Here is a 288358-nt window from a genome sequence, read left to right as displayed (position 1 = left end):
TTTTTCCCAGTGTGTTAATGGCCAATGATGGCTCTGATCCAGAAAAGCTTTTAAGCATTCACCTAACCTTAAGTAGGTGATCAGACCCCTGAGACTTGCTGTTCTTTGCTGCTTTGTGCTCTAAACAAACAAACACTCCACTGTTTGCTGCCCCAAGCCTTCTCGTTCCTGCCATGATCCTCCTTGCTGGAAGGATCAATCCCAGTGGCACTGGGATCATATCCCAGTGCTCTTGTGTCCTGCTGTGTCACCTTTCATCCCATCCAGGGGAGATCTGAGCCTCTCACAAGGACCAGGGCAGGTGGATGTGAAGCAGCCTGAAAATGGCTTTGCTTGACCAGGCAGACCCCAGCAAACACCACCACCACATCAGCTGTGCTCACCTGCCCTGTAACCTTGACCCCAAAGCTCCCACTGGCTCCCTGTCTGTCCCAGGCACAGCTCCTCACATTCCTGCTGCTCTCTCACATACTGAGCAAGTCCTCCTCCTCATCTTGCCAGCCTGTCCTTCCCACAGAGCCTGATTCCAGCCATTGCCACTCCTGCTTGAGCTGTCCCAAAGTCTCTGTGATCCCAGCCAGACCATGGCACACACACCTCCAATTCCTGTACTTTATTCCCAAAGCTGATCGTGGCAGCTCACTGGCAGCAGCCATAGATGGTCCACAGATACAATAAATACATGTAAATAAATGGATTTGTACATATAAAAATATCTCTGGGGTGGTTTCTGAGGTGATGCAAAGTTCCTGCTATCTGAATATGGCACTTGATAGGGTCCAGAGCCCAAACTAGAAATTTAAACTAAACTAGATCACTGAGGAAAATAAATCCATGATACAATCCCTCAGTGAAGGCACTGCCACAGTTGTTTACATTTGCACTGCTCCTTTTATTCCAGATAAAAATTAACCAAAGTTAACTCAAGTGTCCCCAGCAAGGCCTGGTGTCATCTTCTTTTCATATGAATATTCTCCAGTTTCCATCTTTTACATATACCATTATTGTCAACTCTGCACATTTTTCAGGCCAGAAGTTATCTTCTCAGGGTGCTGGACTTGATGATCCTTATGGATCTCTTCCAACTTGACATTCTGATACACCCTTTTTCCTTTTGTGTTAACTGTATAGAGACTGTCTGTGTATAGCACTATTTGTTCAGTGCTTTACAATTAAAAAAAATATTGTTATGGGACTGATAATTTTTCTTTTTTTATTTCTTTTTTTCCCTCTTCAAGTGGAAAATGGAGCTGTAATACCCATGATCTTTTCACTGTGCAGCAGAGGCAAGACTTGCCTGCACCATGTGATGGTCATGACCTGCTGCCCACCCCAGCGGAAAGGGACAAGGATCAACAATTAGGTGGTCACTTGATTCTTCCCACTGATTTTCCTCATTTTGTTCTCTGTTTCCTCAAAGTTCAGAGGTCACACCTATTTGAGGGAAGATTTTCTCTTATTTGTAATTGCCTCTCTGTGCTTCTCTGTGATTAAAGTGCCAAGTGGACAAAGGTGAGCACGAGCCCATTTTGTTTGGCTACAGAGGGAGCCAAATGAGCTGCTCCATGTGAGAGAAATTATGGAAGGAGAAGACAAAAGTGGATGACCAAAGTCAGGGAAGTTCAGATGCAGAATGCTCTTCTCTTTGGTGTATCTTTGCATCATCAGACAGTTTTGCCTTTAAACTTCTCAGATGGTGAGTGCAGGAATTCAGCTGGTTAGAGGCCAGGTTTGTAAGGTTACTGTGAGCCCAGGCTCAGCTCCCTGTCTGACAATCATGTTCTAAAATAAACCCATCTTCCATGCTTTTAAATTGGGGCCCATGATAAATACACTTTTAAAAATGATCCTTGAATCTGATCAAATCCTACAGTTGGGTGTTTACAGCAGCACTGAAGACAGTCTCATGAATGTAATAAAACTAAGTGCCCATTTCAACAACCAGATGTGGGAGATAAACATGCATGTAAGGCCTCACACTTAAAAGCCTTCCACATGGCAAGTGAGAGCAGCCCATTGTTCACTATGGGTTTGGGGTTTTTTTTCCCTCTGGATTCCCAGCAGAAAGGGAAGTTAGCTTTATGGGCTATTTTTCTTGTACATTTGCTTGATTTCCTAATGGCAGGGTGCCTCAATCACTCCCCAAATATTAGAAATCTACAACTTTGATTCCTTCTGCTCCTGGGTCTATAGGAAATAGGAAGGGTGTTCTAAGATCCTCTTTATTAGTGTTCTGCCTCAGTCTGGAGGTTGTGTTTACACAGTACCAGCCTGGGGCATTTGAAGTCTAAAAGTCTGAGTTGCTGCAAATACAACTTCTGTGTTCCTTAGGGTCAAGGCTGATTTTGTTTATTTTTTTAAATTCTGAAAATACCTACAGCACTGTACAATTTGAACAGTTTGAGCAGTGGAACAGGCAAGAACAGCTAGAGAGCATTTATTTGAAAGTTGACATTTCACAAACTGGATCTACACTTTACTTTTGGCCTTTTTTGCCAGACTGAAATAAACAGCTCAGCTAAAACAAACGTGGTGGTTTTGTCTGACTTGGGTTTTTCATGATTGAAGTGTATATTGTATTTCAGCAGATTGCATAAGGATGTTACTGAGGCAAACTTTATGCATTAAAAAAATATATTTTATTAAATCCCAATCAGTATAGTTGGAAAAAACCCAACCAGGAACATATTCAGACATATAAGACTTTTGCAGATCTGAGGACCTCTAAGAGCCCATATACCCTCAGCAGATCAGGATGGGTAATTATCAGCTGTAAATCATCCTGCAAGGTTGCATGACCTCTCTACAGGTGAGGACATACCCTGATTTTGGAAAAAATCCTGTTCTCTTCTGCTGAGGCAGCCACGTGGAGGCAGCAGTGGAAATTGCATCCCTCAGATGAACACACCAGGCCATGAAAGCAGGTGCTCTGGGCATTATGCCTTCAGCTACATGGTGCCTTCTGGTCCTGGCAGCTCCTCTGAAGCAAAGGCAGTGGCAACAGAATTAGTCAGTGTGCAAGATGATGATGATGTCAGTGGAACTAATCTATTTTAGTCTATTTAATTATTGTGTTTAGCAGTCATACAGCAAAGTCTTCCAGTATCAAAAACAAAGATAAAGGCAGACTGACAATTAATTAAAGTCTACCTGCTTTGGAGCATCCCTGTGTCTATTTTTAGGTTCAGCAATTAAAGAAAGTTGATACATAGACCATATAAAATATCCACAAGCAGAAGCAAGAAATCAAAGCCCAGAGTAAATCTGGGTTCACAAAAGCCTTTGTTCCAAGTAGTGAACAGACACACCATAAAAACCCAAAATTAACTATTTCTTGAGGATCTCTGCAATCCCTAATAATGAAGAAAAAGAACTAAACATAAACTTTTAATTTAGCTCTCCCTCTTAGCTGTTGCAGCCCTGTTATTTACATTTTTGTAAGACTGGGTTATTAAATATTCAAGCAGAGTTAAAATGACTAGAAGTGATTTATAGTGTCAGTCCAGAAGATTGTTGGTTGTTTTTTGTTTATCCACCTGTTTTCTGACTCCTTGAATAATTTCTCTTTCTTTAATTAAAAGAAAAAAAAAAAAAAAAAAAAAGGCCAGCCTGCTGCTACTGAAACAAATAGGTACTGTAGGGCACTTGAGTCCCAGGCTTTGTTTTGCTGCCTGCATTAGGTGGGTTTAGGGGCCAGATGCACTGAACTTTGCAACAGACAGTGCTGGGACCATCTGTGCAGAGTTGGGGGGTGTCAAAGAAAGGCTGTTTGTGTAAGTCGTGGGAAACATAGTGGCCTGCCTGCCAGTGTGCTCCATGAATTGAACTAATTGAAGATTATACTCTAGAGCTTGCCGTAGCTCAGTGAGAGGATAATCCTTCATCAGCTGCAGTCGCAGCCAGTAATTGGTGCTTATTACAGGGAGGAGTTCCCCCGCAGTGCTGCAGAAACTGAGAGGCTTTAGTGTTTAATTACTGTCTTTCAATAGAGATGGGAGGAAGGGGAAAAAAAAAAAAGCCTGAGTAAGAAAGTCCGGGAATAAGGGGAGGGGCAGCGAGTGTAATGCAATTTCTGATAGTCTAGGCTAGACATTTAACAAGTGAGAGCCCCTTTTGTGTGAGGACACAGCATTCTGGCATGGATAATGAACCTCTGTTGTTTGTAATTAACCCCCGCGTCACCACAAAGTCTTTGTCTGGAATATTGTCTTAAAGGGATTGTTTTCCACACCTCCAGCACAGCTGAAAAGACTTTAAAGGTCTCACTTGCCACATTCGTGACAGCCTCACTTTTGAAAAGGTGTTTTGGTGGGGTGGCTTTGGTTTGGTGGGTCTTATTTATTTATTTATGTGTAGTTTATTGCAGCCCTGACTGTAGGTGACACTCCCATTTGTCTCTGGCTCCATATTCATACTTCAAGATGATAAAGAAGAACTTAGGACCATACACATATACAGCTATGAAAAGGCTGTTGAATGATTCTGACAATGTTGATTTAGCTAAAAAGACATGGTGCTAGGGGTTTTATTTTTGGGTTTTGGATTTTCATTATATAAAATTCTACCTTAGGTTAAACCTGATGTAATATGATAGACCTGGAGTTCTCACATGTGCAATTTCTTCCTTTTCAGGCACAGTTTTCTCTTACTCCAATTCCTTCAATATTGGCGTAAAATAGATGAGTCTTACTGGGGAGCTAAGATGAGCCACTCTGGGCCATAATCATCTGAATTATGGTTTGTGTAAGAGTTTCTAAATGTTAATGGTGTTGAAAAATAAGGATGCAATTTAAGCAAGGTAACCTAAACCCATTTCCCCAGTTTAAAGGGTGGGGGCCTCATGGGCAGCTCACAGGCTTGTGTGTGGTGATGCCAGTGTTCCAAATGCTGTGAGGAGCCTGCACTGGCACAGAGATGGAGCACAGCCTCAGCATCATTGTGGCCCAGAAACGTAAATCCTCACCAGAGAAAGTCTGGGGCAGAAAGCAAAGGGGCCCATCCCCTGGACACTGCAGTGTACTACTCCGTGTTATCATTTATTTGTTTCCATTTATTTATTTGTTTATGGCATCCTTGGAACAGGGCAGCACTGCTCACTCATTTCAGCACCAGCATGGGATTTTAAAGTTAATTCCATTTGACTTTTTGCTTGTGAAAATTGCACAAATAGAAGTTTGTTTCTTTCACCTAAGTCTTCTAGGAAAAAATACAGCAGAGGCTCCTCTGTAAGGGTCTTAGACATTGTTTGATGTTACAGAAGACAAAAAGCATGCCTGCCACTGGAAAAGTCTTGCAAAACTCATTTTATATGTTTGTCTGTCCCCTCTCTGCTTCTATGTAGAATGTAAAGAAGAAGGTATGTCACAAGAGGGTAAATTAGGAATTAAATGCAACTATTAAGTAAAAGCAATATCCCTGGTAAAATATGTACATCTTTCCAGAGTTTACATCTGACACCATGTATTTGAATCTGTTTAAGTTTTAAGCTTGCATGCTTTTTATAATTGTATTTTTTTTTTCTACACACGGCCAAGTACTTAACTGTGCACTAAATCCTATGGACTTCATTAGAATGTAAGTATGCATTGGAATTCATTAGATCTCTGCACTATCCATTATTTTTCTTGTGGCATCAGATAACTGGCAAATAGCTGGGAAAAGTCACCATGCCATGAAAAAAATCCCCACCTTTATTTTATAAATAGCCATAGGGAGGTATAAAAGCTTTCAAAATAAGGAAATGGATCAAAAATTCACAGTACAAATTTTTTGTATCAAAAGCAACCTTTCTGAAAAGAAAGAAGCTCTTTATTTGTCTCTTGTTGCTGAATACAGGCAACAATAATGACCTAAATGAGACCTGCTGAGTGCAAACAGAAAACAAATGCATAGTGGGTTTCTAGCATCAGCCACTCTCAGATGCTTAATTGCAAATTGTTAAATACACAGAGTTACCAATTCATTTTAACAAAATAGCATTCACAGACTCTCACCAGTTTCAGCCTTGGCACCTGTTGAGTAGCTCCTACCATCAAACAAATAATTTGGCTTTGACACTGAGTAAATATCAGGGCTCAAGCATTTCTTGTTAACTGCAAATATCCAAACCCATCAGTGTTTGGTACACAGTGTGATATTGGATATATCTGGGAGATGCTATTCCTTCAGTAGAGCAAGGTAGAAGGAAAGGAAAAGATTCCAGTGCACTAGGATCTGTTTCTCTTAAATTTTTCCCCCAAAGCTCCAGGAAAAATACTGGAACAGCTCCAGCTTTTCACTGTCCAGAAGTCTCTGTAGTGGCAAGAATCATGTAAAGGTTGGAGGAAATGTGACTTCAAATTGATGCCACAAGGAGCCAAAAAAACCAAGCCAAGCCAAACCAGAAGAGTTTCCTGAGCAACCTGAATCAGTTCAGCCTGGGAAAAGTGAGTAGACAGATAAACCATAACAGGGCAAAACTGGCTAGAAAGGATGAGCAAGAAGGAATCTGAGCTCTGCTCAAGCCAAACAGGCTGGAGTGAGGCTGAGCAGGAACCTGCCTGGGTGTGCTGGGCAGCTGATGGCTCAGACAATCTCTCACCAGAGACAACCTTCTAGACAGATTATCCTCCATCTTTTTATCTTTTTTACCTTTTCCCTCAAACCAGCCAAGAGAATCTGCAAATGTATCTAGATATGTCTGTGTGTGTATGTGAGATTTATGTTTATAATACATGTAACTTCAGTAGCCTGAGTTTTGGAAACAGTTTAATCTAATTACAGTGATAATAAAGGCTGGAAAAATTAGTCTGTTCTCATACCTAAAAAGCATAAATGGTCCCTCAAAAGTATCCACATAGAGATAAAATAAAATAAGTACTTTTACAAGCTATTTAGAGAGTGTAAGCCTTTGGGGAAACAACATTTTTTCAAAGGTATTTATCCTGTTTAAGAGAGATTTGCTTTGCAATTTTTAAATACCTAAGTGTTTTTGTACAAAATCCAGGAAACTTTTAATGGGTAGGTATTGTATAACTTGAAATGCCTTCTTAGACTTCAAAGTTTTAGGAATTATAAGTTGCTGGATGAAAAGAATATTCCAGTTATGCATTTTAAGTATAATAAAGAGTAGTAATAATTCTTGCCTTGCCTCCAGCAGGCCTCAGACCATTGTTGGAGCAGTTTGTTAAATCCATGGCAATTGCACTCATAAGCTGAGTTACACACAGGTAAAAGCAAACATTAAATGAAGGGCATAATTAGAGTTTGTTCCAGTAAAACTGACTGGAACAGGGCAGGGCTAGCCAGATTAGCTCATGTAAGCTTCACATTTGTCCCAGCCCTTCACTGAAGTGATAGAAGAAGGGAATGCTGCTTCTTTAAACAATTTTAATTATTTTAAATTATGATTTCTAGTTTAGGTGGTTGTAGAGCAAGAAGGTGAACCAAACTTTGACTTTTTTCTGAACATAGAAATCATAATCAAAAAAGCATGTAAGATGTTTATTTTTGCAAATATAACTATTTTAAAAGTCATCCTATTTTGAAGACTGACTGGCACTTTGGAGTGCTTACAGCTGGTAATGCCAGAGAGCTCTGAGGCCATGTGGAACCACTTCAGCAGGTCAGAAACATGCATGCTATGATAATATGTCATCCAGGAAGTTCAGTGTTTGGTAATTGGCTTCCTTGGCTTTCTCCCTCATTGTGAACCCTCGATGTAGCCCCAGAAGCAGATTCCTTTCCCTGGACACACTCTCATTTCCTTGTCCATGTGCTCACAATTCTCTAGCTGAGAATTGCATTAAATAGGGTTAATGTTACATGGTTTTCTTCATCTTTTTTTTCTTTAAGGCCTTAAAACTGTCTACTGCATTTTCTTCCAGTGGCACCAAACCTGATGGGTGTTTTCATTAATTTCTGATTTCTCCCCTGAATTATGTCATACCATACCTGGCTATGAACTGCTGCTGCTTAAGGGGCTTCCATAGCACACAAAAAGAAAGAGGAAATCCCTCAAACCTAATTTAGAGGTTCATAAGAAGCATAACTGCTCTTTGGTAATGCCCTTTGACTCACTTCAAAACTGCAAAAATGCAGTTTAACCTTTTACTGGCAAGAGAGCCACAGTTCTGAGAGATTGTCTGACAAATGTAGGGCCTTGTAGGTAAAACCCTTCTATACCAAGGAGCCATGAATAATGTCCATAATTTACTATTTATTAATGACCATCTCTTCCTGATCATAAACTCATTTTCTACAAGAAGTCAGAAAACATAAAACAGCACTGCCTTTCATGAAATGCTGTGTATGAGGGGAATCTGTCACTACCAGTAAAGCAGCAGTGCATAGGATCAGTCTACCCAAATTTATTAGCTGGTTTTAAAAGCTTCCTTCACCCTGAAATAACTACTAAAATTGCAAGGAAGTCACTGCTTTCTAATAAATATGTTTATTTTCTCATACATACATCCACACACACACACACTCACACACATATATAAATATATAGACACACAATTGAGACATACTATTTTAAATTAGTCTGGCTAACTTAATTCTATAAATTTTCTTGGAACATTGCCCTAATCTTCACATTCCCTCTGGTTTACTGACCCCACAGTCAGAGATTTCTGTTTATACTGACTGCCCTATTAAAAAAATATCCTACTGAGGTTTTGGCCTAATGGTATTTAACCAAGAAGGGTCAGTAAATTACTTTCACTAGTATAAAATATCAGGTGAAAAAAAAGAGAAAAAAGCTTTGGATAACATTTGAGGTACTGAACTCTTAGTATAAATTCATCCACAGGGAAGAGAGATATTAATTCCAAGCAGGCTGAAGTCCCTGGCCATGGAGGTTTGGTTGAGCATGGATTCAGACTTTGGTTGCAGACTTCAGCCCAGCAATACAAAGGAAAGTTATACTGAACTTCAGAGGCTCCCAGTTTTGATCTCATTGATTGTTTTGACTGGATAAAAGAATCAAGCATTTGGGATTAGAGCACTTAACTCTTTTAAGATTGGTTGAGAATTTACGGCTTATTAAGCAATTAATGTTTCTTTAAGCTCTTAGTTCCTTAGCCTGGCTGGGCTACTCTAAATTCCTAAGGAGACTTAGGTATCTACAGTGCCTTAGCATAGTTAGGATTTCTTCCCTCTCTAAAAAGACTTAACCATGCTAAGGTTCCTTAAGCATTTAACAAAGTTTATTGCTCTGTAGCTGTTGCAAATTTCCTTCTCAATTTCTAAACAAGCAAAGTCAGTGGAAAGAATTGTGCAATATGAATTTGAGAGATCAAGCTCTTACCTGAGACACTCAAGAAATGAAGTTAGCCTCCAAGTTAGCTCAGGCATGATGACTGATTGAGCATTTCCTTTGTGGAATAGAAACCTTCATCAAGTGGTTCTGGCTATGCCACCAGAGAGAATTCTTCTGCATTGATAAATCACTAGTGCGTTGAATTACTGAAGTGCCTGACCATAGAGCCCCTAATTTTTTAACTTAGGATTTTTTTTATTGTGTTCCTATATGTATCCTGAATTACTAAAGAATTCACTAGCTTATGAACATATTAATCCTATAGAGTTAAGCAGAAACTAACTTTTACACAGGTCAGTAAAGCCCTTGTATGTAAGAGATCTAAGTCAGGACATAGTCCTCAATGGCATTGAGTCCTTCCTCCTCTACTTCAGTGTATTTTGTTAAGTCAATAAAAATGTTTATTTCAAATTGTTCACATGCAAAAAAAAGACTATGGAATGCTTAAATTGTGTAGATCTTTCATGCACTTATGTGAGGAGAAAAAAGAATAAAATTAGATTGTACATTTTGAGCTAGCTGAGCAGGAAAAAAAACCACTTAAACATCTTGTTACCTAGTTTATGCTTAACTCTTCTTTTAAGCATCAAGATTGACATGGCTGAGAATTGTGCTTGTTCAGATGAAAAATTCTAATTCTACTCCAAATGGTTATAACAGAAGTGCAGTAACTTCTGATTCACTGGCAGTTCTTCCAGATGAAAAGATAGGTGTATCTATCCACAATGCAAAGTAAAATTGGGATGGCTTTCAAAGATGCTCTGGTATGAAATGCTTTTATTGCTGCCACAAACTATACAAAACTCCACTCTTTCCTTTGTATGCAGGGTAGCTTTTGAAGGAAGTGAGGACAAGTTATTTTTTGAGGCAGCATTTAATGGAACATGTAGCAAAATGGTTTTTCTTCTTTCTTCAGTTTATTATTCTGGTGTGGGTTTTGTGGTTGGGTTTTTTGGGGTTTTGTTTTGTGATATATGCTGTTACTTTGAGAAGACAGTTTTTTGAAGGTGCTTTCATTCACTCACAGTCTACAAGTTTCATATAAACACAACTAAGAGAATGGATGACAGTCATAGGTAACAACAGGCATCCCTCCTTTACAACAGTCACCCTTTCATGGTCCTCCTTAAACTGGTCAGTCTGCCAAACAACTTGCTTGTCTTTCATAGGAATTACCTGAGGCTAAAAACATTCACAAATGTCAGAGGCTGAATTTAGGTTCCTGAGCTTGAAGAGCTCATCACTTTATTACTGTACTTTATATGCCTAAGCTACAATTCCCAGTTACTGCAGCTCCAGCTGTGACAGCTCAGCATTCCCTCAGATGATGATCTTGAATGTCCAGTCAGAAAAGAAGCACATATGCTAAGGTGTCTAGCTGTGAAAAAGATCTTTTTTTTTTTTTCCCACCATACAGAACCTCTACAGCAGAAGCAGATATAGTCCTTTATCCTCTAATTTCCATCACTTCTCCACAGTAAGTAAATTCTGTGGCTTTGCCCTGAACTCAAGGCCTACAAACTACCCCTCTCCACTCACAGTTTTCTTTTACCACAACACTCCAGACATCTTCAGTTTCTGAACATTGGCAGTGATGGCAGCCAGGTATCTATGGCACAGACAACAAAGGCTTTCCATCTGCACCAGAGGCTTTTGAAGGAGAGCAGTCATGCTCTGGACTCTGTTGGACTGATTCTGGTCGTATGTTGTACCTGTGAAGACATCAGAGGCTGCTAAGCACAAAAGGGACAAAAAGCTGGTCCTGGTTAATGGCAAATGTGAGAGAAAACCTCCAAAGGGGTTCCTCTAAAAATCAGATTAAAGAAGCCCCTACCCCAACCAGTTCGGGAAAAGATCTCCCTGGAGAAAAGTGGAAAAAACCTGTTTATTTAACAGGCAAAGAATTCACCAGCACAAAAAATGAACTATATGAAACAACAAAGCCTCTTGCTGCTCCAAAGAGATGACAAGCTCAGAAAGTCCCTTGGTGGGCTGTAGCTCAGCTCACCCAGTCTCTGATCAGTCCCTCCAGGGCTGGAAATGCCCCAGTCCAGCCCCGGCCCGGTGCCCACAGGTGGAGCTGCCGGTGCTCTGCTGGGGGTTCTGTCCAGAGCAGGGTTAGACAGGTCCAAGAAAAAGAAAAACCACAGTCCAGGGAACTTCTCTGCCTCAGCTAGCTAAAAACTAACTGAAAGCAAAGGAGAGCTCTCTCCCACCATCTGTCTGTGCTGCAGACAGCACAGTCCGGGGGCTGAATGTGGAGGAGTGAGTGCAGTTCCTGAAAACAAACTCCACTCTTCTTCTCCCCCACTTTGCTCTCAGAACCAGTCCTAAAGGTGCAAAACTTATTTCTGGGCTAAACGAGACAAATGGGGATACAATTCAGTATCATAAAGTCACCCCAGGACAAAGCCATAATGGCTGTGCCAGGACTTGGTGGAATATGGGAGCAAAGACAGCTAAAACACCAAAACAGGAAGCAACTGCAACTTACACAATTCAAAAAACAAGTTCAGGTAAGCTGGAATTTCGTCCATTCTTCATGACTCACCCTGACACAAAGCTTGTTGTCCATCCTAAATCTGGTAAGTCTGCCCATTTTTTCTCTCATGGCTTATGAAGATGAATATCCCTGTACATTTGAAAGGCTGATGGCAGGACAGCCTTGCCTCTTTAAGTCATTTGGGTGTCTAAGCTGGAGATGCCACTTGTGTGCTACATGGGGTTTGTTGAGCATAGCAGTCTTCCCTTGTCCCTACAGATTTAAACACTACCAGTCTCATCCAGGATTCTCTTCCCATTGACTCCCTTTCTCTGTAGGCATTGCAGCTGCTGCTGCAGGGCCAGGTCTTGATCTTCTGACTCCTGAATTAACCAACTTCCTCCAGTGTGTTGGTGCCAGCAGGTCACTAGAGTACTGGAGAGATAGGTACCACGTCTTCTGTTTACAAACTCACCCCAGGAATGCTCAATCCAGAAATGGAAATCTCAGTGTGGATGTAATTGCCAATGGTGATTGGCTGCTGGAACTGCACTCCACATTTGGGGGAAGAATCTAACCCCACATCAAATTGCAAAGGGCCATTACCTTCCCCTGCAGCTCGTCTGGTGTGGAGTTCGGCTGTTTGTCTCTGTCCCCACACACGCTTAGGATGGTTCTGGCAGGCTGTGTCTCAAAAGATGGGTCTGGACTCCAGGGTTTTTCGGTCTTCAGAATTGTTTATTATATCTTATCTGTAAAGTCCCTTCTCTGCCCGACTGGGATCTGACCAGCACGGCAGCCAAAGGCACTCTGCCCACCTCCAAGGCGGGCACATCTTTTATAACAAAAACTACGTATGTCATATTTACCTTTTACCCCCAATACCTATCACCCTCGTCACCGGATACACTCTCACCCCAGACCAATCCCCAAGTGCCAACACCACAGCAGAAGATGGATGACAAGAAGAAGGAGGAAGAGTCTTGTGACCTGCCTTGTTTCCTCCATCTTGTCTCCTTAACCCCCCTGTACAGAAACCCCAAAATCTGTAATTTACCCTATAACTACGTTTTTCCCTTCACCATTCACACCCGGGTAATTCCCACAGGTTCCATCTTCTCATACATCGGTGGCACATCCCTAGATGGATCAAAATCAAGCCACCAAGTGCTTTTGGCAACATTCCAAGACCCCCGAGCCCCCCAAGGGTTCTCTCGGTAGCTCTGGACATCAGGAGTGATGTTCTGGGTTCCCACAGAACCTCTGGTCCTTAGGTCACCTGGAAATGCTATTTAATGACTCTGTTAGCAATTCTATCCCACCTCTTTCTTCAGCTTCTTCTGCTCCTTCTTGCACTGAACTGGCATAAGGGGTTTCACCTCATGCTTTGTGGGTTTTGGTGTAACAGAGCAAGACAAGAGAGTGTCTGGGGGCCAAGGGCTTGCAGGAGCACATTCCAGGATTGTCTGTGGAGCTTTTGGACCTGGCCATCTACTGTACACATCAGAATTGCATGGGACTGATCTCAGCCCATCAGGCAGTTCTTTCCCATCCCATGTTGCAGTGAATTCACATAAGGCAGCAATTTTTCAAAGGCATTTAAGTAGTCCATACTCAGTTGATTTTCACAGGGAAAGTGAAACAAAGTGTAATTCTAAACAAAATTATCCCTTCCTGCCAATTTCAGGGCTCTGCAGTGAGCCCAAGTGGGCTCTGCAGTGAAAATAGCTCTTGTTTTTCCCTTCTCTTCCTCCCCCCCCACCCCCCACCCGGTAAAACAGAATGTTTTTCCCCAACACTCATTCTTGGAAATCATTCTATTTATTTTAGATTAAATTTTCCAACACATCTCAGATTGAGACACAGACATGGCATGGAAAATTTCAGCCCAAGCATTCAGTGTTTGGCAAAATTACAAGCAACTGGGACCTAAAATAGGATGAGTTTGGCAATTTAGGATGCACTAACAGCCTTCCTTCTAATAAACATTCTTGTTCAAAGGTTATTAGGTTATTAAAAGACTCAAGAACAAGTCTGAAATTCAGAATAGACCAAAAATAATACTGGTGTCCTGTCTGAACTTTCTAGTCTTTATGGTATAGTACTTTGAAAAATCATTGGAAAGCAAAGTTGTGTGACTAAAGCCAGTATAAATCTTAACGATAATTTTCTGGTAGGCTTAAGAGTTGAAATATTGTCTTTAGCTTCAGTGGTGATATTAACAAAATGCAGTGTAGCGCTAGAAAAGCTACAGAAAAGGAAATTGAGAATGATCTCCAGAGATAAAGAAATGTGCAGGATGGAGTAAAGTAATTTGCATAAAAATTGTCAGATTGGTATTTAATTGAATTATACTGGATCTTACATTTTTTAGATAATATCAGTTTGAGTTACTGTTGTAGGTTATTATAGACTGGTGTATTATTAAAAAATAAATATTCTTGAAACAAGTTTTGACAATGTGCTTACCTAGTAAAGTCTCCTGTTTAAAGCACTCGTGTTTTCTAATGTAGTGAAATATGATAGCACTAAATAAAACCTATTAAATTGGTGGTTTCCATCATTCTCAGTATAGATCTCTCCCACAGGTGCCTGGATTATGTTTGCAGCAGATTCAGCCTTGTGCAGCAGGCCAAGGATGGTACAATTGGGTGAGTATTGTTGATTGATGCTGTATCATTATAGTACAGTCAGCCCTTTCTTTCCATGCCCTTGTTCTTGTTGTTCAGCCACTAAAATAATACTTCCAGGTTAAAAATGCCATGTTTTTAAAGCTTATTGCATGTGAGTAACACTGCTGTGGCACGTTAAAATGCCACAATGCCAAGAAGAGTGCTAAATAATTGAATAAATATTGCTGTGTTTAGAATATTCCTGTTTGTGGAGAGAACTCAAAACCTGAAAGCACATTATTTGCCATAATATGATTCAAAATGTGCTCTAGCAAATAAAAAATACTGCTGAAACTCCTGAAACTCCTCTGATGACTGGTTTAAGCCATAGTATAGAAGCAAAACTGCCATTTTAATACCTATATGTGTATGGGTTTTTAAAATTTAAGCAATGTCCATTTTTTTTTTTTTGATCTAGCTGAAATTTTTGATGTTCAATTCTCTAAGTAGTGATTTCATCATTTTCCTGTTCATTGGTGATTTCCTCAAGAACTGAAACTTGTACTTGAGTTGGACCTGTGAGATAGAATATAAATGACTGAGACATTTCAATATGTGTGTGTGATGAACAACTACTGGCCAGTGGTCACTACGTTACTGTCCTCTTGCATTAAAAACAAACCTGCAGACTGTATGTCTGATTTTAGTCATACTCATGCTTGGTTTTAATCTGGCTCCCCTTGATTCCACAGTAGCACAGATGAAAATCATGCAGATCTTTCTAACTGATGCAGCAGTTAGAAAATCTGATGCTTTTGGCACATTTTTAATCTCAGCACTCCCAAATAGTGGGTCACAATATTCTGGTCCCTCCCACAACAAGTGGAACATTGAAGTGTATCCCATAATCCTTGCTTTAGTGCTGACTGTTGTGAGTCAAGCCAGATATGTTAAAAATTGATGACTGCAGAAGCCCCAGAACATTGATGCTTCTGATTTTTGTGGAAATCTAGTTTATGGTAAGTACTTTTTAATGTTACTATTTACTGGTTTGCAATGATAGGTGTTTTTTTTTTAAAAAAATTCAGTTCTGATGTTGTCTCCAAGAATCTTGATATATTGTGGGCTCTACTGGGATATTTTACTGTGTGGTTCATCCACACCACCAACTTGGACCAATGATTAAAAAATGGGGTTAATTATAAACCTCTGAAGATCTCAGATGGAGATTTGCTGTTATTTGCATTACTAGATGTCGAGGTGATGCAAGCCTGTGAGGATGAATGAAAGCAGTGCTGGAGAAGTGTGGGTAGTCAGGCTGGAGGTGTGATCCCTGGTCACACAGACCTTCACAGCCTGCTGGAGCCCCTTGGTATTCCATGGGTTTTCTTCAGAGGGATGGAAACCTACCTGCTTGGCTCAGCTTGCCAATGGCCCTAAGAGAACAGCGAAGTGTACACATAGCTGGAGGAACTCTGAGGAAAGTTAAGTAATTGTATAAACAGGCTGCATTCTGTTCTGCTTGATCATTGTGGGGATTAGGAACTGATCCTTTCCAAAAATCGTAGGTGAGGATTCTGTTACTCCTCCAGAAACTGACAGCAACTCAGGAAAAAAGAGGCAGAAATCCAAAGAATTGTCTGAGCCATTTTGCAGTGTTGGGTGACATCAGGTCAAGTTCAGTACAAATGCAGAATTTGCCCTGATTGATGCTTCAGAAATTTGCAGCAGTCTGCTTGCTTAGTTTCCTTGGAAATGGTGGCAGATATGTAGGGAATCAGGGACTCTCTGGAGTAGAGCTAGAATACCCAAGACTGAAAATGACCTCTTAACATGGTGTTTAAGGCTCAGAGAGGGAGCTCTGTATTCTAGTTGGTGGTAAGAGAGCAGCTGCTTTTATTTTAAATGAATATATGACAAAATAACTTCTCTTTAGGATGGAGCTAAAAAAGGTAAAACCTATTTCTCTCTTGGCTTACTCCACAGCATTTTCTTTTTAATTTTAAGGAGAACATCACTGCCCAGACTCAAAACCAGTTTGTGACCTTCCTGCTGCCAGCTGTCAGGTGTCTAAATCCTGGGTATATGCACCTCTCTACCAAGTGTTTCTAACAGCAGCCAGGTGAACAAGTTCCTGTTCTCTTGTCCCATTCCAAGTAGTCCTGAATTGTATAAAAACTTTGTTGCTCACCTACAGTCAGAGACTCTTGTGTAGCAAGGTGTCAGAAGAAGTCCAAATGAGTGGCAAATAGTCCAGAAGTGCAATACATGAATCCCTGGTTGCCAGCTCCTAACTGCAACGGGAGGTGCTGATGTCTGCTTTCACACATTTGCTTTTAATCAACAAAAAGTATGTGTCTGTAAAGAAAAGCTAATCCTGTATGACATGGACCATCATTGCTATTATCTATTTTAGCTTTCTATCTGTTGTTTGGATCTGATTTTTTTGTTGTTTGAATTTGAAGGAAAAAAATTTGGAAAATTATTATAAGCTTCATTCACCTATGTAATTGTCCTTGCCTAAATTAGTACTTTTCAATAGCAAGCTTTCTTTAAGAATGGCAATGCAGTTTGGCATGACACAATGCAAAATTCTTATGTTTCTCCTTGTAAAATTCCACTATGGTCATCATTTCCAGCTGATCCTCCAAAAAGTTTGCTCTTGGCTCCTATTTTATAAGTACAATGAAGGCTGTGCCAATAGCTTGTGCTTATCTAGCTTGGTTACAACAGTTACAGCCTGGTTTTCCAGCCCTAGGAAACAACTGAAACAATATTGATTTGCTTCAAGCCTGCCAGTTTAACTGGCACCATGATCAAGATTCCAGTAGCTTTCTAAATTTGGGGTTTTTTTCCCCAGTGTATCTGCCATGTATGAAACTTCATTAAAAATAAGGAAAAACTATGCTGGTTTAAGTTTGTTTTTTTAAAAAAACATGATTTCAGGCTGGAAGATTTGCTTCTGTTGGTGTCATGAACTTTTTCAATTAATTTTTTAAACAATGCTGTCACATAAGTTCTTGGTGGGAACCTAACACTCCAGCATGGGTTGGGAAGCTACACTTTTCTCAAAAAATTCTTTGCTAACTTGAGGTGGTATTTTCTTACTACAGGCTGAAAACACATTCTGTTCATCAATCTAACTTTGAGATATAAAATGCAAACCGCTAATGTGCATGATTCAACTAAAGCTACACTGAACTTATTCTTACATTTGAAAAAAATCACAAATAAATCCTTTATGCAGGACATAAACACAGAAATGGTAAAGCCTAAAGAAACCCTAAAAAGTAATGATGAAATGAGAAACAGAACTGAAATTTCATTTTAACCACATAGTTTTCTATTTGTTGTAATGCTTGGATAAACATCTAGAACTGGAATTAAAAAAGTAGCAAGAATGTGTGCTCACAGCTTAATATTTTACTATGAAATTCCAACCACACACTTTGTGTATAAGTAAGTAATTACTCAGCTAAGCCAAGTTTGAACGCTCCAGCCAATTCTTGCTAAAATAGATTGCACCTCACTATTGGAAGGGTGTTAGCAGAATTTTGTTGTTTACCATATTAATTTCTTCAAACAAATGCCTAATATCTCATTTTTGCAGTTGCAAAAGGACTTCTAGAGGCTTATATACATGCTACTTTCAACAGGCAAAAAGAGGTGGAGACAAACTTTGAATATATGAAAAAAGACACTTTGAAGAGTGGTGATGAACATGACTTTAAAATAGCAGGCCTTTCTACAACACATGGCAGAGCATGATTGGTATCTATGTTAAAAAGAGGCAATGTGGAAATCACACTTATTTGACAGTAATGCTTTCAAGCTTCTTCTTTGGCAAGATAAGAGAGCCCTAAAATGTAACAATTGAGTTTCTTGGGTTTCATATTGATGTGCAAGTGGTGACTAATTCTTATTTTTTTTATTTATACACTTAATGTGCATGAGCATCTAATCAGCTGAAAGTAAACACAAGTATCTTTAGCACAAAGCATTTATGATGTCTATGAAATTTCTATTCAGTTTAAGCTTTAAAAATGTTTGTTTTTTCAGTATTTCCCAGTCAGAAGTGAAAGCTTTTCTTATACAGTTCCCCCCATATGCAGATACTGAAATCCACTTCAACACTTTTGCCTTGTGAACTGGGAATGAAATTTCCCCAGTACAATGAAGGGTTTTATTCCTAGTTTTTGATCACTCCAATACAGATACTGAGAAGTTGAATTAATCACTTAATAAATTAAATAGGAAATAACATAATTTAACTGAAAACAGAAAGTGAAGCTTGATTACTGAAGACAGGAACTACATTTCACCCAGAAATGCTTTGGAATACAGCAGAGAGTTATAAGGATATCATACTAGCAAGCTGCAACTGGGCCCCCATTTATGAACTGTAACCTCCAAAGTCTTTTAAAGTTTGTTTTTCCTTTATTTTAACTAACTGGTTTCAGGTAAATTCTTTTAGAAATTTAGAGTGTGTGAAAGATCACTGAAAAAAGCCAATTTGCTGTTTTAATACTTTTTTCTCTTAGATTACCAAACCGATATTTTGAAAAATACCTTTTTAAAAAGAAATTACTTTTAAGAATTTCTGTATGGGTTTTATTCCAAATCCAAAGATCCTGACTCAAGCTTTTACAGTTTTAGGGGAAACTATTGATAGATGTGTTGGATTGAAGATGCAAGGTGCATAATTTCACCTCTTTCAGACTGGATGCAAAAGGTGATTGAATTCACAACAAAATATAATTGCTTGACATCTTTATGGAGCTTTGAGTAATTTCATTAATCCTTTAATGAAATTAATGATACACACTGAGAACTGAGGTATGAAGTAGTTTCTTGATTTTTCTCTTTAAGCCTGTTGGTTTTTTGTTTTGTTTTGTTTTTTTTTTTCCAAATTGGAGCAGGGCTGCCTGACCAAACCAATCCACTCCACCTGGGTAAGGAGTGAGTGTCGGGATGTCGCCCCTTATCCTGAAGCGGCTGTTCCCAGGAGGGGACACGCTGAGCCCTGTGCGAGCACCAGGATCCTGGAAATCCCTGGAGTCCGGGAACGGCACCACAGGACACAGAGCCCGAAGTCAGGGCCACGCACTGTAAACTGCTCTGGGAATAAAGGCACTGCATAAATCACTGTCTTTTTAGATGAGTGTCATTTCTTTAATAGGAAATACATAAAAGAGGTTTCCGTAGCCTCTTCAGCGTGTAAGACACAAAGCAAAACAAAAAACGCAAACAAAAACAAAACACCCAAACAAAACAAAATGCCCAAACTATCCTTCGAAGAAAAGAAAAGGAAAAGAGAAAAAAGAAACACCACCTTCAAGAACGAGTGCTGTGTAGCGGTGATTCCGCTCGTCCGCCGCCGCTCCCCGAGGCCGCGGTGAGGGAGCCACGCTGCCCGGGGCTCGGCGGGCGCAGAGGCCGCTCGGGACGGCTCTGCCCCGCGCTGTTCCCCTCCCTCGGGCGGGATCCCGGCTCAGCCCGGCCGCCGCAGGTGCCCGGCGCCGCTCGCTGCCGCCCTGCCGGGGCCGGGCTCAGCCCTGCCCGGGCACAAGCGCCCTCCCTCCGCAGGTGCGCGGGGCCGGGCAGGGGCGGCCGGCGGGGCCGGTTCGCCGCGGGCCGGGAGGCGCGGAGCCCACGGCGCTCCCCAGGACGGCCTGCGCTGCCGAGGTGGGAAGGCGGTGAGGGGGTCCCGGGGGTCGGTGCCGGGCATGAGGGAAGCGCTGTGCTCTGGGGGGACAGCGGGCGGACCGGCGGGTCCCGGGAGCGTGAGAGGGGGACGGCGGCCGCCGAGGCGTGGAAGGGCCGCCCTGTCCGGCTGGAGCCGCCTGAGGCGGGGGATGTCGGCGGAGCGGGGCTGGAGGGATGTCGGAGAGCCCTCTCCGAAGCCAAAACACAAAATGCCCCCTCAGCCAGGACCCGGCAAAGCCAAGCGGCAGGTGGGTTTTGCCCGGCCCGTGGCTCGGGCAGCGGGCGGGATGTGCCAAGGGGCCGGGCAGGGCTCTGTCCCTGTGCCCGCTCTGCCGGGAAGGCCAGCGGGTGCCTGGGAAGGTGGCTGGGGAAGGCTTCAGTGGTGCTAGCTGTCTGTGGGTGATTGAGCCAGGTGGTGGGATAGAGGTGTGTCATCCTTTACTGTGGAATTAGGGAGTGATACGGGTGATAGGCAGCATTCATTCTTTCCTTCTGGATGTACCAGTTGCCTGCTGTGTGAATAAGTTAGGGTTATGTCAGGTGATCAGAAGTCGGACCTTCAGTCTGAGCTTTAACTGGGCAGGGGTGGGGAAGAGAAGGAACAAGGAGATGAATTAATTGTCATTGATACTTCACTTTTTTCATCATCTCTCCCTCTTCAGGCAGCCCTTTGAATTAATAAAACTGAATACATTTGTAACTCTCTCAAGTAGCTGCCAGCAGTGTAGGAGTGATTACATTTTGAGTCATTCCTTCTTTTTTTTTTTTTTTCTTTAATTTCTTTACTGGGATTTCACCTTGCATTTTGAAGACTGATTTTGATCTGCTCCTCCTTCTCATAGAATAGGTTCAGCAATAAGAAATACTCATTGGAGCTCAGTAGTGATATCCCTCCCTAGCTCCTGCTGACACTTGTTGCTGAACTGGCTTTTATGGTTTCTATCCCTCTCTGTTTGACCAGTCTTTATTTACTCATGTGTAATGGAGAAATGGATGTGAAGTTAGGACAACTTAGTCGTTCGTAAGACTTCATAAACTTCTAGATATTTGATTCCTTTGTAGAGTGCTGGTGAACCAGCACTCATATTTACAGTAGTAGTAGTGATATATATGCTGTGTACATACAGCTTTAAAATAGTTTTGCTGTACTGCTAAATATTTACAGGCCTTAAATGTGACTCAGAAGTAAGCTGAGGCTGCTTTGCACATTTTCTCATCACAAATCTCAAACATTGCTAGCTCAGTTAATTTTACTTTGTACATTGTCTCTGACTTGGTCACATATAAGCATGTTACTGTCTATAAAGCCTTTAATTGGAGTTGACTGGCCCTGCTACAGCTGCCTCAGCAAAGCCTACATCAGCTCTCCTTTAACAAAACACTGGCACAGGACAGTCTGAATGCTGACCCTCTACTTATGGGGAGGTAGTTAAATGAAACCTTGTCTCCATGGAGGATTTTATGACAAAATGACTCTTAAAAAAGTCAAGTACATGTCAGTGAAGGTAGGCACTGGTGCTTGGGACTGAGACCTGCAGTAGCTGGGAGGCTGTAGCCATGCAGTGCTTCTCTCTCCTGTGACAGCTTGGAGAACAGGGCTGCCTGTTTTGAAATCTGTATTTAAAAATATATTGTATATATTTTCCAAAAGCAATAGGTAACATTGTAAAATCAAATGACCTGAAAATGACTAATGGTTTTTGAAAATAAACTTGCCTGGTCATTATTCTTTTCACTAGACTTTCAGAATTTTTGTCATCATGGCTGATACTTACTTTTAAATGCTCTGGTTTCCAGTGTGTAAGTAATGTAAAGTTCACAGAAGACGTGGAAATCATCAGCCTAATGCTGAGTTTCCTTGTTCATAGAAAAAACCAAAATCCAAGTACACAGGATATGCTGTATGCTGTTGCCTGCTACATGGTTAAGAGAGCTCCTGAAAAAAGTAATTTTTGTTTTGTTTTGTTTCTTTTTCTTTTTTTTTAAAGAATGCAGGATAAGGATGGGATTGGGAGAAAATTTCCTGCAGAAGAGCTGTGGTATAAAATATAGGCCAATCAGAGAGTATAGTTAACTTCACATTCTGCATCAGAAATACATATTTAAATTTTTTTACAAAGTAAATTTGAGTCTTAAGAAAGATAAGAAACTTCATGCTAAATGTTCTGGTGGGCAGAGAGGAGGAAGAATCTACCTCTGTATAAAGTGAAACCTAGATAAATTCATAGCATGAAAAAAGGAGCTACAGTGTAACTCCCCCAGAAAGAGCTTACTGCTGCATGTACTTTTACTCTGTTAAGGTGGGGATATTATCATTTACCAATGGGAAGGATTCCCCATTTCATACCCAGACATCTGAAAATGTACCACACTGCATGGGAAACTTGGCACAGCCAGCCAGAACCTTTTTTCCATTTCAATAAACTAAGCCAGATTTTAGCATGGATGGGGAGCACATTTTCAGATGCTTAATGATTTTTCTAATCCTGTGACCTGTGTGCCTTACGGAAATCTTCCAGGACTGCCCCATGAACCTGCTGTGTGGCTCTTTATACCACCTTTGGGATTTGGATGTTTACTTGGAATCAGCAATGGCTGGAGGAGAAGAGACAGGATGGTTTCACTAGATCAGGGTAGAACAAAGTAAAGCAGTTTGAAACCTAAGTCTTCTGCAACTAGCGTTTGAATATCTGTGTGATTTCTGGCCCTAACTTACTTTATGCCTCTGTTATGTGTATGTAGGAAAGTTTTTTATAAACTTTCAAAATAGCATGGCCCTAGTGTCAGGCCTGTTGAATTGTCTGAATTAACACAGATCTTTGCTGCTGAAGTAGCGGATAGGGCAGATGAGTGTTTCTCAGACTTCTTGCAAATGTGAGCACTTACTCTTCTCTTTTTATGCACTGCCTAAGTAAAACGTTACTCCTGTAGTACTTTAATTGCTGGCAGTAGCTCAATTCCTTGGGATGCTGGATGGAAAAGGGCAGAGAAATCAGCTGCAGTGATCAGCTGTAGTGTGAGCACTCAGTACATTGGCCAGGAGCAGCACAGTGCTCCCAGCAGTGAAGGGAGTGGTAGGTAGCTTCCTAGCCAGAGTAAATCCATGCAGCAGGTAATTACAGCTGGTGCTGACTCCCCTGGAGGAAATGAGCTGCTTCCAGCTGTAAATCAGGGCTGTTTGGTTTTATTGTTTTTCTTGTTACTTTTTAATAGCTTAATATTTTAATTAAGTTTTCCCCTACCTGTTTATGACTCCCACCCTTTGAATCTTCCTGTTAGTTCATTGAGAAGTGCACCTCAGGTAAGAGAAACACTGGTTGGTTTGTGTCCTTATTTTTTTAGAAAATGTCACTTGTCAGATAGCAGCGTTATCAGAACCTCCATTGTGGCTTGTTACTGTAATTTTACCAAATAATAGTTTGTCTTTCATGAAAGAACTGATTCCCAAGTCCATTTCTTTGGCTCAAATTTGATGAAGTGTATTACTACTAGTATAAGTTATTTCTGCTAGGGTAGGGAGAAGATGTGTGCAGCTGAGAAAGATTGGAGGATTCTTTTTGTAAACAATTCTTAATTCTAGTCTGCTACTACTTCTAGTAAAATAAACCTTAAATTTTTGTCCAAGGTACTTTAAAGTGACAAGGGAAGAGGGAAGCTTCTAACTTATAAATTAAATTTCAAAATGCAAGGAGCTCACATACTTATTTCTCCTTTTATTCTGTAATGTAATTTGCAGGTATTTTAACATAATACATTGAAACTTAGGAGAAAAAAAGCTGTCACTACTGAATACATTGGCATGTTACTAAAAGGAAGTTACCTAGGGCTGTGTGTTTGTGAGCCCAATACAGCAGCAGCCTGCCTCATGTACCTGCTGGCAGCCTGTGACATGAGCACAGGCTTGGGGCAGGCTCAGACAATGGAATGTGTGTCAAAGATCCAGCTGCTGCTTTGCTGGTCTGTTTGTTAGTCACATGTTTCCCTTTGTTTAGTTCTAAAGAAAGTGTCTGTCTCTGCAGTAAGAATGAAACAGAGTTTCTACTAATAAATGAGGGAAAATCAGGCAAGTGTTGATTCTTCTGCTCAATACTTGTGGGTACTTTTGTTCAGAATGTAGCTGGATGCCAGTTTGTGTATTGGGAAAAATGTAAAAGGTTTCTTTTGAAATCCACAGAGTTTCCACTAAACATTTTCCATAGTGGAGGAAAGGAAGGTTCTCCCAGTGGAGCTTACCTTTGTGACCCAGGGTATGGCCACACATGCTCTTGGCCATGGCTCTTTGGGGTACCATGCTTACCAACTGACCTCACTGTCAATTTTGTTCTAGTTTGGTTTTGGGTTTAACTTTGCTGAAGGCCCCCACCCTTGTACTCTGCAAACACAACTTCTGTGTGACTGCTCCAGCCTGGCTGAATCAAAATGGTCTTGGTGAGCTTAAATGTTTTCAGTAAGACATTTTAAAAGGCAGACATAGTTTGCTGAGTCCTGCCATTATGAAGACTCACAGTGTCCTTATTTTGCAATACTTTGATAGTGAATGGTATTTTAATGTACATTTAAGCCTGAATCCTGTCATGTGTTAATTTATCACTGGTTTTCTTGTGCAACAGCAAAATGATCCTGAAAGTGGAATTTAAACATGGATAGGGATGCATTGACACTTTTCAGGAGCTAGTTCAGCAAACAAGCCTTGGCTGCACATGTTGGCAATCTGGAGCCTATATGTGGCCATGGCGTCACATCATTATTAGCTCAGCCCCTCTATGTGCAGATACAAACAACAAATACTGCTTGGTTTCCACACTGTACACTAGAAAAAGATGTTCCTATGTTTCAGGATTAAGAGATGAAAAATTCTTCTAAACTTTTTGGAATTGTCACTCTGATGAGTTTAAAGTAGTTGTTTTCATTGTATATCATGGCTTCCATCCTTCTCAGTGGAAGTTGACTCCAGTTTCAGTGGTTTGGCCCTTCCCATTTTCTATAGTACCCTGAAATTAAAAAAAATCCTTTCAGTAGGAATGTCATACCTGACAATGAAAGATTGCTATACAACATATACTGATAAATTTCTGCTGTAATCCAGCTCTCAGTTGTCTTATTTACATAACATTTTTCACTTTGGAGAAGTGAGACAGCTCATGGAGGTTGTAAAAGCATCAGATTTGAATGCTGTGCCAAGAGTGAAGGCTGCCCTCTGCTTGCAAAGCTTGGACAAAAATGGAGTTATCTGTACCCTTCTGGTGATAGTGGGGAGAAGCATATGAAGAGAGATAAAGTAGGTACAGCTACTCCATTCCCAGGTGCCTTTTTTGCTTTGAAACCACAGAAGTGTTGAAGTGTTGAAATAGATACGGAAGCTGAGGGTGTGTTGGCTTCTGAGGAATACACTGTGAATACTGGAATACAGCTTCTCTGGTTTTGCTCTGATTCTGTAACCTTTCAGAAGTGTTAAAACAGCTTTAAGATGCTGAAGTAGCAGATAGCACTGTTACTAATTTTGTTGGCATTTAAGGAAAGTTAGAACTGCATTTTCTTTGACTGGTCTCTGCCCACAGGTTGGTAGAATAATTAATGAAATAGAAAAAGTTCCTGGAGGTGACAAGAATGTCTTTCAGGAGCATGTGCTGGGCACCAAATGCTGCATGAAAACATACACTGTAGCTGTATGGAATAATGTCTACATGTAAACTTGTTTGTCCACTTCCCTGTGATAGTGAAGTGTGAAGGACAAAGGCAGGAAAATGTGAGACACTTTGAGTGGCCTCTAATAAACATGGCTCAGGCTTTCATCAGAAACTGCACACACTGCAATTCCAACTGTGCACTATAGTGTTTCTCAACATATTCTATGGTATATTTTTTTAATGGCTGGAAAAGTAAGGGAGAGTTAGGAGATTTTTTTTTTTCTCTCTGTAGTAAAAAACATGCTGAAATGCTATACTTTTAATTCTAGACACATGATTCTTGTAAGCTGGATTTAATGGCTTTGCCTTCTGAGCTGTGTGTTGGTCATTCCCCTGCATCCAACTCTTTCCCTATGAAATATTTGTATGTCAGTCCTAATTTTTTGCTTCTCCAGGATTGATGTTTGCAATGTATTGTACTTCTCCTAAAATAAATGAGAGGAAAATAATATGGTTATTTGTCCAACTGGAATGATCATCAGTTGTAAAACTCAATGTTTTGCTTTCTTATTTGACTTTTGTATTGTTCAAATTTAAATTCCTCTTGTTGTTCCCCTAAGATTAATTCTGTACATAAAATGTTGGAGGTTGATAAGACTGAAAAAGTTGGGTTTTTACCTAAGGGAAGACATTTGGTCTTTGTAGGTTTTGCTAGAACATTTGATGCTTTTATGAGGTATGAAATGTAGTTGCTACCTTCTCTATTTTCTCTATGGTTGCTATGTTTTCTAATTCTCCAGTTTCTGCACAGTTTTAGTTGTATACATGTTTTATGATGCAGAAGTGATGCCTTAAGGAATCCTCTGCTGTGCTGGATGGCATTCACCTTCATTAGTAGGTATGGACTCAAAAAGATGCTTAATTCTTTTTCCTCCTCTAGAAGTGAGTTGCTCATGCATCCCCGTTAGTATTCAACTGCAAATTTGGAAACCCACAGTTGGTTTTATGGGACAGAAAAGGCATTTGGAAAAGTTTCCTGACTATGGAGCCAGTGCAGTTATCCATTTTTAATTATACATAATGCATATTACCCTGAATAGGTAGTACTCACTGGCACTCTAGGTTCTGATTTCTGTAGCTCAGCCAAGCAGATTGTACAAGTTCTTTTGAAATTCATCAATGCTGTCTCATAGAACAAGGTTGCAGGCTTAAAAGAAATCCAATCAAGGCATTGTGACCATATATAATAGCACAAAACTACTGACTCAATATGAAAAGTATCTTAAAAAGAGTGCACTGCTGCAGCTAACTAGCAGAATTTATGCTCTAATCCAAACATCAGGCACATTGCACAGGTTCAGTTGCTGTTTTGCACTTGTTACTGTGACCAGACTGATTTGTAAGTTTGGAGAACTGAGAGAGAAAAAGAAAAATCTGTATACTCTCTGTGTATAAAGAGAAATTATGTGTAACAGATAGAAAGTGCTTATTATTAATATAGTTCTTAACTTAATCTTAGGAATCCATCGATCAGTGCCTTGAAAGTATTCTCCAAGGGAGAATACGAATCTAAATATTTGTAATCATCCAGACTCTCTTGCATTTAAGGACAGCTTATTTCATTAAAAATCTAGAAAAATAGGTAACCATTGCTTTAAAAGCTTTGTTGTTGAATTTAACATGGCCTGCTTCATCCTTAGCATTGAATCTTACTGTATTTATGTAAAAGGTTTAAAAGAAAATCAACTTTTTGGATGCTGATCTCCTAGGCACTGATTTTTAAAATCAAGTCTAAAGCAATTTGCTTGGTTCTAAGTTATTTTACTAATTTTTCTACAAAAGGGCTTCAGTTATGAGACAGGTCTTTTTCAGGGATTTATCACTTTTTCCATAAACACGTAGCCTTGATTATACATTGGTACTGTGGTTTCTGTCTGGGAGTGCTTTTTCCCTGATGAAATAGTGAAAAGTAGGCTTTTAAAAATTACACAAAGAAGCTTTTCAGGCAAGAAGGCCTTAATTTAAGATTTTCTTGACTTTAAAAGTGGAGCAATTAAGCTGTATTAACATTTACTCTTTATTTTTAATATAATCTATTCAAACAGGAAGGTCAGGGACTAGTGCTACAGGTCCACAAGTCCTAAGGATCCCTAGCTCTGATCAAGGTCAGAATAGACTGTGATCTCATGTGATCAGTATTTTCCTTGGAGTTCTACTTAAAGGAAAACAAAATCTGCAAAAAAGAATGGTTCACTCTTCTAAACTCTAAAACGTACCAGTATTGTGGAATCTAAAGGGATTCCCTGCATGGAAATGCCCAAAAAAAAGAGGTCTCACCAGAAAAAGGTTCCCACCAAAGAGAATTACATCTTTAAAAGGAAGAACTGAAAACTTCAGGTTTTCATTATAAAAATAAGCTTACTTGCTCCAGGGTCCCAGTTTCCTAGCTGGATTGCATCTCAGGAAAGCATCCAAAAGTGGATACTTTTCACAAAAAGAAAAAAAAGGCTTTTTTGAAAACCTGGTTCATTGCTGAGGAACAGCTTTCATGGAAAAATTTTGACTACGTCTGTCTCAAGCATAGTAGAATACAAATTTATTCTTGTTTATTCCTGAGGCATCCAGAGTTAGGCATTATGATGTTTCTGAAATCAGCAATATACTTGACTTGAGAGCAGGCAGTATAATAGATTTCTTGTACAGAGTCCAGTTGCTGTATGTTACTCTTGGATCTGTTGGATAACACAAAATGTGCTTAATCATAAAGCCTGCCAGTTCTCTTCCCTCTGCTCTTCCCCTCTCGGCAGATTACCAGATTTATGTTTGATTTCTTGGATCTTTTTGTTACCTTTTTTTGCCAAAGAATTTGCTCTGACTGAACTTGCTGGAAAGGAGAAAAGCTGAAGAATGAGTTTCTTGCTCCTCTTTGTCATTAACAGTGCTGGTATTCTCTGCTGACAGCAGTAACCAGTCTGCATTGTTGCTTTACTCCTTCAGAACAGCAGCTATTCCAGAGAGGGGTGCAGTGTTCATAGAATCCTGAGGGAGCAACCAGGATCATCCAGTCCAATTCCTGGCCCTGCACAGACACCCCTCAATCCCACCTTTGGCCTGAGAGCGTTGTCCAAATGCTCCTGGAGCTGTGGCAGCCTTGGGGTCATGACCATTCCCTGGGGAGCCTGGGCAGTGCCTGAGCACTTTCTGGGGGAAGAACCTTTCCCTGATAACCTAAACCTCGCAAGTATTCCAGAGACCAACACCAGGTATGGATGACACAGAACATCAGGCTGTAGCATGTTCCAGCTGCAGCAGTATCTTAGTCCTGTCTCCTTTTCATGCTAATTCCAAGTCAAGCATGGTGGTAACACATTCTCTTAGGACAGAACTAGGATACACCCTTTCACATGACGGGTGAATTATCTCCAGGAATACTGGTGCAGTTGTTGCGTAAGTGTCAGAGTCACTGCTAGTGGGGTGCTTACCATTCAGTTTTGAAGCCTGTTCTAGACTTCCAAACATAATTGAAATTTTACATATAATAAAATTAAAAAAAAAAAATTGTGCTGTATGCCTGAGACTGGAAAAAGCAAATGAGATTGCAGACACAGCAGCTTCTCTGCAGGTGTGAAAAAGAAGTGCCAGTGTACCTCAAATGCTGTTCCCCTTTCCCAATTACACCTGGTTGCCTCTAAGAGTTTCTACTGATCTCTGGAGGGGTTTCTCCTGTTTTTTCAGCCCGTGGCATTGTAACATCACTCCTGTGTGTGGGTACAGCTCCAGCCAGGCCATTGAAATGCTGCAGGAGGTTCCCTAGTCCCCCATTTTTGCTTCCTCGAATAGAAACCTTTCCTTGTAAACTTAGCAACAACAACAGCAGCAAAGCCCAGACAAAAGAGAGCTTTTGGGTCACTCAGTAGTCCCAGGAGGGGCACTGCCAGCTGCGGGTCACTCCTTTGTGCTGTCTCCAAGTGGGAGGCATGGGCTCTGCTCTGCCAGCTTCAGGTTGGGAAGCCATAGGGTGGTCTGTGCCCCAATAAGAGCTTGTTTGTCTGTCTTTCCTGTTATGAATAGCAATGGGTAAGCATGTTTTGCGTGATTTCAAATCCACTTAAAGTTCATGGGTTTGAAATCAAAACCAGAACTCAAATCTTAGGAGGTTTGTGCTCTGTTAGGAGCTGGCCTTTTGCCAGGATGTGTCTGTTCATTTAACTTTTAACCCTGGAATCAAATACATACCAGTTTGCTATACCAGGTCACTTGAATTGCTTTATATCCTCTTCCTTATATTTTTTGACATCTGTTCCATTGCATGCATTTATGGGTATCAGAAAGTTGCTTGCAGAGGTGTTTGCTCTCTCATTGGCATACAAATTTTGTTTTCCATTTTCATCTTGTTTCCCAGTTTCTGGGCTCACAGCATGTGCCTTCTGCCTGTTCCTCTGTATATCTAAGACAATAAAAAGAGGCAAAAATCCGTCCTCTTTCAGGGCTGTATTTTAGATCCTATATGCTTTGAATATGGACTGAAATGAAGCCCCTACTATCTGTGCCCTGTAGTGTAGGTTTGGTTTACCTACCATTGTGTGTTTCTGAGAGGTGACACGGTCACAGCAGCTCTGCAGGGCACTGAGGAACAGGATCTTGCCTACTGCAAATATGGAATTTTTTTTTTTAAATTTTATTTTTCTACATTAAATCTACCTTGCCTCTAGTGCTGTTCTCTTCTATGCTGGTGTGCTTTTATGTGGGTGCATGAAACCCCAAGCAACCTTGATGTGGAAGTTCAAATAGACGGAAAATCATCTGCAGTGTTATATTATTTTGTAGGTGAACCCAGTAGTAGTCTGTTGATTCCGTGTAAGTTCACTTGCTGATTCTTCTCGGGTTTTTTCCCCCCTTGAAATAGTTGCACCTATTAAAAAATTCAAGTGTGGTTGTTTCTGTGCATCTATAAAGAAGAGATATATGTGTTTTTTGTTACCAGCATATTGTAGTTATGCGTTAGCAGACATTTTTAAGAGGTAATATGTTGATTTAATAAATTATATCCATGCTTTCCTTTGGTGAGCTGGAAAGTGTTTATTTTTCAGTGTTTTATACTGCGAGGTGATTATGGGGACCTGCTGTGATCATAGCTGTTCACTTAAATATAATCTCTTTGATCATGATTATCTGTAAATCAGATGCAATTTTTTTGAGTTTGTTTGGTTTTTTACAGACATGATCAAAAGCCTATAAATAACTTGGTCTGTCACTTCTGACATAATGTGAAATAGGGATTATTTGAACTGCAGTGTGAATTTTATGGTGTGTATATGTTCTCTGAGTCTAAGTGCAAGAGATAGGATTTTTAACATCAATGCTTGTGATTATGAACTTTGAATATGTTTTCTGTGTATATTTTTCATTTTAGGTATGTTGGAATGAATAAACTTGTAACTCACTGGAATATTTCAGAAAGCACTGCCCAGAATATCATGGGAGTACTCTTTTTAATTTAAATATATTTTCAATTTATTGTAAATATAGTTTAGTGATTTTATTTTAGATTAAAAGAAGTGTAAAGATTTTAGCTTTTTACAGTATCCTCACACTGGATCTTCATTGAAACCATTCTCTGTTTTTAAAACCTGTCATAATACACTATTTTATTTTAACCTGAGAAAGTAATTGAAGTAATTTGATGTTTTCTGAAAAAAAACCAAAAAAAAACCCCAAAACCCAAATCAAAGAGAGTTATTAACTTCATAAGGTTGATTATTTCAGCATTAAATATTTCATTTGAATGTTTTTTAAAGTAGATTTAAGCAAAACACTGTCAATTCTGTATACAGTTGCATGACAGTTATTTTTGCTGCCATGAGCAGTGTAACCAAAGTACGTGAGGAGCTGAAATTCTAAACAACAGTATTGGTTCATATTCAGATGTTCATTAAAATTTCCACTGGCATTTTCAGTGGCTATATTGCAGATTAAAAGTGACTAGAAATAATCTTACTAGCTCATTTTGCTTTTTCTCAAATCTCAATCATTTAAGACAGTAATGGTGGTGAGAGGTGCAGCTTATGAAATTACATTAACACCATTTTGGAGTTGATAGTTTTCTGCTCTAGCTATGAATGTTTCTGAGGTTCCTTTTTTTCTGTTTTCTGTCCCACTGGTGATCTACTGCACGAGGTCTGTAATCACAAATTCCACCTTAAATTTTAGAGCAAGTTTAAATTGAGTTTTAAGACTTAGAGACATCCATGCCACCAGAGGATGATTTCTCCCCATGCCTGTCCCCCACCTCCCCTAGTGTTTTAGAATTTCACCATGTTTCCTCTAAGGGCTTTGGATCAAATTTTGGATATAGTTACTGGGTTTAAATAGCAGACTTCCAATAAGAACTATTGTTCGCTGGCCTGCCAGCTGTTCTGTACCACAGTCTGGGCAATGGATCCTAGTCAGTAGATGTTATAAATCATGTTATTTGTCCTTTGCCAACTTTGCCCCTTCTCAAAAGGAAGCTGCCAGTCTGAATCTTGAAAGACCCACTGTGAAGAGCAGAAAACTTATGGTAGCTTGAAAAAGGGCTTCTTTTTCTCTTGTAAAGGCTAGTGAGGGGATGAGCAAAATAATCTTTTAAGATACAGAGTGCAGAGCAACTGCTGAAGCTGGAGGCTTTCATCAGCTGCTGTTTATTGTGAAGATGGCTCTTGGTTTATGTGTACATATAAGAATGATGGATATGGAACTGGGATAAGTTCATCTCTTTTTAAATTATGATTAAACAAGCAATTTCAATCACAAATTATGTGTCACCCTGTCTCTAATCTACCCATTCACTTTACAAAGTAAAGGAGGCAGCTGATTAAATTTAGCCAGCGTGTTTTTTTGCCTGCTGTCTAGACAATTGGCTAGGTTCCCGTTCCTCTGGTCTTAGCTCTCTTTCTTGCTTGTAGGCCCACTAGGCCACTTAACCATTCTGCTGTCGTTTGAACAGTGTGTTCCTGAGGCTGATAAAGAGCATGTGGGGATGGGCTTTTTTTCTTCTTGGGTTGTTAACAGAGAACATGGTACCAGTAAATAAACACACACAGGATCTCTGTTAATGCTAAGTGAGCCCTCTTAGAGTGAAAATTATTCTGCTCTAAAATCAGGTCCCTTTTTACTTGTGCTCCTGGAATTTAGATGAGCCCTTTCATCTGACGTCACTGCAAAAGCAGTGGACAGATTCCAGTGTGCTCTCTTTCCCACTTGGGTTTGTATGTACATAAGAAATCAGTGAAACAAAGAAAAAGAACCTGAAAATAAAACCTACAACAAACACTGTCCCACACCTCTCCTGCAATCAACAACAAACCCAAACTATCAACAGCCTTGACTTTAAGCACCAATCTCCAGGTTCTTTGGTTATAATCATCATTTGCATTTAGAGAACCAAAAGTTTTTGATATCATTGGGGCATATTGCAACACTATTGTTCCCCTCTAAAATGCCTCAGTGCATCTGCTGTGCTGGGTTTGTAGTGTCCTGAGGAGTCTCAATAACTTTGTTGTACAAATGGTTGTTATTTCTGGTGTGTGATTTCAGGCTAGAACTGCAGACTGACCTCTCAATTAGCCATGGGGTAAAGTGGAGCTCAGTTTTGAGTTAAATTTGGGATTTAGGTTGACAAGTAAAAAAAAAAAAATTCACACAGAAAGTGCTTGAAAATTTAATCTGCTCTTATGCGCTCTCTTTTGTACAAGGGGTCAGCCTTGTGGTTGAAGACAAATGGATGCAAAACAGTTGGGACTTGCTTCAAATCAGTGCATGTTGGTCAGTGCAGCATTGAGCCTGAGGGGTGTCCAGGTGTCACAGCACCCAGCCACGCTGGAAGGCAGGGAGAGGTGCTGGAGCAGTTGGGAAATGTGCTGCTTAGTGCATTTTCCTAATGCACCCCTACAGGTCCCTTCAGCCAGCCAGCAAACTGGACTTCCTGTGTAGGACGGATACAAAATGGACTGGAAATTGAATTTGTAAGAGACATAAAGATTCAGATGAAGTTGCACTTTCTGTCCAGGCCATCCATAATCAAAAACCTAATTTTTCCTCTAGAAACATAGGCATCCAAGTGGGTGTATTTTTAGCAGCTATAATTTTATCTGTTGTGGATTTTTTTTTCTTCTTTATTTTTTTTTTTCTTTTAGAAGGTCACATTAGTCCGCATCGTGGTGTGGTCTTCATCTAGTAATGTCATGTGGTTTTTGACGTGACACTAAGCAAGATACATCTCTCATGCAAATACTTGCTTATTGAAGCATTCAAATAGGCAAGCTGTCATTCATCATTTTCAAATTGCAGGTATTTGGTAAAGAATCTGTAGCAGCCAATGGTTTCATCCTTTCTGGTTTAATTTTCCTGATTGTCTGCATGGGGTGTGAAGTTTTTGGGGTGTTTTGTTTTGTTTCGCCTTTTTCTGTTTCCAGGATCAACAGAAGTTTGTGCAAATGCCATCTGTTTTGTATTTAAATTTACTGTACCTGCTGCATTTTCTTCTCTGAATGGGGCAGCCTGAAATACCACAACCATGTAACTTAACTCAGAAGCTGGGGTTTTTTTCCCTTTTACCCTCTATTACTGATTGTACTGTGCTCCTACTAATCCTGCTTTATTTTCCCTAGCTCAGCTTGCTGTGCAATTTTGCCTCACCTGTTTCAAAGTGATCTCATACCACAGTTCCTTAGACAACCATCTGTTTAAATTCTTGGTGATTTGATGGTCTTTTCTGTCCTTTTCCTTACAGTCACACACATTTCTAGTGTTTGGCTTCAAAAATGCTTTGCAAAATACTTTGCACCCTGCCAGAAAGTTTACCCTTTTGTCTTCAACTAACAGTTTAATTTTTTTTAATGTACGTGTCATAGTTATTTTTTCTTTCCTCACTTTTAAAGGAAAAAGTTAATATTTTTCATGTGCACTTTGCCCTTCTTATTTAAAGGAACTGGCCTCTACTCTGCCATTTTTTGGTTTCCAAGTTAGACACAAGCTTCCACAGAGGTAGTTCTTTGACTCTTGTTAATAAATAGAAGGCATTGTGTGGCTTCTGGATATTTTCTGCAAATTATATAGGTTCAATTTTATACGATGGAAAGGAAACACTGAATAGTTAGCTTCTAATTCCAAACAACATTAATGCAGTAAGGAAGACAATATCCTCTTTAAAATCTATTTTTGTCTTTCCCTCCAATTTTGCTATACAGTTTCCAGACCTTCCCCCAGACTCATCCTGCCTAGCTTCCTGTTGAAAACGTGAGGAAACATTTGCACGTATCCTCACAAAGAAGCTTTACTTGTTTGTTGGTCATTGCATATCATTTTCAGAGCATTATTTGCAGCTTAGACCCTCCAGAAAAGAAAAAACAAATCATTTTTGCTACAGCAAGTGAGATTTTTTTAATTAATTGGGGCTGTTTTGGCTTAGAGGCTAACACAGGCATACTTCTAATGAGAATAATGTCTAAAAATGTGTATCATGAACTAGGAGGAAAAAAAAAAGAGGCTACTCTTGAACCAAATTTCATATTGTGTTGTGTGAGAGATTCCACATGTTGTTACTTCATACAAATGTTTTCTCCCAAGAAGGAGAACAAAGTGGGATATTCAAAAGAACATAACAATAAAACATATGGATTAAAAAAAAAATCCTGTCATCTTAAATGAGCAATATCATTCTTTAGCTTGCCTCCAGTGGGTCTGAGATGTTTGTAGGCCGTTAAAATATGAGTTCATTCTAGGACAAAGAAGGTTTTTTTGTTTTTTTACGTTTTCCTCTGTAAATCATTGGTGGGGGGGAGAGAAAAAAGGGTGGAATTATGCTCTGGACGCTGCTGCCTTTGCATTTTTGGCATTATGCCTTCTTACTGTTTTATTGTCTATTTTGGCTGAACTTGAAGTTCCAACCATGCTCCCTGCCAAAAAGAAAAAAATAAAAAGTCAGGTCCTTTAAGGATACTGGAAAATGAAGCCAGTTTTTGAATCCGCCACGTCCTGCAAGCAAATAAAAATGAATCTCTATGGAGCTCAGACGTTACTTCCTGTTCTCCTTTGGATTCCAAGCAGGAATGGAGCAATTTTTCTCTGAATCCAAAAAAAAAAAGGAGGGGAGAGAGGGAGAATAGATGGCTTTAAAGCAGCACAGGAGAAATCTTTGAGAGGCTTCTATGTGGCTAACTTTTAAAATATATGTAAAATGTTTTACACCTTAATATATGTCTGTACTTAGAAAAATGTACAGCAGCTTTCCCCTGCCACTCCAGTGCTCCTATTTTGTAAGACAGTGAGCATAATAAAACTACACTTTTTTTTTTTTGTTGGATGTTTCCTTTTCTGCTGGTTTTTTAACTTGTAAACAAAGCTTGCAAATGTTTCAGTCTTGATAGCATGTACTGATTCTTTAAGGCATGTGACAGTGATCAGGAAGATCCTACTTGTGGTTTCCTAAGGTGAACAAAATTAGAGGAGAAGCAAGGGGAGCAGTGAAGGAGAGACAGAAATGCTTTTTCAGATAAGATAATTGGGATTTTATTATGGTAATCTGTGTGTTCTGATAACTCCATCAGTAAAGATCTCAGTTTTTAGGCGCTGCTACTTTCCCAGTTTTTGAATTACTGGAGAACGTATTCTGACATAGAAGATAAACTGCTAGCACAAAGTAGACTTCTGGATTTTTGCCACTGTAAAATTAGGAGTAACTGTAACCCAAGCAGACTAGCCAAGCTTGAAATTCACTGTGGACAAATGTTCTTTGTGCATAATTCTAGAGGAAACTATTTTTGGTAGTGAATGAATATATGTAATCATTAACACATGACGGGGCTGCTGTAAAGGCATTAGGCTGAAGCATGAACGCTTCCAGCACCCAAGAGGTGCTGCTGTATTTTATTTAATAAACTGTCTGGAATGTTCTATTACTCTGACATTTTTGTTTTCTCATTTCTGAAGTTTACATTTATAAAGCAACTTTAAACTTATTTGTAGGAGAAAAGACTTGATTTCTTTTCTTCCAAAGAGGCAAAACAATGTAGCGCAAAAAAAGTCAGTTATGCTTTTGAAAGGAACAGGAAAGAACACAAAGAAGATTCTCCCAAGATCTCTGAACATACTCTTTGAAGCAGTTTGTAGCGTGTATATTTATTTGTGTTTGTCTGGGAGAGGTAAATTATCTGAGAGGCACTGGATTACTGGATACAAGTAGAAGTTATTTCTGTTTTTGCAGAAAGTTAAGTCTTAGCGATCCCATTATGGCTTCTTGCCAATGTTGAAAGGGTTCATTTGATTTCTTATGTTGGCATGCAGTGGAACACAGGAGAGCTGTCAGCATCACAGACCTGATTGCAGGAGTTTTCTGAAAGTAGCTTTTAGCATTGCCATGTCCTGCTGGGTTTGTGACCTGAGTTTCAAGGAAGGTTGAGAAGTGATAGGAGAGCCTGGAGTCACTGAGTCGATGCCCCAAAGACTTCCAGATGGTGTGGGAAGGGATCTGCTGTGCCCTGTGCAGCCGAGGGCTGGCCTCACGTGCTGGGCAGTGCAGGAGTGTGCAGGGAGTGGACCTGCTCTCCTTTGTCTGTGGGGTGGGCATTTGGGTAACAGCTTCCTTCTGTCCTGTTACAGCTTCTCCAGTGGTAGGTGGTGCCCTGGGGAAGCTGCTGCTTCCCAGAGTAGTGGGAAGGGTCGGGAGATTGTCACTGTCTACCCCAGACTCTCCTTCCTGGGTGGGTCTCAGTCAGGTTGGCAGTGTCTGGGGGAGGTCCTGTGGTCCATGGAAGTCAGTGTGAATTTTGTCTTATTAAAATGGATGATCTGCAGATCTTGATTGATGGCCTAGGCCTGTGTTCCCTTCTCTTTGACAGGGAGTAAGAAATTGTTAACTTTCCAATAGATATGGACTTATTTTTTTACTTCCCTCCCCCCTTTTTTTTTACTTTAAGGCTGAACTCTGAAGGGTTATACAAACAGTAACTAGTGGGAATAAGATTTACTTCTAGGTGGAGTATTAAATAGAAGCCTTACATCTGGAAACATTTACTGGATCAGACCCTATCTGGGACTGCAAGTCAACCAAGGAACGCAATGGGAAACAAAGAAAATGGCACTAGTAATTCAGAATTATTTTTTTAATTAGTAGTTCTGAATTTCATTCGTGCAGGTTAGTATTTATGATTTTGCCTAAAACGCATACTTTTCCACATTAGGGTTGGTCTAGCAGTTTTCACCTATAATGTTCATTTTAGCCATTCCAGTGTCTAAAACTTGTCTTTTATATTTAGAAACTTCTTGGCCAATGAGTCCTGTCTGCTTTCATAAATGCGTAAAACCAGAGTTTTACCATGTTTCACCTTCCATGCACCACAGAAGCTTTGTGGTAGTTCTCTCTCAGACTTTCAGTCTAAAGATTGCTGTGCTGTTGAGTTAAACTTCAGACTTAGATTTTGCAGAGAAAAGCTTTCTAAGTATTCCAAAGTTTTGCTTCAACTGGATTTTTTAAGGAGATGAGAATTACTCAGTTGTCCTGTGTCTGTCTTTGTGACCCAGCTAATAACCTCTGAACTCTTGCCAGGCCTGACAGGGGTGCCCTGTTAGATACTGTAGTTTCTTACAAGGCCTTCTCTATAGGCTCATCCCAGCCCTTTGCAGCCCTGAGGCATCAGAACTGCACACAAACTAATGGGAGGTAGTGGGAAGCACAGGGATTGTTGGCAGGATTTGTGGAGTATAGTATGGGGGAAGGAGAAGCTTGTTCCATCCCTGATAAAATTAAATTGTAGGAGAATTGTCCACACTCAGCAAGTTTTTAAAAGAAGTTTGCAAAGAGGAAGTGTCTGAATAAAGGAAAGAACTGCCTTATCTTCATCAGAGGCAGTACAGCCCTGCCCTAGGAGGGTTTACATTGTCCTGGTCTTGCCTCTGCTGGGGTGATTAAGTCCTGTTTTGCAGAGACATAGGTTGTACATTGCAGTGCTGTTGTGATGAGGCTGGAGAGAATTAAAAAAAAAAAAATTAAAAAAAATTAGTCATCCAAAGATGAAGGAGAAAATTTTACAGGATCTAGGGACTGCCCTAAATCATTGCAGCAGGTCCTGTGGAAAAGGTCTTTTAGAAGTACCTGTTGGAAGAGCTGTTTTGTTCCTGCTGAGGATGGATGTTTGATGGCAAGCTGAGAGAAAGCAAAGCATGTTTCTCAGTTTGGCCTTCAAAACAGCTAATGATTTATGGCTCCAGCTATGTCTTACACCTTCCAACAGAGAGATCATATTTCTTGTTGGTGTCACCACTACAAACTCCCTGCTTTCCATGGAAGAGGTATATTACTAAAACCACCCAGTAGAGCAGCTGCTCATTTGTACTGCCAGCTCAGACCTGCATCTGAAAAGATTAATTCTGTACTTGAAATAATCAGAATTTTACATGAAGTAAATGTGTGATGCAATCCAAGAAACAATTGTTGCATAAGATCACGGGGCTTTGCTCAGATCTAAATGAGTGAGTGGAATTCCAGACCTCACTGTTGCAGCCATCTCAATACCCAGCTATTCCTGCTTACATCTCTTGGCTGTAAAGGGAATGCAGCATGGTGAAACCATGTGGGGACATGGAGAATTCAGGCAGGGAATTTAGCAAGCATATTTTTTTACTCTATTTTAGCTGAGAGTAGACATATTGTGTTTCATATTCTTTTAATGCTGGATGCTTTGTACAATCAATGTTTTTTTCTATAATGTCCTGCATTTCAGATTTAATTTAAAGTTTGGCTGACACAGTTCTTCTGGTGCATACCTACTGGAACAGTAATGCAGGGATTCACTGGAATTTTTATTGTGGTTAGACAGCAGGTTTGCCATGTTAGCTCTTCCACTAAGGAACAAATTGAGGGAAGGAAATTTTGTTAATTTACTTAGAAGGAATTTCATTTTAGGTTCCTACTCTGGCAGCACTGTGTATGTGTTGGCTGCCATTGACACAATGAACCTTTGGGTCCATTGTAAAGTCTTGACTATTCTTTGTTTTGCATAATTTTTTACATAATTAATAAGGTAATTAATACAATCTGTTAATAATGATGTTCCTTATATTCATTTCTAATATCTCTTATTGCCTAGGTGGGGAAAAAGTAAAACAAAGAATCAATTTATTCAGGAGAGCTGCAGCTCTGAGTTAGAGGATTTTTGTTGAAACAGTAAGTGGATATGTTCATGTGTGAAGGTTTTTAATGGCTGGGATTTTGTGTTATTAGAGTTTAAGATCTTCACTGAAAAACTGGATGGTGCCTTTGGGAAGGGTCTTATGGGTGATGTTCAGTATTCTGTTTCTCTTGTGCCCAAATGGGAATGTGATACTTTTATAAATCAGGTTAACTACATAAAGAGGTTTGGAATTAACAATGATGTCATAATGTCTAAAAAGTGCTAAACTAGAACAAATTACACATAAATACTTATCACAAATCCTACTTGATCCTTTTTGTATTACTTGTTATAAACAGGCACGTATCACCATATACACAGATTAAAGTTAATATATTATTATGTGTGTTCCCCTACAGAGAAAGCTCAGTCAGTGGGGGATTCAATGTGGCCTTTGCCACAGGTATTTCTAACTACAACTAGGTGACCATGACATGAAGAATCAGCTGGCATTTGCCTAAGTAAAAACTGAGAATTTGCTTTGATGTCTGTGACCATTTATATTAGTTTTCTGAATATGTCTATAAAATCACTGTACTGATGATGAAAAGACTGATGAACTGAAGGAGCAATTTCTCTCGTATTTGGGTTGGCCTACGTTTTGTACAAAAGGTTTTGTCTGAAGAGTTTGAGATCACTAAAAAATCTTTTCTTTTGTGTTAAATGGCTTTACTTCTTAATTGAAATTTGACATAAAATTTAAAAAATAGAGAATATGGTGTATTGGAGGTGACTAATCATCACAGTATAACAGCATAATCAAGACCAATTAATTTAATGAAGCATAATGAAGACCAATTGAGTTAACAAAACTGAAGCCCCGAAAACCCAAGATGAAACAAGGGAAAAGAGCTGTCAGTTTTCCTCTTTAGCAGCATCAAGGCTTATCTGTCATCCTGAATGAAAATTTGGCACAGGACCTCTGCTCACCAGATATAATTCCCTGGGTACCTTTTCTGCATCCTTTGCTGTTTCATTTTCCTCTGTGTGTGTGTGTGTTGAGATGCCTCTGTCTCTTTTCTTTACATGATTGTTCGACAGGTGCCCATGTTTCCTCTTTTGCCTTTCCATTTAATTTCTTGTTCCGTGTGCTCTGATTTTCCTTCTTGGAAGAGTCACAGACACTATAGCCAGCATGTTGTTTTCTTTCACTATCAGACTGTAATTCTTCTCTGTACTTCTCAATCTACTGCATAAATGAGACATTTTTCCCACTGTAATGGTACAGAATCATAATACCTCTTGGCTAGGGATTTACTCAGTTTGCCTCCTTTCCATTTGCATTTCTTGAAGGCAGATTTCTTCTTCTAGAAGTACAAAGAGTGACTCATTTCTGAGAGACTCTTAGCAGGTATTTCTTAGCAGTCTTTAAGGCTCATTTCAGAGAGATTCTTTCAATAGAATCCTCATTTAAGAGACTTGTACGTAAAGGCAGGCTCTGTGCTTGTAGGCAAAGGCAGATTTTGTTTGAAAATTACAGAAATAACAGGCAAAATGAATGCTTGTAATCACTTACTGTTGCACTATGTAAATTTATAAAGTCAGCTGTAAAGCACAGGGCTTTGTATCCACCCATATCTGAATATGTGTGGAAACCAAAGGACTTAAAGAAGCAACATTTGCTCTTCTGTCCCCCTTTTTTTTTTAAGAAGTGGACTTGCCAAGACTCAGTGAAAGAGTTGGTAAATTGTGTATCACATCCTGAATTTACCATGATTGAAGCAATAAGGGTAGTTAAAGGAGGTAGATGGGTACTAAAATTAGAAAAACTCCAATGGCTTTCAGATCCCATGTAGCTTCTGGCTCACTGAGAACATGAGTCTCTGTGAAAAACTCCTGGAGAGGAGAGGGTGTCCGAATGGCTGTCTCTCTTCAGGCAGTAAAATGTCCCATTATGCTCTTTTGAATTGGAGCAGTATCACAAAACACAAGCTCAATTTCTATGGGGAAAGGAATCCTTATTAAGATAAATTAAAATCTTTTTCTAATCTGATGTCACATTGCACTGACAGGTGTCCTCTCTGCAATGGATATGTGGGCACTCCAAGCAAAGCTCTCTATGTGCTTGTACACTGTGTATCTCATTGGCCATGGTTTTTTTTAACTGAACAACCATGTGGTTTTTTAAAGCATATTTGAGCTAACTGCCATCAAATTACATGTATAACAGTGATTATTTTCTCTGCCTTAAATGCATCTGAAAATTAAGATTCTCTATGATGTTATTAAATTAAGATTTTCTATTCTGTTATTAAATTATGTTAAATTTGCTTCAGACTGTGCAGGTTTCTCCCCTTTGGATAACTCGTTTGTGTTGTTTTCATTCTGCAGAGAGAGAAGGTTTCATGTTTGTGGTTGATGTCATCCCATCTGAGGGCTGTCTATGACAGGAGCCTTCTGTATAGCCTGCAGGAGGACTTTTGTGTGCCCCAGTGTCTGGGGCTGTAGGAGCCACAGAGAGTCGTGTTTGCCCTGGATGGGGTGGGTGTCAGAGCTCTGGGGGGCTGGAGCACAAGTTGAATGATGACACTGAATTCTTCCTCTTGGAGCTGCATTGGTACCCCTGATGAATAGAACAGTGCTGCACTTCCTTTTGTTAGCTGGCATGAGTTGTGTCTTCTGGTCACTCCCAGTGTCTGAGCAGGGCTTGGGGGAGCCATAACTGGGTCTTTGAGAAGGTAGATAATGGGGAGTTCAGCAGTCCAGGTTCTGCCAGAGGTTTGAGGTTAAACCGTAATCAAGTCATTTCACTTTGTTGAACCTTTCCATTGTCTTTGGCTAAAGATGAAATCAAAGATATACTGGATATTGAGGAAGTAATGTACACAGATGAAGAACAGAAATATATGTACATAGATGAAGAAAATGTACAGTTTATTCATTTTGTGATGATTTCGAAGCCTCAATTAAAAAAAACATTGTAAGAGTGAAGCTAGCTTAATGTTATCATCAGAACTAGTGATTCTTATTTCTACTTTAATGCATTCACTGTTTTTAGTAGAGATATTTGCAAAGAGCATATTTGTTCTCTTCCAGTTTGGTGTTTTGGGTCAGATTCAGGTCCAGAGTGGGCAGGTTCAGCACCACTAAATTGGTGTCTGTATGGGGCCTCCCCCCTTTAAATAGCTGTCAATCTTTCAATTTGGAATGGAGTCACTATTTCCCCCTTTATGTGTACGGAAGAATGGCACTGAAACAGCACTTAATGAGTCATACCATGTAAATAGTATTTGAAAATCCTATTGATGCTGCATTTTAGCACTGTATAGGAAAGCCAGGATTATTGTTTTGATCCCAAAGTTATTAACATGTCCAAACATGCTTCAGGGAGTTAACAAGTCTTCCTAGCCACACACAGACCAAGCAGAGCAAATGTTCATCTTTACAGCTAATTGGAGGTTAGCTGAGCTCTTTTCTACTTTGGGCTTTCCTGCCTAATGACACCAGCAAGATCTGCCATTCCTTGTGTTTCTTCTCCAGTGTTACTGTCCTCTGCTTGGGGATTCTGTTCTGCCCACGTCTCTCTGGCTTCCTTCAATACCATCTTTCCATTATGTCAGTAAACTTTGAGTTCCTCTCCCTCCCCAAAGAGGATTGACAAAAAACATGTGCATATGTTGCAGGTGGGTTTTGATACAAGAGAAATCCAGAGTGATAGTGGGAATCTCTGCAAATTGTCATGAGGAATTGCTGCTGTAACTAGGTTTGGAATTTGGGTTTGTTTAGACCACCCCCTTTTACCAGGGTGGGTATTTCTTAGCAGTCTTTAGGACTCATAAAAACATGAGATGAAAAGTAAAGAAAACAAGCAAACGCTGATATCTGATTCTTTATCCTGGTAGCTAATATGAAATGAAAGCAAATGTGTGAGATAAGTTATTTTATGATGAAAAAAGTTTTTTTTTTTCTGTAGATACTATGTTGATTAATGACATAATTCTGAACTTTTCAGATAAGATGCAAACGCTTGCCATAAAATTTGAGTACAGAGACTTGTAGCAAAGAACATTGAAGAAACTTTTATTTCCTTAACTGCAGCATCACAATGTTGGAGTCTGGGAAAGGAAGGGGAATAGATGCTTAGAACAACTTTAAGACTTATGGAAAAAGAAGAATAAAAATAATTTAGTAGTTTGGTTCTCTGCACACTGAAAAACAATCCCATTCCATATGCTGATTTTTGTAGAACATATTTTCTTGTCACTTCCATCTAGGCCTGTTACATTTTTGGGATCTCCGCTTCTGTCTGCAGAAGGTCCTGGAATTGACTATTTCCAGCTGTTGCTTCTCATTGAGGTATTTGTTGCCTTGTTGCAGCTGGTCACTGTGTGGGTTTGTGTTGAGTTTGATTTTTTCCCCCCATCCTTTCTCCATATATTTATGCAGTTTTCCAGCATGTCTGGCACACAGATTTTGGATCTGTACTTTCTTTTGTCCTTCAACAAACAATATTTTTCCATGTGTGAAAGAACACTTCTGGTATTTCAGATGCATGTATATAATTTGGTGCAGCCTTCTTGCATATACAACAAAGATTCCTAATTTCAAAGTTTGTCCTCAAAGTCTGGCATGGCAGGATTTCTGGTTTCTCAAAGGTTATCAGGCTTGTTGTCATGATCATGCAGAGACACTGTCAGAATCTTACCTGGCAATATCCCTGAAGGTATTTTTCAAGCCTTCATTAGAAATGGTATTAGTAACCACAGAATGGAGGTGTGGATGTCTGTAGAGTGTGTTTTTGCTTCCCATCAGTGGTACATGAAGTGGTGTTTCCTAGCTGGCCCTGGGAAAAGCACTGATTTGCAGCATCAATAGAGTCTTAGCCTTTCACTCTGTTCCTGAGTATTGTCCTTGTCTGTACTAATGTATTCTTTTTCTCCTTTTTGTCCTGAGTGCGAGTGGCCAAAGGTGCCACATAAAATCTCAAAGCCTGGTCATCTCTGACACAGGTTTGCAATGACATTTTTGAGAAATGCAATTCCATTTCAGAACCCCTTTCACAGAGACTCTACCAATGAAATTCAGCACATTTGGAAGGGAGAAGTGCAGCATGGAAATAAACCTGTGTACAGACTTTACTTACTGTTATGTTTATGTTAATGAACTTGCTTGAACTGGATTGATCTCAAGGGCACAGATTTTATTGGGCCAGTTTAGCAGAGTGCATTTTCTGGTGGACTTCACATGAGACTCACCACAATGGTATTTTTCACATGTTTTAATTTTTAGTCTTTAAATTACTCTCTATTTCTTTGTGCCTTCATTCCATATTAAGGAAGAGTCCTACAGAAAAGTCAAAAGCCTCTCATGTGAAAGGATACTATTTATTTTCATCACTGCTAGAAGTAATTATTATGGTTGGCTACTTTAAGGCTTATCTAAAATCGAAGTTTTCTAGAGAAACATCATGTTTCTCTGCCTCGTGCTTTAAGCTGGAATGAGTTTTGTCTGGTTTTATTTTTGAATAGTTCAGTCAATGGAATTGCCCTTCTGTAAATTTTCCATTGATTTTTCTTTTACTATACATCATCTTACTGTCATGAACTGCAATGGAAGTTCCTAACTTTAAATAACTACATGTAGAGAAGTACCAGGAGAAAATGCTGCTGTTCACCAGCAGTCTTTTTTAGGGAGGAGCTGGGAATAGGATTTGGTGTGGAGGTGCTTTGGATTTGGTCAATATGTTAAGATGCCCTAATAAAAAGACAAATTTTCAGGAAACCCAGGTCCCTGAGACCCAAAGAGAAGTATGAAGCAACAAAGGCTCACTCTTGGTGGGAGAGGATCTGGTTAGGGGACACTTGAACAAGCTGGACATCTCTAAGTCCATGGAGCCCAAGGGATCACATCCATGAGTTCTGTGAGAGCTGGCTGGTGTCATTGCAAGGCCGATCTCTATTATCTCTGAAAGGTTCCTGTATTTAGGAGAGGTTTCTGAAGGCTGTGATAAAGCAGATGCCTTCAAGAAGGGTCACTGAGTTACTGGAAGAACTAATCCTAGAAACTATTTGCAGAAGTGTGAGGGACAGGAAGATTATTAGAAGTTTTCATCCTGGTTTTATGAAGAGGAAATCATGCTTATGAAGTCTGATGGCTTTCTGTAATGAGGGGACAAGTTTGGTGGATGAGGGCAGTGTATTCTGCTTAGTTTGGATTCAGTAAGGCTTTCAGCACTGCCTGAAATAAACCAGCCAAGGAAGTAAGGGTTGGATAAATGGACACTGAGGTGCACTGAGAATGGCTGGGCCTGGGCAGTTGTGATGAGTGGCAGATGTCCAGCCACTAGACCAGAAGACAAATCACTAGTGCAGCACCTCAGGGGTCTGTACTGTGGCCAGCACCAATTAACATCTTCATTAATTACCTTGATGGTGGGGCAGTGCACACCCTCATCAAGTTGATAAATGATACAAAGCTGTGAGGAATGGCTTATGTGCCAGGTGGTTGTGTCACCACCCAGAGGGACCTGGGCATGCTGGGGAAATGTCAGAGAAGAAGCTCCAGTCTCTCTGTGAGGAGAAATAAAAAATCCTTCCCTTGGGAAAGGGCAATCCCGTGCACCAGTGTATACTTGAAAGCAGCTCTGCAGAGAAGGACCTTGGCATCCTGATGGTCACCAAGCTGATCATGAGTCAGGAACACACAGTTGCAGTTGGAGGGCCAAAGCATTAGGAAGAGCATGGACAGCAGGTTGAGCCCTGGTGAGATGATATCTAGGCTGCTGGGTATTGTCCTGGGGTTTCAAGTACAAGAGAAGCTTGGACATACTGGCATGAATCCAGCGAGGAGCCATGAAAATGACTAAGGCACTGGAGTGTCTTTCCTCTGGAGAGAGATTAAGAGTTGGGACTCTTCAGCCTAGGGAAGGTTTGGAATTCAGGGGGCTCTGGTCTTATCAATGTGTATAAATACCAGAGGTGTTTATTCAGGAGATGAAGATGAGGAAGCCAGGCTCTTCTTGGTAGTGTACTTTTTCTTAGTAGAGCCCAGTGACAGGCAAGAAGCACAAAAAAAACCCCAAAAACAAGCAAAAAAAAACCCCATGAAATTCCATCTAAGCACAAGAAAAAGAACTTTGTTCTTGCAAGGGTAGTCAAAACCCAAAGCAGGTGGCCCCGAGAGGTTGTGGAGAGAATCAGGACAAGACTTGACATGATTGTGAGTAGCCTGGCTTGGATGACCCTATTTAAGCAGGGGATCTCAAAAGGTCCCTTCCAACTCAGAGGTTCTGTGATATGCCCTAAAAAAGAAAACAGTCATTTCTGAATTGGTCCTTGCTTTGCACTTCTCTTACAGTACATACAGACAGAGTGTGAGATGACATCTGCTTGATAGTGTTCTGCAATTTAGATTGCCTTTGCCTTCCTCTGCCACATCCACTGGCATTGCAGACTCTTGGTCGGAATTTTTACATCACCTTCCAATGCCCCTTGGTACTTGCACTGTTTTTCCAAGTATTTTTAACCAAGGCACTGACTGAATCCTTTTTCCTAAAATTTTGGTTTTAGGAATTGCAGACAAGCTGCATAAAATGTGATCTTACCAAGTACATAATTCTGTGATATTTCAGTGACTTAGTAGGATTCAGTTTTGTTCCTCAGAGATAGTCAGGTACATGAGTTAAAATATATTTTTTGCAAGCTTGACAAGACATCTTTTTCTGAGGAAGGTAATGTCCTCTTTGGTGTGTGGAGAATATGTTATATTTCTTAGGGTAAAATAAATACCTTAAGAATGGCAGGCTGATTTGTTTTCTCAAGTCAAAGCTCTAAGCTGTAAAAGGGCATATTCAGTAACTTCTTTTTTTTCCTGCACTTATGGTAAACTTACTATAGTCCCACTGCTGTGTGCTTTCTAATTAGAGGTGTGAAGGAAAACAAAGAAATAATGTGAATTTGGTATTTTTGCAGTTCTCCTATCATCAAGAGTAGTGTTTTCTGGTTTGGTTAATGAACTATGCATCAATTTTGCTCTTTAGCAAAAGGTCACTTTGATCTCAGAACTGTGCCAAGTGGCTTTAAGGAGGTGTTAAATAGGAATGATAAATAAAGCAATTTAAAGTACATAAAGTACATTTGGGTCAGAATTCCTCATCATAGATATCTATCATTTCACTACCTATGTATCCTTGTAACTGAAATCCACTGGGAACACATTCCTGGCTAATCTAAACAAATCTGCTTTCTCTTAGCAGCATTTTGGTAACAGATGTAGCCCAGAGACTGAACTTTGCAGATTGTGTATTGGAATTGAAATGTTTCAGCTTAATTTAATAAATGTTAACAACAGTTAACTAATTGCACAAAAAAACATACCCCAAAATTGTGAGAAAATAAAGTTACTATTTATGGTTTTACATTACTGTTGTTTTGGACCTGGAGCATCTTGATGTTGTTCATATTTTGAAAGGGAAGGTGAGGCCATTTGACTAATTTTGGTTTTTTGAAATCCAGTTCTTCTAAATCTTGCTGTAGATTGTTAAAAAAAAAGCAGTATACAGATTTGAAGACAGAATTTTTTTTTTTATAGACTCAGGCAATAACTTTATTTTTTCACAACTGCAGCATTTGAATAAACATTAAACAGGTTGAAAAATCATGTTAACATTGCTCCAGGGTGATGTAAATTATATATCCATCACCTAAGCACTTACCCTTTTCTCATTGACCTTGGTAGCAATTACAGAGGCTGCATTTCTCTGTAGCAATCTGAATTCTGAGCAGCTTATCCACTGTGTGAAAGGCAAAGAGGCAAGACCCCTATGTGCACACAACTGTGAGTTTTTAGAGCAAAACTTTCTGTGGCTATTGCAAATAAAACCAGTTTTCATCTATACTGAGCTCTTCCAAGCCTCATGAAAGAAAATGCCAAAGCTAAGTTTGTACTTTTTTGTTTTGTCTTTTAACACCACGAAAGTGAATTCTGTTGAAGGCTCCCAGTTTTACTTTGTAGAGATTAAAGAGGCTTAGGGTTGGGCATTTTTGGGGTTTTTTAAAAGTTAGCATGTAGGAATAACTGTATTCTGTCATGTGTCACACGTGAAAGGTGAAACAGGTACACAGGTCATGGTCTGACTGGGCACTGGGCAGAGTATTCCTACAACAGGGCATGAATTCCCAGCCACTGTGGGTGTTTGATGGCTGCTTTTGGGCAAGTCTGGTGTGGTCATTCATGGTTGGATACTGTAGAGCAAAGGCAGGACCAACCAGGTTACTGTGTTTTAACTGTCTATTCATTTTGTGTTGCTGAACAGGCTTTTTTATATGCAGATGGCTTTAACTGTTAATCAACTGATTAACTGATTTAACTGTATAAAAAACTGAAACCAGTGTCTCAAATTCAATAGTTAAACAGACCACATAAATTGTCTTTTATTAAGCTGGGCATTATCTTGCAATACTATGTTTTTGATAATATTGATTCTCTCCTTTTCTATTGTCCTTTCACTTTACCTTCTTGAAGTAACTTCCTTTATTTTGTGTTTTTCACACTGAAAATATAATGTGAGGAAATGGTGACAAGTTTTACAGAGGACTCTGCAAGCTCATTTTTTAGAAGTATCGTGATGGATTGTTTTGAGTGCCAGAGCATGACTTCTCTTTAGATCAGATGAGAACAAGTAGAATTGAACTTTTCCTTTATCTGTTACAATCAGAGCTTCCCAATGCAGTTTTCATGGCAGTAAGGTGAACCAGTGGTGTTTTTTTACAGTGTAGTTTCTCTTTATTGTAGAAGTGGAAACTCTAAATGCGTGAAAAGGACTTCCTTCCCTTTCTTTAGGGGCCTTTGTGCAGTTTATTCTTGACAAATGTCCAGGCTTTTCCTTCCAAATGGTTTGCAGTCTGTAGGCACTTCTCTCACAGACCCTCAGGAGATTTTTGAGTATTCTAGCAAAAGGGTTTTAGGTAGTATTGAATATCTTGCACAGGCCCTTTGCACAGGTCAGGATTTTCCCTACAATTAGTTTCACCAATTCCTATGTGCTTTATTTGCTAGTAAAGAGAAATGAGCTGGGCTTTTTTATCCTGGAGAAGAGACAAATGAGAGGGGATCTTATGAATGCAATAAAGTATCTGAAAGGTGGGTATCAAGAGAATGGGACCAGATTCTCTTCAGTGGTACCCAGGCAGGACAAGGGGCAGTGGGCATATAAACTGAAACATGAGATGTTGCATCTGAATATGAGCTTCAACTCACTCAAGGTTTTTCATTCAGATTTACATAGCATGAAAAACCTAGAATGGATTTCTGGTGATAACCTGGAGCCATTCTAGTTCCATCAGCATTCTCATGGTTTATTCATGATACAGAGATGTCTTTGTTTATCACATGGATATCAGAAGGGGGTTTGCCATTACAGAGTGTTTTTGTTTGACAGGTTAAGCTATCATACCTATTAATTTCCGAATTTCTATTGTGTTGGCCTGCCTAGGAAATAACATTTATTTTCTTTAATTAAATGAAGTGAAATATAAGCTAGCACTTTGTAATTAACTTTCTGCTGGAGAGTGACTACAAGTGGCAATGAGAGATTCTTAGAGAATGTCAGGAGGGTAAAAATGTATTCCACAACTCCTGTTCTGTATGATATAGCATCCAAAAGAGAGGAATTAGTCTGCTGCATTTTAGTGGTTTACACTGAAAAGAACTCATTATCCTGCAAATATCTCACTAGTTTGTACAAAGTTAATACAGGACATGTATTTTTTATGACTTATAATAGTACAAATATTTACAGAGTGTTTCATTCAGATGTAGTATCATTATAGTATTAACTGTTAAGTTCTTATATAAGATCAATATTTAAGAACTGGATTTAGATATTTAATGTCACAAGATACATAGCTTTACCAAATATAAAAATATTCCTTCAGTATATATTTTCACTTCTAAATTGACTACAAGTTCATTGTCCCTTGGAAGATAAAGTAACATCTTTATTTGGGCTCACAGTACTTTTCACAGGTGCTTTTTGCCAATTCAGGTGTCTCTTCTGTAATCAAAACAGTTTGGTTTAGTAAAATAAAAAAACTTTCAGCATTTTATTTCAGTAAAATAAAAAAACTTCGAGCAAATACAGCAATCATAAATGTTCACCCCATAAATTCAATTTGAGTAGTCTTCCATTATTTTCATTTAAAATTATTTAAATGTTGGTTGCATATTGTTTAAATTTCTAAGAGTTTAAGGCCAGTTTAAGCAGTGACAAGTATGCTCAGCAGCAGAGAAAGGAAGGTGTCTATAGCAAATTGGTTTTGTGGCTGCCTTGAGCAGATTGTCCAGGCCCCTGACATTGCCTTTCATTCCACTCCATTGTCTGAGAACAATTCTGACTTCACATCTGAAGGTTTGTCACCACAGATAAATGTTGTGGCATTAGCTTTTTATCCCCCAGCTCAGTATTAAATTATAATATATATATTATAATACATACCAGGCTGTTTCAAGTTCTGAGTTTTTATATTTAGGACTGCTTTTCTTTTTAAATAACTACTTTCAACATATCTTTGTCTCCCTGTTCTTCTAAGTCTTCTGATGTTTACATTCTTGTAATGGAGTTTCTCATGCACTTTTATGTAAATAATTATTGTTTTACATTCTTTTCTGGAGGAGGAGAAAAGTGATGGACTGTTGGTTGTCCAGTTTCATTGGAGAGGTGGCACTTTCATCCTCCAATCCACTGTCACTTTTGAAAGTCTATTAATATTGGAGTCAGAGAATAAACTTCCCTTCTTCTTCTTCTTACCTTGGAGCTCCAGTGTCTGCGTTGTTTTATTTCACATCCTATTGCGACGCATCTTCATTTGAAAATATCTTAAACTTTGTATAATTTGCTCTAATCTTTAGAGAGACTTACAATTTTGTTCAACAACTGCTCAATTAGTATTTAATCTCACTTGACAATACCAAGAAGTTATTTTTAGTTTAAATATTCATAAAACTTGAAATGTCATAGTTACAGAACCCCAAATTTATTATTGCTTTGCAAGCATATTTTACTTGTCTTATTTGTGTGGGAATGTTTTCCATTCCATGACAGACAGGTATATTGGCTAGAAATTCTTTCTGGAGTATTGTACAAAAATACATGGCAGCATAGACTGGCAGGGTGTTAGATGGTGTTTGGCAGGATGCTTCAGTCACACAGAGGCTTCATTCCTGTTCACAGATCTCACTGTTGCACTGGGCAGGCCTAGGTGAGGTCTGCATGCTCTTGCCTTTCCTGCTGTGGAACAGCCTGTGACAAAGAGCCCTTAGGGACAGGTCATTGTAGGGTGACAGGGAAGAGGCCTCTTTGTGCTCAGACGTTGCAGATGTGGATGCTGATGGCTGCTTTTGCTGTTTGCTTGTGTTTCTTAGGCCCTGAATTAGGACTGGTCAGTGCCATGCCAAGGCCAGGAAGCTGTGCCTGGGTTTCACTGTGATGGCAGGTATGTTCCATATCCCACACACCTGTCCCACAGCCTCTTGTCCCCTTAGAAGAGGCAGAGTGACACCTTTTCTGCCAGAAAGGTGTGTCCAGCCCCTGCTGGATGTGGCAGTCCTGGAGCAGTGTCACCCAGAGCTTGTCCCTGACCTGGGATGGAATGGCCTTTACAAGAGCTGATGTGTACACCTGCTTGTATGCAGAATATTCTTGCTATAATATTATTATTTGGCTTTGAAAAGAGTTAATTACTTAGAAAAATATATGAGAATCTATTTTTTTTTCTGAAAGTAATCTATTACAATTTAATTCGTTGAATACAGGAAATAAAAAGGAAAGAGGTGCCTCAAACACTTGTTTTATTTGTAGAGAAAAAGGGCTCTGCAAATCCAAACAGATACAAATTTGAGCTAGCTACAGGAATTGGCTAACATTCACACACATGCCTACAGACTTTTTCATTGCATTATTTTCTTCTTTTGCCATGAAATTCATGTCTTGTGCCTTTTATTTAATTATGCATCAGCTTTTGATGGAGTGGCAGTGAAGTATTATCTCTTTTTTTTCTTTTTTTTAATGCCTCATTTAACGGAACTATTTCGCATGCAATGTATTAAAGAATTTATTGTAATATAAAATGTCTGTCTTTCTTGTGGTTAACTTCCATTGTAAAGAAGACATAAAACATCTTTTTCACAAACTACAGTTTTCTCAGAACATTTATAGTCATGTTTCTCTCCCAGTTGATTTTTTTTTCTATGAATATCCCTTTTTAAAATTATGTGCCTAAACAACAAACCAAACAAATTTTATTATCATCCTAGAATATTTGCAGAGGTTGTTTTTCAGACTCTCATACACCTTTTTGTTCATCATTTTTAAACCAGATGAAGAAGATAAAATACTTTTAATGTTAAACCAGAATAAAGCATACATAAATAAATTAGAACTTCACTCGCATCTTGTTTAAAAAAAATGATCGGTGCTTCATAGTTCTAGAGCTCTGTAAAGAGAAATATTAATAAAGATACCTTTTCTGTGTTTTTTAATAACATATTTTTGAGAAAGACAAGTGAGATTTTGGAATCTGGCTAGCCCAGATGCCTGGGACTGGCTGTAGGCTTTCACTGTGTCCTTGCAGTCATGTAGGAGATCAGTGGAGGCATAGCAATAGCAACCCTCAGGTTCCTGCTGCTTGGCTTTAGCCCTCTGATGGTTGGATGCCTCCCTGGGCCATCCTAAAGCAGGTGCTCTAGTCAGGCCTTATGAGGTTACCTTTGGAATGGCTGGCTACAGAAAGAGGTGGAATGATTGGCTTGGAGTAGGTGCCTTAAATATAAATGAGAATTTATGTGCCCAGCTTTTAGGTGATCCACATAATGAATCCAACTTTGATAATTTTTAGTTCAGGCTCTCAGTTATGCTTCCACTTGGTTGTTTTAATGAGATAGAAATCTCAGTAAAACTGCTTGTACTTACATCATATAATCCAAAACAATATTCTTTCCTCTGTATTCTCATATTTGTCCTGGTTTATGCTTAGTCATTTTCCCCAGCTGAAAGAATAGCAGCAATGCAAAATGCAGATTTTGCTTGTACTTGAAATCTACATATGTATGCTTATAAGATCAAGTAAATGTTTGGACATGTTTCAAGTTTCAAGAGTGCCTGGTTTCCGTGGTGATGGAATTCATACTGGTTGTATATCCAGCTCAGTGGCATGTATTCAGCCTTTTCTATTCCAAACTGTACTGCCATCCATGACTGATTTTGGAGTTACATCCATAGGGTGGTGTGACACTTGCACTGGCAGTCACTGGCTGGTAGAAAGGGTTTCTGGAGGTGGTCAGGTGGTCACAGGCTGACTCCATTGTCAAGGATGATGTGCTGTTCTTACCTCAGGAGAAGACCAAAGCTGTTCCCAAAAGCAGGATGGGTGTTGTCTTGATGCTTAAGTGATCCCATGGATAATGAAGTTGATATTGATGGCTCCTGTTGAATTGAGTGATTCAGGGAGCACTGAGCTCTGAGATCACAGGGTTCAGGCTGTTTGGGATTCCAGCTCAGTAACCAGGATATTGACAAGGGTTTAGAATACACCACACCTGTTCACACTTGCCTGACTTTCATGGTGTATTTCTGGAAGAGTTACATAAAGAATTGTGAGAAGATGAAAAGGTGGTTAGAATTTCCAGCTAGCCTTCTCTTATTCTGTTTTCTTTTGGACTCATACAATTGCTTGCATTGAGGTCAGAGTGCATTAAAGTATGTACAGGAACAGATTTTTTGAGTTACAAGCATCTTGTGTGCCTCTAAATGTCACTAACTCAATTGCTTAGCACAAGAGGATCAACATATACAGGCATTCCCAGGCTAGTTAACTAGAACACAGAAAATGGATTAGCTCTTGTGACTGCAGAGCAAATAATGTAACAATCAGACACTATTAATTACACATTTCAGCACAAGAAATTTGAAGAGATGTAGCTAATGGATTGCAAGACTGGGTGTTGGGTTAATAAACATATAAGGAGTGTTGACACCCAGAGACTAGTGAACTGGTAAATTGAAGATGACCTGGTTTTTCCCAATCTCTGGTCATTTTCTCAGCCACATACAATTTAATGGGCTGCTGCTGCTGTTTGTAGGTTCTGCCTTTCTAGGGCAGGTGCTGGTTTTCATTTGTTTGGTTTTTAGCAAGTCAAAAGAAAGACATGGTAAAGGCTTTTTCAAGCTGCTGGTATAATATGACCATAAGCTGTGATGTTGATCCTGTCACTTGTTGAGAGATTCTCTCTTCTGTCTACTCTGTGTTGTGGTGGCAGGCTCGAAGAACCTCAAGAATTCTTTTGCAGCCAATGAGAAAATATTAAAATGTTAACAGTAGAGGGAATAGAATGTTCATCTAAGGAGAGCTGTAAATGTGTACTGTTTTTCCTTTGCTGTGCTTTTTCAGAAGTCTTTCCCAGTGTTTTTTGCCAGTGCGTTCCCTTGCTTCCTCCCCTGCCCTCACTCTTGCATAACCTCCCCTTCCTGAGGTGCTTTGCATTTTCTTTTTCAGAACATTCATAATAATTTCCTTGTCTCATTCCTGTCTCTTTGCTTACATTCTTTTCCTGTTCTCAAGACCTTTAAACTCATTATGTTATCAAAATTAGCTCCCTATTTTTTTTTCCATTTCAAATGAGCTCCAAGCCATTCATTGTGCCCATCAGCTGAAACCCACAGCTGTGTGCTCACCCACAGCCAGTGGTGGCAAGTCTTGGGCTGCTGGAGGGAGTTAGCAAAAAGCAAAAGCTGCAGCTCCTTTGTTGGAGGAAAAGGAATGTGAGAAAGGCATCCTTTATGTTCTGTGTTCATTCAGGTGCTGCAGACTTCATATTTTGACATCCTGTTATCTCACCTGTGAAAAAGTTACCATGGACTGTTGCCTTCACAGGCTAGGTAAACACATGGAAAAGAATTCATCAATTACCAAACTACTGTGTCCTGATAGAGACCTGAGTTAATATGAGAAAATAATTTTCCTAGTTAAATGATAGAGATCTGTGAGTCCTCTCCCAGATCTGTGAGCCCTCTCCCAGTTTATGCAATATGTATTGCATAAACTCCTGTGATACTTAACCAGTAAAAAACCACAATATGTGTGATAACATCTTCCCAGCTGTGGTCCTGCAAAGCATATCAGAAAGGAAGCCTTATACCAGACTAACTCCTGGAAAAGCAGGAGCTGATTTAAAATAAAAATCTAAAGGATTATGTGTAATAGAAGAAGATCCATTGGAATCTGCTGTAGCATACATTTATAAACTTAATGTGAATGAAATAGCAGACTCAGAGTGAAGTTGTGTGTAGGAGGATGCAAGTTCTTTTCATTAAGACTATACCTGCATTAAAATAGTAGATGGCAAAAACAAAGGTATGTTCATTATTCCTCTTACCATGTAATGTCAAAACTTCCTAAAGGCCTGCATCAATCTAAGCAGAAATGAGATAAGTGACACCAGCATTGGTTCCTTTACCCTTCAGTGTAGTTTTCTTGAGTAACCACATTTTTTTAGTCAAGGGTTCTTATTTTTAGGTCATACATTTTGTGCTATTGTGAAAGTATTGTCCCTGTTGCTTAGGGAGTTCCAGATAACTGCATTTTTTTGCCACCTGTATTTGGCTGTAAACTTTGATACAACTCTGTTGGAGATTTACCTCCAGACATGCTATACCTTCCTAGCAGTGCCTCACTGCAGAGGAAATGTCTTATTGTAACCTGGTAATGAGAACTTATGTCCATTTTTGCCTGCTTTTTAACTTTGTTCTGCACTAACTGAATGACTTCCATTGGCATTTTTGAGAGTTTGGTTTAAGTAAGTTTCTTACCTGGGCCTTTAGAAAGAAGCTTCCACGAGCAGTGTTTTGATCAGCCTAGGAAAGTAAGAAGTTGAGTAGGACTTCACACAGCATTACAGGTTCATGAGGTCTGAGGAGAAGAGTCCTTGTCAAAGAGTGCTTATCATAGGGAGAGGACTGACTGCTTCCGTTTTTGTTGTAATCTCTCTAAAAGAAGTAATTGCACCCAGATCTTGTGGACTGTGTGACTCTTGTGAGTCCATTAGGATAAAATTCACTGTGAGCAAAGAAATGAAACAGTGGGAATTTTCAAAAGACAAAATTACATTACTGGTAGCTCAGAATGAATACCTGTAATAATGCTGTCTTCAATGAGAGAACTCGTTGCATGCATTAGCCTTCATAACTCTGCTATTTCATGCTCTGATGAGTTTTTAGCTTATATTAATACTCCCACCCACTGAGAGAAAGGTGAATTATGGAAAAGTGATGGGAAGGAACCACAGTGCTAATTTGCACCAGAGATCTGGGTTTTTTCAGTAGAATTCCTCTGACTGCTGGGCCCAGGTTGATGCTACCACAGTAGAAGCTGCAGGCTCTCCTATTCCTAACCATCCATGTTTCACATGTGGTTTTAGGGAATACTAAGGATGCCTGACATTGCAGTCACATGTTATCTACATTTAATTGCAGGGAATTGCTGGCTGAAAGCCAATTGCATGAGTCTTAGTCTCAGTGGAGAAGGTTTATTTTATACCTCAAAGCAGAATTTCAGTTCCCTTCATCAGATCTGCTGTCTGATCTTTTTGGCTGCCATTAGTTACTCACAGTTCTTGTTTTTGGGAATCTGCACTTTCTTGTGTGCTGTGCTTGAAGAAGGCTTCTTTGTTATAAAACATCTTCTACAGCAGCAGGGGAAGGAGGGAATTATATAATAAAGAATTTGCATAAATAATATTACTTAATAATTGCATTCTCCTGTTAGTAAATAAAGCACGGTTTTAAGAGCTCTTTTTGTTAGGGCTCATCTCTTCATTCTTAAAGTCCTACAGTATTTGTGTGCTTTGTCTGTCCAGGTCAGAGCTGGTTTTATAGGTTGCTGGAAAAGAAATCAGAACTACCTCTTTTTGTCACTGACTTTTAACTCTTGAAGAAGTGTCACTTATTTTGCCAAGCTTTTCCTTCCTGCCTGCTTGACCAGACAGACTGAGACTGAATGAAACCACCACGGCTGTAGAAATAAAAGCATTCTGGTGACTGAATTAGTGCATGGTATCCTTAAATAACTACTGAGCAGCTCCACATCTGCCATGCACCCCAAAGAAAAAGAAGTTCAGGATGATGCCTGCCATCCTGTCTGCCTCTGGTAGCAGTATCCTGTCTGTGCTCCAGTGCTGTGTGTCACCAGCTGCCATATCTGAGAGTCAGTCTCACAGGGTTATTCTCTTGGTTTAATGCTCAATTCAGCCACTGGAGAGCCAGAATGGGAAATGAGAACAACATGGAGCTTGTTCACAGCCTTGAAGCTTCTCATCTGTCTTTGAAATTGTGGCATTAGGATACCAGATCTTCATTTTGGTGTTTCATTTCCCATCTTTGCTGTCAATGCTCAGATCACAATGCTATGACTAAATATTTTTTCCCATCCCATCCTGCTGCCCTCTGTATGGGACAATCCAGGCTGGCAGAATTACACTTGTTTTCATGTTTAGCTGTAATTATCTTAAATGAACATTTTGCTTCATGTAAGACCAAGAACAATCAATTGCTGTCTCAGAAATGTCTCTGACAGTGAGACCCAGGCACTGGCTGTCATTTTTCTTTAAGGAGTTGTCAAGGAAAACTTGTACCAGCCAGAGTTGTGAAGTGTATCTTCCTGCATCTTTCTTTTAAAATGTGCTCACAGTGATGCAAGCTGCATCCCAAATTAAGCATCATTTGGAGACAATCTAAAACTATACGTTGTTTTCCTACAAAGCCATTAAACTGCTGAGGTCTCCTGGTTGACTGGATAAAAAAAAAAATGGTTTGGCAACCCATCTCCACTTCATTTAGAGTGCCAGTCTCCTGCTTCAGATTGTTCTCTAATCAGCAACTTCCAATGGCTTTCTGGGCTGTTATGAATGATTTTGACATGACCATAAAGGCTCCTCAGAGAAAAGTCAGTATTTCCCTCACACCTGGGGCCTGGATTTTCCTGTTTCTTTTTGTGCTGTGGCCTGTCTGTATGCTGTGTTTGTCATTCTCCCTCCTGTTTCACCTACACTCTACAGCCTTTCATCCATTGAACAGCCTGTGCAACTTGGAACAGGAGAGATTCCTGTACCTTGCACCTTTCCCCAGAGTACCTGTCTGACCCAAACTGCTGTACTTGGGTGCAAAACAGAGGCATTTTTATCACTGCCAGCTGCAGCCCCCAGAAAAATGTAACATTCAACAATGAACAGTGTATTGTGAACAAATGAAGCAGACACCTCTATCATCACCAGCTGATTAGGAGCAAAGGTGTTTTTTTGTACTGAGTGCAACATATATTTGCTATTCTCAAAAACTCCATAAGGAAAAAGATTATCCTCCATTCCTGCTCCTAATATGCAGTATTCCAAGGCCTCTGTGACCTTTCAACACCTGCCTGGGACTCTGTGTGAAGTCTCTGCCTTGGCCAATCATGAAATAGCTTTAGGTGGTTGCTCACAGAAACTGTGGAGGAGTAGCAGAACTGTTTCACTGGAGTATTGTGAGTGCATCTGGGAACCCTCTGCCTGGCCACTGCTCTCCTGCTTTAAAGCTTATGTTCAGGCTGGTTTTCTGGTCTTTTCCCTCTGTGGGAGGGAAAAGTGCTGTGTGACAGACAGACACGGCCTTTTCAGTACAAGGGGAGATAAGGGGAATTGGAAGAGTCATTTAACATCAAACTTTGTTGTTGTGATGTCTGCTTCACAGTTTGTGATATAAATCATGAAGCAGAAAGAAAAAATCAGACAGCTCTGTGAGAGATTGCACAGACTTAGTCTGGTCTGTGTTTTATTCTTCACACATGATTCTCTGCCACATTCTGGTTGCTCCTGTTCAAGAGAATTTAAAAAAAAAATGTTGCTGTGTCAGCACTGTCAGTTCAAAAACCAATCTAGTGGTAAATCAAGATGCTCTGTATTTGAATGTTCTGCTGTCTTAGAGCCAGGAACATTTCTCTCTGTCACTTCACTTATCTTACAAAGAATATCCTGCTCCTTTTAGAGTGATTCCAGACAAAGGCAGGAGCAGTCTTTGTACAGACTGACTTTGGTCAGGACTCTTGTCTGTTCAGAAAATAGAGGTGCCAACTCAAGTGACCCCTGCTGATTTGCAGGTGATGGGAAAAGAGACATGCCAAGCAGGCAACAAGCACAGCTGCTAGAAACAAAATATCATCAGATAACTGCATGTAAAGGTGGCTCATACAACACCCCGAGCTGCTTTTTGTCTTGCTGTGGGCTTAGATACAGGTGGAGTGCAAGCAGATTTTTGTCCCATGGCAGTGCTGGGTGCAGGCAGCAGTTTTGAGGCAAGGCCATTAGTTGTTTCCCTAAGGAAAAAGAGATCATGTGTGTATAGGTACATGTAAACAGAGAGAGTGCCCATGCAGTGACTACATACTTCAATCAGCTCTCTCCTCATAGCAAGAGGGGGGCCTGCCCCAGTGTCACTGGGGGTATTTGCCTTGGTATTTTCTCTAGTGCCTTAAGACATTTCTCTTACACATGGTATTTTCCTCTGGTAGCATGAGTGGTCCAGTAAGAGGACTGGATGTCTTGCCTGTACTGGGATATTCTTGGAGAAAAAGATGTTGGGTTTCTGAGAGGTGACTTGAAGGAGATGATGGTAGGAGTTGTGTCTGATGAGAACTCTTAAGAATGGACCTGGATGCTCCAGGTAAAAGCATCAGGCTCTGAGGTCACCTGACAGGTCTTGGCAATTAGGCTAATCCTTTAATATGTCCCAAGGCCCAGTCCAAGACTTGGCCCAGATGGTCCTACAAGGGGTTGCAATATCTGTTTGTAAGGCTGAACGAGTAGTAAGCTGCAGAGGGAAGAGCTGGATAAATCAGAGGCATTGTTTCAGTGTAACCAGGCTGCAAAGTTCTGGAGACAAGGGGTCTTGTCATGGGAAGTAATGAAAAGTTCCCCAGGATAACAGTAGCTTTATGTCTTGGAGAGGAATCCCTTTTATCAGGGCTTAGGTGGAATATCCATGGAGCTTAATTTTTGGATAACAGAACTGTTTTGAAAAGCTAAATATCCATAAGACTTAAAAGGCACAGAAAGAAAAAGCTAAGTCTTAGTATCTCTATGATGTTGTTTGGTTATCCAAACATGCACATCAAGTACAGCCCAAGTATTATAGTCTGACAACAGGAACTCACAATGGCTGTCCTCTGTGAGAGCATTGCTTTTCTTTCTCAGAAAGCATTATTTTATTTGATTAGATTGTGATTGTGAAGTTCAAAAGAAGACAGACACCTGCCTATTTTGAATGGCTATTGAAATTAATTGACCAGCAACTGGTTAATCTAAATTTAAACTGAACTGAAAAATCCTTAGTCATTAGTAATAGGCATTGTTAAATCCTTACATTCAGTGTTAGCTTTTATTCAATACTAAAAGACAGCATTGCATATTCTTGTGCATTTCAGTGGCTGATCTGTGATGAATGAAATCCAGCACGGTGCCTTCTTGCCTCCACAGGGATCATCAGTTTCAGGTGCAGAGATGTGTGCTCTTAGCTTGGCCCAGCAAAAGGGAGAATGGTGCCAGCTCTAGCAAGCGTGTGGCACCATGGAGAACTGGGCACTGAGGCCAGTGGATTTTGTGTCACAACACCTAGTGTAACAGAATGAGAGTTAGTTCATACTTCTGTCACAAAGGAAGCTCAACTATCATTTAGTCCAAGTGATCCTTGTTTGATGACACTCAACATTCTATAGAAGCTGAGAAGGAAACCAAAGTGGGAAACACTTGCTATCAATTTTTTTTATTTTTGAAGTGACATACATGTCGTTCTGATACAATTTGTGAATGTGCATTGTCCTGTAAAAATAGAAGAATAAGTGTTAGCCTTACAATATTTCATTTTGATTTGGGAAGTTTGAAATATTAATGTTTCTAGGTTCATTTAAGGTATCTATTTGAGAATTCCTACCCATGTTGACAACCTCTCCATGCAGTAATGGCACTGGGAGCTCTTCTGCAGATGTCTCTAACCCATTTAAGTCTACATAGCTCCCAATTTGTTAACTGAGAATTTCATAGCTGTATGAACACACTATTTGTGATACGCAGCTTAATGCAGTTAATCATTTCTTTTTAACTTCACATAAAGACACAATATAAAAAGATTAAATAACAAATACTTTACTTAACTGAGAGTGAAATGAATGTAGATATTTGTTTGGCCTAGGCTGGAGCGTTATGAACTAGAAGTTCAGAATGAAATGAGAAACTATAATGTGACAGAAGTAGTATGTGGTTAAGAGATAGAAGGCCAGGCAATTAAAGTATCTGAATTACAGTATTTAATATCCTGTCTTAGCATAACTCCAATGCCTGTTACATGTTTTGGTGCAGATTGTTCATTCCTGATCACTTGAAGTCTATTCCCTTCAGTTTTGGAATATTCTCTTCTTCTCCCATTTAACTAAACATAAGCACTAAACATGAAACTCAGGACAGCTGGTGATTCAAAAGATAGCACAGCTTTCAAACACTGATGCCCAAGGCTAGAATTTGCAACTAAATCTGCTAATTAGGTTAAGAGCTAAAATACCAGTAAGTGCCTATCTGCATCCTTAGGCACGTAAGTACCTTTAAAATATAGCCCCATAGCCACTCTTTTATTTGTAGCACAGCAATGATAATCATTCCTTACTTTGCAATTATCCCAGGAAGACAAGACCATGAAGTGTCTCAACAGCACTATAAAAGGGGCCAGAAAGGAGAGGATCCTTCCTGTCTCAATTTTGCTCCTGATTAAGACAGCCTGTCCTGCTGACTTTCTAGTGTCTGCACTAACAGCTCTGCTTCTGGCAAAGCCTCCCTTCAGCTTGTCCAGAGCAAGTGGTGGCACCAAGATTCAGGGAAGCTTATGGCAGGAGCATGCTGTGTTTTGCACTGCATATTTTAAATGGTCAGTATTTCTTACTCTCTTATAAGCCACCACTTTTACATGAGTTGAGGTGGGAAAATTTGAAATCTATTTATTGCTCTTAAGCCAGCTGTGGAGAGAAGTGGGTTTGTACCGTGCTGGTTGTATGGATGGTCACTGGGATCTCCTTGTGCTCTGACTATGGCCAGTACTGTGCTTTCTGTCCCATTCCTGTTTCTCTGGCCAGAGACACAGGTTCTGTGTGTTTAATGGCAGGGGGAAGCTGTGAGGAATATCTGCTTTTCAGCTGAGTCTCCTTCAGAGCCAGAAGGATCTTTTGTCCAGCAATTCACGAGCCCATATGAAAGAAATATTGCTGAAAATCAAGCTAAATGGGTAATGTCACCTACATGAACAAAAAGTTAAAGTGTTGTAAAAAGAGGTCCTGAAGGATTTATAAATGTGTCCCTGTCTATGGCTCATATGGGAGCATTGACTTCATAAAGGAAAGACATTTAGACTGCAGATTTTTATATTGACTGTATGAAATTAATGGTTTATTTTAAGAAGAAATTAAACTAAATTCTTCTTGTTATTCTGTTATAGATCTAGAAGTACTGTTTTGAAGATTTTATTTGCCTCAGATTAATTCTAACATAATTAATATGTGTCTGGAAACAGAATATTTTTAATAGCCCAGCTGAAAAGCAGTTGTGTTCTAATGATGGGAAATAAATTCTTTTTCTTCTCTATTCATGGGGTCTTTTTTTTTTTTAAATGATATTTTGATGATGCTACATTTAATCAAACCATTTGAAGGTGGTTGTTAGGTAACTGGCCTCCTTTTATATTTGGAAGGAGCCAGTACAGGTTAAGGAAACTTTATTGAAGAATTAGTAATTATTTTAATTAAAGCAGCTGTGTTGTAAGTTGCAGCAAAGGGGTGGTGCACATTCCCTTACACACAGATTTACATGCCCACATCTGCATATTAGAACATCTGCACATGAGTAGTTTGGTTACTACCATTAACAAAAAATCATAGTCAACATTTTTAAAAGCTGATTTTAAACTTCAAAGCAGGAATAAATTTTTTAAAAGTTTTCCAGCAGCAGCTCTATAGTTGAAAGAAATACAAAGATTTTTAGTTTGCAAAGTCCAAATGAAATTCTTAATAAAAAAAGAATACTGTGTGAAAAGATGACCAAGATGCCTCTTGTTTTCTAATACACCCAGGTAGAAAATTATTTCCCAAAGGTTTGCAGGTCTAGCAAGTATTTAGTGCAGAGGATGGACATGAAAAGTAGGATGGGTTCTGCATGACAGACTCTACCTTTGAAATATGAGATGACAAATCATTTTGTTAAACTGATTAGTTGGCAAAGCCTGGGAAATAAGTTTAAAAGTGCATGTAAGAAAATGCAATCTAGAAGTTCTCCAAGTAGGTTCCTAACTGGAGAGCTTTGAGAGAGGGGGGAGGCAGGTGCAATAGCATTTGAGAAATGATGATATTATTCCCAAACACTGAAATGGAAGACAGCAATAGAGAGTTGGGGCTAAGGTGGAAATAAGAGAAGGAGCTTTTTTTTTTTTTTTTTTTTTAAATAAGGATTTAAGAAATACTGTATGTTTTTCTGTCCTTAATTTGAGTTATATAATATGTGACTTACTCTGTCATAGTGATACTTTGTCAGAAAAGCTACCTAGAAAAAGAACACTCTCATTTCAAACATAACATTTAATTGAAAGTGCAGAGAAGCTCCTAAATGATGACATACAAGAATGAAAGAAATTAGTTATATGAGGTAGGACACAAAGAAGGACAGACATAATAAAAAAAACATAAACTATTAGTGGTGTACAGAAGGTGAACTGGGAGGGGTTTTCCCCTTTCTTCAATATAAGAATTTATCAACATTCTCAATGCAGTCACAAAGAAATATTTTTTTCCCTTTCAAACAATGTCTGCAGATTACCTGAAGATGGTCTTGATTTCAGGTGTGCAGAGAATATTGTTGAAACACAGAATGAAGTTTTAGAAAATGCCAGTGGCTGGTGGTTCAGTGGTGTGCCATTCCTGTTTTCTGCAGCTCAGGATGTGTCTCCTAGTGCTTAACTAGGAGACACAGTCTCCTAGTGTGTGGTTACTTGAGAAAACAAAGTGAAACATTTGGGACACGTGCAGTACAAACACTTTCTACTTCTAGTTTAAATCAGATTTAAAATCTCAAAGAAGAAATCTCTTGGTGATAGTCTGTAACTTGTTTGGAGATTGCTTTTGCTCCAGAGTGCTGGGTGCCCAGTCTGGAGGTGGCTTCAGTGGTGCTGCCCCTGAGTGCCACAGTGGCAAAGGCAGTGGCCATCTCTGACTGAGGGCTGTGAAGCCAGGCTGTGGCCAGCCCAGGGGATGATGTGGGCTGTGAGACCAGGCTGTGGCCAGCCCAGGGGATGATGTGGCTCTGGACCAGCCTGCTGTGCCCGTGGAAGAAGGGAGAGCAGGGCTCACGCCCCTGTTCCCGTGCAGCTGCACCTGGCTAGATGGGAGCCTTTGGATGTGTTGTATAGCCATGCATCCATTCATTCCGGCTCTGAGCTGCTTCCCAGGACTGGATTCTGGGAGAAGTTTGGCCCTTTTTTTTCACATTCACTGTTTCACAGTGAGTTCTGCTTTGGCTACTGAAAGGCCTCTAAAATACCTCTGGAGTTTGGCAATGGCCCTGGAGAAAGCCCTGGCAGCCAGCTCTCCTCTCTGCTCTGTGCTTTATGAGCCTGACCTATTCCACCCCACCTCTGAGTCTGCACATGAGCTTGGGGTTTTTTCTCACTAAACAGAGGGTAACCAGGCTTAAAGTAACAATTTCCAGAAAGATATGTCAGAATCAAGGTCAGGGGCAGCCTTCACGTAAATGACTACAGCTCCATCAATTCCAGCAAGGAATTGCCTCTCCTGGGTGGATCCCCTCACTTTGCTATGATCACATTTGCTATAATCTCTCTTTCTCCCCAGAGAGAATTTTCCCATACACACACGTGTGTGTTCACATAAATAAAATTAGGATTGGTACCTTAAATATCAAGTGACAGTGTATTTCCACTGAGTTCAAGATGTAACTACTTAGAGCAGTCATTAAGGATCAGTGTTTGTCAGGAGTATTACCTGACTGTAACAAGTTTGTCTGGAGAGATTTACAGGGTGATATCTGGTGGGGGACAGGTCAGGGCAGGGTTCGTATACTATTTTGAAATATGTGCTTGCCTCTGTGTATCCTTCAAGAGAATAAAGGAATTTCCTTTCCAGGGAAAAAGAAAAAAAGAAAAACTGTAGCTTCTAGGGAATTCAGCGTAGGAAGATTCTAAATCTGTCAGCAGTGGTCGTATTTGGAGATTTCTCAAGCAATGCATGAAATAATGTTCACTGACCTAGAGAACAGCAGTATTGGGTAAAGAAAATCCAGCTTGAACCTTCCAAGATTTCAGTGCCCTGCTCTCCTTTTCAAAGCACTGCAGCAAGACTTGAATACTGTTTGGGAAGCGTTTTTCCATTCTCCATTTGCAGAGTATAGCATCACAGAAAGTAGGATTCAAAGAGCCCCCCAGATGTTATGTTGGCCACTCCTTTGCCTGGAAGAGGATAAACTGTACTTACTTCATTCCCAACAGATGTCTGTCTTACCTATTCATAAAAACTTCTAATGAGTGAGAACCCACAGTCTCCTGAGAAAATCTATGGCAATGCTTCACGCTATTAATCCTTAATTTTTTCTCCCCCCTGCCCGAGTAGCCAAAACCTCCCCACATCATTCATTTTATGTGATGATCTGGAATGCAATTCTGTTTGCTTTTAGAAAACTGCATGAGCCACTTGGCTGCTAGGTAATTCAGTTCGTTTGGCAGTCTCACACTTCAATCCTGCAGTAAGAAATTCTTGCCAGTTCTTTGTGATTTTCATGTCTGTCTCATGATACTTGGTGTTTTTCCTGAAGCTACAGTTACTGAGTTACTGAGCCACAGATCTTCACTTTTATTGCAGAATAGAAAAAAAAAAAAAATAAAAATCAAGTGTTTCCCACCCAGGAAAATGCTTGCAAAGACTTATTAAAAAAAAAAAAAGAAACAAGGGAACTGGCAACCAATGTTTTCAACTTTGCTTTATAAATGTTTAGACTTTTAAAATGCTTGGACTGCAAAGAATTGGAGGTTTTGATCCACACATGCATGAAGGTATGCTAACTTGCCTGCAAGCACAGCAATCATCTCAGAGAAGTGAATCCTAAACTTGATAATCTATAACTGCAAAAATATCTTTCTGCTGCTTTCAAAATCAGTATAGACTTGATTACTAAAATTTGCCCTGTAGAATAATGGTTAATAAACTGTATTTTATACAACCATGGGATTTGCAATCACAGCATCATACTGATATCAAACCATGGTAAGGAATGTAGTGTTTGCCTTGAAGGAACTGAAGTGGTTTAGAAAGTTTGGTAAACAGGCAACTGCATTCCTGCAAAAAGGAAAATACTGAGGTAAAATGTTTAGATGTGGCAGATCATTTTCAGGAGGAATATTGGAGGCATTTTCTTGGTTTGTCACATTTGCATAATTATAAATATATTTTATATTATATATATATATATTTGCACAAAAATATATGTTACTTCATTTTCAGACTTTTTCACATAGATGTTGCTTTTTATGACCAAACAATAACCTCATATACATGTAAGAAATACTAAGTTATAAGGACCTATGTCTTTAAAAAATATTTAGGATTTTATCGATTTGCATTAAAGTGGAGTTACTTGTTCAGAAGAGTTTTGCAAATTTCTTCAGAAAATAGCATTGAAAAAGGGATTGAAGGGAGAGAAATGCCAACTGCCCTCATTTGGTATATTAGTAACACATACCAGATGTCTCTTTTACAGAATAGATTATGAGTTGTGCCCGATTAAGTTTTAGTAACAGACCTGTAACTTTTCAAGTCAGTGAAATATTAAATGCTCTGTATATTTTGCTCTGTAGATTGCTACAATGCTGAAGATAGGTTTGGAGGTTTTCTCTCCTCTTGCCCCAAATCAGAATACATCTGGTGTTTGTTGTACTTCTGTAAATGATGGTTGGACTTAGTGGTTTTGACCCTGGTTCATTTTGATTAAGCTTGTTAATATTTTATGGTTTTAGTATCTGTTTTACAACATTTCCATTACTGTGTATTTTATTAAGGTTCAAGTGGTTTGTATTTTTATGGTTGCATCTGGTCTGCATAAACTCTACTCCAGTTAAAAAAGCTGCTTGTCTCAGTCCTGGGCATGGGGAATTTTGAAGTATAGTGGGATGTGTATGTGTTAATCACATGTTGACACCTACAAAACTCTTGCTCCTGGAGTAGCTCACAATAATCTTACTGCCTGAAGTATGAAAAAGGCTGTGTGTCCCTGTTCATTCCTTTGTGTTTGTTCATGCTTGCATGGGTATGTTTCATATTGCCACACCTTCAGTATTTTGCCTTGTTTACCTTCAAAACAAGAGTAGCTTCTCTTGAAAGGTGGTTCAGAATGCTGTCAGGGCAGGCTACATGATCCAAATACACTATTGGACTGTTATGTATTTTGTGAAGTCTTTAAGAAGAAATCCTATGTCAGAGTCAAGGACTCTTGAGTATAATTACCCATGAAGTCAATATGATGTTGTTCTCTTGATAATCATACAAATTAGTGACTTGCTGTGGTGTTCAGATGGAATGTTGTGTAAGCTTCTCCTGCATCTATTGTTTGATCTATGTTTGAAAAGGAAAAAAAAAAAAAAGATGCTTTCTTATTTTAGTCCCATAGATTATTACATCTCTGAAAAATAAAATAGGAAAGCATCAAAGCAAATTTAAATAGTGCTGTATTAAGTAACAAGTTCTGAGACTGTAAATGCAATGAAAATAATGTTTCCCAAGTCTTTCTTGATTTTATTATTATATCCCTTTTAAAGTGTCAGTTCTGGAACCCTAAGAATTTGATGGAGTCCTTACCTGACTTTCGTTAGAGGCATCTGCTCTATAAAGCATTTGCTGAAGGACTGAAATACTAATGCAGTAGGTCGAGTTTGCAGGAGTGCACAGTCACTGAACATGATGAAACATTCAGTGATCCCTCTTTCAATTCTTTTCCCTAAAATCAGATCACATACCTGAGGATGCAGTCATGATTCTGCTGTGAGCTGGGATGTAGACTCCTCATGAGCTGCTGTGTCTGAACTTTGCATCCTTTGCTTGGCTCTATCCTGGCTCCTGTGCATCAAAACCAGCATTTCAAAGGGGATATTGTTCAAATCGTGTTCCTGCTAAAGTGCTTTTGAAAATGATGTCTTACTGTTAGTGTACCTCACAACTCCACTGCAATTCTGAAGTTTTTATTTCATGGGTTTTTTTTCCTTCTGCTCCTCCAGCACTGACTGCCTGTCTCTACCATTAGTCCTACTCACTTTCTCCTACAAGGCAAATTTTAATGACTTGAGAGTATTCCAGTGTGCCAGAGGCATATGAACAGATACATGAACATAAGTATTTTGTGAATGCAAAATTTTCACAAACTGTAAGGTAGGAGTAAAACATATTCATTGGTGCTGATAAAGAAATTAGGCTAATAGGGCTCTCTGGTGGGTTTTAATTTCCACTTTATGTGTTTCTTTGTGGCACTCAGTGATTTAAAGATGGCCTGTCAGAAAAATCTCTATCAGCCTCACAGCTCAAAATGAACAAAATAGCAGATTAATTCTCTGGTGTCTGTCTGTGGTCTGTGGAGTGTTAGAGAACTCAGTTTCTCATGTGCTTAGCCTGAGCAGTGGGAATGTGAGGGGACTAGTTTAACACCTCAGCACTGCAAGAGTATTTTTGCAGCACAAGGCATGGCAGTTCATTTATGTGCATCTGTGCTTTGAAAAAATTAAGTTAATGTCTCCAAAGTTTCAGTCTTACTGCTACAGAACAGCCCTGCCAATGAAAAAACAAAATGAAAGCTAAATAAATACATGCTCCTTGAAGAGCTCTGTCAGTGTAATCCAGCCCCAGCTGGATGTAGCTCCATTCCCCAGCACTCTCTGGGCCCAGACATCCAGCCAGTCCTTTACCCAGTGAACAGTGCATGTCCCTGTCCAAGCCAGGAGGAAAATGCTGTGAGAAACAGTGTCAGAGGCTTTCCTAAAGTCCAGGCAGACACATCCACTGAGGAAATCACTCTGCCTGGGAGATAGGTGAGCCAAGCAGGACCCAGAAGCCCTGGCTGGCTGGGCTGATGCCCTGGCTGTCCGGCACGTGTTGCACGATGGCACTCAAGAGGGATCTGCTCATGACCTTTCCAGCACCAAGCTCAGGCTGGCAGGCCCGTAGCTCCCTGGATCCTCCTTCCAGCACTTCATACAGGAGTGTCCCAGTGGCCAACTTCCCTTCACCTGGGACCCCCCTGGTGAGCCAGCACTGCTGGGAAATAGTGGGAAGTGGCTCCATGAGCACTGCCACCAGCTCCCTCAGTAACCCTGGGTGGATCCCATCTGGCCCCATGGACTTGTGCAGCATTGAGGAAATATTTCCCTCTGGATTATTTGAGCTCCCTGTCCCTGTCTTCCAGCTCAGGTGGCTGGGTGCCCAGAGAACAACTGGTCTTACCATTCTGAGGCTGAAAAGGCATTTTCCTCATTCTTTTTCACTACAGGACAGTAAAGGATGAAGATTCTCCTTGGCCCTCCTTTTATTGCTAACGCATTAATAGAAATTGGTTTTTTGTTTTCTGTGGAAATAACACATTAAGTTGAAGCTGGGCTTTGGCCCTTCTAATTTTCTCCCTGTAAAACCTCACAGCATCTTTGCATTTCTCCTGAGCTGCCTGTCCCTTCTTCCAAAGGCTATAAATTTTCTTCTTGCACTCTGAGTTCCAGACAAAGCTCCCTGTTAGCTAGGCTGGTCTTCACTGCTGGTTTATCTTTGGGCACATGGGGACAGCCTGCTTTAAGATTTCTTCCATGAAAAGTGTCAAGTCTTCCTGGACTCCTTTGTTCTTCAGGACTGCCTACCCAGGGAGTCTGTCAGCCCACCTCCTAAGCTGGCCAAAATCTGCCCTCCAGCAGTCCAAGATGGCAGTTCTGCTAATCGCTTTCCTTCCTTCTCTGAGAATTGAAAACTCCAGGAACCTCCTGGACTGTTTCCCTCTGTGCTGAATTTCGAGCATCTGTTAAGTTGAAGGTCTCCATGAGAGTAACGGTAGCGATCATGAGACTTCTCCCTGTTCTAATTCTAATATTATAATATAATAGATTATTTCATCCAGCTCTTTGTCCTGGTTGGGTGATCTGGAGCAGACCTGCCTTGTTGGCATTTGCTGATAAAACCATAAACACTCACCTTTGTCATTGCCATCAGTAAGCTACAGACAATCCAAGCTCCCAGTCACACAGGGCTACTCCACCACCTCCCTTTCCTTGCCTGAACCTCCTGAAGAGTTTGTAGCCACCTATTGCAGCTGTCCTGGTGTGCCAGCCGTCCCACCATGTCTCTGTGAGGGTAGCTCTGTCAGAGTTTTCCTGCTGCACAATGACTTTCAGCTCTTCCTGATTGTTGCTCGTGCTGTGTGTGTTGATGTAAATGAACTCCAGGCAGGCTGTCCATCCCACCAGGTTTTTGGGGTGGAGAAGCTCTTGTAGTAGCATGTAGCATTAAAGTAAAATGTAAATTAAAAACTAGTTTGTGTAAAGATTCCACATACTAAGCTTGCTTTGAACAAAGTTATGTTGCATTTTATTCATTCTGCTCTTAGGTCATGGGATAACATTCTATGGCCCTTCTGAGTTTTTTCAGAAAACGCAGAAAAACTTCATGCAGAAGTGGTTGCATATAAGCTTCAAGACACAGTGTTGTTTGACAAGAACGACTAAGAGATTCAAAGAGTTTTGCTGGTGCTGGAAAATGTGTTTTTTTAGTTTCAAGGATCTGGAAAAAATTGTAATGTTAAAAAAAAAAAAAAAAAGAGAGATCCAAGTATGAAATGCCACATGGTCCTGGACAGCAATTTGAGGTACAGTTTTTCCAGGCCAAGGACAGTCACGCTGGTCTCCCAGCGCCGGCCGTCCCCGGTGCGTTGGGCAGGACGCGGGAGCCGCAGGTCCCGCGGGAGCGGCCGCTGCAGGGCCCGGCGCGGCCGGCAGGTGGCGGCACAGGGAAGACAAGGCCCGCGGGCTGGGCTGGAGAGCGCCGGGGATGCGGGGGGATCCAGGGGATCTGGGGCATCCAGGGAATCCGGGGGTATCTGGGGGATCCAGGGGATGCGGGGGGATGCTGGGGTGAGGCAAGTGCGGGACAGGCGTGAGAGGGGGGATCCGGGGCGGACCTAGCGGTGATCCAGGTGCGAGACAGGGGTAAGAGGGGTGGGATTCAGGGAGTGATGGCGGGGTGAGCCAGCTTGTGACACAGGGGTGAGCTGAGGGGAGGGATGGCCCGGAGCCTGCCTGTCCTGTCGGTCCTGCCTTCTGGACACAACCTCGGGTTCCAAAAGGCTTCAATGTATCGCTGCAAGCACCGCGTTCTGTGGGAGCTTTACAGAAAACTTATATCTGAGTATATTTACACTAGTGTGTGTCTGCAAAACTTCCGATGTTCTGTGGTTGTATGGTATGAAGAATTATGAATTCTTACATCCTGTGAAAAAAATCACTACAGCAAAGTGAAGAAGTATTGTTTGTAATTGGGGCTGTCAGCTTGTGTCCAATTCAGAAAAGAAGTAAAACCTTAAAGCTAGTTCTCCCTTCACAGACTTTTGTTAACATTTGGTCACTCAGAGGGAGAAATTGCAAATAACTTACATGCTGTGAAAGTATTTGGTATTGCTCTTTTCTTGGTGATGTGTGCTCTGTGTGTGTGTGTGTGTTCCCAGAAGAGGAACAAGGAGGAGTGAATTTAGGGGGTTTAATTTTCATCTTTATCTTAAAATCTGCTTTAGTACCATCTGCAGCTTAGGAAGCGTCTGCAGCACTGTCCTTGTTCTACATACTTTATGGTGTTGTTCTGCATACTTTAGGGTGTTCTGTGCCTCGAACTTTTGTTCTTATTAAAGAAGACACAGGATTGAAACCATGAGTGTGTGCCTTTTCATGGGGTGTGCATATGCAGTTATTTATACTGCCCTGGTGATTTATGCTGTCGCCACACATGCCATTTCACAGTTCCATTTAAAAATTGTGAACAGGATTTGAGGCATAGAAAAAAAATTACCAGTGACCCATCAAGATGAAGAAGTTACGGGAAAGCATCATTGCTTCCATGATTCTGTTTTCTCTTTGAATTTGTCTTTTATTTTATTTTGACGTGGATATTTTAAAAACAAGTGGTATGCATTTAAAATTAAAAGAATTCTGTCAGAATTCTTTTAATCAACCAAAGACTTTTTTTTGTCTTCTTTTTGTCAACCAAAGACTCAGCAGTTTGTTTAAACCTCTGTCTGTATATCTAGCCTTCTACTAGTTGGCTGGTGATTTTTCTGTATTGCTTTCTTAAAAAAAAAAACCAACAAAACAAAAACAAAAACAAAAAAAAACCCCAAACCAAAAAAAAAAAACCAAAACCACAAAAAAAAAAAAAAAAACAGTAGGAAACTTAACCACATTGCATCTTTATGGATATCTGTACAGCTCTGTGAGTAGTTTATGGATATTTGATTGGTGCAGCACAAATTTATGCCCTGGTGAATCCTTGCTTACTGAGAGTTCAGTGTTAGAAGATAATAGAAGCTTAGCACGATGTATTTGTGGGGTAAATAGATTGAGACTGGTACCAAACCCCCTCTATTTCACTAAACACATGCTCAGCTTCTGCACATGTATTAATTAGCACTTGCATTGATTGTGCCACTGTTATTCCAGAGATTTTAAAATGCATGGTATTCTTTTTCACAGGTCAAATCATATAGAACATACTTTTTTTTCTCAGCTTTATTCAGTTCTAAGGACATGGAATGAAGTTGCTTGATTTTAATTGACCTCAATTTAAAAATGTGTTTATTGAGTCAATTTAAAAATGTGATTATCCTGTGCTTCAGACAGAGCCTATTGTTAAAGCACTTTTAAAAAGGAGTATCCCTTGGTAATTAAAATCCTCCCCTGCAGCTGGGTGGACATGTTCTTGCTGTGGCGACACAGGCAGAGCTTGGCCTTGCCCTCATACAGCAGACACAGCACAGTCTCATCCTGCAGTGCATGGTGTGGGTGAGCAGCACGAATCTGTACTCCTCACAGGCCAGTGCTTTCATGGTGTTAATTTGAAATGCCATCTATTAGTTTGTTATCCATATGGAACTGACACTCCTGAAATCTAGGAGCAAAGAAACCAGAAGTGGAAGTTGAGAAATTCCACTGACCCAGTTAACTGTAATTGCAGGGCTAGAGCTGGGGCCAAGTTTGAGTTCTGCATGTAACGTTTCAGTGCACAGCCCCATTTGAATGGCATTACCTCATCTCACATCCATTTGGGAAAAGAGTTCCAAATCCCACAAGAACAGCTCTGAGTTATCCAAGGTCATTGTATGACCAGAGTGGGAGGAATTCTTTTGACGTTTGCAGTTACAAGGAGATGCTGAAAACTCTGTTTGATGCAGCATTGCATCTGCTACGATTGGTTTGGTTGGGGAAAAATGTATTTGTCAGACAATTCTTCTGCTTTGCCTTTCCCATGTGTTCCATGTGTCAGCTGGAAGTGAGTGATCACAGTGTCAGGAAGAAGGAAAGTATAAATATTCTAAGGTGCTTTATAAAATACTGGCTTTCTGTGAGCAAATGGCATCAATTGGAACAAATGACATACTGCTTCCAGTGATGTAATCCAGAGAGTCTGAATTGCTTTTAATGCTTCCAACCCGAATAAATTCCTTTTCTCTTGAGTTCTGCCCAGTAATCAGCTTTTATATTGCAAGCAGGAGGCTCAATCCATGTTTATTTCTTCATTTTGAAATTTTTGTGATGGAAAAGGCAGACAGAAAAAAAACCTTAACACATTTTATGGCAGTGTTAGTAGATAAGAAGTAACTGAAAGTTTGGATTTTTTTATAACATTGCAGAGTGAGCTGCAGCAGTGTTCTTTTTTTAATGGACATGTTTTTATTATGCTGTAAATAGTGACAGGAATAATAGGCTAAGTTATTCAGTCAAAAAATTTAGGCTAGGAGTGGGTTTGGGATTTTTTTTAATCCATATCCATTTTGTATATGTAGACATAAACATCAGTGCAATGAAATGAGGCAGTGAAATAATGTATTGAGTAAAATATATATGAATATACAAATACAGAGTTTTAGTATATTTAACAGGTGACAATGTGATTAGAAATAGAAAACATGGGATTTTTAAGTGCTTGCTAAACCACTAGCTTGGTTTTCTTGGATGTTTTTTAGATCTTGAAATAATTCTCATTACCATTAAGAAAATGTCATAGTTGTGAGATCACAATTTGGAAGGATCTTTGTTTCATTTAAAACTTTCCTGAAAATTATATTACATTCTGTTGTTTATTTAATAAATTTCTCCCAGTCTGTCCAGCAAAGGCTTTGAATGTCTGTGTTGATTAACATTTGTGATTTCTTGATACACAATGGAGAAGTAATGCTGAATTGTATCTGATTATTTATTGAAATTAACAATAAAAATTCCTATAAAGACTGCTGTTAACACTCCAAGGGCCTTTCTCCCACCTCCAGAGGATCAGGTAATTTACACATGCCCATCCTGAGTCCTGTGACCCCCTCAGAATTCCATTGACTGCCCTAGAATATCCTGTGGAGATAATATGTGATTACATATGAGTGAAGGCAGCAGGATACAGCTGGCAAAGTATTTACTGCTTCAGAGAGAGTGTGTATTTTTTTGAGTTTGAAAGCTACCACAACTCTTCTGTTATTTAATCTAAATGAGTAGGATTGGGTGGTTTTTTCCTCAAATTGAACTGTGTCATTTTTAAGGGCTCAGTCTACTGGTTTATTACTGGGGGGGGTTGTATGTAACAGTCTCTGGTAGCTTTTTGCAAACTTTGCTGTTATTTTTAAAAGTGGAACTGCTTGTTGAAATACAAAAGCATTGTGAAAAGTTTTAACTGCACTTCCTATGTCCCATATACATCTACTGGGCATTCTCAGTGGCTTCATTGCTCCTTAAGTGAGCTTAAGTTACATTTTCATTATTTTTATCAGAAAAAAATGAAGAAATAAGTTATTTATTTCTTTGTGTTTATCTTGGAGGCAGTCAGTGGTAAAAATATGTAATTAATAATACAAAAAATGCTTATAATTCTGCAGGTGTTATGAAGTGTATTTCTGAAATTATTCCAGTACATAGTGGTTTTGGAAGTAGTTTCTTTTGGTGTAGCTTATGAAGAAATTTATCTCAAACCTTTTTGTTTGCAGGGTATAGAAGAGCCTTCCAGTGCTCAACTTTTCAATATTTAGACAAGTTGACTAACAGAAGGACTGATTGATTAGACACATCATATGATGCCATTTAAATTTCTAACACAATGCATTTTGTTGTTCAAGAGATAAAATTATTTGCTATAAGGCAAAATATAGGAAAACTGTGACATTCTTTTAAGAAAAAAAGAGCCTCCCTTTATACTCTGAATAATAAAAAGTGAGAGCACTATCTTTGAAAATCAGTCCAGGGGGAAAATCATGGAATTGAATCCTTTAATCCTTTTTTTCCTGAGCAGTTCCTTTTGCAGGGCCCTGGTGTTTCAGTGCAGTGGTGGCACTCACTCCAGTCCTGAGGAGGGCAGGCACTGGGAACATGCTGCCTGTTGTGCTGGCAAGGCCAGAGCTTGGCAAATGTCTGCATTTTTTATTATTTTAATTTTATGGGTTTTACCTACACATACATCTGTGTAACATTAGTCTGATAGAAGAAGAGTTCAGCATCTCCTTCCCTCTAAATTGCTGTTTCTCCCTGACATTTCCTCCAATATTAAAACTGGAATTTTCACACAGCTGCCCCTACAGCAGAAAGGGGAGAAAGGGAAAAAAAATTACTGAAATGTTTTATCCTCCCTCAGTGGAATATGGAATTTCCTGCATTGTTCTCTGGGTGTCTGGGATAGGCAAAAGTCCTGTGTAGTTCACTAACACATTTTGCCTAAATATTTGTGACAGATTTTTAAAACCTCTCTTCACCCCTTCCCCTCCCCTCCCATTTCATAGCTAAAAACAACCAGGAGCTCTGTATCAGTGCAAAAGCATTGCTCAGTTCCCTTTGGTTGCAAACCCATTAAATTATGTTTTTAAATTATGAGTTTTTCAGCCTAAAGCTTTACATAGGGTATCTCTACATTACTGGTTTTGCATGTTCTTAATTTGAATGTTTCTTCCCTTTCGATCTGTGTTTGATTATATCAGTTGTGCAAATGGCTCTGCTGCTGTCAGCAGAACCACTGGTGTGGGGTGTAATCACTGAGGCTTGGTGGCCCAAGGGGTGAACTCACGTGAGCTTGGAGCCTGTAGCTCTAAACTCTGTAAAAATGGGCACTCCTAAAACAGGAATTATGCCCTTGTGTGCTTGTGTGGCACTTGGTCGGTGACCCAGCCCTCAGCTGTGCAGGGATGCACAGGAGGAGTGTCAGTAGCAGCCTCTGGGCTGGTTGTTGGAGTGCCATCCTCTGCTCTGAGCTGCACATGGCTCTCCAAAACTGTGAGGAGAGATTGGTTCCATTGTTATGGTTTTTTGTACCACTCCTGCTGTACTTGGACTTTCCCCTTCCCAGGAGTTGTAGCGGAAACAGAACAGGGAAGAAGTTGGTTGTAGTTGCTGTCTTCTTGCTGCTTATGTATCTGTGACTTAGGCAATTGGTAATTACTTTTGGCTATTAAAAAAAAAAGGCTTTTAAAATTATATGGGCACAACAATTTTGCAGAAAACAAAGCATCCTTGAATTAAGCTTAGATCATATTGAACTTCCGAGCTTGATGTTTTGGAGCAAAAGACCAGATTAAAAAGAAAAAATAAATTTTTCAAGGTATTTATTTTCCTTGTTGCTACCTCAATTCTCTTCTTCCTCTCAAAAAAGATTGATCTCCTACCTGTCTTTTCTGCTTTGTTTCAGAGTGATAGGTATACTTCTCCAAAGCTAGTAGCCAGTTACCATGTGCATGAAGCTTTATTGTAACATAGTATTTGGAATTCAGTGTTACCTAATTTTTAGCTAGGATTCTTCTCCCCATCATTCTCCTAAGAGGTGCTGCAGAAAAATGCCTCATTGCTAAGCAGTAGATGCACACAATAGCAATTTGCACTTGGATACAACTGAGAAGCCCTTACTTGTGTGAAACTGCTGTAATGTGTCACATAATGACAATTTCTTCTGCTGCCTATAAATGAAATACTTGTAGGTAAACATTTCTTTATTAAAGAGTTTGTACCCTTGAAAACAAAATGTTTCAAAACACAGAAAAGCAGCTCTCTGTAAAGCCCTGATCATCTGGCAGCCTGCCTCATTGCCTACCAAACATGATTTTGGGTGATGAACCCCCGTGTCCAGCACAGAATCTTTTTTGCCTGGAGCTCTTCAGTCTACAGATGTTTGCACTGCACTTCTGCCTCAGTTTCTCCAGTCTGGATATAATCAGTGATCTCATTTGCACTTGAAGTCCCCAGAGAAGAGATAAATTGTACATTGTGTCCTCATCCATCTGTGTCCTCAGTGATGTAATCGAATTATTGGTCTGGTGCAGTTTGGTCCCACTGGTTGACTTGCATGGCAGCAGTGTCAGTGCTGAGCACACTTCACTGTGCCGCTGCCATGCTGGCATTCCCCGATGGAAATGTTCTGCAATGTGTTCTGCATTTTGTCAAAAGCCCTGTGGATTACATGTGGGCCAGCTGTGTCACACTTACAGACTGAGCTGCTGTGTTTTTCTTCAGTTCCTGTAATGTCATGGCTCTGTTTCCTGAGCCATCTGATTTCTCTGAACATTACTGGCAAAGGGATTTTGACATGCCAGAGTGTAGCTCTTGGCTCCAACTCTTGGCTGGAGTCTTGAGGAGCCAGTAACTTCCATAACTAGTAGCTTGGGCAACTAGTAAATGCAAAGTTCCTGAAAGGCAAATCTGTTTCCCTGAAACATCTTTGCAGTGCCTGAATAGTCAAATTGATATCAGCCAACAGCCTGATGGATTTTTGAGACAGAATTCCGCAATAGAAACAGTGCACTTGCTGTTTCATAGTCCGGTCCTAGGAAGGTGGGAGAATGAAACGCTGTAGCAGATCCATACCAGTGCAACAGAGTACTGTGGAATGCTTATATGGAGTTAAGTAGTGGGAGATCATTCAGACAGAGAGCTGCTCAAATGCATCTGGGCCCTGTTTGCCCTGTTCAGGATTTATCTTAAGATCACTGACATTTCAGGGTAAAGTATCTGATGGTGTTGTGAGACAACTAATAGATATTAAGTACAAGAGGTGATCCCCCATTGCATTGCCTGTCCTGCCCTATTCTGATAGGGTATCATGATGGGGACTTGTTGTTCTAGAAACACTCTCCAGCTTGGGAACAGATGCATGATAGTTACTGCAGACAGTGTGGCTGAGTGGGACAAGAATGGTGGACAGTGTGGCAGGCATGGGACAAGAATGGGGAGATGTCCCTGTGGTCTTGACCTTCTTTGCTCACCCCCTGAAATGTTCTTTTCAGGTTGCAAATGGTAAAGGCTGGAACAGTCTGAGTGTACTAGAAAATGCAGTGATAGACTATTAGAGAGACAGTGTCTGTTGAGTGTTTGTTTCAGACAAATATCAGTGTAAAAAGACACTGGAAGGAACATTCTGGGAGGGATCAGTATTCTGTATCTCTATATCTTGGTAGACCTCAGAAAAGTGGGCATGGTCTGTGGGCTGGCAGAATTAACAGGCAAAAGCTTAAATACTAAGCTCAAACTTCTGTTGCTCAAGTGGCTCATGCCTGTTGACTCCTAAACATGAACCAGAAACCTTGCCAGAATTTGGGATTGCAATATATAATAGCATAATGCCTTATACATTATACCATAAAATATCTGTAATAGTAACATTGCAAAATATTCTTTATTTTCTCTAGGACTCATGCTGACTGCAAAGACCAGCCAGGTGTGGAACACTTTATGCTTTATGCAGCATTCCCTGCATCCATAAGGCAGGCTCAGTAAAACTCTGGGCTGGGTTTACTGTTCCCAGGTAGCAGCAATTAACTCCCACTCTCTTAATCTCTTGTTACAGTCTTATATGGGGAGATAACTCCCAGTTCACTTGACTGATCCATAATGTTCTAATGAAAAAGGATTTACAGAACTGGTAGACTGACTTCTCTGGTCAGAAGAAAGAGCACAAAAAAAGTTTCCATTCAAATAATGCATTAATTACCCCCTTGACAAAAGTATTGAGATGCTGATATTGCTAGCTCCCACTCCTCCCTGAGAGAAGAACATTTTGAAACACCTGCATTAGTCAATTAACTGTTTAAAAAGTGCCTCTAAAAAATATTAAACTGTTAGGGTTTGTGTGTTGGCAGTGGGGGCGGGTGTTGTGGGTTGTTTGTGGGGGGAAGCTGGTGAAACTTTGCAAAGATTACTAGTACCTTCTCTCTGTAGAAGAACAGAAATTATAGTTGTATCTGACACTGAGTGAAAAGCCTGCCAAGGGCAGGAATAATCATTTTGGGATGGGACTTTCCCGTGACAGAACATACATTCTGCTTTATGGCATAGCCCTGATGCTGAAAGATGTAAAGAGCTCTAAAGACCTTATCAACAGTGGTTTGAAATAACCTGTGTGACTGCCTATCATCTTATTATTTGTGGGTAATACAGAAAGCCTTTTCTTCTGCCAGGAGAACTTGCATGGCACCACACAATGTCTTTTCTTTCCTATGCCTTATTTCTAGAAAATTAGTGTTTAATGCTATGCCAAAACTCATCTGGATAACCTGGGAAGGTGAATCTCAGATGAGAGTGGTTGGTTTTCCTCCAAATACAGCAATCTGCAAAAATCTTGTCAAGTCAAAAGTTCCTCACATTCCCAGGGAAACAGCCTCATCTTTCAAAACCAGAAAATATTTGTTAGAGGTTTTTCCCCCCTCCTCCCTCTCATACTCACCTTCTGTGTGTAAGGGCACAGGACCACATGAGAGGTGTAACTGGGGAAGGAACTGTGTGGAGATTAGGTCCATGTGCATATGTCAGTGAGCTTACAAATTCTAGGGAGGATGAGGAATGCTTTCATTTAAATATGCATAGGGGGTAGAGTGGAGCAGAGTTAGATTAGGTAGAAAGTAGTGTACATCCTACCAGGCCTGAGGCACCTAAGCTAGAACTCAGAAATTTATAGCAATTTTATTTTAATTTCTTTTCTAATTTTTAATTTTGCTTCAAAATAGAGTTAATCCAATCCATGTCTGTCTCAGACAGTAAACTGCTTTCTGCTCTATTAGTATGGATTAAATACAAACTAATGCCATTAAATACATCAGAGTGGAGCGGAGGAGAAAAAATAACTGTAATTTTTAGGTGGTTTTCTTGGTCTTCCTGATTTGCATAAGTTTTACTGTCTTCTGAATGTGTAAATTTGTAATTGTCAGTACCACAAAATACTGGTGGGACATAGCTCAGAAGCTGTGTGTTTGAAAATGGGTGAAGCTGTTGTGGGTTTGGTGACTTTATAATTTTACGTGGAGTCATGGGTTGGAGACAGACACACAAAACAGCACCGAGAGTTCTCAGCAAACAGCCCCAAGTTTAATATGGGTGCCCCTTTTATAGGGGCTCTGGATTTCCTGGGCTCAGATAATTGAAAATTCAAACAGCCCCAAGTTTAGTATGGGTGCCCCTTTTATAGGGGCTCTGGTTTTCCCAGGCTCAGATAATTGATTGGATGAGACCTTTCTCCACTCAGCTCTCTGGTCAGGGGTGTATCTGCATCTAAGCTAGAACAGGGTTGGCTGAGGTCTTTGCTTGAGTTTGAATCCAACCTATCCCCTCCTTATCCAGGGACTTGTTTTCTTCTAGGTTGGTTGAGTTTAGGGGGCAGCTTTAGATCAGCTGCAATGGGACAGTATAATATCTGGCAGGTTTGCAGTATGTCTGGAATGCACTGCTTCCTTGTGCAAAGTCATGATCCAGAAGATACACCAGGCTTTTCTAGCAGGCTTTTGTGACTTCTTGAACAGAAAGGGTATTGCTTGATTTTGTTCTTTGAACTGTGCATTGGCTACAAGCCAGTGACACTGGGGTTCCAGGCGTGTGGGATTCACATTCTCTGAACCCAACAGAAGCAGTGGAGAAGGAGAGAAAAGACTGATCAAAACAATTCTTATCTCATTTGCCACTCCTGTGTTTGTGCACAAGTGGAATGCATTATGGAAGATTGTTTACCTGAAGGGATTTGATAATTGGATTCTGCTGTGAGTGTTTTGTTTTCTTGACCAATCTCTGCAAGTTGTGCCCGGACAGTCGGTCAGGGGACAGTCACGAGATTTTGTTGAGTTCTTGTTCAGTTTCAGTTTAGATGTAGTGTAATATAGTATAGCATAATATAGTATAATAAAGTAATTCATTAGCCTCCTGATATCAGGGAGTCCTGCTCATCATTCTTCCCAGATGTTGGGCTCACCTCATAAATACAACACAGGAGCACAGTGTAGGACCCAGAGGATGTCTTCTCAAAGGTTTTCCACTGACTGCACAGGATTCCTGTGCTTATTTCAAACTCACATCAAGGATATTGTAAAGATATAGGACATGCAATATTAATACATATTTATTTTTTATCTTTGAGCAGGAGGTACTTCAAGTATTTGCAAAACCTCTTGTCATTGTTTTTAGTAAGAGTGGAGTAGTATAGTAGTAACATATAAATACCATAAAAATATAAGCATATTTTTATCACATATAAATGTAATAGTATATAAATATCACTTGCAGGTACCCTGGGGATGAGGTGCACCATGTCTTTTCCCTGCCCCTGCAGTACCAGGACTCTGTAGGGATGTGCAGCAGCTATTGGAAATGCCCCTCAGCCTGCAGGAGCTGGGACAGACCCCAACAAGTGCAGCATCCAGTGGAAATTCCAGGAAGGATTTTACACTGAATGACAGACACTGGATCCAAGAGGATCAGAGTCCTCCCCATTATCCAGCATATGAGGTTTCTAGGTAGAAAGCTGTGTCCAACCACCATTCCTTGGGGTCTCTCTGAGAAGGAAAATAGTCCAGTGTTATGTAGTAGTCTGTAGCCATAACCATGCAGGACCTTGGGGTTCCCTAAGGCCAAGCAAAGCATTTTAGGTGGTAATTTCTCCTGAAGTGATTTGTTTAATAGTTTTCTATATTGCTGGTGAATATTCTTGGTAAAATCCACCTTTAAAGAGAATTAAAATTGAGCAAATTTATCAGTGACTCCAGGCTATGAAATATTTCAGAGCTATTTTAAGTACCCCAATGAAAAGGATTTGCAAAACTTAAGGATTTTAGAATTGCAGTGAAAGTCCTCAGAAATCTTAACGAAACAAAGGATGGATAAAGGTCACTGAGAGTCTTCTGTCTCATAATGTTCTTTATGTGTTCCTCTGAACACTACATACAAGTTTCACAGGGTACATACTCAGAGCTTTGTCTTGCTACTTTTCTTGTCACACCTATCAGTGTTATTCCTCTATAGCATAAATTATTCCATTTTTTTGGCTATATCCTCTTCTCTTTTATTCCTCTTCAGTACTGGGTGATCATATGTTTGAAGAATTGGTTTTCTCATTAAAGAACTCCAGGTTGTTTTGTCTTGTTGACTGTATTTTTTTCTCTTAACTGGATTTTTTTTCAAGAAGCTTCTTCACATTTTCTTTACGTGAAGTGCCTTTTTCAGGAGGTTTTCCATTGTCCTCTGTGGCAACAGCACTGCAGCTTGGCATTGCTTACAATGAAATCCTTGAAGTGATAAATTCTTGAAACTTTATGAATTGACATTGGCTCTAAAACATTGTCCATGTAGATTGAGGTGACACAGGGAGGGACAAGTGCTTGTGTTTATTTATGATCAGTCTGTATCCCATTTCTGTGGTGAGTAGGGAACTTTGGTTCTTAGAACAATAATTTAATTGAAGGTAATGTCTTGATATCCTGGAAGGCCATGGAAATAACAGCCATTTCTGTAGCTGACAGTTTGGAATGAAAGTCTCCAGGGAAGAACAATTCAGCTAAATGAGAAAAAGAAGCATTTATATTTTAAGAATAGTATCAAACCCCACAAAACCTACATATGCAGTTTGAGATTTCAAATTTCAGTGAGTTTTAACTCTGTGATAAGTCAAATGAGTCTGCTTTGTTCCACCAAAGGTCTTAGGAATAAAAGTGTTGGATTTCTTCAAGGACCAGTTTTACATTTAATTTCATTTGTAGCCAAATTAATTTATGTCTGAGAGGGGAATGGCCTGGGGATATGCATATGACCTTCCTGTTCTAAGGGGGAAATTTCTTTTGGCCACAGAAGAAAGGGAAAAAAAAAAACCAAAAAAACCTTTAAAAGGAAATAAAGTATGTAGAAATAATAACAGCCATACCTTATAATCTTGGCTCTTCCTGCCCTGACTGAACATGAGTGCCCAATACATATGTTATTCCTGAGAGATGCTTCTTACCCTGTTTATCAAAAATCCTCATAATGTGAATTCACAGGCTAATTAGGTAACCTGCATATCCTCCTTTGTGCCCAGCAAGCTTCTGCAAGGCCAAGCCAAGCAAACATTCACTTCACATAAATTGATCCCACTAACCCCACAGGGAAAGCCCCAACATGTCCTGGAGTGTGACATGGCAAAATTGCCTGAGTGCCACCCCTTTAGCACCCATCTTCAAATAGATAGAAGAATTGTATCTGGCAGTTGTAAGAATGCCTCTTCAGTCTCCTCTCTGTGGGATGAAGGTGCCCAAGTCCCTGACCTTCTCTTCCTCAGCTGTTTTCTGAGGAACTCATCACTCCTTTCTCCTCCTGGATTCTCTGCTCAACTCCATCCATCCTGTGAGTGTGACAAGGTTTGGCATTCTGGCTGAACTTTGCCAGCCTAGACAAAGGAACCATCCTACTTTGGTGAGGACAAAGTCAGCTCCAGTTAACTTGGGGCTTTAAGAAACAGAACAGCAACTCTCCATGTGGTTACTTAATTGCATCCATGTTCTATGTGATGAATAACATTTCCCACTTACAGAGCAAAATTAGTAGACAAATGCCCTTCTTCCTCCCAAGCAGGGGGCGGGGGAGGGTGTATGAAGATGTTGTATCTGTAAAAACAGATGTGTTATTTAAATGCTGCAAGCTAAACAAGGAATAATTAATGTTAACGTGCTGCCATTTGAGTTCTTAAAACCACATATGAGAACAATGTCTTAGACAGAAGGATCTGATTTAAGTTCAATTGTTACTTGCTAAACTTCCCTGACTGAATGGAAAATAATTTGGTTGGTTGTTCTTTGAGGTGGCAGGTTTAAATATCAATCTCTTCTATGCTATTTGGGTCTTGCTTTCAGTGCAATTCCTTCAAAATACAGATTCTTGACTGTCTAAATACTTAAGACCTCTACTGGATTCCACGATTCTACTGGAATTGTGTTTACACCATCTGAAACTTTGCCATATATTAACTGCCTTTTCTAGAAGAATCTCATCCAGTTGCAAGTCTTAATCCTAAGTTTTCTTCCTCTAAGTTACAGTTTTTTGTTGTCAACGGTGGCTCTAGAAAGTGAACTTTTTGTGAATGCACTGCACTTGGAAATGCAGGAACTGGAGTTCCTGAAGCTGCTCTTTCATTGGGGCAAAAATGACTGATAAGTATGACAAGCAGTGTGAAAATTGATACTGATCTGTCAATCTTTGAGGCATCCCCTCTTATTTCAAAGGAATTAATGAAAGCTGATTTTACATTTCTCCTCTCTGTTTAGCATAAGAGGAGTTCTAAATATGCATTATGTGGGGGTTTTTTGTTTTCAGTTCTACTTCATTCATAGAATGTAAATAATATATATATTTGTTACAATACAGTAAAATAATTTATTCCAATATATTAGTATGGAAAAAAATTAAAAATATACATGGGGAAATCCACCATCAGGGACAGCTTACTAATGGTCTTGAAAATGTCAGAAATGTTTATAAATAAAAATAAAAAATAAAGTTTCAACTGTATATATACATATATATATATATATATATATATATATATATATATATATGTATTAGCTGGGTGATAATAATTGATAGATTATGATCAGCTTTAGATGTTCACAATTTTGCAGTAGACAAAAACCCCACAAGCTTCTGGTAAAAAAAAGTTAAAATTTGTAGATGTGTATTTGATCTCCAGATTGCAAAGACCCTTAGATATCCAAGTTTTCAGTTTATTTCTCTGGCAAAATTTCAATTTATTTTACACAGACTCTGTGCTGTATAACAAAGGCCAAATTAAATATTGGATGGGGCTTGGAGCAGCCTCATCTGGTGGAAGGTGTTGCTGCCCATGGCAGGGGGTGGAATGAGATGAGCTTTAAGGTCCCTTCCAACCCCAAGTATTCTGTGATTCTAGGAAATACTGATAATATTGGTGTGTACTTGTATAGCCAGTGTCTCCATTCAGGTGGTGAATACATAGTTCTCCATTTTCACTGGAATTACCTGTATATTGTGTTTGCTATTCTCTTTGTAAAAGATGAGCTTGAAAATGTAAACCAGGTAAAACTAATTTTTAGATGTGTAGTAGTACTCCTGCATATCTGCTGAGAGCCCTGAGACAGAAAGTCTGAGAGTTGTGAACTCAGAGATGCATTGCTGTGAAACCATGGGCCATGTAATAGAAGCAAAGTGTTGTAACCCATCTAGTCATGCTCTGATGGACAAAGGAACCTGAAGGTCCCTCTCACTTTTCTATTTTCAAGGATAAGGAAAAAGCAAGGCAAGTGAGGAATTTCTGGCCTCAACCTTGAAGAGGTGTCACAGGATATTGTATCTACAAGGTGAAAGGAGAAAGAAAAACACTGTTGTTCCAAGTGGGTTAATAGAGCTGTGAAAAATTGTTGGAAAAAAATGCATGATGTGCTGAAGATTCGAGTCTTCTTAATACTTTCTGTCCTGTCTTGAATTAGGTCCTTGAAAGTGAGATTGTATGTGGCATTGCTGTTCCAAGGCAGTGATGCTGTGCTGTGTTTAGTATGGCACTGGGCTGCATTTATGTTCAAAATAATCTCAAGTTTTGGCTCTTGAATTTTCTGAATATGAGTGTGTAAAAAGAAACTTCTGAAGATTTTCAGCAGGACGAGAACAGAAGCTAGGATCTATCAATAAAGAACTTGTTGGTCAGGTATTCAGGCAGCTGGAAGTCTTTCTGGAGAACTGGACTGAAGGGAGACTTTCACCTGGGTCTCCTGCTTCCTAGAGAAGTGTCCAAATCATCAGCCTGTGGAAATGCAGACCAATGAGCATGAAAATAATCAACGACTGATAAAGTACAAACTATAGCATAAACAGAAATCTGTGGTCATGGATTCTCTTGCTGGAAATAGTTTGCTTTTTAAGGCAAACTATTGCTTTTAATGGGTGATATTTCTGCCTTTCCAGCTAGCTCTTTTTTTGGTAACTGTAATCTTATTAGGTGCATTTCTCTTATTTTCTCATGTGTTGTGCCAGGGGCCAGAGCACTTTTCTGATGGAATAATCATGCATTTGCCTTGATATCACACTGCTATCCTTGAACCCTGCTTTCTGCCAAGCAAAGAGAAAGGGATAGTACTTACTCAGTCTTTCAGGATTAGAGCCAAATCTGAAATACCTGCCAAATGAGCCAGTCAGCTGAAAGGCTTCTCTTCCTTTGTACTGCCTCTAGAAGACATGAGGAAAAAGAAAGTGGAAATGAGAAAAAGAAGACTGGCATTGGCCTTCAGTAGCTCATAAAGACAATTTTTACCCTTAGAACTGCTTGTGGGTGAAGAGCAGAAGCTCTTCTCTTTTAGCTGATACTGGCCTTGGCAGTGGAAATGGTCAAGGAGAAAGAGAATGAGGACAGAGAACGAGGGGGATTTAAGACTGGATAAGAGCATGATAATAGTATGTAAAATGGCCATCACATCTGGAGAATCCTGGTACACTTTTCATTATAAGTCTGAATGTGTGTTATCTAATTAAACATTCATCAAAGGTTTGTGAGAACTAATTTACTCATGTCTGTCTCCCCCCCAAATTAAAACAATGAAAGAAAACAGCTAATTCAAAGCCTTCTGTAACTGAAGTCCTTAAAAACATTCCACATGTAATTTCTTTCATAAAAGAAAAAACACAGCAAAGAAATACTTTGCTAGAGTCACTTTCTGTCAGCTAATCTCACATGAAAACAAAAGCTGTTATTGCTGCAAGGTCACTGTGAGAGAGAGGTTATGACTGCAGTAAAGGAGACATCAGCATTACATGGGGGCTGCTGGGTAGACAGAAGGCCTATTTATATGACAAGCAGAGGAGAAAACAAAGGCATTCAGGATTCTAGAGGCAAAATAGATCACCAGAGCACTAAATAGCTAAAATGTCTAACTCCTGAACAATTACAGTGATTCAGTAAGCTTGGGAGCTTTTGGTTTTGCTTTGTAGGAAGCAGAAGTCAGTGGAGGACGAACTTGACTTGACTCAAGAGGAAGAAATTTAGCAAGAAGTTTTTGTCTCTGTTCCTGAAAATAGTTTGGGGAGTTTCTTCACTGATGAGTAATACCAAAATGATCTGCTTACAAATCTGAGAATAAAAATTATACCAGCACCAGAGGAGAAATAAAAACCACGTGTGCTTATTATGTCAGGGTTTTTATTTGGGTGTAAAATTTCATTTCAGTGGGCTTGCATCTTGTACTGTTAGACAAGGAGCAAGGATAGCAGGAAGATGAATAAGATCTGAACAGATACAGTCTAAAAAAAATTCAAATAATTTAGGCTCTTAAATCTTGACTTTAGCTTACTCTATGGAACAGCTTGTCAGGGTATTGATCCTGGTTTTCAGGAGCACAGACTGAGGTCTCGTGCCTTGATTAAATATGTATGTGTATGTACCAGGATAATAAAAGCCACAAAACAATAAAGTGTTTCTGCACAGAGATTTCATTTTCACCCTTTTTGAATATTCAGCCTGGTAAGTCACATGAGCTTTGTAACTACCTATTGACTTCTGCTTCTTTTACACCTGGGCTTTTCTTCCAGAGGCACAACTGCAGTGATCTACATGCTTAAAGATGTGGGCTGATAGTCATGGTTTGAGCAGTGGCATTTCTGTTAAAATGTAATTGCTCTGTTATCCTGTACTCTGTTCCGTGAGAAGGATTTTTTCCTTCCCAGACACTGGTGTAGGTTTCAAGGTTCTTTCTTTCATTTCCATTCTAATTCATCAACAGGAACTTGTGTGAGAATCAAATCCTTTGTACTCGGAATAAGTAAGTGTTGCATTGCTGTTAGCTGATAATTGTTGTGGTCTTCACTTCCAAACAACTTCTAATTTGTTGAATCATTTTAACTTTTAACTTAATTTTTTGCAGTAATTGTTGCACTGACATCAAAATGGTTTGTTTGGTCAAGCCTCATGTGGTGTTGTGAAACACTGGTCTCTCCATTTCCAACTCACTGCTTTTGCTTTGGTCTAAAAAGGATTCTAAGACCTTGTCTGTCCACAAAAGAGTGTTTGTCAAAATTGGTATTCCAGTGTAATTGCATGACAAAACAAATAGGTTCATGCTCAGAGTGTTTGGTCTTATAATGGGGTGGGTTTTTTAATATAGCTTAGTTCATTTACTTGATATAAGCTAAACACAGTAAACATAATTTTAACCTCAGCAAAACTATTTGGGCAGGCATTTGCAGAAATCTTGCTAACATTGTTCCGAGGACACCTTCAGTGACTGGTAAAACTGGAAGCATAGACAAGCCTGCTTTCATCCTAGTCCTCAGGAACAGGAAGGCACTGACATCAACAGGAGCTGGATTGGCTTCTACATGGTTATTCACTGAGAGTACATGGGCATCCCATTTTTGTTATGCTCCTGTCCCTTAAATCTAATGTTGAAGTACATGGATTGAAAAAAAACCACAATAACGAATTGTTTAAAGCTCTCTGAGTTTTCCATTTGCTAATACTCATTTTCTCTGAAATATTATTTTGTTGCAATGTAGCAGTGAAAACTGTACACTGACAAAGAAGTAAAGATGTGGGGACACACTGTCTCTAACACCTAAGAATTAGATCTGATGTCTGTGTTACCTTGTCTATTTTCCTATGCTTCCTGTAAATATCTGCTATATTTACAGCCTTGAACTGCCATAAAATTTCTTATTGAAGAAATTGCACCTTTCTTAGACAAACCACTTGCATCTTCTGTTCCTTTCAATAGCAGGAACCTGTTGGAATTAGACAGAGACTGTGAAAATTACAGAAGTGCTTGTATCATGTAATCTAATTGAATAATTTAATGAAAACCCATCAAACAGTTTCATTATGGGTCAAATGATAGTGATCATTTGACCACATTTGATCATTTGGCTTTTGGTAAGCCACCAAAAGCTGGGGAAGGGAAATGGGTAAGGAGAAGTTGGCATTCTTTAAAGTGTTGAGCTAAGTGAACAGGCAAACTGGAAAAGAGAATATGTATCTTTTATTACATTGGCCTCAATGTGATGTATATGTGCATTCATTTGGTTTATGCTTCTCTTTGCATCTCATGCAATGACACTTTTATAATTCAGTACCAGTAAACCAAAGGAATTAGTTGTTTGAATAAGGGGGAAATGGCAAGAAATGTATCTGTTGGTAGAAAAGGGAAGGCTGAGAACAAGTAATGTGTATGCAAAGTTTCCTTCTAGAAGTCACTGCTTTTTCTCTGTCCTTTTTAAAATTTGGGAGAGGGGGGGTCAAAATAACTTTTTATTTAAAAGTTTTAGTGGGTGGATTGTATACGTCCTGTTTCTTCTGCAAAAAAACCATCTGGATTGCAAAAATCCTCCCAAAAATCAATCTGGCTTGGTCTATTTGTTGGTGGTGTCAAAGCAGCTGAGCAGATAGGGATATTATGTAAACCCATATAAATGACTCTGGGGTACTAAGCAATAATAATGAGAGATGCTTCCCATGGGTAAGGTTTAATAGATGTAAAGCAAAATAGTTTAATAGAATGTTACATCTGGTATTACTTAAATTTTAAATTATTTAAGAGTTCTCCACATTAAATTCAGTTCTAAATTATTTTGGGGGTTTTGTTCGTTTGGTTGGTTGGTTTTTTGGGGTTTATTTGTTGGGTTTTTTGTTTGGGTTTTGTTTGGTTTTTTTTTTTTTTTTTGTGATGGTTTTTGTTTTTTCTTTTTGAAGGGGAGGAAACTCCACCTGTTTTTATCCCTTTGAAATTGCCAAAAAGAAAAAAAAATCACCTATCATGGATATTTTATTTTCCACAGGCTCAATTTCACTGTATTCCAAAGAGAACAGGAAGAATAATGGCAAACCCACTCTCTCCAGTGGGTTAGGGAGTCTCATGAGTCTGTAGGTGCTGAAGGCAGCAGTAACCTGTGATTCCAAGTGCTCTCTGTTTCGCTAGGGCCACATGGCTCTGATCCCTGCTTGTGGCAGTACTACTGCCACATAAATTTTAACCCATAACCTTCCACCACAGTCTGTCATTGATAATTTTCTTTCTTGGGAAAAATTTCTGGTCAGATTATTCATTGGCTTTAAAATTTCCCATTCTAAAATCAGTAGCATTTTGCTTCATTCATGGTCTTCAGGCAACTTTTATAATCTTGGTAGCCTTAGAAATCTGCAGTCAGAGGCAGCAGTCTGGTTACTCCCCTGTACCACTTCAGTTTATGACTATTTTTCCTTTTAGTAAAATATGAGCTCAAGAGCTGAGGCTATTCCTTTTTCTGAGTCTCCAGCTGCTGTTCTGGAGACAGGCAGTAACTACAAGGCTGTTTACCATGCAGGAGAGTACCAATTCTTTCCAAGGTGTTTTAACAGTGTAAAGAATGGCTAAACAGGGCACCCTTGGATTTGTGTCTAATTCATTCATTTCCCTGTGTCCACCTGCTTTTCTTTCTCTGAAAGACTTAGGTATTGTCTTCTGTACAGGTCAGAGAAGTGTTCAATGTGAAGACCACTGCAATCACCATAAGAATTCCCAGCTGGAATTCAGTTTGCTGCTTGTGGCTGACATGCCAAGAAGGACATAATTCTAGTGCTTTCACAGCTTTACTGTTGAAATTCTGGTAAGTGATTAAACTTTGGGAGGTTTTTTATTGTTTTAGAACAAGCAGGTGGGACTCAGCAATGTGTTAGGCTCCAAAGTGCGGAATACAAAGTAACTTATTTTTATAAAATGACCTGGGGTTTGGTACTCAGCCATCTCATCTGAACTGACACGGGTAGATACTGCACAGGGAGATGGGTGGGAGGCTCTTCTTTCCTGCTCCACTGACTGGGAGTATCCATTAGGCTTTTCTTGAAGGTGATAGATGTCCTACTTTCTCATCAACCACTCATTCAAATAACTTTTTTAATGCAACAGGAGAACTCAATTTTACAGTATTAGGTGATCTTGGTTTGTCTCCGTTTTTCAGAGGTGGCGCAGGCGACTTCACTGAAGTTCTGTTTTGCTTCTGTAACTGTCTTACCTTCACACCATCATCATGGCTGTGAAGAGAGATGGTGTTTGCCCTGTGCAAGGCACCTCCCCTGGTAGGTGGGTGCATCCCCTCTAAGTCGTTCCCCTCCTGAACAAGAAAACCAAGCTCTGTTTTCACCTGGGAAAACTTGCGGGGTTTTTTGCACATCTCAGAACCTTTACCTCAGGCAAGAACAGAGCAGCAGCCATGCCCAAGATATCATTTTCTCTTGAAATTAGGTGTACATGCACATATTGTTCCCTGAATTGCTTTGAGATTCCCTAAAAAAATACTTTGCTTTTCCTTTTCCACTTTTTCTCTGTGACTTCACAGAGCCTGTAATCTCCATTGGACCGAGACAGAGAAGACTGTGCATGATTTTATGAGGTGTCTGTTTGCTTTCTACTGGGTAGCTGAAACTGAAGTCCCTCACTGATGGTTCTCCAACATCAGCCTCCTCTCATCTGCTGAGGAGCCAGGCACCAACATCCAAATGCATCTGGAAAACAATGCTTTTATTTGTCCTGGTAAACTAAGTGGGTCCGTGATGTGGGCGACTCAGACACTGGATCTCCATCCCATGGCTTTAAATTTTAAGAGTGCACTCTAGCACAATTTGAGTCCATGCAATCTCTCTGCTAAACCAAACTTGTGAGGATATTTATCCTGCCAAATTCAAGCTTGTGGGCTATAAGACCATCTGTCCTGTATGTAGGAACTTACTGGAGCTCTTCTGCTCACTGTTTTGCCAAGTCCAGATCTGAAGGGCACCTTTGTTTTCCTCATCCAGCTGCCCCTGTTGGCACAGACCTAAGCCTACTTTTCAGTGAATTCAAAAGCCAGTGGAAGATGGTGTCAGGAAGGGGTTCTTCCTCCCACCACTGGTAACTCATGCCAGTCTAACTGCTGTCTACTGCTAATTGCAAAACCTACATTTCAGAGGAAAACCAATACTGTTTCAATATATGGATTTAGTCCTACTTATCTTTTGAGTAACAAAAGAAAGGGTTTAGAAGTTTAGAAAATGGCTTCATCTTTGATACGTGCCTGGCAGGTGTCCTGACAGGGACAGTCCCATCAGCAAGCAGCAGTACCACCTCTCCCTAAAGAGAACTCCACAGCAGATGTAGTACCTGACAAAACGAAGGGACCTGGCTGTTCCCTGACACTTTTAAACTATTATGAAAGGTATAGGGGAGAAAATGAGTGTTGGTCATTTTCATCCTGTGGGACTGTTGCAGTGTGTTGGGTTTTTATGTTGTCTCTGTAATTGTCTGGCTGAGGATCAGGATTAGTCACTGAACCTAACTTTGCTTTTGAGCTACATTCATACAGCTTCTTTAGGGTCAAGCTGACTCTGTAGGCATGCTTTTTGTCTTGGGCCTTTAGTGATAAGAAATTTGCAGGAGTGGTAATTAAATCTTTACTTCCAGGCCACCTATGGTGCTGGTGGTGTTTGTCTCTCTTGAAGTTCAGAAAATTGTTTTTTATAGAAGGATTGTAAGTTTTCCTGTATGTTTTTCTTTGCATTTATTCTAGATCACCCTATGACAGTAAATTCTATTCTGTACTTGCTAAAACCTTGGAAGATCTGGTTGGTTTTGGAAAGGCAGTACAGTTTCTGTACCATTGCCTTCATAGCTTTGCAGTAATAAAGCTTGACTCTGTGTTTTCCAGTGCTACAACTGGACTTAAAAGGTAATACAAATAGCAGCATAGCAATAACAGGTGCCTTACAGATGTCTGTGTCTTTATCAGCCCCTTCCTCTTTCTTATATGCTACCCTGGAAATAATAAAAGCAGTCCTGGAAAGAATTGTCTGCATGTTGGATTCAGGGAACCCTCTCAATGTTAAACACATTGAAATTGGGTTAAATCTGATAAAGGATATCAGAGGTTCAATAAAGTTCTGCACTGTAAATGCAAATCAGACAAATCTCTTCTAAAGGCACACATCCCCCAGACAGATGTGTGAAATTAAGCTGTGTACAGTGCTTTGGGAACTTGTTTCAAACGCCTAACTCCAAGTAGGATATATGCTAAATAAACCATAACTTGAACCAAATATGTAATATTTATCATACAATGAACAAAAAGTGTATTCCAGCCAGCATTGTTAAAGCTCTCTAGAAACATGAGTGAACTTAAAATTTAGGTGGTCATGGCTCAGATTTTAGTTGAGAAAAATGCCAGAACCTAACAACGGTATATTGCAATTGGGCCAGTAATGAGTGGAGGAGTTCTACATCAGCATCTCTCAGTGTGGTTTTCAGGGTGTTGGGCCCATCTCTTTAACCCTGTCAGTGGTGCTGTATCACATAAGCACAGTGATGGGGCACCTTGCTGTGTGTGGAACTCCTTGATATTTCTGTGGTTTGAGACCATGTGGATAAAGCTCACAAAGCAAGGCTACTGCTACTGCAGTGGTCAGCATCTCATGTTCTGGCTTTCTGCTCTTCCTGGCAGTTGGACATGAATGGTTTCTGTGACATGAACTGTCTAATGCCAAAGCAAGGGTTACATTTCACTTCAGAAGTGAGCAGCATGAACTGTGACTCAGGAGATCCCATGCAAACACCACTTCTTACAACACAAGTAGTGCTAAGAAAGAGCACAGATCCTCATGCAGCTGGCATGGCTGTGTGAGTGTGTCTCACATGCACTGACTTCTGAAAATGAGCATTTGTTACTTTGGACCCCACCTAAAAGTTTTCCTTTGATCTTAGCTGAACATTTGTTGGGGGTTTTCAATAGTCAGTGCAGATGTTTGAAAGAAACAAATCTGTAACAGGGAGTCCATGGTAAATACTTCTTCAGATAAGGTAAAACTAACTGTTCTTATTTTCCAAACCAGTCAAAGCAGACACTGACTCCATCAAATCTTCTGCTTTATATCCACGAGAATGTACAGAAGCTGAACACCTCTGTGACTGCCTTCCCATAGAATCTGTATGGACCATTATTTCTGTATACAGGTATGAGATTTGTAAAGGTTTAAACTCCTGGCTAACACAGCAATGCCTGCAGTGCCAATTCAGAGAGAGAGAAAGTGCTGCAAAAGTGGAGAAACAGTGATACCCTGAGGTTGTGGGAAGATGAGATCACTCAGGGATGTGTTGAATGCTAATATTATGTGAATGCTGATGACCACACCTTCCCAGGGGCAGAATAACTCACTCAGCTAAAGGGAAAAGTTTCTGAATACAGCCTCTAAAGCTGCAAGAATAATTTGTCCAGGGACAGGTTCATACTTGTTTGGCAGATTTTTTCAGTGCTCTGCTCGAAGAGCAAGAGAACCTAGGAGAATCAGTATTTAGGAAAAAAAAAAAGAAAGTACATAAAAATTATAAATCCTAATGGTCTTGTAGAGATGCAGATAGCAATGGGTTTGTTAGAGCTGCAAGTAGGAATGCCAGTAAAGATGATACCTTTCAAATGAATATAGGAACAGGAACATTGGTAGGGAAAAGAAAAGAGCATAGTTTGTTTCCATTTACATGGATATAATAATAAAAGACAAGCAGAAAATTTAAGGTAGTGGTTGTAAGAATTAAGACACTGAATAAAGATGGTCTTTACCCCATGGTGAATTTATTCAGTTGGGCTTGAACCCAACACTAAATGTACTTTGGGCCAGAAGATGGAACAGGAAGGACTGAAATCTGGGTTGTGGGAGGGAAAGGAAATAAACCCTTTTGCTGTCATGTGTGAGGGGATTGTGGTGCAGGAGCTGAGACACAGTTCCATGATTCCCTAAAGAGCACCTTGATCAAATGTAGGCCTGCATTTTAGCTGGCAAAACATAAATTTAAACTTCAAAATATGTGGAAAAGCCTAGAAAAGAAACCAGATTACTGAGATACATTATATGCAGGGAGAAGGAAGAAGGTATCAAAAGTGGGATTGAAATGGCAGTTTGGAGGCATCACTGGAAGAGAGTTGTTCTTTGCCATGAAGAGCTACATGAGCACTCAGGTGATCCTTGGGACAGGCAGTAAGTGATGTGCTGTATCCATAATATGGAGCTGAAGGAAGACTGCAGGGAAAGTGTGCAAAGCTACAGCTGTGAACCATTAATATAAAGATTAACAGAAATTGGGGCAGTAGAAGTGGGTGCCTAGGTGGAAAGGAGGAAGAATGAAGCTGAGGATGTTGGTCATTGACACCTTTTTCAGAACAGAAATTTTGGTGCAGAAATACAGGCAGAACAATCTTTTTGGACATTTAAATAAAAAATCTCACCAATATTAAATTAGAAATTTTTAAATTTTAAGAACAGGTTTTTTATTGGTTTTACTGTATTTGAAATCAGCCTGCAATTGCAGTTACAGAAACCAGTGTAAGATATTTTTCATATAAATACTAGTTAATCAAATTTCCCTCACCTTTCATGTAAAGTGAAGAGACTCTTTGCCTCTTTGACTCCAAATAGCTTTGGTTTTGAAGTAATTTCTGAGGCACAAGCAGTAAGGCTTTCTCCCAAATTAGTACATTCCTTCTTTTTACCTGTCATTTAATACTTACTTAAAGAGCTATAGGCAGTACTTTCATGCATTAAATACAATTTATTGACTAACTTGAAGAAAAAGTACAACTTGTCCCATGAAATGTGTTGTTTGCCATTTGCTGTCTCATTAAATACTTTGGCTTGTTTCATGGTAGCTTTTTGCTGCTGAACTTTTGAAAGATAACATGAAACATAACAGGAAGCAAAAGTTTGCCATTTTTTTCTTTTTTTCTCCCCTCAGAAGTGGAGTCTGTACTTCTATTGCTCTAGTAAAGCAGTGTTTGTGTAGGGTTATTTATAATTTACAAAACACAAAAGTCTATCCAGCTCATCCACATGTGGCCTACGTGACTCAAATAATTACTCAGTTAAATACCATATTTACAGATAAGAGAAAAATGAGTTGTGATTTTGCAATACCTCATCAAGTGGGCTATGTTTTTTAAAAACAAAATGTCTTTCATTTATTCCATGGTTATTTTACTCTGTTCAGTGCAGGAAATGAAAAGGTAATCTTAAGGTTCGTGTTTGTCAGAGAGTTCTAGGGCTCATCCTGTGCATTCTGCAATCCCCAAATTGTTTCCTATTTCCTTTTCTCCAGTAAGTCTTTGAGTGAATATTCTTTGTGGAATTGATTTCCTTTATTCATAGAGATGTGAGGGAAACATCATACTAAAGGTATGGTAATAAAGGGTGAAAGAAAAAATTGTTCAGTTCTGCTCTCACATTTGTGTAGGTATATGTGATTCTGTAATACTAACTGAAAATTAGAAGGCATTTTTGAGAGAGAAAATTGCTTCCAATGTGGGATAGCATTCAAAATACATACTGGTGGAGTTCCTTATATGTATTGTGCCTGACAAGGTTTGAGTATGGAACAGCTGGCAAGCAAACACACTGGTTTAGTACCTTATTGTGCAGCTTATATGGGCTGTAGGAAGCCAGCAAGGAAATTTTAAGTCAAACTGAGAGCCTTGGGATTTCAGATTTTCCTGTGCTTTCAAAGGCTGTGATTGTAAATGTGTATATTAGAGAATTCTTCAGTTTGATTCAGGCTGATGATATATGTCACTACCTGATACATGTTTGCAGTAAGAGGAGGCTGAAATTCAGATCAATGAGAAACCAGTTGACCTCTGTGTACTTACACACTTTTTCTCCCACAATGAAAATTTTATAGTCCCAGTTTTCAAAAATATCCAACAGTTCTTTGTGGAAGCCATTGCCAGGTGAGAAGCACTAAGTGAAGCCAGTATTCGAGCTGTCTCAAAAGGGGAGAGGGGTTTTTCATGACTAGTCGTGATGGTTTTGCATGGGAAAAGCAGTACACTAGTTTATACCCACTGGAACCTCATAGCTGGAAGTTCCCAGGCAGTTTAGGATGAAATTACAGTATTATATGATGGTTCCCCATGAGCAGAAATGGCTGTCACTAGACCTGCACACAAAATTTGCTCTAATACGTCTTTCTAGGTATACACCAGCAGTTACCAGGATTTCCAAATCAATTTACCTTGTGTTTGTAAACTGTTTCATCCTGTATGTCATTTAAATATGTCCACATCTTTTGTACTAAAGCATCTATTAGCACCTGAAGGGAAATTATAACAGTCCTTGTTATGTTAGCAATTAACCATGTGAGTTAACTTCAGCAGCTGTAGTTGGAAGAGTAGAGACAGGCTGTGAGGTGTTGGATTTATAAGCAGCACTGGTAATTAATAAAGACACAAAGCAAATTACTGCTTGTGATAAACATCTGTGATTGTGAGAACAGTGCCCATGCTCAGTTGAAGTGGACATGGCCTGGATGGTTCTCTTTTTAGTGTGGATGAGTTGGGGGGACTAACCTTTTAACTGAGACTCACTGGGAAGCTAAATTTAAGTACTAAGCATCTTAAGATTAAAAGTGGTGTCTTATGCTATATAGAAATCATGATTTGTCCACCTCATGCATTTCCTCTGTGAGGCTGAAGCCATGTCTCAGTACAAAATCACTGCCAAGCTGAAACCAGAATCCTGTCAGTTCTTTCATACAGTTTTCTGGAAAGATGTGGCCTTGCCAGGACAAGTGGGGGCTGCTGCAATGTCCTAGGAGTAAAACAGTGTCTTGGCTTTTCCTGTGAGTGAAAGAGATTTTGTATAGCAATGGGTGAAAGTTGAAAACTCATTTCAGTGTGTTTCCCACTCAGTGGCCCTGCTGTGAGTGTGGTCAGAAGCATTTACAGTCCCTGAGATGGAGCTGATGGCATCTCACAGCGATCCCACTTCAGTTGTCACTAGGGCAGCTCTGGTTTAGCAAAGAATTCTGCTGTGTGCCATGAGGTAGGAACAAATATCTGCACATCAGCAGGAGAAATTGTGGTCCAAAGGGAGGGACAACGAATTTCTTACCCTTGTACAGTGTGACTGTAGTTACTAGGTGGGTTTGATCCACCTGCAGCATTCCTTCCAGCCTTCCTGCTGTTTCTCCTTGAACACTGCTCAGCTGCATGGCTGCTCTTCCACTGCACTGTGCCTTTCACTTGCCTGTTTTGCCCATGAACATCTTCTGACCAGATTACTTTTGGCTTTAGAAAGGAGTAAAAATGGCAATTTCTCATGACCAGTTTTCCAAATAGGAGGTGTGCCTACAATTAGAGGAGTTTAAGCAATGTTGGATTTCATAATTGTTGTCTGCAGTGAGCTCCTGGCTGTAGCAGTAATCTCTGGACATGGAGAGCACTGTGTGATGCACAGCAAACTTCAGTAGAATCAGTTCTTTGTAAGCTGGTCTCTTGCACTCTGGTTTCAGTTGTTTCCCTTATTCTCAGCAGAGCTTGGGAGATGTTGCTGCAGTTTCCTCTGAAATTTGGATCAGAGGGGCTGTCCATGAAGATGCTTGAGCAATTTAGGATCTCAGAAACTTTTTCCACATTGGAATGGCATATGTGTGTGTGTAGGAAAAATCCTGGTGGTTGAAGTTCTCTGATTTTATGAAAATAGAAAGCCTTCTATTAAATTAGGTTTGTTCTTGGTTTGTTTGAACTATTCTTTAAAAAACAACCTAAATCCCACCACTCTTTATCAATCAGATGCTTTTATTTCCTGTTTTCCTTTCCCATTTAGAAGTTTTACAGACAGTAAACACATGTTTTCAGCTCTTACAAATGGAAATGTTTGATGTTATTTATGAATTTATTTTTTCCTGGAGTCTGTTAACAATAAAGCTTTGGAAAGGCATCCTTGCCAAATAACAGTGTTAAAAATTTTGCTTAAATTGATAGACAGAGAATACTGTCTCATGTAATTTGTATCCAGATCTTCCTGTAGCAAATTTTTATGATGGGAATGTAAACACACCTACAGTCCAGCAGAGGAGGACTTCTGATATTACAATATGTTTAAATAGTATTACATTTTTCTAAGTAGTAGTATATACATTTTTCTACATTTTTCTTTAAATGTAGCATATACATTTTTCTAAGTATAACTGTCTGAAATTGACTTCTCACTGATGTAAGTGGAGTTTAATAAAATTACTGTTTTAAAAAAACCTTAAAGAAAAAAAGAGTGTATACAGCAGCATATACTACTGTGTCTTGTTTGGATTCTGTAGTACCTCTTTCAGTCATGTCATAAAATTCCTTTATGTTATGTATCAACCATGCACTATTTCTTTTCTTTCAAATCAAAAGGCAGTCCAAAATTTTAAACTCAAACCATAGCCATTGATCCCAATCCAGCTAGTGTCCCCTGTGTATTTTAAAATAAGGTTATAAATAGGAGAAAAGGAAGATAAGGTAGAAAGCTAGAATTAAGTTCATGTCAATCTTTTGTAGTTTTGCAGCATCAAAATAATTAACCTTTACCTGTTCATAAATAATTGCATTACTGTGACTGTAACTTAAAATGAACTTCAAGGCAATTCACTCTCAGATATGGTTTCCTTCAAGTCAGGAGAGCAGATACCACAGTGAATGTCCCAAAAAGTATTCCTTCTAATTTCCCCAGTATTTAAGGGTGATACAGGTAGGAGAATGAAACGCTTTAACTTTTTGCAACAGTGATTTTATAAATTAAACTGGAAAAAAGGCAACTCAGAACCTACTGATAGTGTCAGACATTTGGAAAAGCTTTGTGTGTTTGTTAAGGTCAGCTTTCTCTGACTCTGTACTGCATTGCCATGGTATGGTCAGTTTGTCCTTTGTGGCAGCAGCTTTTATCCTGGTCAGATGTGCTGCAGGAGCCTGTGGAATTTTGTGCTTCTGCTGCTAATTTCCATTATATCTCTAAATACTTCACTGTACTGAGCAAGAGTTTCAATTACCATCTTCATGCCATGACATCCAGATGCTGAGAATTTATTTCTGTTCACGTGAAAGAAGCAGGCTTGGAAAACACTTATCAGATGGTCTCTATTACAAATTTATACAGCACCTACAGCAGAAATAAGAATGCAGTCTCAAGAGCATGCAGGTATTAGCCTTTCTAAAAGAAGGTTGACTGTGTTACTTTTCATCTCAGGCAACATCCCTCTGTGGAAAAAGGCTGTAGAAATTAATTTGGATTAAATAAATGCATGATTTTATATAGAAATCATTCTAAAAGCACCTACATTTTGTTGCTATGCATTTTAGTTTTGAGAGATCTCATTATTCATCTGTAATGCTGTAGCAGGACCACCACATTCACATTGGTGGTTAACATCATATATAATGGAATATTTTCCTCAGAGTTGCAGTGTGTACTGTAATCCTTAGTATATACATGTTAGACTCAGTTAATATTTAGTGTTTTGGAAGTGTTAGGAAATGGCTTATTTGTCTTTTATTTTTTTTTTAATTAGATTCATAGTGCAGTAGTATCTTTAAAATACCTCAGCTAAGCAGAATTGTCCTCAGTCTGAAAGGCTCAAGAATGAACACTGAATTTTGACAAGTGAGGATTAAAAGCAACTGACTGGTTTAGCTTTATGTACACATCCATACATGTACACACTCTCCTTTGTGGCTGGGGCTGAATGCCCTGGCAAATGCAGAGCAGCAGAGCTTTGCACAGTGCAGGTGAGCAGGCTCTCTGAGAGTGGAGAGGATTTTTTGATGCAGCCTCTGTGCTGGTTCAGTGACAAAGCCTGGGCTGGTACCTTCTGCCTACACCCAACTTGTGGATATGGGCCACTGAGTAAATAATAAAGACACAGTTTGGAGGGAGAAAATGATGGCTGGAAACAATCAGTATGGATTTACCAAGGTTTTACTCGTTGCCTTCTAGGATTAAACAGCTGGATGAAGCTGCTGGATGAGCAGTAGATGTTATTTATCTTAACTTCAGTAAGAATTTTTGGACAAGGTCTACAAATTTTCCTGTGTCCAATTCAGAATTTGGGTGGGTGGACAAATAATTGCATAATTAGTGGTTGGCTGGTCTGGCTTAGAGGGTAGTGATTAATGGCTCATATTCTAGCACCACAGGATGTTTTTTGTCCCGTGTGACACTTTCAGCAGTGCCCTGGAGGAGGTGATAGAGGCATGCTCGTGAGGTTGGTAGATGACACTAAATTACAGAGATCAAGTGATGGACCTGAGGACAGGGCTGTTGGCTCAGAGGGACCTAGACAGGATGGAGGGATGGGCCAGCAGGAGCCCTACAAAATTCTGCAGGAATAAATACAGCACCATGTACTTGGGAGAGAAGAATCTTCCTACAGTGGTGGAGGCTGGGGAGCAGCTGTGCAGGGACAGGCCTGGGGTGTTGGCAGAGAGCTGAGCAAGAGCCAGCCCTGTGCCATGGCACTGACAATGGCCAGCAGCATCCTGGGCTGCTGTGACACAGGCTGCATTGGCAGGAGCAGCCAGGAGGCTGAGGGAAGAGATTATTCCTCTTACATACAGTTCTTCAAACCTCATCTAGAAAGCTCCAGGCAGTTTAGGGTCCTTCAGTATGAGAAAGGTATTGATATGCCCAGCAAAGGGCCACCACAATGGTCAGGGGGCTACAGGTTTTTTAGGAGGGGAGGCTGAGGGTGCTGGTACTGCTAATTCCAGACAGAAGAAAGCTTTGGAGGAAAGGGGGATTTAATAACAGCCTTCCAGTTTCCAAAGGAGGTTATTGAGATGATGGAGTCCCAGCAGTGAAAAATGAGAGAATACAGAGACAATGATCATAAATTGAAACAAGAGGTTCAGACTGGATGTAAAGAATAAATCTTTCCTGAGTTCAGCCAAGCAGGCAGTGGAAGAGGTTGCCCAGACTGGTTGTGGAATCCCCACCATTGAAGGATTTCAGGACCCACCAAGATGAAGCTGTGGGCAACCTCATCTAAACTAATACCTGTCCTTGCATTAAGCAGGAGGTGGCAGCTGAGACTTCCTGAGGTCCTTCCAAACTCAGTTATACTTTGATTCTGTAATAACTGGTTGAAATGTGCACAGCTCTACACAGCTGGAAAAGAATTCTACTTTTTCATTCTTTCTCTGTGCTGGGCAGATATTGCCTGAAACCTCCTGAGGTTGTTGAACTCATGAACATACATGAACTTACCAAGAATGCTGTAGCAAAAAGGTTCATATGGCAGAGGGTTTAAACCTGGAGCCAGTTTCTATGCCACAGGGCATGTTCAGCACAAATCTGTGCCTTGGGCAATGCTTCAGCCACTTTCCCACAGGGGAGAAAAATGAATCTCATCTTATGGTGAGACCAAAGAGCCTCCTTCCCTTCCTGTCTTCCTTCCTCCCTCCCTGAATTGTTCTCCTGATTGGTATATTTTAACTTGTACTGCCTTTTCAAAATCTGCATCTTTTAGTAGTTTTAAGGATTTCTAAATTTAGAAATTACTATATATATATATGAATCTTTTTGATGGAAAAATGTAGCAAAAAGTGCCCTTTTGCCAATGTAGAATGGAAAATACCAGCATGATTTGCATGTGAGATTGCTGTGATGATTCTAAAATTTAGTAATGTGTATAGAATTTTGGTTTAGTTCAGATATACTTTCCTTAATTTTAGGTGTATTTCTTCTCTATCTTTAAAAGGAAAGGAGAACACCTCTTCTGGAATTCAGCTCCCATCTCTTTATCTGTTCAAGTGGATTGTCAAGTGGCTTTCTCTAACTAAAAGCTGAGAGTGTGGTATTTACCTCACAGGTTAGCTTTTTACAAGAAAAATTGCCCCTCATATATTTCTGGTTTGATATGCCACTTTAGAAGGTCTCTTTGCCTGATCCAGTGCTTGCTGAAACATGGAATCTGGGGTTTTTTCCCATTGCCTTCAGTAAACACAATCCCAGCAATCCAGAATTAGGCACCTTCAATGTTGCTTATCTGGGAAGCAACACAAAATTCTTTTTGGACATAAATCAGGATATCCTTGATTTTTTCTGTCCAAGCAGCAGAAAGCAGCCTGATCAGGTTATCTGGGCCAGTGCTGCAAAATTCTTAGCAGGCTTGTACTAGAGGATAGGAGTGAACCCTGTCCAGGTGACTCATCACAGACTCATCACAAGCTCTAGGAGGGTTGTCCAAGAAAGCATCTGATTGACTCTTTGGCAACACCAACAGCCTGCTAAGCCCATTTCACGTTTCTACACGTGTCTGTGATTAAGAAAAACCAGTGATCCCACCACAGTGTCAATGTCATGTTTCCATCTCTGTGAGTCAGCCATTTAGAGGAGAATGGGAAGCATAAAGAAGCCTGGCAGCCCAGATTTCCATCTAAGAGGTGACAGAAGACAGTTTCCATGGGGCTGCATCAACCCCTGAGATGGAGACAATTTCCTTTAACTGTGGCATCATCCCTGCACAAAGGTTGGACTCAGAATGTTCCCCTCCTGTATTCATGTAAGGCAGCAGATTGCCAAGCAGAACACTGAAAATGCCTTTGATACATCTGTCCAGGTGACTCATCTGTGAGCACTTTGATCTGAGCAGCAAATTGAATCAAGGCATCTCTGAAATGGGTGGGTCACCCTTGTGCAAAACTCAAATCCTTCACATGACCAACTGCACTGGAGAGATTTAAGGGAGTGCCATAATTTTTAGATTTTATTTCCACCATTCTATATGAAAAATATTTCCGTGAAATCAGGGCAAAAGAATAAAATACCTACAGTTACGAATTTTGAAAACAATAATTTGAGTTTATAGTTCACCTTCTGAGATTTACATTAGAGCTCTAATTTGCCAGATCCACCAAGCAATTTTATCTTCTGCAGGCAGAGCTGACTATGTAAGACTGGTCCAAGAATCCCCTTCAGTGAATCCCTACACAGCAATACCCTGTACTAGTTCTGAGATTACAAATGACCTGCACTGTGACATCAGAGGCAAAGGCTGGCTCAGGGACTGGGGTACCTCAGAAGCCCAAAAGGCTCCTGCTGAAGTCAGTAGGAGCCCTGGACCTTTGGCCTTTTTTACTTGGATGAAAATGCTTTCTTTGTAGTTTTATGAACTTAGGAATTTGTGCTCTTAATCCTGTTCCCTTGGAGTTTAGAGAGAGGATGTGTTGTAGTTGCAAAACTCAGCAGGTGAAGTCATGAAGCAGAATCTCTAGAGAAGTAGAGCTTTTGCAGTTTGATTTGCAAGAAAAATATGCTCACAAGGAGTCTTGGGCTTAGGTTCAGAAAGAAATTGATACACATACCTTTTGCAAAAAGCTGTTCTGCAGAAGGAGAGGATAAGTGTGCTCCCTCCTTTTTAATGCTTCCCTTGGGAAGCAAAATGGGGAGAGAATCCTATGTAAACGTTTCCATTAGACCTACTGATTGTAAAGCACAGCTTTAGCTCAAAATTTCAATTTGGATCAGTTTCCTCCATATTTTGTAGGTTTTTAAACATTTGTGATAATTTATTCTGCTGTAATTTGCATTTGCTTTCAGATAGGAAAAACTTAGTATGGCATCTGGAGGTCCATTTGAAAAAGGAATGTCCTTACCAGGGTAATTACTGGTGCAGAGTGTGGGACTAATTCATCTTCCTTCATTGTTAGTCCCAGTGTTAACAATGAGCTGATGAGTTCAGAGCTACTCTGGCAGGTTGGGGCTCCACTGGTAGTTGCAGTTCTATATGTGTGTCAGACCATCTTATTTTGCATTAATTTCCAAGTTTTTCTCCTAGGAGTTCCAGGGAGTTCCAATATGGAACTTTCGTGCGGGGTGAAACGGGAGCTCTGGTAACTGATCTCTTCTCTTCCAGGGTTAGTTGGCTCTCTCACTGCTTGTGTTGGCACTGCTTGGTTTTAAAGCTTCCAATTACAAAATTTTGTCTTTTTGCCTGAAAAAGTGAAGTTCATTTTGAGGTTAATTGAAGCTGTATTACAATGGCAGATATTTCACCTATTGTTACATTAAACTGTGTTCCAGCTTGTGTTTGGTCTCAGGATCCTGTACCATATCCCTCTTATATTAATTGAACTGTATTACACTCTAGTGAGAGAGTTTTAATACAAAGAAATGAGTTTTAATACAAAGAAATGAGTTTAGTAAAAACTCCAGGATGTCTTCTAATGTTACAGAAGACTCAGAAACGTTGTGTTTGGGAGGAGTCTAACCTTATATAGTTGTATTTTCTTGAAAAAATACTTTTATTGTGCTCTCCTCTTTTTCAAACAGCCACCTTTTGTCAGTACGAAAGTTAACACAGTGAAAGCCTGTTCTTGTGATGTCTGACTTTATTGCTCAAAACTTTACAGATTATATCTCAGTCTTGCAGAAGGGGGTGGGGTTTTCTTTGTCTCAGTGGTAAAATACTTTGGTAAATAAGAACAGTGGGGTCTGAAGAAATTTTTTTGCAAATGTGGATATAAACATTTTCCTTTATTTTTCAAGTTGAAAAAAAAATATTACTAAGTAGCTGGATTTTTTTCTTTGTCCTGCTTGTAAACTTACTATTTCATTTCGTGCATGTAACTTTCTCCAACTGTTAGATTTTATGTTTTAGAGTTTTCTGAAGAGCTTTCTGAAGCCTTTCAAGATTTTAACAGGTATTTTTATACCATTTTTCTTTCCAAAATGTTGTAATTTTTGCCCTTAAATATTAGTAGCTCTGCCTGGTCCCTCCTTGTCACCCTCCTTTTTAAAAATGCTTCAGTCTCTGGTGAATTTGGGGTTGGGGGAGCAGGGGGCCGGCTCTGTGGCATTGGCAATGCTGACACGTCTGTCAGCAAGGGGTGTGTGATTGTCCCCCAGAGCTTACATCCAAGTTTGTTGTACCCAGCAGAGAATAGAATGTGGGAGAAGTTATTCTGAGTGTGTGTGCATGTGATTGCAGTTTCCAAGGAGACCACCTTCTTTGTCTGAACATGTCCAAAATGATTGCCTAATTGATCTCATCATGTGGGACACTCTGTCTGTCTTTCTGTCTGCTTCTCTCATGCGTTCTCTTCTCCACATTGTTCATCAGAAAGTAAAAAATGAAAAGTTATGTTCTTGCAAAGAGCCAAACAAAGCCAATAGCCTGTCCAAACGACAGGCTGGGGCTGTCCCTTAGCCAGAGCCGATGGCCAGTGTGTATGTGAGACATGTTGTTGCTACTCTTTCTCCCCAGTCTGTGCTCTAACTCGTGCATAGATGATGCTGAGCGCGTCTTTGAAAGAGACAGCTGTTAATGCTCCTACTGAATTTCCACTAATTATAAAATGAAAGGACTGGCTCTCTTTTTCTTCCCAAAGCTCAATAGTCTAGTTTCACTGATTAAAGAACCAACAACAAAAAATCCCACAACACACAAAAAGCTCAGGGAAGGAGGAGACGTCAGCCAGTGCCGGTGCTGAAAAGCATGCTGATGTGCTTTTTTTGTTGCTTGTGGTTTTGTTAGTACTGATGATGTGCTAATGAAGGCCAAAGCTCTTTCAAATTTAGTCCCTTGACACTGGAACTGGAAATGAAGAGCTCAAGTTTAAAAACATTCCTGCTAAAGGGAGGAGAAGATTGCACAGGGCAGTAGGAATGAGGTGCTGCAGCAGAAGTGGAGGTCACAGCATACTGCAATTCCTATCACTCAGGACTTTGGCAAATCCCCACTTTCTTGCTAAGCAAAAACGCCAATTAAACTCAAGAGAAATTTAACCTGAGCTATGGAAACGCAATGTTATGGAGACAGAAATTACATCACAGTTCAGTATGTAAAAAAGCTTATTAGAGTATTGAATAAATATAGCAACTACTGGAAGAATTTTTTTTTAATCCCCTCTGTGGTTTTATTTATTTATTTATAATTTTTATTACAGTCCTCTTCCATAGAAAAGCAGTGCTTAAAGAGAAACATCAGTTGCATAGCATGGGTTTGTTTGTTTATTTGTAGTAAGTGTCTGTAATCTGTGTGAAAGAGGGGAGAGGGCAGAGTGTGTGTCAATTTATCTACAATGTGTCACAGGGGGTAAATACCAGCTGGCACAGGAAGAAGGTCCAGGCACACCTAAGCCAACAGAATTAAGTGTGGACAGCTTGAGGAGAAGAGTCTGAGAAAATACTTGGAGTTTGCAGGAGCCACAGCTCCCAGCTTCTCTGGTGGCATTTACTGGAGAGAATATGATTCATCTGCCTCTTTATGAAAAAGTCTCCATGACTGTTGGAAGCCAGTCCCTCTCTGCCTTTCCCACAAACTGGAAAGAAGGGAATAGTTTCAGAGACTTTGACTTGCCAGTTCCTGCTGCTTCCCTTCTTTCCTGTGAGCAGAGCTGGTGAGCTGCTGGGTTCAATCCAGCACAGAGTCTTTGCCATTGGCCATGACCTGAGCATGAGGGGTTACAGACTGGTCCTTTACTGCATTCACACATCTTTGTGACAGAGAATATTTTCTCCGTGTTTCATAAAGATCAAAATTTAGGCAATAAGCATCTTGAGGATGACTTAAATGGCTGAGAAGTCCAGGGCAGAGCAGAGATAATTTTACAGACTGAGACCATTAGGTGGGACAGAGCAGGTTGGTGCAAGCTGGGGTGAAGCAACACTCGTAGTTAGCACCTGGGGGTTAATTTAGGGACCTGTTAGGGAATGCTGTGCTGATAAAAAGATACAGTACTGAGGCTGTGAATCTTAAATGTCCATCACAAGCACTCTGGTCCTCCCTGTACAACTCTGGGGAAATTCCTGAGCTGTATTTAATTAAAGCATGATAAATGGTGTATTTGAACAAATAAATTTCTTTCCCCCTTCTGTAGCTCCCTTCTGGCCAAAGCCTGAGGCCATTTCATTTCTCTTCGGTTCTGGAAAACTGATATGAGGAGGAGCTCATGACCTTTTAATTTGAATGTCTTACGTTTCAGCTAAGAGAAATCAAATTTTTAGATACACTGGATTTTTTTTTTTTTTTTTAAATTAATAACTGTTTGAACCTACTTGCATTCCATGCAAACAGGGTACTGTTGAACAGGATTCATCTTTGACAGGCTAGCTGTGAGGCAGCCCTTCACAAAGTTTTCAGAGGGACCTGTTCCCTCTGGGAATCTGACAAGGGGCAGCCCAGTGGCAATAAAGAGGATGCTTGCTGAGCAGCAGAGGGGCTGCTCCCACCTCAGAGCAAAGCAAAGGAGTAGCTCTCACCTCCAGTGTCTGCACCTGCACCTTCCTGGCCTGAATGACCAAGTGATGTGTGCCTTTATTTGCAATATGGCTGTTTGGAGTACTGCACAAACAGAACTCCTTCCATTTAACATTAGGGTTGGGAAATAAACATAAATAGACTTTTCTGGCCCACTTGACAAAATACAACTTTCTGAGCAAAAGGTTGAGATGTGACAATCTGCTTTAGCCTACATTTGAAAAAATCTCTATATATTCTGCAGGAGATTCACCTGCTTTTGAAACATGTGTCAGGTATTAGACCATCAAGTCAGAAGTGACAGCAGTGCAGGACACAACTGCCCTTCTACTTGTGCCCTGAAACACTGAGCTCTCCAGACAAACCTACCTGCTGAATTTATTATTGTTTTATTATTTATTATTCAGCCAGAGTCCAAAATACAAACTTTTTATTTCTACACTGGTGTTTCTACACTTGCCATCTTTAAATTCTTTAGTACAATCTTCTGTGCCAAACTAGGGCAGATCCAGCCCAGCAGAGCCTTTCTTGTGGAAGTGCTTATTAAACTGAAGTTAATGAACAGTAACCATGTAAAAGCTTTCACCTAAGGCAAATTATTTTTATTGCCATTTTTAAAGTATATTCTATAGTACTTTAACAAAATATGTTTTTAGTAATCTTTTTAAGCTAAAGAATGGATTAGAAGAGGTCCTTTTTTCCAGCTTTATATATAGCTATTGTATATGTTTTGTCTTTGGCACATACCCTTTTCAGAACATGACTTTTGTTGTGATTATAATCAAGAAGGCTCAACATATTTTTTTCAGTATTAGGAAATATTTTTTAATTTGGTTAGGACTGGAGAACAATTTACCACAGTATCAGGCAAGTCAGGAAATCCCAGCATTTGCTTTTCTCATGGTCTGGTATCTCCCATAAGTAAAGCAAGCTGAGTGGAAGTGTGTTACACACACAAGGCAGGAAGGCACAGATGGGATTGCTGCTATTCCTCACTGGAAGTAAGAAAGTTTATGAGGAGGGAGATTTGAATTAGGTAACTCTGCATTTTTCATATTTTAACATTTGATTTCACCTGAAATCTTTTCTGATTCTTTCTGTAACTGATTTCACTGGTCCTTTCTGGCTCTTTCTTTTCTTCCAGACAGTCAGGTCCATTCTGTTTCAGTATGTGGTTCTGAGGGTATGTGGAGCAGAGGGAACACAACAAATATCTTTGTTATTTTACTCAGTTTGAGTATTTTGTCAACTCTTTCTCTCTCACCCATTATTTTGAGTAGAACATTGCTGTTTTCTTCCATTTCAATGTCAAAGGACTTCATTTTCAGACTGGGACAATATCCCAGATGTGTCTTCAGACCTTTTAGGCCCCTCTTAAGGCTGTTTCCCAGTGTTCTGAGAGCCTAAGTGCTAGGGAGAGGCTGTTGTGATAGCCACACTGCTCCATGGACAGGAGTCAGTTCATTAGGGCAGCTTTTTCTCACTCTGTGTTTTAGCATGTAAACATTTCCAATCTCACAGTGGGGTCAAAGGGTGTAACTGTTGAAACATCAAAATAACACAAGATTTTGATCAGCCTCACAGAAAGTTCAGAGCCAGAGATGTGTTTTCAGAGACCCACTTACAGTGAGTATTGGCACAATAACATCTGCCCATCTAACAGAAACCTACCATCCCTGATGGTACTGATAATTAATTTAATTATATCACCTGTGGCACCACTTGATAGATTGCCTTTGAAAACAAGGTGTCAGAATAATAGTACTTCATGGATATTTATGAAGTTATAATTAAAAATTATTCTTAAAACTATCCCTTCATTTCCCTTATGTTTTTCTAATTTAAACATTTCTAAATAAAAATTAGAAGCAAAACCATTCTTCTTGTTCTGTGTATTCTGGTTTTGCTACTCCCACAATAGTACAGGTTAATGTGCAGAAGCAGAACTTTCCATCTTAGTCCAGAAAGGATTTTAGAGCTATTTCTGTACTTGACATACTGATAAGGAGGCATTATTTTATTGTGCTAGGTACTGCATAAACACAAAAAAGGATGATCACAGCTTTAAAATTTTTCCATCTTTTTTCCCCTTCGGTACTTGTCCGAGTTTTGTGATTGATGGAGGTGCTGATGACAAATTCCCATGGTATTCCCCAGTCATGATTTTGCCTGAATCTTCCTCTTCCTTGTATGAGAGAAGAAACTCATCAGGTTTGGCTGATTAGCTCACTCGGTTCTGTGTGGAAGTAGATGGTGTGGACATGAATATGGTAGGAGTTAAGAAATATAATATGGTGATGTCTGGCTAAGGCCCTTGGAGTATGACACTCACTGAATATTATCAGGCTTTGTCCCCAAGGCAAGGTTTCACTGGCAGGAGGAGGGAACACATATTTCTTGAGCCATAGTAACAGCATCATCCCATTTTTTCAGTAGTTCTGCAATACCAGTTCATTCTGATGTGTGGGCTTGTAGTGTCCTCATGGATATGTGTGCACACCAATATCCATAAATAAACCATAATTGACCATGGACTGTGTAGCTGGTTCATTCTTACATAATCTCTGAAAGAACTCTCATAATCTCTTCTTGTACCTTAAAGCTACTCTTAACAAAACACACACACACATCTATGTCTCTGCCAGGGACCTGTTGCATTTTGTTCCCCCTTTGCATATGTGGAATTTCTCCCCCAAGGAGAAATTGTGGAATTTCTCCCCCAATGCCCAAGAGTCCACAACAGTCAGCAGCACCTGCTGGAAAGGAGAAAGTGCCAGGTTTTGGGGCACATGGCTTTTGTTACCAGTTACAGTTCAGAGAACAGTATTCATCATGAGTTTTGCACATTAAAAGAAGCATAGCTTTTTTAATGTGCAAAATTAGAGTTATAGATAGCAATGTTTTAATATATTTTTTCTGTTTTCCTTTCACTTCTGAGGTTAGAGAGAAGGACTTAACATGGTGTAAAAGAGGAAAAATATCAAAACTCATGGTATTTTCAATGTATATGCAGAGGATACAATGTCAGCTGTGATGTTGCTGTTTTGTTGGCATTCAGTTCTGAGGATCTGTATTGCTCTGAGCTCCACAGTTTCAAGGTCTCATGGCAGGCAGGGCAGAGATAAAGCTGTTCTACCTCAGCATCTCCATTCTGGGTGACTTCTGCAGATATTTAGTGTGAAGATAGACCTTGGTGTACAAATTACCTCCCTTCCATTCTTAAGCACAAAGAGCAATGAAAAAGATTTATAAATAGATGGGATTGTAAATATGCATGACATTTTTCAAAAAGGCAGGTTTTTTAGCCACTTAATTGAAAGTAAAGGGATAAAAATGAACAACTGATAAATGGCAATGGATGGCAGTGCAGTGCAGAGAGTGATTGTTTTCCTAAGTGCCTTAACTAAGAAGTCTGTTGTACATGGAATTTTATACTAAAGCACCAGGAATGAGAAAGCTTCTCTTGTGTCTGTCTTGTGGCAGCTTTTCTTGTGCTGTACAGCAGAGGATTTTGGCCTGTGGAGCCCTTAAATGCACAGGAAGCTATCCCAAAGTTCAAACAGTATAGTAATCTGAAGTCTCTGGTCCTTGGAATTCTAGTCATATGGCACAAGGATGGCAGGAAGATGATCTGTAGGAAGGGAACTGACCTTGGAGAAGTAACAATCTTGTCATTTCATTTAGCAAACTTTCCTAAAAGTAATGTTTCATTAATGATGATGTGAAACAAGGTTTTCCCCCTTACTCGGATGTCTGCATTTTAAAACTGGGGGGAAAATCCAAAAAGTTTAAGTGAGGCAAAGGGACACTTAGGGAAGGATGTTAAAGAAGTGGCTGCTCAACTCCAGTATTGGCATACAAATACTGGGATGTAAACACTAGCTGTGCTAAATTAATTCTTATACCTCTTGGTTTGCATGTGAATTATTAAGAGGCAGTTTCAGAGGAAGAAATATGAAAAACTTGTCTTTTCTCATAAGACTACATCTTTGTTTTCCCAAGACCCCATGAATATTTGCCTACATTTTCTTATGCTTTCTTATTGACCTGAACAGAAATTCCATGTAAGTACTGAATGGTTTTGGCATTTGAGGGTGTCTTTTACAAAGCATTTTAAATGTTACAAGTGTTGGAGTTGTGAGATTTCTTCTCCAAATCAAACCAAATTTCATTAAGTTCCAAGGACAGTCTGGTAAATCCGTTCATGCCCTTAAGTATAGTGCCAGTGTTTGCTGTGGCTGTAACGGGAGCCACAGATGAATACAGGTCCTTTACAGGTCCTCCTGCTTTCTGACTTCTGAAAAAAGTGCTGCAATTCCATAGTATGAGAGTAATAAATGCAAAGAAATACATGGCTAAGGCAGCTGCTGTTATAGTAAACTCTGTATTCCCCTCTGCATCAGGCAAGGCAGAAGTTGTCCTTGGAGGATTTTACAAACTGGTAAATAATTTCTGCCACTACAGACACAGTTTGTGTAGCACAATGGTCTGTGTCTTTCATTGTGATGTGTCATGTTCTGTAAATAATTTAGGATACTTGCTCATCTAAGGGTAACAGCTGGGCTCTTGACACTCCAGCTCACCAAGGGCTCACTTCTGCAGGCTTTTTTCCACCAGAGTGTTTAGTCCCACATGATTTGCCCTCACCTACACTACACTTTTCTGAAATTTTATGGTGTTTGTATGCTAAGGGCAAAAACCCAAGAGCTCAGTATCTAGTATTCAAAACTGGAGCTGGAGTGTGAGGTGAAAAACAGATAATAGCCAGAAGTTCAGTGTTGTAGGACTTTGGCCACTGTGTCTGTGAGAGCTGGGTGCTTTGCAAAGCAGGCCCTGACTAAGAAGGATGATCTCTTTCAAAAAATGTGACCCTAAAGGGCTTGGCAATGTCCATTTCACTTAAGAGTGTAGAGCTCCAAATTCTTGAGTTGTCTGTTCTTGTGTTGGGAAACAGCCCCTCCTACCCAAGGGAGTGTGGCCTGACCAAAAGTGCATTGAGATAATGAAGTGCATTCCACATTTCAAAAAAGGGCAGACAGAAATATTTCTAGCATAAATTAATGCTGTGTTTACTGTAAGAAATTATGATGTAGAAGGATGGTAGACATATTCCTCCTTTGTGTTGTTTTTCATCTTGAAATTTGGACCAGAGAACAAAGCTCAAAAGTAGCATATTTTATTTATTTGTGTGTGTGTATAATATAGGGCTATCACAATGCCTTCAGATTGAACCTGTAATTCATGAATAGGATACAATGAAATTGTATTTGCCCTGTGACACACAAATTGTCATTTTCTCATATGAGGTAAAGTTACCCATCATTCTTTCCCTCAGATCAATACCATAAGCATTCTAACACAAGGACCTGCTGCAAATGAAGGAAGGATAGAATATTGTGGTGTTTTATTCTAAACACTCCTTTAGAATTAACAGGATTTTTTTCCTGCGTTCTTTCACTATTGAACTGTAATTATCTGGGTGCCTGATACCTGGTCTGGATAAGTGAGATTTCCAGCACACCCAATACCCAGATGCAATCAGTTCAGATACAGAAACTCAAAGTCTCCTTCAAAGCCTGTTACAATGCTCCTGAAGCATGACTATGAGTTGTCTCATACATCCATGTGGTTTATGTATTTGTGCTAGAAATGAAACCATAAATGTAGTAGCATGAAATCATCCTGTAAAAAGAAAGCATAAATGTAGTAGCATGAAATCATCCTGTAAAAAGCAGAATTGAGAAGTGAGCTAAGATAATCAGGCCACAGAGAGAAGGCAAGGCTCTGTTGCTACTGTGTTGCACAAAAAATAAGCAAGGAAAGGATGAATAAACTTTCCACAACAGAAACTTGTTGAAGGAAACATGTTCATGTCAAAGTAGAATGATTTTTGAGACTCCTGTAGTTTTTGAGGGTACTGGAGTAGTGAATGTATTTAATGTCTGATCATCCTTTTAGTTCTCAGTTTAGCTAATGTCTTTTTAAATGGTCTTAGTGAAGTGTACAGAAATGTTAAGTTAAAAGGCACATAAGAGAAGTCAGCAGTTGAAACCATCTAGAAGATTGTCTACAGCAAAGGCATACCAATATTTTAGTTTCCTCAAAAAAAACAGCTTATGTAGGTAGATTAATTTTGGGACTAAATAAAAGTATGAAGTATGTCTGGAAGTCTGAATATAAAACAATCAAGAAGGTTATGTGGAGTACGTGTGTATTTTTTGTGTTCTTCCCAGCATTGGCAGTAACTAAATTGATTCTTGGAATAAGGAGGGACATAACTCATGTATTTATTTGGGAATTTAATTTGGGTCAGTATGTGAATTCTTTTACTTTTCTCCAGATTTCAGTTGTTTCTAGTGTGATCTGCCACAATCTCAGAAAAATTAATTTAAATTTATTCTATATTGTCAGCTGTGAGTGAACAGCCTGGAAGTGAAAATGCTTCTCTTAAAAGTGAGGCTGATTTACAGAAAATTTTATTGATAGCCACCTCTGCCAGGGCAATGAGGCATACAAAATGCATCCCCCCCCTACTGCTGGGGCGTCCTGAGCACACGGGGACAGAGCCTGAGCTTGGGGACATGGAACGAGGGAGGTGATTTAGCACAGCCCAGGGCAGGCGTGGGAACTGCCCCCACCTCTCAGGCAGGCTCACACTGCCCCTTGCAGAACAATCAGGGGGATTGTGTTGCTTGGCTGTTCAGTGCAGCGTTTGGAGACTTCCTAATGATCCATTCCAAATGGTTTGGCCAGGCAACCCTTTTGTACAACTCAGCATATAACCTTGTGTGCTTCCCACTTTGTGCTGTGACAGTGCTGCTGCTTACACGGGCTTTGACTGTGTTTCTAAAAATAAGAGTCTTTTACCTCAGTCATGAACTTTTGGGAATATTGGAGAAAGCATCAGAACACAAGAAACATCTTTAATTAATTGACTGAATAATCAAAAAGACTTGTCTCCCTTGTCACACACAAGTGACTCTCATAATAATTGTGGAAATCTTTTAACATTTATTTCAAGTTCCTAAAGCTCTGATATATAATTCATGATTTACAGCAGAGACCAGAAATTAAGAGGCTGGATCCTACTTTCACTGAAGCCAAGAGCAAAACTTGATCCAATGCCCCTCTAATAGGACAACACACTATTCCTCAAGATCCATTAGCTTTCTCAGTATAAACCATTTTAGTCTCCCACTGTCATGTGATTCAAGTAGGAACTGGTGGCACCACTGAAGTATGAATAGGTAAACACAATTTGGTACCTTCCTGTAATGGGTTTAGGGCTCGTGAGAATCCTGGCTCCAGCACTCACAAGTCTGCATGGCAGCATCTTTCCCAAAATTGACCTTTAGGCTGACTAATGAAGGGTGCTCATGTTGTAGTTGGCACAGAAGAAAGAGCAGTCTGGAGGAAGATGCTTGCGATCATCTGTGATCTGATGGAAGTGGTGCAGGATTTCTGTGCTGTTGCCCATGCTGTTAGGCTGGAGATAAGAATGAGGTGTATTGTTGTCCTGGGGAGATGCAGCAAATCATTTTTCCAAAGAATTATATTGTCCCCTTTGCCTTACAAAATAAGGACAAATGGCCCAAGGGAAACACTATGTATAATACTATCAGAAATAAATATGTTCTTGGAAAAATAGTACCAAATGTAACCAAGAAAATACTTTCCTGGAAACTAGTGCACTAAACTAAACTAAAAAATTAACCAATTTAATTTTTCTTCAAATAAAACACTGTCTGTGACACAGCAGTGTCCACTGCAAGCTGCAGGGGTTGCATCAAATGCAAAACAAAAAGAAGTCAAACCCAAGATTTTTACTACAACACGTTAGAACTATCAAAGGTATAAATTTTGATGATCTGATCAGAAGTGTAAAAATTTATTTTTCCTCCTAAGTTTTCCTGTTTAAATTAATGGGAAATTACTGCTTTTAAGTTGGCTGCACCTGATAAACATCTATTTTTTATACAGAGATCCATGCTTTTATATCTTTAACCATGTGTGACTCAATCTGACAGAACTTCACCAATACCTCTTGCTCCAAAATGCCTTCACACCCCAAATCCTGTGGCAAAACCCTTCCGTGGCACTCCTCCTGAAAGAATACCTTCTCTCACTGTCCCTTTTAAAATCTACTAGTCACTTATACATCTGTCAGGTTCTTGCTTATAATATTCTGAGAAATGCAGTGTCAGTATGGGTTGTCCCTTTTATACAAGAGGTTTGTATGACAGCTGGCCACTCTCCAAAATTGACTGGTACAAGTAACCTTCAGTTCTTAGACTGGGGAAGAAAACCTAGCTACCTCAGGGGTAACAGTTCAATCCAAAGTACTCTCCAAATGCTAAGCAATTTCTGAAGCTGAGTTTGGAATAAATCCTATCTACAGTCCTTGTTTATCTATTTTACTTGTTCTTTACACCTCATCTAAACAAGCACGTCTGCATAGAATTAGATGCAGAATTCAAATCTCGAATTATTTATAATTTGGACTTTTTATTTCAGAACAAAATATTGTGTTGAAAACAATATTTACTCTTTTTGTCCCAATGTGGGTGTCTCGGTTTCAAAGACAGGTGTTTGCCAAGGAAGGCAGGAACCTCTCTTAGAATGGTAAAATATTACTTCCTTCCCTCCAAATATTTATATCTTTGAAATTAAGGGGCTTTCAGACAAAGATATGGGAAATGGAGTGTCAGTTCTTTACTATGTGAATGTGTATAACAAGGCAAAGGAGCAGAACACAAACCCGGTCCCAGCCTCTCCCAGCTGCGGCACTTCCTCTGCGGTGCAGTTCCGGGCACAGCCAGCAGGGGCGCTGGTGGCTCCCGGCTGGGCAGGGTTGTAGCATTCACATTCTCTGAAAAATCCCTTGGCCCAGGATTTTTCTCCTGGGAAGCTGAGAAGCCTCAGAGAAAAAGGAAAACAAATTCTTATCTCGTTTGCTTCTCCTCTGTTGGGCTCACATGTGGAATGTGTTTGGAGATTGTTTACGACAGGTGGTTGTTGCATTGGTTTCTGGTGTGAGTGTTTTCACTCATTGGCCAGTCAGTGCCAAGCTGTGTCAGGACTCTGGAAAGAGTCATGAGTTTTCATCATTATCTTTTTAGCATTCTGTAAATATCCTTTCTGTATTCTTTAGTATAGTTTAGTTTAGTATTCTTTAATATATTACAGTATCATAAAATAATAAATTAGCCTACTGAGAACACGGAGTCAGATCCATCATTCCTGCCTTCATCAGGGCAAGGAATTCCTGCCTTCATACAGGGTGGCTGCAATGATTCCCCGGGTCATGGCAGGCGGGATGGAAAAGGCGCTTCCTTTGCAAGCCCACAGGGGCAGCCGGTCCCAATTGCTGCAGCCACAGCAGGACCCTCAGAGCAGTGGCTGGAATGGCAGGGATGAGCAGGCCCTGGAGCAGCAAACAAAATGTATGAGAAACTCCACAGCTGTGGCAGGAGCCGTAGCTGTCTTGGCAGGCAGGGGCTGTGGGGTCACAGTGTAGTGAAAAACCCGGAGCAGTGGCAGAGAAGAGGTGGGGCTGGGCAGCAGCAGCCAGGCTCTCGAACGTGGCCCCCTCAGAGGGGCTCAGCGTCCTGGGTTTTACCCTGAGGCACCCGAGTAGATGGTGAGGGTCCTTTCTTGTGAGGTAAGGTGCTAACAAGGTCCCAGTCCAATGGTGTAGATGGTGAGGGTCCTTTCTAGTGAGGTAAGGTGTTAAAAAGATCCTGGTCCAATGGCTGCTCTTAGGAGCGAAGGCTCGCCCACAGAAAGGAAGAAGCAATACAGGGTTGGGCTCTGGCTGTGGCAGTGAATTCTCCCTACAGTAGCCAACAGCTCAACCTTTCTCCCCGTATGCAGAGAGCAAGAGAGAGGAGCCCAGCCCAGCCCCTCACCCCTGGCCAAAATCTCACAGTAACTGTGCCCTTCTCAAGAGAAAACCCCCAGGTAAGAGAGAAGCCAGCTGCACCCTTCTCCCACTTTGGCTAATTTTTGTGTCTCTCTTAAGTACAGGTCCTTATTGCTTCTAAGCAGCAGATGGAACAAAATTCCATGAGAGAAAGAAACTAAAGGAAATATCCTAACCCCCAAACAGTGGGATAATGCTCTTTTGTTCAAATAGGGATGAGTTAAACTAAGGCTGAACAGTGAGTGAATGAGAAAATTTGCCAGCTCACAGGAACAGGGATGATTCCTCACATTTACTAATCAGACATGCTTAAACTGTCTATCAGAGATAATTTTCTTTGTAAAGAAAGGAGACTTCCAAATCCACAGCACAGAAAATTCTAAAAGGAGCATAAAGATGTATGGGCTGGAAGCCCCAGAGGATGTTAGGCTGCACATATACTCCTCATGTGTCAGCAAAGTTGGAGATGCTCTCCCCCTTGGCAGGCACTTTGTGGGCTGGTAGCTCTCAAATGATTGAGAGTCCATTCCAGGCTGGAGTTAGTGTCTGCAAGAATATGGGAACAGAGGCATCCCCAGTTTGGGTCTTTGGGATTGTTTTCTCATGTGGTTGATTTGAGTCAAGGGCAGGCACTGAGTTAAGGTCTTAGGGCTGTTCTATTGTGCATAACCAAGACATGGTGGTAGTGTTGTAGCTGTGAGTTAGTAAAAGAGGTGTCCAAAGGTATGTAGTATTGATTTGTTCTTCTGATAACCGTTTGGTTTATTAACACAAATCAACTTTGGCTTGCCTTGCCAACAACAAATGTAATACTCCAGAAATGTTCTTTTTCAAGTGCCTGTCCTTTAGCATTTCCAAGATGCAGTGCTGCTGAGGAAATCAGCAACCTCTGCTGGTCCTGTGATTATGGGCCCAGTTTCACCCTTGAGAATGCTGCAGTAGGGAGTGGCAGAAGGAAGCCCTGGGCCATCTTCATACAGCAATGGGTGGAAAATCTGTGCTGCCTTTGGGATTCAAAAAAAGCAACAGCCTGCTAGGAATAGAAAACCACTAGCCAAGAGTTTCAGGGCAGTGGACCTAAAAGGTGGTTGATTTTCTGAGTTCATTCTTGAACTTATAGGATGTGTAAAGCTCCTCAAGTGTGTCCTTCTGCTGGTGCTGGGTTTGCATTTGTATCATCTGTGGCCTTCCTAGCTTGCCGATGTTTTCATAGTACTCAAAGCATTCTGATCAGTACTTTTTTGTAGTACACCTAATCTCTGCTTTTGATCTCCCCATCTCATGTGAAGAAATTTAATCAAGACATCCTTGGACTGAAAAAGCCATTTAGTCTGAATTTAAAATTCAGTTGACCAAAACAACTACTCAGGTATTCTTCTTTCAGAAAGGCATAAGGGATCACTGAGAAATTCTTCTGTTTCAAAAAAAAATGCTATGAAGGCCTTTTTTCCCCCCACTCTTCAGCATCATTTAAGACATGACCTATATGTGAAGTGTCATGTAAATTCAAGCTCTTCTGGCTGGGTGTGCATAGTATCCCCTGTGGGTCCACAGGTTGGTTTTGTCATTGGTCATGAAAGACTAAATGGCTTTGTCATTTCTGTCTTTGGCATTAGTAAGAATTCTCAGTGCTTTTAAAAAAGAACAAGGACATGAAAAATACAATGAAGGGAACTGTGGTGTTTACCACTACTTTATTAGCTTTACTTGTAATCAGTCATGGAGCTGTCCAGTGGAGCAGACCTTTGGGAAAATGTGTTCCACCTCACAGCAAACAGTCCTGTGAGTGACTGGATGGAGGAGGTGATGTGAACTGAGAGCCAGGAGGTGCATGGAGCAGTGCCCTGACCCAAGAGAGACTGAGGCAGTCTTTTCTGTGTCAGATTTGATTGGTTTGAGTAAACAGAGCCTGCGCATTCTCGAAAGGCTTCTAACAAATGTGTGAGACATCCTGCAGCTCTGTACTGGAGGAGTGCCACAGCTGGGAGCTCACCTTTCAACTATGCTTTGCCTGCCTCTATATTTCAAAAGTTAGCAATGATAAGATGAAAGTTTTAGATGCTTTTGAAACTCCTGTGACCCTTCAAGTCCTTGGAACTGTAGCAGGAAAAGATTTTTAAAAAAGAAGAAATATAGTTGTTCTTCACATTGCAGCAAGTCCATAAAAGCCGTGCATTTTAAGGTATGCTTCAGAGGTAAACTCCTTTTAATTCACAGAATAATTTTGCTGCATCACATTAAATGTAAAAGAGACTTTTTACACATCTTTGTTTTTGCAGAACTATATGTTAGTTGTTTCTAAACTAGAATAATGGTAATTTGGCTTCATTCTTCATCCTTGATTTCATCACATGGCAGAATATTGCTGACACTCTGCAACACTAACACCTGTAGCAAACATGGATTGAAAAAAACCAAAGGAAGAGTGTGCCTTTCATATTCTCCTATTTGTCTTTCTACAGGATCTAGGTGCATAATGCCTATAAATGCTGCAAACCCACACAAATTAGGATCAATACCAATGCCACTGAAAAAGTATTTAAAAACAAAATACAATTAGAGGATACAAAATTTATGCAGAAATGTAAGGAAGAGACAAATGTCAGTGAGTTTTAATGAAATACCTGCTTTTGTTTCACCATTTTCAATTTCAACGTGGTGGAATTTAATTTATTTTTGGGATGTGTTTTTGCTTTATAATGAAACCCTATGGATTAAAAGCTTCAGCCTGTGCATGTTACATCTTGTATTTTGAGGTCATCAAGGACATCAGGGATCCTCTTCTAATGGCTCTAGAGGGGGAGAATGCCTTCTGTCACCTCAGAAGACAGCTCCAATCATTGTTTCTGATTCTTCTGGCTGCACAAGCAGCTCAAAAGGCAAGTCACACTTGGTTCCTAACAGAGGCAGCTGCTACTCATGGGATGAATTCCAGCCTAAACACCCTGTGGGCTGCTACAAGCCCAAATCTCCTGGATGTCCAAGAGAGTTAGGGATACAGATCTCCTTTCATAAAGAACATGCCAAAATGGCATGTGTTTAAGTTCATTGCTGGGAATTCCCCACAGATATGTTACTTATTTTGGACATCTTTTGCATGTGTCCCTGCATGTAAGGCAGTGATTCTGAAGTGATTCCACATGCAGCCAGACTCTGCTTTAGACCTCCCAGTGTGCACATACATTGACATTTGGTCCAGAAGAGACTTCCCTCTTCCTGTGCAAATTCAGTAGCCTCTTACAAGGCTTCTGCCTTACCTTTTTGTCCCAGGTGATGGAAATGTGAGCTTCTCTTTTTGTGGTATCTTTTAAGCTATTCTGGCCGCCAGTTGTCTCTGCTTTTTTTTTTTATGAGGGAATGGGGGAATGTTTATGAAATGGTTGTATTTCATACATGCTTTAATGGAAACTTGAGACAAATCTTCTCAGCTTTCCTTAACACTCTGTTGTTAAAAGCCAGATGTTGAAAAAGTTTCAAAAATGTATCTGTCATGCTCAGAATCCAAGCATTTGCACACAATCAATTTTAGACACGCAAGTAGTTTGCTGAATGCAGAAAGACTCATGGCATCTGCTCTAGGGGCTGATGCTCTGAGCTGGATCCTTTCTGCTTTAGGAAGGTGAGATCTGGGGACTAAACCTCAGTTCCAGACCAGGAGTTTGCTCAGCCCAGGCTTCCAGCAGTGAGCTGGTGATCTGAGTGCTCATCATGAGGTGCCTCTACTTCTTCTTTGCTTACATCCACAGCTTCAGAGAATTAGATGGATGAATACCTGAATTAAGGGATGATAAATTAGACACACAAATTTATCTGATAAGGTGAAAGTTCTCAGGCAGAAGTCTAGGGCCAGACTCAATCCCTAGTGGCTCTGCCTAACACAGCAGGAGCACTGAGGTAGCACCATATTCCCACTGCATTCCTGTGCTCTTGTTCAGCCCTTTCCATCTGCACAGGGACTTAGGCTGCTTTAACTGGCCTCTGGTGAAGGTGGACCAAGGGAAGGCTGCTTGGTCCCATTCAGTCACAGACCTGTACTCAGTCAAATACAAGGATGCGAGGGCATGCAAATACTTTGGAAAAGAACCACCCACTTGCCTGTTTTAGCTCCCTCATGAAGAGAAATTATTTGTTTCACTGAGTAAATGCCTTGCAGTGGTGCCTTACTTCCTTTCTCTGATTGGAAAAGATTTTGTTGGATTACTGTGTCTTGGAGAGTTGGATTTGCCTTGACTGAAGTTTTTTTTGTGGGCCTGCATGGAAGCTGGAGTAGTCAATACCATCAGTTATCTCACTTCACTGAGTAAAAACACAGGAATAGAGATCACTTAAATATCCCAGAACTTTTGTAGTCAAGCAGACCTTTTACTCTGGATACACTTTTCCTGAAGTGTAGTGTAGTTCAGTGCTAGTATGCAGTTGGATAGCGTGTGTAGGATATGAAGTCAGAATGATTAGAGTGGTTAAGGCTTAGGCTCATGAGAAGGTCCCATGGGAAAGGCAGAGCTGCAGGCTGGATGGCTGGGAGTTGCTTGAGAGGTGAGAGGCCATTATGAGTGAGGAGAGAGTCTGTTGGAAGTGAGATTGTGATGGCTGAAGGAATGTGTGGGCAGGGTACAAGCAGGAAGCTGATTGGCTGGAGGAATTCGTGGATAGCATAGGAGCAGGAAGCTGATTGGCTGGGAGGATGTGGGGAGTGCAGCATGGCAGCCGAGCCAGCCAATGGGTGTCTTCTTTCTGTTGAGCTCGGTTTAGTCTCGCTTTGGTTTCAGTTATGTCAGGTTAAAATTAAAGGTACAAAAAGGGGCCAATTTTTACAATAAAGAGATCTCCTTCAGATACATAAGGGAGTCTGTGTTGCTTTGTTCCCCACTACAAGTGTACAACCATTTTTTTCGGTTTGTAATTTACTGTAACTTTGCTTTTAGGGCATGAAATTTGGTGGCTGAAGCTGATGGGACTTCAGACAGTGCAGTTCCTGATTTTTTCAGCTGCCAATTTCCAGTCTGTTTTTAAAACTGTGCGCTCTTCTTTTAATAGTTAGATAATTTTACTCCGTATTACTTTATATTGTGGCATTTTAGGTGAAGTATAAAAAAAGAAAGATGGCGCTTTTTTTTCTGGCACAGGCTGCACTTTATGTCTCAGGCAAGTGCTTTTCTAAAGCTGTTTTTCCCAGACTGTGTGTTTTGCATGGGTGGGACAGTGGGTTATTGTTAGCCTGTTAGACACAACTCGGCTTGAATACCCTTCAGTAGTTTGGGAGGCAAGTCAGCTCTATTTGCATTTGTTCCAGTCACAAAGGTTTATAGGTCAGCAAAGGCTGGCTGGAAAAATTCAACATGCCAATGCACTATTCTTCTATGGTTGTCAGGAATTCAAACGTGCTGGTTTTTATATTTCTTCTTGGTCATGAATATATGATCGCACTGTCTGAAGTTGCTTTGTTTCTTCGGAGCTTGGTACCAGCTGGGACTAAGATGGAGGATGTGACTTGATGCCAGCTTTCCCCCTCCTCTTTTGCCCACACTAATCAGCAGCAAATCAAATGTCCGTGCGTCTGGAGGCAGTGAGAGGGCACTGCTCACCGCTGCACTGGGGTGCTGCCGGCTTTTTCTCTTCGGTGAAAAAGAGTCCAGCTGAATAAATGACATTTGTCCTTTAACAGAAAACATTGCATTAGCCTAATCTCCCTTCTGGTTTGGGTTTGGGTGCTCTTTTTTCTTCCTGTTTCTATTTAGGTATGTTTGGGTTACATCCTGAAATGTTTCCTGCTTAGCTAGATGCAGAGATGGTGTGGAGACCTTCATTTGTGTACAGGCTGACAAAGAGTTGGCATCTTTTAGGATTCAAAAAACTGAAAGCTGTTCATATAGCTTTAATGTACACTCATAAAGATATTTCCTGAAAACTTTGGTATATCACCAACAGCCTAATCTTTTGAGAGCTTGCAGTCAAAGCTTAAAATACATACTAAAAAAGACTGTCTTTCCCAAAGCAAGCATTTCCTTAGCTTTGTTTTTATCCTCCAGTTTTAGAGAAGGTATGGCCTTTTGCAGTTCTTGAAATGAAATATAGATTTATCCACTGTAATTCGATTCCTTCCAAGCTGCATTTTGAATTTTAAATGGTGTGTCTGAAGGCATTGTGCAGGATACTATTGCAGTTTTGCTGGGAGCTGACATCTCATTTCCAGGCTGCCTCACTGTAGCCCATTACCCTGAAACCTGTAAGCCCCACTTGAGCTGGACTGATTTTAACTCAGTTACAAAAACCACTTATCTTTATAGCTGTAGCTTGAGATCTGAGAATTTTCTTATGAAGGAATAAAATAATGCCAGATCTCCTTTTAATATGCTCATTGAAATGCAAACTGTGACCTTTCTTGTTCTGTTGCAAAGAGTCTTTCTGCAAAGTAGGGGCTGTTTGGGGGCATCGCATGTGCAGCCTGGGGAGGCAGCAGCTCCCCCTCCTCCTGCTGCCTCTGTCAGGGCAGCCAGGGAGCCCCGTTCCTTTTGAATGCAGGATTCGCTGCCAAGTTGGCACCATCGTTCATGTTTATAGATTTAAATTCAGCACATGGCTTTAACTCTTCAGCTGCACTGGCTGCAAACAATCGCCCCAAACCAAACGCAAAGGTATAATCAGCTCATTGTCTCTGCCTTGCCAAGTTGCATCTGACCCTTGGAAATCCAGTTGGGAACGTTATTTTAAATGCCAGCTTGGGTAAGACACATGCAGAGAGCAAAAGCATGTTTTACATAGAAATGTTTACAAAATATTAAACCTTTTGGGGGAAAAGCAGCTCCTAAAATAAACATTTTTTAAATTCACATAAAGTATTGGGGGGAAGATAGTCTGGAATAATTGAAAAATACTCCACAGTTAGAATACTAGTAAGCACAAAAAAAATTGTTGTTTAAGAACCTTCTTTTTCAGCTTACACAACTACTAATGTGGTGCAAACAGCATAAAATTGCTGGAAATTAGTCTGAGAAGAACACGTCATCATTTGGTTGGAAGGTTTTTTGACTTTTTAAAAAAACAGTTTGGTGTGTTTTACTAAATAAATATTTTGACTAAAATAGTTTTGACTATTTTATTAATCAAAATATTTTACCACTCGTAAAATAATTTTTAAAATGCAGCCATGACTGATTTGTTAAGAATGTTTTCCACAATTAGAGACATACTGCTCTGTGGCTTTAATATCTAGTAAAGGAGCAGTGATAACATGACTGCAAATGTAGTCATGCTCTGAAATCTAATGTGAATCTTAGCTTCAAAATGGACAAATAAATATTTAATGCAGTGATTGGGTGAGGACCATCCACCCAGTGAAACCATAGGCTGAATCCCACCATCTCCAGGCACTGCTAAGGCTTGAGTACAGACAAAGATGCAGAGAAATGCAATTTCCAAGTTTTTAACTGCAGTCTTTTATCTGAATCAAATATTTTTTTCTAACCTTCTCATGTGCTTCATAATTACAAGCATCTCAGTTATGGCTCTTGGATATAAAAATAGTATGGTTTTAGCACCTGTATTCAATCATATTATAGTTACAACAGGGTTGGAGGGTGGAGGATTTACCTATTTTTTTTCCCAACAATTTGCAAGGTATAAAGCACTTTGCATGTGACAAAATAGCTCTTTCATTCACAAATTATTTCCTTTAGCATTAAGTTCTGGATGCAGATGAGTAGTGATCTAATTGTAAAACATTCAGTGTAATCAGAGGGTAATTTGATAAGTCTTTTTCTAGGATTTTAAGTATTTTCATAATCATGGATGTGATGTAGCCTGTTGGAAGCTTCTTTGTAGCTAGCTCTACAAAGATGAAGAGCAACAAAGCATCTCAGCTACATTGTAAATATGTAACTATATTCTTATTTTAGAATAATAAAAACTGCTCTTACCTTTTTCTCTCAAACCCTGCTGAGTGTTTTGGTACAGGATGCACTCAAAATAGCTTTCTTTTTGGCAATTTTTTTATTCTTTAAAGTGACCAATTCTTTCATAGTGTATCAGATATACCACATTAATCATTTCTTCGCATTTTTCTTCTAATTGACACGTGTGTGTGTGTGTGTCTGTGTGTGTGTGTGTGTGTGTGTGTGTAGTGTATGTGTATGTGTACACATCCGCATGCGTTCTTCCGTTGTTTCTGGAATTTTAAGGAGGTGAGAAGCACACAAACTGAAGAGTCTCTAATGGTTTGCTTGCTGTAGAAAACAGATTTATTTTTATAAAAATACACACTGTTTTCTGACCTAGTGTGAAAGATGCTGTATTTATATAAACGCTAATGTCGGAAACGCAGCTGTTACGTTACTTTGTGCTTTTCTTGGTGTGGTTTCCTCCAGCTCCTAAACCCCTTGGATCGCTCCTAAGTGAAAGCCAAAGTTGCAGGCACAGCTTGGATGCCCTTGGGTGTCCTGGACTGCAGTGGATTTTTTGGCAGTTGCAGCCATGATCGAGAGGTGGATTTTTGGCTTTGGTTTAGTTTGGTTTGGTTTTTTGGAATTGGTTTTGAATAGTGGAGGGAAAAATACAGAAATTGAATATTGAGATTTCAGTGCCACAGAAAAGGAGCAAGCAGAACATTGACATATCACAGTAATTTTGGATGATGACAGATCCTTTAATTAGGTGTGCAGTGTGAGAGACCCCATGGATAAGGTTGTTCAGAGTTTGCAGTTTTTCAGAGAGAAAAAAATTTCAGAGAGAAAAAAAATAATAAATCAGCCTTGAAGAATTGCTTTATTTTAAAGTGGAAAAAGGATATGGGATTTTCTTACCTGGTGTTTTAGTTTTCCTCTACTTGTTCTCTTTTTTTTTTTTTTTTTTTTCTTCTTTTTTTTTTCCCCCAACACTGATCTTATGATCAGTAAATCTCTCCCCTTGTGTTTTTCAGCACCTGCTAGGTCTGCATCGGGGCTGATGGCTGTATTCAAACCCCAGCAATAAACTCTGAAGAGGTAAGATACATGGGATATTTCAGTATTAGAACAAATGGCTCTTTTCCTCATTGTGTTATTATGCAATTTGTAGACATCCAGAAAAGCCAGGGATTTACAAGTATTTACATGCCCTGATACTGCCAACAGCCCACTGAGCCTCACCTTCCCAGGGAGGTAATCCCTGTGCCAGGAGAGGCCTTTATCCCAAGGCAGCTTGTCCTCCCTCCTCATCCATGTCCCAGGAGTCATGACAGCCTGTCAGTGTCTGCCTGCTCGGATGTGGCAGCTGCAGCTCGCTGACGTGGATGTTGGCTGATCCCAGAATTGCCTTTTTCTGCTGTGTTCCTTGCCTTTCCTCCCAGCTGAAGTCCAAAACCAAACAGTGTGACCAGGAGATAGAGTTTGCAAAGGCTGGTCTCTGCCAGGAATGTTCTGTGATGGAGGGTGGAGGAGGGAATCAGAGACTATTAGTGTCAGCTCTCGGACAGAAGAACTTCTGGGAAGCCTCATCTCTGTTCATCTCTTGCTCTGACTAAGGCATAGTGGGAAACTGAAAAGAATGATTCAGGTAGCAAACAGAACTTGGATCCCTGCAAAGGACCCATATTTTCCTCCTGAAAAAAGTTTTGCTCTTACTGTCTTTAATGCACCCCCTTCCACCCCCTACTTCAGGACGCATATATGTAATGTTCTTCACTCATACTGTGAAAATGATCTTGGAAAAGCCAAGAATATGCCTGATTGTAATGAAGAATCCCCTTGTGATGGTGACCATTTTTCATTATGAAAAGTTCTGGCTGTGCTTTCTGTCCCATGGGCCTCAGCACAAAGATGTACTGTCCCACTAAGCGTAGCTTTACTCCTCATCTTACCCCATGTTGTTATTTTATCTCAGTACTTTTTCATTGATCCATTGAAATAGGAAATACTTCTGAACAGTTGCTCTCATTGAATTCAGAGCCTCAGAAAAGTAGATGCTGATTATAGTATTTTGCAATTAAAGTTTTTACGAACATAACCAATTAAGTTAAAAATAGTTACTCTTTGGGCTACTTTACACAACACTATTTGAAATTAATTTAATTATATTAATGCAGAAAACATGGCACTCCTTGATCCTTTTTCATTTCTGCTACATACATGAGTTTAAGGATATTTCTAGTGTGAGCACAAGTAGTTTTTTGAGCAAGGGTTCTTTGAGGAATTGGGGTGGAGGACAGTCTCCTTCTGATGGCTCAGTTTGTTTGTCCCTTCACTGAAGTTCAAGTCAAAGGCACACACAGAGCAGCTGCACCTGACAAAGGGCATTTTGAATTCCTTGGCCCTGCCAGAGGTACTGGAAAGGAGCACAGGAGCCCCAGGCCTGTCCCATATAAGAAATATTACATACAATATTACATACAAGATCTCCTTTGCCAATATTGTTATTGAGCTGTATTTCACACCAATTGCCCTTTGTAAGAACAGGATGTTTTGTACACTTAACAATACCAAACCTAAACAGAAGTGAGTTAATTGTGACCATGGTTCTCCTACCCTAGTGCACTGTTCTGTGGCACTCACAGCTGGATTGTGTGCAGGAGCTGAAAGCCACTGGAGTGGAAGTTGGAAGGGTGCAATGGCATATGGGGCCTGGAGATGAACCCAGGGTAGGAAATTGGTGAGACAGAGAGAAAAATTGTTTCTTTCCTTGTATCAAGATGTAGATCAGCCTGACCCCTCCATGCCCTTCCTGCTGTCACCACATTAGCACCAGCTTTGACACTTAGAGGTGACCTGTGAGATGGTGCAACCACAGACTAAGAATGAGTAAATAAAAGTGTGGCAGAGAAATATGTGGGAAAGGCAATGAGGGGATTTCCAGCCATATACATTTCATATAAATTGTTTTTCCTTGGAAGGGAGATTTGCACTTGTTGCGTTTACTGGACTTGGATTTGCCTGATATGAAACTGAGTTAGGTGTTGTATATAGTCCCTCTGGGATTTTTCTGACATAACCAAAGGGTTTTTACTTTGCAGGGAATGTGAGCCTGGAATGTGGCCAGGTCTGAGCACTCTGAGTAAATTTTGGGTGTCTGAAGGGGGAGATGCCATGTTTGGTTGGGGCTCCTTCTGGCATGTCTCGTGGGGAGTGTTCTCTTCCCTTGGTGAGGTCAGAGTGCTGCTGCTGGAGGGAAAGCTCTAGCTAGCCACTTCTTATACTGTGGAGGGGTCACTCAAAGAATAATTGCCATGAAAGATTAATACTGCATTTTCATTACTTTTCATGGTGGTGACTGGTTCTGCAGCCACTCTGTCTTTCTCTGTGTGCATCTGCTGCTAGAAAATTTCAAGTTACACAAGAAATACAGGTGAATAATTTGCTCTGAAATGTATTTTAGAATGCTTCACCTAAAAGTAGGTACTTCTAAACAATGCAAAAATGAACCGAAAACAAGAACCAAATGTAGTTGGCTTTTTTCTGATGAACATGCTTTTTTTATGTAAGTTTCCAGGTGTACATACTGGTGCTGTGTACATGCTATGGATTTCTTGTTGCTATCCTGTTTAGCAGCATGGTGATATCAGCTAGAGAAATTGCTTTTCATGCATTTTTTGCATTAATGTAGCTCTTTGATTAGATTCTCTAACCTGCAAAATTTTCTGTTTCCTCAGAAGGGCAGGAATCTGACAGAAAAGTATTATCTAGCACTAATAAGTTTTTTTTTTTTCTAAGTAAAGAATTACAGTAGTTGCAGTATTCAGTCCAGAATCGGTGGCAGAGTTTGAGGATCAGGTAATTTGGCAGAATAGCAACAGAGAGTTTTATTCCTCAGGTGGCACTCACCTGAGTGCAAGTTACAGATTCAAGTCTATAAAAGTGATGAGATACCAGACTTTGGAAAATTGTAGCATTCCATTGCATAAGAAACATGTAAAATATTTTCAGGGAGTTTAACACTTATTAGCACTCTGATCTTTGCACAGCAAAACCTTTGGTAACCAAAGTAACTGGTGTTAAAATGTTGATACTAAAGTAGGTTGTATCAGCATTTCTCTCATCATTCCATAACTCAAGGGGACTCATAAATCTGGTTATGCCACCAGTGTCTTGTAGTTAAATGTACTGTGGGTTTAAGTATCTGGAAGATTATTTCACAGGTATGATTCCCACTGGCAGTGAGGGAGGGCCAGCTGCACATCTGGAGTTCTGGTATTGGCAGGGAAAAGCTGTGGAGACTGTGTGCTCCCATTCCTGCAGGAAAGTTCTCCACCTTCCTTTACAGAAATTGTGTCCATCCAAGTAGTTCCCAGCTGCAGAGAGATGCTGTGTGAGATGGGCTGGTGACAGATGCTGTCACACTTCACTGGAGCATGTCAGGTGTCCAAACATTGGTCTGAGTAGGAGTGCCAAAGGTTCTGTTGTTATTGTAGTTTATTAGTTCTTGAAAGAATTTTAAAACAGAAAAATGAATTTACTTGCTAACTGCTAACACATTTTCTGAGCACTTCTGAATAGATGCTGGCTACTGTCTTTGGATATAATAATGGAGCTGAAGCAAGTTCACCAACAAGTGTACTGGAAAACTTTATGGATGCATAAAGAACATGTGCTGTCCTCTGCTGATGGTGTGTATTGGCCTTTGCAGCCTTCTGAAAGCAGAAGATGCTTTAGTAATGTCATTTTATAGACAATCCACACAATAAACATCCTGTGGCACTTCAAATTTGGTAAATCTACACCCTGAATGAAAAGTTACAAATATGCACTGTGCTTTTAGCCTCCTGATGTGCCTTAAAACTCATATCTCTTGGCTAATTTCTGCCTTCCAACTAGTAGTTGGCAGGGAAGACTGCTCTTCAAAAGCAGTGCTTGATGGATCTGTCACCAGCAGGCTGCTCTGTAAAAATTCCATGTGAATTGGGCATGCAGGTCACCACCCTTCAGTACATCAGAGTCCTGCTTAGCAGGGGGCAGGTGGAAGAGGAGTTTGGAGTGGCTCAGCTATAGAGGCATCACCCCTGGTTCAGCCTCCAAAGAAGTTAAAGAAACCAGAGGCTTGGGGAACTCTGTTCTGTGGAGTTTAGGGCATCTCAGCAGGAACTCTTCTGGTGTAAAATTGTGCAAATGAATGCTGTAAGTAAGTTGCAACCTCAGAAAGACAACTCATGATAAGGTAATGGGTGGCAGGATGTAGACAGAATGACCTGCATAAAAATAGACTTTAGTTCCATAGTTTTGAGTGCATCAGAGAGCAAGGACAGTGAGCCTAAGCTGACAAAAAGGTGAGGTGGGAGAAAGCTTAGTTAGTAGCCAGGTGGTTTAGGGGAAAATCAGACTTTTCCAGAGCATCATATCACATTATAATCAGTATAGGGCATTCTGCATTGACAGTCTAATCCTTCTGGCTGAGGATACTCTGGCCAAGGCCTCAAGGGAGGGGAAAGCTCCAGGACAGACCTTCTACATATCATATTTGTAGCAGAAAACAGAGATCTTTGCAGGTTTAACATCATAACTTCCTTGTGTGAAATAATGCTTTTTATTTACAATCTTTTATTTTGAGGAGGGAATGTTTGAGGCAAAATGTGGTTTTTTCAGAGACATTCTGTTGTTTGGAAAATACTGTAGTACCTTTCAAAAGCTATTTTTGTCCATTTATAAACTGTTACATTCAGCCCTTGCAGATAAGAAAATCATCTGATATATGAAACAAAACATGGTACTGCATTTTCCTTTCTAAATAATAGATGAACATTTATAGATGACAGCCCCTCCCATTAGTTAAATAATAAATAAAGAGTTGCATGAGTTTTCTTTCAAATGAAACATTTTAATTGTTCCAAATCATCCCAAGCAAATGCAACTGTTACAGTGATGGCTCCAAATATCAGCCTCACACAATCAACATAAAAGGGTATTATTTGCCCAGCTGTGGTGAAAGTCCCACACGTCATGGTCTTATGATTAGTTTTGACTTATATTTTATAAAGAAAATCTTTTTATTCTCAGGGAGCACTCTTTGATTAGCTGCATGGTTGTTGTAGCTCTGTTCTCCTTCCTCCTCCATTTTTATTTATATTTGCCAATATTTGGATACCTTTAGGTTGAAATAACAACAGGTAACACTAAATCACACATCTCTGGAATTAAAGGGACCTCGGAAGTCAGAGAAACTACTTTAGTTTCACGTTGTGTTACTAAGCTTGTTTTAAAGGCAGCATTTTAATTTATTTCTTGGCCTCTCCTTCTTCCCCAAAGATGCAACACATCCCCCAAACCACTGCTCTTGCTCCCAGCCTTGCCCTGTATTGTATTTCTCCTCATTAGTATCTCTATTAACCCTGTACATTTTCCAAAGTGCACAGTACCACAGCAGTGCCCTAAAATTCAGAAGAGATCTCAAGTACTCCTGTAACACTAATGAATATCAGTATTATTAAGTTCTGGAGAGCAGGTAACAGAAGGTAACAGATAACTAATGACAACTAAACCCATTTAAAAAAAAAAGTGACTAGAAGTTGAAAATAATGCACTGTACTTTGCAGTCTTTCATACCTTGACCTTTGCTAAGTGGAAGATGTTTGCCCGACAATTGATACACACAGCCATTTTTCCATGAAAAAAGTTCCTTTCTTTTTCACAAGGTCTGTGTAAGTGTTCAAATATTCACCACGGAGCTTGGAATAGGTATTGGCCAATGATGACTTAGAAACAAGTATGAGCTTGCAGTTCTGAACCACATGCTCTGCTTTTCCATACCAGATGGTTAAACTGAATGACAGCTCAAGCCCAGACACTGTCTTCCCTCCAGCAAGGTAACCAGACTGTATCAGAGCTGTCCTCAGTGGGGTGTTTGCCTCCAGCCTTGTCCCTGCATAGCCCAGGTCCCAGGGTGATGTGAAACAGCCTGACCCTCGTTGAGTTACCAGTGCTCAGACCAGCCCAGCAGAGGAAATCTGAAATCTGGAAAGAAAAGGGTGGGGCAGCTTCTTCTGTAGTTTGCTTCATGTGGATTCTGCTTTGTCATTTTAGTAGCCTTTCCCTCTGCAGTTGAACAAGGGTTTCTTTGTGTGAGAAACTCTGTCATGGTTTAACCAGATGGAAACTCAGCCCCATGCAGCCACTCACTCCCTCATGCTCATGGGACACCGAAGAGGATTGCGAAAAAAGTGAGAAAAATGAGAAAACTCGGGGTGAGATGAACAGAGTTTAATAGGGAAAGCAAAAATGTGTGCACAAGCAAACTAAAACAAGGGATTCATTTCCCTCTTCCCTTGGACAGGCAGGTGCTCAGCCATCCCAGGAAAGCTGGGCTCCATCACAGGTCACAGTGACTTGGGAAGACAAACACCATCACTCCAAATATCCCCTCCTTCCTCTTCCTCCTTCCCCCAGCTTTGTATACTGGAGTGATGCTGTATGGTCTGGGATGTCCCTGTGGCCAGTTGGGGTCAGCTCTCCTGGATGTGTATCCTGCCAAGGCCTTGTGCCCCCCAGATCCTCACTGGTGGGGTGGGAGAGGAGCAGAAAAGGCCTTGGCTCTGTGCATGCCTAAACTAAATAATAACTAAAACATCCCTGTGTTATCAGCACTGTTCCAGCACAAATCCAAAACACAGCCACTACCAGCTACTGGGAAGAAATTAACTCTACCCCAGCCAGAACCAGGACAAATCCTGAGTCCTTTCAAGTCCAGAGGAGTGAGGTCTGTGACTGGGGAGAAGGTCAGACCTGTGGGCCTGTGACATTCACATACTGACACACATTTTCCCTGTATCCTCTTGGCAGCCCTGGGTATCCTGCTGAGCCTCAGGTGGTTGGTGCAGTGTCCTCAGAGTGTGTGGGCTGCTCTGGGAGGGGGCTCCTGGGTAGAGCTGGGGCCAGCCCCTCTCTCATCTCCTGCTGCTGGCACTGGAGTGGGTGGCACAGGGGACAGAGCCCTTCCTCAGGGGCTGCTCGAGCCACTGAGGCCACTTCAGGTGAAAGAAAACATCCTAAACATCACACAGCCTTTGGAGTGGTGTGACAGCTCAGTGAGGGGAAGGGAAGGGGAAAGAGAAGAGGAAGAGAAAGAGGAAGGGACCTGAAACTCCCAAGGGACTCCCACACTCCTTCCACATCAGGTTCTCTCTTTCCCTTTATTAGGTGGTTGCTGGAGGGTGGAAACTTTTTTAGACTTTTTTATTTTGCATTTATTTATGCCTGTTTTCCCCCATGTATAACTTTGGACCTCTTGGTACCAAAGATCCCATGAAGTGCTGGTCAAGGGAATAGTGACTCCACCCTGGTGTAATGTTGAAAATATGTTCATTCAGCTAAACATACTTTGAAATATTGGCAAAGCAGCAGCTTGTGCAGTTCAGGTGGGAAGCAGTTCAGGAAGTATCTGAGGCTGTATCCTCTACAATTCAATAAATCAACAACTCATAGTGCAACTAATATTCTTTTGCCACTAAAATACACCTCAAAACCAGAAGCTGTTGTTTCAAAGGGATGTGGACTTGCTTACCATGTATTCTGATGTAACTGAATAACTGACCAACAACTAGAGTATTTTTATTCAACAAACCTCACACATGTGGATTTTTTTAATCTTAAACTTTTCTATTTACAAAATGCTGAGCTCAATACAGTGAGCATGAGAAGATGATTTTTTTTAATTTTCAGGAATTAGCAACATAAAAAAATGTATTTTAAAAGAATTTTATCTTTTAAACATTTTCATTGCAGAAAAGGCACACTGAGATTTTCCATTAGAAATAATCATGCACTAACTCAGAACTTTGGGGAAAAAATCAGATTAAACTATTATGTATTTTTTTAAAGGAAAATGTTTCCTTTATATTAATCAATACATAGTGATGTAGTTAGTGAAGTTAGTGTGAGTTTTTTAAATTAATGCTTGTTAACTGCTCTGCAGAGGAATACCTTTTAAATGCTATTTCTTCAACTAAATTTTGAGATTGTATATTACAAGTATGTAAGATTTTTACTTATTTTGTAAAAAGAGCTGTTGTTCAAAAGGCATTAGAATCAAAGTCCTTGTTTTTGCTAAGCAGATCAGGCCCAAAGTCAGAGTTCCTTTCCACTGCTGCCACCTCTAAGTTCAGGAATTCAGGTAACTTCAAACCACACAGTATGCTCCAGTTTCCTTAAATGACCAAGGAAATAATTTCTAAAAGAAGTTTTTAAACAGGGAGTGGGATTTTATCTGAAGTGAAGAAAGCATGGGATGTAAAAGCTTTAATGGACTATTTTCAGTTATTGCCCTGGACTTTCCCAAATAATGGCAATTTTCTGTTCATTTTCTGCTAATTGCATGTGCAGACAGATTTTGAGCCATCTGTGGTGGCTCCAAAGCAGAGAATTTCCTGCAAAGCAGTCAGGTTCCAGAGGAACTGGTCTGTGGTTGAAGCATGTCCTGGTTCGAGCTCCCTCCCACCCTGAGATCTGGGTTCCATCTCTACAGAAGTGACACGTCCTGTGTTCTGCACATGGCACAAATAACACATGAATGTATGAAAACTGCAAGGCCTTCTGCTGTGAGGAGCAAGCTGAACACAAATCAGTTTCTCCCACTGGTTTTTCTCAGTTAAGAAAAAAATCCTTCCAGTTTTATAGCTTCACATCTTGATGTTATAAAACGTAAAGGTGGGCAAGGCATGTTTGGGGTATGCCAAGCTGTGGTTGGTGTGTTCCCTCAGACTGCACTGTGAAAGAGCCATAATTCTCACTAATCTTCATTCAATGAAATTTAATCATAGAAAATTCTAAATAGGTTTAGGTAGGATGGCAGTTTTTGGATTAAAGATAATGCATCTTAAAATAGCAAGGCAGAAATACAAAAGCAAATCTAGAAAAGCCAATAAGGCATGAATCATTCAATAAAATAAGACCTAATGGTAGGAGTGTACTACAGTAGAGTTCAAGTACTCTTTGATGTACTTTTTTTTCCCATCACCTGTTCGATTTTGTATGTAAATTCAATAAGTTACAGCTCCTGGAAACATACTTTGATTTGCTAGATCTCTATCTGCATGTGAGAGCTTTAGTCACAAGTGTATTTAGATTGGGAGCAGACCAATACAGATTTCTTTTACAACACACACAATCCTGGGAGTCCCATACAAGCTTGTGCATGAATTCCTGACAGATGTATCTGTATCAAAACAAGCAGGCAGAATGTGCTTGGCCACTTTTTCAAATATCAGGATACCCTTAAAAGTGCAATTGAATAAACCCAGATTTCACTACACCATCTCATTTTTCACTCTTTATTTTAAAATAATTCAAAACTTAATCTATTGAGACTAAAAAAACCACATGGAAGGTATCTTTGAGTGACAGCCTGAATGGTTTATGGGGAGGAAACTAATGACATACGACAAAATGCAGAAGCATTGCTTGTCATACAGTCCTGTGCTACAAGTAAATTCATCAACCAAAATCCACCTTTCAGTAACAGTGTTGTGACAAAAAGAAACCAAAGCTAGGAAATGACACTTGGATAGGTTGGTTTAAATTTAGGGGTGGTTGATTTTGACTTTTTTAATCCATTGAAAGAGGAATGTCTGGGGGTTTATCCCACTTCTTCCATTATTTTTCTACTTGGGTATCAGTCAATACCCCTTACTTTCTAAGAGTGTATGTCTTGTTCTGGAAGATATGAATACTGCTGTTACAAGGTTTAGATAAGGATAATATGACTTTTACACAGAGGATTACCTGCATCTGAGTGTTGGAAATGACATTAAGAAGGAAGCTCCAGTACCTTCTCATCTTCTAAGCTCCTTTTTCTCCCACTTGCCTTTTCACCTTTCAAAATTAACAGTGTCCATTGTGAACATAGGAGGTTTAACTCCTAATTTTCCTACTTTTTCATCAATAAATCACTTACCAGGTTCATTTTTTTCTGAATTATGAGAGTACAGATGGGTGAGTTGTACCTTCTCCAAAGAAACAGATTTTTATAAATTACAAGTTTTATCAGAAGTAATCCAGCATTCTGTAGGAAAATGAAAGAGCTGCTTTCACATTCAGGTTCTTCTGTTTGTTTTTGTTGGGTTTTTTCATTGAAAATGTTCACACATTAGCCAGCAGTTCCTGATGATTTACGACATTTCTTCCACATAGGTCATTTAGGATTCCGGAATGTGATTTTAGCAGATTTTTGTAAGTATATTTCTGTTGAAACAGAAGTGCTGAGATGATGCAAGAATGAAAAAAACACTTTGTAGGGAGGAACTTTAATTTTTCTTTCTCCATATCAGAATAATGCCTTAAAATATTACTCGAGTCCTTTACAGATTTTGTTTAGACTACTTTAACTGTTTTTCTCATGGAATAATTTTGTTAGCCTTGGTCAAGCTTGCCCTGAGCAGGGCTGGTTTCAGGTTGTAGCAGTGTGCAAAGAACATTTCACCCCAAAAGGCCACCACCATTCCATTGAGAAGATGCTGTTCTTAGTGTTTGAAATAGCAACATTTTGCCCATATCATCAGAGTTTCAGTAATTTGTGTCTAGCATATATTCAGGCAACTGTTTGCTCTTCACCAAAACAAACCATGTGTCCTCCTGGAAGGTGGCACCTGACCACACTCAGTGCAAGGTCCTTGCTGTTGGCATCATTTTGCTGCAATGTAGAAGAAGCTTATTCTGCCAAAGACTCAGCTGCCTTTGGGGCTCAAGGTCTCCTGTGCTGTGCAAAAAGGAATTTATGGTTCCATCTCTTTGCAGTGAGTTCTTGCCAAACTCATTCACCTTGAAAAGCTATTTTCTTTCTAAATATTCTCCCATTTAACTGCAGAAGGCATATTGCCTGTGATTTCTGGATTTATCCCATTCAGAGCTTTGCTTCCAGGGGTGTCTGAAGGATCCTATAAAAGTTAGCATAAGCATTCATGTTATTACAGGTTTCTCTGAGTTACAACTTTCAGCTCTAGGCATATTCAAAACACTGAAAATGCTCAAGAAGGATGAAAATTCAGAAGAAGCTGAAAAAAGTGTTACTGGAACAATAATCCAAAACAACCACAAACTCAGCCAGCCAGTAAGTGCACTGTGGCCTTCCCTGCTGCCCTGACCTGGATCCTCCTGCCTCGGGCACTGTGAAAGGAATGTGCATTCCTTGCAGCCTCCTGGTCTTCCTTTTGTGCAAAAGGAAAAGGAAACCTGACTTTGGCCTGGCAGGTGGTTTTAATGGTCACTTGGTAGTCCTTGCCCTCAGTTCAGCACACACAATTGAGCCCGTGTGGATCCTGAGCTGTCACCAGTTACAGGAGCTGTGGATCTCAGCTAGTGCCCACTCTGTCTGCTTGGACACAAACCAGCAATGCTCAGCAGCCCATGACACTCCCCAAAGCATTACTGGAATTGCCAGCTGTACAAAATTTGAGTCTGTCCTGGTTTAGGGCAAATTTGGGAGAAAACCTCTAAAGAGGTTCCTCTAGAAAGCAGATTCAAGCGGCCCTTCCCCCAGATGGTTCAGGAAAATATTTCCTTGGAGAAAAGTGGAAAAAAACCTGTTTATTTAACAGGCAAAGCATTCACCAGCACAAAAAAATGAACAAAAAACAATAAACTCTTGCCAATCTGAAGAGATGAAAAACTAGAAAGTCCCTTGGGGGGCTGTAGCTCAGCTCACCCAGTCTCTGATCAGTCCCTCCAGGGCTGGAAATGCCCCAGTCCAGCCCCGGCCCGGTGCCCACAGGTGGAGCTGCCAGTGCTCTGCTGGGTGTTCTGTCCAGAGCAGGGTTAAAAGGTCCAAGAAAAAGAAAAACCACAGTCCAGGGAACTTCTCTCCCTCAGCTAGCTAAAAACTAACTGAAAAGCAAAGGAGAGCCCTGTCCTGCTGTCTGTCCATGCTGCAGACAGCACAGTCCAGGAGGAGGGAGTGCGTGCAGTTTCTGGAAACAAACTCCACACTTCTTCTCTCCCCTTCTTTGCTCTCAGAACCTGTCTTTGGGTGCAAAACTTATTTCTGGGCTTAACAAATGAATGGGAATACAAGCATCATTAAGTCACCCAGTACAAATCTTCCCCAATCCTAATACTTACTTAAAAAGAAGATGCTAAAGGACAGAAAATAGTTTTTAAAACTGATTTTATATTGTGCTCCAGCACTATAACGCTGAGAAAACCAGTTTTATTAACCTGGGATAATGGGAAATGCTCCCTAACCTCCTAGTGCCTGGTAGTGCTTGCTTCAGAACTGTGCTTTATAAAGAACAAAGGGCATGTATTTGGCAGAAATCCTCGAGTGTAGGTATTTTACTTTTTGTTTTTAACACACTCAAATTATAAGTCAGTTAATGTTGGTTCCTCATATGCTCCTTGGTTGTGACCTCTGGCAATGCTTTGCCCCTGCCAGGAGGGTCCAGGGGAAAGGTGCTTACAGCACACAGTGCCAGTATGTGTGGTGCTTTACCAGGAGTTTGGGCTCCCAGGATGGAGAGGATGCTTGTGCTAAAGTCTTACCCTTAAAATGTGGGTAGTCTCTCTCCTTTAGCTCATGGGATTTCTGTGAGTATGAATTAGAGGATCTCTGAGAAGCATCCAAGTACCACAGTGGTAAATAGTGCCACAGGAAAACCTTGTAATTCAGGCTCTGATGGGTAGTTTGAGAAGGATCCAGCAAATAAGGCACAGAACTGCACCTTGTTAGTGAGGAGAATACAAAATAGGGTAGCCACCAATAATGGCATTGTTTTGTTTCATCCAGTTCCTGAAGCTGGGCCCCAGCAGAAAAGATGGAAGGCCCACAAGTGAGAATTGTATCATACAAACAAGGGTTGTATACAAGAAATGCTACTTGCTGCACAGCAGATTTTATTCCTGTTTTTCTCTACTGGATTCTATACACTTTAATCCTGTTTGAACAAGATTAACCATTGTTTCAATATAGCTCTGACATGTGTATGCATGTGTCTGTGTGGCAGGACACATGCTTGAACAAGTAGTTTTTTACAAGTTAGGTGAGGGGGTTAATAGCAAATGGCATGAACAGAGATTTTATCCTGTAGCAGTCTAAGATCCGAATGAGTCATCAGGAGGAGTGGAATATTCTGAACCATCCCACAGTGCTACTTGAGCCATCTGATGGCAATAAGAAGATAATTCTCTATTTCAAGCATCTCTATAAGCAACGCAGTTGTTGGTGATTCCCTCTTTTCCCCTGACAATGCCCTGCCTTGTCAGCACTGTCTGTTCTCTACCTGCCCCCATTTGCTTCCCCAGCCAAGATGCTCAATTTCTTTTTGCAAAATGTTTTAACTTCCCTGCTCAGAGAGAGTCTATTCCCACCTTCTGCAGCCAGCCTGCCTCCCTTGCTCCACCAGTCTCCATCACTTTACTGATGCCCTTCTCCCTTCTTTTGCTTGTATTCTGGTTTAATAGTTTTAGTTCTTCCATACTGAAATCAAGCACCTTGCACTGGGCTGTCTGAATTCCACAGGAGAGACATTAAGAGCAGAGGACGATGGTTTTGTGGTGCTCAGGCAGACAGTTCCACCATCCCTTGGAATGACGGAGCTCTGGTGTCAGGCAGAAGGTTTGTCTCCATCTCACCAGCAGCATGGTTTATGAAAGTGAGGGCTTTGTGATTTTCTCTGTCAAACCTCAGGAAGCCCCTGGCCAGCATACACAAGCTGAGGCTTTCTCACCTTGCCGAGTGAAGCAGCAAAACTCCACCTCCTTACCAGGCCACTCCCATTCTAACTCCCGCTCCAAACAGGGGCAAGCAGGAGCTTCTCGAAGAGCTTTCCCTAATTAGGCAGCATGACCGAACAGTCTTCGATAGGCTCCTTCTCAGAAAGGCCTAAGATGTTTGGTTGATGATTTTCAAACAAGTCATTCCTGAGGCACACACCTGGTGAGGGCTGTTTTCAGCCAAACAGTTGGAGTTTGGCAAACTCTTTAACCAACTGAAAATGTAGTCTTCTAATAGGAGGTATCTGGCAATCATTCCGCCAGGCAGTTATGCCAGCCCCACCTCTCATTTTTTGGATCATTTAATAAAGCAGTGAAGAATTTTAAGGGAGTATTTCTTCCATTAGAATTTCATAATCTACAACCATGCTGCTTCCTCATACCCCTTTGAGCTATAAACTGTAGACAGAGAATTTTAAACCAGCATGTGGAGTTTGGAATCACTAGCCAATTCCCATAAGCTTCATAATACTGGGAAGTTTGTAATTGAACATGTAGATAAAAAATGAGAAAAAATATACTAAAATTGTTACTTACTTTTCCATCTTGAATACCCTCAGTATACCTTTAATTATTTTAAAAACATGTTTTTACATATTCTAAAAATTATTTTATATAGAGAAATTAAACTCCTACTGCTGTGTTTCATCCTTGAGTTTGACTGTGTATTGAATTAGCTCTGACAATGCCTTGCTACTTTAAACCAGAGAAAAGTAGTAAAGGACATGAAAATGAAGAACATTTTGGTATGTGCAACTTTTGCTTGTACAAATTATTTGGTATTTGCTCGTGTGACAACGCTGAGCAAACTTTGTAAGAAAAGAAAGGATTTTACTCACTTTGACTTGAATATTTATTCGTATTTTTGTAGCTAAAGGATTATATCCTCCAAAGAATTCTCTGGCCTCTAAAGCCAAACATGTATCTAAAGAACTGGGGCCTGCCTTTCTATGTCTTTATGGGCTGTGGTTTGCTCACTCTGCACTTTGCTTCTTTGTTGGATGCCAACTCAAATGCAAAACCCTCAGGTGTAACAAGTTGCTCTCCATAGTGCATAGCAGAATATGCTTTATTCTGATCTGTGAAGGGATGAAAATGTTCCTGACAGTGGTAGTCACAGGATAACTTCATTGAGTTGCCCAGTGTGGCTTCACCTATTACAAGGATAAACAGATTACAACCAGTAAAAACTTTTTTAGAATGTCAGCAGTAGGAAGAGAAACACAAAACTTTATCATGCCTGATCAGCCCACTGGTGTTTCAGCTCTCTCCAAGTCACTAAATGCTTCAGAGGAAACGGGAGGACTCTGACAAACACACATCTGTTAATATGCAGATGGGGTAAATTGCTAGTAGGAGTTATCATTATCTAGGAGGTCCTAAAAATTGGGGCTCTGTGAAGGAATTTGTGTCAGTTGGCAGCTTGTCCTTTCCTGTCATTGGGCAGAACATTGATGGATGTGCTGAATAGTGCCAGTGGGATTACAGCTGCTCAGGATGAATTTGGTACCATACTGCAGACGAGCATGCTGAGGAGATGGAGCATACCTGGCCTGATTTGTGCCTGGATAAATTCTTCTTGCTGGAGCCACCCAGCAGGTGACAGCCAGAATTCATACTCTGCAAAAAAAAAAAGGGAGGGTTAATAAGTCAAATGAATGTGTGCTTGGCTTCACAAAAGAAGGTGCTTTAGTTAAGTGCACAGTCTATCTATTCCACACACCCCCCAGCCAAATAAAGGGCCCATCTGCAGAAGACTGTAAGTGATGCTAATAACCAAGGGAACTAAAGATTAAATGGGAATAAATGGCCAAAGAGTTGCAGGTGGAATTCTGGAGCAACTGGATGTAAAACAAGGGAAGGATTACAAAAGGAACAGGGTTAAGAAGGGAGAGGGAAAAGAAGGAAGGTGGCGTTGGGGCCGTGGGGGTTTCCGGGGTGCAGGGGCAGGCGCAGCGCCGCCAGAGCGCGGGTCCGGCCCGCGCGTTCCCGCCGCGCGCGTGCGTGTCTTTGGGCGCGCCCTCGGGCCCCGCGTGCGTGCGTGAGCGCGCCCGCGCCCCGCTCGGGCCCGCCGCGCGCGTGCCCCGAGCCAGGGCCTCCTCGGCCCCGGGCGCGGCCCCGCCGAGTGGCGGTGCCGTGCGAGCGCTTCGCAGCTTCACTTCCCGGCGAGCGCCTCCGGGAGCGCTCAGGCAATCCCGGCTCTGCTCGAGACAACCCCCGGCCCTGTGATAGGGGGAGCCGAGTGACCGAGTCCTCTGGGGAGACAGAACCGTCTGAAGTTGGAGCGCTCTGAAAAATGGTTGTTCTATATTTTGATTACTGTATAGAGCGTATTTATTACTTCCATTTCTGTCTGAGCAGCTGCAATCCCGTGTGCTAATCACAGTATTGCAGTGGGAAATATTTTCATTATTTGGAGCACTCGGATGAATTTAAATTACACATTTCGTAGGATTTTAATTGTAATATCTCTTTATATAAATAGCGTTGTAAATACTCTTTTAGCGTCATTGCATGAGATTTAGATTTTTTTTTGGGGGGGGTAGGGTTTTCTTCCCAAATGAAAAGCTGATGATGAGCGGATTGCAGGAAATTTTGTTCATTAGTCGTCGGCTGTGGAGAGCCTGTGCCAGAGGCCTCATGTGGTCGCCTAACGACACGCAAACAGCAGAATTAATTAATATTCCCGGCGAGTTCGCGGGCGGCGGGCGCGAAGGGGTTAACGCGGCCGCGTCCGCGCGGGCCTCCCTCGCTCGCCCCTTTCTTTCTTCGCCTCCTTAATTAATCATGCGCTGCTCCGCAATTTCAATATGGAGATGGCGAGCAATTATTAATGAGCCCGCGGGCTGTCCCGCGGCGCCTCTGGACGAGCCCCGGCCGCTGCGCCCCTGTGGGTGTGAAACCTGCGCGCACAAAGGCTCCTCCTCACCGGGAACACGCCCCAAAGCCATAAATAAATAACGAGGGAAGGGCTTTTGTTCGTCGGGCCGATGGCACATGACCTTGTTGCTGAGCCGCCTTGCCCCTGCGCTTGCCCGGAGAGGGGAAAGCCGGGGGTGCGAGCGAAGCCTCTGAGCCGGCGTTCCCTGGCGGGTGGGGGGGTGGATTTAATAGGAAATAATACAAATAACACCCAGATCCAGCTCTGCCGGGCAGGAATGTGCAGGGGAGTGGGGGTGGAGGATTTACCAGGGAAATAACAGGAGTCGCCCGCAGATGCAGCGCTCCGCCGCACAGCGCAGTGCCCCGCGCTGACCCCGCGCACAACATGGCCGTGTTCGCCCGGCCCCGCTCCCGCTCCTCCCCAGCCGGAGGGGCGGCTCGGGAGCTCCAGCGGCACCATCCCGCTCTCCTTATGTATTTATTTTTTATTTATTTTTACTCCACCCACCACCCCCCACCCCTCTTTTTTTTTTTTTTTTAATCTCCTTTCCTCCTCCTGCCGGTATGCCCGCTATCCGCACCATGCAGTGCACGACTAGGTAAAAACCCCTAACGCGCAGTTACTTCAGTTAGTCGGGTTGGTTTTGTTACGGAGCTTTGGTAAACGAGGAGCAGCGCAAGGTGGGAGGAGGAAGCGCGGAGCGGAAGGGACCGGGGATGAGCGATAACAAAGAGTCAGGTGCAGCGCCGTACGGCGCCCTCACGGCCGCTCGTGGATGGCTCCGGTCTTTAAGCACTCCCCTCACAAGTCAATAAGAAAACGGGAAAGCCGCGGAGGCAAAAGCCGCGTTTGTGCCGGCAGCTGCAGCGCTGAGAGAGAGAGGCGAGTGCATTGTGCGGGGAGCGGGTGGCGCGCGGCCGTCCCAGCCCATCCCATCCCATCCCATCCTGCGGGAGGGAAGGTGCGCCTGGCGGGGCACGGCCGCAGCCCGCGCTCGCACCACGTCCTGCAGGTTCGCCGCGGCACATCGGAGCGGGACTCCCAGGGCTGGACAAACCGCGAGCAGAGACCGGGATTTCAGCAATGGCGAAGGGGGGGCGGCGGGAGGAGGAGGGTAAAAAAAAAAAAAAATAGGGGATCAGGATATGATAAACAGCACTGAAAAATGGCAGGAGGATAATGTTTACTTTTGAATCCCTGGCCCGCTGCCAGGCTGGCGCTGGTTTTTAGGTTAGCAGAGGTTGGAGGAAGGGCCAGACTGAGGCGGAGCTTGCTGCTGTCAAGGAAAAAAAAAAGGGGGCTGCAAATTGCTGTTCTCAGCTTTTTTCTCTCCTCTCCTCCACCCCCGCCCTCCCCCGAAAAAAGGCAGTACTTTCTCTTAGGCTCTTAAAAATGATGCAGAATTTTAACCATCTGCTGTACCCAGAGCTCTTCGCTGGTGCTGCACAGCTGAATGTTTGCAAAGGGGAGAATTTGTAAAGCTTTCTGAAATAGAAAATTGTAAGCGTGTAAAATATTTTAGGGAATCCTTTCTTTAAAGAAAGGTTCTATTTAATTGCGAACTGAGAAGTGGGTATTAACAGAACTGAAACGTTTTTAGCCTACTGTGGATTTTTTCTAGAAGAGACACAGGTATACTGCTCCATCACAGCTTTGCTAACGTAGCGTGAGCAGTCGGAGACTCGGGAAGTGCACGGTGATGAGAGCTGAGCATTTTTGTAACGCTGTGATTTTTTTATTTCGAGGCTCGCTCTGGAAGTGTAGATGTAGCTGAATGCAGCAAAGCCATCCCTTTACCAGCTGTGCGTGTATATACGGGAGTAAAATTATTTAATGAGCAATATGGGGACTGGCAGAGGAACCATGTAACTGTCACAGCCTCCTGAACTGCCATAGTATGTCCAGTGCACAAAGGGATACTGTTACTAAATAATAAGGAATGGGGAAAAGGCTTTTGAAGAGGTGAAGCCTAAAGGAGAAAGTAGAAGGAGTCTTTAATGTGGAATCCTTACTTGCCATAAATTAGATTAACTGTTTAAATGCTATGAACAGCAAATTAAATATTTCAGATGTTCATAAATCAGAATATAATGTTTGTCTGGAGTAAGAGCTAAGAAAATTGGATGTTATTGGCTCATAATTCATCTACATATTTAAGATCAATTATCAAGTTATAGAAAAAAGAGATTGTCGTAAAATACTTGAGGCATGCAGTTCCTTTGAAAATGCAGTTTGGGTTTTCACTTTTAAGATCTTTCAATACTAGATTGTTACCTCAAGTCACTAGTTATTTTTTGTAACTGTGAGGATAGTATCTTCTTTAAATGAAACCTCTACAAATAAATATTAAGAAAAGCATTTACTTTCAGAAGCCAGTGTAGAGGCCTGGCTAAGTTTCTTAATTCAATTTAAATTTATTTTGAAAGGCTATATTGTAGTGCAGATGTCTTATAGTTGACATAGATTTTTATATTTGTAAAGCTGAAGATCGGGGCTGTTTTTTGTCACCTGTTGCCTGCACAGGTCAGAAGGGGCAGGGGGAAAGAAGATTTACTGATCATGCAAGCTTTTGCAGGGAACTTATTCATCATTTCATTACCTATTGGTAAAAAGCAGCCACTTTTTTTCCCTCTGCTTTTATGTGCCCCAGAAAATCGTACAATATGTGTGCTCCTAACAGTGCCAGAGAAGCATAATGAGGTGTTTAGTCACAGTTTGGATGTGGTATTTGTAGAAAACAGTGCAGGAACTGTGGGCTGGATTTTCAAGGGAATAGTCCTTGTAATCCAAGGCTGCCTAAATCCCAAACTGGTATCCAGGCAATAGCGACACTAAATTCTCCGTTTGCTTTTTGTTCAGCTCTTGTCTGCTGAACATTTTCCTTTTCTTGCAAGGACTGCAGCATGGCTGGGCATTTTGGTGGTGGGGTTTGTTGGTTTGGTTTTGTTTTGTTTCTTCTGTTAACCCTTGGATTTCTGTTCGCTCCCTTTATTGCAGAGCATCTCCGTAAATAGGAATGCAGACAGTCTGGAGTGAGTGTGCTTTTCTGATATGGAATACATGGATGGGAGGGAGGGCTTGGAACGGTGAATCTTTGTTTTGTGGACCAGTAAAATACAAATGTGCTGGCATTTTCCCTTATTGTGTGTTTGGATTTAAAAGTCAGGGGTGTAGAGGAGCACTCCGGTATAAATGGCAGTCTTAGCTAATATTCTGCAGTTTAGAGAACAAAGATTTCTTTGGGAATAACCATGTTTGAAAGACTTCAGTATTGATGTACTTTGCAAGTCAATTATACATCTTTTACTGTATGTGCAAATATAGCATTATGCAGGTTTTGAGAATTCAGAATTGTATATTGAAAACCTGTTAGGATGTAGGACTATGGAACTGCAAACACCTCGACTAGTAGTGAAGTGCATCTCTGGCTTATAGCGGTGTTTTTCTGTGGGTGTACAGTTGTACATGAATAAATATGTAGAAGATGCTGGCCTTACAAAATAATTTTGGACTTGGCATTATTAAATATACTGCCTGTAAGGTATGTTGTCATCCCCTAACACACATCTCAACATACCCTCTGTTCTTATTTGATACTAATTTGTTCTTTCAGCAAGCATAATAGCATGAATCTGTGAATTCAAGGTATAAATTTAGTTCTAAATTTAAATAAACCAGCAGCTTATTTTATTATTAATTTCACAGTCCTAATGATCAAAACCAAAAAAACCCAAAAGTGTCTCGGTGCAGTTATTTGCAAAACAAATTTGAGCTCAAGTTGCTGAACCCTAAATATTGTATTTCTGCTTTGTTGTTGAATGCTGGAGCTGGTTGTTTGAAAATAAGTAGGTTTTTTTTGAGATATGGGAGGAGTTGGCTTTCTCACTTTGAATTCATATTGACTATTTCCTGGTTAACTAGAATACAAAATGTAGTATAATTACAGTGTTGTTTAAATAATGAATTAAAGCCAGCAGATGACACAATGTGCAAAGCAGTTTACAGCAACAATCAGTTTCCATATAGTTCTGTGTACTGCCAAATTATGGATAAAAGAAATTGTATGAAATATTATAAGAGTAAGGACATGTTGCCTGATATTTGCTATGCAGCATCATTATTACCTGGTATTGTTTGAGTGATACATTAGTCAGGAAAGTCTTCCCTTTCCCCCCGCCCTTTTTTTTTTTTCCTTTTTTTTTTAATATGAAATCATAGATCTGCCTGAGTGTCAAATCCATAGAATCCCTGAAGAGACAGGTTCTGGGATGTCTCTCTCAGCTTGTAGTGTGCTGGCATCTATTACTGCTACAAAACATATAGGTTCATCTGAAGATTCTCTGAAAAGCTCCTGTTCTGTGAATTTTTCCAGTACCAATGGACAACATGTCATACAAAACTCTAAAAAGACATAGCCAGAGGGCTTAGTTCTGCTGTCAGCATAGAACATGTTTTCATTATTTTTTTCCTGTGGTTTGAATAGATTAAAATCAGGCCTACCAAATTTGTTTGAAATGAAACAGAAAATACAAATATGGGGGTGGGTGCAAATATATTTATTTGTTTCTAATCTGCCTAATTAAATCAGCAATATGGTATCTGATGTCCATTAAAAATGTGGTTTTTATTTTGGGTTATTTTTTTTCAGTGCCTGACTTGGAAACTATTCAATGGTCAGGGGACAAAAATGAGGAAGAGGAGGGTGTGGCTGCTGCTGGGAGGCTCTGGCCCTGCAAAGGGTCCCTGACTTTAAGAGATGTGGTCCTGCATCGGTACAAAACGAAGACTTCTTTTAGGTAAAACTGAATTATTCTTTTTTTTGTTGTTGCTATTAATCAGAAAACAAGCGAGCTTGTAATCCTGCTATTTCTTATGCCTGTTTCTGAAAGCTGGTCAGTGGCCCTCACTCGAGTTTGGTAGCTTTATTCACATCTTGTTTTGCTCCAGACTTATCAATTCTTTCCCTAATCAGTCATGACAAGAGCAACAAAAACTAGTTTAAGCTCTGCAAAGTAATAAGAAAAGTAATTTGATGTTTTGTTTATTCTGAATAGCCAGCGAGGGACTGATCCTGTGTGTGCTGGAGTGGATCTGTACCCACATCTGAATTTTCATTTCCACTCTGCGTTGTGCCTTTTAGTTCCGGGGTTGGCACATGTGCACACAAATACTTCTGTCTATAGTTCTTTATATTATAACCACAATTTCAGCATAATAAAGTCTTGAAATGAGACTGAGAATATTTTCAGGTTACAATTCTTGTGGGATGAAATTTTGACAGTATTTTTAGCAAAACTGGCTGCTGGTTTAGTTGGTTTTTTTTTGGGGTTTTTTTTTTTTGAGAAATAGGTCCCACTTGTTACAAGGGCAATTTGTTAATAATGCTGATTTACAATTTCAGTTTTGACCAGTTGATGCTAAAACTATTTTTATGCAGTGGTACAGTTTTAGCATTCCTTTTTTTTCCCCTTTGCTGCTGCAAATATAGTTTGAGAATGTGTGAGTTCTACTGATACCATAAGTAAAGACAGCTGATGAAACTTCAGTAGTAAAACCACTCACCGGTTTGGTTAAAAATCTGCTCCCACATCTCATGTCTTATATTTGAGCTCATCATCTCTTAATTATGTATCCTTGTCTTCCTTTGAAGAGCAGCAGTGTGTGGGTTGTGGTGAGGTGTTCTCACAGCTTGGGTGAATTGTTAGCCACAAGACCAAAGACTGAGTGTAGCAAACCGCTGTATGAGTGGCAGTATCCCAGGATCTGACCCACAACTTGGACTGTCTTATAATTATTAAATGGGTTTTGCAAATAATGATGCATGCATGGGAAAAAAGATAGTAAGATAAAAAAGGAAATGTATTTACACTTTACAAACCAGATCGCTATATGCAACGTTTGTGTAGTAAAACAAAATCATACAATTGAGGTTCTTGCTTTTTATTTGTGGTGGCAGGGGGAGAGCAGATGGCAAAGTAAACATACATGTTTTTACATGTTTTTGTGGCATGTAAATAATGCACTGACAGTGTCAGGCATCATAGCCAGCTTAGAGGATGAGGCATTTTGCTTTAGATAAAGTGAACTCGTCTATTTTTTTGCCACTTCTTTTGGCCACAGAAAACAAAAGTAGGAATTACTGCACTGGAACAGGCCCATGGTATAATTAATGCCAAATCTACCCTGAAATTTTTTACGAAATTGATTGATTGGTAAGAGGGTGAAGTTGACCAGCATCAGATCCTTTTGGAATACCCTGTCCTTGTCAGAACGTGCAGCAGGCAGGTCGCTTGGCTTTGCACAAAGGTCCCTGTGCTCTTTCCAGTAAACAATCCCATCCAACCCTGTATTTTTGTAGGCTATGGATAGAATCATTCTTGCCTATTCCTGCTGCTGTCCCTTAACAAGGCATTGATTTTTCGTATATTCAGGCTGCACATTGAAAAATAATATATTCCTGTAGTTTGAATTTGCTGCTTGTTTAATTTAGCTGAATCATTTCTGTTTCAAGACTGGAAGCAGGTGAGAAAGTCGGACTACAGATCCTGACTTTCAGACTGTGTATCTCTGTTGTGTTCCCTGTTGCTCATGTGCTCACTAAGATAGTTTGATCACTATGGGGTTTAATATATTGCAGTCTTTTAAAAGTGACATTGTCATAGACACCTGCCCTTGCACTCCTGTTGCTGCTGTAGCTTTAATGAGGAAAGGCTCATTAGCATTCTCCAGGAAGCTGTTTCCCTGGCAGGCGGATGTTAGAAGGATAATGTTTTCAACACAGAACTCTTTTGCTGCTTGACTTACCTGATATTATTGCATATTCCTGAAAGTTTTTGTTGATTTGTTATGGTGGCACCCAGGTTCTTCCCTCGGAGAATGTTGCAATATGATCTCCTTAGTAATTATAAAAAAAAAAATATTTACTGTGTTTCACGTTCACTCAGCTTGGTGAAACCCTTCAGTAACTCCAGTACTCTCCCCTTGCTTGTCATTTTTGCCCCTCTTTATTTTATAGCTGATCTTTCTAGACATGAACTTAAAAGCTGATACCAGCATGGCCTCTGCATTCAACAGCTCTTAACATTTATCTTGTCAAAGTGTCTTTTCATTTGTACATTTTACTTTTGGCTCCTTAGCTTGTTTTTAATCTATACTCCAACTTCCAGTCGTGACTATTGAGTTTCTTTATAGTCTTCATGAGTCAGATTGTTAAAGCCCTTTTGAAAGGCCAGATAAATAATAATGAATTCTGTGAATGCACTCCAAGTTCAAAAAGACATTTTTTTCTATGTTATCAATGTTGTCTTTCTCCCCATTATGTAATCCCTGCGCAGGCATTAAAGTTATAATCTTTTAAAGTAGCCTTCCAGACGGTTTACTAAATCACAGAATTCATTGGCATGTAATCTGGATCGTCATTTGTGGCTATTTTTGAGGACTGCTGTCCTTTCATTCTTGATAAAAAAGTGCAGGTTTTTGTTGGAAGCCCTGCCTCCAACCTTGGGCTGCTTCTGAAATGCTGTGTGTGTCCTCAGAATGGCTTGCCTTTAATTTATCCCTTTATTTCAGCACTTTCTCTTTTGCTATCTGCTGTTCTTTCACCCTTTACTTTGAAAGAATTGATTAATGGGATTTGCTATTTGAAAGGACCAGAGGGGACAATTTTGTGATTTGAATAGCATAGCTTTTTCCATCTGTATTAAGCCTAAAACCTTTTTTTTTAGCCTAGAAGGTACCTTTTGGTCTGTCTGGATTTCTGGGCATCCGGAGATAGAAAGGCATATCTTAGAATATGAGGTAGGGTCAAGATTGCTCCACCCCTCCCAAAAAATGAACCGTGCAAGGATTTTGTGTCACAGAATTATGTTTTCTCTGTTTTCCTGTTTAAGAGAAGGGACATCTTATTCTCTCACTTTTCTGAGTGTTGCTTTTGCTTCCCATCTTGGAGGGAAAGTGCTGTTGGCTGGTGTGAAAGAGAACTGAAAAAGAAAAGACTAGGAATTTCCACTGGAAGAAGTAGTGGGTATATTTTACGAATATCCCAAATTAGGAGCCCAGCTAACAAGAAATGTTAGTATGGTTATGCAGGGTGAAAAAAGGCAAGGTTCCTCTTGTGCATAACTAAGTAGCTCAAGGTCATAATCAGCCATTATTTTTTCTGTGGTGTTTTTTGTCCTCTTTCTTCACTCCCTTTGTTTCCCAGTACTATTTCAGACTTGCCAGACAATTGTGCAGTCTTCCTGCTTCTAATGTATGTCAATAAATTGTCCTTATGCCACTGGTTCAGTCCTTATGCTCCCAGTCTCCATTTTTAAATCTTAACGTCTAAGTATATTCTTTGTTCTGGTTGTTTCAGTCCAGTGCTTTTTGGAAAAGGTACCCCTTTGCCTCAGCCTGATACAAAGCTTTGCTCAGTGCTCACATTGCTCTTGCCCACCTGCTCCTTCTGTGTCTAGAGATTTTGTTACCCTTTTTTCCTGATGGATATACTTCGCCTGCATAATCTTTTGTGTCAAAAAGCCGAGGGTTTCCCTTGAAATCAATGGGAAGATCTGATGAACATACAACATTATTTTACATACCTGCTGTACATTTTTGCTTTGTCCTGGACACAGCCTTTTCTAAACCTGTTGTCAAGGCTTTCTGACTCCACTTTCTGTCCTTGACTCCTGGTGTATAATAAAAAGGCCAATACTATCATGTCAGATCTCTGGGAACAGCAGTCACAGGAAAGTGTGTTACTTGATTTGGTTGTTTCAGGCACAGAACTGGGCAGGTGAGAGTTACTCTGAGTGCAAGTCATTCACCCCCCTGCAGTGTAATGATGCCAATCACGGTGCAGACACGTGTTTTGCAAGTTTCTTCTTTACTCTTGGCTGTGTTGGAATCTGCAGTAAGTTTGTGGTTCTTTCTACTGGGGTGAGTAAAGATCAGAAACCACAGGAGCAGAAGCTGCAGTGATGGGTGCAGAAGGGCCAGTGCAGGCTGGGTGTAACGAGATCCCAGCTTGCCACACCTCTTGCATTAATTCATGCTGCTAGAAACTAAAAAGGTGAACATATTGTTATGGATCCAAAAATAGCTATTTGGCACAAAGTGTCTGAGAGTGGAATGACACTGTCTCAGCCCTCCCCCTGTATGGGTCAGGCTGTTTTGTGGGACTCTAGGACCTTGATTTTTGGAGTTTTGGCCACTTTTGGTTCTCTTCTCAAAGTTGCTGGTGTTGGGTGATCTCATGCTGATTCCAAATCATTTACCCTATGTGGGGTTTGTCTGTGGTGCTGAGCTCCCTGTCCGAAAGACTTTGATCTAAAACCTGCCCCTGTTGCCTGTCCTGATTCCTGTTATTTTCTTCTGGAAGCTGTAACATAATGTTCAGCTTAATCAGAGGTGCCTCTGCCTAAGGATAAAGAAGGGAAAATTTCTTAGTCTGGACCACTCTCTTCGGTGTGCTCTTTTCCTCCTATTGTGGCTGTCTAACTGCTGGTAACATCTGCATCCCAGTGAGCCATATCATCACAGATGAGGAAACCAAGGTACAAGCAAATTTGGGCTCATTCAGCAGGCCAGTGGATTACAGGTGAGAATGGAAAGGAGGCAGTCCAACATGCTGTCTAGCTGTGTGTTACCAATGCAGCATTAATTTAGCTGTTTCAGGAGATGTTTGTCTTAGTACCCGTATTAAGAATGATGTTCTAAGATACTATGAGAAGTTGGTGAGAGAAATCTTAACAGCCAAAAGAAGTGCTTATTTAGCCTGATAAAGTTCAGTAATCAGCATACATTAAATTATATAGGCAGCATATTTTCAATTTATTTTCCTTGTTCTCCTATTTGCAAGTGAGCCATCATGGATTTAGCAATTGTCTACAGCAACAGGCAACTGCTCTGCCCATCCACAAACTACAGGATATTTTAAGAATTTAATTTACAATAGTTACTTGCACTTTTTAATAACCACTTTGAGACCAAATCAATTTTATAAATCAACTCAGAATTTTTCAAAAGTCGATACAAAATAAAAAAATTGTAACCCGATGATAAGTTTTCACTTAGAATATTTTGTTAACTTCAAAAATAACTTTCAAGCAGCTGGCTAGCTCTGCAGAAATTAACCTGGTTCTGAAACGTGAATTTGTACAGAATTTTGCTCTGAAAATAACGTGGCACTGAGCCCTGACAGCTTAAGGTGTCTCGTTTTTGCAGGGGAGGTAGATGGGGAAGTCCAGTGATTTAGTGACTGAAGAGAGTTGCCACTTGCGTGAGCTCCATCCCTAGGGATATGACCTTTTTAATCCTCTTTAGTTAATGTATTGGTGATCTTTACTTAGGCAGAGTAAACAGTGCTGTTCTGAACAAAGGGGAGGTCATGCTTCCTGCATTACACTCTGACCCCGGGGTCACGGCCTTTGTTCACTTCTCAATGGGAATTGCTCTCCGAGGGCCACCACAAAACGGAGAACTAATTTCGGCACGTGCTGCCGGAGAATGGCAGAGTATCAGGTTTGCCTCAACCCAACCTCCGAGGGCGCCGAGCTCGCAGCCAGAGGAAAAGTCAAACTATTTCAAAGAGGACGTATTAGCTCTTTAATTACCAGTGGCCGTGGTACTTAATCCCTTGTTGAACTAAATATATTGCTTGGGTCTTCCCCCTGTAATTCAATTGCTCACTTTTCAGCCTTTAATTTATTTCTTTTTTTTACCCCTGACTGGATTCTTCCAAAGGAGGAAGCACAGACTAGTGAAAAACAGCGATTTCTTCCCTTAAAAGAAAGTGAGAAAGCACATTGCAATTGCAGCATCAAACTTGGGCCTCTGAGGTCTCAGAATGAGCCTTGTTTCTCAGCCTGTAAGGGAGCGTGGTGCTGTGTCCTAGCAGATTGGATTCAGCACCTTTTCCATAACTTTTTCTGCGTGTTGCAGCAGTGCACACACGCACTGGGCCCTGTGAGGCCAAGCATGGCAAGCACAGGGTACTGAGCCAGAGAGAACTAAAACTTCCTCGTTTTTTATCACTGATTTTATGCAAAAAGGCTGGGATTTTTTTTTTTTCTTTTTCTTTTTTTTTCCTCTTGGCTTTGAAATAACTGGTGGCAGAATGTGATGCATCTCATTTTTAGGTGCTATGACTAGGGAACGTATATAAACATGGAAGCTGAGATAAATTATCTGGAAGACTTGCATACAGAAAACCACCACCTTTTACCAACTGAAAGTTGGTTCTTTTTCATCTGTATGCCCTTTTTGCTCAGCAGTAAAATCTGTGAAATACAATTTTTGATCATAAAATAATTAAGCTATAAACACATAACTTCAGCCAGCATATGGCTTTTCCACATATTTTCCTTCTATTAAAAAAAAACCCTAACCAAAAAACCCTAATTGCTGATGACAGCCAAGTTGTGTAAAACACAGCAGGGTTAGAACTGAGCACAAGGGATCTGAGTGTATTGGGGGGAGCTTATAATGTTGCCATCACAAAAAAAAAAATAACACTACTATACTAAACTTTGGAACTTCTGTGGCTGTCAGCATGAATAGGATTAAGGTAAAAATGTGTCTTTGCATTCCAGTCATTTCAAATAAAACATTATGTCCCTCTTTAGGTTTTCTTGCAGCTGAATTATTTAAACAAACACTTCTAATAATCTACTCTTAGACTTTAAAGTACATTCTGTAATACAGCAGAATGAGCTCTTTTAACAAAAGCAGTGGCTGAGCAGCTGAGCTATCACACCCTTTGAGTGAAAACTTGCATTCAGAGCTGAACCAAATCTGAGCAGCAAGTGATGCTGACTGCAGCAATACTGAAACCAGCCCTTCTGTGTCCCTTATTTATTGCTGGAAGTTCCCAAAGTCCACTACTTTTAGATTTTTTTCATTAGAAGATAGAGTGGAAATGTATATTTACCTGTTTTCCACTAAAATAATATTGTCAGGTTGACATAAGTCTATTACTCCCTCATGTTGCTTAGTTAAAATTAATATGTTTACTTAAAAAAATACAAAGTCCATCCCTTTTTATAATTTTTTTCAGTATAAGTATTGCTTTTCTGTTATCTGTGGGATTTTAGAGACTAAAAAGAGTCTCAAGGCAATGCTATTTGCATTATTTTGGGGGGTTTTTCTTGCCTTAAAGCACTGATATGGTTGTGCTTTGTTTGGAGGTAATGAACTGTAGTAGAATTTTAAAATGAGGATAGCAGCTTGGAGTTTAAAAGAAAAAAGTTAAGAAACTACTCAGCTAGTATTCAAATTTTAAAATATTTTTTTTTCTTTAGAAAGATATTGGAACCTTACAATAGCTATAGGATGCCTGACAAAAAGGAAAACTAATTTTTTTTCTGAATGTGTTAAACATTTCAGCATGCAATATGATAATTTAGGATGCCGTTGTAGAAGTGCCTCTTCTGTAAGATCCTTAGTGAAGGGAACCTTTTGGAATGCTTTTGCTTTGAACATTCCTGAGTCAAACCTCTCAGGATTTTTTTTGTTGTTGTTTAGGTTTATTTTACTGTTGAAAAAATAGCTTTATCTGTGGCAAGGTTTAGATTAATAGAATGAGCAGAGAATAATCTATTTTATTGTGTGAACTTGGTTCCTCAGCATTACTAGTTCTGGCACTGATTTTTTCTGCTAGTGTACCTGGTAAAGCTTAATGGTGGGTAAGATTTCTCTCATTTCCTAGACAAAGATGTTGCTAAAATTAAAACATGAGCTTCTAATTTTGGTATCAAAATTCTTTCCAAATGTGACCCCTGCGGTGAAAACCACGTAGGAACCGTTCATATTTAATAGCCTTCTCTCTTTAGCAACTGGTGTACACTTGTCTGTACTGCTTTTAATATGAAACCATTTCTGTTTCCCTTTTGATTTCTTTGATTCTCTGGACCATTGAAATATATAATGAAAAATTTTAAAAATAGTCCTGTAGAACATGGGGCTTGATCAGGCTTTAGGTGTGCTATGGAAATTACAAAGCCTGTTCTTTACATTTTGAAGATGAACATTTTTCTAAACACTAGGATGTATACTCAGGCCTAGTCTAATTCAGCAAAATTCATTTGATATGAATGCTTATTTTCCTTATTTGTCTTATGTCAAAATCTGTTCTTGTGCCTCCTTCCATTAAACACTTGAGTAAAAAGAAGTATGTGAAAGTGTAAAAGAGCTACCTGGGTGCAGATAGCTGCATATCATACGTTCATGTGTGTGTGGTTTTTAAATTAATACTTGGGTGAGCAGAAAATACAAGACAGACGTCAGTTGCACCTGTAAAAATAAAAAGGCAGCTTCTCTGGGAAACTGCATTGCTCAGTTTTTCTGTGGTAAGAGGATCCTTGCGTTTTCCACTGACGTTAACCCCTTTGGAAGGAAAAATGCACGATATCCTCAAAATGGTGCTCTCTGTTAGGGAAAGGCAAAGATGAGCTGGAACTGTGCAGTAGTTCAGTCACAAAAGGGCCTTTTCTAATAGATTTCTAATGATTTTCTTAGACTTCTTAGACAGTGAACGTGATACTCCTATAGAAATGTTTCCCCATAAGCATGGGATCCCTGTTTGCTACCCAAACAGTCGTGTAAGTGCAGTTTTAAAGCAAAACTGTTTTTTCAAGTCCCCACAATGAGTCTGAAGTACCTGTTTTGCTTTCCTCTCTGAGCTGAACACTCGGGGCACTGCCAGCTGAATGCTGGAACATTCTGGTCTACACATGCAGTGCTTTATTCAGTGAAATCCCTCATGTTTATGTCAGTCTCCCTCTGGCTCCCAGGTGTGGGAGCAAGGTCCAGCATCCAGGCAGTCCCAGAGCAGGGAGCCTCCTTCCTTCTCTGAGCCTAGGGATGAGTTGTTACGGTAACACCGAGGGATAAAATTCCTGCTGGCTGGCATAGCGCTGCTACAATCAACTTCTTTTATGTAGTTCTTAAGTTGTGTTAAGGTTTTTAAAATTTTGCATTTGTTTATATAACTAGAAAAACAATGGTCCTGAACCATGCCTTCCATTGATTTTCCTGTTGTAATTCAAATGTAATCATTCATTAGTAATCTTTAGGCTGCATTATAAAAATATTTTAATTTCTATTGTGCAGAATTACATAAACAATATTGATTTTTGAGTCTTATTCACACTTACTGGACTGTGCTAGCATGAGACTATAACTGCATACATACGCATACATACCTGTATCCAGGTGTCCCATACTGCACCCACATACAGAAGGGACAGAGTATGTGATTTTATTGAAATGGTTGCTGGGGGGAGGTGAAATTTCTTAATTTTATTACAGATAAATGACAGAAGTAATATGAGCTTCAGACATCAACTTTAATTTTGGTATTTGGCTTCAAAATTTTTTGAAAAGCAGCTGTATTTCTAATTGAGTCAGGGAGACTTCTCCATATCAAACCCAGTCACATTCTCCTGTTTCCAAGAGACAGAAGGTCTGGGTTTTTCTCTCTGTACAGTTTTCTTATTAAGTTACTTGTTTGCATTAGAAAAAATACTGTACAGTTTTCTTGATATTTTTGGTCCATCAAAAAAAAAAAAAAAAAGCCATTGCATTATATTTCTGTTGGTAACTTTTTCTGGGAATATACATTTAAGAGTTGACCTTTTAAAATTTCAGGGCTTTTATCACCCATCTAAAATATTTAGTAAAATGCTTTAAGGCCCTAAGAAAAAAATTGCTAAATTTGAAACTTGAAATTTCCATGGATTAGTCACAGACATCCCCCTTGGGATGAACTGGAAACATAGTTCACTGAATAAGTCTGGAAGCAGGTTTTTACCATTTTGCCCCCCCCCCCCTTTTTTTTTGCAATGCCAATTTTAATACTCTTTATTAGTGTAGACAACATAGCAAAAACTTTATTTGGCCTTTTCCTTATAGGGCTTGTGTGTTTGTAATAAACTTCAGTAAAATCACCATTATTAAATTATGGCATGCATTTAATCATGTGGATGCTGGTTCATCTTTGAAACAGCAAAACGAGAAATTAGGGGGAAAAAAAGATACTTTTTGCACTGAATTTCTGCTTTGCTGACAACACCAAAATGACCCTCCTTTCTAAAACCCATTTTACACACCAGTGTGGAGTGATAGCCCAGGAGGAGCATGGCCTCATCCCAAGCCTTGGAACTGGCCCTTTCTGTCCATAGGGAGAGAGGAGACCTTTAGTTACATCACCTGTGCCTCTGTGCAGGACATTTTGGGCACTGCAACTGAAACGCAGCAGAATTATGTTAAAGAGGAGTTTATAACTTCAGGCATCCCTTTAAAATTCATGAAACTTAATAATGCACGTTGGACAACTCCAGTAAGTGTGACACGACAGACAGAAAGACAAAAGACTCAAATGACACTATTCATGGAACACTAATTCTGTAAAGTACTGTTCTTTTCTCACAACTATATATTATACCTGCAGCTGATACCAGGAATGTAGAAGCCTGTATTTATCTGGCTGGATAAATACATGAATACTTCCAGTAGGTTCATTATTCTCTTGACATTATATTTGATTATAATAATGTGTCAATATCATTGATGTTAGGAGGGTTGTTTTTGTTTTCAAGGAGAGGGATTTAAATTTACCAGTGTCAATATACTGTTATTGTGTGAGGTTCCAGTTATCCTTTACATAGCCAACCTAAGGTGCACCTTACCTACCCTGTATTTTACCTTTAATGGGCTCAAAAGAAATGGTAACTTGAACTGTAGAGCTGAAGTTGGCCACGTAAATATATCTGATACTAACGCTCAACTCAAAAACAGAATTCTCTATCTACAACCATTTTGGATTGTCTCTGTGTATAGGAAGTAATTGCAGTTATGCTATGAAAGTGATACTGTAATGGAAGTCCCTTTTTATTTTCTTACAGTTCATGCAAATTTTTCAGTTTTGCTAACATTTCCCTACCAAAAAAACCACAAAGGAATTTGTGCTGTATGTAAATTTTGTGTGCATTGCAATTCGCTTTGTACAGGATTATTGCACTCTGGTGTAATTAAAACATAGATACTTAATGTAAGAGAACTTGGTCACTGGACTCGTCTTGAGTAGTTTAAAAACCTGTAAGTAATTTATGATATAAAGGAATTTTAAGCCCTTTAAGACCCAAGAAATTGTAAGTTTTCAATGAAGATTTCGTCATGTGTATTTGCTTACTTTTTGCAGCTTACCCTTCTCTAAAATCAAGATTTTTTTTTTCCCAGTGTATTTTTCCTTTCCTTTTCCTACCTTCTTTTTTCCTAGATACTTTTTTTTTTTTTTTTTAACCCTCCAGCAGCTCTTTCTGCGAGGCACCCGGTTGTGAGCAGAGGCACCCATTAGATGGAGGGTTTGAGCGCGGTGCTCCGGGCAGAGCAGGGTGCCGGCTCGCAGCTCCGGGCGGTTCAGCCGGGCTGCCGGGAGCGCCGCCCGGGACGGACGGGCGGAGCGGAGCGGAGCGGGCTCCCCGTGCGGGGCTGCCAAGGGAGCGCCGCTCACCTGCGCCCGGGGAGTGCGGCCAGCGGTACCGGGACAAGAGTAGAGTCAGAAAACACCCGGGAAAAAAAGTTGCAAGATAAACAGCGTTATGTCGGCAGCACCCTTAAAAACCTGCTCGTGCAACCACCCCTTTTAATGCCTCCTTTCTTGGAGGAAAAAAAAATAAATTAAAAAATAAATCACTCGTCCTAGTGCCAGAGCTTCGCTTATGTTGATACCGGTTTAATGCCAAGTTTTCTGTACAACACTATTGTTAAAGTTTATACAATAGAACAGTACTGTTCAAGTACAGTGTACTGGAGGAAGTGTTTTTGCAAAATGCTTCATTATGTTTTGAAGGGAAGGGTGTAGAAATACATCCTCATTCAGCTTGCTTTTACTGTTTAGATCATTTCAGAATTGCCTATTTGGTATTTCAATGTTTTTCCCCCATAATTTAGTAGGCCACTGATCCATTGGAATTAATGCAAGTTATCCAGCAGTAAATAGAACTTTCCTAAGTGACCTGCACAATGGCACTGTGTGTAATTGCTGTCCTTTCTCTGAAGTATGCACCCCTGTAATCCCCAGACTGGTCCTTTCAGGGAATGGTGCAGAAGACTGCTTTGCTTTCTAGATAGATTTTAATTATTTTTATTTTTAATTCCTAGAGAGTAGCTCTAAAAACAAAAGCTGTCTAAATGTTAAGTAAAATTATTCTTGGTGATTTTTTTTTTTATAATCTGCACTGGAATTATTTTAATGATACAATACAATAAAAAAGGAGGATTTTACACTTTTCTGGATAACTTTAAAAAAAAAGGAAATATGTTTATTAGATCATTTAAAAAAAAAACAACCTAAGAATGCACCTGATCATCTTTTATTAAATATTCCTGAAGGCTGTTAGATTACAAACCACCCCATATTGCAAATGAGCTGTATTATCTGGAGAGCAAAAATCATGATCTATTTAGAGGTGACCTCAGTGTGCATGTCTCTGTCATACCAAACTGAGAGGAAAGAACGAGAGATGCCACTCTGAGTTAAAATACGAGGAAATTAATTAGTGTTCAGCAGGAGTATTTATAATGAGTTTCCAATAAACAGAACTTGAGATAAAGGAAAAGGAAGGAGATACAAAATTCTGTAATAGTGTAATCTGTGGTGTGAAAATACTAGCTTACTACTATTTGCATAATTTGAATTTATTCAGGGCTGATGAATCTTTAAAAATTCTTCTACCTCCCTTTTTTTGGAATTCCATTTCTTTTAAGGGAAGCTTACAAGTTGGACTTGAGGTAGTTGTTTTCCTGTTTCCTGAATCCCTAATTTTTTAGTTCTGTGGTAACCTAAAGTTAGACAACTTTCAACCTTACTTCACAACTGTGGTGACAGAATGCATTTATTTATGTGTCTCCTTGAGGAAGGGTAGCTTTGGGTGGATGAATACGAGCCACAATTGTGTAAAGGCACGGCACTTTTAACCCTCCAAATGCACCAGAATTATCCCCATTAGGAGCAGGCAAAAGAAGGGATGAACCTCAGCTCTTTTCACATTAACAAAAATGAGAAAGGAAGGGGCAGGTATGGAGAGTAAAGAAGAGGAGGACCTATGTTTTATATAGAAAGTAGAAGAATAAATAGGGAGCTAAAAATCATATCTGAGAAACAAGGGTGAAAGTCATTTAAAAAGCTGATTAAATACAAGTAAAACACTCTGAACTAAGCAATTTGTCTATGTAAGTCCGATCCTTCCCTAAAAAATAGGTTTGTCTTTTATATTTCATTGGCATTAAAAGTTGTTGACTGCACTGTCACTTGTAATCTCTTTTTTCTGTGCAGGGTTAACATTCTCATTTGTGGATATTCTGTTAAAATAAATACTATCAGGAATGTCATGCCATTATTTTAAAACAAAAATTATAAGAGTTTTAGCTGGATGGCTAACTGCTGCTAAGGCTGTTATCCAGAAATTTTGCTTGCTTTTAATTTTTAACCACCCAGAATGTATGCACATCCTTTCATGCACAGTCTATATGCAATAGAGACCAGTTATTAGAAGAGGTCAGAATTACTAGGTGTCATTTTACCGAAATAAATATTTGTGGGAAAGTTACTGTTTAAATATCTTGTCAACTCTGTCCTGATAATCTCTAGTATGCTTTTACTATAATTCCCTAAAAATAAATATTAGAAACATTTTGTGGTTTCACACCATTAAAAAAAAAAAAAAGTTGTTAAGGGAAAACCATAAAACATATATTTTGCTTACAGAAGAAATGTGTATTCTCCTCAGAATGCTGCTGGTTGAGCATTTTCTGGAGATCTGAGGCTGGGTGGAAATGGGTAACAGAGGTTCCCTAAATTTGCCACGGCAGAAGTCGTTGGGGCTTGGAGAAAGCCACATGTGGCACCCCGTGCCCTCTGGACTTGGCTGAGATGAGCACTTTGAGAGCAGGGCTCGCTGCTGGCAGGCCTGGGCTGGGGCTGGGGCAGGAGCTGGAGCTGGGGCTGGAGCTGGGGCTGGAGCTGGGCTCCAGGGCCAGGCTGCTGCTGCAGCCCGGGTAGGGCTGCCCGTGCCAGGCACAGCGCCTGCAGCTCTGCCGCTGCCTGTGAGCCGGGGTACCTGGGCCGTGGGACAGAGCCTTTGTCACCATCTCTACCACAGCTGGGCACTGAAATGCTGCACTTGGGAGGTTATGGAAGGAGGAAATGCTCTTTGGAAAGAGCCTCCGAGTGGGAAACCCTCCGCTCCATTTTGCATGATAGTGCATTGGAGAGCAGCCACTTTGGATGGGATAGAGACATATGTCTATGGGTTTTCTTTTCATATTGCATTTTTTTCTATCACCTCATGATCAATATTTAGTGGAATAAAATATCAATTAATATATTGGTTTTCCTCAAGAATATTTTATAAACTTCAATACACATGGTATTGACTTTTCCTATCAGTTGAAGCTGCCTAGCTGCTTTAAAAGTACATCAGGAAAGCAATGATAGCATAAGCAGAATGAATAGTAAGTGAGAGGGTCAACTATGACTTTCTTTAAGTAACTATCTGATCCCTTTTTTCTTACGGTAACATATTTTCCACAAAGAAGATTCTTCAAGGTTGAATCTTGTACAGTCTCCTCCCCCTCTCCACCCTCCCCCCCCCCCCCCGCCCCCCCCTCCCCCAGTGCAGGGCAAATCAAATGCTTGACAACGTTTTTTGTTAGGAAAGCACATGAAAAAAAATTTTGAATATACCAATAACAGAAAAAGTCTATATATTTTTATTGCAAGAAGGAGATTTCATTGGCTGAATGAAATGGCGAGATGTGACGCAAAAGGACACTTGGACGGTGGAAATGCTGATGTATGCCAAAGCAGGCGCACCAAGAAATGCTGTTGCTATGAGAGAAACAGAGGGAGAGGGAGGGAGGGAGGGAGAGACCGTGAGAGAGCAACTTGTGGAGGCCTTAGTTTTCCTTTTTGGTTTATAGCAGAGAGACTGCAACATCTCCCATTTCTAGCAGGGAGGGTTCAGGAGCTTCCACTGGGTATTTTCATGAGGCTGAGCATTTAGAGGAGAGGAGGGAGATGAGAGAGATGCCGGTCACCTTAGAGCACAAAAGCAATTGGAAAGTAGGAGGCTGTATGTACTGAGCCAATGATCTGTGCTATGATAGATATACAAATTAGTACGGCAGATGAAGCAGCTTAGCTCATTATCCACCTGATGGTACTGAGACTTAACAATTCAAAATGACAGAATTAAAATGCAGGCACACACAGACACACACAGACATATATTTATAATGACCCCACCTTTTCATCTTATGAATTATCCAGCTGGGATACCGACGTCTCTTGTGTAATATTCTTAAAGAGCTGCAATAAATTCACCTTGTGAGTCCATGAGCCAGAAAAGGGGGAAAATAATTTGCAGGAATTTTTTTTTGTCTATCTTCTTCGGCAAGGGGGAAAAAAGTTTGTGCTATGAACTTAGCCTAGCAGCTTCTGGAACGTGAGCCAAAAGGGGCAGGAAGTTGTTTTACAATAGCGTTACAGTGATCTGCCACAAATGGAAAAAGCCAAATGTTGGACTCGGCAAAGAGAAAAAACATCCTTCTCCCCCTCGCTTCCCTCCTCTTGCCCCTTAAGAGAGAAAGAGGGAAAGGAACGCTGAGCTAGAAGTTCTTTTTTAATTACTTCTTGTAAGTAATTGAAATATTATCTTACTTGCATATTCCATGGCAAGCAGGAGGGAAAGAAGTATCAAAGGGACGTTTAAAAAAATGCACTTGGTAACTAGCAACGGGACTTTTGGCACAATTCCTTGAGTTTGCTTGAGGTTATGGAGGGGGATGGGAAGAAGAAAAGCAAGTCGACGCAGCACGTTTTCTTTAAAGAAGGGGAGGGTGTTTGGAGGCAAAACTATATAATTTTTTTTCTTTTTTTTCAAGGAAATGTATGTTGATCTTCTGAAGCTGAATCCTCAGGCATTTGTGGCCCGTCCTTGCAGTCTGGTATGTTTTTTGTGAGTGTGTGCGAGCGCTCTCAATCAAACAGCAATCATGGCAGCTGTTTTTCTTCCAGCACAGCAGTTGAGCTGTCTCGCCCAAATGCTTATCAGCTTTTGACTCGGTGCCAAGAGAGTTATAAGGGCCAAGCAGCCTGAGCTTGGCTATGCAGCTGGTTTGGAAGTAAGGGCATGAGAAAACAAAATCGCAAAGTTATTCTGTCACATACAGTATTTACTTTTTCAAATAGCCATTTTCAGCTCGGTAGGTTTGGGTTGGTTTTATGTGTATATGTGTGCTGTGGTTCGTGGTCCTTACTGACTGCTGTGTTACGCAGAGCGGTGTAGGTGTGCGACTGCAGAGAGGAGCCTCTTCTCTCCATTTAATCCCGGGAGATATTTCCGTAGAAACCACCCCCCCACACACACACACACCCCCACCTCCCCCAGTTAAAAGCTTCATTAGGCGCACTGCCCTGTCAAGCATATTGCCATAGCGTGGGTGCATTTACATTCCAGCGCAGCGCCTTTCCTCCCATCGCTGCCTCTCTGCCGGGTCCCCTCCCGGCGGCGCCGTCCCCATCGCAGCCCCCGACCCGGCGGGGGTCGCAGCAGAGCCGGGCTCGGTGCGTGTCCGTGTGCCCGTGGCTGCGGGGGATGGAAAGGAGCCTGTCCGCGCAGGGCCGTGCCGCTTTCATCATCAGCTCCAGCCCGCTGCGTTTCGCTGGCTCACGTCGTCCTCCTCCTCCTCCTCCGCCAGACTGCTCCAGTCGCTCACAAGAAGGAGGCTGGACTCTGGAAAGGCGGCTGCTGCTCGCATTCTTGCTGCAAGGGCCTCCCCTTCAGACGGCCTTTGCCAGAGCAGAACTTTTAAAAATGCTGCAAATAGGATCTTCTTTTTCTTCTGCTTGCCTGAGCCCTCCTCTCCTCTCCCAGCGTTCCCGAGCGGGGCTGTTTCTCGCCTCTCCTGCGCTGTACATCCCAATGCAGAGGGCAAAGCGCCGAGGGCTCGCCCCTGTGCTCATCCCTTTCCCTCACTCCCTTTTCCCTCTGTTAAGGAAATGGATTCCTTTGCCTGAGCTATGACTCGGGCTTTGCAGGTTTGTGTGCTCTGAAGATGAGGGCTTTTGCTGGTGATTTCCTCCCCAGAGTCCCAGTGCTCAGTGCTGCTCAGGGAACGAGCCTCTTGCTTTCTCTGCCTTTCTCTTTCTCTTTCGTAGAAATATATTTTTAATGGCTGTAGGTATCTGCACCATGTGAAATAGGGCGTGTGATTCCCTCCAAACCCCTTGTAATTGGACCATGGCTGAAAAGGAAATATGGGGGGGATGTCTGGGGGGGCAGGGGGTGCACAGGCTGTTTCGTCCTTGCAGACCTTCCCCCCCCACCCCCCCCTTTTCTCTGCTGAGGAGGGAAAAGGGGATGTGCAGTAAAATGCCGTCTCTGGGACAGGTGCCAGCTCCCAGACAAAAGAAGTAAAATAGGCGGTAAAGAGGGAGGGGGGTTGGGGCGGGGGGGGAAATTAATAGGCAACAAAAATAGGAATCGAAAATCTCCGAGAGGCTGGGCTGGCGAAAGGGCTGGTGCCCGACCGGCCTTTTTGCTGAATATTTTCTGTGCGATGGGTGGGAAGGAGAAAGTTGCGGCACACTTTTTATTCCCGTCTCCTCTGCAGACGTTTGGGAGCGTGAAGGGAGGATGCCTTTTTTTTTTTTTTTTTTTCCTTCCCCCCCCCCCTCCCCACCGCTTCTTCTTTTCCCTCCTTTCTACTGAATTATTCATATTGTCAGTGGTAAAGCCAGGACTATTAGCATGCATCAGACATGCTGTTTGTCTGTTTGCTAACATTCTTCATTCAAGACTTGTTAACTACCAGACAAGCTTAACACGCTTCTCTTTTTTCCCCTCCTCTCCTCTTTCCCTCCGTCTCTCCCCCCTCGCTCCCTCCCCTCTCTTCTCCCTTCCCTTCTGCCTGCTCTGCTCCCTTCCCTTCGCCGCCGTCCCTGCCACCCCTCGCAGCCGCCCATTGTTGCCGGCGGGGCCGGTGCGGGCGCGGGGCGAGGCCGCCTCCCGGGCCTGCCCGGCCGCGCAGATGCGCCGCCTCGCCCGGAGCCTCCCGCCCGCTTTCCCGGGGACTGCGGAGCTGCGAGGGGAACACCCAGCGCCGCATCCATCGGCGGCTCGCGGGCCGCCGTCCCGCCCTGCCAGGGTAAGCTGCTCCCGCCGGAGCGCAGGGGATGCCAAGTGGGAAAATCAAGTTTCGGGAACTACGTGGGGATCGGCACATTGCCTCTCGTCTGCCTGATAATTTATGATTAACCAGGAGTGCGTTATCAGCCCGGCGAGGTCCAGGCTCATTCGGGAGGATCGCTTTGCTGCCTATTAAGGATGTGATAGACTAATATTTGCTATTGTTGCTGTTTTTTAGGTTCTCTTCTCCCTCTCTATCGAGTCTGCCCCTCCCTTCGCTAGCCTGTTTAAAACCAGCAAGCTTCATTTTCTTAGCAGACAAAGGTCGATCACAGCTTTTATTTCTGAATGCAAATGTTCTAGGACTTGTGCCAGTCCTGCCTTCATTGAGCACAATATAACTGCTTTCCTGAATGGCGCTTCCCCCTTCCTTTCTAAAAAATAAAAATAGAAGAGAGCTTAAGAGAAGAAACAAAGTTGGGCGGTGCAAGTTTTTTACATTTATTTAATATTTCAGTCTGCGTGAAGCATTATTAAGCATCCCTGTGCAGAGCAGCTGTAACGTAGCCACCAGCCAGTGCATGGGATTTATTTGTAGGGACACATACGAGAGAAGGGACCTGGTGGCATTGCTCAACTCCTGGCTTTGCAGGTAACTATCTGATGCTCTTCAATGACTGTATCTCATCACAATTACATTTCCTGATTTTCTTAGCAACGTGAATTTGAATGTAAATATTTTCATCATTCATGTTTAAGTTTTTTGATACCTGGAATTGTTCAGGATTACTTTCTAATTACCATTTTTATCATATATTTAAAAACTAATGTTTTTCAAGGCCTTTAAAGGTCCGTAAGTGCCAAAAGTGTATTTTCTTTTTATCTTTTATGTATGCGACCTGGCACATGCTCATGCACACTCCCACTATCTTTCTCTTTGGGTGTTAATGAAGGAATTTATTTTAAGTGGAATACTTAAATATTAGAGTAATGCCATTTATAGACCAAAGTAGCATGTGGATAGAGATGTACTGAGTTGGGTGCAATTTGACAGATAGTTAAACACTTAGGATTTATTACTACTGTGAAATTGCCAGACTTGCAATAATAGGTATTTTCAATTCTTTATAATTGACTAATCTATGAGGAAATTAAAGTATCTGAAAAAAATATATTTTAGGACACTTTATGAGGAAACTAGTCCTTTCATATGTATTTCTAAACCAAAATGCTTTTTCTGCACACTGGCAAAAATGGGAGGCTTGTGTAAATTATTTTAATCTATTCCTGTTGATTTTTTTTATGTCTAGGATTTAAAGTAAATAACAGACCAAATACAGATAAGTTCAGGGATTTTCTCTGCAAAAAAACAAACAAAAAAACCCAACTAAATAAAGCCCCCCCAAAAAAAAAAACCCCAAAATAATTTAAATATACCTAGTGACTTATGCAAAAATAATTTTAAATTCAGGCCATTGACAGCATTGTATCAAAACCATCTCCGTATTGGCATTGCATTAGAAGTGTTTTATGGCAACATAAACTGAAATACAACTCATAACTTTAAGTAGTAAAGCAGTATTTATTGGCTGATCATGCTCAAAGTAACTAGAGAATATTTTAGTGAACTGTGTAGATTAGGAAAGGAATTTAGGAGCATATGGCTTGGTGATAGCTAAAATTAATTTCTTCAAAGTAGTTTTTAGAGGCCTATAGCAGCTACACGGTACAGTGCAAATAAAATTTTAGTTGAGGGTTCACAAACTGCTGAACACTCCTCACTGAGAAATTTCAGAGTTCTCGGCAGTATTGCTCCTAATGATGCTATTTATCTAAAGAAGGTGTTCTTTTAATCTTTAGCTTGTAATACTTGGGGGATGTTTTGTTGATGAGGACTAGCTTAAAGGAATATAAAATTGTTTCTTACATATTAGTTCATTATTTTGTGGAGGCTTGCTAGAAATTACTTCTGCAAGTAAAAGAAGCAGAATTGCCTGGTTTATTTCACAGTGAGGGTTTCTATAAGTATGCTGATCATAGCAGTGTGTAAAGACCACGTGCATGTTAATTGAACAGGGATTAAAATCTGTTCATTAGATTGGCAATTTCCAGGGTTTAAATTTAAAATTATTTTTAGTCTGTAACTTGAAATATAACTGCTGATAGAACTATTCAGCCCCTCAGATGAATGTCTTCAGAAATTATGCATGTGAGCTGGAGCATTTACATTTTGAAAGTGTTTTGTGTTGGAGTGCCAGAATTCTAGTACAAAATGTTTGGTGCATGTAATGAAAAATGAAAAGCATAGACAATACTTTGCTTAATTAAAAGATTTATTTTATAGCTGGCTAGGATGAAGTTTGGCATATTTTCAGGTAATAATTGAGTGAAACAGAATTTAAATATGATAGAGCAAGTTGAGGGCAAAATGAGGATTTCTCCCTCATCTCAATCCTCAAAATGCAATTTTGTCCTCCAAAAGGAAATTTAAGGAGTTGCTGGTAAATGAACTGTCTCTTGTTAACCTCCCACCTTCCTTGGCTGAAAATCTGGCTTTTACCTACTGGTGTGGAGAGCGAGGGGAACACAAGGGTAAGGTCCATGTGTTCTAGGCCTGAGAGGGGTGTGGAGTGCTGGGCAGAGCCATGCTCTGTGCATGGCACAGCACTGATCCCAGAGGAACAGGATCTGCAGGCAGGCAGGCTACCATGGGATCCTTGCTGCCAGAGATAGCAACTGGGCCATCTGGCTAAACTTTTTAAAATTAATTGTAATTTCGTCCGGTTTAATGTTGTCAGGTTTGGATCAGATAAGAGAGATTTTATTGTGGGTAAAGGAGAGGGAAAAGGGAGGAGGAGGTGGAGAGAAGAAAGGGAAAGAGAATGGAGTGGGAGTTAGCTCTTGTAGATGTGAGTGCAGTCCGGGCTTCTCGTCTTTGTTGAATGTGTGAGATGAGCAGGACTGTGAAGCTGGATTGTATTTTGTGTGGCTCTATGGGTACAGCGCTGTCTTCTCATAGTGCATGCCAAGTATTCATAAACCTTTGGTAGCAGCTAAGGAGAAATAAAAGGAGTAGAAGGAATGCCTTTTTTCATCCAGTTTTCTTTAGAAAAAAAAAAAAAAGATTTTTTTTTGAAGGGGGGGATGTAATTCACATCCACTCAGTGCTTCATCAGCTCCCCTGTGAGCAGAATGGGTTCTGTGCTGCATTCGGCCTCCATCCGTGTGCCACATGTTCCATAAACCTTGGCAGGGCCTTGGTGCTCAGAGTCTGCCATGCACATGGGTGCTCAGGGCAGGGGCAGGCCCGTGATCGTGACACCTTCCCTCAGGAAAATGGAAATGTGCTCTAATTAGGCATTTTTCCTGCTAACTGCATCAGTCCCTCGCAGCTTGAAGCAGGTGCCGGTAATCAGCCCTCCCTCCTCCCCCTGCAGTGGTGGTGCTTGTGCAGGTCTGAAATGCACAACAAAGCCACGCTGCCACAGTTCTAATGCTGGTGCCTGTACCTGTCCGAGAAGGGGGAAAAATAATTTAAAAATATAATTGCATGTGTCTTGTTTCTCAAATAAGACACAGTGTGGAGCGTGTTCCTTCATGGCTGCATGCGTGTTCGTGCAGTGTGTGCTCGCCCAGCGTGTTTGATTGTCGCAGAGATAAGTGTTCATTTATTCAGTGTGTGTGCAGCTAGACTCACGTTTACAGCCAGAAGACAAAAAGTTGGAATCCCTGTAGCCAGCACAATAGGCGTTCCCCAGCAGTGATCCCAGTAGATAGAAAATGGACGGGTAGGTGTTTGGAAGTGCACACGCACTTCTGTAAGTCCTGGGTTTTATCTGCTGTAAACTGTACTGGGCTGTGCAGATCTGTACTTGTTTATGCATCTGACTCCATACCTGAGCCACAATACATTGAATTCTGTTGAACTGAGTTTGAGGGCCTTTGGAGCAATCCCCCTCCACCAGATATTCACTAATATAGTCTATGTGCAGACTGTGTTATTTGTGATCTGTGGAATCACTAATAATTCTGGCCTGTAACTTCTCAATAGAGAGCAAACCAGCCCGTGATTCTCTTAGCAATGGCGCAGAAATCTGTCCACAGGTATTCCTCTGCATTCACAGAGGATATTTTAAATCTCCAGTTCTAGAAGGGTTTTATTTAAATTTAACTTATGATCTCCAAAATAGAATGTAATTCTGTTCAAGACACCTTCATTTGTAGAGGGATATGTAGGAATAAAATGCTCAGGATCAGGCCCTTTGCAGCCTGTCTTTTAAAAAAAATATACCATCAAATATGAGATCTCATAATTTTGAGTTGCCCTTTATAAAAACTGTCTTTTTTCACAGATTAATGTTACCATTTATTTAGTAGTTGTACACTCCTCGTTCTTGCATACGTTTGAAATTTGCTGTGTTGTACCTCTGGAAACAAAGGATCTGATCCAAAGGCCTCCGAAGGCGACAGGGGTTTTTTCACTGACTTCAAATGGGATTTAGATTAAGACTATATACATAATAGTTTCAAATAAAGATCTGACTGCTACAGTGGTTTTCAGGGTCTTCCACATAACTTTGCAAAACTCTTATAAAAATTGTCTATGCATGATGCTCCAAAATACACATCTAAGCATGAATCCTGTTTTGTTGTTTTGCTTTTTAAAAAAAAAAGGGGGGGGTGTGCTCCAAAGAGCTTTATCTCACTGGTGCTCCAAATGAGTGTTCTATGAATAAAAAAGAGGGAATGCTGGGTCAATATTTGGTATGTAGCTGATGCATTACCTTATGCATTCTTTATTTAAATTAGGGATTAGGGCAGCCTTTTTGGAAGGAGTCTATAGATCTGAGATGGCAATGTACTGCCTATTTATTTTTACACACGTAAATTTAAATTAACCTCAACTGTCGTATCCTGTTATCTGCCAAGGAAAACATTTAGCTCCTGTCCAATCTGTGTGGAGTTTCAAAGTGATTTGCTCTTTTCAAACTTGTTAAAGCGCAAATAGAAAAGTAAATTGCTTTGCATACCGATCGAACATTTTGCAAAGGGGAGGGAAGAATGAATTTACTATTATAATAACCAATATACCTTTATCAAATATTAATTAAGTCATCATTTTCTACAGCCCTTGATTGATTGCATTTGAATTGCTGACTGATATTTTGCCATACTTTAAATCTGAAGGACACTTAGCATGTTGCCCATTTATTCAGATACCTTCACACAAATATGTTTGCTGTGGTATTCATTCAGCTCCTGAAGTTCTTTTGTCAATGTAAGCAGACATTTCCAGAGGAGAGGCCAGCTACAATTTCAGTAATAAAAGAGTTCACATGGTTTTATAACTACAGAGGCAAATATTTTTGGAGTGCCAAATTATAAAATAGTACTATTTAGGCTGGTGTTGTTTTCTTTATTTTTCTCTGCTTTTTTTTCTCCTCATTTTACATAGTTCCAAAAGTAGGAAAGTACCCTGCAAACAGGAGCTGGAAGACAAGGAGCAGCACCATCAAGTCTATTTATTTTAATGCTGGGGGGACAGGCCGCTGAACTGAGTTGCTTAGAGAAATAAGTGAGAGCAGAACGTTTTTGTTTTTCACAGCCCTGCTAGGCCAAGGTGTTTTACACTGAAGTTAATTCCTCAGAGAGAGGAGTCAGTTTAAGGGGCCTGTAAAAGTGATCACCAAATGCTGTTTTTTCACACAAGTTACGTTATTATTTCTGAAGCACTGCTCACAGTGACTGGTCTCAGGGAATCGCAGTAGCATAGGTGATCGAGGAGGGGCTGTTCTGTGGGAGAGTTCATTTGCATTTTCATCTGCAGTGTGTAATAACCATAAAGCAGCTACAAATATTGACAGTGTCTCAGATGGACAGTTGTTTCAGTTCAGGCAGTTCTGTGTTGGTGAACAGGAAGCTTTGACATGGACTTCTAAATGCATTGGCAATCTTTTCAGAACTGCTCTTGCTTTTTATTGGAATGCAGTCTGCAAAAGGCTAGGAAGGCTGTTTTGTTGCATCCAAGAGATTTTGATCACTGTATTTGTTTTGCTACCCAAACACAAAGACCTCTGTATATTTACTTCTACATTTGTATATACAGCAAGTATCATTTTCAAAAGATTTTCCTCTTGGATAAATAATTCTTTATTTTCTCCTTTTTTTATGTATATATTTATTTATCTCTCTGGTTGCAGACTTTTTTTTTTCTTTTTTTTTTTTTTTTTTGGAATGGAGAGTTCCCATGATCGTTTTGTTACCTTTGGCAGATAAGATGTATTGTCTGATTTGTCTATAGGAAACAAAATAGTATATCCAGTCCTGAGTCAGTGGAAAGTCTCCCACAGATATCAGAGGGTTTTGGATTGTGCTCTCAAACCCAACTAACACTAATTTGAAAACCTGATGCAGGAAGCCTGAACTCGAATGACTCTTAAAGTGCATTTAAAGAATGCTACATTCTGCACAACCTTCAGACTTGGGCAGTGAGCTTTTGTACCTCCTTGCTTTACCCAGTTTAACCCAAGAAGTTTCAGAATCCTGCTTTCTTCCTTTAAGGGACACAGCATCAGTATTCTTCCTAATCCAGCATGCATTTATGAATTGCAGGGTGAATGTAAGGAATTGATCACATCCCAGAATGGATGGAAACTCTGTTACAGGCACAAAGGATGGATATAATTTTGCTGCAGGAGTTCATCGTGAGGTTTAGTTTTGGTTTTAATGCAGTGTGACATATAGGGGTGTTTTTGATTACTTCGTTATTATGTGAATAAATAATTAACATTTTAAAATTTATTTTTATTAGTATCCACTTTATAAAAACAGTTTTTCAACTCGATCTGTTTGAAGATAGCTAGTTACTAGTTTTTAATTGAAGGTTATACGTTTCTCGTTCTATAATTATTATAGAAGGAAGAATTAACATGATCACATGGAAATTTTGTTTCTTATATGGAGATTTACATTGATGGATTGAAGGTTTAAGGTGCAGATTTACATTTAAATTACATATTACATGACATTTACATTTTAAATTATACTAAAACAATTATTTCTACTGTCTTATTGGTACCTTTGAATGTCTCTATAAAATTATTTCATTTAAAGTATAACCTGAGTTACTATGTATATGTCTCACGTATGAGATCTGAGTTTTTGTATGAGTGTGCTCCTATTTGGTGAGGTTGCATGTACAGTATTCACATGTACACATTTAAGATGCTATTTAGCACTTTACTTAAAGTAGTGATTACTTCTCTATAACACAAAATGTTTTTGGGGGTGGTATTTAACAGCATAAAAATGGTACCTGGTGCTTGCATTTTGTTTTCCCCAAAATGCTTTCAGTAATTAAAGCTCAGCAGTGTTGCTTAAGAGAAGAGAAAGGATTTCTATCTAATTAATTAATTAAAATATATTAAGGAATAGCACATGGCTGCAGGTGCAGTCAGCTGGGAACAAGGTGGCCTGGAGTCTCGAGGAGTGGGCTGGTTGGACAGGAAAGCCGACTGGAAGGTGGTTGTGACTGTTGTAAGGAGCAGGCCAGAGTGGAAGTCACTGAACATAAAGTAAGTGTAATTTTTTAAGGAGACCTTCATTTGTGGAGGTGCCATACATGTGTGTGTGTCCTTGCTGTGCAGGTCTCTTTGGTCCAGGACACTGCAGGCCATGTCTTGCAATCGGTTTTATCAAGTTGGAAGGAACTTAAAGTATGAGCATCATTCTCTTCCCAAAATAGATTTCTTTACAGTGTCAGCTGGATAAGGCTGGTTTACACCCATATAAGGTTCTGGGCTGGACACAGAAGCACTAAAATTCCATTATTGTTGAAATAATTGCTGCAAGCTTTTTAACTTTTGATGCCTGCTGAGCTGAATGAACTGAAGATTCCACACAGGCCTGGTGGTGGGTTGGATTTCACCTGGAAAAGGGGGATGAGTGCACCTGTATCCAGTTTCTGAATTTTGTAACTTTTTTTGTTCAGTGTGTTCCTCCTGAGATACAATCTAACTTAAACATTAAATGGAAGAGCAAGTGAAGATTTCAGCAGGAAGTGCTAACAAGCTCTCCTGAACATTAATCTGTGAAAAACTAGGCCTGCCCCTTAACTGTGTCTATTAAAGTTGCAAGTAGTGGAAGAACAAATAGAAAAATCTTACAGTTCAATTAACACCAGGAGATCAAGGTGAAAAGCCACTTTGCCAGTGTGCTTGCAGCCTCAGTTCTGGCTCTGTATGAGCTTTTCTGTAGCATGCTCAGGACAAAAAAGTTTCCACGGGTGACCAGTAGCTGTCGGGTGGGTCTGCTTCTAATGGCAATTAAAAAAATAAAGCCACTCTTCACAGAGTGAATTTCAGCTTCATGCTAATGGCTATTTCAAGGCCTGCAAAAAGTTTAAGGCCCACTCAAATCACTTCAGATAGCCCCCAGCTTTTTTCTGTCTGTTGTGTACCATGAGGTACTACTGTAGAAGCCACTGGATGAAATAATGGATACAGAGAATAATTAACACTTCTGGGACTGCAGATTATTTTGATCACCGACTTTATTTAGTCATTCTTCTATCTTTTCTTATCATATCCTTTAGTTTGCAAAATATGCATCCCGAAATGCTGTTGTCCAGAAATTAGGCCTTGATGAATTGGGAATTGTGATGCCATTGTTTGGAAAAGTGAGTGAGAAGTTGGGAGGTTCTTTTTTACTCAGCCTTGGGTATAAGAGTAAGAGCCTCTTCAAGTTTCCTCCTCTTTCCATGCCTCAGCACTTCCTCTTATAGGTTGGAGATAAATCTGGTGTTGCTGATGAGATTTCTGGTGTGAGAAACAGCTGATGTCTGAATAAACCAGATACAGCCAACACACAGCACAGAACACTGCTCTGGGAGGGGAGAGTTGCTTGGAAATTTGAGGGGTCCAGTGCTGCCTTTGCACAAGAGGCATCTTGTAGGCTACATCTGGGGTGTAGCTGCTGTTCTGGGCCTTGACTGCCTTTGAATGGAGGCTTTTTCTCATAGCTTTGAGAGGCCTTGCCTCCCAAAATTCACTAGTATTCCTTACCAAAGTGGGAAGGTTATGTATTGCTTGCCATAAGGTTTCTTTCATCACCACTATCTTGTAAATTAATCTCTCTGTTTTATGCATTGATAAATAATAGGAGAGACTTACACATTCAGCATCTGCATCAATATACCTGAAGTCAAAGTTCAGATCAGATCTGAACGTCTTGGGAGAAGGATGCTGTGAAATTGTCTGCTCTCTTATCCTTCCAGTTTAGGATTCTGCTGTGCAAGTAATTAAAATCTGGTGTGTTGATAGCATTTTAAGGTTATATGGGGAGGTTAGGTAGATCATTGCATAAAAAAATTAAAAAAAAAAAACAATCCTCCAGTTCTTTACAGAATACTAAACAATGACCATGAAAACTAGAAATTACAAATCATAACGTTTTATGTGCTCTCTGCAGAACAAAAAGCTGGGAGGCAACTTTTAAAAATAAAGACATAAGCATATTTTACATGTTTTGTTTGCTGGATATTTATTTTTTTTCTTTCTGACAATTCTATTATTTTTATCCTCCTGCTTGCCTAAATGTAATTGAGTTTAGGATTCCTTTCTTTTTGCAGCAGCCTCTACTCTGTTTGCACTAGGAGCTTGGCTTCTGGGAGCCAGGAGGCAGATTTGTCCACACTGGCACTGTGGCACTGCAATGGCTGGAGCAGCAGATGTCTGGGTCACTCTTGTGTCCAGTGTCCCTTCCCCAAAATCGTGGCAACCTGGAGTGCCCCAGACATGCAGGGGATGCTCAGCGAGGAGCAGCTGAGTGCACAGAGCCACGCTGGTTCCACCATGTGGACAGCTCCAGCAGGCCAGGGTGTTTCAGAAACACTGGAAAAGCTGTTTGGGTTTAGTTTTTCTCTGCATTTTTAATAAATGTGCCTGTGAAAACCAAGTCCTGCAGGTGCTTATGCATAGGACTGACCTGTGCACCCCCATGTAGTCCTGGACTGGGACTCTCTGTGTCCTCTTCCCTTGTCCTCTCTGCCTCTCCAGCACATCCCCTCTCCCTTTATCCCCAGCTGCTTGGTGCTGAGTTGCAAACCAGTGCTTTGAACCAAAGGTAGGAATAGAAGAGTCCTGCAGCCAGACTTCTCTGGAATGTTTCCTAGTATTCCTCTGCCCAGTTTGGCAGCTTTATATTCTGATTATTAATGGCTTGAAAGTCTTCGGGTGAGTGCTGCTGGGCCCCTAAGGTGCGGTGCTGGTGTTTATTTTGGTGTCTCCAGCTGGCTCAGGAGTGCTTTTGTTAGCTAGTGGTCCTGGACTCTCATTTCCACTCCCAGGCCCAGCTGCATATGGATGTCCTGAGTATCAGGGGTGTACAAGCTGGCCGGGGCTGGCAGCTCTGCTCCCTTGTTTGCAGTATCAGTTGAGATCAAATGGAAGAAATTAATGTGATAAACCCAAAGAGAAAAAGAGAAGGTGTAGATGTTCCAGTCTGGACTGTGGAGTTGGGCAGGGTTTGTAGCTATCTACATGAAGTGAGTGCTCTGGGCTTTTTTCATGCTCTTTGCATGAGACTTCCAAACTTCTGTGTTTGATTTTTTGGGTTTTTCTCACTCTTTCTTTCTTCACCCTTTAGATCAATTGATATCCAGTCTTTTCAACATTCCTGCAAGGCAAAGCTGTGTTTGCAGGCACTGTTTTGCTCGTGCACCTTCTGTGTGGTCAGTGCCTGGCTTTGACTGATAAGCCGACCAGAGGAAAGCAGAAGAAGCTCCCTGTTGTCCTCAGTGAAAGGTGTGCTCAAAGGGCTGAGCAGGTATCAGCAGCCTGAAGCAAAGGCCTGGGAGCTCCTGGCGCCACAGCCTCTGACATGGTTTCAGTGCACTTTTTGAGAAACAGATGTGTCAGTTGCTGCAGGAGTTCATTGTCAGAGATAATGAGAGCTGCAAGTATGTGAGAGATCTTAGTTAGGAAGAAAATCAATGGTAAAACAATGTTTCAATCTATAGCCTTAGTTAAGTCATTTACTTTTGAAATCTAGTTGTGCTCAGAGGTGAAACCATTCAGGTGTTGTGCTCATTTCCGTTCAGGTTTTGTTGAATCACAGAGTCGTAAGTCAGTGTTGGGAAGGTTTTGTTTTGTTTGTGTAAGAAGCTCTTCCAATAACGCCTCAAACTCCTCACAGCTGTTTTCTTTGTGTCTGATTTCAAAAAGTGGCATTTTTTACAAGATACATTTGAATTTTATTTTGCAGTTGGTAAAAGGCTCCTCTTTAGCATGGAATATGCACATTGTGGACTATTTAACTGGAAGCCAATTTTTTTTTTTTTGAGCATATATTTTATGAATAAGTTACTAGTATCACCTATTCTTATGTAGATATACAACTGTAAATAATGTGATGACTTGTATGACTTGTACCTCTGTAGGAGTTTTGCAAAGACTAACACCATGAGACATTAAACCTCTCCCTAAAATACATGAAAAAAAAAGAAATGACATAAAGATTTTTCTTTGAGAAACAGAGACAGAAAAAAAAAATAAAGACAGCTGGGTGAAACATGTTTCTGTTGATTTGAGAATTCATGTTTTATTTTGTCTAGCAATCAATATGCATTTTTTATTTTTAGAAAATAAAAATACATCATCTGATTTCCAATTTGAAAAAACAGAAGACCTATGTTTCCATATTCTCCACGGTTTCATTTTGCACATTTTTGATTTAATTTTGTATTTGTGTGTCCTGTTTTCAATACAAACTTCAGTGTTGAAATCCACTGCTTTTGTACATTTTTCTTTTAAAAGGAGAAAGATGCTGATTTCAGTTCAGATATGTAAAGCAACAGACGTGACTCCGTGGCTGCTCCTGGTGAGGGAAGAAGCATGGTAGCTTCTGGAATGGCAGTGTCAGACGCTGAGTGGTTGGCTCTGCAGTAGCCCTGTGCTGGGCTGCTGGGCAGGCTCATCCTCAACAGCACATGGTGCTCTCCCTATTGCTGTACTTCTGCTTAATTTGTCTCATCTGTGGCACAGCCTCCTCTAAAGAACTCAAGCTTCAGATGAAAATGTAGTTCCCAGGCAGAAAGGAACTGCAGTAAAAGTGGTTGTACTACTAGTTTGTCCTATGATTAATAGCAAGACTTGCTTAGAAGTTAGTCTTTGATTTCCTCTGTTTAATTGTAGCCCTAAGTGAAATGGGTTTTTGATTTATAGAAAATGCAAAATTAGGTACAGAAAGTTTTAAATTACAGTAACAGTAAAAAATTTCCCACAATAATCATCCCATATTGTTTCAATTCAAAAGAGCTAGGGCTTGATTTGTGTGGGAAAGAATCCATAGCAGCCAAGTTCCACATTTGAAACTGGGGAGAGGGGAGGATCAATTACCCTCTTTTGTGAGTATAAAAATATGCCTGAACTTCACTATGTAATACTTTTATCATATATTCCCTCTTTGGAAGGGTGTGTGTTGATTAATTAATTTAGAATAGCTCTTTTCTTACATGGATACCCTGTAAAAGCAAGTAGAAAAACTGTGTTCAAACATACAAGAACATCAGTTAAAAAAGCAAAAGCTTTAGGAACAGCAGTGGCTTGTAATTATGATGGAAAACTGATCCATTCTGTTTTATAATATTTGCATTATGCAGAATGGTTCTATAAACTGTGAAAGCTCTAACATAGTTCAATAACAGTAGCTTTAATAATAGTAGTTTAATTCCTAAGCTACTTTTTGGAAGTTCTGCATGGCTGATCTCACTTTTGCTGCACCATATTTCTCTTGACGTTTTCTTTCATTAGACTGCAATGCCTATGTGTGTTTGCAGCACTAATCCTAGATGTTGAGATTCTGGATAGTTAAAATATATTCGGTATCATTGAAGCTATTCTGGAATAAATTACTTTGCTGTAATGGATGAGACCAAATTCTGCTCTACTTACAGGGATAAATGCTGAAAAACACTGATCTGACCCATGCAAGTTTGCATGCGAGTTCCTGAGAATAGGAGTTTGGGCCCTTTATATTTGTTTTTTTGTTTACCACGACACACTTAAAGATAATTCTGAAAATAATAATGCAGGTGTTATCCTGTTGGCCAGCTTGGTGGATTTTAAAATCCTGCTTCACAGTCTCCCCTCACATACAGTTTGATTTGGAGCACACTGAGTTTACAGTTTGAATGTAAAGTGCTGCTTCTATTCCATTTGATTTGGCATGACCGAGATGTAAAATCTAAACATAAAACATAGTATTGATCCATTTATAAGCATTTTCAAATTGTACTGCACTTCTTGGATAAGTTATTGTTGTAGGATTTTAAAGTCAGGTGAGCTCTGCATTTGTGCTATAGCCTGACAGTTTAATCAAGATACAAATTTAGAAACAAATCAGTGCTGTCTTTTATAAAGTGCCTCTAAATCCATGGTAATTTGTACCAGACCTCGGTAACAGGAAAGGATCGCCGTTTCATGCTACCAATACCAGTGGGTGTTGCTCCCCAGCTGCATCTTATAAGAGAAGATGCAAGAGAAATTAAAGGATCCCCACATGCATTTTTCTGTAATGTACCTTTTGCAGAGAGTACGAGGCTGATGGAAAATTCCCTTGAATTCAGTGTGCGAGCCGGCAGTAAATAGTGCCATATGTTCTGCACGCTTTAACTCCTACCTTTTGAGAGCACTGGGCAGTTTTTAAGTCAGCTTTCTTTGCTTCGTAGTTTTGGAACGTTTTAAAAAACATAAATGCTTGTACTCTGCAAACTCAGAACGGGGAGGGGAGAGCTCAAGTGCTGCTGGTGCCTACCCTGGCTGCCTCAGGACTCTCCCAGAGGCCTGTTTCGGGGAGCTCTGCTGTGCCAGGACGTCCCTTGCAGCATGAGCTCATCCCTGCACGCTCAGCTCCAGCGTGTCTGAGCTATAGGCTGAGGCTGTGTGCACTGGCAGCACAGATGGAGTGTGCTCTCATTAGGACTGTTTGTTGCCTGTTGGAACACACAGCATATTTCTACCGTGGCATCAACAGTTTCTAAGAACTGAGGTCAAAATAAACAGGTTGCAGTTGGATTCAGGAACAGTCTGGGAAACAACTTAAAATTCCCTGCTTAGGCATAACCATATTCCTAGATAGGTGGGTAAAAAGGCATTCTCATAGCAAGGGCTCATCTGAATTGATGCTTAGTGTATGCAGACCAGTGTGGAGTTGCAGAGGCACAGCCCGTAAATTTTCTACAGATATTGGCACAGATACTGGCAAAATTGACCTTATTTTAAATAAATGAGCAAATTTAAGCCCAGCACTCCTGCACTGTTTCTCCTAGTCTTTGTAGTGCTTGAGCAAAGGGAAAGCGATGTCCTGGTGCCCATCTGGAAGGTGCCTGTTCTCACCAGGCCTCAGCCTCCTGTGCAGGCGCGGTGTTGCCGAAGGCCCTGACATGCGCGGGCTCTGTGCAGGAGCAGAGCTGGGGTGCTGGCAGACAACCTCTGGCAAGCCTCCTGGAAGCTGCTAGGAGTTGCTGCTGCCCCAAACTCCCCACCCTACCCTTTCCCTGGGGATTAGTGCTTCCTCAGCAGAGCCCACACCTGAGCTGCCTCATTGCAAACCCGCAGGTCCTGCTCTGGCCCTTGGAAGGGCCAGAGCTCGCTGGCTGTGGAGCTGCTGCAGCACGCCCGAGGTCTGAGCCCGTGGATTCGGCGTGGAGAGCCCTCATCTCCAGCATCCAGGTGGAGCAGACCTGGGAAAAGGGATTTTGGTGTGTGACAGCGAGATTCACCAGTGCCTCTTCCACAGCTGGTAAGTATTCTCAGGATCAGCCCATACACACACTCATGGTCTGGGTGACAGCCTGGCCCCACAGGCATGAGGGAGTTTTAGCCAGCGATATCAGTGATGCAGGGTTTAATTTGAAGTGTTTAAAAAGCCTGCAAAATTTTATGAAACAGGATAAATACTTGTGATGATTTTGGCGTGAGTAGAGATGTAAATAGATTTGCTTCCTGACAGAATCAGCAACAGTCACTTGTAAGGGTTTACTTATATTAACCTGGTTGCAGTTCATTTGCAGCCAAAGGAACTATCCTGTTTGTTGAGCTGCAAACACAAAAAGGTGCAGCAATCTGCTAGATGTTAGAAAATTTTCTCATGGAATTTGGGGGTTTTTGGGCAGAGAGGGTTAATTCTAACTCTAGTTTCGGTGGTTAAAATTTAAAAATATGTAATTTTTTTCCTTTTCAGAAATGAAACATTATTGAGCTGTATGGTATGCATAACAGTAAATGGCTAATTCAGATATGTGTAGTGGAGTAATGAAAAGAGGTGTCAAAAGAATTACAAAAATTTTGAGGACTGATATGGAAAGGAAAGGTGTGTATAATTCTCTAAAAGAAAGGGTAAAAAAGAAAGCCTTCCCATATTTACTGCTACCAGTTTACTGCTGTTGCTATTCTTACTTCCCATGGCACGAGGCATTCAGTGGTCTGTATTACAACCACATAATAATATCATTCCTTATTTTTCTGCAGTGAAAGGGAAGCAGCACTCCTAGAATACCTTGTTTATAGGATGATCTTACTGTCTCCACGAGGTTTTCTTGGTTCTTGCTGCTGTTCTCCATATGCTTCTACACACAGTTGGTGTGTAACAATGTGCCTTTCCATCCTTGACCCTGGCAGGTCTTGTGCAGCCTCATTCATCCTGACCCACCACCTCTTCCCTGCTCACAGACAGCTGCTGAGTCTCAAGCTCTTCACTGACTGTGAATGCAGTTGGGAACACTCTCCTCCCCCCCACTTTTAAGTTGGCTCTCAAAGCCCATCGCAGATGGTCTGTACCTCATACATAATAAAGATTTTTTTTTTTCTTCTGAGGCGGGTTTGTGTGAATGTGAGAGGCAGACAGTCTGGCAAGCTTAGACCTGTGTTTTTATATTTTTTTTCTAAGTGAGCCTTGAGGGATTTGTTTGCCATAATTTGAAACCCCTTAATAGCTTATGGAGCTCAGTAATATCTTGGTTCCAGAGGCTGGAACCTGATTTGTCCATTTGATATTTTCTAAGGGGAAGTTATACACATTGGCAAAATGGAGTTAGGGCCCAGCTGGACAAGACAAAGAAATTAAGCAGAAGCATCCCAGGAGCTAAAGCAGTTGCTTTAGGCGGGTGATCTTCTAATAAGAGTATGGTAGGTTTGTGCTGACTGTGTGTGAGTTGCTTTGGGGTCACCTGTCATAGCTGTGTATTTCTAACTACTTGTAAGACTTGTTTCAGTGAGTTCCCTCTGTCCTATTTTCAGACTTGAGCAGTAGGCTGCGTGTACCAAAATGTCCCCAGGACGTCATGTAAGAGCCTAAGGAGCATTTTCAAATGTCTGATAGTTTGGGTTCTAGATAGCTCAACACCACTGCTTCTTAGTTCCTTTGTGTAAGGTTGTATTGGTGGTGTTATTCTAGGGATTCCAGTAGCCATAAAAACAGGTCCATGTGTGGAAATCTGCTTCATGGGCCAGGCTGCTAGTGGCTTCTGGGTTTCTGTTCTGCATGCAAGCTGCCATAGGGCTCTTCCTGATCTCTGCACTATGCTTTGGGAGCTGAAAATGTAGAACACGTGCAGGAGGAAAGTGATGGAAGTACATTTATACCAGTAGTTTCAGCTGTGGTTTTCACCTCAGTGAGAAAAGATATGTCAAGGTGAGATGTGGAATTGTATGTTTTAAAAGATAAGGGGAAAATGTCCTAAACTAAATTGGATTGGGTTCATGATGAGGAAAAAATTAACAGATATTTTACTCCTCTGTTGTGCATGTTAAATGCTGGGTGTGTATGTGTGTGTGCTGTGTGTGTGCTGTTACTATATAGAACAGTAAAGTCCAAACCCACCCTGTGAGCTCTAGAGTATTTGCTGAAATACTTTAAGGTTCAACTGTCTGAAGCTCTTGGCTCTTAGAGGGAAAAAAGTCCCACTAGTGTCAGACAAGACACTTTTCCAGGGCCTGAAGGGTGTCAAGAGTAAGGGTCTCTGAGAAGTGAACAGAGCAAATAAAATCTTTCAAGAGATGAGCTCCAGGGAACATTCCAGTTAGGCAGCAATGGTCAGCAGCACAGGGTCATAGGCTAATCCTTCAGAGTGGAAGGACCTTGGGAAGCATCTAGTCCAGCCTCCTGCTCAGAGCTTGGCCAGCTGATACCAGGTGGTTCAAGGGTTTGTTCAGTTAAGTCGTGAACGCCTCCAAGTATGGAGACTGCACAGCCTCTCTGTGCAGCCCCTTCCCCTGCTTGACTGACTTCATGGCAGAAAGGTTTTTCTATTGTTTCTAACGAGAACCTTTTGTATTTCAAATTCTGTCTGTTGTCCCTTGTTCTCCCACCACACCCCACTGTGAATAATCTGGCTCTGGTTTCTCCTAGCCTCCTGTTGGGTGTGGAGGGGCTGTCATCAAAGCCTACTCAGGTCCCTTAGCCCCTTCTCACAGGGCTGATGGTCATTTTGGGGGTTCTTGTCATTCTGCCTACACTGCAGTATTGCTCAGCAGGTTGAGGGGTGGCACAGGAGCCTCTCAGGACAGTGCTGGGGCTGACCCATGCTGTCCCATGGGATGCTGGCACCAGGACAGGCAGAATGGCTCCCTGTGAGCTGCATCACTCTTGTCCAGCCCCTTTAAGAGGTGTGGGTGTTTCTGCTGACCATCTGCTGGAAGCAGTGCCAGGAGCTGATGCTGTTGGCTGGCCTTGGCCTTCACAGCAGATTCCTGGGTGAATAGTCTGGCATTACTAATTTCAGTTGTTAATATACAAAAATATTAGCTTAGAATCAAAAATCATGTCATAGTTTAAATGCTAGAAGATGTTAAAGCACTGTAGAGTTTCTTTGCAGAGTGGTTTTTGGGCTGCTGAAATACAGGTTTTAAGCATAAAACCCAACAGTTAGAGATATACTTAGTCTTAAAAATTGTTAGGTGTCATGTAATTGCATAACTGCAGAACCCAAGGCTTTAAGAACAATACTGAGTATCATGAAATTGTGATTTGATTTTTAAATAAAGCAACATCGATAAGATCAAGAATCTGCTGCTTTTGTAAAGCAAATGTTCATCCAAGAGGGGTTTTTTCAAATAGTGAACCACATCTGTAAAGTTCTGAAATGATAGCTGCTATTATGTGCTCATCTGCTTGGCACAGTAATTAAAGTATATATTAATGCTGTGAGACACGTGTTTAGAAGTATGGATTGAAATTAATCACCCTGCCCCTACAGAAATCGCTTGATGAGTCCAGCAGCATATGTGTTGCTATAGAAAGCTGTGAGTTAGTATATTGTACATGGGTACAGTTACATTTAGTATTTCATATGTTTTATTAAATATAAATACAAAAATACATTCAATTTTAATAAAGCTACCAAGCAGGGTTATTTACATATTTTTCCAGTGTGGGACAAGCATTTTTACAGGTAAAACTTGCACAGTAATAACCCCTAAAGATAGAATTGTCAAGCAGCTCAAATACTGCTCAAGGAGTCTTTGAGGTGTCTGCAAGCACTGTGTGAGCAGGGCAGGAGGAATTCCTGCCTCTGTGAGGTGTGGCTCAACCAGGGCCAGCCTGCCACATCCACAATGGATCCTCATGGAGCACCAGGTGCAGGATGGGCTTGTGCTGAGCTGAGCTGTGTGGAGGAGGCCCTTGGCTGCTGAGAGAGAGTGATAATTCTGCATCCACTGATGAGTTTTATCTTAGATTTATGCTCACAATGTTAATTCCATCTCCGGCTTCCTGGCCATAGGACACAGTTGTACTGAGGAAGTCTCCAGTGTGAGTTTACAGCCTGTGCAATTGCCAAGTGAGATGCTACCTCAGCCTGTAGCATGGTTACTCTGCCTGCCAGAAAAGCGTGGTGATAAATATTCCACAAGATGCTTGAGAGGCCGTGATGTCACCCCTACACCGGGTCAGGTTTGCTCTGTTACTTTGTGAGGTGGAAGTGGAGGAGCAGGCGCGGGTCCTTCCCGCAGCGCTGAAATGCACGCGGTGTGCAGCTCAAAGCACTGCTCACTGCTTCTGTCCTGCTTCCCCGTGCAGGGAACTGCTCTGCTTCCCCAGCCTGTGTAGGGAGCAGCTGGAGAGCTGCTGATTTTCCTGGTGGCACAGTGCAGTGTCCCAACAAAGGGCACTGCTCTGTGCAGTGCCATTGTGAAGCTCATGGATTGAGAGAGAGAAGCAGCGAGCAGCAGGTTGAGGACACAGAAAGAACAGAATCCTTGTCTGGGGGGCTGTTTGAGAATCGCCGCTTTTGCGAACTTAAAATGTGTGCACAAAATATGTCTTGTTCTTCCCTGCTTACAACATATGACCCTGTTCAAAAAATGGTTGTTCTTGCAAAACTCTGACTTCTATACTCTCACTGGTCTGTGTACCTCTTTGTGTGTTCAAGATCTAAATGCAGTGTGCGGGCAGCCTTTCTCTTACGGCTAATACTGATATCCTGCCCCAGAGTTACAAAAGCAGAGAAAAGAAAACCCTTGCAGACTTTTACTGCTTCAGTTGATATATATTTGCCTGTTTCTGGGTGGTGAAAGTTATTATTTTTATTATTTTTGCAGCATATCAGCCTGGATGTAGTCACCCTGTCAGGAGTGTAAAATTTACAGCAGAAATTATTTTAATGCTGGAAAAGCTCTTACTCATCTGAAGCAAAATGCATAGTGAAAGTCACCAAGCAGAAGTTTTCTATCCCACCATCTGCAGGACTCCTGCAGGCCTTCTGATGCTTAAGGTAAGATTAAAAATAAAGAAACAATCAGTTGCAAAGTAGAAGCTGGTGGAAAGCATGAAGGTATAATTCTGAGGCAGAGAGGATCCTCTTTGTGCATTGACCCTTGTCTATAGGAGCAATGGCATTGTTAGAAAATATCAGTGCAATATTTGTTTAAATAATCAAAGCAGAACAAACAATAAGCCCAAGCTTACTACCAGAATTAAGTATATATAAATATATATATGTATATATAAAGAAATTACTTTTATTAAAGTAATAAGTATTAAGTTTATATACTTTATATAAGTAAAAGTAAAAAGTATTAAGTTTTCTTTATTCTTTTGAAAATGTGTGTCAAAGTGCAGAAGTGTGCAACTATCAAAAATAAGTGTTAGCATAAGCAGGGAAAGTAGGAACCACTGAGTAGGACAATGTATTTTGTTTTGCTTAGCTCCTAAAAAATAGCTGAAATATAGAAATAGCTGCATAACCTGTGTACAGGTTATGCCATTGTTTGTCCTTAGTGCTTTTGGTTTGTGTTTTGTAGTGGTGTTCATTACATTAAGTGAATTAAACTCTTCTAGTGTATTTCCTTATTTCTCTGCCAACATAGTACAGGTAGCTGTGGTGTCGTCAGGATCCCTTCTCCAAGACTGCAGCCATAGGATTTTATTTAAAGAGCATTTTCCAGAGGCTGTCATTATGTTCTCTTATACATGACTTTTTTTCTATGATTTATTTTAGGTTATATATATAACTAAAACATGTTCCAGAAACTTTGTTTTCTAAATGTGTGTTGGGCACAGTTGTTAATGTTGCAGGTGTTCACATTCAGGGCAATATAAAATGCTGCTTATGACAAATGAAAAATAATGGAATGCTCACTTTATAGCCCTAGGAGTTTGGCTTGGGCCTACAAACAGACATTATTTTGCATTTGTTTATAGACAGACAAGTTTATAATTAAGACAGTAATGGGCATAAGCATTCTTGCAGTCTTTGTAGCTCATCTTTCTTGTAAGCATCAAAGAGAATATTTGTGGTAAAACACACAGTAATAAGTGTGGGGGAATGAACAGCATGCAGATCCATTTGTTTATTTATTTATTGGATCTGGTTATCCCCTATCCTCCCATCATCTGTGCCTCTGCAATAAAGGCAGAGCATGCCTATTTTCTCTCATTGCTATCACTCCAAATGATGTAGATAAGGATGATAGCTGGACACAAGTACCACACTGTGCACCCCAGAACACCAGAGGTATTAATGAACACAGGCAAAGACTTGTGTAACCATTAGATCAGTGTCCTGTTTCTGGAAATGACTACTCTAAATTACCATTTGGCTGAGGAATCCATCATGCTGATCTGGAGCCTGCATGGCCCAACTGTGGATTACATCAAGCACATGAAAAAGCTGCCCAGGAATCCTGGCACAGAATGAGATTATTTTGTTTTGCATAGGAAACCCGTGTGTTCATGCATTCATGTATATAAATATGTAAAATGGTTTGATTGCCTGTGTCTGAGGGCAGAGCCCTGTATGGGGCAGATCTTTTAACTTCAGGGGTTGTACATCTTTCATGTCAGCTCTGAGGCGGTTGAGATGAGCTGAAATGTCAGTCTTGGGGGGTCACTGGTGTGTGAGAGTTGCCACAACACAGTTTCTCTAAGAGCCCTTAGAGAATCTGTGATTTGATTCCTCTCACAGCTTGGTCCAAACCAGCTTGTGTTTATTGGCTGTGAAGCCCATTTATGTCTGCATCATCTGGGGACAGCACTTGGGGGCTGTCTGTCTGATGAAAAAGTACTTGGGGGTCAGGAGTTTTGAGACCTTAAATAATTATCTAGAGGGATGACTTCTATTGAGGAAATACTACCTATTTGATGATTTTTGTCGTGGTTTATGTCTTTAGTTAGTGCCAGCAGTGTTAAAAGGCTGAGATTTGTGTGTCCATATACTTTACACTGAATTTAAAACACAAATATCTCATCATAAGAATCTTCTTTTTAAAAATGGAGAGAAAGGAAAAATATCAGTCTGGTTAAGAGGTGGTTGTTCTTACTAAGAAAACAGTGAGTTATTACTGCTACCTCTGATGTATCTAAGTCTAGTAATACATGTATCTCTTTAGGACTAGACCTCAAAATAAATTGCAACATCAGAAACTAAATTAAAATCTTCTAAATCTTGATCCTCATATATTTTTAAGGAAGTGGTCTATTCCAAGAAGTCTAATGTATGAAGTCTTGTTAAGATTAAAGTCTCTGGAGGCTGAAGTTCATTTTTTGAGGAAGAAACCCAGTTAACAATAAAATCAGGTAATGCCAAATGATATTGTCACAAATAATTAAAATAAATTTGTATTCAGAACATCATCAGTGTATACAATAAATAATAGCTGAAAGGAAAGGCTGACCCCATGCTTGTTAAATTGCTTGGAAGTTAATTTGGATGTGTTCAGGTGAAGAAAGAAGTTTGCTCGTGTGGGACTTTTTTTTCCCCTCAGCTGCAGTTTTCTTTGTAATTCCACAAGAAATGGAATAATTTGGGCTTGTCAGACCCACCTGTGAAAAGCAGATGCCCTTGTGCACAAGTGATCTTCACTCAGATGGTGAGCAGTGAATACAGACAATGGACAGTGCAGTTGCTCCAATATTAAATTGCTCTTATGAGCCTTTCAAGCTGGATTTCTTTCCAGCCCATAGGAAATGACTGGTAATCCTTTTTTCTTTTTTTTTTTTCCCCAGAGAAGGAATGTGTGCAGTAGAAATACAATGTGTAACATACAGATTAATACATATCCTTAAGTTAGATAATTGCAAAGGTATTGACTTTCTCCAACTAAAATGAGGGTAGTGAAACAAGGGAAGTTAATTGTGGGAGAGCCTAGTTGCCTCTTTCTGTCATTGTTATCTGCTCCTTAGAATATTGCCAAACTTAAAATATTTGGGGTGAACTTTCAGTGCTGAGTGTATTATTCAGATTTGCTGCCATAGGCAAGTTCAGTCATGACAGTTCACTTTTCCTGAGCAGAGGGCAGCCTTTCCTTTGGCATCTTTTAAATTTTGAGAACTTTGTGCTTTAACTATAACCTTTTTCTTCTCTAAAGAAAATCTTAATTTGTGCAGTCAGCTGGCTGATTCAATCTGCAGCTGAAAAATGATCACGAGATGAGTGTGTGTTCAGTCCTGTTTCTGATGGGTTTTAAAAAGCACCGACAGCTTTAGTTAAACACAGCAGTGGTTTTCAGTATGTGGCTCTTTGTCTCTGTACAGGATTCCTGTGCAGGAGGTCCTGTGAGAAAAAGCTCTATCAACCACTGGAAAGAAAAGAAATTTTATTTTAAGATTTTAAGGAACAAAAAGATCTCGCAAGAAATAGCATAAGAGAAAGGTAGAACAGGGGTAATGTTAATTTAGAGTATTTTGGGCAAGTCATGGTCTTTCTTGAAGATTTTGGTATAAGTCATGTTTTTAATTTTTCTTAAATATCATGTTTTTAATTTTTCTTAAATATAATATTTTTTTTAATTACCAAACAGGTTAACAACTACTTTCGTAGTCTTACAGTATTATTTTTCAATTTCAACTATTTTCAATTATTTTCAATTACTATCAACTATTTTAAATTATTTTCCAATTTCAACTATTTCCAATAACTTGCTTGTATTAGTAATCAGTTAAAGCAAATTTTTAAATAAACAATGATTAGCATATGTGAATTCTTATCCCTGGAAGCTCCACACCCAATGAAAGCAAAACATGAGACAGATATACATCAAATAATTTGATATTCCTGTATTTAAAGCACCCAGAAGCATCATTTCACTGTAGGTAATGAGATGAGATGGGTGGGTTTCCCCACCTACTTTACAACCCTGCTCTGGATGGAGGGGGGTTTCTGGAAATGCCTGCGTCCTCTTCAGGGATGGTGAGTGCCCACTTCTGGGCATCCCATGGTCAGCAGGTTGAAGTCCCAGGAGATAACCCCGACACCCACAATGCTTGGAACTGGAACCAGTGCCTGTTAAATTGGCTGGGAAAAGGTGCTGTTTTTAACAGGACTATTTCAGGACACCTCTGGTCTCTGATTTTTCATTTACATTGAACCACAGGATCACAGAACCATGAAATGGGTTGGGTTAGGGGCCTTAAAGCCCATCCAGCTCCACCCCCTGCCATGAGCAGAGACACCTTCCACTATCCCAGGTTGCTCCAAGCCCTGTCCAGCCTGGCCTTGGGCACTTCCAGGAATGGGACAGCCACAGCTTCTCTGGGCACCTTGTGCCAGGGCTCACCACCCTCACAGGGAAGAATATCCCAATATTCCATCTAACCCTGCCGTCTGTCAGTGTGAAGCCATTCCCCCTTTCCTGTCACTTCTCTGTCTTCAGGTGGCCTGAGGTGGGGGACATTGGCCTTTAAGAAACCCAGTTCAGATGCTGAGTAAAACCCCACCAATTTTGAGATCATTGTTTCCCTTGTCTCACATTTTCAAAGACTTCAGGCACTTCCAGCCCAGTGTGTCTGTCAGGGCATTGTAGCAATTCTTGAGACAGGGAAAAGGTGAGATGCTAAAGGAAGATATTGGAGCCCTTTTGCAGGTATATCTGGTATTCTTTGATTAAACCTGGGCTTGTGATACTCCAGATATAATTCTTATATTTAGTTGAAGGTTTTTAATTTTGTTTGTTTGTTTATTTGTTTGGTTTTTTATGGGAGGGAACTGCTTCTGCTGCTCTCTACAAACTCGAGAGTGCACACTGTTGTTGAAAAGTAAGTTTTAAGGACATGTTATTTTCAGTGTAAATGTGAAGCTGCCGGTCACAGGCACGCAGACTGCCTGAAATTCATCAGTTCATGCAGCACTACTACAAATACTGCTTCTAGGCTAGTAGTTTAAAGAAAGTGCACTGTATCTTTCTCCCATTTCCAGATATGGCATAGCAGCCTGACATGATCAATCAATACCATGTGACCACTCAGCTGTGTTTGGAAGAGCTTCACAAATCACAGGCAAGTTTAGGACTCCTGAGCTGGTTGATGTAATCAGGACATGCATCTATAAAACTGGTTTCATAAAGCCTGGATTCAAGCAATTACATGGCCTCTCTGCTGGTTTGTTTTTTTTTTTTTTTTAAATTTCAGTATTATTGGACAAGGAAATAGTGTGTCCACAAAATTCAGATTTAGTAAACTGGCTACAATAAACAATCATTTAAAAAGGCATGAAAGACTAAAGAATTTTAAGTGTATGTAGATTTAATTGTAATGACTGTGCCATGTATTATTCTCAGACTCTGGAATGAGGCACAGGGACTGACATAACTTGCTCTGAGCATTCCCTGGATTAAAAATTCTTGCTGCTTGTATTCTGTCATGAAATGGTTGGCATCCCAACAGTCATGACAAGTGTGTATGTTGGCAAGGAATTAAAAATGGTGCTGCCTCTGAAGTTTAGCAGGAGGTTTCCTGCTTGGGGATGGCAGGCAGTTGTAGCTGTTACAAATACCATTCCCTTGTCTGCATTGCAGCTCATTTCTGAAACAAAGCAAGCTTGGGAACATGTTCCACTTTGTAATAGGAACTGCTACATTTGGTTTTCTTTGAGTCTTCTCTGACACTGGAGTCTTCATGTGCCCACTTCTCTTTTTTTTCTTTTGTTTTGTTAATAAATCAAATCTGACTACAGTATCTCTCTGCCTCTAAACCACAGTAAGGGCTGCTTGAAAAAGCGTGAGCCTCCCAAATTTTTTACCCTCAAGAGGAAATAACTGATTTTTTTGTTTGTCTTTGATCCAGTCTCATCAATGCAATTTTCCTTCTTCAAACAATTGAGCCTGCAGTTCATTATAGTGCAAGACCGGAACCCTTCTATTACCTTATTTTTAGCAACAATTAAATCGAGCCTTAAAATTGAATTTGCAAAAAGAAAGGGCTGTGCCAATCCCAGATCTTAGAACTCAGCTCTCAAAATTTGAATCTCAGCACTTTGCTCTCCTGGACATGTCATTTGGTGGTGTGGCTTGGTGGTGTTTGTGGCCAAATGAAGCGTACGGTGACCCCGCAGAACAATTTAAATTCTGACATCCTCATTTTCAGAATTTCCACTTGCTCTGATAAAGCACTTGAAGGAGTTTTTACTCCTTTGAATGTAGCTCTGTTGTGCTTGTGTCCATGACCTGTGCCTCTGTGGGTGTGGCAGCCCACTGGACCACCTGGATGTGCCCCCTGTCCTGGGATTCCTTTCTGGCCTCCTCCAGCCCCGAGCTGAGGGTGCAGAGTCAGAGAGCATCAGGATGCCCCAGGCAGGTGCATCCGTGCTGGAGACTCAGTGAAGCTTCTCAGCCTGGGGCAGTGAGGAGCTCCCACCTTCCCAGCCCCCTCCCAGCATCAAGGACACAGGGTGCTCTTCTCCTTTGGGGTTGAGCATCTTCCCAGAGCACAGCCTCTGACTATTTACCAGAGCTTATGTACATGATTAAAATGTAACTTCACTTCAGCTTATGGAACTTAGAAGCTCTTAAAGGAATGAATTAATGGAGAAACAAGTTGTGTCTGCTGTGGAGTCAAGGAGCTGTGCTGCAGAAGAGAAAGGTTGTTCTGCCAGGTGATTTGTTAGGGTCAAGCATTGCCTCCAGAATTTTTCAAGCAAGAATGTTTATCTGCAGTTGGGCCTGACTGACACCATCTTCATAGGACACTTGCCATTAGAGAATGTTGTAGTTTTCCTAAAGATGGCTGTTAGAAGTCTAGGAAAAGAAATTTGCTACTTGGGCAGGACGGAGGTGAGGAGATTTGGAAGTGTGTGCCAAACATGTGAGAGCAAACTCCTGTCCCAGTGACTGTGGGAGCCCAACTGGAACTTAGAAAGAGGAGCATAGTCTGAAACACTGGATATTTTACTGTTGTTGTACCCGACTGAGATATCCACATTTTATGGGTAGTAAAGCTCTCTGAATCAAGGAATTTGCTGCAAAATGTGGAGCCCTCATGTTATTTACCTAGCATGGAAGCGTGGCTAGCATCAGGCAGGCTGAGAGATCCACAAAAAGAAAAAAAATCTGATTAATGGCACCTAGGAGAGGGCAGAGTAGCCCCCTGCAAGGAACCAGATCCCTCAGAATGCAAAACTGCCGGACCAGGATTTCAAGCCCATGTGGAGGTGCTGTGTCTGTGTATGAGCCTGACAAAGGGGATAAAAATGACAAGATGAAGGTAGAGCTTTCTTACACTTTCACCAGACAAAATGAAAGAGTGAAATAAAACTGCCAGGAATTGAATACACAAACCCCAGAACAGCTGGGAAAAATATTTGAGGAAAATATACAGGAGATAGCAGAGGGATACTTTTCTCTAAATCCCAAAAGCAAGAAGCAGAGAAGAGCATAGATGCTTGCATTGTGTGGTGGAAAATTCTGGCATGCACATGTACATTAGAGACATAAAAGATCCCCTAATTAGAGACAGGATCATTTGTGGGACATGTGATTCCAGTTTACAGGAGAATTGCTGAGAAAAAAAACATCTAACCCTAAAGGAATGAATCAAAGAATAAGAGCAGCTGAACTATCCAAGAAAAAGAACAAAACAATGGCCACTTTTGCAGGACACAACAGAGTCCAGGAGAGAGGGAAGAGGGGAATGAACCTGTGAGCAATGCACAAAAGTGAAGTAGGATTTGGGACTGGTGGGATGGGAGCCACAAGAATTTATTTAGCTCAGCAGTGGGCAGTGGTGCTGTACCTGGCTGAGCAGACTCTCCCCTCCTCAGCAGAGAAGCAGAAGGAAACAACAGGGCAGTGAGGTGGACGAAGCAACAGGCTGTTCTGGAGCTCAGAGTGTCTGAAGGAAAAACGAATCAAAGAGCCAGCCTTTAGGGGTCTCTGGGTTAGCAATCTCTACTTAGCCACCAAGTGTTTGCATGGAAAGCACAACTGTCAAAAGGAAAGTTGGGGGGATCCATTTGTATTTCCGAGAGAGGAGAAGGAGGAGGAGAAGGTTTGAAAGAGGCACCAGGAAGTCAATCTGTCTGAGCGTGACCTGAATGTTACCCCAGTTTTTTGTGTTTCTCTGTGCTGTTCTCTAAAGAAAAGCCAATTATATTTCAGAAGAATAGGGGCCTCTCATGTTGTTATTCATCATGTGGCACATGAAACACCAACACTAACTCCAAAACTGTGAGTTAACCTTGTCCTTTCATCACGTATGGTCATCTCATCACCAGGCTGGTGACTGCTCAAAGCTGCCTGAAAGTGGTTGAGCCCCAGACAACTAAACTTTTATACATCAGTACAAAAGCAGCAAAGAAGATGAGAAGGAAAACTGATTGTCCCCAGGGACACAGCATAGTGGTTTGGGTAGTCCTGCTTAGAAAGTCACTTGTGGCTTTTATAATGAGGAACTTAAGGTTTGAATTTTCAGACTTATTAGCTGTACATTTGTTTGTTTTTTATTAACTTAATATACTACGTGCCACATTTTCCTTGGGGTATTGAGTCAAGTGATGGATTCATCTAGTTTAGCTCTAAATGCATGGGCTCTCTTTTTCATAAAACTTGGAAAAGATTTGGGTCTCGTATATCCTGAATGATTTTATTTTATGCCTGTATATTTTGGTACAGCAGCTAATGTTTTCTGTCCTGGTTCTTTTCTGACAATAAGGGCTTCTGGCTAATGTAGAGAGGGAATGTAGTTTTTGTTTGTTCTCTTTCTTGACCTGTGAGAATTAGAGTTGTCTTCTTTCATGAGCAGGTAGAGTTAAACCACTTTAGTCTACAAAAGAATCACTGGAAGTTTCCAATGCCCTCCCTCTCTGCTTCAATGGAAAGAAAAGCAGGTTTTAAAAAGTCTGAGAAAGATATGGCTATTAAGCTAATCCAGTATACTTCATCAAGCTGCTAAAAATCTTGACTCTTAACAGTGATTAAATATAATTGCATCAGTAAAGGTGGTGTAAAAAAACCCCTGGCTTTCATTAGAAGCTATCTTTAGGAAACCATGGTTCCTTGACTTAAAAAGTTACATGTAACATCACTATTTTATTTTGGGAATATTTTGAAGGTTTCTTAAACAGAGGGTTATGCAGAAAAAAATAAATAAACCCCAGCAGAACAAATACACAATTCTGAAGTATTCTTCTGTATTTCAATATATATCTGCAGTGCATGTGATATATTAAAAAACAAAATTGTTCACAAAACTGAAAAATTAGTGGATAAATATTGAACCATGTTAAAGATCTGATCAAATAGTAAAGATATTCCAAAGAAAAAAAACGAATTAACAAACCACCACATATGTGTGGGATAAAATTGTTATAGGATGGAATGGAAGGACTCCTAGTAATTTTAATTTAATTATATTCTTTTTTTTTTAATACTCTTCAGTTTGGAAGGGAATCTGTTCACTGTTTTAAGAGCTAAAAAACAATGTTGCTAAACTTTTTCTCTTATTTTCATAAATTTAAAATTTGAGCTGTGTCAGAGCCTTAACACTGCACAATCTTCATAGAGAATTTAAAATTCCTCCAAGTTATGTGATCTGAAAAAGCTCTTCCTAGACAGTCAGATGTTAAAAAATTCAGCAGTTTTGCTATAATTCAGAACACCACATGCTGCTCTGTATCCTTGGGCTGAACTGGATATTTGCACTTTTGTGTTTGTTTTGTAGATTATGAAAAATTGTGTAAACTGAAAGGGGACTGTAAAACCTCCTACACCGAAATACTGAAAAATATAAAATAATCTAATTCTTACCTAGCTTTGTCATTGCCAATGTTAAATGTTACTGCAAGTATTTATTGCAAGAACCTGAGTTACTGCAAAGACAAAAGTACAACAGTGAGCCTTGTTTGCTTAGAGAAATCATATACTCCCAATGTGTTTGAGGGGAATAATCATCCATTTTTTGTGGGTATTCAGGTGAAGTGATAATTCTGAAGCAGAGAATGCTGTTGATAATGTTTCCACTGGGATACTCACTAAAAACGTAATTAGCTGTTTCCATAAACAGAGTATAGGCAAAGTTTAAGTCCAGATCTTGACTGGCCCATGATGAGATGCTGAACTAAATGCTGGTTTGTCTTCTTCACATACTTTCTGCTTTTAAGTTATTAGAGCTATTAAAACCATTAAAAATATGTCAGTATTTTTATATTAGGGCATTTAATGAAATATTCCAAACATAGGCATTTATAGGTAGATATGCTCTATACAAAAAAAGATAATGTGGATGGTGAAAAATTAGCCCCGTGTGAATTCATTATTTCTATTCTGTTTAAATATTTTCCTCTTATTTTGAGAATCCTAATGTGGAAAAATATTTCTATAATTTGTATTTGGCATTTTTGCCCTTGTGCAGTTTTGATTCACAAGTTAAAATCCTGTTTCCATGGAAATTAGCTGAATTTTTGATAAGCTTTGAATTTCTCCCACAAATTAAGGCAACTGGGGAACATCATTTGGGCTGATTCTGTCCTTAATGTCAGCCATAATATTTTTCCTTTTATTCCATGTGGATGGGGGCAGTATTTTGATGATGATTTAAGTCAAGATTCCCAAATGTTACTGCAACAAGTTCTGTTTTATCAAGGGAAACGAGGGTACTTGATAACATCGAGCGAGTTTTTGTGGGACAGCCATCCACAACTTCCTCAGCAGGAGCAGCAGATCTGCCCCTGCCCCCCACCATAAACACCAGCAATCCGTGTAGCTTTTCTCTGATTACTTTCAGAACAGCTGAAATAAAAATGAACACTGTTTTTTAGGAAGTAAAAATAAATAAATAATAAAGCCAATAATATAAGCTTGATATATAGCTTGAGAGGAGAGATTAGGCTAAATTTATTTTATGAGAATATTCAGGAGAAGTGAAACTCCAAGCACCAGCTTGTTTTCCTAGCTCTAACTTGTAACTGGAAGAGGTGCATGGGATAGGAATTGGCTGCTATGGGCAGGATGGGACAAGAATGCCATCGTTTGCTACTCTGCAAATATCTGTCCTAGGCCCTCAGATGGGAGGGTGGCAGTGAAAGCAGAACCTTCCCTGCACTGGAAATGCCAGGTGATGGACTTGAGCAATATTCACATTCTGAGTGTATTTTTGGCTTCCCTAATCTTTGATCCTGCCATTGAATCCGCGGGGGTGCAAAAATCCACCCACACAGATCCGATGTCAAAATCCTGGCCTTAATTATTTATGGTTTGGTTTGGACAAATTATTATTCTCTGTGCAATAACCACAGTTATTACCAGAAATACTGGACAATCTGAAATCACACATATATACATTGTGTAGGTATGAACTTTTTTTTTTAATAAAGGTCATATCTTTATTAATGTGTTTTTACTCTCAACTGAAATTCTCATTTCTGAGTCTTGCCCTCTGCTGCTTTTCACCTGACCAGACTGGCCTGGATCTATGGCAATTAATTCTCAGAAAAAAGGAGTTCATAATGTTTATAATCTGAAATCCTGCCTAGAACAAAAAGAACATTCACCTTTATACACCTTGCACTAAGATCCTACTGATTTTTTATACTGCAGATAGACTGTACTAGCTTTCTGCACTAAAGAGGCACCCCCTTTTTTAACTGTCTCTGGGCTCTATCCATTATGCCAACCATCTCAAGTTAGATCATCTTCATCAGCAAATAAACAGCAAAGGAATCTCTTAGGAAGAAAATTCCTTTAAACAGGAATAGTAAATTTCACAAAAGAAAACTAAAATCAGAATTTTCCAGCAAAATCAGACATGCTAGAGCCACTGCAGAGCTTGGCAATGTCAGCCAGCACCATTCTTTAATTAAGTAAGGAAAACTTGGTGAGTTTTATGTGTTTCCCATAGTCTTTCTTTCCTTCTTTTCGTCTTATTTTTTCCTGAATTTTTAATCGTAAGTTAATACTGATCTAATTGCTGACATAATGTTTACAAATAGGTTCCCAGTACTTGAGTATTGCTTTAAATTTGGATTTTTGTCTTTTGTTTTTCCTTACTAGAACTGTGTATAAAAATGTGCTCTCTTCAAAAGTTCATGGGTAGGACATGGCAGGCCTGGTCATTTCACTTCTTGCATCTTCTCAGTTGGAAGTCAACTGAAAATCAGCAGAAGCTCCCAGGCAATTCCTGTGCCTGCTTAGGATTGTTCAAAAACGACTTTTGTTTGAAGTTAAAAATCTGTACCCCATTTTTCAATGAGGTGCCAACCAGGTGCTCTAAAACATGTTCCTAATTATTTGCTTTTGATCTAGTTTTGATTTTCAAGTTCATCTCTGCTTTTAGATCCAAGATATCAGTGGAGTGTATTATGGATATGGATTGCAGTTCCAGTGTCAGAGTGTCTGAAGCAGTTCTTAGAGTCACACAAATATTTGTTTTATACATGTTATTTTTGAGGAAAACCCAATGGCAATAAAAATGTTCCGGAAGGGAAGAAAACTTTCTAGTAAAAATCACATTTGTGTGAGTGCCCTATCTGAAAATGCTAGAGCCCCACAAAGCACAGCATATCTGTCTCACCAGAAGCAGTATAATTCCTTTTCACTAGAGAGTGTGTGCAGTTTTCAAAAATTAAATACAGCATTAACATTTCTCCAGGTTATTAAATAACACACAAGACCTTTTCCAGTTGGGTACAGTTTGTATTTCCAGGTCATGGTTGTGTCTGGCACTTCTTCAGAAAAAGTGTTCTGAAGCTTTCAAAATTGCACCTTTCAGAGCTTTGGTTCTCTGCAGTTGGCGTTGGAATTAATTGTTTTCTAAGCCTGAAGTAAACCTCTTGAGGGGATCCTCTGTCTCCTCCTGATTGAAAGGAATTGTAAGCTAAGGCTGTGGGTCCACATAAGGCCTTTAGTGATGAGAAGCCAGTTTCACAATAGGGAAGAATTTTACATTTAATACATTTGTACAGTTTTGTTTGGGTTTTTGGTTTTCTTTTTCCCCTGCAGAGTTACCAGATTCTAGCATGGGTTTTTTTTTTTTTTTTGAAGATTGTGAGCCAAGGTTCAAAAATCACAGGTCATTCTGGAAATGACAGTGTTGAAAACTGGCTGATAGCCCTTTCAAAGGTTTCAAGGTGTTCAGCTTTGTGCAGGAGACCCACCTATTAAAGTGTCTCAGGCTGGGATACAAAAGCCCAAACTTACCACCTTTTAGTCTTTGACCTACTTCAATTTTTATAAGAAATTACTGTAAATATCTACTTGCCAATTAATACAAAGCAATATCTGGTAGTTCGCCACAGTAAAAAATTGTCTGCACTCATATATCCATATGGGAGGCATGGATGTGAAACAAACAAGAACTGTGTTTCATCTTTCAAGCTACAATTAGATTGTGGCTTTTCAAAATCTGCAGATTTTCTTTGTAAATTAATCTTCCAGTGTCTTTTGTTGCTGTCTTTCAAGTTCTATCGGCTTCCAGCTAGAAAGCTAATGATAAAGCATCAGAATTGCACCCTTTTAAAAGAAGAAAAGCAGGGTAGGCATCTGTAATAGTAGTGTAATGACACCAAATCTGCATGTACAGTTTAGAATTATTTGCCTACATGCTCGTTCATTGGCACACAGACGTTTTCTTCAGCGCTTTATCTGCGTGTGATGTTTTGCAGCACCAGTCTGGCATCATTAGACATCCAGCCGCCAGCATTTCAGAGATTTTTCCACAGAGCCATAAAATTGCACCTTCCTCATTGAATCTAAAATCCAGCCCACCTGTAATAACAGAGCAATGCAACTGTATGGATCTCTCCTGGATGTCTGCAGTGCAGTGAGCTGGGGTGGCTTGCCTTCACACTGAAGTAAAGGTCATGTCCTAATGTTATGCCTTCCTGTTTAAAATGAATGGCTTGTAAATGTTTATCTCAGCTAGAAGTGAGAACGTGGTCTACATCTGTGCTCTCCAATTCCCCTTGGAGAAACCCTGTGCAGTGAAACAGCTGCATATCCCTTCACGTCCTTCCTTGCTGTTAAACATGTACATCTCTGGCTTCAGCTCTTTGCCAGGTTTCCCCTGCTCATGTTTGGATTCCAGGCTGAAGTTTGAAGTTGTGTTGTCTGGATTTATAGTGGGTTACATTGTTTTCTCCAGGAAAAAGCCAGAGAAAGAGATCAGCCCGGTGCAGACAGACTCACAGTCCGTGCATTGTCATGCAGGGTAGAGTTTCTTTGGTTCTGCCAATAGGTATTGCAGTGTAAAATGTCTGGAGGCTAGTTGGGGCTGCTTCTCTAGAGACAGGACCAAAGTATACAGTATACTGGCTTTCATTTTGCTGTTTTTGGACAGTCAGGGCTGCTTTCCATTTCCTACAATGTTCCAATATAACCAAGGCACATGTGCTCGGTAATGGAGGCTTCTGAGACCTGGGGCTTCTGTAAAAAGGAAAAGAGCAAAGTAGTATTTATACAGTATAATATTTGGATTCGCTAATGGGCTGTGAGGTGGGTGTTATCACGAACTACTGTGTGGCAGGAAAGGTTCCTAAAACACAGATCAGCTTACTCCATCTCCAAATGGTTGCAGATAACAAAGTGTTTAGTTTCTAATTAGACTTGTGTTGTGCTAATTCTCGCGAGCAGTGCAAGTGATTGACGTGCTGCATTTTAGTGGCAAGTAGCAGAGCAGCTGAGTGGAGCTCAGTGATGAAGCCAGCATCCAGCTGCTGTGGAAGGCACACAGCTCCCAGAGACTGATTTGGAGGATGAACATACGCTGATTGGTGTGGCCTTGCTCCGAGGGAAAGGAGGAAATAAAGGCACGCAGTCTTCAATTAGACTAATGATATTCTAGTCCTAAAAGGATTAGGAAAGAAACATCTTACTGAAAATAAAATCCAATGTGTAATAATTCACAAATCATGTATTTACTTTGGATACTATTTTTCACTGTTTCTTAGGAGAGGATGGACGTTATTCTTTTTCCATGCCTCAGTCCCCTGTATTTAAAACACAGATGGCTCATCCTAAGTGCTGGTTTCTGTACATGTAAGTAATAAGTGTACACTTCAAGGCAGAGCCTTGTGAACTGTTTTTTGATGGAACATGCCAGAGCAGCACAGGCATTTTATGTAACTAAAATTATTTCAGAATAGTTTTTGCCAGCACTTTCCTTTGTGGCCAGCTCAAGTCAGGATGTTTGGTAGTGGAGTTCCACTGTGGATATAAAAATAAAAATATGGATTTGATATAAACAGTCTCATTGAGCTGGCCACAAAGGAAAAAAACTGGTTGGGTTACTGTAAGGAACATCTCCTAACTTAAACCCTCTAGTCAGGTCCAAATCCCTTCAGTCAGATTGTTGATGTAAAGTTTGGCTTTTTCAAATCATCATCATCATCATTGCATTCAGTACTGACAAAGACTGTGCCTGTGACTCTTGGATTTATTCTTGTAGCATTTGATTTTTTCACAGCCTTTACAGCCCCTGTGAGGCCAAGCCCCTGTTCCTTTGCTTTAGGGGCTTTTTGGGTCCCCATACATGTATTAAAGGAGAGGGGCTGGCTAAGGAGTGGCATTTTGTCAGGATGATCAAGCTGTGGCTTGCTGCAAATCCCATCTGCCCTCTCCACAGGCAACATTAGAGGCCCTTCCTGGAACAAGCTCCTCGGGGATTTACCTGCGTAGGATTTACCAGTACGGGGTCACTGGGAAGGCAGATGGGACACATGATGACAGACTTGGACCAGTTGCATTTGGCAGAGAAAACACCTATGGAGTAGGATAGTGACTTTATGGGTCAGAATTTCTTTTTAAGTGGTATTCTTTGTGGATCTCATCCCCCAGTCAAATAGCAAATACTGTGGTACAAATAGCAGTGGTACCGTGCAGGGCTTAGATTTTCAGAATTGCCAGGTGGGCACTGCAGGCTGCAAAGAGTGTGTGTGTGCAAACCCTGGAATAGATAAAGGTATTTGTTCCTGTCTGTGTGCTTCAGCCTGCCAGGGATACTTTTTTGCAGGCTGTGTAAGGAAAAATCAGATTTTGCTTTGTCAGTTGATGTTGGGGTGAATTAGACTTGAAAGCCACAACAATATCCCAGGTAATAAAACTTAATCTTGAAGTAAGAATGACACATTTTGTCTTCTGCTTGAGAAAGGAAAGTGTAGGGCAACCCAGGCTTCTCATAGTGTTTTGTCTCTCTCAGAAAATGCAAAAAGAAGGCTCTGGACTTTGTGAGAGCTTTAGGAAACTTAGGAGGAAAAATAATGTGGTGTAAACGTTCACTTGACCCAATTACGGGCAGCGTGTTTTAAATATATAAACTTGTAAAGTGCTCATGCTTTTTCATGAGTAAAAATGAGTAAAAAAATTTTTGCTGAGTAAAAATGTTCTGCTGCTTGCTGTGAAGATGAAACTTATCTTGGACTTCACTGGCAGTGAAACCAGGCTTGCTACAGATCTGTGTTGCAGATTAGGTCATTTACTCATATTTCAGTTATGTTTCTTCCAGTTTTTCTTCCTCCTCTGCTCTGTTAAAGTACTGCAGCTGCCTGGAGGGCCATAGGCATTGAAAAGGCTTGAAGCACTAAAAAGAGAAATTTTGGGTCCTTTTTCTTAGTCAAACAGTTTTTATGTTCCAAGTACAGTACTTTATGCTGCCCAAGGACATGGATATAATTTGCTATACTTTAAAATAACACAAAAGCCATTCTCGCTCTCCTTGAAGCCAGTGAGAACATTCCACTTGCTTTCAGGGGGAATTTGTTAGCAACCCATGATGCAGTTTTTGTCAGAGCAGGAAAAAGCTGAGAGTCCATAGTATCATGTAAATGAAAAATGAAAGAACTTGGTGCCATATCATTTGCACATTTCAGAGAGAAACTGTCTTGAGTTTGGAGAAGAGTCCCATAAACTTGTTACTTAGGCACCCTCACATCCAGAGAAATCCAGAGGAAGAATTGTGCAACTGCCCTCCAGCCCTCCAGGTAGTCTTTTGTCTCAATGTGTGTTGAAGCATGGGGAAGGAGGAACCACCTTCTTGTCCTGGGTGTTCCCTTCAATCTGCAGGGTGAAGTGTCAGCTGCAGTTTGAGTCTGTAATAATCACCAGTAAATCATAAATCTAGAATAGTTGCTTGTGCAAAGCAGAGCTTGAAATGGAAGTATTCCAAGGAAGACATCTCTTTTTGTAAAGAGAGTTTTCCCCTGGGCTTTCCCTGCCACAAGCCAGCAGAAGTTTGGCTAATGGTAAATGTACCTTCCAGACACCTGCCTCAGCAGCATGGCAGCTAAAAGAAATGTCTCATGTTCCCTCCACATGAGATCAGCCTTAAAATTCTCCAGAACAAGGAGGTGTCTCTGCAGCTGTGGAGAGCCTGGGGCCTTGTCAGGCATTCTTGCATTTTTCAGCTTATTCTTGTTGCACCTTGATAGAAGTAGGACTTAATTATTAGATCTTCAACTTTAGACTCCCTGCAGTCACTCAGTGCACAGGATTTATTTTATCTATAATTTTCCACTCTAGCCTTACAGTTTACTATAGGGAGAGTATATACTTGCAGCTACAGGCAGAATTTGCCTACCAGGAAAATACATGGTTTTGAGCTCCATGGGATGTTACTGATGTGTAAATCATTTCATCTCTTCCAAATCGTGACCACTCTGTCCTTTTTCACAAGATACCTTGCCTTAATGTTTTAAAACAGTGGGTGATTTTGGATGATCAGGTTCAGCAGTCTTCAGAGGGACCCAAAATCTTTAGAAATTGCTATTAGGGAAGATTATATCTTCTAAAATCACATTGCCCCAAGTTTCAAAAATCTCAGGCTAGCATCAATATTCATAAGAGACCCAAGCTCAGCAATATTTAATGAAAGAATACCTTTGTGGAAAGTACTTTACATGCACAGTAAATGCATTTTAGAACCTGTTTGAAATAGATGTGTGGAGCCTTATGTTCAGAGAAAGACAAAAACTTTGCAAACAGAAGTGTTTGAAACTGGGAAGAAGCGTGTGGATCTTTTGCTACTGGATCTGGATTTTAATTAGACCTCTGTGCTGCTGTCTGGCTGTGATGAGGTGACACATCAATCCATGCAGTCATCAGGACAGAATGGTGAGGAGAGGCAGAGACTGGGAGAACCAGGGCTTAGAGGAGACTTGGACTTGTGCCTGATATGGCCCATGGCAGTGTCTGGTTGGTGAGGCTGGCTGCAGTTTTGAAAGATGAGCAGAATGAAGGAAAATACCAAAGAAGAAGAAATGAAGTACACTCTGGGCATTCTGTGACATTTCTGTTCTCGCCCAGCTCTATGTGAAGTTGCAAAATGTGTGTATGTACTTATGTTGATTTATCTTCATGTTAAGGTCAGTTAACTGACTCTTCCACAAAGGTAGAACACACATTTTCTCACTGGCCTCAAGAGAAAACATTCTCTGCTGTTCATTCTGATGAATTTAGAAGAATTTCACAGGGCATTTTCCCAAATTCTCTGCTTGTATGAAATGGTGCATCATCACTTTACTCCATATAAACTTATGCCAGTTTTTGTGGCAGGTGATATGGCCTTGATGACAAATCATTTGTCCCCAGTTCCTGAGTTACCAAGAGATGGAAAGTTTTTCTTAGGTTTGGATTGTAGTTTTTCTGTAATGTGCACACTCCAGGTGAGTTGGCCTAAGCCAGTGAGGTGTCTGTGTATGTAGATACTGTACCCCAGCTAAAACAGGTTTCTGGTTCAGCTGAAGAAGGGGAGCAGGAGAAGGGTTGGCAAAGTAGCCACTAAATCCAGCAAGGCTTCAAGCACTGCCAGTAGTCTTGAGCGTGGTTCAGTTCAGGAGGTTCAAAACAATTGCTAAAGGAGCAGTGCAAATATTTTCCGTCCTTTCCTATGAAATGACATGGTTTGTTTGCTGTTGCTTGTTTACCTGTTCTGCATGGTATGTTGCATTTATCAGTCAAATACACTGTAGGGGGTAACAGTACTTTAATAATGATGTTTTGACTTTTGCTGTGTTTATTCTGTGTTTTCTGACTAAATTCATACTCAGGTGGCTTTTTCTTCTGCTGTTCCAGCATACCTGTCTCAGGCTGCCCCTAAAAAGAAAAAGCAGTAATCTGGAAAAAAGAACTCAGAACACACAAAGAGGAGCCACTGGAGACTAATCTGCAAGGTATTCAGGTATTTGCACTTTCATACCCTACACAATAATTGGTGCACACACATGGTATGCTCTGCAGTTCTTGTTAACTCACACAAAGTGGGTGCCTTTATTATCTAAATAAGCAAAAAGTCATGTGAAAGATGAAAGTTGTTTAGTCAGAATGCCCCCATTCAGTTTAAAATGGAGCAAGGTTTGTAAAGGTAGATTTACAGCTCCAAGTTCAACACACATTGATGCTGCTGTCCATCACATCTGTTAGCCAGGTCAGATTTTACAGTCTGGTACTGCCCAGTGCACTGATGGCCATTTGAGAAGTGGTGGAGAAAGAGGATCCTTCTCTGACTTCCACTGGAGCAGAGTGAACAGCCCCTCCTCTACTGATGGGCTAAGGCACTGTGACACTCCTGCTGACCTCAGGAATTAGGTCCTGGGCTAGGCCTACAGTGAGGAAGAAATTAATTTTGGATCCCAGAGATGCCAGAGGTCCTGTGTCAGTTGCCAGGTCTCAAGGATTTTTGTGAGTTTTAGGTATATATGTCCTGTATACAGCTGAAAGAAAATAAGGCTTTTACAGTTCTCAGTGCAGAAAGAGACTTTCTAGTTGGAAAGCAAGAACAATCCAGAGAAATGTTGGAATTTTCTAGATATTAGGAAAATAGATTTTTGTTTATGAATACATGCAGCAGAAAGTAGCACAGCTCTGTTGAGTCTGTGTTCCATATCTCTGAAGCTGGGAAAATTCTTTGTGTGATTCCTTCTCCATGCTCTGTGTGCGCAGGTGATGGCATACATGCATGACATGAATGTGTAAAGTGACAACTTAATGGCAGCAAGTAATTACATATGTGTTTGTATGATGGTGTGAGTGCAGAGGTTGGCTCTACACAGTTTTGTAGCTGATTAATTGGGGGAAGCAAATGAGCTGCTAATGGGAGTAAAGGTAATGGGAGTAAAGGTAAGAGTTAATGGGAGTAAAGGTAAGAGTTGTGCTTGCCCAGTGCACCAATACCAAGGGGCATTCAGAGAAAACGTTTTATTTGTACAGTCATTGCAGTCTTATGTTATCTCATTGCAATGATTAAGCTGTTATAATTAACTGTTGTTCATGATGAAGTATTTTAAACAAACCCACAAAAGCAGAGGTATCTCCTAAGGGTATATATTTAATGGTTATATCACTGATATGTGAAAAAATCACTCTCGTTGAATGTTGTATCATATGTGACTCTCTGAAAAGCAGATGCAAGTAAACAGCAAAGTTACTATGGGTATTATTGTAATTCCTGAATTACATACTCTATCAGCTTCCAGATATTTATTCACAGTGGTATTTTTATATGTCCATTCCCATGGTCTGGGCAGTGTGTTCATAGACACTGCTGTACTCTTTCAGATTCTGCTACCAAACTGCTTCTGGGCCTTCATGTAGTTAGCTTCATTTGAGAGAATTTCAGATAAGTTATATGGAAAATTGATAGTAAATCCCAGAGTATCAGGTTTTGCTGCACATAATGCAGATGTAACACATGGGATCAGTGAATGATGGTATAGTATTTAAGTATTTAGTATTATTAGTGCTTTTTCCTTTCAGTATTTTGTCTTTTTTTTTTTCTTTTTTTTAACCTTTTTATTTTCAGCATTGGACCTCCAATGCAAGTAGTTGCTTGCCATGGTGTCCCAAAAAAGTAAAATCAATGGTGAAAATTCTTGGTTTTCTACCAAGTGTTTTAGAACCTTGAGCCAGCTCATTAGCCTTCAGAAACATCCTCAGTCTCACTTTAGAACTACAGTTTTCTCTGTAAGAACAGGAAACTCTTGTCAGAATCTGCTAATGTAGACTTAGGAAAGGTTTCTCTTCAGCTTTGAGAGTTGATACTGTTTTCTTGTAAGAAGATTATTTGTATCTAAATAATTTCAATTTTTAACCCTTTTAGAAATAAGTCCACTTGAGATTAAAAAAAGTTTTACTGCTCAGTTATGCAGTTCGTTCCAAAGAGAACTTAAAGGCAGGAGAAACGAGCCTTACACCAATTTTATTGACAGTAGATGGGAAGAATAGTACCTGAGAACATTCTGTAAGCTGAAATTATGGACTCATTCTGTACCCGAAGGTGGAGGTCAAATCAAACATCCAGTATGTTAGATGAGAATTACTAACCTTCCTTAAAGTTCTGAAAACTCATCATTATGGGGAAAATAGACTTTGAATTTCAGACTGTGATCATTCCTCAAAATAAGAAAACTCTAAAAGTCGGATTTTCCTCTAAGAAATTTCTGACTGTATATGATTTGGGTAACTATGAGTAACAAGCTATTTTAGAAAGGATTTTTTTTTTTCCTTCTTTGGGGAAAAAATGTACTTAATGCTTTTTGCAAACCTTTCATGTTTCTAACAATACCCTGATACTAAGTATAACAAAGCTACTTACAAGTGTTGCTGTATTTGAGAGATACAGCTTTTAATTTGTTTTCAAAGAAGGAGTGCTTCTATTTCACAAATTTTGTGTAATTTTGGGACCTGAGAAACTTGCAATGAGTGTTTTGTCACAGTCAGTATTTCTAGATAATGTCACTTTAAAAGGAACTTTTCCTAATTATAAAACTTAGCAAAACTCTCAAATTTTTAAAGTTCCCAAAATTGTGGTTTGTAAGTTTGGTTTCCTTGATAATGTTCAAAACATGAATTAGTTTAGGGGTTTTTTTTCCTTTTTATTTTTTTTTCTGAAGGCAGAGCATTCATTGGACCTAAGAAGCATTTATTGAACAGTAATGGGGGAGGGAAGAGAGTTTCAGATATGAATTAAGTCTGAGTTGTAGTGACTCATAACTGACAACAAAACACCCAAGAAGAGATGTGAGACAGGATGAGATTAAATGAGACAAGCCATGAAAGGAGGGACAGATTTATGACTTATTGGCCTACAGATGGGATGAGAAGATATGAGTGGAGAATGAGATCATCAGGCAGAAGTCTGCTGGGGGAAAAGGAGGGGGTTCACAGGACACATCCCAGTAGCCTCCTGTGCATAGTGGGAGGATTGATTTAAGCCACAGGAAAATCAGTGTTAGAAATGATACAAAGATGAGTTAGATCCCAAACCTCAGAGGGGCTAGATTTTTCTCTCCTTTCACTTAGAAAAACAAAGACACAACAGTTAGGAGGACTCTAAGCCTGCAGCAGTACGTGCAGAGCACACACTCCAGAGGTAGTCTCACCTGCTTAAATCATATTTGCTTCTTTTCAATGTTACCAATGCAGGGCTCTTTTCAGAAGTTTAGGAGAACTGCTGGATTGCTTAAAATAAAGACAAGAGGCAGAATTTTCACCTTCAATCTAAACTATTCAACAGTTTTCTTAATTAAGATTTGCTTTTCATCCCTGAAACTGAAAGCATGTTTCTAAGTAACTACGTTCTTCATGCTAAGCTGCAGCCAAGGCACTGTCTATGGGTTATATTGGTGGAATTGATTGCCAAGTGTGTTTGGGTGGATTTTCAGTTGGCCAAATCATAATCCTTTTCAGGATTCAGTATCTTAAAGTTCTCACCTACAAAATGAAAATAAGGCCTTGGATGCTCACAAAGGTCTGTACAAATCTGTGGAGTTGCTGTGTTACTGTAGCCAGGACCCCTGTCCCTTTTCTAATTTTCTTTTTGTATCCTCTGCAGAGAGATGAGGAGAATCTGGAGAAATGCACTGAATTCTGCCCTTTAGCTGAATCTGTAGAATCAGTTGGCAGCCTCTTGAAAAATACTTTTCTGGTGGAATTTCTTCTTACATCTGATTCTGATAGGAGTGGGGAAAAGGCAAATGTGTGTTTGTCACAGATTCAATCATTTTTGCTCCATGATTTAGCTAAGAATACTAAGGACTCATCTGTGCATGTGGACGGCTTGAATTAAAAGTTATTAAACTTGGTACTGGATCAGTAGAACTTGAGGTGATCAGTAGAGCAGTTCTGATTTGGCTGGAACTATGAAATTTCATTTGGAATATAAAAGTGAACGGCATTAAAAATTCACAAAGCCTCTGTTATTCTTTAGCTATATCTGGAGCTATTTAGTTTTGGGTGGAACTGAAAAAAATGGCTAGATTTTTCCTTAGAAAGATAAAGTTTAAAAATTGTGAAACTTTTTTGCTCAATTTGAGCCAGTGGGCTGAAACAAGATTTGGTTAAGTTTCAGTGTGTAATACTGTGCATTATTTTAATTATTGCTGATCATTCACTCCACGGCAGTGTGCATGGAGTCAGAGTTCCCTTCAGGAAGAGCTGGAACATCTGAGCTTAGTGCTGGGACTCATCCTGCAGCAGGAGGATTGTCCAGCTGCTCAGACTGGCACCTGTCCTCAGCCCTGTCTGAACCCAAATGCCTAAGGAAGTGTGTAAGGACAAGGAAATTGCAGATCATATTTCAGCTAAGTGATCTCTTGGTGCTCCCCCACCCCAGAGAAACATGCAGTCAGACATAGTTTATTTCTCATTAGCAACTGAAGTGATTTCTATTCTGTAAACTTGCCCGACCTCCCTTGAGCCTTGCAGCCTCCCTTGCAAGGAGTCCTAGAGCATAACACACCTGTTGTGAAGAGCCACTTGGTTTTTGTTTGTTTTCAAACTACCTCATGCTAGTTGGAGATGAAAGGATACCTTATAGAATCTGACAGTGAAACTAGGAAAGGATTTTAAGATAGTATTTTTTTAAATGTAGTTTGTGTTTAGGCATTAGGTTAGTGTGGTGGGTATAGCACAGTTAAGTAATCGAGGACCAGGTTGCCTTGTGAGTGAAATAAGTATAACCTAGAGGGTCTGTGCTTCAAAAGAATTTAAGTCTTAGCAGCCATATCAGTTTTAAGCATGGGCATATTTGGTAATAGCAGGAAAACTCCTGATGGATTCCAGTTAATGAATCATTTGAGCATGCATTTAACTCCTCTGCACATTTCAGACTGAGCTGTGCTGGGGTACTGAGTCTGGGTCTTACTCTGGAGGTACCTCTCTGTTTGTAAAATTTAATCCTGTTGTAACACTTAGGGTGGGTTTATTTTTATTTGTTTGCTGGATAAACACCATGTGCTTTTGACTTTGTTGTCCTTTGTTGGATAGTGTTCATTTTGTGTAGAGCCCTGATTCTAACTGGGAGCTAATTGAGATCAAGGTGTTCTGGGATGTTTCTGCTTGCCAGTGATAAGAGGGATGAACAGGAGAGAGAAGTAATGGGAAGAGAGAGGTAAAGGTGCATGAGGAACCCTGAAATCTAAAGATACGAAGAACATGGATCATCAGTCTGTTACATCCTGAGACACAAAATCTCCTTGGGGTGGGCTAATAAATACTTCAGTAACTTCAGCCGCCTGAGCCACTGTGTCTACAGACATGGTTCCCCTTCATGGCACCTTCTATGAAATAAGAACACAGGAAGGGCTTCAAATGGAAAACACTGGAAAGAGAAAATTACTAAAATTACAATTTGCTCACCAGGTTTTGTAGACTAATAAGATTATTCCTGCAAAACCAAATGACCAGCCAAACAAATTAACAACATCATGGTAATGGCGAGACTGATTTTAACTAAATTGTAGGGTCTTGCTGTCTGTGGGAATTTTTCCTTACTAGATTTCATTTCGAGAAAGTTTTTTAATGCAAATGGACTTTTCAAATCTTAGTCTGCTGAAACTGCACTGTCTTAAAAGTCAAATCTTCTCTTTTGGCAAAATATAATAGATATAATGCATGACTTGACTTTACATTACATTACATAACATAACAGTGGTATTTCTAAATGAGTAGAGTTCCAGGTTAAAAATCAAGACAAGCTGTGTATAATAAAATATTTGATCTATTTATATCCTAAATTCCTTAGGAAAAGATTAAGTTGGGAGAAGACCAAATACCTTATTTTTTTATATGACATAATGGAGCACTGAAAGATTAGGGTAACAATGTCAAAAATTCTGAAGTCCTATTTAAACTGCAGGAGAGAAGTCTGGACTTTGAAAAATGCTTAGCTGTATTGGCCCTGAGCTATTCCAAATATCCCATCATAAGAATTGGAGCAGAAACAGGTTGATGCTGTGCTCTCTTGAAAACCTGTCACCAGTGGTGTCACTAGCAGTGGAAAATAGAGAAGCTGTTTTGAAAATCTGTTTCACTGCAGGAGATAAACACGGATGCTGGCATTTAACCCAGTGTCTAAGCAAGGGTTTTTGTAAGTATTCTTGATAGACAGAGTGTAAAGGGGAAGGAAACAGAATGACTGAAAAGTCTTCATTAGGATGGAGAGGAATGAGGGCAGCAGGAATAGCAGGTGTCAGAAGAAAATGCCATGGACAGGACATTGATGGCAGTAAAAGATGCAACCCGTCAAAAGCCATATCAAAAGTAGCTTGGTGCTGGACGCAGTAAAAATGGGAATTATTTTTCCCACAGGTGTTGCTGTTGAGCAGAAGTTGGAAGGAAACTGTGAGGGTCAATAGATTGAGAAAATGGCACTGCCCATCATCGTAGGAAGCCATGAACCTCTCCACTGTGGGACAGGAGTGACCAGCAGTGACCAGCTTCTCTGCCTTAGGAGCATCCCCATTAGCTGTACTTTTCAAATAAGGTAAGAAATCAGTTGTCCTGGTTTGGGGAAAATTTGGGAGAAAACTTTTAAAGCGGTTCTTCAGAAAGCAAATTCAAGCAGCCCCTCCCCAATTTGATTCAGGAAAATATTTCCTTGAAGAAAAAAAGTGGAAAAACCTGTTTATTTAACAGGCAAAACATTCACCAGCACAAAAAACTGAACAATATTAAACAATAAAAGTTCTTGCCAGTCTGAAGAGATGACAAATTAGAAAGTCCCTTGGTGGGTTGTAGCTCAGCTCACCCAGTCTCTGATCAGTCCCTCCAGGGCTGGAAATGCCCCAGCCCAGCCCCAGCCCGGTGCCCACAGGTGGAGCTGCCAGTGCTCTGCTGGGTGTTCTGTCCAGAGCAGGGTTAAACAGGTCCAAGAAAAAGAAAAACCACAGTCCAGGGAACTTCTCTGCCTCAGGTAGCTAAAAACTAACTGAAAAGCAAAGGAGAGTCCTGTCCTGCTGTCTGTCCATGCTGCAGACAGCACAGTCCAGGAGCAGGAAGGAGCAAGTGCAGTTTCTGAAAACAAACTCCACACTTCTCTTCCCCTTCTCTCTCAGAACCTGTCTTTAAGGTGCAAAACTTACTTGTGGGCTAAACAGATCAATGGGGATACAAGCATTATAAAGTCAACCCAGGACATCAGTTAATATCTGAATTGAATTGGGAAAATACTGTTTTAAATTAAACTGAATGCAGCCTAAGCAAAAAGTCTGAATATAGACTTCTAAAATCAGTGACTTTATACATTTTCCAGAGGCAATATATGTCAAATATACACCCATTTTTCGGACTGATACAGTAGAAGTGTCTTAATACAGAATACTGAACTAATTCTGTCTGTTCGTTTTCTTTCTTGAAGCTGTTTGCTGCATTTCAGACAGGTTAAAAAGGAGTGTTTTTCTGACTCTTGGGACTGACATTCAGCTTGCCTATTACATCTTATGAATAGCTCTGTCAGGTTTGAAAATCAGAAATTTTCAAATAAAAGCAGTGTCTGGAGAGAGAGGCACAATTTGCTTTCTTTTTCCAGCCTATTAATAAGTGAGGAGTGGGAGTTAAAGAAGGGTTCAATAGAAGATAGGGGGCTACTTTAGACCTTTCTTCAACTGAAAAGAGGAAAAAAATGTTTATTTGTTAGAGAACAGCCTGTGTTTGTGTGCACTCAAAATACTGACTGATTTGCTGATGTTACTGACAGACACTGCGTGCATTAAAGTCCTTGGATGAGAATTTGCAGTAATTGTGTTTCCCTTTGTGGAGATAATTAAGGCACCCACCAGCTGTCTGGCAAACATTAGCACTCAACTACCTGGTCCCAGGGGAGCAGATGCAAGGCAGGAGTGATTTGACCAAGTGATTGGCAGGACTGGGATGAGAATCAAACCTTAAGCAAGCCCTGCAGCCGAGGGTGAACACATAGCATTGTACTTACAACATCTACAGTTGCTACAAACATCATGGCATTGTTTAGGTTAGAAAAGACCTCTAGGATTGTCAAGTCCAACCATCAAATGCAGAGGAGAGAGTAGTTTTGTGTGTGGAGACAAAAGATACAGCTGTGTTAAATGCTCTACAAATACATAGTAAGAGGACTCCTCATCACAACACTGCTCAGTCCATCTAAACAAGGAAGAATCTCCTGTAAATTTTTAATAGTAAGTTAAGGTAAGCTCTGCCCCAGCTGAGCAATATTTAGACGTGTCTTTTCTTCTCAAATCAAAACTGTATATTAGTTAATGGGGACACCTTTTAATTAATTTCTCAAAATGTGTATATTGCATTATTTCACAGAATTATTTCGCTTAGAAGCACAAGCTTCCCTAAGCCTCGTGCTTTGTGCAGTATCCTCCTTATCTATAAATAAATAATATATGACCTTTGTACTCTAGAAGCCTAGTAAAGACCCTGGCAGGACATCACAGAACCTCTTAATATAACTTTCAGCTATTTGTGGGAGTCTGCCTCCGTGTCACTGAGAAACAGAGTTGGAGGTGACAGTTTAGATTTTGCCTCCTCCTTCCGGAAGCCATTTCAGTCATGCAGGCAGTTATGGATCTTACTGTGCATTTATAGCTTAAGGAGTCATTTCCACTTGGAAATAGTCCTGGGCACAGTGAAGATGGACACAGAGTGCAGGCAAAGGTACAGCTCTGTTACTGCTTTAAGGTACTGAGATTAAATGTATGTTTACCAGGTTTCTGTTTCAGTGAAAATTGCAATAATAAATGCGATTATGTACAGTTCAGTAAAGATGCAATTTAGAATGTTAAAATATTTATGTTAGCTCTCAAATGCCACCCTAAGTAGGTGTTATATTAAAATTGCATATTAAAACAAAATACAGATTTCCCTTCCCTACTTAATGTCAGTTACTTTATTTCAATTACAGACAATATTTTGCAGTTGTTTTTACTTTCCTGTTTTTCTCTGCTTACATAAATCAACTTACAAGTTTAATGAATTTATGCTTACATCCTTCAATATTTAAACTTCTGTCTGCTTTGATAATTAAAGTTAGGAGCAAAATAAAATTTAAAAGTGTAGAATGCAGGCATAGTAGTTCCACATGGCCAGAATGTTTTCAGATGTTTTAAATGTTGCACTGTTCTGGTGCTTCATATTAGTATTTGAAGCAAATATGTGTTCAACCACAGGAAGGCTTTCTTAGCTCTTTTTTTGGTTGTCAGACCTCCAGTAAGCTGTTTAACATGAGGGCTTCTCCAGTGACACTTGCTGAAACAGTATTTGTTGGTATGCATGTGGCAAAGCAGCCACTTGATTCCAGGGGTCTCAAAAATGCAACAATATTTCAGGTGAAAGCAGTGTGTATTCCACTAGCAAAAGTGCTGATCATTTTGTATAATGAAATTCTATGTATTTTAGACAGAAGTTGTGATTTTTGAGGTTATACCTGCAATAGTGGTATGCATTATTTTGTATATTGTTTAGTTTACATATTCCACCTACATCCTTGTAGCCAGATGCAGAGCTCTTTGTGTCTAGTAAGTGTCTACTCTGAGGATATTTTTATCAACAGTTACACAAAGGAAACTGCAATTAAAGACTTCCCCATAGACTTTGTGGATCATCCACTGTTTTGTTGTTGAAATAATGAATCCTCACTGCAAAACTACAAATGGAAAATGAGCTGCCATTAAAAGGGGAATTCAGATGTGTTTCATGGATCCTTTGTTTTTCTTGCTTCATTGTGATTGCACAAACACTGTATTTTAGGGAGAGTGAGAGAAAATCCTAAGGGCAAAAAAAAAAAAAAAATCTTTGTCCTGTCAGAACCAGGACAAAGATTTGGTTTTGTCACTGGTCTCCAGGCAAATGGACTTCTCTTTCCATCCTTCCCTGCTGCTGGACCTAAAAATGGATTTTAGAGTGCCAGAGCTTGTGGCCTCAGTTATGTGGGTATATGTTGTGAGAATTAGTAGTACCAGTGGAACTCAGGGTTGATAAATGCTCCTATTATTGTACAATTAGGTATTAAATGTTACCTGTATAACCCTCTCAGGACAACACACTGCACTTCAGGGAAGAAACACATAACATGACTTGAAGAAAATGAGAACATGTTTAAACAGAATGTCTCCACGATAGTCAAGGGAGAGATTAAACTGGAATTCAGATGAAGTCTTTTGTAGGTACATACACTAGTGAGGAATTACCAAAATGAGAGACCCAAAGGGGAGTGCTTAGCTTACCCTTTTTTCCCTCAGTAAAATCTGGGAAGTGAAATTTCAAATGTCATGTGAATATTGAGCCCTATTTTGGTTTGCTTTTAGTTTATTGAAAAATAATAAATTATTTTAAAAATTAAATTATTCCAAGGCTTCTTTTTTTCATCCTGCTGTTGTTGGACAAGGGTTCTTTCAGCAATGTCAAACTGGTTGACTTGCTACAGGAAAAAGTCCTGTGAAATAGTGATAAATAAACAAAACCAGAAAGGTTTTTTATGTGTTTGCTCCTTGCTAACTTTTTGCTGTACTGATACTCTCAGTGATTATTTGTAATTGTATGAAAACTGTGTCTGTCTGCATGAATATGAGAAGAAATGCTTGATTTAGTTCTGCATATGAAGAAAAGGAACTGCATAAAATATTTTTCATTCCTCCTGTTAATTCTTGATTGAAATTCATTGAGCACTGTTATTCTTTTGCTGATAATGCACAGACAAAAGAGCAGACTGTCACCAAAGACACTTCCTTAATTCATATTTCAGAGGATAAAAATGAAGAACATGTTATTTATTTTATGGATATGTGTGTGCACAGTTAAATGTATATCAGTTATAATGGGCCAAGGAAAGTGGAAAGGAATCCTTAGTGCTCAGATGGAATGGGAAGGAGAGAATCAGATCAGAGCTGGCTTTGAGATTTGAGGCAAAGGAAAGCATTTCATGTGCAAAGGATCAGGCTTCTATTGGATTCCCTGTACTGGGGGCATAAAACTTTAATTTCCTTATAGAAGCAGAGCAGTTTGAAGTGATAGGTTTGACAGTGGAAGCTGAATATTGGTTTTCTTTTTAATTTATTATTTATAATTTAAGAAGTTGTTATAATTTATTTTTTTACCTTCTCTTTAAAACAACTAGTCATTATTTAAAATAATAGAGTAAGGTTTAGAATACAGATTTACACAAATATCTCTATATCCATTGTAGAAGAAAAATCTATGAAGCAAAGAAAATAGATTTAGATCAGTCCAATTTGACATTGTGTGTGTAACAAGACTTGGGAGCCTAATTTGTACTGATGACAATAATAATAATTTTGGTGTGGGAAATGTTATGACCCACCTTTGAAGGCCAAGTAACTGAGGGTCTTGGGGTGGATGAGAGTAAAATGTGGTTTTAGAGACATAGACAGCAGATTTATTTTAGAATCATTTGGGTACTTTGGATTGCTACATTGCATTCTGACAATATTCAGCTACAACAAGCTGAAGATTTTTGCTTTTAATAACATATTGCAGTCAGTATGTAGGTGCATGAGCCATGCTGTTCATAAATACAACTGTAGCATTCTTTCATAAGTTTTTTAAATGGTCAGATTTTAAGTGAAAATCTTGAGAATCATAAATAGAAGATTTTCTAGATTTTTAGGCAGTGATCATATTTTGAACAGCATGCTGCTAAAAACAGGCTCCAGACTTAGTCTTGGACATCAGCTAAACAGCAAGTGTTACCAGGTAGAAGATTTCATAGATGGATGAGACCTTATTAAAAATTGCCTTCACTTAGGTGATGTGTGGAATCATTTGGTACTGGCTTCTGATGAGCAGGATGTTGTCTTTAACAGCTCACTGGGATTTTCAAATACATCAGTGCTGAAGTTTAACAAGTGCTTGTGTTCCTTGAGGTATGGAGAATAGAAGTAATTCTGAACAAAATTCTGTTCTTTATTTCAGTTTCACTGATGACATGCAAATCAGAATCTGTTGACCATTGGCTGTTCCAGATATGATGTCAAAGCCAGCAAGGGAGACTTGATGACTCAAAAGCAGAAGTATTTTGGTAAGTCACATAACATGCATTAAGGGGTTGAGAAAGTTATCATTCATAATAACAGATATTTTTTCTGCTCTTTGTACCTAAAATGTACTTTTCAAGAAACATGGCTAAAAAGCACAGTAGACTGTTCACATTTTGGAAAGTGTTTCTCCCTTCAGAGGCCTGGAAGACCAAACCTCCATACAGGGAAGGTTTAGAACATCCTGCCACAGCCTAAACTTGTGGAAAACTCCACACTGCTTCAGCGTGGCATACTGGTTTTGGTCAAATATAGCACAGGGCTCTTCCTATTTGTGCAACTTCCACCTTCTTTCAGAGGTTTTCATTCACCTGTTTCAGTTAGAACACCTTTCTTGGTGAGCCTGCATTGCCTCAGCATGTCAAGAGGAATATTCTCAAGTTCAGACAACACTGAAGAATATCATCTGCTTGAGGAGTTTTGCATTGCTTTCCAAAATACATATTGATTACAGCAGAGTTTAAATAAAACAAGTCCCAAAACAAAATACAACTCTTGTGTATTCACTATGTAAATATGATTTACAGGGATTTAATCTCTTTCTTGAACCCTTTGAAAGCTTGGTTTTTAAGGTGGTAATGATATACCTGTAATACTATAAGTTCTTAAATGTACTGTTGCTATCATTCTGCATGCTTGGTTCTTTTATACCTAAAGGACTCTTTAGCGCTGCTAATACAGCTAACAATACTGCTTGACTTTATTAAAGCCTACTAAGGTGTTTACTTGGGGTTGAGAAGTCACACATTTTCACTTCCCACCAATAGCAGTCAGCTCTGATGTGTGTTTTTGCTTTCTTACATAAACACATATGTGTTGCAGAGTATCTGTGCAGGTGATTAAAAAAAAAAAAAGGCTGCTTAGCCTTTGGTGTCTGTGGAAAGTAAAGTGAAAGGAAAGAAAGGAAACTACAGGTGTGTACCCTACTCAGGCTAGGCTCCATATGAACGTGTAGATGCATCTAAAGACAATTTCTAAAGAGAAAATTATCCTATATTGTCCTGGGCTCCTGTCCCATTTTTATTAATGCCTCAGATTGGAGAAACAACTGAAACAGAAGCTGTATCCTTACTGTGATACCTGGGTGTGAGACAGAGCACCCCCTTTTTCAATGAGTAACATATAAATTCTTATTTCTGCACTCAGAGAACTCTTATATATACACCTCCCATCCCCATTTTTCTCCCCAGAATTTATCTTCTATTCAAGAATGGCTGTTCTGTATCCCAGTTTGGCCCAAGCAATAAGTAAATACTAATGATATTCCCTTAATCATTGCATCTTGCTGCTGACATCTACATAAGGAACAGATGATGTCCAGTGTTGCACCACTGTCAAGGCATGGAAGAGTCTTCCTTCACTTTCTGGCCTTCCTGATGTTGTTCCAATTCTAGTTGACATTGTATGTCCTCTGGACTGGTATGCACATGCTCTTCCCTGCCTGTACATGTTTGATCTGTTTAATTAGAGCCGTGGAAGACATCTTCTGCACCTCAGAAAAATACTTCAGAGGCCAGCTGAAGCAGGGATTCCCAAAATCTTGATGTATTTCTCATGGTACTTGCATGAGAAAAAAGCATCTGCAAAATGGCTCCAAGTGCATTTGTCTTCTGCAAGTGCAGAGCCTGGGACAGAATTGGAAACAGCTGTAACCCCTGCCTCAAAGAGGTACAGTGCAGATCCTGTTCTATAGGAATGCTATCCCAGCAAAGTTAATTGGACAACTCCTGATCTCAGGTATTAGTATTTTATTATCATAATTTTCTTCTGACAACCACACATGAGCATTTACATTAGAAGTGCATCCAAAAAGGTCATAGTTACTTAAATAAATAACATTGGTATTTTGCAAATGAGCAATTAAGTTATGAAAGAAGCCTCTTTTCATATAGCTGCTGGCTTTGATCCTTCTCTGCATTATTTAAGACCTAAGGCTCCAGAGTTAATTCCTGGTGTCAGACACAGAGTGTAGCTCTGCTGTGCTAGAGTGTTGTGTGACCTCCTGAACCAGGGGCAGGGCAGGCTGGAGGCTGATAACAGCAGGCCCTGCTCTTCCCTGGGCTGGAACTCCTTGCTTGTCTTTACAGCCTCTCTGTCCACTCACTCCTGTCCTTTCCTGCACAATCCCTTTTAAACTGGTTTCCTCTGGTTCCTGCCACAAAAGCCTGTGGTCACAGCAAAATATGTGCCCTCTGCAATGTCTGATTTCTGTCTTGATTGGCTTTTCCAAGGCTCTCAATACATCTGCTGCCTCCCCTCCACCTCCTCATCTGTGTCTTCAGGTCTGAAAACTGCCTGCAGAAAACACTTGGCTGGAGATAGGTGCCTTCATGTGTCACCACAGCCAGGGGAGTGGTGTCAGCATGTGCTCTGAGACTCTAAAAGCCAGGTGGAAATCTGTGAGTGGGGATGTCCCTTTGTATTACAGTTTATCAGAAAAGGATTCCAGGAGTTAAAAAAGAATTCCTGTGAATTTAAATTACATTTATTTTTTAAAAAAACATGAGTTAGTGTTTACTGTAAAGTTCTTTTTTGACTACAGACTGCACAAGGAAGGAAACAAAATATTTGAGTTCTTGTGTAAGGCAGCTACTTTCTCTGTGCCTTTTTCTTTCCTCTGTTAAATTCCCAATACCTCAGAGGCACAGTTTCCTCCTTTAGCAGGGACTGTGACCTTAAAAATAGCTTGCTCCAAAGTAAACACAGAAAAAACCTACTTCAATTGTTTCAAATATGTGGTAAGTAACCAAAACCATGTCCATGCTAAGGCTGAAATTCAGAGTCTTTTAGAGCTGCCCTGGGCCTTTTGTTTCCCTGAGCCTTCGTGTTCAGGCTGCAGGCTGGCCTCTGCCTCCAAAGACATTGGTAAATCTTGCAGTGCCATTTGTAAGTAATTTGTCCCTGCCTTTGCCACTCTTGCAAAATGTTTAGAGGGGACACTTTCTGTTTGGATGAGGGCCAAGTGTGGCACCCAGCACCTATGGAAGTGGTGATCCCAGGCTGCTTCCATGGCATCCTGATGGGTGGACATCACAGCTGGAAGAGTTGGTGATGTTTCGAGCAGAGAGCTTGTTTTGTCACTTTTTCTTCTAGCTGTAGGCCTCCATTCTCTGGTCCAGCTGCAGGAGGAGGGAGGCAGGACCCTTCTGCACTGGTGCTGTAGCACAGCCACATCCATAGGGCTCTCCTGCCACCCCTGCCTCTGCTGCCTTCACATCTGCCCACAGCTGGACCAGAGCTTGCAGTTCCTACAGAAGTGTTTTCCAGGAACAGGACTTGCCATCAGACAGATTTATGGGGCAGGGAACCAAGGCCAAACCTGTTCAGTAACAAGGCTGGTGTCCATGTGTTAAAGCAGCTGTGAACAGCTGTGCTCTACATTTCACTGAGGAGCCCTTGGTATTGTGTAACCAGTAAGGACAGAAAGACAGGGGAAAGGACATTCAAGTCTGCAAATTAAATCCCTTATGACAAGCAAGTATTGCAAAGGAGTATTTTCAGAGTCTGGCCAATGCCCTTGCATGGAAAAGTTGGTCAGGTCTCACAAACACTTCTCCCTGGGCAGAATTGTCTCCTTACCTTGCTTTGGAGGGTTTAAAACTGGTACAGATGCAAGAGTAACCATCCATTGGGTCTCTCACAAACAGTCAGCTTGTGCAGACTGTCTCAAAACACTGCTATTCCCTTTACTTTTCATCTTGAAGAGGAGATCTTTCTAAATATACTAGCTCTGTCTGTGTGGTGTAGCAAAAATGTAGTCACTGGAATATTTTCCTCTGAATATAATCTAAAAGCCTTCATTTATTTAGAAAAAAATTGTATTACAGTGTTTTGAAGCCTCAGAAGAGGACTAAGAAACTTATGATTAGCATTGACAGCTTGGTTCCTTTGGTGTAGGGGAAAGAGGAACAGTTGAAAAAGGAGCAGGGGGAAACCTCAAAAGAGGGGTTTTTTTGTACTTTTCCATCCAAGATGCAGCAGGGTTTGGGAAGGTTTTCTTAATCCGTTGTGTTAGCCTGATCCACAGGGAACTCATTTTGAAATTAAATATACCAAAGCATTTATGATTTACAAGGGGGGGTGGGGGGAAGCCTTAAAAAATATCTTGTGTTTGATCAGTTTGTCACTATGAAAATATTGACAGAAAGTAGAAGAATGGCCTTCATTTAGCTTATTGTTCTTGGCTTATTTTAATGCCTTCTTATTAAGGTCAAACTCCCATTAAGATGTGAGATTAACTCTTTCACACTTGCAAAGGAATAAAAAGTTTGACAATTACATCAAACTGTAATCTATTCTAAAGTAGGTACACACTTTGTATTTTTGAGTAATTTCTACTCAAAAATACAAAGTGTGGCTGAGAGGAGGGATGCTTTTAAAATTAAAAACATATATGGAATAAGCTGTGCAGAATTCATGCTGCCAAATATCTTCAAAAAGCAGCTTCTCTGTAAAATCAGAAATAGAGTGTTAATGACACAGTTCTTAAAGGATTTCAGAAAATAAATACTTTATGGGGGAAAAAAAGAGAGCATGAAGTGTTAACTACAGAGCCTGCCCAAGGGTTCCTGGGACCTTGGCTTCATCCTCTCACAGAAAGCTCTCAGTTTGTGGAGCGTGCTTTCCCTGGCAGTCAGTGAGCCCTCTGGGAGCCTGTTTTGAAGGACAAGTGCTCCCAAAATGGGCAAAGCAATAAAGAAACTGGAGTTGGTGCAGCACAGCAGCTGCTGATCCAGCCAGGCTGTGCCACTATCAATTACCCTGGGAGCCCAGGGCTGGGTTTGGGGGCAGTCGCTGTCCCAGGAGTAAGAACTGGGTTGAGGTCTGTGCCAGAACTGCACCTTCAAATGTACCCAGAGTGGGGCCCAGGGCACTGCCTGGAGGTGGCAGCAGAGGAGATCAAGGTCTAGGGCCCAGGCTCCTGCCCTGCCACCCGTGCTACCTGTGCTCATTAGTCTGAAGGACTCTTAGGTAGCTAGAAACTCATTAATGCTGGCAGGAGAATGATTACCTAGCTCTGGGTTAGTAATGCAATGCGTCATGTTGCAGAACAGCCAGACCTGAAGCTTAAGCTCTCTGTTATCACTTCAGAGAGACAGATGTTACTACTGCCAGCCCAGAATTCCTAAAAGAAAATGCTAATTTAAATGACTTACTCCGTTAAATTCCCGTTGAATTAGCATTAGTAATGAAAGAAGTTGCATTGTTATCACTGTAGTATCTGAGGAGGCTGTTGGCCAGAATGTCATATGAACAGGAATGTCTGCTGGGATATTTAATTTCATCTCCCATGACAATGTGCAATTGTTCTCTTTTGTACATCTTCTGTTAACACTTAGTGGTCTGGGTGGTGTTTTGGTATAGGCAGAAGTCCCTGCAGGCCAGCACAAAGTACACTGTGGTGAAGTCTCTGTCTGAAGAATGGCAGTGTGCAGGGACAGCAGAGTTAGCAATCCACTGCAGTGAAACAAAATGTTCCCAATTTCCTTCCCAGAATTTCCCACCAGGCTCTGGTTATATCTGCAGCCAATGCATCTCCATTGTTACTCACCTGATCCTGCAGAAACATCCCTCCTTGGAGGCTGTTGGCTGAGATGTGCAGAGGGTCCTTTGTGAGCCTCTCTCACAGCACATTTCACCTGATCTCAGGTGTCTCAATGGATGTAGAGCTCTCAGCACTCATGCTGTATCCTTGCAACACTTATATTCAGCATCATTGTGCTTGTATTGGAGCCCAGTCAGGAGACACAGGTTTGGGTTGGTTTGCCATGGGGACCCAGAATGAAGTTAGAGGTGTAGAAGGTATTGGTAATAAAGCTTGTAAAAGGCAGCAAGCTTGTGCTTAAAGTTGTGAACCAGAAATACCACCTTCCCCACAAAATTCCTTTGGTGTGCAGGATTCTCTTTTTTTGCCTTTGACTTCTTTTGTGTTGTAGTATTTTGTGTCTTTGGAGTTGTGGGGTGGATTTCTTTGTCTCGGGAACCAGCAGTATTTAAAATATAGGGGGACATGGCTTTATTAAAGCAATTCTTTCAGTTGTCACAGCAATTGGTCTTCCATAAATAATGAAGAAAAAAGGAATGTATGTAAAGAGATACATTAGGTCATAATGGTGAATACAGTTTTGCTTAAACTAACAAGGAAGCATTCTGGGGTTTGTTGCTGTAGTTCATTTTATCCAGGTGATTTTTTACTTCAGTATTCTCCAGGTTTGCAATCAAACACTGCAGCCCTTGTATGTTCACAGCTGTATCAATTCCAGTTTCTCTTGTCTGTGAAACTATTAAGTTCCTCCATTAGGATATCTATTAGTGAAAAACAGAGAGAGAACTATATAATAAAAAACCCAGATGTGATATTTTGTGATTCTTCCCAAAATATTTTTCTGCTCCTGCTGTCCCAAACTTCCCTCAGTCAAATAGGCAGAAATAGCAGCATAATGGGAATGGTGCTGTGCCCCTGAGGTGATCTGCCTGACCATTTTGTACAAATGACTACTTTTCTTACAGCTTTGCTCAGTTAAAGGATAGTTAGAGACTTGGGGAGGCAGGGGATATTACTCTAGAATCAGCAAATGTGATTTCCAGCATTTCCAAGTGGCTAAGGAGTAATTCACCTAAGAAATGGAACCCCAGAGAAGAAAAGTGTGCTGACAAAATTTAGGATTTTTTTCTCTTTCTCTAGGGATTTAATAGTAGAATCAAAATTCTTTACTGCTCAAAAAATTTTCTACTCTTAAGAAAAAAAGCATGTCAAAGAAATGTGCTGTAGGTAACACACTTAGTCTTTTTATTCCTATTCCCTGATTTTCAGTATGATTTCTAAACCTTTTTCCCAATATTTGTGGGTTGATTTTTAATCCTTATTCTCATCTGTCTGTAATCATCTCACTTTACTTTTCTCTTTCTCTGCTTACATGCCTTTACTTTTCTTTTGCTTCCTTTATGACACTCTTAGGTAAGTCAAAAACATAACAAATGTGCCTCTGCCACCCTTCCCTACTGTCGTTATTTAAATTGAAGTGGAATTGGAGGGTGTGTAGACTTCTGCTTTTCCAATGTCAGCAGGTGAAACTTAGTATATTCTTCCCAGGAGCACATGCAAACATTTTTTTCCTAATCTTTGTCTTGCTGTGTTTAAGTTTGCAGCTGCTGGATTCCACTTTGAGTTTCAAGTTCAAAGGCATCCAGACAGTCTTTGTGAAATACCACAGAACCCACTGAACTTCACCTGGGTTTGCAGGGAAGTTTTGTCAAGCCACAAGTTTCCCACACTTCCAGTGTAAAGCCTTGTGTTAATTCAGAGCTCTTTTCTCCCAGCTCAGATTAGAGATAACTCTGAAGGATCACAACCTATAGGGAATTTCTTCCTAAACTTTGACCTGCTTTCAAGTTTGTAACAAAACTCAGAATTGTTTCTGCAATTTTGGGGGTTTGTAACAAAAGCAAAGGACAGCTGTAATCCAGGCTGATTTAAAATCTGTGGCTTTAGAGATGGGTTGCTGGAAAACGTATGTCAGCTATAGGCTAAATTCTTCCCTTTTCTGAGAACATTTTACCCTGCTGCCCCTGGGTGCTCAGAGTATTTTTTTTTTGTAACATGGTCAGGCTTTCTGCCATTTTTTCCAAGAGATAAATTTTCAAAATCCTCTTCTTCCAACTGCTTTTCCAGGTTGCTGGTCCACTCTGCCCCTTGCACTCTGGGAGGGGTCACCTATCCTTGGCTTTTGAGGGCCAGCCCTGCCCCTTCAGTCAGCTCTTCCTGGTCCTTTGAATATCAAGTAGCATCATCACACTGGAGAGCAAGTGGAATAAAGGGAACAGAATTACTTAGGCCTAAACTCTTCTAGCTTCAGTGTGATCCTGTGTATTCAGTGTGCCTTTGTATAGAAATGTTACCTTTTTTGTTGGTTTCATTTCTGCAAGTCCCTCAAAATCAGAGCTGCATAAAAATTAATAATGATTAATTTTTTGCATTGTATAATTCCAGGGTGTTGGGGTTTTTTACACCTATCAGCCTTTCCAAGTACACCACTAGCTCAGCTGCTTTGCTTATTGTGTCATTAAAAAAAAAGTAAGCAAAATCCCCTCAGCCATTTTTTTATTTATACCATAGATTTTCTTTGTTAGAAAGTTGTAGGTTTGGGGGTTTTTTAGGTGGTTTGTGTTTTCTTCTCCTCTCAGGAAACAGTGTGAAATCTCTAAATCTCTAAACTGGTAATTAGGCAGGTACCTAAATTTTTAATGAGTAGCATGTGCTTTGCAGTTTTTCCTGAAAATTTGCATATTTGTTTCTTAGGATTTATCAGGTGCTGATACGTTTACAAGGAGGCTGGTGGACACACACTTGAAGAAAATATGTGCTTCTTAATTCTTGGTGCTTTTTTGCTATTATCAGCTCTGGTGTTACTGCTCAGCTCTAGCTGTCCCTGGGTTATTACACACAAGACAGTGAAATTTGAGTCAGAAGTCACTTGCAGAGATGAAGGTGTAGGCTCCATTCTTTGTGTTCATTTGCTGGTTATGTTGCAAGTGCTTTCAGAGCTGTGCAGAAGACTGTGAAGTTCCTGGGGCTGTAATAGAAAACATTGGTGTCTTGACTTTAAAGGGAAGAATGTGGTTAAGATTACAGTGACTCAGGCAGTGTCAATGGGTGGTCCTGGGTCCATGTGGCTCCCAGAAAAGAGTGTCTGCTCAGATGGGTGATGAGCTGCACTCACCACAGTCAAACAGCTGGGAAAGAGCTGCCCTGGACTATATTTTTGCCTGCTCCGTGGCCAAATGCTGTCAGGTGGCTCCTCAGTGCTGCCTGGCTTTAACTTTGCTATAAAATAAGAGAAAGGGTTTGTTTAAAAGCTGAACCATCATAGAGCTGTGTGCTCCTTTCATTCCCTTGGTCACTGCCTTTCCCTCAGCACATTCCCATTGTCCTGTTCAGGCAGAGGTACAAAATGTCTGCCTCACTCCCAGCGCCATTTTGTGGCCTGATTGTTGGATAATTAAGTCTGTGAGAAGTGGAAAGTAAACAGCATGGCATGGGGGAGATTTCAAAAGGAGCACCAAATTTGCATGTTTTGTTTAGATGTTTAATTGTTGCCGACTGGCTGCATTTAAACAAGTGACTTGACAGTGTCTGGAAGAAAACAGGCTCCCAAATTTGAGGAGCTGACCTTGGGTAGGTGCCATCAACTGTTCTTTTCTATTGGCACGAATGTGCTGCTGGCAGGGTCTCCCTGGAGCTGCAATCTCTCACCCAGCCCTGAGGCAGAACCTGCTCACACTGTACTGGGCCACCAAATTATGGCACTGTCGTGGTTTAACCCCAGGTGGCAGCTCAGCCCTGCTCCCTCCCCTGCCATGGGTTTGGGGAGAGTAAAAGTGAGAAAACTCGTGGGATGAGATAAATACTAAAAGATAAAGCAAAAGTGTGTGCACAAGCAAGGCAAAACAAGGGATTCATTCCCCTCTTCCCTTGGACAGACAGGTGCTCAGCCATCCCAGGAAAGCTGGGCTCCATCACAGGTCACAGTGACTTGGGAAGACAAACACCAGCACTCCAAATGTCTCTCCCTCCCTCCTTCCCCCAGCTTTGTATACAGGAGTGACACCTTATGGTCTGGGATGTCCCTGTGGCCAGTTGGGGTCAGCTCTCCTGGATGTGTATCCTGCCAAGGCCTTGTGCCCCCCAGATCCTCACTGGTGGGGTGGGAGAGGAGCAGAAAAGGCCTTGGCTCTGTGCATGCCCAAATTAAATAATAACTAAAACATCCCTGTGTTATCAGCACTGTTCCAGCACAAATCCAAAACACAGCCACTACCAGCTACTGGGAGGAAATTTAACTCTACCCCAGCCAAATCCAGCACAGCCATTTATTCCAAATATTACTTGCAGCCCCTTTAATAATTTGATTGAGAAAATATAGGATATTTGAAAATAAGAGCCTTCAAAATAGCTGTAATTAAGCTTCTCCCATAGAGCAGCACATAACATTGTTCAGGGAAAAAAAAGGCAGCAGGGTATACTACAAATATGCTGAAATCAAACTAAAAATGTGTGATAGGAATTGAAGGGACACTGTGTAGTTGTTCCTGTCATCCTAGGGATGCATTACTAGCTGTGTTAGGAGCAAAGTTAGTGGCATTTACTCTGTTTCTCAATGAAATGCTCTGGTGTGTGTGTGTAACATGGGCAAGGGGGATGGGGAAGGGCACTTTACATTCACAGGAGGTGCAAATCCAAAGCTGTTTAGAATTCTGTAATATCTTAATGGTGATAGTTGATCCCAGTATCAGAACAGTGCTTCTATTTTTAAAATGCAATCAATCAATCATTTTAATACATTGCACCCTTAGTGCCAAACACCTCAGAAAATTATGTCTACAGCAGTAAAAATATAGCATCTGACACCCCTTCTGCAGAGTCATTCTTCCCTTTTTTCTTACCCATCTAAGAACAGTAAAAGCTCAATGCTGCAAGGAATATCTGGAATTACAAAATAAGGAGTAAATCCTCCAAACAAGACTGATTAGCAGGCAGGGATTGCCATCATGAACTGAGCAAGGAGGGACAGAGAAACTTCCCCACCTGACAATAGTTCTCTCTAAAAATACAGCATGTGCTGGTTTGTTCTTGGGGTTTGGTTTTGATTTCTGAGGTGGGAGTTGTGTACTGCCTTTTAAGAGGATTACAATGAAAATTGCTCCTTTCTGTTTATTTCTCAGGAAGGTGTTCCATGTCTGCCATGCTTTTACAGAAGACTCTTCGTGTAGAGGTGATTGAAGGTGTAGGTAATTCAAGTTCAGTTTCTGCCTCTGCTTCAGTGATTCACACAAATGCACAAGAGAGTCTTGTACATCTGTTCCTCGTCTGCAAAATAAGGATTAATGCTTCCTTATCATTAGTGCTTATAAATGACTTTGAAGTTCCTCCAGTGTGCTTCAAATATATCTGATACTGTTGTTGGTGATAAAAATGTGAAATACATAACTCAGACATGTTAACAGCATATTAACTGAGAGGATTTTTAACACAACTTGAATATAAAAGTATCAGCACCATATTCTAGCAAATAACCAGCTACAGTGAGAGCATACCTTTACATCACCTCTATTTTCCTTTCCACGTGAGTTTTCTCAAGGGTGAGGTTTTCCATGGGCCACTTATATTCTGAGACTGACCCTCAGTCTTGTATTGATCAAAGGCTTTGCTTTTTTATAGAGGATCAGCAAGAAACAGTGTTTTCAGTCATGAAACTGGTAGGACCACTACATTGGACCAAGAAGTTAAAAATTAATTTCAACCATTCTTGTTGCCCCAAGATAAATAAAGGGGGAAGTTTTGAATGAGATTTTTGGTTTCAGTTGAACAGTAGCCTGAATAAATAAGTATTTATGTAACAAAAAATAACTCAGTGAAAGCAAGTTTAGTTGAGGTAAAATTGGAGCCAAAAGCACAGATGATCTGAACACAGATCATAGGTTACAGAGTTAAGACATCTTGATTTCTATTCAGTTTTCTGTAGGTGTAACTAGGAGTTGATAAGGTTTGCTTTCCTCTTCCAGAAGAGCTTTTTTTATGTGGTGTCTGAAATCTGGCTTCTTTAGGGGATTAATAAGTGTTTTTCCAATAATTCAAAATAACTGCCTTGAAAATACAAGTTTGCTTATGATAGTCCTTCCTAACCTAATGCATTCATAGTAGCAATACTGTAATTTGTGATTTGCAGATGTAAGTGCGTCCTTCCTAGGGACAGCTGTCCCAGCAGTCAGGATATTTGAGTCAAGACTTCTTTAAACCATTTGCCTTGATATCTTAGGCAGTATCTGAAAGGATTTTTTTCTGAAGTAGCAGTAGAGAGGGCTTGTGTTTTGGGTTTGACTGACCAAGAGGTCTCCTCCCATTATGTGCTTCATTTTGATGTTGATACACATGCTTTTGTAAGTTATTGCACATTTTTATGTCAGATATATTTATAATTATATATGGGTTTAGTTCACTATGGTTATATGGCACAAATGAAAGATCCTCTCACAGGGTTTGTGGTTAAGGCATGTTGAATTCATCCTGCTGTTCCATGCATTGCTTGAGTGGTTGAGGACAGAGTGCCACAGCAGGGAATTATCAAATGTCTGATTCTCTTCTCACCCTTTTCTGAAAAGGAGATGTTGGATATAGGAAGGGCATAGCACTCAAAAAAACTTCATTTGTACTTCAGTATTTGAAACACCATTTGTGCAAAATATACCACATATAAAACACATTAACAACCTCCATGAAAAATCTCATATTCCTTCAGTAAGTTCTTGAGAGTCTTTTTTCTAATTGAATTTTTTTATTATTCTGAAATGAGGCCTTTCTCCTCTGAACATGAAGTAGTTCATAAGCACTTAGTTTGCCCAGTGTTTGGATATCCCCAAGGCAGTAGGAATACAAGCTAGTTCCAGATGAGTGACAGCTTTCATTCCTTTACAATAGTTAGCAGCAAAGGTTCAGAAGTTGTCATACCAGCTTTTTAAACAAAATTGTAAACTTGCAGTGCCCATGTTTCCAGAAGCAAAAAGGCTTGCTAACATTCAGCATCAGCTCTCTTAGGCTTCTTGTGATGCTGACTTTTTACTTGCCTAGTTTGTGTCTGATTATTGCTTCTTGACATTACTTTACCAGTAGAGTCATTCATTTAAAAGATCTCAGGGAGAAAACCTCAAGCAAATGACAGTATTTTCAGGTCCTTACCATAGTTTAGCTTTGATATTAGACACCTGTTTTCATCCAGCAAGAAGGGCTTTTTAGCTTCTAATTTATTAGGTTGCAGTTGTGGTAACATGAATAGATCTACTTAAGATTTAGTCTGGTATCCTGCTACAGCTATAGGCCTTTAAAAATTATGTTGCAGACCATACTTGTCTTCATAGCTAGACTGATGGTTTTGGGGGGACAGCCCTTCCTGAGAGTATGTGTTATGAGAGAAGATAGAAATGAGTTATTTGTGTATTCCCACATGCCTTATTAAAGCAGCCCTAGGTATTATGTTCCTGTCTTACTCTAGATGCTACAAAATACTTAGTCTGCTTACTTGATCAGTTACCATGCAGTGTGGATAGCTGAAATCACAACAATCCTGTTCATCCTTTCAGTTCTAATACTTGGTAGTAGGTTATGTTTATGTTAAAAAGATCATAGTTTTTCTCACATGAATTACCAAGTACATGAATGTTGTAATTGTTATTCAGAGCCTAGATGATTCATTATTGATAGAAAGTGGTGTTTCTTTCTTAAAGGAAAGGCCTGTTCATTTGCAATGTTCAGTGTTGCAGTTGTCTTTCTGATGAAAATGATTTGGGGTTTGGTTTCCTTTTCAGCAACTAAGGATCATTCTAGCAAAAATTATTGGTGATCCACAACAGGGCACTCTCCATATCAAATATCTAGATTACAGTGTTCTGGGATTATCATACCCCCATATGTTCTTAGAGGATAACTACTACCCTGTAGACTTGCTGTGTCCCAGCTTGTCATCCACATTTTGTTTAAGTGTGTGGCTTTTTTTGTTTGCTTTTGTAAAGGTTCTTTCTATGCACTGTTGATGCTGCAAGGCATAGAAATTAGGAGACTTGTATATTAGCACTTCCAGAGCACAATAAAAGTTTGGGGGATCTGTGTATTTGCCAGCAGATCTGGTATCCAAAATTTTTGCATGTGTAATATATAGAAATACAAGGAAGATATTTAAAAGACAAGGTAATAGTTAAATGTAGGGGGGGAGTTAAGCTTTTAGATTTCATAAATATTATATCTTTTAGTATTTGATTTGCTGTATAAATTTGGGGGGTTGGGGGTGTTTACTTGGGGTTGTTTTGGGTTTGGGAAGATTTTGTTTGTTTCAGGCTTTGGGGGGGTTGATTTTGGTTTTGCTTTGGTTTGGTTGGTTGGCTGGGCGGGGTGTTTTTTCTTCTTGTACTTGCTTGCATATGTATTGTACAGGCTCTGAGTTTCTGGCCCCAGCAGACAGAATTACTTGGTGCTGATAACCTTGTTAATTTTATGGCCCATTTTCACATGGAGATCAGCTTTTATTTCCCCTCTCAGTCTTTATTCTTGATTCAGTTGTTAGTAAGGTTTACTGAGCAAAAACACTGGGTGTATTATGGGAAGAAATCTAATCAATGCAGCACCAAGGGACAGTCCTTCAAAGTCCTCCCTGTGGCTGTGAGCCAGCCTGGAGGTTACTACGAGGTTACTCTGTCTGACTTTAACCAAAATACCCATCTACTTCTGAAAAGGCCGCCGGCCCCCCCAGCATGTGTAACAGAAGCCTCATTAATATGAGCTCCCAATATATGGATCCACCTGTTGTAGCAGCCCCCAGCACAGAGCCTGTGTTTCCTATTTTAAACACTGCATGGCTGTCTGCATTCCCTGCTGTCTGCAGTTGCTGTGCTGTGGAACTGCAGGGCAGCTCCCAGGCGGTACCTTCGGGGAATGCAGGAGGCTAAAGAAAGTGGTGGCAGATGTCAGTGGACCTTGCCAAATGCTAGCTTTCAACTCAGATTGTCTGAAAGATTCACTGGCTAATCCAGACTTTGTGATACAGAAGTATCCTCATTAGTCATGGCTTTAAGTGTGCATTTCTTTAATGCCTGCTCCTTTTTCAGGTATTGATGCAGAGAATTGGATTGACACACGTGTAGGAAATCTTTATTTGTTTTGCTTCCTAGAAAACCCCAGCCCTCCTGTAAGCAGAGTTCAACTCTTCTTAGAGTTTAATTATTAGAAAGATACAGCACTTCCTTAGGGCTTTTACCTGTTTTGGCTCTGAGTTCCAATAAATCATTTGGCAGCAAAATGACTCTAAGATAAACTTCTCCCCTTTGATGAAATATTTGTTCAGCACATTCTGCAGTATGGTTTATGTCAAGAGTTATACATCTTCCTTGTTAAAGACAAAAAAGAAAGCATCAAAACCATTATCAGACACCACTGCTGATTCAGCTGAGGCACAAAAACTTCACATATCCAGTAAGCCATATATTTTCTGGCCACCTCGCTTGGTTTTCCAGACAAACACATTGGGAACTGCCTGCCAGGACTTTTAGCCTTATATTTTGTGTAAAGGAGCAGTAAGGTCTTAAGGAAAGTATACTGTTCCCCCAAGCTGGTCCTGAGGAGCCTCAGGTGCTCCTACTTGCACACAGCTGGTTTCCAGGGAACCCCCTCCCTTAGTTGTGTAGCTCCTGTTGCACTATGAGTGGACTGAAATATCTGCAAGCAGGCACACCTGCTGGTGCGTTCACAGATTTCATTGTTCTCACAGGTTCTCATTGATAATGCCTGCATTTTGGTTTTGTTTCTTAAAGTTTTCCATGGAAGTTTCTGGTAAGGTATGAATCCTAGCACCAGGTATTGATGGCTAAGAAGAGGCTGCAGTTCCAGTGGCAGTGAGCTGCAGTGAATCAGAGACTCTGAAGGAGCTTCATTAGCTCTGCTTCAGTTTCAGCTCTTCTTTGTCTGCAGTGATGTACTTCCTGCCTATACTCTGTTGCAGCATTTGATTGTGAATTGTAGCCTGAGAAGCATGTGGCAGTTTCAATATGCATGTATGTTAAACTACACTTTGAGAGAAACAGTCTCCTCAGTTAAAAATCCTGAGAACATAGGACTTCTGGAACAGAGAAGGGACCTACTGTGTTGTTTCCAGCAGTGATGAGTAGTCTGTGCTTATGGAAAAAATACAAGTGCTAAGTATATGGAATAAATAGGCAGAGGTGTTGTGGTTGATGAACTCATGTGGAAAATCCCCCTGGACTGTAGGTGCATCAGGTCAGAGAATTGTTAGGCAAAAGCCTGGATTTGTATGGTTGGATCCACAGTCACACATTGGGCATGGGACCAGCCACAGCACAAACACCAGACAGGTCTGGGACTAAGCCCAGGGGTTCCAGCCATTTGCAAATAATCTGTTTGTAAGGGCATTCATCTTCAGTGACAGTAAGTACAATAATGTTCAAATGCAATTAATTACTAACTTACACTTAATAACTTTAGTAACCTGCTTATTTCGATAATGGATTTGATTTGCCTGGGTTCTTTTTATGTTTTTTCAACATAAACCAAATTTCTTTAGCCCTTGTAGGTTTTGGATTTAATGATCCTTGTGGGTCCCTTCCAACTCAGCATATTATGTGACTCTGTGTTTTGAGCACTTGGATTGTAGAAGTTGTTTTCTGTTGTGAGTTGAAGTGGCATCGTGTCACAAAAATTTGCATTTTGCACAAAAATGTTTCAGCAAAATTGCAGTCAGGCTGTTGAGCTTATGGGGACATGAAATAAATGTAGTTATTACACCTCAAATGTCTTTTGCAAAGATTAAGTATTCCAGAAAAGCCAACACTTTCCTAAAATGGGACCAGTGCTGCTATTTCATGGAGATCCTACTTCAGTGGGGTTCCAGTCAGTCATGTTGTTGGGATGGGGGGTTAATCAGTCAGAAGGATAATTTCTCCTTTCTTCCCACAAAGGAAACATCTTTGCTCTACACTAAACTGGGGGGGGTTTCCATTTTAGCAGACACCAAGTGTCAATTCTGCATGTGGTGTTCAATACTGCACCATGATGTGTAAGAGTATTGTTTCAATAATCGTGAGTTAAAGCAGCAATCCTGTTCTGTTGCAACCTGCCATGGTAAAGGGTGCCTTATGCCATTTGCCTTCAAAAGTTCATACCAGGTTAAGCTGAACCATCATTGGATTTCCAGTGTCAGTCATTAGTGGCTGAGGTTATCCTTCATGTCCTTTTTTAGTGCACTGCATTAGGGAGGAACCACCAGCTCTGGTGGTTCTGGGCCAAAACTACATGTAGACTGGAGCTTAACTGTCTTGGTGTGTAGATATCAAGTACAAAGGAAATTCCACCCTCTTTTCTAGACCAGCATTATCATTAGTTCTCTGACTCTCAGACTGGGTCACTTGGCTGCCTCGAAGACCATAGTTAACATGTTCCTGCTATTCATTCACCTCTTTCTGCTTTTACTCACAACATAAAAATATAGTTCTTGCTAAGGAAGATCATGTTTGTTGTTTGGGAACAATATCCCTGATCTTCAGTAATGCCCCCTTTCAGACTAATACATAAACATACCTATGATTTGAGTTCCATATTTCAGCAAGCCTTTGAAGGCCCTGGAGCACAGGCATTGTGCATTTCAGGATGAAAGTTTAATATGATGTTTCTTGTTGTGCATTCTCATGTTTCAACAGAAATATATCTGGCAACTGTTGCTCTTCTATAGCCAATCTGAGAGAGAGGTCTTTCTTATTAGCTCTCTGGAGAAGAAATTTAATAAGACCCAGTCATGAAAACACTGACATGACTGAATAAAGTCCTTCATGTCTAAACATCTGCAGGGTTGTAGCCTACTGTAATAATGGAATAGTCTGAAAACCATGTCTATAAAATCTCAGTGTGACACTGTACCAACACATGCTCTTTATACAGCCTTAAGGCTGTCAAGTTTGAAGAGTTTCTTTATCTGTACCATTTCTATCCCATCTTGTGTCTGGACTTTTTTCTGCCTGTTGGTTCCCATTGGAACCAACAGATGTTTGACTGAGACTAAAGATTATTTTCGTGTACATTTTTGTACAGTACCTATATTCTGTTTTAAGGAAAAATATACACATGCATTTTTCTTCTTTATTAATAAACCAAGTGACAATTTTAAATAAATTCTTTCAGCTGTTCAGAATGGTACACAGATGTACTGGCACATTTCAGAGTGAGTTAAATAGAGAGCACAGCATTACATCACCTACAGAGCTGAGGAAGAGGAGGTGGTCTCTGACCACTAAAGCAAAACAAAGCAGTGCCAAAGTGGTGGCTTTGAGAAAGATAAACCAGACTGTTACTCTCCTTGTAGATTGTGTGGGGAACTCTGATGCCTTACTGCCTTTCATTCCAAAGCCAGGTATCATTTCACAGTGGGTAACCCAATCCTAATTTTTAGGATGCTTAAGTCTTTATAGGACTTTGCTCTCAGGCAGTGAAGAGAATATTCACTTGCATTTACATCTAATTTAGGTTCATGTGTAGGTAATTGTTATTCCTAAGCTGCTGCTATGGAGAGAGAAAAAAGAGGCTCCTAAGGGGTTGTTTCAGGGTATGTATGTTAGAGATGTACTGCAGACTTCTCTCTGAAGGACCCTGTCTGTATCTGGACATTCTGTATGATCCTATCACCTTAACTGAGACAGTAAAAGTGAGCTGTATCCTCTCTCTGTCTCTGCCTTTCTGTTCTGTAAACAAAGGCAGTATTTTTTCTCCTGTGAGGTTGGGAGATAACATTCAAAAGGAGTTGTGAAGCATGTGGATATTATGATGATCAAAGAGTGAGTAATGCCAAAATAGGAGGTGCCTTTTATTGGAGGGAAGGAAGCAGTATTCCAAGAAGTTTGACTTGAAATGGACTGTTAATATATACAAATTTTGAGCCCACTGTGGAGAAAAGTAGCCTTTCTTCATAAAACAGCAGTGGAATTAACTGGGGGGGGAAAAAGTAGAAGCAGTAAGAAGTGAATAGATTTAGCATTTGATGTGATGTGATGAGAGAGAGAACAATCCCAGCATCACTTCTTTGGAGTGACCCAGAGTAATTTATGTGCAGTGTGCAGGGGATGAGACCCAAGTAACTGTATTGTGAGTTCAGCCAGCACCCTAAGGGAGAGTTCCAGAGGTGGGACAGGGGTGGAACCCACAACCTTGGTGTTATCAGTACCATGCCCTTGAGCCCATTTCAGGGTCAGTCTCACTTGTGAGAGGGTTAACATTTACTGAATATTTGTTCCATTACAGGTGGTGTTCCTGCACAGTTAAAGTGGATAGAATTGTTGAGAGGGCTAATGTTTACTGCATACATGTTCCACTAAATTTGGTGTTTCTGCATAGCTTATGTGGATACAGTTGTGACAGGGTCACCATTTTATATTTGTGCCATTAGAGTTGCTGATTATGGACTTTGAGTGTTATCTCACCCTAATGACTTTGAATATGGCCTCCAGAGTGTTATTCTGGACTTTGAGTGTTATCTCACCCTAATCCACACTGAGGGGATCTGTGAATCTCAGCTCCTCTCCCCTTTCATAGTGAGGACATGAAGGAGTGGTTTGTTTTAGGTTCCCCATAGTTCTATCACCATCACAAGGCAAGAAACCAGGAATTGTTTTTTCACCATACTTTATGTTTTTTTTAATATGAGATAGTCATTTCTGTACTTGACTATGATTACAAAGCAAATGTGAAGATATTACTGAGACAAATGCATTATCAAAAATGTTAGTGTCCCTGGCTACTGAGACTAAACTGCTGATTGCTACATTTTAGGAGTGATTTACACCTGATGTATTGATGTCCATGATTGGTCAATTAATCTAACCACAATTAATCTTTCTACTGGTTATTGGTGTAGTAATTTTAAAGATCTGAAAACAAGGATGATATTTTGGGGTAAAGGTTGAAATATTTTTATGTGCTAACTTTTATTTAAACTCACTTGGCTATGAAAGTAGAGGAAACTTTTTTTACTCAAAGCTTTCAAGGTTTGCAGCTATTAAATTGACTGGTCTCAGGAACTTGTCATAGTGCTTCCCTGAGGGTAAAGTCATCCCTCCACAAAGTGCCATTCATGCCCTACTTACCCTCAATTAAGGCTTCCAAAATAAGTTTTGGGACACTGGCCGCCTTCTGAAACAGAGTCCTCACCTGCAGAAAAGACTTTGGAAGGCAAGGCTGTATTTAATATCATATTTAATCTGTATGTCTGTTCCTCACTTTTTCCATCATAAGGATAACACTTTTTTATTCTTCTTTCTCTCTCTTTAGAAACAGAAAGAATGACTTACTGGGGCACCAAGTTAAAAAGAAGTGAAGGTTGGTCATCTCTGCAGAGGTAATTACAAGGTATGCATAGTAATCACACTGGAGATTCATTTCTTGCTGGTGCTTAGGTCTTCATGGTACATTACTTGTGGCAATAAAGTTTAAAAATAGTCCTCAGAAACGTTGGAAAAGATGTTTGAAAAGAACTTTTTTCTTCTGTGTGCTTCCCACAGTAAGCAAAGCAAATATTTATTTGGTTATAAATATCTTTGAGATGCACCTTTAAACTCATTACTATGCTGAATTGTAGCTATGTTTCTGCAGGTAAATGGCAATCACATTCAATGAATTGGTTTTTTGGCTGAGGCCAGTAAAAACAACTCTTCTCCCAACAGTAAAATTGAAATCCCTCCAGATACTATCAATGGTCATTCTTGAGACTTAAAGTGCTTGTTTCATGGACTCATTTAAATCACTGTATGCTCAGTTCAGCAGTGTTACCATTTTCTCTTCCTCATTTATTACCATCACAAGGAGATGCACTTAGAACCTGTTTTGCACTGCAAGTGAAGAATGTGTCCTTTTACATTTGTCATCCTGAAAATTTGTAACTTAAGGGATGCAAAATCAGCACTACTAACAACCCTCTCAAATATTTTCTGTAAAGTGAATGCTTAATATTTATCCAGTGACTGCTCAGAGACCAGCACAAGGCTATCTGCCACTGAAGTCCTGAGGTTAAATGTTACTTCAATGATGCATAAAATTTGTATTGACCATCTGCCCAGCATTGAGGTGAACCCATTAATGAATAAGCCTCACAGTATCACTGTGAGATAGGGAATTATGATCTCCATTTAACAAGTGATAAAACTGAGCCCCAAGGGTAACCGCTTCAAGTCCTACAGGAAGTGTATAATAGACCCAGTAAGGAAGCCCAGCTCACCTGACCTGCTGTCCTTCCTACTTGGACACCCCTGCACCTGGTGTCCTTTTCACCATGTTCTGTTATCAGCAGCTATACACTCTTTATGCACAATTTCTACCATCAAATTCTGTTGCAAAGAAACTTTAAACACAGCTGATGTGACCTGTGAATCCTTCTTGTCCATAAAAAACATGAGACACAAGGCACAAAGGCAGCACAAACAGCACCAGATGGCCTTCAAAAGTGGAGCAACTCAGCACAAAGTGACAACAGGGAGAGCTGTTGTTGTGACCTCTCTTTCTATTTTTTTTGCATAATGTTGAGAGGAAGACTATGCAGGCCTTTCTGTAGTGCAGAGAGGAGCTGCTGGTAGAGGGCAATCAGTGCTTTGCCTTTTGTAATCTTACTCAACATTTCTTTAATTTTTTAGTAAATGTCAGGTCACATGCTTGCATTCTAAAGCTGAAGTATAAATCATCTTCTCAAGTGACAGAAACTGTCATTTTTCCTTGCAAAGTATTTTTCTAACTATGTCTTATGTAACTGTTACAGTTGTTGACATTTTTCTTAAAAGCCCTATTGGTTTGACACTCAGGATTCAGTATAAAGCTATAGACTTGGATAGAGAATTCTTCTGCCTTTGCTTGTATCTCTCTTCCTTTCCCATGAGCTGAAGAAAGAAATATTATGCAACTCTGAGTCATGCTGTAGAAAGGTGTTGTATTTTTAATATCATTAGAATTTTAAAAGAAGAAGAAAGATAAACCTTAGCATAGGTGAAACCAAGAGTTAATATGCTTCAATTATAGAAAGTGGCTATTAAATTTTGATGGGTTGCTATGACTGATACTTCAAATAAAATGTTGATGTGGCGAAGTGGGGAGTGTTGATAATGAGTTGAGTACTAGAGAAAGGCTGTTGATTTTTATGGAAAATATATATATAAAAAATACATGATCCTCAACCAGAGATGTTCTTGTGGAGATATCCATAGGAAAGAATCAGAGAATAGACTTCTTCTGTCTGTCTTGGCTTGTGTCTACAAGAACACAGCCCTGCATAGCTGTGTCTTGGCACAGATATAGGCTGAAAGTACATGCCCACATGAGATGTTTTACAGTGCCCAGCTTAAGGATAATACTGATTCCTGCCCAGCTTAAGGGCATTATTAACCTCCTTTCTAGCATTATTAACCTCCTTTCCCTACTCCTTCATGCCTGCAGAAAAAAGTGTTGATGCATTCCTGACAGGTTTCTTCCTCTGAAGAAACAGCTGCAGAATGTGGAATCAGTTGTGTGAAATTCCCTTTGGCAAGACCTTTGACCCTTGACTTCTGCTAGATCCAGCTGAGTGATCAAAGAGAGGACTTTTGCAGGTATTTCATGTCTTCAACTGTACTAATCTCACCTTAATGAGAAGCAAATTACTCTGGAATAATAAGTTCAAGAAACACTTGTGTTCCTTCTGAGGGAATGCTACAAGGGTGATCTGGAATGCCAGGAGCTTGGTCTTGAGTGGGCCCATTAATCCTACTGCATCCAAGTCCAATGTTTTAGTTAAATTTTAAGCAAGCTAGAGACCTTTATGGTAACTACAGGGTATTTTAAGACACATTTGGGACTCTGAAGATACACTAGATGTCTGTACTGACATAGTTTTCATCTCTCAAAACCAGCATCTGAATTGTTTGGTTAAGTATCCTGTGGCTGTCAAAGAATAGTGCTGAATCTAGAAGGGAAAGTCAGGTCTTGATCTAAACATCTCTGCTTTATGAAGAGATACTGTCTGATAACCTTCACAGCAAACAGTTGAACTCAATACAGACACATGCCAAAAGGGGCACAGTCCCTGTTAAGAAGAGTGAAAAGTGCCCTCCTCATTCCCATGACTAGCTGCCAGACTCCTCACTGAGTTTAGAGTAACCTACCCTGGCATCTGTGGCATCTTGTGATCATGACTTTGGGGTTTGTAGAATCCCAGTTCCTTTCCTGTCAAAGCCAGAAGTGGGAGGTGGTCCCTGTGACACATGTGCCCTGTGCCAGTCCAGGTACTTAAATGATCTTAGCACTGAAGCTTCCCAAAGCTGGTTCATGGGCAGTAGAAACTTGTTCTCCTCAGAACAGAGAGGAGGAACAGAGTATTTTACAGGTGAGGAAGTGAAGCACACCTGTGAATACTTTAAGATGCATAACCTCAACAGATAGGGATAGATCTTTAGAAGTCTTCAGTGTGGGTCAGCTTGTAACGTTTCCAGGGAGACTGACAGCCAAGTTGCAGTTTGCCTTTGAAAAGTCTGATGAGTTATTTCAGCATCTAAAGAAGCCAGAAGAACTGAGCTTATTTTTCTGAAAACTTGACCCAAGTATTTGCTCATGATCATGAAAGAAATATGTGGTCCAGTTGGTAAATTAATCTAGCTCACTTAAATTTCTGCATACCCAAAGGACCTTCCTCTCTCCCACCTTGCTCACTTCCCAGAGATTTTTTTGCTGAGTACTTGGAAGTCAATGCAGCTCTTCTGTGCTAATTAAATCTTTCTTTCTCTTAGTGCCAGCTGTAACAGAGGGAAAATCCCAATAGGACTGTCAGAGAGTCCTGTTGTGCTCATTAGACCATACTGAGTCTGGAACCCTAAAGTCTCCAAAGGCTTACTGGATAATCTCTTTTTAAGACCTCTGTTGGTACCAGTTATTTCAAATAGCAAACCACTGTCAAGTCTCAGGAATCTGCTACAGCAGGTCTCCCCAGGCATTGGATAAAATGACTTGAAGAGAAAGCTCTGGGGAGACCTCAGAGCCCCTTCCAGTGCCAAAGGGCCTCCAAGAAAGGTGGAGAGGGACTTTGGACAAGGGCTTGGAGTGACAGGACAATGGGGAATGGCTTCCCACTGCCAGAGAGTAGGTTTAGATTGAACATTAGGGAGAAGTTCTTCCCTGTGAAGGTGGTGAGGCCCTGGCACAAGGTGCCCAGAAAAGCTGTGGATGCCCCATCCCTGGAAGTGCCCAAGGCCAGGTTGGATAGGTCTTGAAGTGACCTGGGATAGTGGAAGATGTTCCTGTCAGGGACTGGAACTGGATGATCTTTGAGGTCCCTTCCAACCCAAATCATTCCGTGATTCCATGATTCAATACCCCAGGAAATCTGCAAAGAAAAGGAAGAAAACTGAAATTTATGGCTGGAGCAAGAAGTCAGAGGGACCATTTCCAATTGTTTAAGAAGTTTTTTAAAGGTAAAATATTTTTCACTGGCAGGTTTTTTGAATGACCAAATGCACTCAGAGCTCAGTATTTTCAAGGCCTGGAGGAACACATTTTGATTTTCTGATGGAAGGCTGCAATCTTCAGCCCTCTCAATATTAAGAACATTGGAGCCTGGGTTGCCTGTTGATGTTTCCAAACTGAACTTTAATCAATCTTGAAAAAGGACTTTAATAACCTGAATTATGGCCCCCAGTGCTAGATCTTTGATATCAGAGTGAGCCTAGCAGTACTGGTTTTCTCATGCTCAGCATTTCTTCTGGTATTTTTTGCCACTTGTTAGGAATGTGTATTTTAAGAAAACTTCAGTTTAGGAAGTGCCTTTTCCCAGCAATTTTTCTGTGTTTAAGTGGGACCGTTTTACATCATTCACATACTTTTTTTTCCCCTCATTTTGTAGCAAAGTTTGGTTTTTTTTTTAGGAACTCCTGGATTCCAAAATCTAAAAATGGAAATTTTGTTCCCTCTCCAAGTATGATACAGAGTTTGTCAGTCACACCAGATGGGGAAGATGAGCCAAGAAATCAGTGCATAGATAGTCAACCCCTTTCATTTTTTCATGTTGATGTTTTTCTGTGTGGAGGGAAATGTGCTTTTTGACTCAATATAGCGTTTGAAGTCCTGGCTTGTCTGTTCAGAAGAACTTAGAGTTGGTTTTAATAAAACAGACTGGAGAGATTAGAAAATTCAGAGCCTTTCTGAGAGATCAACAAATACCTGAAAGGGGCCACCTTCATTTTTGGTCAAGAAATCTGATGAAACACCCCATAGCTGAAAACAGGGTTTTCCTTTAGTGCTCTTTGTGCATTGCGGTTTTATTTGCTGCAGAAAGGGTTCTGTACAGTGCTGATTCTCCAAAGCAGATGGCAAGCAATGATTAACCAGTTCCTTCCAACTGCTCACTCATGAGCAGACACCAAGTTGAACCAGTTATTCATACTGAATTAAGCTTAAAAAATATCATGTATTTATGAGAGTAAATGTTCTCATCTAAATGGAAGCTTTTCCAGAATAGTGCACTTGGGGCTGGATGGATATCTTTATGCATATTTCTGGTGGCAAAGGGTATGAAAAAGTAAATGATACTAGAATATGAATATAGTTCTTAATGTAATTTAAAATGTTTCCATTGTAAGTGAAATTGTGATGCACAAGGGCAGGACCTCTGATCCAGGTGCATTTGCAAGCCTGTCCTAGGCAGCAGTAAGTGTCTTGTGGCTGCTGAGTCTTACTGTCCTGTCTAGAGCTTCTTTTAAGATTTGAGTGGAAGCACTGAGCTAATGGGAAGCACATTTGCTGTACATTAACATTCTTAAGCTGGTCTGCTCTTGGCACTTCAAGGCCAAGTGAGGCCTAGGATAAATGAAATTTAAAAAAAAAAAAGAAAATATAAAACCTTTTAATATCAATAATTTGAGGAATGGTGTAAATACTGTCATGGGTGAGATCCTGATGAAACAGGCTGGGGCAGTTGTGTAGGAAGCAGCTCTGCAGAAAAGGAGATGGGGGTCCTGATGCACAGGTTGACACCTCCCAGCCATGTGCCAACTGCATCTGAGACTGCATGAGCAGAACAGGGCTCAGAGCACTAATCTTCCCTCTTCACAGCACTGCCTTAGAATCACAGAATGGTTTGGGTTGGGAGGGACCTCAGAGATCATCCAGTTCCAATCTCTTTCCATGGCAGGGACACCTTTCATTATCCCAGATTGCTCCAAGTCCTGTCCAGCCTGGCCTTGGGCACTTCCAGGGGTGGGACATCCACAGCTTCTCTGGGTAACCTGTGCCAGGGCCTCACCACCCTCACAGGGAACAATTTCTTCTCAATATCCCATCTAACCCTGCCCTCTCTCACTTTGAAGCCATTCCCCCTTGTCCTGTCACTTCAGGTCATTATAAGTAGTCTTTCCCTGTCGTACCTGAAGGACTCCCTTCAGGTACTGGGACAATGAGGTGACCCCAAAACTTCTCCAGGCTGGACAATCCCACTTCTCTCAGCCTTTCACCATAGCAGAGCTGCTCCATCCCTCTGATCCATGGAGTGCCTCTCTTGCACAAGGGTGCTCCCATGTCCAATGCTGTCCAGTTTGGGAGCACCCTTGTGCAAGAGAGGCACCAGCACTGTCTGAGTTCACTGCACTGAGCCAGGCAGTGCTACCAGGCTCCTCAGAGCTGGGCCAGTGCTGAGCACAGAGAGCTGGGACACCTGGGTCTGTGCAGGCAGAGAGGGCACAGCTGGGTCTGTGCAGGCAGGGAGGGCACAGAGGGGACACCTGGATCTGTGCAGGCAGGGAGGGCACAGAGAGCTGGGAGGCTGCAGTGCTCTCTGCAGCTGCCTGACCACATGGTGGGAGGCTGGAGCCCGGCTCCTCTCAGAGCTGCACAGCAATAGAACGAGGGCTGAAAGCCACAAGTTGGAGCAAAGGAAGTTCCAGTCAGATAACAAGGAAAATCTTTTAACCAAAGAGTGGTCAAAGGTTGGAAGGGGTGCCCAGAGACGCTGTGGGTTCTCCATCCTTACAGGTGTCCAAGATTCACTTGGGTGTGTGCCTCAGCAACCTGATGAATTAGACCTGCTTTGAACAAGAGGTTGGACTGGATGCTTTCAGGGACCCCTTCCAACCTGGATTATTCTGTCATTCTTTGATTCTTTCACAACAAGGACTAAAAAAAATATTGCAGACTTGGACCACTAAAAGACCAAAAAGAAGCAACTTAAGTTCCTTAGGTGGAATTAATAATACTGTACATGTGCCCATTCACCTTCTGGGATCAGAGTGGAGGGTTTATGTAATGAATAGTAACCTCAGCATTTTTCTGTATGGCTCTGCTTAAAGGGAAATCACAGCTTTGCTACATTATAACAAAATTCTTACTGACTTCAGGAGGCTCTGAATTCTGCCAGCTTAAATGGGCATCACTGGAGGGTTCTTTGCAGTCAGATAATGGTTTTAATGTGGAGAAAACCTCAGAGAATTGTTCTGAGTTTTTCTGAAAGTGTATTTCACAACATCAGACTCCTTTAGCATATACACATTAAGTTATGCTAGTTTTGGAAACAAACAAACAAACAAAAGGTATTTCTCTCAGCTTTGTACCTGTGTTCCTGTCAGCACAAGTATTTAACTGAGTGGCTGGAAAAAAAAGAGGGAAAATTGCACAGAAGAAAAGCTTCCCTGTGATCACCACGTAAGAAAGTGTTTCCAAGCTTTGGAAAATGTTGGCCAGCTCTGACATTTAGACAGCTCGTCTTACAGAGAAAGACTGTGTAAAAAATCTGAACTTTATCATATGAGCTTGCTCACACCCTGAAATAGCCTGTTTTTTACAGCCAGGATAAAAGATACAAACTGCAGTATAAACATACAGTGCCCTGGTGGGGCATATGTTCCTTTACTGCATTTCTCACAGGGGGTAGGGGGTTTTGACATTGCTTAGGCTGGCTTTATGCAATGGCACTTGGCAGCAGAGCATAGAGAGCCCTGGTACTGTTATGTTTGAATGATAAAAAATGTCCAGGATACCTTTCCTCTTCTTATCTAACCAGCCTTTTCTACTTCATAACATTGTAAATGCTAGTGACTACAGCATTTTTAATTGTCTGGATTATGTGTGAGTACAGATAATGATAAATGCACACTGGAGTCTACTTGACCCATAAAAATTTTATGCAACTCTGAGGAAAAGTTACTGTTATTAAAGAACCATTTTGGAAACCAAGGTGCCTGTATCAACAGCCCAGCCCTAATCCTTTCATGGATTCAGTGTTTTGGATGAGTGCAGGTCTGTGTGTAATTACAAATTTAAAATGGTCCACGAATATTTAAGAGCAAAGATACTGCCTATGCAGTAGAGGTTGATTTCTAGAAAATAATGGCTACAGAACCATTTGGTAATTTTCTACACTGCCCTTCCAAAAGAACAGTCTGGATCTAAGGAGTGTCTGTCACATGTTATTGCCAGTTCCCATGCTTGGCATTTGTGGTGATTTTATACTAATATTGATAAAATATTTATGGTTTTCTTCTTCATATGTTTTAGCCTTCAGAACTTGTTTTCTTGGCATTTTTTTCCCTGTAGTCATGAAGGATTTTTTGATATATGTAGAGAATCTGATACAATACTTTTGTCCAATAGCTGGAGCATTAGAAAGCAAGAAACATAAATCTTGTAGTTCTGAGGAGTGGTAATACTGCTTTTAGGATTTGGGAAGAGTTTTTTTTTAATGGAACACTTACATGCTTGTATGTGAATCCATTACATGACGTGTACACCATGGTTAGCAACAGCTTTTGTGTGTCATGGCTCAGGTTCCCATACACTCCTGACAGTTTATGCATATTCATGAGATCCATGACATTTTCCTGCATCTGCTCTTATCACAGATTTCGTTTCAAAGCAGCACTTCATTGATGTAGTACACTGACACATTTTACATATAATTGCTTTTTGTCTGGTTGCATGATTATTTTGTGACACCTAGTGGATAAATTGATAGTGGTGCTGATTTAAATTACCTCTGTTTTTTTTATTCTCCTGGTAAAAGTTTTGGCCTGGAAACTCAATTCACATCACAAACACAGAGACTCTCTTGTTTTCTAGTTTTTTTCTCTTTTTTTTTTTCCCTCTTTAACTTTGCTCATGGAATAACTTGCTCATAGGCAGGTGAACAAATACCCAACACCAGTCTTGAGGAAATTCCAAGAGTCCCAAAATAATACAAGGTAGTAAACGTTTGAAAATGTCATGGTGTTGTTTAGTCAGGCTCCCTGTGCAATAATACAATAGTTAATTCTATTGTATTAACTTTTTTTGAGATGTGCTTCAAGCATGCAGTTTCATTAAGAACAAAATGTGCACTACATAAAGTTGTTAAAGGTTGCAAGAAGTACTTATTTCCCTGTAAAGACTCCTAGAAATATCTGTTACTTTAGTGTTCTTCATTCTAGGGAATGAAGTCTGATAAATAATTAAAATATTATTCTATACACACAAAAAGATTTTCAGAATATTTACATCAAGAGTCTTGAAATGCCTTAAATGTATGACCTACTTTCACAACAGGTGAAAGATATTCACAAGATATGTCTTGTGAAGTATATCTTAATTTACATGTCATGGATTCTGTGCCTAAAGCTTATTTCTGCAACAGGAAAATATTGAAATACTGTCCACTGTGTTTGCTACAAATGCTGTGAGAGAGAAAAACAAATTTTTATATGGCTCTTATCTTTTGTGTTGATAAGGGCAAGGGAATCAACTATTTCAGGTGCACCAACTCTGCTTGCTGTATTTCTCAGTTGATACTAGTAATGTGCATGTTTCTGTCTTCAGAGAAGGATTAATCTCTTCTGGCACAACAGATCTTAAATTCTGGAGTCTGTCATCCCTGTGAAGGCACAGAACAATTGCTTGAATGATAGCCAAGATAGAATTTAATAGATTTTAAACAGGAGCTAAAAGGAACTGTAAGGTAGATGAATTTGGAGCTAAGAGGTTATGTATTTTTCATATGTGGAGAATTGGAATGGAGTTGTGCACAGGACATGAAGAAATTGATTTTAAAGACCATCTACAAAATTTTAGGTTTCAGCTTTTTACTCTTCAGAGAAAATGCGTTGCATATTTTGACTCCCAAGAGGCTTCACAAGAAAACATAATACTGAACTGTGTTTTTAAAGCCAACTGACCAGGCACTCTTTCCCTGTGCTTTTCCTGGTTGCTCCTTGTAACAGTTCTCTTGTGACTTCTGTTTGTGTAAAGTTAGGGCCTGTAGCAGCAGCATCATGAATAATGGACACAGAGAGCTGAGCACACCGAGGAGCTCTGGCAGAGATCTGCTCACTCTCTGCCCCTTCAGCCCACTCATAAATGTTTAACCAGTGAAAGCTTTAGTCTCAGGTACACAAACTTACCATCTGTGTCCATCTGTGGAGAGCCTCAGTCACCTGAGAAAGGAGAAAGCTGTGTGGAGCTGAGCACAGGCAGTGCCGTGTGAGCCCCAAGCCTGGAACTCACCAGCAATTCTCTTGTGCCCACGAGTGCCATGTCAGCAGCACTGCCCACTCACCCCAGCCCTCCTAAAGCCTTCAGCCCCTCAGCATGCAGGCACAGGTGGGCAGAAGGGCCCTTGTGTGCACATGGCAGCTTTCAGTGCTTCCCCCTTGCTTTTGAAAGGCTCATGTAAAGCCGGGCAGGACGAGTGTGTGCGTGAGGCTCTTGGCAGTGGGGTTGGAATGCTCCCAATGGAAAATAACTGCTCAGAGCAAAGTCATCGTAACAGAGCCCAATGTGTGCTTCTGAAACCATAAGACAGCTTGAGACACCATCCCATCCCAGGGTGAGAACAAAGCTGTTGCAGTGCACAGGGATCTGTGCAAAATAGTCACTAAAAGAAGACAGGGAACTCGATAAGTGGCAGTTTTGCTAGTGGCAGAGTCCTGGAGGTCCCCTGAAAGGACACAAGAATTCTTAACAGGGTTAGGGACAGCACTTGCTCTTGCAGGTAGGCTTGTCTGAACTTGTCTATAGCCTCACACCCTCCCCAAGCCCCAAAAGTAACCAGAAACAAACTGCACCTTGGTTTGCAATGCCTGTACAAATGCTTTCTCCATGTTAGTGCATGTGGACTTCCAGGCCTCTGCTGGCTTACTGTCAGGTTGAACCAGGCTCAAGCCCAAATGCAGTCCAGACTCCAGAACATTGTTCTGCAATAGAAATGAATTTTAGGCTTTTAACAATATTATAAAACAGTGATTTCATGCCAGCTTTCCATACAATGTTATCCTCAATTTCAAATGCTGCAGGCTCTGAAGTGATCATCACAAAAACAGTCTGTGAAGGATGGATTTTGCTTGTCTGCCATCATATAAAGCTCCTTCTTCAAGAGCACTCAAGTAACTTTATCCTGTTTGTAGTGATGGCAAATGTAAGGGTGCATTGATGCAAATCCAGAATTTTAGTCTAAATCCACTACCACTAGCTTATTTGGAGCTTTGACCTACTCCTGGCTTCCAGACCACTAATTCATTCAGTCCTACTTGTCAGCTGCTTGATCTCACTAAGAGCTAAAATTTAAAATGAAAGCCTTATGGGAGAAAGGCCAGAAGCCATTTTTCTACCAGCTATAATTATTGGCATGGCTGCATTCTGCAAAATGAATTTTAGTTACTTGTTGAGGCTTAACCTGACAGACATTCCCTCTTGGTGCTTAATTAAGTTAGGATTTGTAGATGCTAGTTTATTGCATGTCTTTCTAAAGAAAAACAATTTTCAAGGACCTGAATCAATTTCAGAGTGAAAATTCAGTTTTCCCAAAAAGGAATTAGTGGATCAAGATTGGGAATGGCATTTTTTTAAGAAGATGTAACTCTATTCCATTTTTCCTAGCTTCTATAAGGAACTAAAAAAAGTAGCACTTTCTCAGTGGTGTGACATAGGTTAGGTGTGAAACTATATGAATTGCACTAAAAAGCCAAATCCACTTGACTTAAAATTCAAACGGCTTATTTAGGATTTTCTCTGCAGTAAAGGTGTTTTCCATCCAAAAAGAATTTAAAATATTACTCAAATAATTGCTGGTGAGATGGCTGAGTATTTAGCTGGAGAGACAGAAGACTGTGGGTCTGACTGTGGTCTGCATCATTGACTGTGCCCAGTTTTTATTTTGCCAGGGCTTTAGGGGGAGTGGGAAAGGTGCAGTTTTGGAGAGCTGGACATCACATATCAAGTCAAAGATGAGGGTGATCGGTTTAAGCGTCCAGTTTTGTGTTCAGAGCTGTCAAGGCAAATCCAGGTGATGTCAGCTGAGTTTAGTGAGCTCAGCTCTTTCAAATATAAGATCCATTGCTCAACATCCTAAAATTAGTGATATTTGTAGGGGTTGTCATTAACATTTCATTTTTGTGTGATCTGCGTGAATACAATCTTCCCAGGAACATGGAGATATCTGAGCAATGTTTAGGAAATATTGTAAGGGAGGTGTTCTAGGCCCCTTCTACTCTTCCTATCTCCATCTGCCAGAGAAAATAAACCTGACACATTCTCTTTGTTCTTTTCCTAATAAAAACTAATCCCTAATTTGTCACAGCTTCATCTCCTCTTGCTGGGTTCATTTCCCAGATAATTTCAGCCCTTGCACTTTTTGCTTTTACACATGGTAAGGCAGCAAGAGTACCTGTAAAATTTGTTTTTCATAAGGCGTATCTCTGATGGATTTGCCATTTCCACACAGGTTTCACCTCCCCTGGACTCTGGACTTGCCCTGATTTCTGGGCATTAGGATCTGGGGGTCCTCATCTCTGCCATGGAGAGCTCAGGGAGACAGTGGGGGCAAGCACAGCAGCTCAGCTGGGAAGCCAGGAGATGGAAAGGTTATGCCAGGAAAACAGGAGATTGATCTGTAAGTCCTACAAAATTAATAGCTTGTAATGCACTGAGCAGTTCTGTTGTGTCTTTCACAGCTTATTTTTCAGAAAATAGATCTTCTTAAATGTTTTTTGGTGTAAGATCACAAGTGCAACATACAGAGCTGCCAGTGCTTAGCCCTGGTTTAATTTCTGTGTTTGTAGAGACTTTGAGACATCAAGTGTTTCATCATTCTCTGGAATACCAGCTTTTGTGGCTTTTTAGCATTCAGACTAGTACACAAGCAAAACACAGAGATAAATGCAATAGAAAAACAACTATTTTGTCAGTGTAGGTACTGCAGTTTTCCTAAGCAGGAGACATGATCCCACCTCCAAGGAAAAGGAGGTATATTTTGCTGGAAAATGGTCTTTCCCCAATGCATGTTTAACATTCCAGGCATTTCGCAGAACACAAGGTGTATGAATTGCTAACATAACACCTATAGAACATGTCTGTGGTGATGCAGAACACCTTTGGTGCACACCCAGCCCCAGCTCCATGGATCTGCTGCTGGTCAGACCTCCCTACAACCAGTCAAGGAGTTAGAGCAGCTGACATTAGACACTTCCCATTTTCTGATAACCATTGTAAAACTTTTCTGAAAGATCATTTCTGTGGAGGAGTTTCCTTGGCTTTAGCATGATTCCACACAAGAGTGAGGAAGTTCCTGTACAGGTCTGGCTGGTAGTCAGGCTACAATATGGAAGATGGACTTAATTAAGCTGATGTATTTAAATGTTGTTACATTCTGTTGCCTTTTTTTTTTTCCCAAACATGAAATGTTCAGACTTCAGAAACATACAAAAATTACTGCAGAGCTCAGAGACATTTAGCCAGAGAGTTCTGACTCATTTCACAGCTGCTCCTTTTTCTCAAATACTTGCAAACAGTTCAGTAATGACAATGGCTTCACTGAAGACATAAAACTGTTTATTATAAAGAGCCATGTTGCACTGCCTCTGATGTTCTATGTAATAAAGGGTGAACAAAATGTATATAACTGATTTTAACAGATAATGAAAATAGTTATTGACCCCTAAATTCTTTTTGATGTGTAAGTTTGCTACACATTCAAAAGTGTCATTTTGAACTTCTGTGTCTCATAATTTGTGCTATATTGGATAATCAGGGCCTCCTTCAAAGGCACTGAGGCCAGGTGAGGGTGTACTGTGGATCTCTATAGTGTATGAACACTCCCCTTCTTAGAAGTGTCCCTGATGAATCTGAGGAAAATGCTTCCCTGCAAAACTGTGCCTGTGGTTTGTACAAAGCAGGACAGCACCCCTGAGTGCTCCAGCACCGAGGAACCCATGGGTGAGCAAACCCTCACCCCCCCTTTGTGCTTTTATCACCATGGACAGAGTGATACATTTGCTCCTCTAGTTACAGCCTGGCCTCAGTAATGCCCAGTGAAGATGTGAGCAAGCTGCTGGACCCAGCTAATGCTCTGACAGACAGACAGACACTTGTGCAGAGGAGGAGCCCTCCTGAATTGAACTTTAGAAAATCCTGTGCATCTCCTCTGTAATGAAGGAGGCTGTGGAGGTCTGCTCCTGTGAGTTTTTTCCATTGTACCTACCTGAAGTTCTGGCAGAATCTGGCCTGTTTTGTTAAATACCAGGAAAGTTTCACAACTGGGGAAAGAGCAGTTTGCCATTTTAGAAGCAAATATATTTAAGTAATGAGTGAGATTACCGTACGTGTTGTATTTCACAGGAGTCACAACATCTGTGTTGTTTGTAGTGTTTTTTCTTGAAGTTTGCATGCTATATGAAGGCAGTGTGTCATTTTCATTATATTTAGTTAAAAATAGATTTTAAAATGCACTGTGTGGAGTTTATCAGACATAAACCCAAGGAAACTGAATCCTTCTGTCTTCTAAGGAGTCTCTACCTGAAATCTCTAGGAAGGTTACCTGCCACAATACTGCTTTGCCAAAATCCTGCCCCAGAAGAAGGGTGTGGTAGTTCTGCCTGATCCAAGCCCTGCTGAGTTTGGTCAGGAGTGTCCACCTTGGCATATCCTCAGCCATTTTCCCCACAGTGCTCTTCCCTAACACATTGGGGACTGATGCATTGCACTAAATAGTTGATTTAGTTGTTGTTTTTGCTCTGGGTGTTTGGTAATTTTCAGTGATCACATGGTTTGTCCCATTCTCCCTTTCCCCCTGGAGAATCGTGCCTCCAGTATTTTACTTTTGTCCTGTGTAAGATTTTAGGTCCAGAGCAAGCCAGATTGGACCCAAATGGCCCCCCCAGGTCAATCTGAAAGGTGACATTTCTAATCATGAATAAACAGTCTGTAGGAGCAGAGTGGGGACTGTGCTTCACTTGGGAACCAGAAGATCATCACTGCCTGCAGAGAGATTGGAAACTGCTGGTCTGGCCTGCATCCAGACCCAGGCCACGCTGGGGAAGGTCCCTGCCTCAGAAGGCTCCAAGCCCTCTTCCTCCCTGGTAATCACAGTGCACTCCAAGAGCACCCAGCCAGGGCATCTCCTTCTTCCTGGGAGCCAGGGAGGCTTGGCCTTTGTAAATCCTCACAAGGTTTTGGGGGGAAGGTACCTTAAAATCACAGAATGCTTGTTCTGTGCTGTCCCAGTCTGTTCCTTAGTAAGGCTTTTAGTGATATAACAAGCCTGCCTTAAAACTGTCTGCTTTGCTGTAACATCACAGAAATAGCAGACTTGGCCCCCTGCCTTTTGAAAAGTGACTGCTGAGGTACTTATTAACATCAGTTCCAAGATGTTTTTCAGTGAGAGTTGGAATATGGAAATGTCATATTTTTCCTAGTATTAAACAATTGTGAAACTAGAAACATAACTCTTGCCAGATAGCTCTTTCTTGTGCCTGTCTTTGTAGAAGGAAAATGAACATGTATTTTTCTTTCATTAAGTATTTTAAAGTTCACCCTTGTTTGGTGATCTAGTCAATTAAAATAAGAGTATGGGCAGCTTGAGAGCAGAAGACTAATTAATTTTAGGGGTTGGATAAAGCACATTCTTTTCCATTTTTGTTTGCTAATGAGTATTACTAATACCCATAATAACAGATCTTAAAGAAAACAGTATTACACAGAGTTTATGGTTCTTTACAAGTAATTAACTCAATATCAGTATGAATTTAAAAACTACTACTTTTGTGGGGAAATATACATTAAGGCAACATTATATCAGCACAGCACCTAGAGAAAAGAATCTCTAATATCATCATAGAAAAAAAGAGCATCCTTTAGAAATGGTTAATTCAAGTTCATCCTTTTTTCAACAGGGATGAACATTTTCCAGGATCCCACCCAGTATTGCCCCCAAAAGTGTAAGTGAAGTCCAGGTAGATTAAAGACAGACTGTGTAAATCCCTAGAACATACTCCAGAATGTTGTTTTTCTTTCAGTCTATATTTCTGTCTCTTAGAGTCACTGAGATCAGCTGTAAGTAAAGCTTCTTCATCCAAAATTCCCTGTCATTGGAGTTGGATGGGTCTGTGGGATAGTTTGGGCTTTTCACTGCTGTGAATGTATCCTTTTAGAGCCAGACTGGCTCTCTGAACTGGCTTCACTGGACCATCCAGCATAAAGAGTTGCTGTTCTGAAAGGCTTTGTTGTTTTTATCCTTCCACTATGAAGCAGATGCTCACAAAAAGTCACACTTTGAAGTCACACAATACTCAGCTTTCCTCCAATTATATTATGTAATGCTGTTCTATTGATGTAAGCACAGGGTTTATTTTACACAGAAAACACTTTCTGAGAGGTGACTGTGAAACACATCCAGCCTTGCTGAAACTGCACAGAAGTTTAGCTCCACTTCACATTCTCAGCTCTGAGGAAAAATACTGAGATCTCTGATGGCCCAAATAAAGAACTTGTTTCTTTTTAAATGTCTTATCTAAAAACAGAGGTACAGGGTAGGGTTGTTTTTCAGAGGATTACTGGGAGAGTAATTGACCATGATAAAAAGCTGGTACTCAGAAAATTCTGAGATTTACAGCCCTGAAGTACATAGAGAAGACTGTCTGGCTTTCTGCTGGAGAGCTTTCCAAAGGGGCTCTTTATAGAGGTTAAGAGTGGCTTCTGGTACCAGTTTGGGAGGGGTTTACATTGATGAAATGTTGAAGACTCTCAAGGTATTCCTTCAGTGTGTTATTGAAAGAATACCACCCTTTTTGGCCTGCAAGGGCTTTGAGGTTCCAAGATGCAGGGCTGGACAGTGTTTCCTTCCTTGCAGTGATCTCAGCATGGTCAGAGTTGCACCTGTCCTGTTTTGTCCAACAAATGGCACCATGTGCAGCCAACAGCAGCCAGTGACCTCTGTCTACGTGGTCTCCACTACAGTGAAATGATCTTTGACATTGATGGCATAACATTGTCCTTTATAGATTAACACATTGATACCCAGTTTGATCAGATATCTGCATTCTCCTTCCTTCTCTGCTTTGTTTAAAAGTGTTTGTTCCTTGAAGGTGAAGTACCTGATACCTCTCTCTGCCTGTCTCTGCAATGCTTCTAGTATTCAAGTCAATCTGGTAAAAAAATATTCTCTTTTCACTATTCTTTTCTCTTGTCTGTTTCTTGAGTCAGGGTCCCTCCAGGCCTTGGTGTACCTGTGGGAGTACCATGTAGAGCTGGTGCTGTGCATGCTTCTCCTGGAGAAAGAAGCTGCTCTCTGCTTTGCACATGCTCTCACCCACCTTGTAATTGTTTCAGTGTGCAGTGAAATGCAATTGAGATTTGTGTGTTTTGTCTTGCTCCTCTCTTTTCAGATCCCCACAGCAGTGATGCTGAAAGCCTGGGCAGATGGCTTCTGTCCCCCTGCAGTGTGACCAAGTAACCTCAGGGTGGGACTTGCTGACTGAAACAACTCTGCTTGATCTGTGTGGGGCTGATGGATGCAGCATTTATTGTGCTCTTTAATTAACTAGCAAAAGGTTAGTTCACTGATTAAGGTAGGGTGTTTGTTTTAAAAGTTTGCTTCTTTATTAAAGCAGTATTTATATTAGAATACAGACTGATATCTCAGTTATTCCCACTTCTTTATATCTGCCCTGTATAGGAAGTGTTGTTGTCTATCAAACCAGGTGGCAGGGAATAACACCCCCTCTAACTCGAGCATAAGTTTGAAGCTCCAGAAGCTGATGCTGTAGTGGCAGTTCTGCTAATCCCCCTAACCAAGGCCTGTGTGGAACAGTGGGGTGTTTTTAATCTGGTCATCAGTTCAGAGCTGGGTTACTGCTCAGTTAGGAGTATTGCTGAGTAGGCCACAATTCCTCACAGTCTTGACAAATTCATTGCTCAGTCTTTGGGGTTTACCTATGCAGAACTAGGGAAATTCACTTAGAGAACCTCAGCTCATCCCCATTAGGATAATGGAGAAGTATCTGGAAGCAAGTTAAACAATCCCTCTAAGTCAGCATCCATTCTAAGTCACAGTGATGCCTTTCCCAAAGTGACAAACTGGTTTGATAAGGTACACTCATGTAGGAGCTGGGAGTACACAAGTGCAGTTGTTAAAAATGAATGCTGTATCCTGTTTCCTTTGTGTATCTTGTCACTGACATGACTTCACAAGTTGCAAATCTATTAAACATTTCAAACATGGAACTAGAGCTCATTAAGCAGAACGTTGACTGCTGTATAGCAAACTGTTTCAAATTCAAGACTGTTAACATTTGTCTCCAGAGTTTTTTGTCTTATAGGTTGTCACTAAGCAATCCAGCTGTCTGGGAATACAGCCTGTGCTCCCTGTGATCAGAATGTGACTGTCCTTTGGGGTGAGGTAGTAGGTTGTATAGTTTTAGGGCTATGCCCTGCCTGTCAGATAACTATACAATCTACTGTCTTTCCTGAAGTGGCTGTGATGTCAGCGCTGGATGTCTCCAAAACACAGCACAGATATTTTTCAACTGTACCATTCTCTGGCTCTGTCTACGTGTTTGGTTCTTGTACACAAATGTCCTCAGAGTGTTTAGATTCCTGTATTTCCCATTCAGGCTCAAAAGCCATTTCCTTCTGGCATTTTTAGAGAGCAGGTGGGGTGTGAGTGCAGGACACAGAGGTACAGCCCAGCCTGCAGTGGATTTGCTCACACTCAGCTGTGTGGGACTGCCATGGGAGTGGCCACTTGGAAACAGCTGATCCATCTCTCCCTTGTTTTCTGGCATCTGTGTTCATATTAAACATAAAATGGTACTTTTGATTCAGCAGCTGTTTAAATCCACCTGGTGTAGGCTGTTTGAGAAACTCCAAAGGGATGAGCTGGACAAAACCCTGAGAGGATGTCTTCCAGTCAGTCGTGTTCTGCCCTGGAAATGGTAAATTCTTGAACCCTAAGTAAGAGGTTTCTTCAGTCAGTTTTGGGCACTGATTTAACTCACTTTTTTCTTACATATTGCTAGTTTGGGAGGGACAGTGTTTGCCACTGCATTTCTCCTGTGTCTGCAGTGCCTCCACCAGTTCTGTCTGACTCCCAGGTAGAGCTGTGGGGAAGGGCTGAGGTCACACATGGCCTTTGTAAGGCTAAGAAATGTGGGCTGGAGAGTGATAAGTTAATTTACTTACAAATGGTGAAATGTTCCTTCAGAAGATGCACGTGATGCTCTAACAGGATGAGGTAGTAGGTTGTGTGGTTTCAGGGTAGTGATTTTGCCCCAATCAGGAGATAACTATACAACCTACTGCCTTCCCTGATAGGCAGCATAACAACCTCAGTGTCCTAATTCACAGAGAAACAAGAGAAATACATTCCTGAGATAAACTTCTGAGAGCAGCAAAGTAAGTCTAGATACAGTTGTTGCTATCCTGTCCCTAATAGCTCTAAATTTAGATGTTAAGTGTAGATTTTTGATAACTGCCTGCAAAATAATTATCCTTTTTTAAGTCTTTATCATGAAAAATTGAATTAAAGAAGTTTTATTTATTTCAAAGTTTGCCTGCTCTTGATCTCTTTCATTTTTGGTTCATTTGAGTGGGATGAAGTTACTGGGGGAAATTGTTCCAAAAATGCTGAGAACTTGCATTGAGGAAGCTTGTATTTCCTTGACATCTAAGTTTGAGTGCAACAAATTTTACTCACAATACACTGGTTTAGTTTAACCTTACCTCTCCCTCTTGCAGTGTTTTACAAAGAGTTCTGGGTTAAATCACAGAACATTCTTCAGCAGGTAAGGTTTACATTGCAAGGGAAAAGCTGTAACAATAAAAATCAAGAGTGAGAATTAAAAAACCAAAACCAGACATCTATTTAGTCCCTCAGTTTCTCCTAACAGGTTCATTTAATGATGTTTAGTGCCCCAAAAAAATTCTCTGCTATCTAAAAAGTACAAACTGCATCTGAAAAACTATGGACAAAAAATGTTTGGTCATTAAGGATATTTTGAGAATATGAACTCTAGAGTCTTACAAGAAAAATTGGTGGAAGAAAGAGAATATAACAACAAGGTGCCGAGTTTGGTTGTAGACCTAGAAATCATTCTCCCACATGCAAAATACACCCAAAAATAGGAGTCCTGTAAACCTTAAAGTTAACTTGAGACCAGAGGTATCAGACTGCTTTTGTATAACCATTATTATATATTTTGATTGTACAGCAGCCTGTTACTGTAGACTGGAGTCAGAATTGAAGGTAGGTGTAATCCTGTGTTTGTGTCTGCCTTGCTACACAAAGGCAAGCCTGACTTCCCTGAGAAGCTTTTCCCTCATCTCTGTAGCTGGGAGAGCTGTGACATGCACAGTGAAAGCAAATGGAATAACTCATGGTACAGTCAGAAGCTAAGGGGGATATTTTATTGCCTCTCTGGTCCAAAAATGCCACACATTATCTGGAGCCAGGTGGCATTTGAGGTCATCCAACACCTCAAAACAGGGTCTCTTGTTCTTACCTTTACCAAAGGTTTGGAAGGCTTTTTGACTTGGGTTCAAAGAGTCAGATAAAGGCTGTTGGTACAGGAGGAAAAGTTGGTGCATGTCTGAAACACCCACAAGAGAACAGGCAATACTGTAGCTGTTTTTATTCTTCTCCATTTCTCTGGTTGTGCAGCAAATCTCTTAATGCAGCACTGCAGGTCCTGAGCTCTTCTTTGCAGCCTCAGGGCTGCAGCCTGAACATGAGACTAGGTGGGGCAGTGATTGCTTTGTGTGAAGCCTAAAGCATCCTGCTGCTCTCCAGGGTGCAGAACAGGCTGGAGAGCACAGTCTTGCATTCTGTACATCCAGAGGGTATGTTCTCTCTGGAACAGTGGGGTTTACAGAGGAAAAACGCTGTCCACGTTCTACAGCAGCCTGTTAGATCTCAACTCTGAAGTAGTTTTCAAATCTTCTGGCTCTGCCTGGGTCAGCATTTTGCTCTTGGTAATGAGCTGTGAATTTTCAAATTCAAGTCGTTCTGGCAATGCCATTAAAATAAAAGGCCAAAAATATCCATAGTGTTCTCCTCTCTAGGATCAACTGTAAATGCAAAACCATGTGCCTGTACTTGGCAGCTTGTGAGCCTGCAGATAATCAGGGCTGTCCTCAGTGGCTTGGCATTACAGCTAATGACACTCCACCAGAAACGTGGAAGCACAGCTCAGGGGCACTGAGTATTTCCCAGAACTGCAGACTGAAAATGTTTGTGTCCAAATGTAAGCAGCAGCTTGGCCTGCTGGAATCACAAGGAAAGAACAGCTGGGTTTTTTTAAAACTCTAGTCAGCATTACTACTTCTTGAGGTATCAAGCTGTTGCACACATCAGGTGTGAGGAAAGAGCTTAATCATGAGTGCACATAGCATGAGAAATGTGTATCATGGCATGCACTTCTATACCGTGTGTGTCCACTTCAACATCTCTCTTCAATTTAGTGTCCCAGTAAAAATTTGTTGACAAGCAGAAGCTTAGTACATCTTGCTGGAACAAAGCTTGTACATTTGCTTATAACAGGCCAGGTAAAAATTGGTGGGTATGGGATTTTTTCTGAGGCCACGGTTTCAGTTATTAGCTTCCCTTCTGTGCCCTGGAGAAAGTGCATGGTGTTTTGGGAGAAGGCACAGAGAGGACATTACGCAGCTCTCTGACATTGAAGCCACCATTGAACTTTGGATCTCCACTGTGTGGATGTGTGAAGTGTTCTGCCTCTTCTACCTTTTCAAGGCTCTTACAATTTTGTTGGGTTTTTAAACATGAGCAAACCTCCTTATTCCTGAAACCAGTTACCCAGTGTAAAAATGTTTACTACATTTAGCAAAACACTAAAGCAAAGATAGACATTTGCAGATGACCCCAATAACTACCCTAATGACGTGTGCTGCCAGCCCCACCTGTGTGAGTGCCCTGGAGTGCAGCTGCTGGGGCTCTTCCTCCATGGCTGCAGCAGAGGCAAAACCACTGAGCCCAGGAGTGGTTCCTGGGCACTCTGCTGAAAAGGCAAATTGGAAAGGGGTGTTTTTACTGCAGGAGGATCCAGAACCCCAGTAAGGCTGTGACTGGTGTGCCAGTCTGTGCTGGTACAGGTGACATGGCACACCCCATCTTGCTAAACTGGAGGGGCAGTTGTGCTTGCAGGGAGAGAGCTGGTGCTCATTGGGAAATTCAGAAAGCCCAGCCTTGGGCTCAGAAAGGGTTCCCACACAGGGCCTGCACCCAGCACTGGGCTCTTACTGGGAGGTAAACAGTAGACACATGGAATTGGGGCATATCCTGAGCTGGGAGGGACCCACAAGGATCATCCAGTCCAACCTCTGGCCCTGGCCAGACACCCCAACAATCCCACCCTGTGCATCCCTGAGAGCGGTGTCCAAATGCTCCCGGAGCTCTGGCAGCCCTGGGGCCATGACCATTCCCTGGGGAGCCTGGGCAGTGCCCCACACCCTCTGGGGGGAGAACCTTTCCCTGCCATCAGTCTGACCCACCCCTGACCCAGCTCCAGCCATTCCCTCGGCTCCTGTCCCTGGTCCCAGAGCAGAGATCAGAGTTGCCCTTCAGGAGGAAGCTGCAGACTGCCATGAGGTCCCCCCTAATCCCTTTTCTCCAGCTGAATAGACCAAGTGCCCTCAGCCACTCCATATGGTCCCTCCAGATCCTTCACCATCTTTGTGCTCCTCCTTTGGATGCTCTCAAAGAGCTTTAGGTCTTTCTTATTGTGGTGGCCAAAACTGCCCAGCCCTAAGAGCAGCACGCTAATCTTGAAGGACAGGAACATTAACAAAACATTTTAAAGCTACATTGGCATTGCTCTGATCCATGTGACTCATGGTTGGTTTTCCACTAATGCATCCAGGTATTAACTTCCATTACATAAACTGGGAGATGGGAGCATGGGAAGATGCCTGTGAGGATCTGGGATTCAGTAATGTTCATGCTCAGATTTCACCAAAAAATCAGCACCAGCACTGCTTAACAAAGCAAGACAAAGGTATCAAAAACCTAGGCCAAAATATCCACTGGTTTTCAAATAAACCTGTGTTCCTAAGTCACATGGACACTTTCAATTGTTCTACAATTAAAAGTGATGAGCACCAATCATGCTAAACACTTGATGGTATAAAGATTTGTTTGGTTTTGGGATAGTGTTCATGCCTAGTCTCCAACACAAATCAAAACCCAACAAGGAACCAGGTTAAGAAACAAAGTTGCCAATGAGTTCCCTGATGTGTCTTATGTTCATGTTCCAGAGGTTCTTGCTCTGGATTTTCCCTGTCCAGCTTGCTTATACAAATGTAAACAATGATATTTCCATTCTCAAGGAGCCCAAGCAAGATTTTATAAAGCAAACAAAGTGTGTTAAGAAGATTTCTCAATAAGCTGAAAGTGAGCAGCAGTTTACACATTAATATCTGATGTTAATTAACACTTGGAAGAGAGTGAGAAACATTTGATACACTTTGAATAATACAAATATACCACTCTTAGATGGTTCTTAATGCAAACATCTAAACTGAAAATAAAATTATTCCTGATAGGATAAATTGGCATTTCCCTTTTGTGAAAAAAAGGCAGTTTAACCCTTCCTTTACACAGTAAGACTGGTCCTTTGAACTCCTTGCTTTTGGTGACAAAAAGGTCTCACTTGTGCTGGAATTATGAAAACATAATTCACAGCAGTCAGGGATCTGGGAGGTTTCAGTCCAGTCTCAGACTTTCCAGTCCTTCCTGAGCAGATTATTCCCATGTGCAAGGACACACTCTTCTCTCTGGCTTCAGCCCCGATTTGGTGCTGTGTTTCTCACATCTGGTAAAAAAACTACCCTGCAAACTTGACAAATGGCAGTGTAGCAGTGACTATTTGAAAATCAGATGGGGAATCCCACAGGTCCTATTTTTATTTAGGCTTGGTTTGCTTGCTCATTCCAGTGACCTCCGCTGAGGTTTGGCACAGGATACTCATGGTTGCAACATACTTATTTTTATTCAACTTTTTCATCCAAAGTTGCAACATGGCCACAGCTTTGGTTGTATTTTCTTTTCCTCCCCTCTTTTTCCTTTTTGCCATGGGTAGAATAAAATTCTTGATTGTCCAGGATTTAATGATTTACCTTTTATTCCTGCATCTTAGCAAAACTTAGAGTCTGACTTTGGACGTTCAAATGGACAAGTATGTTCTCATTTCATTCCTCTTTGCAATTCATCTTTTCCAAAATTTAATAAGTTTTAACCATAGCACAAAGAAACTTTATAAAAATATTACATCCATCATATTACACTAGCTGGCAGAAAAAAATTTATTCACAATTTTTTTTAGAACTTGAACAAAATTGTTATTAGGAAAGTCTCCCTCAGAAAACTTCCACACTTCAAAGATTTTACCCGCTAGAGCAAAGAAAAAGAGATTTTACTGTCTAGAATATGGTAGCATATCCCTAGTATATCCCTAGCTCTTCCCAAATTTCCAATAGAGGAGCTACATCTGCATTGGTTTGGGTGAGGGTTTGTGTGGTATTTTCTGCATCCCCTGTTAAAGGGAAGAATGAATGAGTCTGATTCTATGTTCTTAGAAGGCTAATTTATTATTTTATTATCTGTATTATATAAAAGAATGTTATACTAAAACTACACTAAAAAATAGAGAAAGGATACAGACAGAAGGCTAAAAGATACTAAAGAAAGGACAGAAGGCTAAAAGATACTAAAGAAAAACTCCTGACTCTCTTCTCCAGAGTCTGACACAGCTGGACTGAGATGGGTCATTAAGTCAAAACAATTCACATGACACCAATCAAACAACCACCTGTTTGTAAGCAATGTCCAAACCTCCTTCCAAAGAACCAAACACAGGGCAAGCAAATCAGATAATTATTGTTTTCATTTTTCTCTGAAGCTTCTCAGCTTCCCAGGAGAAGAATCCTGGGTAAAGAAATTTTTCAGAAAATGTGACAGTGACAGGTGTGGGCACACACCCTGAACTATCCATTGCTCACCTAGAGCTGCAGGAGGCCCACGATGTTGGCGGAGCTTTCCCTGCCCCAGAGCTGTGTCTGCAGCTGGGACAGGAGTGGCTTGGCCCCAGGTGAGCCCAGCCAGGTGTGGTGTTTGGTTTCCCCAGGTGATGGCAGGTGGAGGCAAACCTGGACACACTGGGCCCTGCTCCCCCCTGGTGTGTGTGGCAAATCCATGGGGCATTCCCACCAAAGGCAGGTAGGTGCACTTCTCCCCAAAGAGTATTTCAAGGAGTTTGATCACTGTTCAAGTCTGGAGACATCAGAACCCTTTATTTTTGAGGCTGTTTTGCTCACCTCAGCCTGAGGGCAGATGGACTCCAATGGCAGGGGCCAGGCTGTGGCTGCCTTCCCAGCCTTCCCCCCAGTTCTCCCATCTGAGGCCTCTCCAAAGTGATTTATGGCTCCCTGTGAGTGCCTGGGATGGAATTAGGGCTCCTTGGATTACATGGTGCCTTCCCTGTTATTCTTGCTGCACGGCACAGATTTATGGTGGCTTTTAAGCCAAGCAGCATGTAAAGAAATATGATCTTAACAAAATATAGAAGGGACCAAAGGAGGTCAAAATGTGGGAGCTGAACACTATATGGTGATCCAGGATTTCCCTTTATTTACTGCTCACACCTTTTCAGTCCCAAGTGTATTTGGGCTGTCTCAGGCAGCCCTGCCCCACATAATCCTCTGAGCCCAGAGACTCTGCCATCAGTGGATGTCTTTTGTTATGATTTAGGAAATGTAGGAAATCTCAAAATGCTGCTGGTGAATTAAAGGAGTTTTAGGCACAGAGTGCCAGAAAGACCCACAGAATCAGGGTAGGTAGGAACCCCTCGTTCACGTGGGCAGGCTTTCTGTCTCCTGACATTTCTTGCTGTGGCAGCAGCTGAGGGTTTGCTGGGTCAGTGGTCTCCTGCAGAGCTCCTCTGTTTTCAGTGCTGGAGGAGAATCATTTGGGAGAGTCCTTCATGAAGACATGGAGAAAAAGCTGTGCCCAATTCCATGCTGAGACTGTGGGACAAGGAAAATAATGCTGTAAGCAGCTCTCCTTTATAGCTTTATTACAGATATTCATCAATTATTCCAAAACTGTAGCACATACGAAGAAAAGGCCTTGCCCTTAGCCTGCAGATGGACAATGTGAGACCTGCAGCAGGTGCGAGGTGCCTCAAGCACAGGGGTAGAGCTGCAGGGAGTCACCTGCAGGACCGTGGCCTGCCTTAAACACTGCCTCAAACTGCAAAGTGAAACATCTGCAAGGGGGAGGGAGGCTGTAATTATAGCCAACTCCTGAGCCAGTAACTACTACTGAGAGCCTGGTCTTGAACCAGAAGCAAAGAACAGGAGCCTCTTCTCTTGGGGTGAGGACTGTAATCCCCTCCAGCTACAGTATCATTCTCTCCACTAGTACAAGGTCTGGTGTGCTCCCTTTTGTCCAGATTTATTATTATTTCTCCATGGGAGGAAAGTAATTTATCTCTCTTCTAGCCTAGGGCTGTAGCAACATTCCCATGGTGTGGGGGTTCTGTTGGGTTTATTCAGGGGGGATGCTGGTGGTCTGCTTCTTTTTGGAAGGCACACAGCAGTTTGCATAATAGTTCACCTGCTCTTCTAAGCTTCCAGGGCAGCATCCTCTTCAGTTCTCCAGCTGCTGGTTGCTGCTCACACTGTAAGCCCTTTCTAGAGCAACAGGACTTGAACCAGGCTGGTCCCCAGATGTTCTTTGGGAATTTCACAGGCCAGGAGTCCACATCTGAAGCACCTTTGTTTTAGAAGCTTGGACTCTTGTGAGATGTAAGGCAGACATCAACAGTGACAGTCACCACAAAAGTGCCTCCTGTTAACCAATTTCAAGGTGACTCACATTTATTAAGTAAGCAGCACCCCTTTAGTTTTCAACACAGAATATGGTTAAAACAAATAAACTAGTTGTTAGAAATAATTTGCAAGAGGTTTGTTGCTTTGTCAGTCACCCATTGCTGTTGCCATTTCTTTCCCATGTGCAGTTCCTCAGAGCCTGGCTTTGCCTGAGAAGCTCTCAGCTACGGGTGTTCTCCTGAGATTCCTGGTCTCCTCCAAAGGGGCATCCCATGAAAGGTGAGTGATGTCACTTTGCCAGAAGGGGAGATGTATGACCTCCCACTGACCTTGGGATCCTCATGCTCTACAGCTCTCTATTTTGAACTGATTACTGAATTTCTCTTGCTTATATCCTCACAGTGTGTTCTCTTTATCATGACATCAAAAGCAATATCTCTGGGAAACACTGACACTACTGCACATGTTTAGGTGAAATCCCAATATTCAAAGCATAGTAAAATTCTGTAAAAGACAAAATTTAATGGACATTCTGAGGAGAAAATTCTACCTATCTCTTCTTACATTCCTTCTGGTTGAATGATAGAGTCAGTGTACTAAAGTATTTATTTGTTTATCTATTTGAAGTTTGCATTGCTTAATGTACAGGAGATCCTGGAGGCAGAGTGAGGCCTGGATGTGCACTAATGAGTTGGTGTTAGTAATTAATGCCTTGAATGCTGAACTGTGTCCAGCCTGATTCTAAAGCAGATTTTTAGTTGGCTAAAGGTACTACCAGCCAAGCTAAGAATGAAACCCTTATGATGATACTTGTCCATTCTCTCTTAAAGGAAAAGGGATCCTGAGAATAGAAAATTAGAAGCAGAAGGAAGGAAGGACGCAGGGAATGACTCAACAGGTGATGGAAATTCAACTGAGATTGCATATGTGCAACATGATCATGTTGGAAAAATAATTAGTTGAGCTGGGAGCAAAGTGAACCTCTAGTGGAAGAAGTTGGCTTAGTCAGTCAGGAGATAAAAATCTCATGCTAGAGAAAGTCTGAAGCTGAGCCTGATCAATCTGATTTGATTTTTTCAAAATACAACTTCCTCCTGCTCAGGGGGACATCTTCAAGTTAACAGAGTATACATTGGCTTAAAATAACTCCACTTGAATTGGTCATCGAAGTGAGAGTTTGTCTCAAGCAGTACCTGAACTCTTGAGAGTGTGAGATTCTGCAAACCAAGCAGAAGGATCTCCTGCAATTCAACATTCAGCAGCTGTCAACACTTTTCAGTCCCTCAAGTGAAAGAGGCAGTCATGGAAAACAGTCAGGGGAAAAGAGGTTTCAGAAACACAGTTACTGAAATTGCAGGTGTCAACATCCACAGGAGCTGGAGGTACAGGGGAACTGGCAGGGAGGGCTTGGGAGATACAAGGGGAAGCTGCTCAGAAGATCATGTTGCAGCACTGCCAGGACTGTCAGTGTGTCTGTTAAAGATGGAAAGAATGAAAAATTAAATACTAGAATAATATAACCCATCAAGTTGAAATAAACTTGATCTGGATCTGAAGAGAAGCTGGAGAATGATCAGGAACCACAGCAGGGAGGGAGGGATGGATGGATGGATGGATGGATGGATGGATGGATGGATGGATGGATGGATGGATGGATGGATGGATGGATGGATAGATGGATGGATGTGGAACAGTTATATCTACAGATGCATCCCAACTACAAAACAAACACTTCAGCATTCTGACTTTGGGAATGTGGGGTAGAGCTTCAGCTGCCAGACTTGTCTGAGAATCTGGGAGATGCACATGAAGCTCCCTGGCAAAAGGCAGAAATGGAGACATCTAAAATATGAGAAAGTTCTGTTTAAGAAAGTCCCTAAAGAAGCAGTATAAATTGTAAAGAACAGCATTGAAACATTACCTGTGACTTACAAACCCCCAGTATGATTCTGCCTAAACATCTTCCTTCCTCCCTTCCTACTTATTTAACAAGTATTCCATGTACAATGGTTCCTTTATACAAAGTTCCAATTCTTTTGCAGCAAGTGTTACTGACTTACTATAAAGATGCTCTTTGACAGAAGTTACTTTCCCTTTCAGCACTTCTAAATAGTTCTGTTTCAACTTTGTGCTCCTTTCCCCCCAAAATATGAGTTACAAAACTACTTCCTTCAGTCCCCAGTGGAGACTTGTTTGTATTGGCTTTGATGTGAGCAGTTTTAGCTGTTTGGTTTAGTTTTGTCCTTTCAGGTTGAATTTTAACCCTTTAATGGTTTATTCAAAACTAATTACACAGCATGAAATCTTAAAAGGCACAGTGAGATGCTCATGGTAAAAATGTATAACAGGTCTGATGGGAGAAAAATGTTACAGAACTGATGTTCTCCTTGTCTAAAAAAGGAAAGTACAGGTGGTATCTTTGTCAGTCTCCCAAGTGGAAAAAATATGCAAGATTTTAAAAGCTGATTAACTGCTGCAGATAAAGAAACTGAACTCTTACAGTCACACAAAAATCAAAAAGGCCAAAACAGTCTTAATAAAGATCTGGATGCTGTCTAAAATTATAAAAGAAGTAGTTACAGGATTTTATCTTGAGGAGATAAAATCTCTGGGGCAGCTACAATGTCTGGGTAAATTAGGAAGCCCAGCTGTAGTGTTCAGAAATATGAGATGGATAGGTAAAGGCACTGGCCAGCTGGCTGCCACTGATCAAAAATGTCCTAAGCAGCAAGGAAGTACAAAAAAACTCAACTTCTTTGGCTCATACCAACAGAGAGAAACTGCAGCAGCAAGGAACTTGCAAAAGGAAATTAAAAGCTGTCAAGATTCCTTGACAGGAGCCATCCAGTATTTCAAATTTTCTTTTACTTTAGATACAGATATCAGTGTTTATGGACCCCAAAATTACTGCCATAAGAAAGAGTGGAAGGCCATTACTATAAAAGTCTAAATTTTCTAGAAGCACAGCATCAGTTGAGACTGAAGAATGATCTTGCTGCTCTTGCTTTGGGAACAATAAACTACAATACACCTCAAGCATAAAGAGTTGGAGTGAGGATAGGAAAGATGGAAGCAATTGCTTTACCTCAAAGTAGCTAAAAAAGGCAAATATTAGCTGTAGAGGAAAATGTCTTATTTCAGCATATAAGCAAAAGCCTGCCCTGAAGTTTTAATCCCTGCCTTGCTACCAGCCAGATGTTCTCCATAAAGGAAAATTCACTAACTCTTCAAGCACCACAGGTATATGAAAAGCCACTAATTTTATACTGGCTGATTAAGTTAACCTCATTCCACCAAGTCACTGTAATTTAACCCATCAATGCTCTAAAATGGCTGGGATAAGTAGGAGTAGCAGTGCCAGATAAAACCCAGGAAGAAGGATGGAGACATTGAGTGTCTGTGCTTGTAAACCCAGCCCCAGCCCACCAGATGGTGGCAGGAGAAGCTTCTGGGGTTGGTCACCACGTGCAGTTTTTTTACTCTCCCTTATACAGTGCAGAGCAACAGGTGGTGATGTTTTAGGTTCCTCTGGAGGCATTTATGGAGAGAAACTGCACTGGGCCTGAATATAACAATGAAAAACAGCACAATATCCCCATGGGTCAGAGCATGTGGAGGAAAGTACAATTTGTTGAAGTGCAGTAACAGGTCAGCTTTTTCTGTGAAGGCTGCAAGATATGTAAAATGCAAACAATAGGGCAGTATCATTAATTTGCATAACAGACAACATCAAGCCACACAAGAAAGGCAACCCAAAAAGGCTGATTTAGTGCAAGGAGGGAGATTTGACAGCCTTTGCAGGAAGAAGGAGTCTCTCAAAATGTTTTGAGTGGGTGTTTTTCTGAAAAGCTGTGCATAGAGGAGGTTCTCAGAAGTGGCTGAATCAAAGCATTTGGAAATTTGTGAGGGGATGCCCCCTTGGCCCCCTTGAGTGCACAAGGGAAAACCTGTGGTGTGGACACCTGGCTCAAGGGCTGCCTCCCCTGGTCCCATGTAGTGTTTTGAGGTGCAGGTGAGATGTCATCATTGCTGTGTCCGTGTATGTGCTCTACCCACCCTGCAGGCTTTGAGGCTGCTGGTGACAGCAATCTCAAACCCCTCTGGACTCACACCACCTCTTTGTAGACCCCTAAAAAACCCCAAATGCTCCTGCAGCTGCAAGGACTGCTCAGTGTCACCTTGCCAGTAACACACAAGGCTCATCCTCATTGACTTAAACTTGAGCTCCAACCAGAATAAATATTTGTTAATCCAGGCCCCTTTCAGAGCTGTGTTAAAGCTTTACCTGTGATTCCCATTGGGCAGGACTGCAGTTTATATCTGCAGTAACATCTGAATCCCCCATTTTCCTGGAACATCTGTTTTCAGCTGGACAGGAGGGTGGGAGAAGAACACTTACTGACATTACTGTGCAGCTGAAACACACTTCTGGCTCTCAGTGTCAGGGGAATGACAGTCCTCTGCCAGCCCATGGCCTCTGGACTGTGGGGCATGGGTTTTATCACATGCTGTAGTCAGCTGCAAATTAATAGAGAAAATAATACTTCTTGTCCTGTGAACCACATTAGCCACAGAATTATGCCATTATTTCTTTCTTCAACTGCTTTTCTGGTTCAGTTCCAGTTCAGCTCTGCCTCAGCAGAATCTCAGCCAGGCTGAATATGAATTTGAGCTGAACCAGAATCTCTGCTGGTTCAATGTTCCTTTCTTGCTATGATACACAAATTAACTAGGAACCAGAATGCAATTAAGATTGATGAGTACAAGGATTATTTTTTTACTCTCACAGCCGTATCTGTTCCAGCTTCTAAGTCCTCCTGTCTATAGCAGCAAGAATGAGGGATGAGCAGAATGTGTATTCTATGTCAGCAAGTTACAACATCAGAGAGTAAACAACCCCTGCAAGCACCTCCTACAAATCTAGGAAATGGATATTACCCATACCAGAGACAAACAAGAGTAGACACTATCAACTTTGGGTATTTTAAAGCCAAAACACTACAATCTGACTGAAGCTCTGTGTCTTAAATCTTCCTCTACCAAAGACAGGATTCATTTTGAAAATCTAACATGAGCTGAACCCCGATTTCAATTTACAAAAAGTTAATTTAGTTTTTCAACCATCATCCTGTCACACCAATAAAACTGGGAACAAATTAGCAATTACTAAAACACATAATGAAGTATCTTTTGAACAGGAAGAGGTCAACTTATGTTTTCCCAAGGGTCACTATACAACTTTATGGCACCAGACTATATATGATTTGAACACTGTATTTCTAAATGAAATAATTTTGGAGTTCTCACATTTTATGTGAGAGTTTTTCTGCAAGAGAAAATGAACTGTAATGCTGATTTCCTCTCAGCTCTCTCAGTTATCCGTACACACACACACCTGCACATATATATACACAGTGTAGTGTGAGCTCTTGGTATGTTAATGAAATGCCTAAGTTGTAACAGCCTATTTTAGTGACTTTGACCAGCAAGTCTACATTGGAAGATCTCTTCCCTGTAACTTTCCTTGGCATTTAACACTGTCTGCAAAGTTAGTGAATCAATTCTGACAAAATCCTGTGGTGCAGAGGCAGGTATTGTTACTACTGCTATTAATGGACTTTTTGGAACAAGGCAAAAGGAATTCACTTTGGTCAACCTGTACTACAGGAGTTACAGCAGAGAGTGATATGAGCCCACATTCTCCCCCTCTCCCCCATCCTTTGGACCTTTCTGCATGTAGTAATTTAGCAAAGGTTGTGATTCTGTGCTGTCATCTGACTTCTGGGTCACCTGTGCCTGGACACAGCCAGCCCATGACTAGATGAGAACCAGGCAGCCAACAGTACCACAGTGTTCCTGGTGTAAATCCTCAGGCAGGGCATCGCTGCTCCTTGGGGAGGATGGCAGAATATTTTGGGCTGGGGTAAATTACAACCATGAACTTTGCGTGTGCCAACTAAAACAGCACAAAAAATAAAATCCCCCCCCGCCCAGCAGTGGTGAGGCTCTCACCAGAGCCAGCACAGCCATCCAACTATAAATAGCAACTTCCCTAAAATTAGATGGAACTGGCAGGCTCTGGGCCATGAATGGGAGCACTGTTAATATGCTCATCAGGTACTGGAAGGGCTCCAAATCTGACAAGGCCTGCTACGGCACAAACGTTCTGTGCCTGGAAAAATGAGCAGGAACGGCTGAATGAATGGGGCCAGGGATGTTTTTCTAACTGGATAATAATGTCACAGACTGCCTGACGATGCTGGTTACATTTAAAGGAGTACTGCAAGTAGGGATATTTCTCCATATTTCTTACTGCTTTGCTTATGCTAACAGAAAATGCTGTTAAACCTAATGAATAAAGAGAGGTGAGAAGTCATTTAGAGGGAAATTAATACTGAGATACTCAGTAAAGTTAAACCAAGCTCAGCAACAGTGTAAATTTTAGTATGTAGCTGATTTTGGCTGTTTTCATTCAGAAATGGCTAGGGCTTCTCTGCACTCCTCCATGGTGATTTTCTGAATAGTGAATAAAAATGTGAGTCGATTGAGTCGATGGTACAACAGGTACTTGGTACTAATTGGCTGTTCCCCTGCTACAGAAACATCAAAAATGCTGTTTGGCTTTCTGCAGTTCAGAACAGACCCCATAACATAGAAGGTGCCATTGTGGTCCCAAAATGGCAGAGAAACTTCAACTGCACAGATGATGTATGCTGACCTTTTCTCTAGTGTAGTACCATTGAAATCCAATCACTTCTGCACCTGCCATCAATCAGCCCACACTTCCATATATAGTCTTTTTTTCCCCCTAAAAAAATTAAGTTACCTCATACAAAGGCACCTTGAGGGCACATTGCATTTCCACAAGGGAAGTCAGAGCACAGCAGCTGATGAATTGTGAATTTACACCCAGCTCATTGTACAGTGTCTCTCCCATGTTGATAAACCATTAGTTCACTTCAGTTTAATTCATTTTGAGCGTGAATTAAGTTAAGGTAATTATGGCCACCTGACTCCTAAATGAGTGTCCATAGAGAAATTATGTATGCTCGAGTTATACTCACTTTAAATTCACATCTTTTTTTGTTAATTCACATTGACATCTTGTGCAGGACAAGCTATTGGGTATCTTGGGCTTGTGCCAGAGCACCTTGAAGATAAGGAAGGAGATTTTGAACTGGTCTCAATAGAGAGAAGAAAAATCAGATTCTCAGAGATGAAAAATATAACAAATTTTTTTTATTAATAGAAAACATATAAATGGCTCAAACATATTAAGATTTTTGCACATAACTATAATAATTTAATGTTTTTATGAGAAAGATTAAAATTAAACAGCATAGCACTGTTTCTATGCCCTTCTCAAGTCAGCACTTGTCAGCCATACAGAAATCCCAGATTTACCACACCATGCCCCAATTAATGTGATCATTTAAATGGACTAAAGTATTTGCACAGCTTGATTTTGGTTTTGTTTTTTCTCAAATCATCTCTTCATATGGCCGTATCGACTTGTTTCTAATGTACAGAATTTTTTGGGTCATATATAGGTTAATTTTCACCATGGCTTCAGGAAATAAGAGTGAGTTACTCTAACTCCAACTGGAAAATAAGGATGCCATTGCTCCAGTCCTGCTGCAGCTTTGCCACTGTCACATTAACAGACTGTATTGGTGGTCTGAAGGCCTCACACAGCTGCAGTGAAAAGTAGGTTTAACCACAGCTTCCAGACAATGGGTTTTTGCTTAGGAGAAATTCTGTGTAAGCCAGCACTTTGAAATTTAATCCTACATGGGTTAAAAACAAGACTGTTTTTTCTCCATGAGGGGATTTAATATTTGGGTTAACCACTTGATTAGCAAGGTTATGACCTTTGTTTATGGAATAGCTGCTGTATTTTTAGCCCAATGGGAAGGAAAGCTTTGATGTCCAGAGTGCTGATAGTGAAGTATGTATTTTCACTGGGGAAATGTTCTGTGTCAGTGAGGAGCAGGAATGAAGTCTAATGAGGACTCAAATGAGCTTCTTGAATAATTGTGTGTGCATGGTGGGGGAAACAACTAAAGTGACAAACTTACCAAAAGCTTTCTATATGAAGATGTAAAACCTGTTAGGATATTGCAGTAATTCTTTTGGAAGACTGTGCACACACTTCTTAAACAGTGATAAACATGAAGAAAACTTTCAGAAAGAGAAATGCCCTGGTTTATGAACCGAGATTTCAGTAGAAAAAAAAATTAAACAAAAACTGACAAAGCAACTATTGGAGGTTCAGGCTCTACTTCATAGTTCCAGTTTACTCCATAATCCCTTTTTTCCTCGCATTTCCAGCTCTCTCCCTTCCCACCGAGCCCGGAGAGCTGCCACTAGAGGTCAGGTGTTTATCACTCTCCTCACTGCCATCAATCACCTCTCGTGCTGCTTGGTTAGAAACAAACCTGCCTGAAGACAAACTAGAAATCAGAGCAAGGAGGAACTGTGAATTTACTCCACGGTTATGTGTGCTTCACAAATCACAACATTTAAAATCTAGTTACGATTTCATGTGAGAAATCTGCAGTACAAAGTTGGGATTTCCCAACAGACAAAGAAAGCCTTTATTGATTCAGGTGCTGCACCAAAACCAATGGAGAAGCTATCAGTAATGGTGATGGAAATAATGTACACGTAGGTTTGGAATGGTATAGGGCAGGTTCTGCTGTGATTTTTACCAGTAATGATTATTCTTCTCACACAATTAGTGTTTGCCTGACCAATTTTTTGGTCTCTGCAAAAGTGAGTGCCAGCTGGACAAGCAGCATGATCTGGGGACATGGGGCTAGAGGCACTGGGGGAGAGGACGTGGCCAGCTGAAGTTCCCATCACACAAAATGCTTGGGAAGTCAGGTTTTGCTTGTTTCCTGGCACACATGCATTGTGTGTATGGTTAGGAATAGTTCTATTAATTTTTCCAAATTGCTCTCAAGCTCTTTAGTAACTACACAGTCAATATTTCTGTCTTGTGCAAAAATACAAAAGTAAAATTTTATTGGGTCTTTCCCAGTGAATGCAGTGAATAGTCATAGAAACTAACACAGGTAGAGCAATCATTCCAGGTCCAAATGTAGGCTCATTTCATCAATACTTATGTGTTTTTTGGAGGATCATGATGATTTTCTGAGCAAGAGCCTAAGAAACAAGAGCCTAAGAGAAAATAATTTAATTGCTCAAAATGAGATCTTATTTAAATTAACTAAGCCAGTACAGAGTAGTGACATCAGAGAACCCCACTTACACTACTGCCTCCCAACTCTTCATCTCCATAGGGAGATGCATTAAATGAATTTATGGGGATGGATCCACAAGCCAAAGGCATGTGCAAGGGTATTAAGAAAGCAGCAGTTGCAATCTCCTGAAAACACAGCTTCAGACACTCCAGATCATTCATGGTGCTTCTGAAAGGCCCAAACCCAGCCCAGCACAAGGAAGGAAACTTCCCCCTTATCCTTCTCTTTCACAAAGGTGTTCCCATAACATGTCCCTCTTCCACAGATCCAGACAAGAGCAGGGATTTTGCTTTCTGTAGAAGAGATAAAAAATCAGCTGCTATCCTTCCTTTGTTCAATAAAAGAGTTGGGTTCAGTCTTCTGTCAGAGACCATTCAATAGCAAAGAAAGAGCTCTAGGCTACGTGGATGCAGCCCTGGTCATCCCCAAGCATCACTGCCATTCCAGCACTTGAAACTTCTGGTTTTGTAAGCTTTTCATTTGAGACATCTCCCAGAAACACCTGGAGAGTATCCAACTTCACTTTAAAATGTATTTCACCTGACATATAGAACATCTTGTGTGAACCACATTGAGATGATCTTCAAAGCCTGTTCTTTCCTTCACTGCCTTTTTCAGAGTGCAGCAAATTCTTGTGCAGAGATTTCTCTGATGGTAACAACAATCATTAAATATGTCCCAGAGCACAGTCTTTTATTCATTGGCATCACTCATCACTGTGTTTTCAAAATATTTTCCAGGTGTGTTTGAAATAACTAATTTGAATTTGTTATTTAATCTGTCCCTCCATACCAAATTGCAGGGGACCTTCAGTGCAATGTCTTAGAACTGTGACAGGGTGAGAGGTGGTATAAAATTTCATCATCAAAAAACTCAAAGCACATCAATTCCAAATTTTTGGAGAGTTTTAATTTTATCAACAACTGGAAAAACAAAATAATCAAAGAGTAAAAAGCCTGAAGTACCAGTCATGTAAATTAGGAATAAGGAAGAACTATGTTTATTTAGGTTTGGGAGGGTAGGCTTTGGGGTTTTTTGGTAGAAGAAGTTTTTTTATCTTTGTTCAGAGGGTGAGTGGCTACTGTTCTAAGCAGCAATATGGAAAGGGAACAAGTAGTTTTGTCTCAGGTGTTTTCTATTCTCTCCACCTTGTTTTTACACAGTGCAATCACTGGTATACAAGTCCACAGTTACTCAATGTCCATTTACTGCAAGCAAATATTTTTGTTGTGACAGAAACATTATTTTAGAGGATGGCACAATGGCAGTGTTACTATTTTAAACCAGCTGCTGGTAATATGAAACTACTCCCAGAGTACTTGAAACTGCTACTGTATGGTTTGCTAAAACTGCATTTAGGGTTTGTTTCATAGCTTTGATGGCTACATTGCTCAGATCCTGATGTGCCTTGTGATTTGTCTGCTCAGAAGAGGGACTACAGCTTTTCTTTTCAACCACAGAGCAATTTCAACAGCAAATATTTAATTTTTAGGCTCAAGTAATTTCCAGGGGGATATTCTTTGTTATTTGTAGATATAAAGTTTTATAAGGATTAAAAAAAAAAGAAGTTTATGGGAAATCACCTATTTGTGTTCTTGTAATGCCATAAGACAAATGCAAGAAGAAATGTTTTTAAATGAGAGAGGAATGGTTCTATCAAGCAAATGTGAAAATAAATTCAATATGTAGGCATTCGTCCTCATTTTGCAGAGAAGTCATTTTTAACAGCCTGAGTGTTAAAAGGTCAGTCTAAAAGATCACCTGTTATATTAAACTTTCACTAATTTGAGGGCAAAAGATCTGCACTGATGGTTGCAGCTGTTTTCTGCAGGACTGCATTCTTACCAAATCTGATGACTCTACAGTGCCTGCACATTTCTGGGTGCAGTCCCCTGGGTGCAGTGAGGTTTCTGTGCCTGCTGACAAATAGAAAGAATAACTTTGATAACACTGAGTTACTACACTTTGTAAAGCTAAGCCACTGCAGGTGGTTATGAGGCCTTTCTTTCCTAAAAGCAGTGCTTTTAAAACCCATTCAATGCTGGAAGAGTTAACATGCAGCAAGGTGTTCTCTGCTGCTGCCTCCATCTCTGTAAGTTCTGGCCCAGGTGTTTGGAGACACATCAGTCAAAGGTGAATATGTACAAGGAATATGTGCATCCATCTACTCCTGACAAAGGGATAAAGTGACTGGTATATGTGGAGTGCAGGAGAACTGACCTCCTATCAGCTGCAGTCTTGCTGTGTTGACCACTTATACTTTTTGTTGTGATACAAGAGGAAAGCGAGAATGCAATTTTGCTGTTTGTTAGGGTTTTATAAAATGACTTTCTGGCTGTGTCTCTCTTCTACACCTGTGAATCTGGCAAGGCAAAAATAACCACATTATTCTCTCACAGCATCCCCCCAAAAATAGGTAAAAACATAAAAACATGCTCACAAGGTGTGGGGCAGACAGGGTGCGGGGTACTGATAGAGACAAAAGGGTGGAAACATCTGTAGCCATCCTGCCCCAGATCCTCTTCACTGTCCATAAAGTACAATTTGAAGGCCTCTCTTTCCTCCTCAATGTCTCTGCATTTTGTATGTCTCAGCAGTCCACTATTTTCCGTTTTTTAATACCAGCTTCCCACTCCTGAGCCTCAATCTGAATACCACCCATAAAAATTGATGAAGGTGCCAAGTCCAGCGTGGCATTTACAGGATGCCACATCAGGCTTTCATTGTGACCTTTATTGTGACCCCTGTGTCCTCAGGCTCTCCCTGGCAGTTTGCTGCTGTGGTAGCACAAGCCCCTCTGGGAGGAGCTGCCCCTTTTTTTGCTGCAGAGCACTCTGCTCTCCATGAGGAAATAAAAATAACAGCGGTGGGTTCCAGTATGCACGGCATGAAGGATGTGGCTGCCAAGAACAAAGGCTTGATCCTCATGTTCCACAAAAAGAACAGCTCAGTATACTTAGCACATTGCTCCAAGTGATTAATCCAGGGAATAAAGGTGGGGTTTTTTCCTGAGGCACATGAATATTTTTTAAAAGTACAATTTTATTCTCTTGGAGCAGCAAAGCCTTAGAATTGAATAGCCTAATTTCTACTAGTGCTATCACAACTTGTGATAAGGAATGGAAAAACAGTCTAAAACAGTAGCCAAAAACCTTGTGTCAGGTACAGACTGCACTGGGTACAACCTGCTGTTCTGCTGGAGCAGATGAGGGCAGATCAGCTCTGCAAATTCAGAAAACTGCACATATTGCAGGAAGCATTAGGTATTTTCATACATTTGTATTATCAACCTTTTCTTTTAATGTAGGGTTTGTCCCTTCATTCCGAAGTAACTCTACCTAGAGGCTATTTAGTGAAGAGCCTTGCTGGATTCAGGCTCACTGGAAACTATTTATCACTGTTTACAGAAGAGAAAAGCAGGGCTGCCAGATTAGCAACCAAATCTAAAACCGGCTTTAAAGTACATTCTCTGATAGCACAATACACATCTTTCAAAGTTATGGACATGAATGGATATCTGAGAAAAACATGAAATCATCATTTATCCAAAGACAGCCTGACTTTCATGAACCATGGGTACAAATAAAATGTGCATACCTTCCAGAAGCAAACACTGTAGCCAGGTCTCAAAGGTAACTCAAATCTGACTAGATTAATTTAACATCTGTTAGTTGTATTTCTAAATCAAAGCATCATTAGTGTAATATACATACCAGCTGTAAAGTTTCTATTTCTGGAGTGAAAAACCAACATAAGAGCTAGAGACAGAAAAAACAACAAAAAAATGGTTGGTTGTTCCACTTGGACTCTCCAAGGATTTACAGAGTTTAGAAAAAAAAAATCATCATTGTATTTTATTTTTAATCAGAGATTCACTGGGTCTGGATTAATTACATTTTGATACCAGTATTCCACTCTGAGTTTTGAATGTCTAGTTCACCTTTATTTGGGTAATATATCATATTTTTCTGCATATGGTTCATGGGATTGATAGTGGGGTAATGACTGACTTGAGTCTTTCCTCTAAGAGCAAATCAAAGTTGCTAAAATGTCTTAGGATCTTTAGCTATGTATAGACAAAGAGCACTTTACAAAATTGAGAGAAATGGTAAGATTTAGCCCCAAAGAACTGAATAGTCAGGTAAACAGGAGCAAGAATTTAGTATAATTATGTTAGAAGTAGTCAATGAAGAGTTGGCCAATGGGAAAAACAAAGTTTGCAAAAGAAATAGGGCTTGAAGGACTGATACAAAGAGAGCAGGCAAGGACAGTGTGTGCTTGTGAAGAGGGGCATTGACCCAATCAAGGGGTTTGAAGATGGGGGAAAGAAAAGAGGAATAAATCTAATACTGCTGCAATGGGAAACCAAACAACCCACCAGGGATTTCAACCACTCTTTTAGCTGTTTTTTAATATCCAGAGAAAGTGGATATGGCCTTTACCACCTTCTTCCAAGGTATGGTTTAACAAACAAGTGAACTGATGTAACACCTTACAGCTGCAAGGGGGAAGATCTCTCTTCCTTCTGTCCTCTTCCTCACCCTTGAGCCTGCTCTGGTGTTCCATAACTCCCAGCTGAGGCAATGCAAGTCCCTAACCTACAGACAACTAGCCAGTCTTTTGGAGGGGTTGAAAAATGCCACAAATACTAAAGCCCAAAGAGGGTAAATTGCGGAGCCTGTGCCTGAAAGAAGGGGTAGAAGGGAATGTGGTTTTCCACTTTCAGCAGTGCTACATTAATATTACCCCACAAGGCTCCTCTGCTGCTAGAACACCGTGAAGTGCAGTTGTGTGACAGCTGGCTTTGAGGATTTCTTCCTGACTCAGTTTCCAGTCTGAGCACTAGCCTATGGCATTGGCCTTGATAAGAAAAAAAAATTCACTTTTCCACTTTGTGTTGTAATTAGAGTTTTACTGGGTCAAAAAAAAAAAAAAAAAAAAAGGAGCTATGAGTCTGTTTTTACTTACAGCTCGTGCTGGAGCACAGTCATAGGTAATAGCTAACCTAACTGTAAAATCTGAGTGGACACACAGCTCCTGTAATTGCACCGCCAAGTAATCAGGTGATGTCAGCACACTCACACCCCAGTTCGTGTAACCTCACTTACCCTGAGATAACAGAGCAGTGCCTTCCCTGCTCGCAGTGCCACACGTCCCTCGCGCTCTGCGGGGCATCTGAGGCTTTCTGCTCGTGTGCACGGGCCGTGACAAACCCGGTGACCTGTGGGACAGTGACAGGGCACTTCACTTGCTGCACAGCTCCAAAAGGCAAACTCCCAGAATGCAAACATGAATGAAATGTAAAGGGAACGTATATTGACAAGATCTTTTTTCTTTCCAGATTAAATAGAAATAAATTGGAGGTATACTGAGATATCAGAAACATTTAAAAATCCCAGGACATTAAACAAACATTTGTAATGCTGAACCCCAGGATAAACAGCAAATATTTTGTGTTCTCTAACAAATATTTGCAGAGTTGCACACAGATGAATTAGGTAATCAGAGCAACTGCTGTCAGACAGCAACTCAAAATGGGTGCAAAACTCTATGATACAGCTCTAATTAACCACTCTTGTATGATGGTTTTTGTTCTCAGAGGCTCCCAGAATGGCATCAGTGATCTGCCTCTCCTGTTGTCAACATTTTCCAGTGGCTTGGGAATTTTTGGGGTCTCCAGCTATGGCTGTAGAAAGGGTGAAGCCACATAACCAGTGTGTGTGCACCCTGAGAGGCAGGCAGCTGGCAGGAGACCAGCTTTGGTGTATTTGCTGCTCTACATTCAAACCTTATGGATTTTGTCTGCCAGTTTCTAGAGCCAAATGTACCTCAAGATATAAACAGGAGGTAAAAAGGGAAAAAGGGAGAAAGGGAGAGAATTATATTAAGATATGCAAAAGACAGTAACAATTTTATTATTTTTTTTTAATGGGGGAAGACCTGTGAAATAATTCTGTTAAAAACAAAATATCTGATAACTCTAGTACACAGAAAAGCAGACTTCACAAGCTGTTCCTTAGACAAGTTCCTGTTCTTGCCTCTTTTAAACCATATATCCAAATTTTTCTTCTGGCTCTTGCTGCATTTGAAGTGAATGAAATGATAAGAGAAAAGACAGTTTCTTCACGTTTTGGGTTTTTTTAACTGGAAAGACATTAGCTCAGGGATTATTATGAGAAAAAAACTCTTTGGAAAATATGCTTAATATTGCAAATATATAGCTTAGAAAACATGCTGGATTTTCATCTAGTTCTGAACACAATTTCTATTTCTTGCAGGTTCAGCATCAAATCGTTTCCACAAGGTCATGAGGTTTTCAGAAGCAAATGGAGTATTTCAGGCTTGGTTTCACTAAAGAGAGATGGGTCTTGCTACACAAGGATCTGTCATGTGCAATTTTGTTTACTTGGGACTGTTTGCTAACCTCCAGCTTCAATGAGTCATGGTGTTTTTACTGCCATGCTGTCCATTCCATAGGCTTTAACACACTCCTCCACTTAATTATTAACAAAGTCCAAAGGTATCCACCCCTCTCCCACACAGATCTTCCAGCTAAACACAGCTTTGAAACCTCTTCTTATTTAAAATTGTTCTTTACGGTTTGGATAAATACAGTGTTAGCAGTTGATGCTTTCGTGTTGCTGCAATGACGTCCTTCCCCACGAAGGCTCCTGCTGCTGTTTACATTCCTTATGTCCAAACAAGCCAGACTTGCCCACACTCCAACAGATATCCTCTGGCTTGGCTCCTAGTGATCCAGCTGAAAATCACCTCCTTTCCCAGGGTTCCCTGTAATCACTGAAAGAAGCTCTTCCCTCTATTTCCTTATCCCTCAGGTTCCCTGCCACAGTCACCATTTCCACCTCTTTGGTAAGGCTGAACCAGGGTTTGATGCCAGGCTGATTTCCAGGGTAGTGCAGAGGGCAGGAATTCAGCCAGTGCTCCTCCTAGATGTGAGGCACATGCTATGAATTGAATAATGAAATTATTCTTATTTTCTACTGCTATTTTCTATTCTTTTTCAGTGGAACACGTTCCCTGATCTGGTTCACAGCACAGCCCTGCAAAAAGCTGGAATTGGGAACATTGAGGAGTGATGCAGCATGGCTTGAGGACAAATAAGGTGGTAGTGAATGCTGGGATGTTTCTTAGGCCACAGGATCAGTAAACTGTGACCTTTCTTTTGCTGGCCTAGGGTAAACCTCAATTTCTAGCCAATAATGAGTTTGTTAATCTGTTTTATAACAATGTGTTTTCAAGTATCGTCTGACCTCACTCTTCTATGTTTTTTTTAACATTTTGTTTACAAATTATTTTATCAAACACTTTAAACAATTTTTGAAGTACAGTCTTGCTTTAAAAAAACCTGTCTAGGACTTAGTTACGAGCAGCTCCTATTCACACAGCAAAGCTGGTCAGTGTGAAGCACAATGAGAAGTACGTGAACAAAAACGTGCACAGTCAATGTTTAAAGGAAAAACTGGTACCTACAAAGCAGCAGCCCCATTATGTGAGCTTTTGTTTTGAAGTCTGACTTTTAGATGTGCAGTGATTGAGCAGAGAGTCCCGAAATGAGCTGTGTAATTGTCCATCCCAAGGCAGCTGTGGCTGAGGCTCGGTGTATCAGTTGTGAGTGCTGGAAAAGGCTGGGTGTGTATCACAGTGGGTGTTAATCGCGGCCTGAAAACAGGGTAGGAAAACAATTTAAGCTCAATGGTTACTCAGCTAATTGCTTTGACTAAGTCTCACATTTACACACCCAGAGCACCCAAACTCAACTTTTTTACTTGACAGTAGAAATACCTCCCCTTCCTCTGGTGGAGACAAGTTCAAGCAGTACAAGGGAAAGAAACTGCTTGCATTAAGGACCCTGGAGAACTGCAAATCTATGATTAGATGAGCTCTGGGAAACGCACTGGTGTGGACACACAGCACCACTACCACCCGGGAAATATCCTGTGTGCCACATGCTGCCAACTCCGGAAATGGCAGCAACCTGTACTTTCCCTTTAATTGCCTCAGCTAAAACCAAACAAACCCAAATCGGCTTAGCTTTGAGCTCCCCTTCAGGAGCCACCGGACTTTGCACCAAAACAAGCACACATGCACGATTGGCGCTGCATCTCCTCAGGTGCTCTGGAAGTCGTACAATGTGTGCAAAACCACTGCACCTCCTTGGGTGCTCTGGCAGCAGTACAACCTGTACAACCATTGCATCTCCTTGCTAAAGGTGTGCTTACACCTCTGGTGCATGAGGTGTCCAGGGTATGGAGGCAAACAGAAGCTGCAACTTCAGCTTTAATTTCTGCACTTGGACTGAATTATTTACAAAGCAAAATTGTTTAGGGCAAGCTGATATTTTTACAGCAATTCCTTCTTGAAATCTGCATAAAACACGAGTGAAGGCCCAGAAATTTCTGCAACTTACATTAAGGCTACAACTAAAGCTAGACAAGGATAGGTAAGCACTGATGCTGGGAAAATTGACCAGTGACAGCATAAGCCGATTGAGGCATGCAAGGGAATAAATACACACTGCAGAGATGCATAGGAGGATACATTAAAAGAAAAACCAAGTAGAAATTGCTAATAATTGTATTAGGAAACACAATCCACTGAACATTCTGTCTTGCTTCTTTTTGTGCTGTGTCATGCTCATGTACAGGCTTTGCAGGGAAGGAGCGTGTTTCCTGCAGCATTGGTAAAGGACAGTAGAGAGTGCTCCGGAGGTTACAGGAAAGAAGAGTTGGGAATTGGAAGCAGACATCAAAGGGGGTACAGAGTTGACGCAAATAGAAAAGAGACTTGAGAGGGGACAGTGAAAGTTAGCTTTAGCTGGAGACAGGGGAGAACGAGGGCCAAAAGATGTGTTGCAATAGCCACTTGTGAGTAAGGTTTGAATCACAGTTATGGGGGGACAACAGGGACAGATTTTAAGTATGTCACCCAAGAAGAGAATCTCAGTGACATGGATTAAACACCAGCTGGGAAACTGAGACTGGGGAAAAGGGGGCAACAAAGGCTTCACTGAGCCAACAAAACAAAAGTAGGGACGAGTGGGAAACCTGGATCAGAAAGAAACTCTTTCTTTGAAACAGAAAACATACAAATAGTATTCAGTTCAACGGACTGGAAATACAGGGATAAATAAATTAAAATGCATTAAACAATTAAATTAAGAGTACATTTATTTCCAAGGATAATAGGAAAAAATCTGCCAAAAAAGGAGGAAACTTTTTTCCCTCAGTCACACCATGGCAAGTACCACATTCATCAAAGAAAGGAAGGAGCAATCCACCCCAGAAAGAGAATAACAAAACTTCTCCCCAGTTCAAGATACCAAGCAGTGATTTATTTTCTAAAAAAGTATACATTTATTGTATTAAGCTTAACTGATTTTTAGCAGTTCTCGAGATCAAAAACAAAACACACAAATTAATCTGCTAAATCCTGCTGAATCTGGTAATGCAGTGTCCAGCACAAAAAGAACTGTGTAGAAAAGGAATATTACACTGGAGAAAGAAATTATTCAGATGAGAAGGTAGGGCAAATTTTTGAAAGAATAGCCACAGCTGAGTTTTAAAAGTAATTGCTTATTGCCATAAGGTGTTTTCAAGTCAGTAATTTTCCCTCTTCTTCCTCCCCGTCCAGCATGGGCTCCCCCTCAGAATAAAGGGAGCTTTACTGTAAGAAATGTGCTTGCTCTGCTAATAGTTTTCTTTAAAGAACTTTTTTTATTGAAACAAAGGAATGAAAAACACTGGCTGTAATAATGATGAGGGGGTAAACACTAAAAAAAAATTAATTCAGCAGTTCTCAACCTGGCTAGCAATCATGTGAAAACTCATAGTGACAATGACAGCACCAGCATAAAGAGTAATGAGAGGAATTCTAAACACTTTGGCTTAAGAAGGGTTAATAATTTTAAAACACCATGTTCTTACATGCAACTGTTCTGAAGTCTTTTTGAAAGAGATGTATGGACATCTGCAATGTTTGATCTTGATGCTCTGACAAGTTATGAATTGTTTTAGTAAGTGAAGAGTAATGAGCAAAGGAACTTTCAAACATGAAAAGAAATTATCTGAATGACCAAGGTTATACCTTTTATAGATGGGGTGGCATGGTAAACATCTCTAACAGAAATTAAATGTAAGTAACAGGTTCATTGCTTATTTTGTTGGGAAATATAATATCATCCTAGATTTTTTTTAATTGAATGTCTAAATAGTTTTGTGGAAGAGTAGGCTTGTGTAAACCTGTAAGTTGCATCCTGCTTCCATCCAAAACCTGTCATAGTAAAATGAGGCAGATGAGTCTCATGTGACTTATCTAAATGTTTTCATTTATCGCCTTTAGCCTTAGAGCTTTGTTCGAATCCAGGAGAGAGACATGCACCTAAGAACAACCAGTCCTCAAATCCAGCCTGACCTAAAACCAACAGCAAAACAAAGCAGCACAGATATTTCTGTACCCAGACTGCTATGCTGAGAGAGAGCTTCATAAGAAAAGCTCAGAGTGGATACATCTTACTGTACCTCTGCTCCACCAGTTTTCTTGGCTGTTGTTTGGGGGTTTTTAAGGGGTTTGATTTAATGAGAGAGAAATGTGCTTCTAACAATATTTGCATACTGTGTATATTAGATATCAGATTTAATCCTCTCCTGTTCATTATCACGTGGGGCTTTTGGCTTTGCCATATTTTGACCAGACACAAAGAGGCAGGATCCAGCATGCACAAAATTGTACAGAAAAATAATCAAATTACACTCTGACAGTTTTCTAGACTTCTGCGAGTGACCTCTGCTTATAAAACTTGTTGCTTTGTGATTGTCTAGCCTCTTCTATTCTTTTAATAAGAATTCAAAGATTAATGTAATTAATTTTCCATTAGTACATGTTAGTTCTGTAAGGCTTCAGTAGGCACTCACAGAGAAACAGAACCCTATGTATGCTATATCAGCTGATAAAGTGCTGGCTACGATACCAGGTCTCTGCAGTTCCCACTTCAAATAAATACTCAAATGAGAATTCTCTATGGCTCTATCGACTTTCTAGTGGAAGTATTTCATGATGACCCAGCAAATACAAGGCCCATTGTCTGTTAAAATCTCTACCATCAAATCAGCAAGAGAAACCACAGCAAATATTTGAGCACAGGGTCAGCCCACTTCCTGCATTCTACCCGTAGCTGGAGGAGGTGGTGAAGATGCTGCCAATTTTCCCTGGTATGGTCTGTCCTCCCAGCCTTGTGAATGAGTCTGTGCTGACTTAGAGCTGCTCATCTGCTCCCACAGAATTGTTATGAGAGACTATATCTGGCCTTTAAATAAATGAAAAGGCATTTCTCTTTTGCAAATGAAAATGTTTTGTGATAGAAATGCTGTGCATGGCTGTGCAGGCCTTTGACAAAGCCAGCTGGCTACTGTAAAGATGGAAAATTAACAACTGCACATATCTGGCTGCTTCTTCCACAACTGTCAAGCTGTTAAGCAATTGTAATAAGGTTATTGCATATTAGTAGAACAGAACACTAATTGAAAGTTATTCCAGCTAAAAACCTAGTAAATAATCTAACTTCTGATTTCTAAAAGCTTGCACATTTAAATAGCCAATGGATTTTTATATTTAGTATGCGATTAAGATTTGAACTGTGATACAGATTTACACAATCCAATCAGTAACTACACTTTAAAAGCTCTTTCAGTACAAAAGGAATTTTTGTCTCCTGTGTAAATATTTTAAGCATGGAATAGATTCTCCTCCTTTACATTCTGCAACACCGGTCATTTTCATGGACAAAATGTTTCCAAGTTCTTCAGAAGAATCACTTCCACAACAGTTGTTAAGAGAGCTCTCCTCCATGCCTAGAGTAACACAGCCCTCCTGGCTGCAGACGGAGCTTGCTACATGTTTGGTGTGGGCTGAGGAGCCCACAGCTCATAAACAGGAAACAACCCACAACTCATTTTGAATTCCAATAAATATTTTGTGTTTTACTGCCTTTGGGACAGCGCTTGTGCGTGAGTCAGGGCAAGATGAGGTGTGGATAGAAAGCTGAGTCAGCCTGGCATGCCTCTCACTGGCAGCTGTGGTGAGTCCCTCAAAACGTGCATGTTCCCCAGGCAAAAGCCTGCGTCCATTCCAACATCTTACTCTAGAACATTGTACTGCAGCGCTTGCATCATGTCACCTCACCTGCGGTGAAATATGTAGGTGTTAAACCTGGGAATTAACCTGGTAAATCAACTGATTCTTGTGGCGTTGGGTGTTGGCCCAGCTTGGGACAGATCGTGGAACAGCTCTAGTGGTTGAGAAGTTGAGTTGTGACCAGAACCAGTTTGAAACAGTATGAAATGCTTTAAATCAATATAAGGCTTTTAGTTAGCTTCTGTTTTGCATGTTCTATATTGCCTTTTGCTGGCTGGTCCTGAGCCATACCTTTGGGGGCTTTTCAACCTCTGCTGTTACTGTTGCTTCTGCACCAGTGCTCTGGTGTCCAGGACCATGTGCTAAACCTAAATTATGAGAAATTTATGGAAGTAAGTGTAGTGCTTGCTGCAGTATGGACCAAACCCCCTAAACAGTGCGCTCTTCCCTTTCTAGGCCTCATTTAACTTCCCATTGGAAACATTTGCAGCAAGTCTTTTTTTATCAGCCCGATACTGTGCCATTGACTACTCAGCTCACTAATTAAGTGGGGTTCCTGATTAAATTTTGGTTTTGGTTGGTTGGTTGGGATTTTTTTTTCCCACATGGAATGCAAACGTGAAAGCAAGCACGCATTTATATGATTTTAAGAAGTGTTTCGTAGAGCGATGGATGGGCACAGCCACAGCCCCTCCTCGCCGGCCCTCAGGCAGGCGGCGCTCACAGCGCCCGCGGCAGCCGGGCTGCCCCTCCGGCCGGCGGGGCTTTATGCGCCCCTGACCGAACGTCCCGGCGTCTCAGGCTCGACCCCCTCAGCTCCGTGTCCCGGTAAAAATGCGGGGGCACGGAGTGGACCGGGGCCGGGGGTTTGTGAGGGGAGCGAGGGGTCTGGGGGGAGCGAGATGTGAGGGCAGTGAGGGGTCTGAAGCGTGAAGGGAATGAGGGCATGAGGAGTTTAAGGGCAGTAGAGGGACGTGAGGACAACGTAGGCAGTGAGGGGTAGGAGGGGTGTGAAGGGAGTGAAGGCAATGAGGAATGTGAGGACAGTGAACGGAGTGAAGGCAATGAGGAGTGTGAGGGCAGTGAGGGGTGTGAGGGCAGTGAC

The 288358-nt window shown here is 40.6% G+C and overlaps 3 long non-coding RNA genes across 8 annotated transcripts; 2 read left to right on the top strand and 1 right to left on the bottom strand.

The window, feature by feature from the left end:
* Positions 1 to 137660: 137660 nt before the first annotated feature.
* On the bottom strand, positions 137661 to 165661 carry LOC127059136 (uncharacterized). The gene is made up of 4 exons (XR_007776606.1): positions 165278 to 165661; positions 151795 to 151884; positions 143655 to 143726; positions 137661 to 139276 (listed from the first exon to the last, which is right to left on the bottom strand). It is a non-coding gene; the product is annotated as an uncharacterized LOC127059136 (long non-coding RNA).
* LOC127059137 (uncharacterized) lies at positions 145545 to 166369 on the top strand. Of its 2 annotated transcripts, none has more exons than XR_007776607.1 (4): positions 145545 to 146002; positions 147988 to 148022; positions 149639 to 149786; positions 165916 to 166369. It is a non-coding gene; the product is annotated as an uncharacterized LOC127059137 (long non-coding RNA). The 2 variants fall into 2 exon arrangements; XR_007776608.1 differs by lacking the exon at positions 165916 to 166369 and adding an exon at positions 161280 to 161386.
* Positions 166370 to 168080: 1711 nt separating this feature from the next.
* LOC108962759 (uncharacterized) lies at positions 168081 to 257226 on the top strand. Of its 5 annotated transcripts, none has more exons than XR_007776582.1 (11): positions 168081 to 168180; positions 182777 to 182960; positions 187757 to 187929; positions 190124 to 190232; positions 206924 to 207029; positions 213437 to 213611; positions 219041 to 219146; positions 239033 to 239110; positions 241208 to 241332; positions 251448 to 251615; positions 256384 to 257226. It is a non-coding gene; the product is annotated as an uncharacterized LOC108962759 (long non-coding RNA). The 5 variants fall into 5 exon arrangements; XR_007776583.1 differs by having other exon boundaries at positions 241181 to 241332; XR_007776585.1 differs by lacking the exon at positions 241208 to 241332.
* The last annotated feature ends 31132 nt before the right edge of the window (positions 257227 to 288358 follow it).

This window comes from Serinus canaria, chromosome 1A (assembly GCF_022539315.1).
Source record: "Serinus canaria isolate serCan28SL12 chromosome 1A, serCan2020, whole genome shotgun sequence".
Lineage (NCBI taxonomy): Eukaryota > Metazoa > Chordata > Aves > Passeriformes > Fringillidae > Serinus > Serinus canaria.
The sequence above is the reverse complement of the archived record's forward strand: the minus strand, read 5'-3'. Positions and strand labels throughout refer to the sequence as shown.